Raw genomic sequence first — 235,928 nt, forward strand, 5'->3', positions numbered from 1 at the left:
CCTACAGATCCTAGGTGGGAGCCTAACGATCCATATATCTGAAGTCCTTTCTCCTGGACCATCACCGTAGCCATGTATTGAACTGCACTATCTTTTTTATCTCCTGCCTCACGTGGCACAGGTGGTAATTCTGAAAATATAGCTTAGATGCAGGCCACTTCTTCCCGTCTACAGGTCGCCAATGAGGTATTTACACCAACAACACTAGTCCAGTGGAAATGATAGAATATACAAACCCTATATAACTGAATTTAGCCAATTCTTTGCTGAGATACAAATACATAATGTTAGAACTATCCTGCATTCTTGTTCTGAGTCATTTTAAATGGCATTTATGGAAAATATTTGGAAACCATTTGTCTTCACTTTTTAACTCGTGTTCCCTCATGATCTATGCCACAAATACAGCAATTTCCCCTGTTTCGAGAAGAGAAAAAAAGAAAAAGTTTTTTAATCTATTCCATTAAAATGTCAATATAAATAAAGAGAAACAAGGATGCAGGGGAATTTTGCCAAGAAACCTCTAAGCAAAGAAAATATAATTTAAACAGAAAGATGACAAGGAGATTAAATAATGTGAAATGGATGAAAGGATGAGAATAATTCGACAAGTCAGTAGCAGCAGAAGAAGCAGACAAGGAGGGGAGGAACAGAACGGAACGGAACGGAACTAAAAGACCGCACCGAGGGGGAAGCCGGAATCTTATTCCTCTGGTGCAATTCCGCTGGATACCGGATCCAGTGTGGGAACTTTCCAGAATTTGCGACAACTTTTTTTTCGCGAATTTGCTCCTGGATTCAAAGCCGAAACCATGGGGATCTTGGAGAAGATCTCCGAGATCGAGAAAGAAATCGCACGGACGCAGAAAAACAAAGGTTGGCGCCTGGGGAATCACATAAAGCTCACCCTCCTCGTCCATTGATTCATATGAAAGGCGCCCCCAGATTCCTCTTCCCCCCCCCCCCCCCCTCCGGCCACCTGCACGATATCCTCATTGATTCCTGTCCAATGTGTCTGTCTTGCCCACCCCCCTGCCCTGCATCATGTCTCCATTCAACCCCGGCCGTGTGCCCAACACAATGCGCCCATTGCATTGGATCCTCTGTACCCTCCATTAATGTGTCAACTGAACCGTCCTGTGCCCTGTACAATTTGCCCACTGAACCTCACCCTGTGCCCTGTACAATTTGCCCACTGAACCTTACCCTGTGCCCTGTACAATATCCCCATTGAACTCCCTGTGCCCTACACAATTTGCCCATTGAACCCCAGTGCCCTACACAATTTGCCCATTGAACCCCAGTGCCCAGAACAATGTGCACTTTAAATCCTCTGTACCTAGCCCCATGTGCCCATTGAACCCCTCTGTACCTAGCCCCATGTGTCCATTGAACCCCACTGTACTTGCTCCATGTGCCCATTGAACCCCCCTGTACCCTGCACAATTTGCCCATTGAACCCTCGAGCCCTGAACGATGTGCCCATTAAACCCTCTGTACCCCTAACAATTTGACCATTGAACCTCAACCAGTAACTTGCACAACGTGCCCATTGAACCCCCGTGCCCTGCACCATGTGCCCATTGATCCCCCCCCGCACCCTTCACAATGGCCATTGAACCCCACCACCCCGTGGCGGTCACAACATGCCCATTGACCTCTCCCCCATGCTTGTTGTTCGCTTCCCACGTCATTAGAATATGCAGCTGACCGTGACCTACACATTGTGCCCACTGACCCCACTCCCTGTCGTGTTGACCCCCTCTCCTATGCCATAGAAAAGGTGCCCATTGACCCTGTGTTCTACAGAAAGTGCCATTGACCTTGTAACCTGCCCTGTGCCCATTGACCCCACCCCCTTGTGTTGACCACTTCTCCTGTGCTGTATTGAAAGTGCCATTGACCCTGTGCCCTGCATGATGTTGACACTGCCTCATGCCATAGAGAAGGTGCATGTATGCCACTCCGTGCCCAGTAAAGGGTGCCCCTTTATTTCTGTAGCCTATAGATTTTATGCCGATTAACTCCAGCCTTATGGAATATGTTCATTAATAATATGCATTCTTATAAAGTTTGATCACTATTGGGTTCATTACTTTCTTTTTGGCTCTAATAACATGTAAATGATAAACCACCCACTATGGGACGCACATTTACTTTGTCCCCACCCCATATTGATTTACCCAACCCTTTCATTCAATGGATTGTCTTCATCAACCCAAGTTGCACACCACACATTGTGTCCACTAACTCACCCTGACCCCCCCCACCCCATGCTTTTAGATGGTGTATATTAAAGTATCGTGTAAATCGAGCACATTAACATCTGCTAGATTTAACTAATTTTGTAATTTAATATCCTCCCTGCACCCTACAGATTGTTAAGTAACCTTGGATGCTATTTCTTGTACATTGATAATATCTGCCATGCACTTTCTACAAAAATATCATTCTCTAACCCTTGCCCCCACAGATCATTTTAATTACCTCTACATTATACCAAACGTTCTTTATTAATCTGAAGAAGGGTCTCGACCCGAAACGTCACCCATTCCTTCTCTCCAGAGATGCTGCCTGTCCCGCTGAGTTACTCCAGCATTTTGTGTCTACCTTCGATTTAACCAACATCTGCAGTTCTTTCCTACCCATTCTTTATTAATATTCCCTATCATTGGTTATTCCATCCTCCTGTGTTTATTAGAACCCCTCGCCATCTTTTAGATTCTACATCAAAATTCTCCATGCAGGTTGTGTGTTTAATTCCCCACCACACTATTCACGATCTGTTTTCATTCAATAAACTCATTAGCCTATTTCAAAAACTATTTCTACTCCCTAGCGTTTGAGGCCCTCTGAGGGGGTGCTGTGAACTGTTTATGTATGTGCTGTTATGTTTGTGTGCCATTGTATGTTCGTTTCTTAGTACCTGAAGCATGTAGCAGAGAAAGAGCTGGGGGGTGGTGCCAGTGTACATTTGGAACAAGTACTGTTCAAAGTAACTGACAAAAAGGCAAGCATAGCAGGGGCCCATGTGAATGCCCATGACTACATCTTTGACTTGGGGGAAGTGAGAGGAGTCAAAAGAGAAGTTGATGAGGGTGAGATCAAGATCTACCAGGCAGAGGAGAGTGTTAGTAGAGGGAAATTGATTGGATCTCTGTTCAAGGCAGCACCGGAGAGTCTTAAGACCTTCCTAGTGGGGAATGGAGGTGTAAAACGACTGGACGTCTATGGTAAACATAGAAACATAGAAATAAGGTGCAGGAATAGGCCATTCGGCCCTTTGAGCCAGCACCACCATTCAAAATAATCATGGCTGAACATCCCAAATCAGTACCCCGTCCTGCTTTCTCCCCATAATCTCTTGATTCCGTTAGCCCAAAGAGCTATATCTAACCCTCTTGAAAACATCCAGTGAATTGGCCTCCACTGCCTTCTGTGGCAGAGAATTCCACAGATTCACAACTCTCTGGGTGAAAATGTTTTTCCTCATCTCAGTCCTAAATGGCCTTCCCCATATTCTTAAACTGTGACCCCCTGGTCTGGACTCCCCCAACATCGGGAACATTTTACCTGCATCTAGCCTGTCCAATCCCTTAAGAATTTTATATGTTTCTCTAAGTTCCCCTCTCATCCTTCTAAATTCCAATGAATATAAGCCCAGTCGATCCATTCTTTCTATGTCAGTCCCGCCATCGCGGGAATTAACCTGGTGAACCTATGCTGCACTCCATAGCAAGAATGTTCAGCCATGATTATTTTGAATGGTGGTGCTGGCTCGAAGGGCCGAATGGCCTATTCCTGCACCTATTTTCTATGTTTACCATGGACGTCCAGTCGTTTTATACCTTCATCCCCCACTAGGAAGGTCTCAAGACTCTCCGGCCCTACGCTGCACTCCGTAGCAAGAATGTCCGTGAAACATTCAAGTGCTGTGGCCGCACACGCCTGCCGACCTTGCCATTATAGCTGAAGTCTTGGGTGGACCTTACAGGTTCACAGGTAATGATGCAGTGTATACGTATATATACTATGACATATACACCTTTTGTACAAGAACATAGATGTATCTATTTAATATAAACCACATATTACTGTGTATCCAGCATTATTATCATGCCAAGTCCTTGATTTCTACCGAGATGATCATATAATCTATGGTTTTCTTAATTGTAAACTTGTGCTGGATCTGGAGAGAGTTTTTTCAGCTGTATAATGCTGGGGTGATGGATGGTATTTATAGGTTCACCACTGGGAGTGGTAGGTAGAACAATTTGAGAGGAAGCTCTAAGTGCATTATACATGACATGTTATCTTGCCCTTAAGTGATTTGTTCTCCATTGCATGCAATGTATTAGGCTGCATTTTATGGTTTTATGCATTTTATGGCCAAAGTTCCTCAATAATCTCAGCGAATGATTGATCAGTATGCTGAATAAGCCAGAAGACATCACACCGGGAGACCGACTTTTATGTGATTGTTATTTTGCAGCCACTGAGTATCATTTGGGCTTGTTGAAAGCAAAACTTGCTAAGTACAGAGCACAATTGTTGGAACCCCCAAAATCTTCCGGAAAAGGAGAAGGCTTTGATGTGATGAAATCAGGAGATGCCCGGGTAGCATTGATTGGATTCCCTTCTGTGGGTAAGGTAAGAACAGATCCTTTTCTCTTTAATGACAATGCTATTTCTGTGGACTAACATAGTAATGCAGAATTGGTGGGACAATAGATAATCAATACTAGTAATATAAAATTGGTGAGAAAATAGAATAATGTTTTTGGGTATTAGCATTCATTGAATGGTGTGCAGATTTAAGATGTGAACGGAACTACTACTCATGTAATAATGGTGAAAATGGATAATAGTTCAGTTAACATTTTAAATGTGCAAACCATTCAATGAATGCTGATACCCAAAAGCTTTGAACAGAAGCATTTTCACTTTAAATCTCCTTTTAAATCGCTCTGCCACTCAGATGTAGGTTTATTTTCCCGATTACAATTTCACCTGTCTCCAAAGTATCAGAACATAAGGCTTTGCTATAATTCTTGGTCACGTTAAATGCTGTACACACATCTCAAATTGTTGTAATAGACAATGCTCATTTTTTGTGGGTCAGAAGTTGTGATTCTCAATTATCAGAGCATCACTCATATTAAAAAAGTGCTAAATTAAAATCTTCCCAGCCCTTTCTTATAGTTGGGATTTGAAATATTTTCAAAATAGCTCCTTATGTATGAGCCTTAAAATATTTAACAGGGTAATAAGATGCTATAGAAACGGTCTCCCGGTGTGGTGTCTTCTGGCTTATTCAGCATACTGATCAATTATTCTCCGAGATTATTGGGGAACTTTGGCCATAAAGTGCATAAAACCATAAAATACAGCCTAATACATTGCATGCAATGGAGAATAGATCACTTAAGGGCAAGATAACACGTTTCATGTATAAATACACTTAGCTGATAAACAGAAGGATCCAAGGTTCCTTTTGCTTGTTTGGGGAAATCAACTCAAGACCCATGAGATACTTGAGTAAGAAAAACAACTGACATTTTTAATTCATAACAATTCTATGTAGTTCTGAAAAATAACCTAAGGTGTTTTTTAGTCAGTTTCTCATTTGAGCTTTGTACCTTATTTTGGACTTGAGAATTTTGGATGCAGCCCGTACCATCCCACAAACCAACCTCCCTTCTATTGACTCCATTTACACCTCATGCTGCCTTGGCAAGGCCACCAGCATAATCAAGGATGAGTCGCACCCCGGCCACTCCCTCTTCTCCCCTCTCTCATCAGGCAAGAGGTGTGAAAACGCGCACCTCCAGATTCAGGGACAGTTTCGTCCCAGCTGTTATCAGGCAATTGAACCATCCTACCAATAACTAGAGAGCAGTCCTGAGCTACTCTCTGCCTCATTGGAGACCCTCGGACTATCTTTAATCGGACTTTACTGGACTTTACCTTACACTAAACGTTATTACCTTTATCAAGTATCTGCACACTGTGAACAGCTCGATTGCAATCATATTTTCTTTCTGCTGACTGATTAGCACGCAACAAACGCTTTTCACTGTACCTTGGCACACATGACAATAAATTAAACTAACCTAATTTGTGCCTCATGTTTGTCTTTCAGTCTACGTTTTTGAGTTTGATGACTTCCACTGCAAGTGAAGCAGCTTCATATGAATTTACGACCCTTACCTGTATTCCAGGTGTCATAGAGGTAAGGCATTTTTGCTTCAAAAAACACAAAGCATTCCAGATGCTGGGAATATGAATAATATGCAAAATTGCAGGATTGACTTGAGAGCTCAGGAAGCATCTGTTGAAAGAAAACCATTAACATTTCACGTCATTTGATCTTTCATCAAGATGTTTTTCTCCAGAGAGACTAGCTGACATGTTGAGTAGTTTTTATTTTAGAACACTTTTTCTGTGATAAATTATTCTGATGAATTATTCAGACCCGAAGAAGGGTCTCGACCCGAAACATCACCCATTCCTTCTCTCCAGAGATGCTGCCAGTCCCACTGAGTTGCTCCAGCATTTTGTGTCTATCTTCGGTGTATGACCAGCATCTGCAGTTCCTTCCTGTATATTTGTACTTAATTTGAGCTCTTCAATAGCGTTAGAACATCTCAAAGTCTTAATAATCAGTGATTGCCCATATGTGGAAGGGCTACATTTCTATACACTGTCTCAGAAACAGTTAGATAAATCACAAGGTAAAATAAAGACATGTAAATTAAAAAATGTCAATTGACAGGAGAGAAAAAATATCAGGAGATGAAGTTGTCACTAATGTGTACACTTCTAACAAGCAGTCATGTAACATGATGATTGGGATCTGGAGTCGGATCTCTTGTGTTGCACCTTGTCTGCTGTCACTCCTGGTTTGTGATTCTGAAAATCCCAAAAGACATTTTAAACACCGCAGATATGCTTTGTGCACCTTAGCCTCACAGTGGAACTATTGTAAGCAGATTTTTAGTTGCTTAAAAAGCTGGGATAAAATAACTGAACATGTTTTCCTTTTGTAATCCAGCATAAAGGTGCTAACATTCAGCTTCTGGATCTGCCTGGTATCATTGAAGGAGCGTCCCAAGGTTTGTACATGTCAGTGATGAATTGAAATATTTTTTATCATTCATTTAGAAAATTGTGACTGTTGGATTGCAGTCATAAAACCATTGTTCAATATTCTATTCACAACTTTGCACTGTATTTTGGTTTTGGAGGAAAGAGAGTTGAACTGTGTAACAAGGAACTGCAGATGTTGGTTTAAACCGAAGATAGGCACAAAAAGCTGGAGTAACTCGGCGGGACAGGCGGCATCTCTGGAGAGAAGGAATGGGTGACATTTCGGGTGGAGATACTTCTTCAGACTGATAGATTCCTTTCAATATATACTGCTGAAATCAGGTGGCCCAGAACTCGCTGTGCAATCAGCCAGGGTGGCCCAGTACAGTTATGACACTGACATCCATCTGACAATAAGGATAATTGTCCCGATATGTACTATTCACAGAATGTTATTACTATCAAGGCAGCATTTTATTGAGTGAGGCTGCACGAACCCCTGGTAAAACTGAAGTCACCAGGCATCAAGTGGAAAATACTGCAGTCTGAAGAAGGGTCCCGACCCGAAACATTACTTGTCCATTCCTTCCCAGATGCTGCCTGACCCGCTGAATTCCTCCAGCACTTTGTATTTTGCTCAGGTACTCTGGTAGTTAGAGTCATACCTTGCATCAAGGAAGATTACTGTGGTTGTAGCGATCAATTATTTCAGCCACAGACATTGTTACAGGAGTTCCTCAGGGCATTGTCCTGGGCTCAATCTTCCTCAGCTGCTAAGCCAGATCCTCAGGGACCTCATGTGTAGGAAAGAACTGCAGATGCTGTTTTAAAGCAAAGGTAGAACATTGACTTCTCTAACTTCAAGTAGCCCTTGCTTTCCCTCTCTCTCAACCCCCTCCCAGTTCTACCAGTTCTACTGTCTCCGACTACATTTCATCTCTGTACCGCCCACTCCCCTAACATCAGTCTGAAGGGTCTCGACCCGAAACATCACCCATTCCTTCTCTTCAGAGATGCTGCCTGTCCCGTTGAGTTACTCCAGTATTTTGTGTCAACCACAGGGATCTCAGTCCTTTTAAAAAATGTTACCACTTTAATACTTCAAGGCAATCAGCATCCAACAAGAGAGACTAACCACCTGCCCTTCATATTCAGTGGTACGTGGTTGCTTTCCCTCCATCTCCATCAAAACTCTTCTGCGATCTAGATGTAGTTGTGATGCAGCTCCAACAACTCACAAAACCTGACAAAACAGCATATTTGATTGATAGTCCATCAACCACCCGTAACATCCATACCCTCCACTATCTGTGAATAGTAGTTATGGATTATACCATCCACAAAACACACTGTAGTTACTCACCTAGGCTCTACCGGCAGCATTTCTTAAGCCCACAGTGGTCAACACCAAGAAAGATAAGGACATGCGCGGACACGCAGCCCACAGGTGCTCCTTCAGGTTGTCATTAGCTCTTCATCGTTGCTCGGTCTAAATGCGGGAACTTCAGTCACTCATTCAAAGATACCCACATTTGTCTATAAATAAAATAATTCATGAAATTTGTAATTCACATCTTTTCAGCAGTTTATATGTGGAATTTTATCTGAATTCTGCTCAAATATCTTTAAATCTTTGCAGGTAAAGGGCGTGGACGCCAGGTGATTGCAGTAGCTCGGACATCAGATGTTGTAATAATGATGCTGGATGCAACAAAGGGTGATATCCAAAGGTGTGTTAGCATGGAAGCATTAAAGATATCTCTTAGCAGTCCTTCCAAAATTCAAATAAAAGTTGGAAATAATAGTATGTTGTTTGAAAAGATAGATTAATGGCTCAGATATTCATTCCAGTGAAGTATCTTAATTGTCACTTTAATTGAGTTTGGATAGTTCAACACAAATTGGTTTTTCAAAGTTTTATTTAACCTCCATGGTGTAATACAACACTAAATGTTTCCTATGGCAGTGACTGGTTTAACATTGTAAATTATAACATCTCTATTTTCATTGATGTTCAATGACATCGCCTTTACATTAACTGAATAGAACTCCGTTCTTAAGGTGCATGCGCTATTTGAGCCATAGTTATATGAAATCTGTATTGAATTTGAAAATGGTGTTGAACAGATATTATAACTGTTGGAGGCTGTTTCCTGGCAACAGTAACTACATTTCAAGATATACTTGGGAGGGGGGGGGGGGGGAGAGCTCCAATAGTAAAAGTTGTGAGTAAAAATAACAATCTTAAACTACTTCCTGTTTTTATGTTAGGAATTTACTGGAAAAGGAGTTGGAGTCTGTAGGAATTCGATTAAACAAGCCTAAACCCAACATTTATTTCAAGGTGAGCAGGGGAGTTGCCATAGCCGGTCAGATTATATTTTGTACTTCAACGGTTTTAATTATTTGCAGTAATGTTATATGTCTAAGCTTTTACAATTAGGCTGTATTTGTTTTTCAGCCCAAGAAAGGTGGTGGGATCTCATTCAACTCGACAGTTATGTTGACTCAATGTTCTGAAAAGTTAGTACAGCTCATCTTGCACGAATACAGTATCCTTTGTTATACAAATGTTTGGTAAGCAAGCAAAGAATGCCTGGTCACAGGTGACAATAAATATATTCCATTCCAACATTCTGTTTGTTCCCTGGAAATTCCAGAGTTCCGTCGCTCCTACCTCCCCCCAAATATTGTAAATAGTTGTTTTGCAAGTACTCTCCATTAGTCCCAACTAGTGTGGGACTCCAAGTTGCACATTATTAGGATACAGTCAAATATTTGCAGGATGATTGACTCATTGTACTTATTGGCTTCAACTGCTTCATCGAAAATTACGAGGTTTATTTGGTCCTTAATGTTTTCCATCCCAGAAATCTTCAATGCAGAAATTCTTTTCAGGGAAGACGCAACTCCTGATGAATTTATAGATGTAATAGTTGGAAACAGAGTTCACATGCCATGTCTTTATGTAAGTTAAACTCCAGCACTCTTTATAGGACAGTATTTAAGCAGAATTTTCTTTTATATATATTTAACCACTGGACAAAGAAGGTGATGTGAAAATATAAAAACGTGATTAAAGAATGACAATGCTCCAATGCATCCGGTGTAGAATAAGTGCCTTTGCGAGTCTGTAAAATATGAGAATAGATGAAATACAGTAAAGAACATAAGATGTAATTAAAATGAACTGCAGGTGCTGGTTCATACCAGAGATGGACACAAAATGGTGGAGTAACTCAGTGGCTTAGGTAGCATCTCAGGAGAAACGGTACAGGTGATGTTTTGGATCGGATCCCTTCTTCAGACTTAAGAGTTTGATTTAAGGCTTCAGACTTAAAGGTTTTCAGTCTGAAGTAGGGCCCTGACCCGATACATCGCCTATCAATTTTCTCCAGAGATGCTGCCTGACCCGCTGAGTTATTCCAGCATTTTGCGACTATCTATAGAACATAAGAAATAGGAGATAGACACAAAAAGCTGGAGTAACTCAGTGGGACAGGCAGCATCTCTGGAGAGAATGAATTGGGTGACGTTTCGGGTCGAGACCCTTCTTCAGACTGGAGTCTGCTTCTTCACTGCATTGACTTTGCTTGCCTTCTCGATGCAAAATTCCTTTATCTACTCAGGTTCCTAGAAACCTATTGAAATTTGCCTTGAATATACTGAGCATCTACAGGGCACTGGATTGAGAATTCCTCCTGCCCTCAGTTCTAAATATTCAACCCCTTATCTTGAAAAAACATTCCCTCAATTTTTTTAACCTGCAACCAAGGTGTACAATCGCTTAACAACCGCCAATTCCCTTCAGAATCTTGGATGCCAAAATTAGATTGATCTTATGTGTAGGAAAGAACTGCAGATGCTGGTTTAAATCGAAGGTAGACACAAAATGCTGGAGTAACTCAGCGGGATAGGCAGCGTCTCTGGAGAGAAGGAATAGGTGACGTTTCGGGTCGAGACCCTTCTTCAGACTGATTAATGGGTGACGTTTCGGGTCGAGACCCTTCTCCAGTCTGAAGAAGGAACAGCATAACTTACTTTGGAAAAAAGGTTATAATAGTTTTGAGGGGATGTTGTTAGATGCTCAGTTTAGCTATGTATCTTTATTCAAAATATTTTAAATTAATAGTTTATCTAAAACCCAATGAGTGCTCGCCCTGTTGGGTCATAGAATCTATGCATATAGACAAACTAACCCAAAATATATAATAATTAAGATTTCTATTTAGTTACATGGGAAATAATCTGTTTTCTGTTAAAAAGCCGACAAAATCACTTGAGATAATAAATTTACTTGTAATTTTTTATATATTTCCATGTTTTTGATAATAATGTTCGGAACATTACTTTTTTTTCATGGCTTGTTAAACAGGTATACAATAAAGTTGATCAGATCTCCTTGGAGGAGGTAGACCGTTTGGCCAGGGAATCACACAGTGTTGTCATTAGGTAAGCCTCATCTGCACTTTTAAATGTTTATCTGCCTTCGTTGTGTAGTATGCTGATTACAGAAGTAAACCATGTTTACTAACCTGCTGACTGGACTGCTGTACTGAGTATGGAATGAAAATGGAAGTGCTGGGAATACAGAGTTGGGAGACCATGTGCCGGCTTTCATTGATGGGTCAGCAGTGGAGAGAGTTGCAGCTTCAAATCCCTAGCCATTACCATTTTAGATGTCCTGGACCCAGTAGATTGATGTGATCACAAAGACGGTGCACCAGCACTTCTTTTTTAGAAGTTGAAAGCGATTTGGTATGCCACCAAATACTCCAACAAAAGTCTACAGATACACTCTGTAGATAGTATCCTGACGAGTTGCATCATGGTTTGGTACAGCAATTCAAATGCACAGGAACGCAAGATGCTGTAGAGTGTTATCTCTCACATCCACTGTGGGCAAAGCTCTCCCTACCATTGAAACATCTGCATGAGGATCCCCATCGCCTGGGCCGCGTCCTCTTCTCACTGTTATCATCGGACAAGAAGTACAGAAGCCTAAAGTCGCACACTACCAGGTTCAGGAACAGTTAATTCCCTGCAGCTATTGGGTTTCTGAACCAACTTGCTCAACCCTTATCCAACCACAGCAACGGACCACTACACATCTCTTGCACTACCATGGACTTGTATTCTAATTGTATTTTGCACTGATGTCTTGTTTTTGCATTGTCTTTTTCTTTTCGCTGTCTTGCGGAATTTATGTATCATTTGTTTTTGTATGTTGTCTGTGCCTTTGATGCTACTGCAAGCAAGATTTTCATCGTACCCATACCTCACCAAGCATATGACAATAAACTCAACTTGACTTGAGGTCATGCAGCATCTGTGGAAATGCTTCTGTTTTCAACTGATATATTGACCTGAATATTTCCTGCATTCTCTACGTTTAATGATTTTCTAGTATTGTGCCAAAGCTATGCACCCAGCTTAAGTTTAATTGCCTTTAATTTGCAATGCGTCTCTAAATTTCCCCTAAGAAATAAATTAAGTGAAATTCCTGTTTAACATCATGGAGTGTACATGTGGTAAATGTAACTGTTATAGAAAGAACTCTCCTGAATGCATCTGAGCCGAATTGTAGGTTTATCTGAATGGTTTAAACATAGCATTGTTTGGTTGAAACCCAAAGCAGTATCTGTGATGTAAGTATATCGTAGATACAAGTGACTTGTGAATTGGAAAACAACAGTAGATTTGCCACACAATTTCACATTCCTTATTTTTTTAAATTATGTGGCCATTTTGAACAGGAAGCATGAGGGATACAATTACTGCTTTTCTCTCTTCCACTGCTCATTGTGCGCTTGATCAGCGGGATTGAGAAAGATTTGGACATACTTGTAGAAAAAAAGACACAAAGTGCTGGAGTAACTCAGTGGGTCAGGCAGCAACCCTGGAGGGCATGGGTGGGTGACCTTTCGGATCGGGACCCCATGCCTTTTACTGGTTAAGTCTCACCTGGAGCGTTGCACTGAGTCATGTACACTGTACCTTGGGAAGAAGTATTGGGTCAAATTGTTTAAACTGTTGGCAGTTAGCTGTTCCCATGCAAATAAGTCCTGAACATAGAAGTTTTATGAGTTGCTGGTGGACAAATGCTGTGGCATCTCGTACTCAGCTTCCTATGGTAGACTTCAGTCTTGGTGTGATGTTGCTGGGAATCTGATCCCAAGTCAAGGCAGGATGTGGTTATAGATCAGAGACCCCAAAAATCTCAATGGGGATTGTTGGCTTGGAAAATTATGCATTTCTAAATTATTTTATTTCAATGTTATTCTTGGTTTGTAAATATATTACTGTTATAAATAAAATGTATCTTATTAATTGTTTAATGTTTATTTAGATCATTTACATTACTTTGGTAATTTTTATTTTTTGTCCTTTCACTATCAAAGGCATTAAAAAATGTTTTATTAATAAAAACATGCCTTGCATATCTTGACAGAACTGCAGCCACCTTTGTCTTCCATGAAAGGTTGTCAGGGCAGTCAAGGGGTAGGAACTGACCAGTGCGCTGCTGAGATCCAAATATAATTGAAGTTACTCTGCTGAGTTACTCCAGCAATTTGGGTATTTTTCTATAAACCAGCATCTGCAGTTCCTTGTGTCTATCATTGAGGTATCATTGTCCGATGTTTGGACGTGGAGGATCAGTGAGATTATAGCGTGGGGGGCTGGATTGAAGGCAGAAATGCCAGGTAGCGAGATGGGTCTTTGGAAAGATTATTAGTTTAGGCAAAAAATTCATCAGAATGATAAAGGAGGTGAAATTGTAGGTACAGGTTGGTCACACAAGGCTTGTATTCCAGTGAATAAAGAAATCATGTGATAATATCAATGAGCTATTCTAAGGTTATAAATATAGTTGATCAGAGTGGAAAAAATATGATTGCGGTATTTTAAGGTTGTAAAAGTAATTGATTGATGAATTACTTCCTCTGATGAGGAATCCAAAACCGATGGACATTAAAAAAAATAGAGATTAATTGTTTGGCAGGTCATGCAAGGGTTTATCTTCATTTCATCACCGCCTTCCCTTCAAATTAAACTGGAAATCAGTTAAAAGCATCCAAACTGAGATTGATAGATTTTGATCTGGTAAGAATATTAAAGATCAGGGAACCAATGGAGATGAAGTTAAAGTAGGGATTAATCATGATGTAATTGATTGATGGAGCAAGCCTAAGGATACTAAATGGTCTCCCATTTCTCTGTTCTCAAACTGGTCTTTGAGAAACATTTTATAGTCTGATTAAATAACAATTCAGACATATTTGACTGTCCCCAATTACATTTTACTTCTGTTTGCTTTGTTGTCACCTTCTCGTGGCTAACAATGAACTATCCTACATTCTCCTTGACCTTCATCTCTTTTGGTGTCTTGTTTTCACACCTTACCCCTCCTTATTTCTGTGTCTCCCTCTCCCCTGACTCTCAGTCTGAAGAAGAGTCTCGACCCGAAACCTTTCCTTCCATCCAGAGATGCTGCCTGTCCCGCTGAGTTACTCCAGCATTTTGTGTCTATCTTTGGGACATTGTTTTGCTTCATCTCCCCATGTGAAGCCAACAGGTTTTGCCACTTTACTATTTATTTCAGCACTTTGACCTGTAGATGATAAATAAAGTCTAATCAGGAGGCCCTGTCCATTTTTTAAAATTCTTGTGTTTGCCTGGGTGTTTGTGATTATATCTAATTTGTCTTTTCTAGCTGTGAGATGAAACTTAATTTGGATTATCTACTTGATATGTTATGGGAATACCTCGCATTAATCTGCATCTACACAAAGAAGAGAGGAGGTAGAAGAATATTCAGTACTGATTAAATGCTTGTGATTTAAATTTGTGTGTGTATATTTATAATGCAAAATTTTATTTTGACAGAAAGACCAGATTTTATGGGTGCTATTATTATGAGAAGATCGGCCTCAGTTGAACATGTGGTAAGAACAAGCTGCTTCTTCCTGCTTCCAGTGAATTTATATTTTAAAAATATCTCACAATTTCTGCAATACTAACATATAAACTTACTTGGTGAAAAGAATACCATTCGATTTCATATCTGGGAAGCAAAAATTGAGACTTTAGAAATTAGGCTTTATTAATAATGATAATTTCAGTTTTTCTTTTTATCCACTAGTTGTAGACTAGAGCAGAGGTTTAATGTTTTGGTTTGTAACTTGCATGATCTTTAACTTGGGAAGATACGAAAAGAAATGGACACAAAACAATCTGTGTTGTAAGCATAACAATATGTGCAATACTAAATGTATTGTCCTTGTTTCCCAACTGCAGTGCCATCGAATTCACAGAACCTTAGCAAGCCAGTTCAAGTACGCTCTAGTCTGGGTATGTATATTGGCATTTTACTTTGCATTGATAATTAAGAATTGCTTAGATCTGAAATAGTTTACCATCAGGCAGTAGATTCACAGATTACAATTACCCCATCCAGTTCCTGCCACGACTTTATTCTCCCTCTTTCTCCATCTTTGCTGGATCTATCCTGACAACATCAACTTCCACCCCAGTGTCTGTGAAATCTCTACCCTTTTTTTTAACCGTATTCCACCTAGTTAGTAAGTTCATCACGTTTGACTCTTAATTATTCCTTCCTCTATAGATGCTGCATGTTTTCAACAATTTTGCTTTCATTTCTGATTTCCTGTATCTGCTGAGTTTTTTTCTTTTAAAACTGAAAAAAATGAAGCTGAACAGGTGGGAAGATTTTTATTGAAGTGGTCATCACTTAATTATATTTAATATAGTTATGGAAAAAGACAACGATAAAACAGGAATAATGTTTCTAAATAGCGAGAAAACAAATTTTACTAGACAAAGTAATGTAGCAAGAATGGTAAAGTTTGGGTTAAAGCATGGATTCTCACCAGTGCTTTGTGGCTGTCTCCAGAAAGGTTGCTGAAGTTGCCTTTAAAGAGGAAATGTAGAATATTGAAATATATAACTGAGTAAAAGGGAAAGTACAAAGGAATATAGCATCTTTGAAAGTATTGATGCCCTAAAGATTAGACTGTAAAAAGAACAAGGCAGGAATTTGGGAAGGACCTAACCATCAACACCACAGGTCTGATGCTTGATAACTGCTAATATACTACTGCTTAAAGAAAAAGAGATACACTGAGCATTGCTAATTGCTAATTATTGCCCTAAATAAATTAAAGGACACCATTCAGTATGTCTTCATTTAGAAAGGAATATATTAATCAAGAACAGCCATATGAATTAATTAAACAAAATCATGTCTGCCTGACGATTGACTTTTGTGAGGAGATGACAGGGGGGGCAAATTGTTTGATGTCGTCCATATAGATTTTGGCAAAGTTATTGACAAAGTTTCTGTTTGGGCATTGGTCAATAAAAGTAAAAGGCACATGGGTTCCAAAGGGGAGTATCAAAGTTTATTTATAATTGGCTCAGTGTCAGGAAGCAAGTTGTAATGGTTAATTGTTGCTTTGTAACTTTATTTTTACATCTTATATTAATGACTTGAGAGTGACAAAGAAGTTTGTAGCTGAAACAAAAATTAGGCATGTAATTGACGATAAGTGGAGCTTCAGACTGTGGGAAGACAATAATCTGCACAGAAAAGTGTTAATGGAATTTAATTCAAAGAATTGTTAGGGACTTACTTTTAGGGACTTGCAACAGGGGAATTAAAAAAAAAGTATTGAGAGATATAGAGAAACAGAAGAACCTTGAAATGTATTTCTGCAGATTCTTTAACATAATAGGACAAGTCAATATGGTGCTTAGAAAATAATACAAGATGCTTTCCATTATTTCCACATCAAAGAGGATCTGACATGGGCAACGCACATTGCCGCACTGGTGGGTAAGGCAAAGCAGCGCCTTTATCACCTTAGACAGCTGAGGAAATTCAGAGTGTCTCTGAGGATCCTTCATTGCTTCTACTCTGGGGCTGTAGAGAGCATCCTGTCCGGCAACATTACAGTCTGGTTTGGGAACAGCTCTGCCCAGGACAGGAAGGCCCTGCAGAGAGTAGTGCGTTCGGCAGAATGCACCATGGGAACTACACTCGCCCCCCTGCAGGACCTATACATCAGGAGGTGTAGAGCGAGAGCAAGCAAGATTATGAGGGACCCCTGCCACCCCAGCAACGGTCTGTTCCAGCTGCTACAGTCAGGCAAACGCCTCCGCTGTCACGCTGTGAAAACGGAGAGGATGAGACGGAGTTTCTTCCCACAGGCCATCAGGACTCTTAACTTTTGTAACTCCAGGGACTAAATTTTGTCTTCTCTGTATTAACTTTTATTTATATGCTGTAACTGTAATTCTTTTTTGTGCACAATCCGCAGGCATTGCCACTTTCATTTCACTGCACATCGTGTATGTGCATGTGACAAATAAACTTGACTTGACTTGATTATTTGCTGAGGCATGGAATATAAGACTATTATTTTAGAACTGTATATAGTGCTAGTTAAAGCTCTTCTTGTGACCACAGGGAGCGTGATTGCACAAGAGAGGGTGAAGGGAAGATTTACAAAGGTATTTTCAGGATTTAAAAATTCTAGTTGTAAAGAAAGAGTTGTTTTCTTTAAAACAAAGGATAAACCCATTATCACATTACTGAAAATGACTCGGATAAATACATGAAGTACTTTGATCTTCATGGCTCTGGGTCAAGGGCTGACAGGTGGGATCACTGTAGTATTTTAATTGACCTGCAGGCAATAAGCCAAAATGGTCTTCCGTGAAACTTACAGACTTTATACATTCTCTATAAATCAATAATTCCCATTTTGTCTTTGATTCCAGGGTACAAGTACAAAGTACAGTCCTCAAAGAGTGGGACTGACTCACATAATGGAGCACGAGGATGTCATCCAAATCGTCAAGAAATAAATAATGAGCAACGTTTCCCAAGTAACTACAGTGTATCACCTGCCCTCATCTTCGCTGGCACACCAGGCAATGTGAAAATGGACTGTTCTGAAATTATGATGAAAGAAATTGCTGCATTGAGATGGCTTGCTATGACAGGGCCTTAATTACAAATTCACTATTATTCTGGTACCTTACAGTATACTGAATGTTAAAATGGGCCAATTATTTAGGCCATAATTGTGTTTTGTGGCTCCTGCTTAAACAGTTGCACATCTTAATTTGCAGTACATTTTAGTACCAAGATGATTCCCTACTTCAAAGAACTGTAGGCCAGTTGAAAATACATGTATTTATTCATTTGATGAAAATACATTCTTTGCTCATTCTCAGTACACAAATTTGATTCTTCATGAAACTCAAAAGATGTTGAACGTAGGGTTTGCTATAATTATAGTTATTCAAAATAATATATGTCTGAATTGAGATGAAATCTCATTGAAATGGCAAGAATGGATTGAGTGTTTTAATCACTTTATATAAAAATTATAAAGTAAAGTCTACATGATGGAACTGCTAATACACAGAAAAACATTTGTTCCAAGGGCTCCTATTTATTTTGTTTTGTTGTCCTCTCCAATCCTGCAGTAGCTTCTTCAAAAAAAGTCACAATTTTCTTCTTGACCCTGTCAGTCGAACACCTGGATGTTTCATCCATTCTTCATGGGTGAGTGTTACTAGGATATTAGAACCTGTAGGATTCCACTGCTGGATTCTAATTTATCTTCACCCACAACATCAAAATATGCGTTCACTTTCCAGGAAGTTACTGATTGGCATCGGAGAAATGGCTATGGTCTTCTATCTGCCCATTGCTGCCCAGTTCTTGTATCCAGGAATTGAATCTGCATGACTCGTGCTACTCAGACCTTCAAAGAAGCCTTATAGTAATTTTGAGTAAATGCAATCCCTCTGTGGATTTGGGCCGACTCACACGAAGAAGATTTTTGGGACAAGATTTTGTTGTCCAAGATGTAATCCCGAGAGATTATTTGAAAATTTCGTGAGCTCTTCATTTTGAATATCTACTTTGGATATTTTGGGCCATTAGTTAATTTACGAATGAATGAAAATTTGTTTTTTAATAAGAATGGTAAGTTTGATTCTGAAAGACAAAATTTCTATACCACTTCCCAACTTTACACTTAAATTGTGGTGCATGTAAGTGGGTGAGGTAGTGGATACATTACTCGGGTGCATTTTTGTCAGGGCATTAATTTATTGGAATGTGATGGTGTACAATGGTGATATGCATGTCTTCAATGGATCTTACTCGTGGCTTTTAAGCTCAAGTGGGGATTTGCTGTACACGAGTGAAAAGTCAAGAAACAGCCTTTTGAAATTGCAGCTTCTGCATGATACCATTCATTTGATGGATGAAAATCAAATTAAACCTGAAATAAGCAGAGAGCATTGCTCGTGGATTGTGTGCCTCGCTCCATGTTGCTTTGCTGCTGCATGGCATCAATATAAACAGTCAGGAAGTATGATGAAGCATGTAACTATTGTCTTCTGGGAGGTGGGGTTTGGCAGTGAGAACTGACTTGTAGAAATATCTTCAGGAAGAAAAGTTAGTTCTTTGCAAGTAAAAATGCCAGATGCTACGAATTTGAAAATTAGAAAATGCATGAGCTGTATGGATGTGGTGGGCCAAAGAGCCATTTTCTGTGCTCTATGACTGATATCTGTAGAAGGGTTACAGAAGGTAGACACAAAATGCTGGAGTAACTCAGCGGGTCAGGCAGCATCTATGGAGAGAAGGAGTGGGTGAAGTTTCAGGTCGAGACCCTTCTTCAGACTGATGTCAGGGGAGGGGCCGACAAAGATAAAATATCGTTGGAAACAGTAAGACTAGTGGGAGAATTGCGAAGGGGGATGGGATAGAGAGAGCAAGGGCTATCTGAAGTTAGAGAAGTCAATGTTCATACCTCTGGGGTGTAAACTACCCAAGCAAAATATGAGGTGCTGTTCCTCCAATTTCCGCTGGGCCTCACTGACAGTGGAGGAGGCCCAGGACGGAAAGGTCAGACTGGGAGTGGGAGGGGGAGTCGAAGTGCTGAGCCACCGGGAGATCAGGTAGGTTAAGACGGACTGAGCAGAGGTGTTCAGCGAAATAATCGCCGAGCCTGCGCTTGGTCTCGCCGATGTAGAGAAGTTGTCACCTGGAACAGCGTTACAGAAGGGTTACAGATTCAGGTTAGTCACATTGAAGAGTCACCAATCTGAAACATCTGAAATAGTAATTATATTTTTCTCTTACTCAAGATGCTGCCTGAGTATTTCCAACATTTTCCGTTCATATTTTAAATCATATATTTACAACACTTTTTTAATCTTGATACTGCTCCTCAGTCAATGAAGTGCTTTTGATATTTAGTTACACTTGTGTTAAATGGATAAATAGATAATTATTTCAGTCAGTTGAGAAGTAATTATAGGTTAGAACACTATGTTTGTTTTTTATAGTTTCTTTAGTGACCGCTGGAGAGAGCAGACGAGACTGGTGCCATGTCTCAACTGAAACAATTCCAACAATACAATGGATTCTCACTCAGCACTGTGTGCCAGACGAGATTAAATCCTCAGTATTTTAAATGGCCCTGTCAATAGTCAATAGTCAATTTATTTGTGACATACACATAAATGTGCAGTGAAATGAAAGATTACCCACAGTCCAACAATAAGACCAATAAAAATAAGCAATAAAAATATGCAATAACACACACAATCATAAACCAACACCAAACAAAAAGAAACATCCATCACAGTGAGTCTCCTCCAGTCACCTCCTCACTGTGATGGAAGGCCAGAATGTATTTTCTCTTCCCTTGCCGTCTTCTCCCGCGGTCAGGCTGTTGAACTTGCCAAGTCGGGGCGGTCGTGGCTCCCGACATTGAAGCCCCCGCTGGGCAGAGAAAATCCTGCGGCCTATTCCAGGCTGTGCCGGATGGTGAAAGGTCTGCAGCGGGCCGACCCAAGCCCCGCGATTCGGGGCGGGTGAAGACGCTGCCGCTGCTGGAGCTCCCGATGTCGGCCCCCACCCAGGGGCCTGCGAGCTTCCGACGTCCAGGAGGCTCGCGGCCGAAGTAGCCTCTGGAGGCAAGTCGCAGATGGTGAGTCCGGCCCGCGGGCTCTGCGAACCAGAGCCCAGGTGGAGGCCGCCAGCTCCAGGTGTTTGGCCGATGGTAGGCTGCAGCGGGAACAGAGACCGTTCGGAAGAGACAATTTTACAGTCCCCCCCCCACATAACACACAACCACAAAAAACACTACATCAAATCTAAACACTACAATTAAGACAAAAAACAACAAATATCCCAAAAGACAAACGGACTGCAGGCAAGCCGCACCTGCTCCCTCTGATTAAGAATACATTCTTGTCTATTTGTCTATTTTCTCTGCCTCAGAAGGCAGTGGAGGCCAATTCTCTGAATGCATTCAAGAGAGAGCTGGATAGAGCTCTTAAGGATAGCGGAGTCAGGGGGTATGGGGAGAAGGCAGGAACGGGGTACTGATTGAGAATGATCAGCCATGATCACATTGAATGGCGGTGCTGGCTCGAAGGGCCGAATGGCCTCCTCCTGCACCTATTGTCTATTCACTGAGCCAAAATTAATACCGACTACCTTTAGTGATTACTGAAGTTTCAGTCCTGATTTCTTTCAACGTTGAGAAGCAGAGACATTGAGTTAGAATTAATGAGTTTATTTCAATTGCAATTTGTCACTTGATATTCTACAGAAAATTGTTGGACTTGGAAAATTGTTTTAATCAGTGGTTCATCACTACACTTTGTAGTCAAGGGAGTTGTTAAGTAATTCATATGTCATACTTTGCTTGCCTCCCCACAATTTGTGAAGCGGCATGGAAAGACTTGCCAGACATTTAATCCTGTCAAAATTATTTAACTGAGTTCACATCCCAGAAATGATGGGCTCTGCCCTGATGATTTCAAAGAAGTTCAGTATTTGATAAAGTCAATGTTTTACTGCCCATTGACCAGTTCCATGGATCAACTTATTTAGCCATAGATTGGAGATATGTAGGGCTGCACAGGGTATTGTTGCTGTCTACCGTGTCAGAGACCCAGGTTCGATCCTGACTATGGGTGCTGTCTGTATGGAGTTCACCTGTCTGTCTGTAAGTTCGCCCAGTGACCACGTGGGTTTTCTCCGAATGCTCTGGTTTCCTCGCACCTTCCAAACACATGCCGGTTTGTAGGTTAATTGGCTTCTGTAAATTTTCCCTAGTGTGTAAGATAGTACCAGTGTACGAATGATCGCTGGTCAGCACAGACTCGGTGGGCGAAGGGAGGCCCTCGACCAACTTGCACTCACTGCAAAATACCACGACCAGATAATCAAATTCCATAACAAGACACAGGAAAATATGGAGCCTGTGTCTCAGCAAAGGCAGATAATAAGAATAATAAAATTCACGATAAAAATAAAATTGTGCCTTCTCCAATTGAGGAAAAGAATATTCAAAGATAAGATCTCATGCCTGGCACCAAAGTCATCGTACACTGAACAGGATCAATCTCCAACTTTCTACAGACTTCAAACACATGAATGACACACAACAGTTATCTTAAAGCACTGGAAAGGTTCTACCATCTTCATAAATGCAGGATAAGTGAGCCAATGTCGAGCTTTGGCACAGGAAGAGATTTCCATGAAGTTAGTAAAAATACTTCAAGGACATCTTCAAATTCTCCGTGAAATATGTAACATGTTCACTGATGTTGAATCCCTGGCCATGACCATCCAAAATTGAAGAGGAGCATCTGCGAAGGCACTGTGCACCTCAAGTTACTATGATCCAAGCACGTGGAGCGCACACACAAACAGCACAACACCCCAAGAAAACACCTGTCCATTGTGTTGAGCATGACCCAGCATTGCTGTGGCAAACATCTCTTTAGCCACCATAGAGTTCAATGCACTGAAATGAAAGCAGGTAGCTTTTGATCTTTAAAACTGCCTGAGAAGTTGAAGAATTCGACTCTTAAGTGTATAAATTTAAACTTTTGCGAGCCACATTCATACTTCCACACATCTTGGAAACAGTTCCAAAAGCAAGGACAAGTAAAATGAGTACCGAAAATATTTCTAACTCTTCCAATAGAGCACGATAAAACCCAAAAAAACAGACATATTGTGTGAATGTTAAAGCAAGGGAAATTGCAGATTCTTAACGAACCTAATATAATTAAAACTATGTCTCCTCATTTTTTTCCCATATATTATTCTTTTGGTTTGTCTTCTCCAAGATTGAGCATAAACATTATTCGACCTTTTGTTTCAATATTTAGTTTTAGTAGTCTAAGACACCAACCAATCTTTTAGTCTTTCAACGTGAAGCATGTGAATTGCCCCCATAAAGTCAACTAAAGTGTTATAGTGCCTTCAGCAAGATAATTAAAAATGTGAGTATTCCATTTTTTTCTTAACTATTCATGATTATGTATACTTCACCCATAGCTACATAAATTCTCTTCTCACCTCTTAGAAACATAGAAAATCGGTGCAGGAATAGGCCAGTCGGCCCTTCGAGCCAGCACCGCCATTCAATATGATCATGGCTGATCATCCAAAATCGGTACTCCGTTCCTGCTTTCCCCCCATATTCCTTGATTCCGTTAGCCCGATGAGCTAAATCTAACTCTCTCGAAAATATCCAATGAATTGGCCTCCACTGCCTTCTGTGGCAGAGAATTCCACAGATTCACAACTCTGGGTGAAAAGGTTTTTCCTCATCTCAGTCCCAAATGGCCTACCCCTTATTCTTACACTGTGACCCCGGGATCTGGACTCCCCCAACATCATGAACATTTCTGCATCGAGCCTGTCCAATCCCTTAAGAATTTTATATGTTTCTCTAAGATCCCCTCTCATACTTCAAAATTCCAGTGAATATAAACCTCTTGGGTTACAGAAGAGGGACAGGGAAACTTGATATGCACAATCTCACGTAGTAATCCACTCAAATGTTATGGCGACAGATGCAAGCAGACACTGTTGATAAGCATTTAGCAACAAAAAAAAGATTATGCCACAGACCATCAAAATGTTAGAAAAAGCAAAAGTGTTCCAGTTATTGACTGGTACTTTGTATAAGTTTGATATGTTGGTGAGGAAAATCTTTTTAACAATCAAAACAATTATAGCACACAGCTGATAGCTCAACCTGATACAAATATATATTTACCATCAAAGGTCAGACTAATGGCTGGCGAGCTGATTGATGATCCTTTCTGTCAAATAACTTAAACTGCCATTCGTATAAGAATTTGTCTAAACCCATTAAAACAATTTTGTATTTCATCTCATAGTCCATCTCATCGTTCAGAATTTATGCTGTTATTGATCAAAATGCGCTCCAGATGACATCTTTGAACATCTTCAACATCTTCTGACCACATTGTTGTGGTTAAAACAGAGAAACTTGATTCTAACCAATTTCCATAAAGGGAATGCTCTTTAATCCCTCGGTTTTATTAGATTTTGACAATATTTGCATATAAGTAATATTTGAGTTAATTCTTCATTCCTTATCAATCATTTTCCTTTGCAGTGTCAATCATTTGGGTGGTTTCTTCCCCATGCATTTTATGGAAGATTTATCGTTGATAAAAAGATATGGAATGTGTAATAATACTTTGCTAAGGACTTTAGTCACTTTTATCAAAGCTCCTTTGCAAGGTAGAACAGAGATCTATTTCTTCCCAATTCTTAATCAACTTTTTTATAAAGGTATTTCATTAGATACAGTCCCCTGTCTTTTCCTGTGATTTCTACATTTATTCTCTTGTATTCTCTACCCTCCGTTTTAACTTGAACTCTACTCCAATGAGTTTTATATTGAAACAAAGAACTGCAGATGCTGGTTAATACACAAAAGGACACAAAGCGCTGGAGTAAATCAGCAGGTCAGACAGCATCTTTGGAGAACATGGATAGGTGGCCTTTTGGGTTGAGACCCTTCTTCAAATTCAACATGGATAACTGACATTTCGGGTCAAAACGTTCTTCAGGCTGATGTTTCAGGTTGAGACATCTGAGTTACTCCAGCACCTTGTGTATTTTAATCTCGTCATATTTTGTAGCCTGTTCATTTGCTTTCCTTACCATTTTTGCTTCATATTACTGCTTGATAACAGTTTCTCTAGACTATTTCTCAAGGCAAACATTATTATTTTGTCCAATCATTCTACTGCAATGTTGTCATAGCATCAATCATACATCTTCAATGTAAAATCACTCCTGAGTTAACAAGATAAATCTCATACTTGAATCTCAGCAAAGCAGCTCAAAGTCAAAACAGCAGTAAATTCTAACACACAGTGGGCTATCGTGTGACTTGGAGATGGTAACCTGTAAGATGAAGTACCCAAATTCTTCATGGTGGTAGGGCTTGTGGTTTGAAAGCAAGTAACTGCAACATATTTTGTAAATGGAATTACAAAGGGAAAGTGAATGTGCAGGGTCATTGATAGAGTGCCATTCATGTTAGCTGCTTTGTGTTGGATGATATCACATTTTTTAATAATTGCAGGAGCAACACACATCCAGACAACTAGAGAACTAGAGACAACTAGATTTATCTTCTAGCATGTGTCTTGTGTCGGTGGAACGGATGGAGGTAAATCACTCTCCATGGGATGCTTACCTTCTTATCTGCTTTTGTGGTCACAATATAGATAGTCATGTTGGGTTTCCTGATATTGAAGGCAATGTTAGGGCCACTAAATGCCAAGGGCAGGTGGTTAAACTCTCTTGCTGGAGATGATCAATGTCAGGCTCTCTTGAGGCATGAATGTTATCTCTGTGGTGCAGAATTCAATGTGGGTTGCATCATTTATTCAGAAGTTATGAGAGGGATTGAAACATTGCCATCATCACCAAAAATGTCACATCTGACCTTATAAAGGATGGGAAACGATTGATGAAGCAGCTAACAAAAGTTGGATCTTGAATCTCACACAGTAATCGGCATGGGTTGGGATGAACGACCTCCAACAACATCCTGTCCTTTGTACCAACATGTGTGCTAAAGTTGGGCTTGAGCAAGATTGCTAAGAGCAGAAAAAGTATTACTCTGAACCATGCTCCATTGTTTCTAGAGAGTTTGATGCTGTTGGGGAAGTTATTTCCAAAAAGACCAGAACTGAAAATCAAGAGCAGAAGAAGACAGGCGCATGCCAATGAGTACAACAGCCAAACACCATTTACTTATCCATTCATTATAATAATAATAATAATAATATATTTATTTTATATAGCGCCTTAACACATGCACAAAGCGCTTTACAAATACAATTAACATAGAAACAAACAGACAAACAGACAAACTATCCTGACGGAAAAGCGGCGAATAATCAACGCCAGCGTCCTCTCACGTCAGGGTCCGGCAGTAGACATTAAAGAACACAAGACACACAGATACAATTTTTTACACAAAACAGCCATCACAGTGATTGCTCTAGGCATACCCTCACTGTGATGGAAGGCAAAGTCTTATCTCCTCCTCGTTCTTCTCCCGTGGCGCCACGAGGCGATCGAGGCTCCCAACCCCTTGAAGCCCCCACCGGGCGATGGAAAGTCCCAGGGCCGAGCCGAGCCGAGCAGGCCGATGAAAGTCCTGAGCCCCCACCGGGCGATGGAAAGTCCCAGGGCCGAGCCGAGCCGAGCAGGCCGATGAAAGTCCTGAGCCCCCACCGGGCGATGGAAAGTCCCAGGGCCGAGCCGAGCAGGCCGATGAAAGTCCTGAGCCCCCACCGGGCGATGGAAAATGCCGCGGCCGGGCCACGCAGGGTGATGAAGGGCCTGCGGGCGGGTTGATCGTACCTCGCGCTTCGGGGCGTTCGAAGCTGCTACGGCTGGAGCTCCCAAAAACCGGTCGCCAGCCAGGGACCTGCGAGCTCCCGATGTTGCGGTCTGCAGGGCCCAACGGCCGAAGCCTCCGAGATGGTAAGTCCAGGCCCTGCGACCGGAGTCTTCGAGGTCGATCCCAGCTGGAGGCCGCCGACTCCACGATGTTAGGCCGTAGCGCGAACGGAGATACGACACGGTAAAAGTCGCATCTCCGTTGAGGAGGAGATTTAAAAAAAGGTTTCCCCCAACCCCCCCCTACATACACAGAATTAAAAATAAAACAAAACGTACATTTAACATCAACATTGACTAAAAAACACAACAACAAAAAACGGAGAGACTGCCGGTGAGCCGCAGCTGCAGAACACAGCCACGCTGAACATGAACATTGAAGAACAGATATTCTTATGTTCTTAATAACCAACAAAGGTAACTGTATATATCTTCACGAATAGACAGCAGATTTGTAAATAAATTAATTGACAATAATTATTACGAGAAACTGTATTACATGGCTTGTACTTGGAACTTTTTGTGACACTAATCCCTTTTTTGTGACATGTTACTTTTATAGACGTGCTCTATTTCTGCGATCACTGAAACGTAAATAATCCGGTCACCTCTACAGCACCCAACCATTGGTTTTCTATTCTCAATCTTTTCTAAGAAAATCGATATAATTTTATTTCATTTCTCTGCATTTATTTCAATGGACTTGTGTACTTTTAATAGTAGTTATGCAAAATTGTCCATATGTCTTTAACTTTCTTTTCAATTGATAAATTTTACATTCACCCATAGTCAAGGTTGCTGCACTGTGATCAAGAGTGGAAACTGACCAATTGCGGCCGGCTTGTTACTTCAACTGAGATATGTTCAGTTAAAAAGTCATTTCTATCCTTCACCATTTTTGCAGTATTATACATTTCATGCGTCAGTTTTTTTAAACATGCTTATGTAATTTCTGATCATTTTTTTCCCCCAGATAACTTTGAACAGGATTCGGCATCACTGCGAACAGAGAACTGCCGGTATTGTCTGATCAGAATCTGATATTTTTCGTTTTGATATGGTGCCAAGTTCATTGCATGTGAACACTCTGACATCACTGATAGTCCAGCTTGTTTCATAATCCTTCTGGCTCTGATATTTCAACATTGTTTAGTTTAGCATTTAAATATTCCCTTCCCTCGTTTTCCGACGAACATCCAGCACCAGGCAAGCTCTCTGTGCAATCATTAAGCATCTGCAGTGTGCTTCCAGGTAAGGCATGGTGTACTTTTTTTACAATCTAACACGATTATTTGTTACTGTTTTTTCAATGGACAATACCAAACTTATTTTTTCTTCTTTGATGAAATTACTGATGCATGCTGCGATATAGCTCCATAATTGATTGGACTAGCCGGGGTCCAGTTCAACAGATTATGATGTTTGCTAGCGTACTATTGTTGGGGTGCGTTCCACATGTAGGATCATAGCTCTTGCACCCAAATATCCTCTATTTAGATAGTGCACTGTTCACCCGTAGAGAACAGTTCAAACGTATCCTGATTCTGCTTTGCCTAGTATTCATATGCACACAGAGTCAAGGTTGCTGCACTATGATCAAGAGTGGAAACTGACCAATTGTGGCCGGCTTGTTACTTCAGCTGAGATATGTTCAGTTAAAAAGATTTTGAATTGAGCTTTTATTATGTAACTGGACAATGTTTGAAAATGATTCTCCAAAAACAGTGCTGTTGGTAAAGGAATTCCAGTACCCCAATGACACAACAATAATATATTTCAAATTCTTTGAGACAACTTGGTGATGGCTTACATGTATCTGCTGAACTTGGTCTACAAGATGATAGAAGTTGTGAGTTTGTGAGTTGTAGTCAAAGAGGTCTTGGGGAATTACTGCTGTACATTTTGCAGATAGAATATAACACAAGCACTGTTGTTCATTGCTGGCGAAGGGGGGGGGTGAATGTTCTGAGCTATTAATTAGGTACCAATCAAAAAAGCTGCTTTGATCTGGATGCAGCTGATCTACCTGATTATTATTGAAGCTGCAATCAGCGTGGTATTGAAAACCTCAAGGCCAGGCTTCAAGAGCACACAGAGGTCCCTACATAAGTGCGACAGGAGCTCAGCACCAAATAAAACTACCTACCCACCCACTCTGTTAGCCTCCATCTGACTTATCAAAGGAAAGGTTTGCAGTTCCCACATTGGCCTCATAAGCCACCTCAGAACTCACACAACCTGAGAAAAAGTAAATCATCTTCAATCCCAAGGGACCGCTGAAGAAGATGACCCAGCCAAGTGGAGTATATTCCAGCCTACTCCTGACTGGTGTCTTACCAGTCATAGCAAAGAATTAGGAATCAGGCGGTGAATCATTCACTGGTAAAGATCTCGCCTCTGACCTACTCTTATAAACACAACATTTATCCAACTGGTTGATCAGGTTTCTGGCAGATAGTGACCCATAACATTGATGGTGGGGTACTCAGCCAAGCTATGCTATGAATGTCTGGGAGAGGTGTTTGGTGCGATGAAGCACCTGAAGATACCTGCGCCTTATCTTGGTGAAATGAACTGTTGCAAGAGCTGAACTAGATGATCTCCAACAACGATAAACATTTTTCTTTGAGATATTTATGAGGGGAGAGTTTTCCTTTTGATTGTCATTGCACTTTATTTTTACTGAAGCTCTTTGAAAGGGTGGACGGTGCGGCAACTGTAAGTGCTGCCGCCTCACAGCTCCGCTACCAAGGTTGAACCCGACGGAATTGGCATTTTCTCTCTGTGACCATGTGGATTTCCTCAGGTGCTCTAGTTTCTTTACTTTCGTTTATGGTCACGTGTGCCGAGGTACGGTGAAAACCCTTTGTTGCGTCCTAACCAGTCAGCGGAAAGACTACACATGAGTACAATTGAGCCATCCACAGTGTCCTGCATCTCAAAGGCATGTTAGTAGACATGCTACCAGACTTGGAGGCCATCTACAACACACAATGCCTCAGAAAAGCCACCAGCATCCACAAAGACTCTTCACACCCCTGCAACAGTCTGTTCGAACTCCTTCCATCGGGCAGACGATACAAGGCCTTCTACGCCCGCACCTCCAGACTCAGGAACAGCTTCATCCCCAGGGCCATAGCTGCTATGAAACAGTCCTGCTGAGCCGGATGGTCACATCGCACAGTGATCTGGCACAGATCTACTTGCACTTTATTCTGTTTCGTTGGATTGCTGTTAACTAAATTATTGCATCGTATGGGAGGCGCATTCCCAATCTCGTTGTACCCCTGTACAATGACAATAAATATATATTGTATTGTATTGTATTGTATTATTGGCTGCTGCAAATTTTATATTTTATCATCACAAAAAAAATCAAATGGAGGTTTGTGGGCATCTAAAGGAGAATGAGTAACAGGAGTACAAGGAAATATCGAAAGGGGGAATTGCAACAAAGGGCTTGCTCAGCTGAGAGCCAGCATGGATGTGGTGGGCTGACAAGCCTCCTATGTTGTTGTCAGTATAAACATAGAGCAGTACAGACATCTTTGACCTATAATGTCTGTGCCAAACAAGGTGCCAAAACCACCTCTTGTCTTCCTGCACATAATCCATATCCCTCTATTCCCTGCATATCCGTATGCGTAGCCAAAAGCCTCTTGAATACCACTATCGTATCTGCCTCACCACTAATCATGGCAGCCTCGTTCCAGGCACCCACCACCCTCTGTATAAAAAATGTTGCCCAGCAAATCCCCTTTAATCTTTTACCCCCTCACCTTAAAGCTATGCCCTCATGTATTTGATTTTTCCATCCTGCGAAAAAGGTTCTGACTGTCTACCATATCTATGCCTCTCATAATTTTTATATATTTCTATCAGGCCTCTGCAGACTCCGGCATTCCAGAGAAAACAATCCGTGTCTTTCCAACCTCGCCCTGTAGCTAATACCCCCTAAGTCAGGAAGCGTTCTGGTAAACCTTCTCTGCACCTTTTCCAAAGCTTCCACATCCTTCCTGTAATGGGGTGACCAAAACTGCATGCAATATTCCGAATGTGGATTAACCAAACGTGGCCTTTGCATCCTGCAAAGCTGCATCATGACATCCTGACTCGAATACTCATTGCCCCAACCCATGAAAGAAAGTATACCATTTGTCTTCTGTAGCACACAATCTACTTGTATTGCCCCATTCAGGGAGCTATGGACTTGGACCCCAAGATCCCTCTGTACATCAGTGCAGTTGAGGGTCATGTCGGTAATTGTATATTTCCCCCTTCTGCCATCTGCCATTTCTCTGCCCATTTCTATAGCTGATCTGTATCCCACTGAACATCTTGGCAGCCTTCCTGACAGTCTGTGACCCTAGCAATATAAGAAGATAACATTTTGCACTTAATCAAATGGTGGCTTCATGTCAAAGGCAGTCACTCTCATCTAAAATTCAGCTCTTATTTCCACGTTTAATCTGTAGCTATGCAGAGATCTCGAGCTGAGTGCATCCGCAAAAGCAAGGCTGAATAACAAGTTTTGATTTGTAAGTGTCATTTAAGAGCACTTTCGCTGAGACATTCAATCACTGTGCTGATTATTGAGGGTCGACTAATGGAATAGGAATGACCTGGATTGGATCTGGCTTGTCTTTTTGTGGACCGAATTTAACCCGGCTTATTTTTCATTTCATAGTTTCATAGAACCCACTCCTATCATGGCCTCAATAATCAATGTTCATTTCTTTCCCTCACCCCTGTCTGGTATCTGTGTCACATTATTGATAGAAATTTCATTTGTTACATAATGATCATTTGAATTACATTCAGGTGATCAAACACAATATCAGTAGTTATAATCAAAACAGATGACATTTATAATTGACTTCAATTTCAAGTGATTTTAGGTGGAATGTCAACATAAAGGGAAGTACTTATTCATAATAGTGATAACATTTTAAGTGGAAAAATATGTTTTCAAAACTTTTGAACCTGCCTCTCCTTTCTTGAATTAACCTTTGTTGAAACCAATTAACTGCATATTAAATAAAATGCCAACAGTCAACAAACACAATCTTCAGGCTCAATGCAGCATCTTTCAGATGTTTTTTTTTCCCCTAACAGATGCTGGCTGTAGGATCTGTATTTATGATTGTGTTGTCAAAAACCACAGGGTTCGAAACAAAAAAGAAGTTAGCAAATCTATATTCTTTCTCTCTGACTCTGTACAGAATTTGTACATTTACAGTACCTTTGTTTCTCTAGTGGTACATTGGGCTGCTAAGCATTAGGTCCATTTCTGCGTTTGTGAGCCATAATTCTACGGTACAGCCTCTTATACCTATTAAGTGGTGGCAACTCTTTCCGTTGAAATGACAACCCTTCAGTCAGCACTTTTCTCAAACCTATAATCTATTTTCTGCCCCATAACCTGGAGCGCAAATGATTAGATATTTGGCCAGTCACTAAAAATATTACAAAGTATTAAGAAAACATTGTGAAAATCTAAATGGGAATGTAATATGGGAATGCAGCATTTGCATTGACGATATTAATTTTAAATTTATATTGCCAGCCTTTGAAATCAGAAAGGAGAACATGAAAGTGCTCCTTTAACATATGTTATGCCATTTTGCTTGTGTTTGTCATTGGGATAGGAAGGTATATATTCCCAAACTTTTGGGACAAACTGTGTCATGTTCCACCAGTGTAATAATAAAGTACACTGTTGTGTTGAGTGCTCAGATATGAAAATATTAAATATGTTCCGATTTGAAATAAAACCCACAGCATTTGTCTTTGTCTTTTTAAATACAGTACGGCCCATTTGATTTGTTCACAGGACTGGATATTTTTCAGCCACACATCACACAACAAGTCATCTAGAAGTTAGAGTCATAGAGTCCTACAGCACAGAAAGAGGCCCTTCGGCCCATCGTGTCCGCGCCGCCCGTTACCAAACACAGTCTAATTTTAATCCCATTTTCCCACATTTGGACCGTAGCCCTGAATGTTGTAACATTTCAAGTGCCCATCCAAATGGCTCTTAAACGTTGTGAGTGTTCCCGCCTCCACCACCACCCCAGGCAGTGAGTTCCAGACTCCAACCACCCTCTGGGTGAAAAAGTTATTTCTCACATCCCCCCGAAACCTCCCTCCCCTTACCCTGTATCTACGTCTCCTCGTTGTTGAACCTTCCACCAGCGGAAGAAGTTCCCCGCCATCTACCTTATCCATGCCCCTCATGATCTTGTACACCTTGATCATGTCCCCTCTCAGCCTTCTCTGCTCCAGGGAAGTTCTGTCAAGGTATTCCTGTTCCAGTTAATACTACATCAGTGAGATGGAAGAGCAGGAAATAAATGTGGTAGGTTTGTCACTTGTTTTCCACAATAGATTAGTAGCAGCCACAATGGAATCACATCTTACTTATGGTGTGTTAATCAGAGCAGCAGACAATACAGTGCAGCCTAACACATGCTTTGTAAAGTTGCAACGTTAGGTTCCAACTCATACTCCCTGCCCTGTGAAACATAGAAAATAGGTGCAGGAGTAGGCCATTCAGCCCTTCGAGCCAGCACCGCCATTCAATATGATCATGGCTGATCATCCAAAATCAGGACCCCGTTCCTGTTTTCTCCCCATATCCCTTGATTCTGTTAGCCGGAAGAGCCATATCTAACTCTCTCTAGAAAATATCCAGTTAGTTGGCCTCAATGGGCTGGATTAGGGACAGAGTAGTAAGTGTACCATACTGCAATTCTAGACAAATCCAGCTGCCTAGGAAGATGCTCCTTTACTGATGGCTTTAAAAACAGGAAACCAAACAACGAGGGGGTTATGAACATACTTTATGTTTATAATGCCCCCCCCCACACACCCCCACCCTCCTGGGAGCTTGACCTTTGTTCCTGTTGCACCTTTCTAAGAGATCATGGATAATCTAATTGTAACCTCAACTCTATATTACTGCCTTCCCTTGGTAGCCTTTACACCAATGGTTTTAAAAAAAATCTATCTGCATGAAAATATTAATCGACTCTGCTTCCACTGCACATCGAGAAAGAGATGACTCTGAAAGAAAAAAAATAATTACCTCATCTATGTCTTAAATGGACAACATCTTATTTTAAACAGCAATCCTGAGTTCTAGGTTCTCTGTACACTCTGTACAGAGACAGTTGTACATTCTGTAAAGACAGTTGAGATGTTATATTTCAATCAACACCTCTCACTCACCCAAACTCTGGCAAATACAAGCTAAGCCAGTCCAACCGTCCCTTGTCAGGCTGCCCATTCATTCCAGCTTTCAGTACAGTAAACCTTCAGAAGTTAAGAACTACTAAGCAAGGCCAAATTTACGGTCTTTCAACATCCCCAACACCCAAATCTCTTTGATTGAAACTTAATTGATCAATGAATAAATGACGAGTCTTCTGGATAATACAGCCAAAGGCTTTCACTGAACTGAGGTGAGTGATGCATTGAGCCTTTCCTAACATGAAGCTTAGCAACGGAGTGCACCTCGTAGCTGACGCAAATGTTTACTTGTAGTACCCGGGCATTGTTTTTAAAATATAAAAAACGGAAAGGTGATGACACAGGAATAAATATATTAAATAAATAGTGGGAGCAAGCCAGGCTACTGTGAATTCTGGTGTTGCTGAATGGAAAGCCTAATGTGCTCAGTTCATGATCGCAAGAGATTAGATGTTCTCTACCTCCATTCATGAGTGAAAACGAGAATAATGGTGGTCATCAAATATGCATTTAGAGCCAGCAGGTGTCTCAATTGTGATCAAATATTGTTTGTGCAGTATGAGTAACGCAAAACAGTACAGTACTCAACTGACTCTATGTTTCCTCACTGACCGAAAATGAATGTCAGGGTTTTTCATATTAAAACCGAAAGAGTGGAAAACATCACTGGGCAGGATGATGGAGCCTGAAATGAATGACAGGGGATAACCAGGTAGGAGGTCCAACAACGATGTTTAGGAGAATTGTTGTCATTACTAAACGATATCCGTTGCAGCTTCAACATGACATGTCGGGTTGAGGCGGGGAGACTATTGCCTGCAGTGTTCTCCTTGAAGTTTTATTGATGAAGGTATTATTGTTGAATATGATTATTGAGGTTAACATACCATTAGGTGAGCATGTCGATTGTACGGCACCAAAGTGGTGTATCTAGACAAAGAGCTTTTATTACATACTTTAGAAATCATGCAGAAATGTGCTTTTTATGATATCTGCTGCAGAAGTTCTGTTTTATTTGGGTTTTACTCATCATGTTTTCTGTTGCTTCACGCCAATGGGGGTTAAAGTTAATTAAATACACATTACATTTACTAATTTTACTTAGTTATTATTTTTAAGCTGGCCACAGAAGGCATAAATTGTCTGCATCATTCCATCTTTACATGATGCTTTAAATAACACATGCTCTTTACACAATTTTGCATAATAGCCTTTGTAAGGGTTGTATATTTTTCGTGATGCGTTTCCAAAGAGATTCAGTGGTTCCTTGTTTGGAGGGTAAGAGGGAACTATGCCATTCCACATTGCAGTGTAACAGATTGGGACAGGCTTTACGGACCAATTAAATAGGCTCCTATTTGTTTACGTCTGATCATACAACATAAAAGGAGGGGGACACAAAAAGCTGGAGTAACTCAGCGGGTCAGACAGCATCTCCAGAGAAAAGGAATAGGTGACATTTTGGGTCGAGTCTCGACCCGAAACGTCACCTATTCCTTTTCTCCAGAGATACTGTTTGACCCGCTGAGTTTCTCCAGCTTTTTGTGTCTATCTTCGGTTTAAACCAGCATCTGCAGTTCCTTTCTACGCCAAAGGAGAGGGCTTAGCTCTGCAAATCCATGCTGGTGCTTACTCCAGAAGAGAGCAACGTAACAGGGCCTTTAGGATGTTACAATCTAACTGGGCAGAATTCTGTTCAGAATTTCAGAAGTTGTAACTAGCAGTAGATTTAGTACTTTGGGATTTTTAGAAGGCAATTGCGACAAATTGTTGTACAAAATTACAGTTCATGGGTTTGAGGAAAACTAGTAAACATAAATTGAGGTTTGGCTAACAGACATGATATATAAATGGTTCCTGGCATTTAAAAGCCCTTTGGGATAGGTACATGGATGTGCAGGGAATGGAGGGATATGGATCATGTGCAGACAGATGAGATTAGTTTATCTTGGCATCATGGTCAGCACAGATATTGCAGGACGAAGGGCCTATTCCTGCGCTGTACTTTTCTATCCACTGTGTTCTGGATTAGCAAGTGGTAATTGGTGGGTCAGTGTTTCAACCTGTTTATCATTTAGATCAATAGTTTGTTCATTGCAAATTAAATTGGAAAGGAAACTATGAGTTAGATGTAAAGAGGGACATAGATGTAGCATATGGGGCTGAACATAAAAACACTCACCTTAGCAGGAAACTAAAACACAATATATTTCACAGACGAGAGACTAGAATATGTTGGTATTCAGAACAATCTGCATGCCCTTGCACACAAATCCTAGACCATAAGCATGTTAATAAGGTAATATTGTTTTGTTATAAAAGAAATGAAGTCAAAGAATAAGGATGTGGTTGCAGTTGTGGGATCAGACGTGGAGCAAAGTGTGCAATTTTGGATTCCTTGTTCAGAGCGAATATACTTAGAGTCATAGCGTCATAGAGTGATACAGTGTGGAAACAGGTCCCAACTTGCCCACACCAGCCAACCTGTCCCAGCTACTACACTAGTCCCGCCTGCCTGCGCTTGGTCCATATCCCTCCAAACCTGTCCTATCCTTGTACAGTCTGAAGAAGGGTCTCGACCCGAAACGTCACCCATTCCTTCTCTCCCGAGATGCTGCCCGACCTGCTGAGTTACTCCAGCATTTTGTGAATAAATCGATTTGTACCAGCATCTGCAGTTATTTTCTTATACTATCCTTGTACCTGTCTAACTGTTTCTTAAACGTTGGGATGGTCCCAGCCACTGGCAGTTTGTTCCATACAACCAGCACCCTTTGTGTGAAAAAAGTACCCCTCAGATTCTTATTAAATCTTTTTCCCTTCACCTTGAACCCATGTCCTCTGGTCCTTCCCCGACTCTGGGGAAGAGATTCTGTACATCTACTAGATCTATTCCTCTCATGTTGCTTTAGTAAGGATAGAAAGAAGATTTACTCTACTGATTCTTGGATGAAAGGTTAGTCCTATCAGTAGAGATTGAATTGATTACATTACCTTAATTTTAGAAGAATGAAAGAAGATCTCATTGAAGTCAATTACAATTCTCGACTGCGGATATATTGCCTGACTGTTGGTGGTAGGCCGTTGGTTTAGTACTGAAATGAGTTAAAAAAATCCCTCCATTTAAAGGATTGGTAATCTTAAGCATTGCTTGGCTGAGAGATTTGTGGATGCTTAATTTATTATATCTGAAACAGATCTATGTTGTCAGATTTAATTGAAATGGGGAGAATGCAGTAATTTGGAGTGGAGCATGAAATTCAGCTGCAATTTTATCGAATGGCAAAGCAGATCAAAGAAATGAATAAACGAGAATGCAGATACTGGGGAATCTTGAGCAAATAAAACAAACTGGTAGAGGAACACCTTCACCTCTTCCTACTAGCTGTCCCAACCCAAAACATTGTCTGTTAATTTCCTTCCACATATGCTACCTGGCCCACTGAATTCCTCCAGCAGTTTGTTTTTCACTCAAATAAATGTACAGCTGCCTCCTACTCTTATTTGTGTTCCAAACCTAATCTCATGCATCCACTCTGATCCTATTATAATTTCCTTCTCTTTGCTCAATTGTTCTTACAGAACCTTTCATGTTCAATCACTCACTCTGATATCACGTTTCAGTTCTTGCAATCTTGGTAAAAGCTGCTTATGTTCCTTTATTCTGAACCATTTTCACCTACACATGCCCGCTAATGATTATCTCCAACTAACCAGAGTTTAAACTGACAAGCTGGCAGCGCATTCAAGGCTTTCACCACTCTCTGTACAAAAAAAAACTTACCCTGAACATATCTTTTAAACTTTGTTCCTCTCACTTTAAAGTTATGCCCTCTGGTCTTTGACATTACCACCATGGGAAATATGTTCTGGCTTTCTCCCCAATCTCGGCCTGTCATAATTTTATAGAGTTCTATCAGGTTGCCCCTCGACTTCTGGTGATCCAGAGAAAACAATATATGTGAGTCCAACCTCTCCTTGTAGCAAATAACCCCATAACAGGCAGCATTCTGGTAAACCTCTTCTGCACCCTCTCCACATCCTTGCTGTAATAGGGCGACCAGAACTGCACACGATATTCCAAATTCTGTCTAAACAAAGTCTTGTAGAGAGCTACATCATGACTTCCTGACTCATATACTCAATACCCTGACCAATGAAGGCAAGCATACCATTTTCTTCATTATCACTGTTGACTTGCAGTGCCACTTGCAGGGAACGATGGACCAGGACCCCTGCACATCATTGCTTTTAACGATCTTGCTATCAACCACATTCCTTCCTCTTACATTTGACTTCCAAAGTGCAACACCTCACACTTAGATTAAACCCAATCTGCCATTTCTCCGCCCATTTCTGCATAAAATCTATATCCTGCCATATAGTTTGATAACTTTCCGCACTATCCACAGCTCCAGTAATCATGGTGTTGTCTGCAAACTTACTAACTAACCAATCTACATTTATGTCCAAATCATTTATATATGTCACAAAGAACAGAGATCCCAGTATTGATCTCTATGGAACTGACCTCCAGCTAGAATAATGCCCTTCCATCACAACCCTCTGTCTTCTATAAGTAAAAGAGTTTTGAATCATCGACCAAGTTACCACGAATCCTGTGTATCTTAATTTTCTGGAGAAATCGCTCCTGAGATGCTGCCTGAATGATAATACATTTTCCCAGTTAGGATAGTGTGCAGCCCAAAAGGGAATTGTCAGGTGGTGGTGTCTCCATGTGCCCTCCCTCCTTCCCTTTCTTGCTGATAGAGGTCAGTGGTTGGGAACAGCCACTGGTGTAGCTTAGATACATTTTATAGATGTAATGTCCACAGCCATGTTGTTCCAGTGATATGCAGAATCAAGGAATTACAGATGCCGGTTTACAAAAAAAGACACAAAGTACTAGGCAAAGTACTTTTTCCTTCTTTCTTTTTTTCATAAATCTCGCTTGGTCTAATACAGTAGATATGGCAGTTAGGGCAGTGGTATGTTCCTCCTGTGGGAAGTCAGGGAAACTTTCAGTGCCTATGAGTACCACACCTTTGGGAGGTGCGTCCAGATGCAGCTCAGCACACACCACCCTCAGGGAACTGGAGCAGCAGCTGGACGACCTCAGCACCACCCGAGAGAATGAGGATGGCTGTGATAGGAGTTACAGTGAGGTTGGTCACACCCAGAATACTGGCGGAAAGTAGATGGGTGACAATCAGGGCGGGAGCAAGCAGAGAGTGCAGGAATCCCCTGGAGCCATTTCCCTCAACAACAGGTATGCCCCTTTATATTCTGTTTGGAAGGGGGAGGGGGGATGTAGAAAGACTGGTCAAGGGAGAGAAGCAGCAACAGTCAGGTCTGTGGTGTTAGGCACAGCAGGGAAGGGTGAAGACAGGCAGAGCCATAGTGATAGGAGATTTATAGTATGTAGGAAGGAACTGCAGATGCTGGTTTAAATTGAAGATAGACACAACATGCTGGAGTAACTCAGCGGGACAGGCAGCATCTCTGGAGAGAAGGAATGGGTGAAGTTTCGGGTCGAGACCCTTCTTCAGACTGATGGGAAACTTGTTAGTTAGGGAGATTAACCGTGGTTTTGTCGCAGTGAACGAGGACCCTGGATGGCGCGTTGCCTCTCTGGTGCGAGGCTGTCTCAGTGCAGCTGAAAGGACATTCCCGGGGAGGGCTAGCAGCTGGAAGTCGCTGTGCACTTTGACGCAAATGACATCGGTAGGAAAAGGGAAGAGGTCATGCAGAGTGAAAACAGGGAGCTAGAAAAAAAAAGTGAAAAAGCAAGGCCTCAAGGGTAGTAATCTCCAGATTGCTCCCAGAGCTATGTGCTGGAAGGTTAGAACAGGAAGATAGGACAAGTAAATGCACGGCTGAGGTGTTGGTGCACGTGGCAGGGATCCTGATTTAGATGTTATTAGACAGGAGCTTGCTAAAGTTGATTGGAGTAGGAGATTTGTGGGCAAAGGGACTCCTGGAAAGTGTGATCCCTTTAAAAGCATGATGGTGAACGTTCAAGACATGCATGTTCCTGTTACAGTGAAGGGCAAAGCAACTGGGAGCAAGGAAGCCTGGATGACGAGAGAAAATGCGGCTCAGGTCAGGAAAAAGAGAGAGGCACAGGCCAGGTAAAGGCAACAGGGACCAAGTATATCAGGTGAGCAAAAAGAGAGAAGGAGATAGATCTGGTAGATAAAATCAAGAGAATCCAAAGAGATTTGTGAATCTGTGGAATTCTCTGCCTCAGAAGGCAGTGGAGGCCAATTCTCTGAATGCATTCAAGAGAGAGCTAGATAGAGCTCTTAAGGATAGCAGAGTCAGGGTGTATGGGGAGAAGGCAGGAACTGGGTACTGATTGAGAATGATCAGCCATGATCACATTGAATGGCAGTGCTGGCTCGAAGGGCCGAATGGCCTCTTCCTGCACCTATTGTCTATTGTCTATTGTCTATTTGCTCAGTACTTTAAAGGAAAGAGGGTAACTAGAGAAAGAATAGAGCACTCAGAAACCAAAGCGATCGTCTATGTATGGAGCTACAGGAGATGGGCAAGGCCCTCAATGAATATCTCTCCTCTGTTTTTACTGTGGAGAAGAACATGAAGGCCGGGAAACTTGATGAAGATGTCTTGAGGACAGTGTGTATTATGGTTGAGGAGGTGCTGGACATCCAATGGCATATAAAGGTAGATAAATATCCCAGGTGTGGTCAGATATATCCAAGGACACTGTGGGAAAGCAGAGAAGAAATTGTGGGAGTCCTAGCTGAGATGTATGAATCATCGTTAGACACAGGTGAGGTGCAGAATGACTGGAGGGTGGCTGATGTCGTGCCTCTATTTAAGAAGGGCTGCAAGGAAAATCCTGGGAACTATAGACCAGTGAGAATCAACATCTCTGGTAGGTAAGTTATGGGTGAGGATTCTGAGAGATAAGAAAAATGTGTATTTAGATAAACAGGGGCTGATTAGCGATAGAGAGCATGGTTTTGCACGTGGGAGATCGTGGCTTACGAATTTGAGTTTTTTGAAGGAAACCGAAAATGTTGGTGAGGGCAAGGCCGTAGACATTGTCTATATGAACTTTAGCAAGGTCTTTGATAAGGTTCCGCATGGGAGGCTGCTCTGGAAGGTCAGATCACATGGGATCCAGAGAAGGCTAGCCAACTAGATACAGTGTGTAAACCAGCATCTGCAGTTCCTAGTTTCCAAACTGGATACAGAATTGACTTCATGGAAGGCAGCAGAAGGTGATCTGGATGGTTGATTTTTGGAGTGGAGGCCTGTAACTAATGGTGTGCTCCAGGGATTGGTGCGGACCCCACTGTTGTTTGCGCTTATATCAAGATTTGGTTGAGAATGTACTTATCATGATTAGTAAGTCTGCAGTTAACACTAAAGGAGGCGGTATTGTAGACCGTGAGGATGGTTCTCAAAAGTTATAGCAGGATCTTGATCGGCTGGCCAAGACAAACTAGGGCAGGACCTTCTCAATGATTGGTAAGGCCCTAGGGAGTGTGGTAGAACAGAGAGATCTAGAAGTACAGGTAGCGTAAGAAAATAACTGCAGATACTGGTACAAATCGAAGGTATTTATTCACAAAATGCTGGAGTAACTCAGCAGGTCAGGCAGCATCTCAGGAGAGAAGGAATGGGTGACGTTTCGGGTCGAGACCCTTGTTCAGTCTGAAGAAGGGTCTCGACCCGAAACGTCACCCATTCCTTCTCTCCTGAGATGCTGCCTGACCTGCTGAGTTACTCCAGCATTTTGTGAATAAATAGAAGTACAGGTACATAGTTTGCTGAAAGCGATGTCACAGGTAGATAAAATGGCAGAGAAAGCATTTGGAACTTTATTGACCTTTATCAGTCTGGGTATTATGGAAGTTGGAATGTGCAAGTTACAGGTGTGCTTCTGGCTCACTGCTTGTACCTATTATCTCCAAAAACATCTCAGCAGGTAGTCAATTTTGGGGCTATAGGAAGTAGAAAGTTCAAACTCCTACTGTCTCTTCGGCACTGATTTCCCTGTCACAAAGTGCATCACGCAATATTTGTCATGTCTAGAATAGTCTTTTGTTAGCAACTCTGCACTGCATCAATTTGGATTAAATCATTTGTAAACCTTTAATCACTTAAACAAATAGCTGCAGCAAACAGCAAATGCGTGAGTGTAATGAGGGCAGGTGTTGCACAGTGCGTTTGACATGTATCTCTATTTACATTAGTTGTTTATTTCCTTTCGTTTAGTTAAAAAGGCTGTTTTGTTCAATAAAGTCAACAGCACCATCTTTCAGCAAAGAAAATAAATGATCACAATGCCAATCTAGATGAGCTGTTCAAAACAGTGACTTGGCTCCTGTATGTCTGAATTGGCGTTCGTGAGAAATGAACAGAAATATCAAGAAAGGGAATCCCAGAATTTGGTGTAAACTCAATTTGTCAGAAAATGAAAAGGACAAAACAAGACCATTCAATCTCTTTAGCCATTGCTGTACTCATGGCTGATTCGTCCTCCTGTGCCTCTTTCTTCACCTGCCTTGGCTCCATGTTCCTTACCCCTTTGGCTAGGAAGAGTCTCAAGGTTCAAGGTCAGTTTATTGTCACATGTACCAATTAAGGTACAGTGAAATTTGAGTTACCCTGCAGCCATGCTAAGTGAAAAGCAACAAGACGCAGAACCACATGAAAGTTAACATAAACATCCATTATAGTGGATTGCACATTCATCACTGTGGTGGAAGGCAATAAAGTTCAAATGTGGAGTTCTTAATTAAGCTATCATTTACTCCATTTTGTGAGAATGATTTCTATCACCGTTTATATGAGGAAATGTTTTGTAACTTTATTCCTGAAAGAGGTGTCAGAGGTTATGGGGAGAAGGTAGGAGAATGGGGTTAGGAGGGAGAGATAGATTCATGAATGAATGGTGGAGTAGACTTGATGGGCCAAATGGCCTAATTCTACTCTGTTCCTTATGACCCTAGAGCCCTGGCAGTGGGGCTACATTCCCTCACTTTCTTGACAGGTTCCTTTCAAACTGCTCTTTCAAAATTCCTTTTTAAGATCAGTCCTTTAAGCTTCTGTATTTCAGAGACCACCAATCTACCTTAAGTATATTCCAGCAAATCCCTGCTCCATTTCAGCAGTAGTCAATATATTGTTTTTAATAGACTGTACAAATTGGAGTACACCTCAGTCTGCTGAAACTTTCCTCGTAGACACCCCTAGATATTTACAGTATCATAGTAACCCTTCTCTAAACTGCCTCAAATGAAAGTATGATAGAGTCCTAAACTTTAGTCCTTTTCCCATGTCCGGTCCCACCAACAACTTGCAAGATTGTAGAAAGACTATTAATTTTATGCTAATTTCTCCTTGCAGCAAAGATGAACATTATAAGCTCTAAGCCATGGATAGATAATCCTTCTTGTGGAGCCTTTACATGCAGTCCCCGGGTTAGATAAGTGTTTTGTTCCTGCGAACTGTTGGTAAACCGATTTTCCTGCAAGTCAGAACGATCTCAATGAGAGTTAATAACATAAACATTTATTTATTGTCTTACCGTCTGTAGTAATACCGTCCTTTGCATCCTTAGTTGCCGTGGAGATATCATCACTACTGTGGTTTCTTTATAACAGTATAACAGTATAACAGAGCTTTATTTATCATTCGGTACCGAGGTACCGAACGAAACTACATAGCAGTCATAAAAAAAAGAACACAAGACACATAACCCCAACACAAACGTCCATCACAGTGACTCCAAACACCCCCTCACTGTGATGGAGGCAACAAAACTTCCACTCTCTTCCCCACGCCCACGGACAGACAGCTCGTCCCCGACCGACCCGCACAGTCCCCGCAAGGGGATGGAAGTCCCCGCGGCCGAATCGCACCGGGCGCTGAAACGTCTCGCGGCCGAGCCGGGCGATGAAAGGCCCCGCGACCGAGCCTTGCGCAGCTAAGTCCCGTGGCCGAGCCGCACCGGGCGATGTTAAGTCCCGCGGCCGAGCCGCACCGGGCGATGTTAGGCCCCGCAGCCGAGCTGCACCGGGCACTGTTAAGTCCAGCGGCCGAGCCGCACCAGCGATGTAAAGTCCCGCGGCCAAGCCGCACCGGGCGATGAAAAGTCCCGCGGCCGAGCCGCACCTCCAGCGGCCAAGCCGCACCGGGCGATGTAAAGTCCAGCGGCCAAGCCGCACCGGGCGATGTAAAGTCCAGCGGCCAAGCCGCACCGGGCGATGTTAGGCCCCGCAGCCGAGCCGCACCCCGCGCCGTGAGGAAGAGAAAAGTTTCCCCCAGGCCTTCCATGGGTTATGCAAGGGTTTTGTCGCTCGGAACTGACTGTAAACTGACTTTTTTGTAAGTCAGAAATGAACAATTTAAATGAGGGTCAATTAACATGAATATCTATTTATTGGCTTTCACTGCGTAGTTACAATGGTACATAATCAGAATGCCCCACATGCAATGGCTACTTTGGAAGGACTTACCAGTGGATGTTACGTTGTTTGATAAAGTATTTTACGATAGTTAATAGAAGAGATTACCTTGTCAGTTTCCAAAGCAAATGTCTTAATAGACAATAGATGCAGGAGGAGGCCATTCGGCCCTTCGAGCCAGCACCGCCATTCAATGTGATCATGGCTGATCATTCTCAATCAGTACCCCGTTCCTGCCTTCTCCCCATACCCCCTGACTCCGCTATCCTTAAGTAGCCTCCCACTGTGAACCGGCCAGCCTGGTTTCTGGTGTCTGACTACCATGGGGAGGTTACATGTAACAAGCCACTGACAAAGTTTCAGAAGTTCTTAGTTCGGTCTTATCACCTCGCAGCAGCGATCCAGGCCTGCCCTCGCACGTGGCTGCTGGTGGCCCACTGGGCCCTTCTTCGTTCTCAATGGTCCCCACACTGGATCCTTCTTTGTTCTCAGCGGCCCCCCACCGGGTTCCTCTTAGTTCTTGGCAGCCCCCCTGCCGGTTCCCTCTTTGCTCTCGGCGGCCCGCCCGCTGGTTGTTCGGCTCCATGGTGCATCCCAGGAGTCTTGTGCTGCCGTGCGGTGCATAACGGGAGTCTTGAAATAACTCATTGAATGTATTCCCTCACTTATCTACCGTCTTACCTTCTAATCTATTTCCCGTCCACCGAGGTTAACTTGCATTTCTACATTTGCAGTTGACCCTTTTCAAGTTTAAGATCTATGATTTTCATTGTCAAACCGAATGTAAAATCCTATTATGCTATAATTATTCTTTCCCAGAGGATCCTTTACTGCAAGATCATTCATTAATCCTGTCTCATTACACATGGCCAGACTGAAAATTGCCTGTTTCTGAATGGTTGCGCAAATTATTATTCTCTCTTAAATTCATTCCATGAATTCATCATCCTTTTCCATTTTAATTTATCCAATCTATACAAAGATTACTCAAGCATGAATATTGCTGTACTTTTTTGCAACCTCCATTATTTCTTGATTTACATTTTTCCCCACAATGTAGCTATTAATAGGATACATGTACACTACATCCTCCAGTGATAGGCACAAAGTGCTGGAGTAACTCAATGGGTCAGGCAGCATCTCTGGAAAAAAATGGATAGGCACGTTTCAGGTTGGGACCCTTCTTCAGACCTGACCGAAACCTTAACTATCCTTTTTCTCCAGAGATGCGGCCTAGTACTAGTACTCCAGCATTATGGCCAAGCACACCTTTGAATTTTTTAGAGAGAAATGTAGACGCAAGGAACTGTAGATGCTGGTTTACAAAAAAAGACACAAAGTACTGGAATAACTCAGCAGCATCTTTGGAGGACATGGATAGGCAACGTTTTGCTGTAAGGTTCAATCATTTTTGTTGCAATAGTTTAACAACCATACATTGTGTACAAACATTTTACGTCAATTCTTTTTTTCCCTCTTTCTTTTTGGTATATGGCAATTTGCTTGACAATGGAAGTTTATCATTTTGTTGAGTGTGATGTTGGATGCTCCTGCTGGTTAATACTGGCATTGCAGTTAATGTGGCCAGTTTTCTGGAGCTATCAGATCAGATTAGTTGAGTGTCATATACACTACTGCCATTACAGTATGGTCTACATATTATTTATTTTAATCCATGAGTATAGTTATATGAGTGTATTTGAACATGTGTGCAATGGATACCTGAGCAGGAGAAAATTGGGCAGTAGGATTTAGACCTGTAGTGGCAGTCTGCTTCGTTTCTCATTTAAAGGTAACGGACTTTGGCACCAAAACAGGAGAGGTTTTCCCACTGAGCTTGTCAACATTATGGCTTACTCGGTGTATATAGTCCACTAACCTCTTAAGTGTAAAGACAAGATTCTCACTTCCATTTTCTCAGGACGACAGGTGATGAGAAGTAAATGTTGGGGTTGGGAAGGTAGTAAATGCAGGAAGGGCGGGAACAGTGATGTACTGAGGGGAGATGGACAAATGTTACCCCCTCAAATTCTAAGTGGCGCCCCAGTGTGACAAAATTAAGTTGTGCTTTGTTGGCACCAGGTTCAGGTGTAATTCTTTGACACTGATATACATTAAAAGATTTACATTTAAATTAGTTATTAATTATTAACGTTAAATATAATTCACATCTAAGTAAAAATATAAAAACAAATGATGGTCAAAAGCCCAAAGTGATCATCTGAGAGTGGAGCTGCAGGAGATGGGCCAGGTCCTCAATGAATATTTCTCCTCTATTTTTACAGAGGAATAAGATAGCAAGACTAGGGAAAAGTTAATGGAGATGTCTTGAGGACAATCTGCATTACAGTTGAGGAGGTAGTTACTGGACATCCTAAGATGGATGAAGGTAGATAAATCTCCCAGGCCTGATAGGATATAATCCAAGGATACCATGGGAAGCTAGAGAAGAAATTGTGGGATTCCTGACTGAGGTATATGAATTTTAAAAAACAAAGTACTGGAGTAATTCAGAGGGTAGGGCAGAATTTTTGGAAGTTGAAGACATCTTCAGACCCGTTGTGGTTGGGTGGGGGGGACAGGCAAAGGGGTGGGGCTGGGAGAAAGCCTTGCAAGTTACAGGTGGATAGACACAAAATGATGGAGTAACTCAGCGGGCCAGGCAGCTTCTCTGGAGAAAAGGACCAGGCAACGCCCGTTCATCAAACACCTCGGGTTGAGACCCTTCATCAGTTTGATGCTGCCTGGCCCGCTGAGTTGCTCCATCATTTTGAGTCTGCAACCAACATCTGCAGTTCCTTCTTACACAAGTTGTAGGTGGATACAGATGAGGGGCATTTTGAGTGGCGAACGGGTGGGGATAGAGGCTGGAGATTTAAAAAAAAAGATAAAAGGATGTAAGAGAGAAGAGGAGTCAATTGTAAAGCCAGAGCTGTTGGGGAGGAAGTGGAAAGTGGTTGGGGAGGAAGTGGAACGGGGTGATGGGATAGTGAGAGAAATAGGTGTGACCCGGGTGGGGCACAGGAAAGAGATATCCTTTCGTCTGGCTTCAAAAACAAACTTTATTCATTATTCAGCAAATTGGCCCTTTGCACAGAATCATATAGGACAGATTGAGAGGGATATGGGTAAATGGACCAGCTTAGATGGGGCATCTTGTTTAGTCTGGACTAGTTGGGGGGTCTAGGGCTAGTTTCTGTGCTTTATGACTCTAAGAATAATTTTTCCATTTATTTTCTTTAAAAAAAACAATGATAAGAGAATATTTATACTTTAAGGGCACTTCGATTAGTCTCACTCAAGGGGAGAATTTTGGGATGAATTGGATTGATCTTTTAGCAGACCGAGCTGAGAAATTCAACACCTCCTGTGGTCTTTTTGTGGGCCACTGGGTGGCAGCAGAAACAGCCAGGTTGTTGAGAGGGAATCTGCCGCCAATGGAAATGAATGAAAATTGAAAACTGCAGATGCTGGAAATCTGAAATAAAAACAGAAAATGTGGAAGACACTCAGTGTGTCAGGCAGCATCTGTGGAATAACAATAGACAATAGACAAAAGCTGCAGGAGTAGGCCATTCGGCCCTTCGAGCCAGCACCGCCATTCAATGTGATCATGGCTGATCATTCTCAATCAGTACCCCGTTCCTTCCTTCTCCCCGTACCCCCTGACTCCACTATCCTTAAGAGCTCTATCTAGCTCTCTCTTGAATGCATTCAGAGAATTGGCCTCCACTGCCTTCTGAGGCAGAGAATTCCACAGATAACAAACTGGGTTAATATTTCACGTTGATGACTCTGGGAACTAGGAATGAGAGAAAACAAAACAAAGTGCGGAGGAATTCAGCAGGTCAGGCAGCATCAGTGAAGGGAATGGACAGGCAACATTTCAGATTGTAACCCACTTCAGACTGAGATTAAAACAAGTTAATTTGAGAGGGTGGAGGATAGATAGATAGGAAGGAAAAAATATCTCTGATATGGTGACATCAGCATTGCCAAGGAGATAAAATTAAATCACCTCGTTGATAAGTTAATGAGGACAGATGGTGAGAGACAGAGAACACAAAGAAATATAAAAGAGGTGAACTGCAAAGTTGTGGGAAATGCCCAGAATATTGGACCATACAAAGGAGGGAGAAAAACTGAGCCGACATTTACAGTCGATTTGGAGAGTTTTGATATGATGTGCCCCATTGGATGAAGAGGTGCTGTTCCTCGGCTTGCATTGGGCTCATTATGATGTTGCAGAAGGCCATAGATAGATAGGTCTGAACGGGATGGAGAAGTAAAGCAACAAGCACATGAAACTTCAGTGTATATAATTTTTAGATTTTCATTCACCATTGAATTCACTGCCACCACTCTTCCAGGACTGCTCCGTTCTTATATGTTTAGTAAAATCAAATGCAGATTCAGTGACCGCTTTATGAGGCTCTCGTGCTCGGTACACATGGCTGACCCTGTCCTTCCTCTTGCCTGCTACTTTAATGCTCCATCCCACTCCAACTCTATCCTATCTGCCTATGGCCTCCTGCACTATTATGACAATTTTGAATAGAGTGAAGGCTGGGCCTTGCGGGAAGGTACTAAGTTTGAGTAAAGCAAACTACAATGTTATTAGGAAGGGGCTCAGGAGGGTACACTGGGAACAGTTGCTATTGGGTAAGTCCAAACTGACATGCGGGAGTTGCTTAAAGGGCAGTTGATTGAAGTCCGGATTTGGCAAGTTCTAGCAAGGAGGAAGGATAAGTATGGCAAAGTAAAGGAACCTTGGATGAACTACAAGATTATAAATTTGGTCTAAATAATAAAGGAAGCGTGTGCAAGGTTTAAGAGAATAGAATCAGAGAGGAGCATTGGACAATATAAAGAGAGGTGGAAAGAATTCAAGCGGGTGATTGGAAGGGCCAAAAGGAGCAATGAAATGGCTTTGGAGAGTTTGATTAAAGAAAATCCTGCAGCTTTTTATACCTACATTAAAAACAAGAGGGTAACCAGGGAGAAGGTAGGGCTGCTCACGGATAAAGGAGGGAATTTGTACTCGGAGTGTTGGGATATACTTTGCATGTGTTTTTACAATGGAGAAGCACATGGAGGACAGGGAGATCAGTGTGGAGATTATTAGTCTGGAAGGGTGGTTTGAGATTAAGATGGAGGTGGTGTTGAGGAACTTGAAGAGCATTAAGGTGGATAAATCCCCAGGACTTGATGTGATCTGTCCCAGGATATTGTGAGAGGCAAGAATGGAGATTGTGGGGGACTTGATAAAGATCTTTACATCTACTCTAGCAATAGGTGAGGTCCCAGAGGACTGGAGAGTATCTAATGTTGTTCCTTTACTTAAGAAGGGAAGTAGAGAGAAACTAGCAAATATTGGCCAGTGTGCCTCACTTCAGTAGTAGGGAAGCTTTCGGAGAGGATTCTCGGGATAGGATTTACACCCATTTGGAAGAAAAGTGTTAATTAGGGGCAGTCAGCTTGGCTTTGTAGCGACAGGTTGTGTCTTACTAACTTGATCAAGTTTTTTTTAGGAGGTTACGAAGGTGATCGATAAGGGTAGGGAGATGGATGTTGTCTGCATAGGTTTTAGTAAGTCTTAATAAAGTCACCCATGGTAAAATGATCCAGGGGATTAAGATGCATTGGGTAAAACAGTGATATGGACATATGGATTCAGAATTATCTTCTGGATGGAAGACAGAGGGATGTGGTGGAAGGACGATATTCAGATGAGGTCTGTGACCAGTGGAGTTCCACAAGGATCTGTGCTGGGACTTCTGTTGTTTGTGATATATATAAATGACTTGGACATAAACATAGATGAGTTGGTTAATACGTTTGCAGATGATACCAAGATTGCTGGGGTCATGGACTGTGACTGTAGATCAGCATCAGAAATGGGCAGAGAGATGGCAGATGGAGTGTAATTTGTGTAAGTGTGGGGCGTTGCACGTTGGGAGGTCAAATGTAAGGGGAAAATATACAATTTGTGAACCTTAACAGCATCGATGTATGGAGGGATCTTGGGGTCCAAGTCTATAACTTCTTGAAAATGGTAACTCAAGTAGCCAATTCAAGAGTGGTAACAAAGGTATGTTTGCTTTCAGAGGTCGGGACATTATATAAAAGTTAGGAAGTCATGATGCAGCTTTAAAGGACTTTGGTTAGGCCACATTTGGAATATTGCATGCACTTCCCACTGCCCCGTTTTAGGAAGGTTGTGGGGATTTGAAAAGGGTGCAAAGGAGGTTTACCAGAATGATACCTGGACTGGGCGGGTATTAGCTACAGCAAGAGGCTGGACTGACTTGGATTGATTTCTCTGAGATGCCGGAGGTTGCGAGGAGACCTGATAGAAGTACATAAAATGATGAGAGGCACAGATAGGGTTGACAGTCAGAACTTCCAAGGATGTAAAAATTGAATACTCGTCATAGCTTTAAGGTGAGAGAGACAAAGTTTAAAGCAGATGTGCAGGGCAAGGTTTTTTTAAAGAGTGTCTGGAACACATTGCCGGGGGGGCGGGGGTGATAGTTGAGGTAGGTACGATAGTGACATTTAAGAGACTTTTGAGTAGGCATATGGATATGCAGAGTATGGAGGGATATGGACTGTGTGCAGGTAGATGAGAGTTGGTTGAGGCGATGTGTTTGGCACAGACATTGTGGGCTGAAGGGCTTGTTCATGCTGTATTGTTCTATGTTCTAAGGCCCAATGCAAGTTTGAGGAACTGTACCTCATCTTCTGCCTGCACACATTGTAGCATTCTAATCCTCATCGTGAATCATTGCAGCTGGCTAAAGTATCTTCCTCTCCACATTATGACTCTTTCTACTTGTTTCAGAAAGCAGCTGGAGTTAATCTTGTCTAGATTTAAATCCGGCATTTGTTCCTGAGCCAATTGTCCAATTTTACCCAAGTCCTTTGCTCAGCACATTGCTTTTGGAAGGGGAATTTCAAGAAAAAAACCAGGGTGACTAACCTTACCAAATAGGTATATTAATAGCATGTTACTGATACATACCTAACATTGAGAGGCTGAAATAAAATTGGTATATCCAGCTGTCTTTTAAAAGCCTATTTCTTTGACCTGCTCTATAAACAATAAATCATTACTAATAATAATCCAATTAACTGTTTAATGCCTATGAACATGAACTGTATTGAAATATGGTGATCGACGGAAGAGGATAATAACCCACCAGAGATATTTAGGAGAACATAGGAATTTTAAAAGAATTGTCTGCTACTTGGGTGGGTTTAAACTAAATAGTGGTGGTGGTGGTGGTGGTGGTGGGGGGGGGACAAATTGGAAATACAAGGATGGAGTTAGAAACATAGAAACATAGAAACATAGAAAATAGGTGCAGGAGTAGGCCATTCGGCCCTTCGAGCCTGATCCGCCATTCAATATGATCATGGCTGATCATCCAGCTCAGTAGCCTGTACCTGCCTTCTCTCCATACCCCCTGATCCCTGTAGCAAAAAGGGCCACATCTAACTCCCTCTTAAATATAGTCAATGAACTGGCCTCAACTACCTTCTGTGGCAGAGAATTCCACTTCTGTGGCAGAGAATTCCACTTCTGTGGCAGAGAATTCCACAGAGTTAAGGGGAAAGAGAGTATAGGAAAAGTTAAGAAAGACACCAGAATTAATGGGACAGAAAGCTCACGAGAGGATAGGAGAGTATGGCCAGGTGAAATAGGAGTCGATGTGAAAGGTGAGGTGAGTAATGTATTCAAAGTATTATATATGTATGCGCAAAGTATAAGGAGTAAAGTGGATGAGCTTGAGGCTCAGTTAGAGATTGGTAGATATGAGATTGTGGGGATTACAGAGACATGGCTGCAGGAGGATCGGGACTGGGAACTGAATATTCAGGGTAATACAATGACAGGCAGGTGGGCAGAGGAGGTGGGTAGCTCTGTTGGTAAGGGATGAAATCTAGTCCCTTGCGAGGGGTGACATAGGGACTGACAATGTAGAGTCGCTGTGGATAGAATTGAGGAATTGTAAAGGTAAGAAGACACTAATAGGAGTTATCTACAGGCCCCCAAACAGTAGCCTGGATATAGGGTGCAAGTTACAGCAGGAGTTAAAATTGATATGTAACAAAGGTAATGCCACTGTGGTTATGGGAGATTTCAATTTGCGGGTAGACTGGGAAAATCAGGGTGGTTCTGAACCCCAAGAAAACCCCAAGAAAAGGAGTTTGTAGAGTGCCCCCGAGATGGATTCTTAGAGCAGCTTGTACTGGAGCCTACCAGAGAGAAGGCAGTTCTGGATTTAGTATTGTCTAATGAACCAGATTTAATAAGGGAACTCAAGGTAAAGGAACCGCTAGGAGGTAGTGACCATAATATGATCGGTTTTAATCTGCAATTTGAGAGTGAGAAGTTTAAATCAGAAGTGTCAATGTTGCAGTTGAACAAAGGGGACTATGAAGGCATGAGAGAGGAGCTGGCCAAGGTCGACTGGAAAAGGATCGTAGCAGGAATGACGGCGGAACAGCAATGGCAGGAATTTCTGGGCATAATCCAGAAGATGCAGGATCATTTCATTCCCAAGAGGAAGAAAGATTCTAAGGGGAGTAAGAAGCAACCGTGGCTGACAAGGGAAGTTAGGGATGGAATAAAAAGTAAAGGTGTATAACATAGCGGGAAGTCAGGGGATTGGGGAAACTAACAAAGGGCAACAGAAGGTAACAAAAAGTGCAATATGGGGTGAAAAGATGAAGTATGAGAGTAAGCTGGCCAAGAATATAAAGAAGGATAGTAAAAGCTTCTTGAGGTATGTTAAGAGAAAAAGATTAGTAAAGACAGATGTCTACCTTCTTTAACATATAAGAGGTACAGTTTGTCATAGCACCAAACTTGATGTATCCTGAATTTCATCTCACACTCCTCCTAGTTCTGGAGAGACGGTCGCAGAGGCTATCTCCTGCCATTTACTACTCCTGCCTCCATCACTACTGTGGAGGCTGACCTGGAGCACCAGATGCAGGGGACTAGGCTTCACCCCATTGAACAGCATGTTCAGATCTGATTCAGTATGGTTGGGCATATTCCTTCCCCCACAAAACATCCCACACTGTCATTTCAGCTCTGGGGATGCCCTTCTACCAGTGCGTGGCGTGAATGAGAGGTGCCCTTTTAGTGCTGGAGCCCAGGTCTGATAGCACAGGTGTTTGCTGATAGGGGTGTAGTATCGAACCCTGGATGATTGCGGTCCACACATTCAAGGCACCATTGCACACTCAAAACACACATAGACGTGTTTACCAGGTTGTGATCAAGTATCAGTTCTGCATCAGTATTAATCAGCAAAGATTAATCATGCAGTGTTGCTTACGATTTTCGATCCAGCCTCAATCCAATTTCTCGGCATGCTAACCTTTGCAGTTTGATCAGACAATTGAATAGATATTGGTGTTAAATTAAGAGCCATTCTCGCCTCTGAATGAGCTCCATGAAAGAAGTGCATTTCCTCACTGAGATGTCAGTAAATTACTTGAAATCATGTTTGACAATAGACAATAGACAATAGGTGCAGGAGGAGGCCATTCGGCCCTTCGAGCCAGCACCGCCATTCAATGTGATCATGGCTGATCATTCTCAATCAGTACCCCGTTCCTGCCTTCTCCCCATACCCCCTGACTCTGCTATCCTAAAGAGCTCTATCCAGCTCTCTCTTGAATTCATTCAGAGAATTGGCCTCCACTGCCTTCTGAGGCAGAGAATTCCACAGATTCACAACTCTCTGCCTTCATTGCAAGAGGATTTGAGTTTAGGAGCATATTCTTAAACTGTGGCCTCTGGTTCTGGACTCCCCCAACATTGGGAACATGTTTCCTGCCTCTAACGTGTCCAACCCCTTAATAATCTTATACGTTTCGATAAGATCTCCTCTCATCCTTCTAAATTCCAGTGTATACAAGCCCAGTCGCTCCAGTCTTTCAACATATGACAGTCCCACCATTCCGGGAATTAACCTAGTAAACCTACGCTGCACGCCCTCAATAGCAAGAATATCCTTCCTCAAATTTGGAGACCAAAACTGCACACAGTACTCCAGGTGCGGTCTCACTAGGGCAGTTTGTAACCTACTGATTCCTCTTCCTTTCTGTTCTCCTTCTGTAGGGAATGCCAGTCTGGTTTAACATTGGGAGGGAATACCTGCTTCCGGGTGTTATCAAAGAAAAGAAAATAACTACAGGAAAGTCAGGAACATTTCTCACAGTGAGAAGCCTCTTGGATTCAAAGGTATGTGAAAAAATGCCAAGGGTTTATGGATTGTCATACAACAGTGATGCACAAACCTTTTGTGGGGAGAGCCAGAATTATATCCAAAGCACTTCTGAGACCTCTTAGGGGACCTGATAGAAACTTACCGAATAGTGAACTTGCTGATAGAGTAGTCGTGGAGAGGATGTTTCCACCAGTACTCCCATGGTTCACGATAACCTGGAGAGGCAGATGAAGAATCGTGACACCAAAGGCATGTTCTTTATACAAAGAGGGCACGGAGACTACAGTCCACTTGTTCTTGGCAGGATGTTCTTGGTAAGGAGTAACGCTACATGAGTTAATCTACGAATGCTTGTACATTGGGAAAGTTGGCACTGCAAGAATATCCTATGTTGCCTGTTGTTGCAGGGTCAAGAAAACATAGATGAAATTGCTGGACTCAGTGATCGTAAAGCTCTGAGAGGGCAAAGGACAGCAGGTGCAGAGTTGAATAGTTCTGTGGTGATGAAGCTAAGAATGACTCTGCCTTGACCTTCACCAGCAAAGAAGTCCAGATACAAATGTGCAGTTGTGCTTGCTGTCACAGGTGGTCAAGGATCCCAATGAGGGGAACACATTCAGTAGAGTTATTGGCCTTTTTATTAGCATGCCTTCAGGGGAATTGAGGTTAATGAAACCTGAGCATAGAAATTCTTCTGTGCAAGACCATATTAAATAGCATTGTAAAGTTGGAGATCTCAGTAAGTTGAAAAGTTGAAGTGAGGAAATGTTGTGCATGTTTCTGGCTGCCTACAGCCATTCACAACCATTGCATGCACAATTTTGGGTAAGGCATCCATGTTTCAAGCATAGTTTTTTGAGCGGCAAACTAGCCCAAATCATGCCAATAGTTGTAGAACGTCCAAAAGTTAAGAACAAGAAGGCAGATTTTTATCTGAATGGTGTCAGATTAGGAAAAGGGGAGATGCAACGAGACCTGGGTGTCCTTGTACATCAGTCACTGAAAGTAAGCATGCAGGTACAGCAGGCAGTGAAGAAAGCTGATGGCAAGTTGGCCATCATAGCGAGAGAATTTGTGAATAGGAGTAAGGAGGTCCTACTGCAGTTGTACAGGGCCCTGGTGAGACCACAACTGGAGTATTGTGTGCAGTTTTGGTCTTCTAATTCGAGGAAGGACATTCTTGCTATTGAGGGAATGCAGTGTAGGTTCACCAGGTTAATTCCCTGGATAGCGGGATTGACATATGATGAAAGAATGGATCGACTGGGTTTATATTATATTCTGTTCTATATTTATACATATTCTGTTGTGCTGTAGCAAGTAAGAATTTCATTGTTCTATCTGGGACATATGACAATAAAACACTTTTGACTCTTGATATTCTCTAGAATTTAGAAGGATGAGAGGGGATCTTATAGAAACACATAAAATTGTTCAGGGATTGAGCAGGCTAGGTGCTGGAAAAATGGTCCCAATGTTGGGGATCCAGAACCAGGGGTCACAGTTTAAGGTTAAGGGCTAGGCCATTTAGGACTGAGATGAGGAAAAAGTTTTTAACCCAGAGAGTTGTGAATCTATGGAATTCTCTGCCACTGAAGGCAGTGGAGGTTAATTCACTGGATGTTTTCAAGAGAGAGTTATATATAGCTCAGAGGGCTAATGGAATCAAGGGATCTGGGGAGAAAGCAGGAACGGGGTACTGATTTTGAATGATCAGCCATGATCATATTGAATGGCGGTGTTGGCTCGTAGGGCCAAATAGCCCACTCCTGCACCTATTTTCTGTTTCTAAGTTATCATCAGCGAGATTTTCAGTCTATTATATAGATGATCGGCTATGATGGTATTAATGGCTGACAAGGCTCAAAGAGTTACTAATGGTTCTATTCTTCCATATTTCATGGTTCAAAAATAATAGGAGCAGAATTAGGCCATTCGGCCCATCAAGTCTACTCTATTCAATCATGGCTGATCTACCTTTCCCTCCAAATCCCATTCTCTTGCTTTCTCCCCGTAACCCCTGACACCCGTACTAATCAAGAATCTACCTACCTCTGCCTTAAAAATATCCACTGACTTGGCCTCCACAGCCTTCTGTGGCAATGAATTCCACGGATTCACCACCCTCTGACTAAAGAAATTCCTACTCGTCTACAAAAGCGACATTTCCACATGGCAGCCCTCACTCGCTCACAGAAATGACTGCATCAAATCCCAAGTACAAGCACACATTTGGTTGCACTCCTCTCACATGCTGTTCAAGGTCACCCTTGCCTCAAAAATGTTCAAGCACCCAACTGTTTATATCTGCCACATGTCACAGTCTGTTGAGCAGCAGAGAGTCAGACCAAGAGAGCATTAGTCATTTGTGTTATGAAACGATTATTGATTTGGAACTAATCCGTGTTAATTAATGCTCTCCTGCTGAAAATGGATGGCAGCAAACCAAAAGCTTAAGGAGCCCCACAACTGAAAAGAAACCCAGAATGGGTTTATTATCCAGTTCCCAGGCTTTAATAAGGCGTAGTGGATCGCCACTCTATCCTATTTTAATTTTAATGTGTTTTTCAGTACTTATGTGTGAACATGGTGATTGACAGTGTAAAGTGAATTAGTTAAAACCAATGGTGTGACTACGAATGATTCAGGTCTGTATCGAGTGACACCATTGAGACTGAAATTAATGTGATGTAACACCTGATTGATTTACAGTCGTATGATATAGCATGGTTATCAACAAAGCATTGGGTCAGTTACCGAATACTTAAGGAATTAACATCAACGTTAAGACAGAGACAAGACTGATATCATTCCTCTAAGTCTTGTCAATGCATAATAATGACTAGATTGGTTTACCAGTAAACTCAATGAGATGAGATGGGTAATTTGAAACTTCCTGGCATGTTTCTCATTGTCTTCTTCCTTCACCATCCCATCGACTAACTTTTTAAAAATGTCTGTGCTCAAAATGTAAATCAGCCAAAATGTCAATTTTCCCCGTATCTTATTTTAGTCCGTGTCAGTTAGCATCAGGTGAGCCAGCTTTTGACATATTCTATTTATAAAGCCTTGTAAATTTTTAATGAAACTCATTAACTCTCTTTTGTTACAAGTGACTGCACATATTTTTCTTTTCTGAAACATACATAATCACATACAGTAGGGACAGCTTGTTTCCTAGTCGGCAGAGAAGAACGAGACTAATAATCGTCTCTTGTTAGAAAGCTCTGACAGGAAATTTACTCTGTCCAAATTTAGGCCAACTGACGTTAAACATTAATGAATACCCAGCAACTTGAGTACGAAGTCTTTGATGAGTATTTGATGCATTCAGAGACCTGGATGTCTTGTTAAGTCTACACTATCGTATTAGCATTTGAGTCAACCAGGGACACCTAAAACAATGCTAAATAATCTGTTCATCACTTTTAGCAATTTCCGTTCTTATTTTGGTTTTCTAGGCTTTGGCGGCTTTTCTATATATCTTGGTAAGGATTTCATATTTAAGTTGAAAATTGCACCTTAGCATTTTCCATAAGCATGCAAGGATGGAGCTCATCTGAAATGTAAAGAGTTCTTGTACTCAGTTTCCAAAATATGGTACATCTGAACGGATGAGCCGTTAGTATGTAGTCAGCTGATCGCACTAATAGGGGACAGGACATTTTTGTTGCTATCATGGCTGGGATAGTCCATGGTTTTGCGCCTTCTCACTGAACTCCTACTTTGTTAGTGAGTGTGTGAGAATAAACTTGTATGCAGAACTGCCAAATATTGTGTACAGTTTTGGTCTCCTAATTTGAGGAAGGACATCCTTGTAATTGAGGCAGTGCAGTGTAGGTTCACGAGATTGATCCCTGGGATGGCGGGACTGACATATGAGGAAAGATTGAAAAGACTTGTATTCACTGGAGTTTAGAAGGATGAGAGGGGATCTTATAGAAACATATAAAATTATAAAAGGACTGGACAAGCTAGATGCAGGAAAAATGTTCCCAATGTTGGGCGAGTCCAGAACCAGGGGCCACAGTCTTAGAATAAAGGGGAGGCCATTTAAAACTGAGGTGAGAAAAAACATTTTCACCCAGAGAGTTGTGAATTTGTGGAATTCTCTGCCACAGAGGGCAGTGGAAGCCAAATCACTGGATGGCTTTAAGAGAGAGTTAGATAGAGCTCTAGGGGCTAGTAGAATCAAGGGATATGGGGAGAAGGCAGGCACGGGTTATTGATTGGGGGCGATCAGCCATGATCACAATGAATGGCGGTGCTGGCTCGAAGGGCCGAATGGCCTCCTTCTGCACCTATTTTCTACGTTTCTATGTTTCTATTTGTTATCCTGAGGAGGGAGAGGATGAATACCAGGTAACTCCTTTTAAACAGTTTTGGAATCTGGCCTGTTCAGTCAGTTGAACTAAATTGTTTAGCCCTCACGTACAAGGGCTCGTACTTTGGGAAATTAGCGGGAAAGGATTTCATACCAAATATTTAGTGGAGTACTTTATGAGAAATCACAGCATTTATCAAGGCCACAAAAATATCCAAAACATTTTACAGCTAATATATATTTTTGGAAATGCACTTACTTTTGTAATGTAGGAAAGGTAACAGCTAATTTGTGTCTAACAATTTTCCATGATCCACGATGAAATAATTGCCAGGCATTCTGTACTTTAGCTGAAGAATAAATATTGACAGGGGTGCAGGAGAAAGCAGACAGGCCCACTTTAATACCTCATTGAAAGCACACCACCTCCACCTATGCAACACTCTCAATAGTCAATAGTCGTTTATTTGTCACATACACATAAATGTGTAGTGAAATGAAACATTACCCGCAGTTGAACAATAAGACCAATAAGAATAATCAATAAAAATGCAATAACACATACAATCACAAACTAACACCAAACAAAAAGAAACATCCATCACAGTGAGTCTCCTCCAGTCCCTCCTCACTGTGATGGAAGGCCAGAATGTCTTTTCTCTTCCCCTGCCGTCTTGTCCCGCGGTCGTGGCTCCCGACATTGAAGCCCCCGCTGGACGGTGAAAATCCCACGGCCTATTCCAGGCCGCGCCGGACGGTGAAAGGTCCGCGGTGGGCCGACCCAAGCCCCGCGATTCGGGGCGGGCGAACACGCTGCCTCTGCCGCTGCCGGAGCTCACGATGTCGGCCCCCACCCAGGGGCCTGCGGGCTTCCGACGTCCACGCGACCCGCGCCGGAGCCTCCGGAGACGAGTCGCAGCCGCTCCCGCAGCATCCGCAGGCAGCCAGCGCCGCAGGTGGTGAGTCCGGGCCACGGGCTCTGCGAACCAGAGCCCCAGGTGGTCCCAGGTGCATGGCCGGTGGTAGGCCGCAGCGGGAACGGAGACACGACACAGAAACAAAGGTCGCGTCTCCGTTCGGGAGAGAGAATGTTACAGTTCCCGTTCCCTCCCACCCCCCCCAAACATAACATACAAACCCTACACCATATTACAACTACAATTCAGACAAAAACAACAAAAAACACAAAAGACAGACGGACTGCAGGCAAGCCGCAGCTGCGACGGCAACGCTGGCTCCTCCTCAAATGACTCTCTCAATGAGAGAAATAAATCTCTCAATGCCTCCCTGAGGTTTCAGCCTTGTTTACTGATACAAGTCTCAAACCACCACCTCAGACTTGAAAATCATGTACTTCTCACAGAACCATGATGAAACCAAAAAAACAAAAAACTGGACTTTGCAATTGGACAAATCTTAAGACACTTGGCATTTAATGAGGAATCATTGGACCTTTTTTTAAGTTGCAGTTCCTAGTTGAGGACTCTGGGGAAAAAGAAAAACACAAAGTCCTGAATTAATGGAGTCCGGCACCTCATTCCATATACCCACCATCCTCTGTGTCTAAAGGTTGCACCTCAGATTCCTACTAAATCGTTCCCCTCTCACCTTAAACCTATGTCCTCTGGTTCTTGATTTCCCTACTCTGGGGAAAAGACTCTGTGCATCTTATCTATCTATTCCCCTCATGATCTTACATACCTCTATAAGATCACTTCTGATTCTCCTACTCTCCAAGGATTACAATCCCAACCTGCCCAACCTCTCCCGATAACTCAGGTCCTCAAGACCTGGCAACATCCTTGTAAATCTTCTCTGCACTCTTTCCAGCTTAACAACATCTCTCCTATAGCAGGGTGACCAAAACTGAACACAATACTTCAACAGTGGCCTCACAGAGCCTTGTTCAGTGGATCTTCAGTTTTCTTCACTGCTTCTATTCACCAAGATGCAAATTCACTATAGTTAGCCCTGTGATTTTAAACCTTCAGATGGAAAATTGTAAAAACTAAGAAAATCTTGAACTTTCAAAAAGGAATAGAGCTTATTCACTAACTGAACACTTAGTATGCAGTGAGTACCTATATTGATGCACAAGAAACTGATAGGAATTCAAGGAGTCATTACAGTACAGCAGAAAAGGCCTTCAAACTATTAACTCCATTCCAGTTCTCCATGGAGCTTTCCCATTAGTACCATTCCCTTGCTCTATTCCATATCCATGGAACTTTTTTTCCCTTAAATGTCTCATAAACTTGAAATCACCACCCTATTACACAGCAAATTTCAGGTCATTACCATTCATTGTGCAACAAAATATCATGACTCGTATCTTCTGCCTAGAACATTGATATGAACCTGTTGCCCTTGCACTATCAGCTGATTTTGCTTTGTCTACTTCATCCAGACTTGTTTGTATTCTCATGGTTTCAAATGACATAGAAGGAAATCAACTGGCCCATCAAATCTTTGCCAACTCTCCAAGCTAATTAACCTATGAGCACATCTTTGGAGGGACAGGATGTCTGGACAGAGTCCAGGGATTTAGAAGTATGAGACAGAAGTATTGTTGCTGTGCCACTGTGCAGCCCTTGTATTTTATATACCACTGTCAAATCTCTCCTCAACTTCCTTTGATCTGAGGGAAACATTGCCATGTTAACCTTGTAGCTGAACTGTCTTGATCCAGGAACCATTCTAATAAATCTCCTCTGCAACTTTTCAAGATCTTTTGCATACTTCCCTAAGTGTAGTAACCAGAGCTGGTCACAATAATCTGGTTGTCGCCCAACCGGAGGCTTATCAATATAACTTTATATTCAGAATGTCTATTATGATGCCCAATATCTCATTTGCTTTGCAAGCCACCCTGTCATCACTCCCTGGCACACTTACACATAGATGGACGTGACAACAATGCAAAATGCAAGGAACAGCATCAACCACTTCAACGAGACTTTTCTTCACTTAACAAAAGCTTTTAACCATATCAGCTGAGAATGATTGTGGAGAACTGTCTCAAATTTGCCTGAACTCAGAAATTTCTCTCCATTGTACACATGCCACAGGATGACATGCAAGCAATGATTCTCACTGATAGATCCAACAAGACCCAATCTCAGTGCAGACTGGGGTCAAGCAAGGCTGTGTCGTTGTCTTAACTCTCTTCTCACATAATATTGCATATCACCTAAAATAAGCTTCCCATTGGAGTGCAGCTAGCCTACAGGATGAATGGAAACAATTCAACCTCGTCATCTTCACTGCAGAACCAAGATCGCTCTAATTTCAATAACTGAGACGTGATGCCTGTATATGATTGTATTGATAAGCTGAACTTGATAAGTCTTCTTGTTACATTTACTGGAACATTCGGGATACTAAGCTTTATCCACAGTGTCTGCAAAAGGAAGCTCCTCAATCAACCTGCTCTGCTGCACGACACCAATTTCTGACAATAAATTGCACGGCTCCCAGAAAAACTGTGACTCATGAGTCAATTCTAAGCAGGTATCAATGAAGGATTTAACTACTAGCTCTTGTGCGCCAACACTTTGGGTATCTGTGATAAAGAGTTTTTGCAGATCAAGATCTTAAAAATCAGCATTAAACTCGTGCATTAATGATCTATCTGGTTTGGAGACATGGACTCTCCACAGTGGGCTTCCCTAAACACTGGAGAGATAATTCCACTACTATCTCCATTAAAAAAATTCATATACAGGCAGTGCAAACCAACATCAGAATCAATATACTTGGAATCTAATCTCAGCTGGCTGCTGTGGTCAGATCGCATCATTCACATGCCTGGCACAAAGCTCATGAAATCAGCACACTACTCCATGCTCTACTACAACAAGGGATTACTGGGAGGAGAGAGAAATATTTCAAGGATATTCTCCTTCAAAGCCTCCTTCAAAAGAAGTTGCATCCTCACGGACTCACGGGAATTCCTGGCCCATGCCTACTTAAAATACAGAAGAAGCTCCCAGGATGGAATTCAAAACCTTGAGCTTCATCTTTTGGGAGCCTGCAGAAGCCAAGTAAAAAATCATTAACAGCAAAGTTTGCTGTCCAAAGTAATCGAACACCTCATCATCCACCTCAGGCCTTATCATCCACCTCAGGTCCCACAGCACTCAGGTGAAAACAAGTCATTCTCGGCCTCAGGGGACTGCCTGAAAAGATGGTGGCCTGGCACTTTCAATGACCCCTCTGGGTTCCTCTGTTCTTAATCTTTAGTCCCATGCCAGTAAATCGTATTGGCACTCCCATCCCTTCTGCATCACCTAACTGTTCTCCATATTGAATTCCATCTGCTATCTGTCTAGTCAAGCTACCAACCTATCTATGTCCTTGAATTCATTGCCTATTTCTCACAAATTTCTCACTGCGGCACGGTGGCGCAGCGGTAGAGTTGCTGCCTTACAGCGAATGCAGCGTCGGAGACTCAGGTTCGATCCTGACTGCGGGCGCCGTCTGTACGGAGTTTGTACGTTCTCCCCGTGACCTGCGTGGGTTTTCTCCGAGATCTTCGGTTTCCTCCCACACTCCAAAGACGTACAGGTATGTAGGTTAATTGGCTGGGCAAATGTCAAAATTGTCCCTCGGGTGTGTAGGATAGTGTTAATGTGCGGGGATCGCTGGGCGGCGCGGACCCGGTGGGTCGAAGGGCCTGTTTCCGCGCTGTAAATCTCTAAATCTAAATCTAAATCTAAATCTAAACTCACAAGATGAGTTGTCCATTCAGTTGATGCACATTGCAATTTTAGAGTCAGGCTGCCTTCTGACTGTGTGCAGCTGTCGGTTCTGAAAGATGTGGACACAAGAGACTGCATATGCGGGAATCCTGAGCAACAAACAAAGTGCCGGAGGAACTCAATGGGTCAGGCAGCACCTGTTGAAGAGATGGACAGATAATGGTTTGGGTCGAGACCCTTCTTCACACTGTTGTATCGGAAATGTCAGATAAATAACTATCATTCTTTTTCTAATTCTTTGCATGTCATTCCTCCACTATTCTATTTCATCTCTTCAAATTCAATTACAGCCCTCTTGATGTTTGACACCTGTGCTTCATTGGCCTTGTGGTTCATAGTACAGCCCTGGACTCTGCTTGGCACCTCCCTTCTGTCTAGCAAACTTCGAAGATTTTCACTCTTTAACTCCACCTTTGACTTTTCTATATTTCTTCCTGTTATATTAATTTCATCTCTAAAGTGTTCTGAAACATTCCTTAATAAAAAAAGTCAAATTCTCAGACCGCAGATTTAAACATTATAAAATTGATTGAAAACATTAAAGAAAATTATTAAAATATGGAACATTGCAAGAAAATAGGTTTTCCTTCAATCTTAAGTACAAGATCTTGAACGAGATGAAATTAGGTCACAATATTAAATTTCTGCTGTGGCTGATCTGAATTTTACGCATTCAGATGGTTTCATGGCTTTTAGGTCCTAATAGATTTGTCAAACACTGTTTCTCTATCTTTTCTTTTTGTTTGGGAAGGTCTACTCTGGCTGCCGGCTAATGTATAAACGGTTCAGCCCACTTGCATTATTCATATGGTAAAAGGCTAGATAGCATTACACCACTGGAACTAACATTAATGGTCCTTCAAGACATCGACGGCAAAAGCTAACCAAATGTGAGGTGCTTATTTATGTACAGCAACAGGAGATTTCACCGGTGCATGTTTGAAATGGGAACTGTGGAAAGAACTCATTGTTAACCTGCATCGGTCTTGCTGATCAAGTTAAAGGAAACATGCAAGTATCGGCTGTGTCATGTTCTCCAGCTAGCAGCTGTGCAGAGCAGACTTGAAACTAATACAACAGTTGCTGCAACTTCCATTCTCAAGCTCAACTACGAATGCAGAAGGCAGATTTATTTTAGAAGAAGAATCAACTCCAGCCCAGAGGTGTATTCTTGGATGCTAATGTATTTCGAGAACTTTCTTTTTGATCCATCTGCTTCCTGGTTGATGTGAATAACTATTTTGGTGAGATAACTTCGTAATATCCTTTATAATTAGTGCTGAAGTTAACATAATTTAGTCCTGCAGTAAATTCCCGTTGAACTGGATGTTTCAGTAATCTAGCTTGCGTCGTGCTTGACACCTCGGCATTTAGTTACTGCCTCTAGCTGTGGAAGAGAATTTTGTTGTGAATGGATTTTCCTGATACTGACATTTGCATTGTTGAGCGATCAATGAAATGGAATGCATTAATGTAGCCTGCTGGCACTTGGCAAAGCTTCAGTGGAGCATTGAGGAAAATCTGTAATTGTGACTGAGTATGACTCTTATCAGAAATCACAATGCCAGGCAAAAAAGGTGATACAAAAGCGACAAAGAAAGGAGGCAAAGAGAAAAAGGAGCCAGAGAAAAGCAAGAATGCTGACAAAAAGACCTCAGAGAAAGGAAAATCTGCAGCGAAAGATGTTCCCAAGAAAGGGAAAGAAGACAAAAAAGGAGGAAAGGGTAAAGAGGAGCCTAAAAAAGGGAAAGAGACTAAAAAACCCAAAAAGGCCATTACCAGTGATGAATCAGAGGAAGTGGAGAAAAGTGCTGATGAAATCGAAGAGAACGAAGAATTAAGTGAAATAAACGAAGAAGAAACTGAGATGGATAGTGATATGCCATCAATAAAAGGGAAAAAGTCCGCAGCTTTGAAAGGAAAAGCAAAACAAGGTGGTCGGAAAGGGAAAAAGGGTTATTCTGAGACCGAAGAGACAGAAGAGACGGAAGGAACAGATAACGAAAATGCAGAGGAAGAGGAAGAGGAAGAGGAAGAGGAAGAGGAAGAGGAAGAGGAAGAAGAGAAACCAAAATATGGTAAACAATTAAAACTGAAAGGAGCCACAAAAGCTGTAGGAGGCTTTGGCAAAAAAGAGAAAAAGGAACGCAAGAAAGATTTGCATCTAAAAGGCACCTCGAAAGTTGTTATGGGACTAGCAGCAGGTGGAAAGGCAAAGAAAAAGAAAAGAAAAGATGATGCAAGAATTCACTTGATGGGGGCTTCAAAGGCTGTGGGCCTAAAAGCATTTCAAGGCAAGACGGACATGTTTGCTCAGAAAAAATCAGTAAAAGGTATGAAGGCTGCCTCCAAGCTTTTCATGGGATTTGGTAAACGCCCATTTCATGCAAAAAGTTCGAATAAACGTAATTTAAAAAGTACCTCAAAGATGTTTATGGGCTTTGGAAGAAATAAAATTCCAAAGGCCAAGAAGAAGTCAGCTGGAGTCTTGAAGAACACCTCAAAGTTCATGATGGGATTTAAATCAAGTGTAAAGAAGAAACAAGCTGAAGCAGCTCCTGGGGGGCCGAGAAAGGCATCGTTCCTCTTGATCCGTTTGGGAGATAGAGCTGGATCAGCTGAAAAAACTGAAAAAGCGCCAGGGAAAAAAGGTCTGGGGAGACTGTTCAATAAAACCAAATTTGGATTTGGAACTAAAAAGAAAAGTGACAACGCCAAATTTAAATTCAACGCTCAGCTCTTAGGTCGGTTGGCCTCTGCTTCCAACTGGCTCACCAGGAAATTTATCTCCCGAAAGGCTAAATACGGAATGCCAATGAGGGGTTCAGTGAAAGGAATTGGGTCCACTGCTTGGTTTTCTAAAATTGGAGCCCAAAAGTTACCATTCCCACCCGGCGATGAAGTCCTGCAACACAGAGCAAAAATGATGAAAAACTTCAGGAAACAACGTGCGTGGAGCCAGGATCAATATGGTTACGATGATGGTTATGAAGGAAGAGGAAGGATCCACAACAGTATGTTGCAAAATCACTCCAGGCATCCAGGGCAATTCCCCTCATCGAGAACATTTCAACAATATGATAACTACGATGACGAAATGGAATATTATGACACACCGGCTGAGCAATACGATGGCTACTATGAGGGCGAAGAATATTTTGCCTATGACTACCCTGAAGAGTATGGATATTATGATGATGAAACCGAATATTACGATTATCCTGGTACAGATTATGAAGACAAAACTGAATATTATGACTCATCCTTTGGTCATATGCAACCAGAGCAATATGACTATGATGATGATGAAATGAATTATTATGAGTCTCCCAATAGCTATTATCCTTATGACCAAAACGATTACTATGACCATGATGTGGAATATGATGCACCTATTCAGTATTCATCACCAGATCAGTATTCGTATGTGGAAGATGGAATGAATTACTATGAATCCCCTTACGCACAACCTGGAGAGTTTGATCCTTATCTGGGGGATCCGTATACATCGCAGGATTTTGGCTATGGGTTTAATTATAGTGAGCACGAGGGGTCGCCATTCCTCGAGTCATCTTACAATCAGTTTAGCTACCCAATGAGTGATATCGAAGAACAAGAAGAAATGGACAGCATGTCTGATTTTCAGACTGGTGCTTCTCCATGGATGCATCAGCAGAATACAGAAATGCCACTTCCTTTACCCAGAAAGTACAGGCTTTTTCCAAGACCACAGGTCAGGATATTTGGACATGAAAAACTTGAAGTCCCAAGACTGCCCTCACCATATTCAATGTCAAGCGGCTTTGAGTATTCCCCAGAGGAAGATGAACTGCAGGATTATTCCTTGGCATGGAACACAGAAGAGTCTAGTTCAACTTCTTCAAGTCCATATCTTCAGCAATATGGTTATAATGCCCCATTGAGGCCACAGTCACCAGGGAGACAACCTGACTATTTCACAGGGCACCAACACAGATCTTCTCCCATGCCATCATCGAATCATTTTAGTAGACCAATACCAGCAGAACACATGAAACAACCATCGGTACGACATATGAGCCCACCACCTTCACCTCAGCCCCATTTAAGACATTTTGGAAGTCCTGCAGCCAGACATCCAATAAGACCAGCATCACCACGGTTACCTGTTAAGCAAATAAATTTTCCACCATCTCCACAACCATCAGTCAGACAATTTGGCCACCCTAATGATACACCAAGGTTATCACAGAGGCCACTTGATTTTAAAGGATATGAAGCCCAAAGGCCTCCATTGCTAAATCATAGCTCACCCAAACCTGTAAGAAAAGCGTTATCCCCTCAGCCACCACGGAAACATTTTGGCTATCCAGTCGAGGGGGAAAGCCAAAGATCACCTTCACCACGACTTTCTCGTAGAAACTTTGGCCCTCCATCATCTCCTCACCCATCAGTTAGACATATGGGAAGATCTCCTCAGTTAAATGTCAGGATGTCAGGCCATAATAGAGAGCCAGCGGAACTGGCTCCACACACAGTTTATCCCAATTTGTTTAAACGCTTTGGCCGGCCTTCACCTGTAAGTCATCCTTCACCAAAAGCCTCGATAATGAGAAATAATCCAGCATCCTTTCATCAACCAACAGGACAAAATGTTGGCAGTTTTATAAAAAGGGACTCACAAAATTTACCTTCACCAGTGTTGCCTTTGAGACAACATAGACCACCTTCTCCACGCTCACCATTGAAGACGTTTGGTCGCAATGCAATGACTTCTGATAGATCAAATTCATTTCAACAGTTTGATCAGCCTCTTAATGGTGAACGACAAAGGGCACCTTCACCTCAATTGTCATTAAGACGACGTGGAGAATTGTCTTCTCCACAGCCTTCTTTAAGAATGGTACCTCGTGAAGAGATCAGAAGGCCACCTTCTCCACAGCCATCCTTAAAGCAAAGATCAACCCCTAGCAAGCAAGCAATGAAAATGTTTGGCATTAAAGCCCCAGGAGCCAATGTCTCCAAGCCAGCTTCGAAGCATCCATTTCTAAGACCGTTTGGCCAACGAAAGAATGAGCCCCAAAAGCCACCATCGCCAAGGTCATCAATTAGAAGGTCACCATCTCCAAATCAAAGCAGAGGGGAAAATCACGATTCAATGTCTCATAAACAATCTGTCTCTCAACGAAGTCCTAGACAAGATGGTATTTCTCATTATCCTTCAAAATTTGGTTCTAAAAGAGATATGACAGATTCTTCCAAAACAACTTCGAGAAATCCTTTTTTAAAACAGTTTGGCCATCCTCCAGTAAATGATCAATACAGAACAAATTCTGCACAACCATCAATGAGACATCATAGACCTTTTCCAGATTCATTCGTGACTCAGAGACCTTCCTCACCTCAACCGTCACTGAAGCAAAGGGGCAATCACCCGAATGTTAAATTATCTCCGAAGTTGTCCCATCCACAAGCATCAAAACCTTTTGGACGAAATCCATTTGCAAAGCGTAGTGGTCTCCCTGCAGGTCCAAACTCAGAAGGTCTTTCTTCAGATATAAAGGCTAGCCCTGCAAACCCTTATTTAAAGCGTTTTGGCCAGCCTAAGCCTAGCGAACCCCAATGGATGCCCTCTGCAAGACAATCATTCAAAAAAGATATTCAATCAGATCAAAACATTGGGCAAACTTCCTTAAAATCATCATTTAAAAAGCCAGGAATATCAGTGCCTGTCCAAGGATTCCAAAGGCAACCCCACCATCAACCATCCTTCAGGCAAAATGGATCATCAGGAGAACCAATGAGTTCCACAATGCCACCCAGTCCAAAGCCAAAATTCAAAATGTTTGGCTCAAAAACTCCACAAGCACAAACAACAAAATCAAACTCTGGGAAAGGATTCTTAAGACATTTTGGAAAAAGCAAAAGTAGTGAATTCCAGCATTCTCAGCCGCCTCGTTCATCAGTTAGGCAGAGAAGTCCCCCTGGATCACAGAGGCGACCTTCACCACAGCCATCAATAAGATCAGAAAGAAAGCCAATGAGTCTAAGACAACCCTCAAACCCACCTTCACCACGTTCTTCAATGAGACAGGCAGGATCACCCATGGGCCCTTTGCACTCACCTCCTGCAAGTCCCCAAATGAAGTTGCATGGTCAAAGGAACATTGTAATGCAAGGTAGAAGGCCGCCTTCACCCAGACCATTATTTGAACATTTTGACTCCAAAACACGCCAGCCAATGGCCCGACACTCATCTCACAAGCAGGCAGTTGAGTTTTTGGAGCATCAATCACCTTTGACTCAAAAGAGACCATTTAATGAGCAGAACTATCCAACAGCTGTACCTCAAACATTTAACCAGCCTCCCAGATTACAGTTTCAGAAACCTGCTTCACCAAAGTTTTCTGGGGAACGTCCAAAGCCAATGGATCATCCTGACGACGGAGAAGGTATAATGGGAAGATATGCAGTGGTGCTACCTCGTGTAGACTCGGTGCGCAACCGAGCCTCACATGCTCTTCGTCAACATCAGTCAAATTACCATTGGTCTCAAAGTGATTCGAGGAAAATGGCTGGTGCACGCCCAGCAAGAAAGGACTTGCAGCGACCCCCGCAGCAAAGTATTTCAAAACACTCACTTTACAGGCAGGAAAATACAACTGCCCCAATGGTGCCAGGTCCTGCCCCACGGAAAATCAGTTCCCATGATTGGGAAGAGGATTATGACAATGAAAAAGGAATGCCTTGGTTTAATAAGGTAAACCATTTCTATAAATACAACTTGTGCATGGCTGGGCAACGTTTAGTGAGTGATCACAGACTATGGAGCATGAGTAACATGGAAATCAATAATTTGTTTTTTGTGGAGAGGGGGAAAAGTAGATGAGCACATTAGAAACATAGAAACATAGAAAATAGGTGCTGGAGGAAGCCATTCGGCCCTTCGATCCAGCACCGCCATTCATTGTTATCATGGCTGATCGTCCCCAATCAATAACCTGTGCATGTCTTCTCCCCATATCCCTCGATTCCACTAGCCCCTATAGCTCTATCTAACTCTCTCTTAAATCCACGGTAGGTGTTCGTAAAGTTTGCAAGTCAAAAGAATGCATTTGGAAGTTGGTGCATATGGTAGAAAAAAGGAAACAATGTTTGGCGTGATTGTCTATTTAAGGTGCTTTTGAAATAAAGGAAATGAAGGACTGAGGGCACAGATAGACATGTGGGAATATAGTATTGTGGCTGTTACGCAAACTTGTCCTGAAGAAGAGGAGGGATACCACCTTACAGTTCCTGCTTGCAGGGTTCTCAGGCAAGAAGTGAGGGGAAAAAAAGGAGAATGTTGCAATAATGATTAATAAAACGAATATTGTGAGCATTCCTCGAACTTGGAAGGTTTACAAGTGAGTCACTGCTTAACATGGAAGATGTTATTTGGATCTGTGGGTGGTGATATAGAAAAGGTAAAAGGGAAAGTGTTGCATCTCCTGTGGTTGGAATGGCTGATAGTGATGGCATCACATTGAACGTGGCTGTAATTATAGGGAATTGATCTATTGAATTTGGAGCTGGGTGGGATAGAATGAAAGGAGGAAATGCTCTCCTTCCCCTGGGTGAGAGAAGAGGGATGAGACGGAATTGCAGAAAATGGAACAGGTTCAGTTGAGTGTCCTGTCAGCTTTGGAGGGGAAACCACAATTTGGCAAATTGAAGATAGCTTGGAATATCCTGTGTCATTGTACATAGAACAGAGAACATAGAAGAGTACAGCACAAGGACAGGCCCTTCAGCCCACAATGTATGTGCTGAACATGATGCCAAGATCAACTCTTATCTCATTGCACATCATCCTTACTCTTCCAATCCCTGCATGTCCATGTGCCAACCCAAAGTGTCTTAAATCCCACTATCGTACCTGCCTCCCCCATCAACCCCCACAGTCTGTTCCAGGCACTCAGTATTCTCTGCGTAAAAGAACTTTGTCCGTCTTACCTGAAAGCTACACCTTCTAGTATAGTAGATATTTTCATCCTGGGGAAGAGAGTTTGTCTACCCTACCTAGGCCTCTCATAATTTTATATACAACAGAGCTAGAGAAACTGATGAGCAAACAAGAGGTGTGGTCAAGGTAGGTTTGGAAATTTGTGGGTTTTATATTGGGTATTAGTCATTAGTAGGTAGAAAAGTTGAGATAGTGTCAGCAAAGGTGATGGAACATTTGAGTTCAGTACAAGGACAGGAAATGTGAAAATAGAGAAAGAGGGAAGGGAGGGAGTGTGAAAAGGACTGAAACAGCTTCTACATATCCCACAAAGGGACATGGGAACCACAAGCCATGTGGGCTGCAGAGATATTATTGACGTGAATAGAAACGATGAGGGAAGAAAAAATAGAGTTAGCCAGGCAGAAGTATGTGCTGCAGGACAAGAATAGGCCAAAACTAGGGGTTTACAAGAATAGCTCTTTGCATGATCTTAGAATCTTAGGAAAGAGGTAAAAACAAGCTCTATTTGACTGGGGCGCAGAGTGCTGGGAGGATGTAGAGAGACCTTCAGAGGAGGTGAGATCAGTGACTGTCCAGTTCTTATGTTCATTGATAGGATCATGACCCAGAGGGAGATAGAAGGCTGTGAAGAAATCCATACAGTGCGAGCAAGGGTCCCAAAGTTGTAGGTAATTCAGTCAACTATCTAGCATGCATCCCAATCATCACAGTGAAGACCAAAGATATTATGGTCAGACTGAAGAAGGGTCTCGACACGAAACGTCACAACTCACCTATTCCTTTTCTCCAGAGATGCTGCCTGACCCGCTGAGTTACTCCAGCATTTTGTTTGTATCTTGGAAGTTGCCCTGGTAGGCGCTCACAAGGCAGCACGGTTTAATTTCTCTGCCATGCTCTAAAAGAAACATTGCATGGAGAAATTGCATCATGGCACAACTGTGACTGACTCTGTGTCATGCCTGATTGAATTTCCAGAGTGGCACAAAATAAACTTGAAAGGGACATTATCTTGTTTCAGTCCAGAACAAAAGTTGATTTTCATTTCTAAAGCATTGGAATAAGATAATGCAATTGATTTTCTAGACATCATATTTTTCAGGGATTTGTTATGTTGGACTTTGATCCTAGAACCATTCATTATAAATACATCTGGCTTTATAGCCACCAACTGTATATACTCAGCTGAGAGAGTATGTGGCTGACTATTCACATTGAGTGTGTTGGATTAAATCAAAAGTTAATAAATATTCGAAACAGATACAGCTCTCAATCAAAGTTCATATATTGCCATAAGAGATGAATGAATACAAAATCTGGAGACACAATGAAATACAGATGCAAGAATCGTGAGAAAAAAAGAACGTGCTGGAGGAACTTGGCAGGTCAGACAACAGACAGCGGGTTAGGCAATGGACAAGTGACGTTTTGTGTTAGGACCCTTCTTGTCTGAAGAAAGATCCCAACCTTAAACATTGTCTATTCCCTCCATAGATGCTGCCCGATCCTCTAGGTTCCTCCAGCACTTTATTTATTTGTTTAATATAAAGTCTGGTTGTTATTTGCACAGAGTGTAGAATAAGGGGGGGGGGTCTCCACCCGAAATGTCACCCATCCCTTTTCTCCAGAGATGCTGAGTTATTCCAGCTTTTTGTGCATAACTCCAGGCTTAATGTTCAGGCAACAGATGAATAGTCAGCAACAAGCTTTGATTCATTTAACCAGATTTTTCAAACCACAGAATAAGTTAATTGGCTACCTTCATGGTTAATTTGTAACTGAAAATAGGTGGTTCGTCCAGTTCTGAAAAGTTAATTGTCAGAATGCCAGTCAACGAAGTGACAGCAGTAACAATAGACCAGGAGTTTTAATTAGAAGATAACAAGGCCTGTTTTTGAAGTGTTGTTCCTGTCACAGTTACATGAGACTCCCAATCTAGTGAACGGGCATTTTATATGGTATACATTTACCTGTTGATCAGAGTGAGCTTCAAATTAAATGTTAGAGTTGGATTGTGCTTCTGGAGTAGGAAATAACAGGTCAGGATCTGTTTCTAGCTTGGCCTGCCACTTACAAATTGATATCGGTCAAAGGCAGTGTACCAGTTAATTCATGCAGCTTGCAGCCACATATTTATAGCAGGCAGTTCATTAAGGCTTTACTCACTCCCTCTGGTCTGTCTTCTCGGGTTAGACTGATGCCACTCATCAATTTAGATTAAATGTGGTCAGCGATAAAAAAAATTGTGGTCTTTTTAGCGATAGTGAGCTCATGTTAATAAATCAGTCATTGTTGATGGTGCTTATCTGAAGGATGGATTCTCCATGAATTCATAATCTGGTTCGCATTAACCAGTTCCAGAACTTACATCGACATTTATATTCCCTCAAGAACTTCCTGTTCAGGACCCTGTAACATATAAATTCCCCACTTTCTTTCACACTGTTAGAAAACTATTCACCCTCATGCATACATTGTGAGAATGTTTAAAACACTAGATTAAGATGAGTTGTCAGTCAATCAGCCCTTCATCAAAATCATGATTGATCTTGTACCTCAAAATTATTTTCCTGCCACAACCCCATGTTCTTTGATTCCTCTCATATCCAAAGATCCTTCAATCTCAGTTGTGAGTGAATTCAATGATTGATCATCCACAATCCTCCAAAGTTTCACTATCTTTTCATTGAAGATTTTTTTTCCCTATTTCAGTCATAAATTGTCTACCTCTCATGATGAGGTTGCCTATTCTAGGTTTTTAAATCTGGATGCCTGCCTTGTTGAACTCTGCAAGAATACGTTTCAATGAGGTTACCTCACACTCTTTAATCTCTCGTCGTATGTCCGACCTGCCATTCCAAGAATCAATCCGAAGAATTATCACTGCCTGTCCTATATAGCAACTATCCTTTCTTTAGGCAAAGAGTCCGAAACTGTACACAAATTTCAGATGTGGTCTTGTCAAGGCCCTACATAATTGCAATAAGGTGTCTTTATTTCTGTACTCCTTACAAATTTATTTTTCTTCCTTCTTCACTCCGGACCCTTGATTTTCAAGAATTTTTGTGCCGTTTTTTTTGTGAAGATAGAAACAAAGGATTTCTTTAATTCCTGTTCCATTTTCTTTATAAATTTAAAAAAAAATCCAATTTCTGTCAATAAGGGACTTATGTTTGCCTTAGTCATCCATTGTTTTTAACAAACCTATAACAGCCATTTCAGACTGTTTTCAGACTGCTTATTCCCCCTATATTTTATGTTCCATTTTTTTAGCAGTTTCCGTTAACTTTGCTGAACTCTAAAACAAACCCAGTCCTTGGGAATTTTATTTTTGCTGAGATATTTATAAGCTTTATGCTGAGATGTATTTTCAATTTCTTCTGTGTTCCATGGTTAGACTACTTTAAGTCTCATGTCTTTGTACCTCAAAGAAATGTACGTCTCTGGCAAATCCTGCACTGTCCCTTATTAGAGTTAACATAACATAACAACACTTTATTGTCACTCGGCACAACACCGAGCGAAATTTCAGCAGTCACACAAAATACAGCAAAAAAGAAAAGAACACAGGACACCCGACCCCAACACAAACATCCATCACAGTGACTCCAAACACCCCCTCACTGTGATGGAGGCAACAAAACTTCCCCTCTCTTCCCCCCGCACCCACGGACAGGCAGCTCGACCCCTACCGAGGCAAACGACACGCACAGGCCCCGCAAGGGGATGGAAGGCCCCCCGGCCGAGCCGCACCGGGCACTGAAACGTCCCGCGGCCGAACAGCGCTGACGATGTTAAGTCCAGCAGCCAAGCCGCACCGGGCACTGAAACGTCCCGCGGCCACACCGGGCGATGTTAAGTCCAGCGGCCAAGCCGCACCGGGCCTTGAAACGTCCCGCGGCCGAGCCGCACCGGGCACTGAAACGTCCCGCGGCCACACCGGGCACCGAAACGTCCCGCGGCCACACCGGGCGATGTTAAGTCCAGCGGCCAAGCCGCACCGGGCACTGAAACGTCCCGCGGCCGCACCGGGCGATGTTAAGTCCAGCGGCCGAGCCGCACCGGGCACTGAAACGTCCCGCGGCCGAGCTGCGCCGGCAATGTTAAGGCCCGCAGCCGAGCCGCACCGGGCACTGAAACGTCCCGCAGCCGAGCTGCGCCGGCAATGTTAAGGCCCGCAGCCGAGCCGCACCGGGCACTGAAACGTCCCGCAGCCGAGCTGCGCCGGCAATGTTAAGGCCCGCAGCCGAGCCGCACCGGGCACTGAAACGTCCCGCAGCCGAGCTGCGCTGGCAATGTTAAGGCCCGCAGCCGAGCCGCGCCCCGGGGAAGAGACCTAATAAATAAAGGTTTCCCCCCGCCCCACCCCCCCACCCCACCCCACACCCCCACCACACACCCCCACCACACATACACAGCCAAAAACAGAAACAAAAACCATCCCAACACCGACACAAACAAAAAAAAAAGAAAAAAAGACAACAGACTGCCAGAGAGCCGCAGCCGTTAGGCGCAGCCAACTCCTGATGTTCATCTTCCCGACTCCATACCTGTAGACACAAGCAATATATTCCAATCGTCTTCTCTGAAAATGGGGGTCGGCAAGGAAGAGAATGGCAAAGCCTGGTGAGGTGATGACGATAGGAGAAGAGGGGATTGTGGATGGTTTGAGGGATGATTGTCCCCAATCCTTTCCACTCATCTCTTTAATTTCACGTTTCAAGTATCTTGCATGTTATGACTGTTGGCAGATCAATTTCCCTTCGGGATAAATAAAGTTCTATCGTATTGTATCAATTACTGATTAGAGTGGAGAATAAGGGGGAAGGGACTTGGTTTGGAGGGAAGAACGAATCGAAGGTGTAGGGTTAAATGGAGACGTGGAGAAAGGAGAAGAATATAGAGAGAAGAGAGGTGTAGGGATGAATGGAGAGAAGATGGGTGAAAATGAGAAGTCGGTGAGGAGTGAGTAAAAAGAAATGAAGAAAAGGAGGATCAAAGGGACCGAGCTTGGTTTAAGGAATGTTTGAAGAACAAACGGATAGATTTGCAGTATGCTAGCAAGAGGATTCATTGCTTTTGCTGTTGTGATTTGTACTTGGCTCTAGATGTACTCCCTGGGTACTCACCCCTTGGTGCAATTTCGGAAACACCTAGAAGAAGATGGAATGGAAGATATGACTCAGCTAGAGTAAGTTTATTTAAATTCAATAAATGTATGATCAACATTTACTCATCCAACACAAATGTCGCAGTACTTCGAACTCACAACTTTTCATTGTTCTTTTCCTCCAACCTCCACTTTGCTAATTATTAGATATGAGCAACTTCATGATTTCATAAGCACTGCCAGTTCCTCATAGCTTACTTAACTTAAACCATCAACTGGCCACAGTCTTTGCTGACATATTCAACCTTTTACTTCTACAGCCATCTGTCTCCATTCGCTTCAGGGAAGCCTCCATCATTCCAGTTCCCCCCCCCCCCCCCCCCCCAAAAAAAAAAAGAGAACTTGTCTTCATGACAGTCGCCCAGTAGATCTAACATTGACCATAATGAGATGCTTTGAAAGATTTGTAATAGTCCACATTTGCACCAGTCCTTTGGGCAATCTAGACCCACTGCAATTCACCTACAAGAAAATGGATTGAGGAGGATGGCAAGTCTCTTGCATTACATTAAATCCTGGATCACCTTGACAATAAGAACACTTTTGTCAGATTCATTGACTCCAGCTTAGCCTTAACTAACATAATACTGAATAGACTTATTCTTTAACTTCTGGACTTTGGCCTTGGGGCCACCATCTGCCACTGTCTTCTGGACTTCTTGACTGGCAGACCTCAGTCAGGTAGCAATGAACATAACATAATATTTCCACCACCCAGACCCTGCCCCTCAGGGTTGCGTGTTCAATCCATTGCTTTACTCCCTGTGCACCCATAACAGCGTGGTCAAGTACAATGCCAATGAAATCTTTAAGTTTGCCGATAATGCCACTGTTGTCAATAGACAATAGACAATAGGTGCAGGAGGAGGCCATTCGGCCCTTCGAGCCAGCACCGCCATTCAATGTGATCATGGCTGATCATTCTCAATCAGTACCCCGTTCCTGCCTTCTCCCCATACCCCCTGACTCCGCTATCCTTAAGAGCTCTATCTAGCTCTCTCTTGAATGCATTCAGAGAATTGGCCTCCACTGCCTTCTGAGGCAGAGAATTCCACCGATTCACAACTCTCTGACTGAATTTTTTTCTCCCTCATCTCCGTTCTAAATGGCCTACCCCTTATTCTTAAACTGTGGCCCCTTGTTCTGGACTCCCCCAACATTAGGAACATGTTTCCTGCCTCTAACGTGTCTAACCCCTTAATAATCTTATACGTTTCGATAAGATCCCCATTGTCAGCTGAATCCACAAAAATGAGACAAGGTACAGGAAAGAGAAAGAACCCAGTGTCACAGTGTCATGACAATAACCTAGCCCTTAACGCCAGCAAGACGAAGGAGTTGGTCGTTGACCTCGGGAAGTGAGGGGGTGAACAAATCCCTGTCCTCTTCAGTTGTGCTGCTGGAGAGATAGCCAACCATTTCAAGTTCCTAGGAGGGAACATCACCAGCAACCAAACTTGGTCTATTCCCACTTATGTGGTGATCAAGAAAGCGCATCAGTGTATTTACTTCCCAGTTCTCCCTCTATCTTCCTGTCTCCACCTATATCCTTCCTTTGCCCCGCCCCCCCTGACATCAGTCTGAAGAAGGGTCTCGACCCGAAACGTCACCCATTCCTTCTCTCCTGAGATGCTGCCTGACCTGTTGAGTTACTCCAGCATTTTGTGAATAAATACCTTCGATTTGTACCAGCATCTGCAGTTATTTTCTTACACTACAGCGTACTTACTTTCATAAGCATCTGATAAGATTCAGCGTGTCCACAAGGATTCTCTCAAAATTCTGTAGGTGTTCTGTAGAAAGGATTCTGGCGGAATACAGTCCGAAGAATGGTCTCAACCCAAAACGTCACCTGTATCCTTTCTTCAGAGAAGCTGCCTGACTCGCTGAGTTGCTCCAGCTTTTTGTATCTGATGAAATACATCTCAGACTGGTATGGCAACTGCTCTGGTCTGGATGACCTGAATTTGCAAAGGGTGGTGAACACAGCCCAGTCTATCACACACTTGTCACTTCATTGCATCGGAAAGGCTGGATATATCATCAAGGATGCCTGCCATCCTAGTTATTCCCTTTACTCTCTTCTACCTTTTGGGAGAAAATACCTGAATTTGAAAGCTCACACGTCCTAACTTAAGAACAGCTTCTTTGTCACTGGTATCGAACTGAAACAATCACCTCTTTTACATACATTCCTGGAGATGCTGCCATATGCTCTTACTCTTAACTCTACCTCATTAGATTATTTTGTTCTTATGCTTTATTATGCTATTGCACTTTTCCGATTTTGTACAACAATCTTGTACCATTTTGCTGTTTTGCACTTGTAGTTGTATTTATTGTTTTATTTATCACTATCACTGTTTACTCTGAAGTTCATGTGAATAAGCAATTTTATTGCATGCTGGTGCATATGACAACAAACTAATTTGAATCTGAATCTGAAAACTGAAGCCTTGCTCATAGTCCTGGTTACTGCATTTAAAGACCCTGCAGGTGAGGAAGGAATTAACAAAGTGTAACAGGGGTGGGTTTGTCGGGGAACCAAATAAACTGCAACTGTTTGACCTTTAATGCCCAGTCACAAGGTAGCTCTGTGTGCCAAGGTTTGGGATCAAAGGGAACCTGGTATTATTAATCTGTGTTTCAATACTATTCCATGAAGCAGTAACCTGAAATAGTTACATAGTAATGGGCGTATTAATTTACATACATATGTATGTTGAGGATTCTCAAAAGAGAGAGCCATTATAAACCTATTAGGGCAGTGCACAATAATTTTACTGACGTGCAGATGCTGACCATTTATGCATGGAGGCTGCAGGTTGTAACCAGCTATTAGATGGAATGTGTGTAGATACTTAAACAATGCACTGTGGCACAGGGCCTATAAGAGAATGCCTTCACGTTGTGTTCTTCTAGTTGCTAAAGGTCTTTGTGATATTTCTATACTTCCAGAGACCTACATGATGGTGCAGTGTTGTACAATTTAAAGAAAAGGTTTGAAAAGCAAATGATATATGTGAGTACCAAAATGGTTGTTCTGATGTGTTTTCAGAGCTGGTAAAGCAAGCTCACCAAGCTCATATTGTTTGGAGTAAGGGTAGTCGGTGAATGGAGTGAATATGATCAGTCCAAACCACCACGTAATATAGTTTTAAAAATAAGGGTTTATGTAATGTTTCCGTCTGTAATGTTTCTAACTAGGAAAGGACCCCTGTTCCTATCAGAGAATTCATTGTGAAGCAAGCAGAAAATATAAGAATTGGGAAATTTACAGGAGACAACAACCAAATATAAAACTAGAATAGGAAATGATGTAGTCAAAGGAGAGCACATTCCTGGGGGAAAAAAGACAATTTAGGTGTAATAAAAAGCGTTATTTACAATATGTATTAACGATTTAGATGAGGGAATTAAATGTGACATTTCCAAGTTTGCGGATGACACAATGCTGGGTGGCAGTGTGAGCTGCGATGAGGATGCTATGAGGCTGCAGGGTGACTTGGATAGGTTGGGTGAGTGGGCAGATGCATGGCAGATGCAGTATAATGTGGATAAATGTGAGGTTATCCACTTTGGTGGCAAGAACAGTAAGGCAGATTATTATCTGAATGGTGTCAGATTAGGAAAAGGGGAGGTGCAACGAGACCTGGGTATGCTTGTACATCAGTCATTGAAAGTAAGCATGCAGATACAGCAGGCAGTGAAGAAAGCTAATGGCATGTTGGCCTTCATTGCGAGAGGATTTGCGTTTAGGAGCAAGGAGGTTCTACTGCAGTTAGTTGTACAGGGCCCTGGTGAGACCACACCTGAAGTATTGTGTGCAATTTTGGTCTCCTAATTTGAGGAAGGACATTCTTGCTATTGAGGGAGTGCAGCGTAGGTGCACCAGGTTAATTCCCGGGATGGCGGGACTGACATATGATGAAAGAATGGGTCGATTGGGCTAGTATTCGCTGGAATTTAGGATGAGAGGGGATCTTATAGAAATATAAAACTCTTAAAGGATTGGACAGGCTAGATGCAGGAAAAATGTTCCCGAGTCCAGAACCAGGGGTCACAGTTTAAGAATAAGGGGTAGGCCATTTAGGACTGAGACGAGGAAAAACTTCTTCACGCAGAGAGTTGTGAATCTGTGGAATTCTCTGCCACAGATGACAGTGGAGGCCAATTCACTGGATGTTTTCATAACAGTTAGATTTAGCTCTGAGGGCTAAAGGAATCAAGGGATATGGGGAAAAAGCAGGAATGGGGTATTGGGTGTGCTTGTACATCAGTCATTGAAAGTAAGCATACAGATACAGCAGGCAGCGAAGAAAGCTAATGGCATGTTGGCCTTCATTGCGAGAGGATTTGAGTTTAGGAGCATATTCTTAAACTGTGGCCCCTGGTTCTGGACTCCCCCAACATTGGGAACATGTTTCCTGTCTCTAACGTGTCCAACCCCTTAATAATTTTATATGTTTCGATAAGATCCCCTCTCATCCTAAATTCCAGTGTATACAAGCCTAGTCGCTCCAGTCTTTCAACATATGACAGTCCCGCCATTCCGGGAATTAACATAGTAAACCTACGCTGCACACCCTCAATAGCAAGAATATCCTTCCTCAAATTTGGAGACCAAAACTGCACACAGCACTCCAGGTGTGGTCTCACTAGGACCTTGTACAACTGCAGAAGGACCTCTTTGCTCCTATACTCAACTCCTCTTGTTATGAAGGCCAACATTCCATTGGCTTTCTTCACTGCCTGCTGTACCTGCATGCTTCCTTTCAGTGACTGATGCACTAGGACACCCAGATCTCGTTGTACGTCCCCTTTTCCTAACTTGACACCATTCAGATAATACTCTGCCTTCCTATTCTTACCACCAAAGTGGATAACCTCACACTTATCCACATTAAACTGCATCTGCCATGTATCCGCCCACTCACACAACCTGTCCAAGTCACCCTGCAACCTCATAGCATCTTCCTCACAGTTCACACTACCACCCAGCTTTGTATCATCTGCAAATTTGCTAATGGTACTTTTAATCTCTTCATCCAAGTCATTAATTGGATGTCTCCCTGTAACAGATTCTGTTATGGATTGTGTACGAAGGAACTGCAGATGCTAGTTTAAACCGAAGATAGACACAAAAAGCTGAAGTAACTCAACGGGGCAGGCAGCATCTCTGGAGAGAAGGAATGGGTGACGTTTCGGGTCGAGACCCATCTTAATCCGTTGTGGATTATTTGATTTGTAATAAATATAGTTTAGTTTGTAGGTTAATTGGCTTGGTAAATGTAAAAATTGTCTCTAGTGGGTGCGGGGATCGCTGGTTGGCGCGGACCTGGTGGGCCGAAGGGCCTGTTTCCGCGCTGTATCTCTAAACTAAAGTTCTTTCTTTGTGATTATAGCTATTTGGTCTGTGTGATTTTCTTGGGGAAAAAATATAAACATAATTGTTTCTTTTTTGCAGACATACATTGGTAGCATCCTCTTATCTGTGAATCCGTATAAAATGCACAACATTTATGGGACTGACACCGTGCTGAAATATAAAGGGAAATCATTTATGGATAACCCACCGTAAGTCCCAATCACAAAGAGAAGGGGAACTTTTCAGTTTCATGGTTTGGAAAATGAGTAAACGCATTGTCAGAAGGAGAGACTTATGAGGAGAGACTGAGCAGACTGGGGTTGTTTTCCCTGGAGCAGAGAAGGCTGAGAGGGGACATGATCGAGGTGTACAAGATCATGAGGGGCATAGATAAGGTAGATGGCGGGGAACTTCTTCCACTGGTGGAAGGTTCAACAACGAGGGGACATAGATACAGGGTAAGGGGAGGGAGGTTTCGGGGGGATGTGAGAAAGAACTTTTTCACCCAGAGGGTGGTTGGAGTCTGGAACTCACTGCCTGGGGTGGTGGTGGAGGCGGGAACACTCACAACGTTTAAGAGGCATTTGGATGGGCACTTGAAATGCTACAACATTCAGGGCTACGGTCCAAATGCGGGAAAATGGGATTAAAATTAGACTGTGTTTGGTAACGGGCGGCACGAACACGATGGGCCGAAGGGCCTCTTTCTGTGCTGTAGAACTCTATGACTCTAAGGAGTTCAGGTGCTGAGTATCACTGGGTTAAGTCAGGTTGCCTTGCTGATTTCTGCTCAGTGATCAGTGCAGGCAGAGGTAGGGTTGCTGCTTTACAGAGCCAGAGATCCGGGTTTGATCCTGACAACGAGTCCTGTGTGTACGGAGTTGTTTCATTCTTCCCGTGACCATGGGGGTTTCCCTGGGTTCTCTGGTTTCCTCCCACACTCCAAGGGTGTACAGGTTTGTAGGTTCATTGGCTTTGGTAAAAATCGGTAAATTGTCCCTAGTGTGTTAGATAGTGCTAGTGTAGAGGGATCGCTGGTCGGTGTGTTATTCAATACAATACAATATATCTTTATTGTCATTGTACAGAGGTACAACGAGATTGGGAATGCACCTCCCATAAGATGCAATAAATTAATTAGCTAGTCGGTATTCATTTAAACAACCCAATGAAACAAATTAGAACAGTTTTAAAACAGAATAAAGTGCAAGTAGATCTCTGCCGGTTCACTGTGCGATGTGACCATCCGGCTCAGCAGGACCGGTTCATAGCAGCTATGGCCCTGGGGATGAAGCTGTTCCTGAGTCTGAAGGTGCGGGCGTAGAAGGCCTTGTATCGTCTGCCCGATGGTAGAAGTTCAAACAGACTGTTGCAGGGGTGTGAAGAGTCTTTGTGGATGCTGGTGGCTTTTCTGAGGCATCGTGTGTTGTAGATGCCCTCCACGGCTGGTAGCTGTGTTCCAATGGTCCTCTGAGCTCTGTGGACTACCCGCTGAAGAGCTTTCCTCTCTGCCTCTGTGCAGGTGTGCCAAAGGGCCTGTTTCCACGCTGCATCTCTAAACTAAACTAAACTGATGAGCCAGATGTGAGACTGGAAGTTGATACAGGCGTTAACGACAGCAAGTTCAGTAGGCAAGACGACAGGAGGATGAGGAAGCAAGGAAAGTTTGTTGGATTAAATTGCATTTATTTCAAAGGAAGAGGTTTGACAGGATAAATTTTATGGCATGGAATGGATGGATATTATAGCCATTACAGAATCATAGAAAAGGGAAGGACAGGACTGGCAGCTTACTCTTCAAGCAAATAAAGACAAAATAAATATATGTAAATTACTGGAGTATTTTGTAATTGCCTCATCCACTCTTTTTCTTGCAGCCACCTCTTTGCCATTGCTAATGTGGCCTACTCAAAAATGGTTGATGCCAAACACAATCAGTGCATTATTATCAGGTAACGTGTTTTTCGTTGACCATCAATCCTTGGCTTTACTTGAAGGGTCTCTAAATAAATATCTCCTATTCTCCCACTCTCCCAATCTTTCATTAACTATTATTTATTTTTGGGAACTTCGCACTTTTCACAGCGAGGAAACAAAATAATTCTTTTTGCACTCATTATCAAGCAAAATAATTAAAGCTTGCGATTTCTTATGTTATGAGATATCCATGGAGCTTGCTCATCTAATGGGAACCATTCATAAGTTACCAATGACCCTCCACAGTTTCTATATTTTCTACCATGCTGAGGCCAGGCACCAGGTCTCGGACATCTCCTCACACCTATCCGTTGACCATGACCCCACAGATGAACACCAGGCCATCATCTCCCAGCTGTTTATGATCTCATCACCCCTGGCGAACTCCCCTTAACAGCCTCCCACCTTATCGTTCTCTAGTCCTGCAGTGCCTTCTACTACCTCCTGCCCAAAATCCACAAACAGGACTGACTTGTCAGACACATTGTTTCTGCCTGCTCCTGCCCCACGGAACTCCACAGAAGGATGGCACGGTGGCGCAGCGGTAGAGGTGCTGCCTTACAGCGCCAGAGACCCAGGTTCGATCCGGACTACGGGTGCTGTCTGCACAGAGTTCGTATATACTCCCCGTGCGTAGGTTTTCTCTAGGTTCCTCCCGCACTTCATTGATGTACAGGTTTGTAGGTTAATTAGCTTGGTATCATTGAAATTGTCCCAAATGTGTGTAGGATAACATTAGCGTGTGGGAATGTCTGATCGGCGTGGACCCGGTCTGAAGAAGGGTCTCGACCCGAAATGTCACCCATCCCTTCTCTCCAGAGATGCTGCCTGAATTTCTCCAGCTTTTTGTGTCTATCTGCAGTAAAAAGCTAGTTCTGTATGCTATCCAGTCAAATCACACTGTACACGAGTACAATATCCTCTTCTGGAACAGCCCGCAGAGAGTCACCACGTCCCTTCATCTCTGAAACGTTAATAGAGGTGCTCCCCCCAGGTGCTGCCTGCAATCCTCGATCATACTTCATGTTTCCAGAATCTACAGATATTTTTGCTTGATGCTTTTGAATAGTAGAGAGGTCACGTGAAACGTAGTGAATCACAGAGTACTATTAATAATTTTGGTCACTATTATTAAAAAAGGGGAGAGAGGCGCTGAAGAGAGAGCAAACAATATTTATGGGTATAATACCAGCAGAATTGTGAATCAGTGCCCATTAGTTTATTTCTGTGCGTCATATTCTATTTAATTCTTTGTAGGTCTCATTTGTTTGTGATAAAAATATTGCATATGAATTTTAAATAAGTTGTTTGACAGTGAACATTTGTAGGGGGGGAAGGGGGAGGGGAGGGGGGGGGGGGGGGGGGGAGAGACAGAGTTAGACCATGAAGGTGTGAGGTTTAGGCTCTCAAATGCAGGGCTATGAGGCTTGGACATTATGTACTGAACCCTCTTGGAATTCTTTCCCCTCTGTGCCTTAGCCCACAAAACTCCTTTGCCACTTTTTCGATCTTTAGTTAATTTATGACAGCCTCTTAACCAACTTTCCCAGGCGGTAGGAAATAAATATCCCACCCCTCAGGTAATTACAGTATGCAGTAACGTTAGCCCTTAGTAATCAGTCTAAGTGTGTATTCTTTTCCATGTTTTAGCAGTTAATAGGTATACAGGTTAGTGCTGCAAAGGCTATGTGACAGCATATCTGCCCCAGAGAGGTGAAAGGACTCTGAACATTATGTGCCTTTCTTTTTCTCAAGTGGTGAAAGCGGATCAGGCAAGACTGAAGCCACCAAACTGATTCTCCGCTATCTGGCTGCTGTGCACCACAGACACAAAGACAGTGTGACCCACCAGGTAATCTGTAGCAACTTTTGATAAAATACATTGACGGACTCCATCCTTTCCAGTAATTAGACACCGCGAAACTTCATAGTCGTCTTCTCAAATGGGCACCCTTAATGTACAAATTTAGCTTTAATGCAACTCACATTTCCTATCATGTAGCAGGTAATGTAGTAGACTGGTGCTTGGAATGATGCCATCAATGCGTTTCCCACAGAAGTCACGTTTTCTGGATTAACCCAGTTTAAGTAACCAGGGACCGGTATATAGGGACTGTTCTTCATGACAGTGAGTTCTCATGGGTGTGTGAAGTATTTCACACTTGAACCGCGGCAGGAGAGTTAAACAAGCAGCAATCCGGGACAAAATCAATTATGTTTAAGTTTAGAGGACTAATAGCATTTATAGCCGTTCCTTCCATTTTGCTGAAGTCAAGAGTTCACAATTGAATCTCACACCTTGCCATGTAACATTACTTCTGATATTACATTACATCAATTACCTATCTAAAAAGAGTTGATGGGGTTTCCCATTGATTGCAAAATTTAATAAGTATCTCTCTAATAGTGATAGCCAAGAACAAGACGACCCCATTCAAACTTCCTGAACCCCATTCAGTTAGATTGTGGCTGATCATCGCCACCATTTAACCACATTTGTTCCATATCCCTCGATAAATGTACCCAATAAAATTCTATTAATTTCCGAATTGAAAAATTCAATTAACCCCAACATCCATTTCTTTTTGAAGACAGGTTTTCATAATGACACCAAATTTAGGAAAAAAACATGTGTGATTAAATGGTAAACAGTTTGAGAAAACATCAAGGAAGGCCGAAAGTGTTTTTGCCTCTGATTAATTCATTTAAAAGCAACTTCAGCTAATCCAATCGTGTTGGGATGGGAACGACCTTATGTTCTACAGTGACACGTTGCGAGGGCCCTTTAGTTCATCTAGCCTGTCCCACACAATTCTGGTGCCTTCTGTTTTACAATATCTACACTCCTTCTCAAACCCTCTCCAGAGAGAGACAAAATATCAGATAAAAATCCAGGCCAAATTTTATTAAAGTAAGATAGGATTATTTTTTTTTGCGCTTCCCCAGTCTTTAAAAGCTCCAATCTCATTCGGCACGTAAGGAGACAAAAACTAGAAACAGTATCTCAAGTTAAGTCTCATGACCATCTAGGAAAAGAGTAAAATAATGCTCTTTTGTTTTGAATGATCTTTGATTGAGTTATTTGTGCTTTGTATCCTATTATTAGTGTTATTTACATCTTCTGCCTCTTTTTCACATTACTGCTCCATGGTCTCTGTGAAGATTGAGGTACAGTACCCCAACTGCTGTGTGTGTCTTTCAAAAAGGCCAGAATGGCCTGCACCTCTTCCAACTTCAGGGAATCACTTGAGATGCATTAGAAGTTGCAACATCATCATTGAAAGATGTTTGAGAAACCTTTATTTCTGCAAATACACCAAGCCTATTAGTATTTGCAGAAAAAAGTTGGTTTAAATAGTAATTCACACTAAAGTGGTATCTTCCACTAGAATTTAATTCAACAATTTTAAAAAATAAATTCAACTAGTTAGGAAAAGTTAGCTATCAGTTACACTAGCTAACTTTGATTTCTTTTAATTCTCACCCAATACCAATAGTTCATATCAATCACAAGTCTTTGACTACCACACCTCTTGTGTATTTCCCATATTTGAGGATCTTCATGCTGGAAGGCAGATCTTTTCTCTATCTCTAATGTTAAAAATTGGTTGAAGTTTGAACTTGTGGTCAATGTAAGCATTTAAAAAACAAAACAAAGTAAACATATGCGAGTGGCATTTCAACTATCTGCTTCAGTGACAATCTCTCTCATCTTAGCTTTATCATTAACAGATGGAGTGTTGATCACTCAGGTCAGGTTTGAGACCTTAGCTATAAATATGTAAGCCAGAATGGTTCAGCGAGACACCAGAAGTCTGCTCAAAAGAGTTGACTTTGGTAAACTAATATTTTAAAATAGATTAATTTACATGAAATACTCAGCAAGTCATGTGCACTCAGAGAGTGATGGGTATATAGTACGAGCTGCCAGAGGAGGCAGTTAAGGCAGGTACTATAACAGCATTTAAACAACACTTGGACAGGTACATGGATAGGAAATGCTTGGAGGTCACCGACCAAATATAGGCAAATGGGAATACATTAAAAGGGACATCTTGGTTGGCATTGATGAGGTGGGTGAAAGGTCCTGGTTCTATGCTGAATAACTCTATGACTATCTGTGGGAAAGAAACAGTTAACATTTAGGAAAGATGCCTTTCATCAGTTCAGGGAAAGTTAGGGGTTAAACATTTTATCACATTTGGGTGCAATCATTCGGTCTAAGTGAGCCTTGAGCTGGTGTTTTCTATTAATTTTAGAATGAAGTGTTTGTGATTACCTTTCTGTATTTTTGAACAGATCCTTGAAGCCACCCCCCTTCTGGAATCATTTGGAAATGCCAAAACTGTACGAAATGATAATTCCAGTAGGTTTGGAAAATACATAGAAATTTTTTTGCAGGAGTAAGTACTAACAATTATCTGCTGGTGTAATCAATATCTCCATGTCCTCCTCACCCATTCAGCCCTCACTCATCAATATACCCTTTTCCACCTACCCACCCAACCTTTCACCTCCACTCACCCTCTCACCTACAAATGGACCATGCCCCACCCTGCCATCTCTCCCCACTGCTCCTCCAGTGCCCTGTGCTGAAAGTCTTTTGGTCATTTTTTCCCAGTACTAATAACAATTTCTCCCGACAGCGGGGTGATATGCGGTGCCATAACCTCACAGTATCTTCTTGAAAAGTCGAGGATTGTGTTTCAGGTGTGTACATTACCATTAATGTAAATGGGTGGTCAATCATTGGCTCGGACTCGGTGGGTTGTAGAGCCCGTTTCTGTGCTGTATCTCTATGTCTCTATGATTCTGATCTACACGGTTAAGGTCAAGCAGGTTAACACGTTTGATGGTGTCATTAACTGTGCATGAAGAGTGCCTCAAATATATCCTGATCTCTCAAAAACTAAAAATGGTGTTGGGAGGTGTATGAAGCATGTACCACATCAGAACAGCCACATACGCCCCTCTAAACACAACATATTTGAAATGGAGTGATGTGCTGTAGCGTGGCTGTTTCTGATGTATAGAAAGCACTACTACATCAGGCCTGAATCTAATTAAAAACCGGTTGCACTATATTATTATTTAAGAAACCTCAGTGAAGTTACATGGCAGATGCAGTTTAATGTAGATAAGTGTGAGGTTATTCACTTTGGAAGTAAGAATAGAAAGGCAGATTATTATCTGAATGGTGTCAAGTTAGGAAGAGGGGATGTTCAACGAGATCTGGGTGTCCTAGTGCATCAGTCACTGAAAGGAAGCATGCAGGTACAGCAGGCAGTGAAGAAAGCCAATGGAATGTTGGCCTTCATAACAAGAGGAGTTGAGTATAGGAGCAAAGAGGTCCTTCTACAGTTGTACTGGTGAGACCGCACCTGGAGTACTGTGTGCAGTTTTGGTCTCCCAATTTGAGGAAGGATATTCTTGCTATTGAGGGCGTGCAGCGTAGGTTCACTAGGTTAATTCCTGAAATGGCGGGACTGTCAGAGAGTGGTGAAGGTGTGGAATTCTCTGCCTCAGAAGGCAGTGGAGGCCAGTTCGTTGGATGCTTTCAAGAGAGAGCTGGATAGAGCTCTTAAGGATAGCGGAGTGAGGGGGTATGGGGAGAAGGCAGGAACGGGGTACTGATTGAGAGTGATCAGCTATGATCGCATTGAATGGCGGTGCTGGCTCGAAGGGCTGAATGGCCTACTCCTGCACCTATTGTCTATTGTCTATTGTCTATTGTTATTTTAACGATGGTCGGTTTGGGCTCGGTGGGCCAAAGAGCTTGATTCCACACTGTGTCTCTAAACTAAACAGAAAAAGTGATATTATTTGATATGTAGTGCTCAACAAAGACATATTTCCACCAGTAATGATATTTTGCAAGCAAATCAAAATGCCCAATCAAAGTCCATTCATCAGAATTCATGCTTCCCTTACTAACACAAGTTCAACGCAGCGTGCAGCGTAGGTTTACTAGGTTAATTCCTGAAATGGCGGGACTGTCATATGTTGAAAGACTGGAGCGACTAGGCTTGTATACACTGGAATTTAGAAGGATGAGAGGAGATCTTATCGAAACGTATAAGATTATTAAGGGGTTGGACACGTTAGGGGCAGGAAACATGTTCCCAATGTTGGGGGAGTCCAGAACAAGGGGCCACAGTTTAAGAATAAGGGGTAGGCCATTTAGAATTGAGATGAGGAAAAACTTTTTCAGTCAGAGAGTTGTGAATCTGTGGAATTCTCTGCCTCAGAAGGCAGTGGAGGCCAATTCTCTGAATGCATTCAAGAGAGAGCTAGATAGAGCTCTTAAGGATAGCGGAGTCAGGGGGTATGGGGAGAAGGCAGGAACGGGGTACTGATTGAGAATGATCAGCCATGGTCACATTGAATGGTGGTGCTGGCTCGAAGGGCCGAATGGCCTCCTCCTGCACCTATTGTCTATTGTCTAAGTACAATTCATGACCCTTAGATAGATGATGTGTGCCTTTAAGGCTGATATTATGGAGACTGATCTCCATGTGCCTGTGAGGCCAGCATCAATGAAGAGGACTACTATGTACAATCAGAGGTACAGCATGGAGGATGGGTCATGGATTAGTGATGGGGGTTACACCATGCCACTGAAAAATTTGATGAATGATCCAGCTCGATACTTCACCCATTTTGCAAAACTCCACGGTGATACTATCTTTCTTTATCTTTTTCAATACCTAGGCCAAAAGTGAACGAAATTACCATATTTTCTATGAGATGCTGGCAGGACTCTCGAGTCAGCAGAAGCAAAGGTTCTACCTACAGGAGGCTGAGACATATTACTACCTGAATCAGGTACAGCCTTTAAAGTTTAGGCATCTGCGTTATTAGTCAGTTAAATGTCTTCGTTAGTGTAAAAGTAATTATCTGATGATGTTGTAATTGTCTCCTGAGGTGCTTCAACCACACAGTCAGAGTGCTGAAGGTGCTTCCACAATACTGGAAAAAAGTATTAGATAAGTACTGATGTAACAGCTTGACTGGTATCTCTTGGCTAGTGATGCATTTGTACACATTGGTCTCCATTACAGTCAGGACACACAGTCTATGTTCAGACTGATAGGGTCATATAATCTTACAGCCTGGAAACAGGCCCTTCGGCCCAACTTGTCACCACCAGCCAACATGTCCCATCTACACTAGTCCCACCTGCCTGCGTTTGGCCCATACCCCTCTAAACCTGTCCTGGAATTCAAGAGAGAGCTAGATAGAGCTCTTAAGGATAGCGGAGTCACGGGGTATGGGGAGAAGGCAGGAACGGGGTAATGATTGAGAATGATCAGCCATGATCACATTGAATGGCGGTGCTGGCTCGAAGGGCCGAATGGCCTCCTCCTGCACCTATTGTCTATTGTCTATCCGTGTACCTGTCTAAATGTTTCGTAAACATGGATGGATGCAGACAGCTAATATCAGATGCAGTAAAAAATTTGGCTGGAGAATAGATCAATGACACATTATTTGTTCAGGCTGCAATACTTTTGGAAAACAATTGAGGTAATACCTGTCCTTTCAGGGCGGAAATTGTGAAATTTGGGGGAAGGATGACGGGGAAGACTTCCACAGGCTGCTCAGCTCAATGGAGGTGCTTGGTTTTAGCCCAGACGAGCAGAACAGCATCTTCCGTATTCTCTCTTCAGTTCTTCACCTGGGGAACGTCTACTTTGAGAAATATGAGGTTTGCTTTTTGAATTATTCACATTTACACTGAAATAAAAGAAAGATGACTCAAACGCTCATGAGTCAAGCAGCATTTGCGGACAACCTTTTGTCAGGGCTATTTGTTTGTCTGTGCAAGTTAATGAAGATGGTGTATTAATGCAGACTGTTTAATTTCTGATCTGTGCCACTAACAGCTCATTTCCTAGGCAAAATACTGAAATTCTAAAGGATAAAATATTGGCTGGAATCTAATCAAGTGTATTACAATTATCATTTACTGAATAATAGATCTCAATAAAAGAGATAGACGATACAATCTAATTGAGGCATTTTAATAGATGGTGGACAAAATAATTGATTTGCAGAAGCAAGTTATGGGCCACAATCTAATTAAACTATTGGGATGTTCAGAAGTAGAAAGATGTATCTTGTTGCGTTTTATGACTGTTGGCAGACCAATCTCCCTCCTGGAATAAATAAAGTTCTGTCGTTGCGAATCGTACAGATTTAATCTCATCGGGAAATTGCATGATAAACTGCTGAATAGAGGGGATGTACACTTTAATTGTATTCACACTAGATATGATATGATATGATATGATATAGGATCGCTGGGCGGCACGGACTTGGTGGGCCGAAAAGGCCTGTTTCCGGCTGTATATATATGATATGATATGATATGATATGATATGATATGATATGATATGATATCAGGAATGTTTCTCTGGTTCTACCTTGTACTTTATTTAATCGGATCAAAATATTTTTCAACCAAATTAGCTGCCAGTTAAAATATGCCTAGACTTGATCACTTGAATAGGCTATTGCTTTTGCTGTTGGGATCCTTTCTGCCAGGTTCCTTTATGCTCTTACTTTCACATGGTCGATCTCTAACTTCTTTTTTTTCTGAGCATGTTATCTTTATTTCATTGTGCTGCATTTGTGAACACCATTATTCAGTCCAGAATTATGAGCCTGAGTTTCGAATAGTCTGTCACTTTAATTTTCAATTGCACTCATCTCCTTCTTCACTTCTCAAATAGGAGTTTACATAAGCTCAGCGAACTTTGCCTCATTTTCTGACTAGAGATTCTTATATAGATGTAACAATTATAAATAATGAGCATTTCTCACAATTTCATTTCATATTTCCAGCAGTCATTGTTTCATTCAGCTCATTATTTCAGATAGTTATTCTGTTTGCACCTCCCTCAGGTTTGCAGTTTGCCCTCTTATTTTTCTCCTTGTCCTGCACTGGCATTTTTTTGCTACTTAATTTCTCCTCACTTCTAACATACTGCAGACTTTTGTTTTGTCTTTTACTCCCCTCACACGTTTCTCTGCATCTCAAAATACATTGATCTCTCACTTTCCCCAGTTTTCATGAAAGTTCATCCATTGTATTGAAAGTTCAGGTTGAAATTCAGCTCTGTTTCTCTTTCCACATATGCTGCCTGACATGCTGAATATCTCCAGCATTTTTCTTTTGGATATTTTATTATCTTATCGAAACGTATAAGATTATTAAGGGGTTGGACATGTTAGAGGCAGGAAACATGTTCCCAATGTTGGGGAAGTCCAGAACAAGGGGCCACAGTTTAAGAATAAGGGGTAGGCCATTTAGAACTGAGATGAGGAAAAACTTTTTCAGTCAGAGAGTTGTGAATCTGTGGAATTCTCTGCCTCAGAAGGCAGTGGAGGCCAATTCTCTGAATGCATTCACGAGAGAGCTAGATAGAGCTCTTAAGGATAGCGGAGTCAGGGGGTATGGGGAGAAGGCAGGAACGGGGTACTGATTGAGAATGATCAGCTATGATCACATTGAATGGTGGTGCTGGCTCGAAGGGCCGAATGGCCTACTCCTGCACCTATTGTCTATTGTCTATTGTCTGTTAGGGATTTCCAGTAAGTGTAGTATTTAGCATTGTCCATTATTGCCTTTGCTATGTGCTTAACTGTTGCAGACCGATTCTCAAGAGGTGGCGTCAGTAGTGAGTGCTCATGAGATCCGAGTGGTGGCTGAGTTACTGCAGGTCTCTCCCGAGGGTTTGCAAAGATCCATCACATATAAAGCGACGGTAAGTTAACATTTCTGATGCCACAATACATGCTGCTAATTAAGTTGTTTAAAGTCCATTTTCTTTGTGGAAACTAGCTGACTGAGCAGTTAAGCAGCACCTCTGGCAATCTCAGATTGACGTTACCAAACATGCATTGTACTGGAACCAAACCACGATCTGTCTGAGAGTCAAAGAGAAATCCCTACCACCCATTATCTTCACATTGGTAAAAGAGGCACAGACAGACAACTTTAGAATGAGAGAGTTATATGTGTTTTGCATCATCCTGTGACACCTTAATTTATCATCAAAGATAGATTATCCTGTTTATTAACTTCATTATTTTTTTTGTTTTTTTATTTACTCTGTTGAGAGGGAATAACATGGAAAAAGGGTACAATACAATACAATACAATATATCTTTATTGTCATTGTACAGGGTACAACGAGATTGGGAATGCACCTACCATACGATGCAATAAATTAATTCGCTAGTCAGTATTAATTTAAATAACCCAATGAAACAAATTAGAACAGTTTTAAAACAGAATAAAGTGCAAGTAGATCTGTGCCGGTTCACTGTGCGATGTGACCATCCGGCTCAGCAGGACTGGTTCATAGCAGCTATGGCCCTGGGGATGAAGCTGTTCCTGAGTCTGGAGGTGCGGGCGCAGAAGGCCTTGTATCGTCTGCCCGATGGTAGAAGTTCGAACAGACTGTTGCAGGGGTGTGAAGAGTCTTTGTGGATGCTGGTGGCTTTTCTGAGGCATCGTGTGTTGTAGATGCCCTCCAAGGCTGGTAGCTGTGTTCCAATGGTCCTCTGAGCTTTATGGACTACCCGCTGAAGAGCTTTCCTCTCTGCCTCCGTGCAGCTGAGGTACCACACAGGGATGCCATGTGTTAGGATGCTCTCTATGGTGCAGCGGTAGAAGGTCGTCAGCAGCTGTTGGGGTAGACCAGACTTTTTCAGTGTTCTTAGGTAGAACAGTCATTGCTGTGCCTTCTTGACCAGCGCAGCAGTGTTATTGGACCATGTTAGGTCCTCCAAAATGTGAGTGCCCAGAAACTTGAAGCTGGACACTCTCTCCACACTGTCCCCGTTGATAAAGATCGGGGCATATTCCCCATTGTGTGACCTACGGAAGTTGATGATCAGCTCCTTGGTCTTGGTGGTATTTAGGGACAGGTTGTTATCAGAGCACCAGTCCGCCAGGTTCTGCACCTCCGCTCTGTATTTTGTTTCATCACCGTTGGTGAGGGGTTAGCTACAATTGGAGAATTTAATCAGCCTTAAACTTGGCCTACAATCTAGTTGACTTCATTGAGTCAATCAGCAGTAGAATTTGATATTGTATATGTTAGTGATGTGGGCATCCCAATAGCCCTCCTCCACCCTCCCTCCCCCCCCCCCCCCCCCCCCCCCCCCGTACCCACAGCCTTGATGAATCAGCTGGCTGAGCAGTCCTGTGTCCAGGTGTTTGCTCTTAACAGAAAATAGGTGCAGGAGGAGGCCATTTGGCCCCTCGAGCCAGCACAGAGCCAACACCAGATCATTTCCATTTCCTCTTTCTCATGACAGCATTACTATGCATTTTTAATAATAAGATATTACACATTGACATTGGATTTCATGGGGCTTCTGTTGTGTTTCTTACCCTCAGGAAACCATGAGAGAGAAGATTTTCACCCCTCTTACAGTCGAAAGTGCCGTTGATGCCAGGTAAGACTGTTAACTTTTCCCGCTTGATATTGATAAGTGAAATCTGACAAAATCATCAAGGAACTTCACCACTTACACCATTGTTTATTAGATATATATTTTTAATAGTGTTAAGCCAAGTTGGTGATATTAGATCAATGTGGCACTGACGATGGCTGCCATGGTGTCCTGCTCCTTGCTGTTTGGTATGTATTTGTTGGTTTGTGTTGTCTGCGGAAATCCCACAGAGAGCACTTTCATGAGAGAGGTATCCTTATTGTTTTGATGTGGTTATGCTTTATTCTTAATTTTTAACTGTATGTTTGGGTTGTCATTTGTGAGTGGAGCACCAAGACACATTCCTTGTATATGCACATACTTGGCCAATAAACCTATTCATTCATTCATTCATTCATTCATTCATTCATTCATTCATTCATTCATTCATTCATTCATGTGGGAAAATGATGTAATGAAGAAAAGAGGACATTATGTAATGGAGAAAAGAGGATAAAGGGAAATTATGTGATGGAGAAAAGACAACATTCTGTTGTCTATTTTATAAAGAATTGTGCTTTTGTGGTACGTATATTATGTTTGCAGTGTGTGAATTCAGCAAATTAAAATCATGACATTTTTCAATGGATTCCCAGAAGCAAAGGTGGCCTTATTTCACCTTGAAAGAAATGATTGGAACCCACTATGATGTTAGGCAGCTTATTGAATGTGGTTACATGACCTGATATCCCACAGGATTCCATCAAGCTCTTCCACTAATTCTAGAGTGAGACATGGCCTGTTGAGAAACGGAAGATGATTAGTACAAACTCACTGGAATTTATTTCCCTTCATTACTGCAGATTCCTAAATGTTCTTACTCTATGCCCTCATTAGATGTATAGTCTATCTGTTAACCACTACCAACAAATGTTAGTAATGAGGGATGATAGCAATGACAATGATAACTGTCAGGGACTAGCTCCAAACTGACTGTGATGATTAGGCGTTCAAGATGAATGGGCAGAGATACCCGAGGAAGCCAGGCATCCATGTCGTGTAGGCAGCGCACAAACCGTATCCTGTTGTTACCAAGATTATTTAGTATCCAGAGAACTGACAATCCTGAGCTACAGCCACCAGGCTCAGAGCAAAGAACACCCATTAACATTAGCTTTCTCACTCTATCTAACAACTGTCTTTCCTTGGGTTCACTGAGGGGTTGTGTGAGAGAACAAGAGGAATTTACACAAACCTCTATATGGATCTTTGGTCAACCCTGCCCTATCCAGCTCAAGCATACAGACATTCAGAGGCTCGGAGATTGCAGTAGTTGACTTCTGGCTCCATCAGATAGCACCCAAGCCTAGGCCTAGTCCTGGCCATGACACGATGATGAGCAATAGCAGCTGAAAATGAAATCTGTCGTTGGACAATTTTTCCCATGTTCACACTGGAAAAGGGTATATTACCATAGTTTGTAGAAGATACAGTCATAGGTTCTATCGGCCATATGGGACTAGATATTAATGTACATTAATAGCCCAAACCTCTCTGCACCAGTCTCCCAGATGTTCCAATTTTATCTGACCTTGAACCATACAGCATTGAAAAAGATCATTTGGCCCACCATGTCTATGCTCACTGGGCATAGTGAGCCCAGTATTAATCCCGCCTTTGGACTCTTTGCCATAGCCTTCTCTTCCTAGGAGATTTGTGTGTTTGTTTGGCCACATGTTAAATTGTGAATTAATGATATGGAGCTGTAAAACCATCCAAAGAGTTTCAAGGACAATGAAATGGCAGAAGGTATGACGTGTACATTGTAGGCGTGAAAGGTGTGGGTGCAAGATTGGTGCAAGTGAAGGTGGTGCAGAAGTAGAGGGAATAAGGTAAGTGCACTGTGTGAGTTGGGATTGGCGAGAGTTGCAACCTGTGTGTGAGAGGTGAGGAAGCACATAAAGAAGGTCACAGAAGTAGGGAAGGGCAGGACAATGGAGGAACTGAAAGCCATAAATGAACATTCTAGATTTGAATCTGAGAAGATAAGAACCAAAATAAGTTTGTAAGTGCAAGCTTGATGTACAAACTGGGTTTGCTCCACAATAGGATATGGCAGTAACATTTTTGAATAGATTGGAGTATACAGAAAATTAGATGCAAGTCATGAAAGCACCTGATTAGTAAACTCTGCAAATCGTGACAATAGTTACGTAGGCTCTGGCCAAATATCGACATATTACAAAATGAAAAATAGACAATCTTGACTGACTGAGTGGATGCAGGGTTAATTCTTGTTCAATTTGAGACAATGGTCATGGAAGAATTTTGACTTAGAGATGAGGGAATAGATTTTGACCTGTGGCTGAGAGAAATACCTTTGGCCTTACCTTTATTGAACTCTAGGAAATTGTGTTTCATCCATTATCGGCCGGGAAATTGGAGGCAGAGCAGCATCATGGAATATGGAGGTCTCTGTGGACCTGGATATCTGCGGATGATGGGGCAAAGGGCAACACTGAGATGAACAAAAATCTTCGCCAGTTGATAACCAGGTTTATTTATGTAAGGATTTCTTTTTTTTTCTTACAGAGATGCTGTTGCCAAGATCCTTTACTCTCTGATCTTCAACTGGCTGACTGACAGGATAAACAGATTGGTTTCTCCAAAGGCAGAAACAATGTCTATAGCCATCTTAGATATTTATGGATTTGAGGTATGTTAAGCATCCAGACAAATGGCCAGTTGGTGATTTTGAGCTAGTCTAGAAGATTTTTTTCTCCTAATTTAAGGATTTCCTATAAAAAAAAGCACTGGTACTGACGCATTATGATCTGTGTAAATACCTGAGACATTTGGATGACCAATGGCCCGTATTAGTACACTTGCCTGTGCACACCTCCACCTTCCTTAACCAGGGAGGCAGATGCCTCAGCCCGTTCAATTTTGGCATTGCAATAAAGATTTGATAGAGAGTGACAATAAAACGCCACCCCCACACTGCTAAGGGTGCTGATGCAGGAGTTCTGTCATATGATTCATGCCTGCTCAATAAGCAGTGGTATCCCATTCTTCCCAAATAAACCAGTTGGAAAATTGAGTGCAAACCTACTTCACTCTGGTCTTGCTAAATGTTTTACTCACTCATGTCGCTGCCCATCCTGAATTTGTTTTTACCAAAAAATAAGTAAACCTGGGATCTGTAAATATATTTTTTCCTGGAACTAATCTAAAAATACTGAATGTTGGCGAGAGCTGACCTCTTGGAAAACTTGTTCCAAGTTCATCCAATTAAGTGCATATTTTCCCTTCTCCATTGACCCTGTTTCTCCCACACATGAATCAAACTTAGCAGTCAGCTCCATGCCATACCTGCTCGTTATATATAGAATAGAAGGCAGGAAATGTGATACATTGAGATCCAAATTAAAGATCAGAAGGATGTTATAAATAAAATTTAGAGTTTTCCCTAAAGTACAGTAGTCCATGTTTACTCTGCTTGCACTTTGCAGTGTCTAATGTCTTGTTTACATAACTAATACATTTTTCAATTTGTTTCCAGGATTTGACTATAAACAGTTTTGAACAGCTGTGCATTAATTATGCTAATGAGTACCTACAATATTTTTTCAATAAGATCATCTTCAAACTGGAGCAGGTACAGGATGCAATGTTTTCATTTTAATTTTAGGTAGGACAATAGATCCTGCAATCTTCTTGCCTATTTCAGAGATCATATTCAGATGAGTTAATTAGCATCTACACTCGGGTGCAACCAAACTCTTTATTGACATGAAGTTTACAGAGTAAATAGTATGCATGATAATGATTGATGCAGCAATAAATGCAATGACAAATGTAAAACAGTAGAAAGGTGTAAAGATTGTGATGCAATCTGAAATTGTGCATTCAAAAAAACGGAAGTTCGATAAAGGAATAACCAAATGAGGTAGAGTTAAAAGTAAGAGTATGTGGAATTTGCACCTTAATGAATTGTGCCGCAGTGACTGACAATAATTTTGGCCATTAGTTTGAAATGCCCGAAGAGTTTCTTAGAAACTGCCCTAAACACATCATCATTTATTAAAATGGGATGGAGAAATTTACAATGAAAATACAATACAAGAAGTCTGAAGAAGGGCCTCTACCCGAAGCATCACCCATTCCTTCTCTCCAGAGATGCTGCCTGTCCCGCTGAGTTACTCCAGCATTTTGTGTCTATCACGAGAAAACTTAGATTTCTTGTAGAATTTACCTGTGCAATTTTGCTTGAATGGGTTAATTTTTGTCTACTTGGTTGATTTTAATGTTGCATTTCCATTTAACAGGAGGAATATATCAAAGAACAGATTGACTGGAAACAAATTACTTTCAGTGACAACCAACCCTGCCTTGATCTTATTTCACAGAAGCCTTATGGGATCCTCAGGATACTGGACGATCAAAGCTCTTTCCCACAGGTCAGACTCATTCCTCTGGTTCTGCTTGTTAAAAACACGATACCTTGCACAAAGACAGAACATTAATCTGAGATCTCGTTTCAACACAATATCTGTCTTTGTCACATTTCTCTCCCTCTCTTCTCTTTCTTGGTCTTGGTGTGAAGTCTATGATTCTTGTCAGATCAAGTAAGCTTGCTTCCTCTAATCTTCAAATCAAGTTCCTGAACTACTTGATCTTAGCAGGAGTGGAGAAGCCAAGTTTGCTCTTAAGGCTTGTATTTATTTTTCATATTTCATATTTCAGATACAGCGCGGAAACGGGCCTTTTCGGCCCACCAAGTCCGCGCCGCCCAGCGATCCCCACACACTAACACTATTAACACCATCCTACACACACTAGGGACAATTTTTACATTTACCCAGTCAATTAACCTATACCTGAGCTGGCCATGGCTGGGGAATTGGATGCAATATAAGGATGAATACAGAAATAAAGGCAAAGCTCAGATTCAGAAAAAAACCTTGATCCAGTTACCCATTGATACTCACTGTCTAAGTACTCAGCGAGGAATTCAGGGCAAGTGAATGCTGACGTTTTCATACATGTTACTCCAGTGATAGCAATTTTAGAAATCCCTGTGAAGGCCAGTGCCTTAAGACACTCCACCCCATTGAGAATCAACCCCTTCATAAATTGACAGCCACCAACTTCAGCAAATGTACCCAGTAAGAGTCAGCACCTTCAGGAACTTCTACGCAGCAAAAGTCAGTAAGTTTAAGAACTTTATCCTCGTGAGCATCAGCACTATCGGATATTGCAGCCCTGTGAAAGCCAGGGACTTTAGGTATAGTGTGACTGGAAGAGACAATGTCTTCAGGAAATGCGCCCTACTGAAAGCCGATCCCTTCAGGAACTACATCACAGCACATATTACCAACAATGTGAATTGTACCCAATGAAAGTCAGCATCTTCAGGAGAGGAGCCCAGTGGGAAGCTCCACTCTAAAGATCTGTACCCCATGAGATGAAGCATAATCAGAAACTGTACCCTAATTACATCACAATGGACAGGTTGAGCTGAAGGGCCTGTTTCCATGCTGTATGACTATGATTATCAGGGTCTGTACCCCTATGAGATTGCCTCGACGAACTATACACTAATGCGCATCAGTGACTTTAAGAATAGCATCCTGGTGAGAGTCAACAACTTCAGGAACTATACTCCAGGCAGAGTAACTAGCTGACTTTGTAATATAATTGTCCCTGGGATCCCATTCATTTTTGTATCAGTAAAGCATCAATCATCCATCTAGTGACCAGGTTTACCATTGACTGACCGTATCTAGACATCTGCTTCTTCCCCGATTCCTCATAAAGCGCTGGATATTTCCTGCAATTAAATGCAATGCAAGAAATATTTATCATCAACTTATCTGAAACCAAATCAAATACATTTTCAAATAAAGGGTGTATTTCAAACATATTATTTCCTGTGGCATTATTATTTCTGTGTGAAATTTGATCATGGTATTCTTACAATTTAGGCAACTGACCATACCTTCCTGCAAAAATGTCACTACCACCATGGCAGCAATTCTCTGTACTCAAAGCCAAAGATGCCTCTGCCTGAATTTGCCATTAAGCATTATGCTGGGAAAGTGACTTACCAGGTACTTACCCGCCTTTATTTATGCTCACTTCACCAATGAGTCAGATTGTCAATGGACATAAAGTGGGATCAGATTGTTGATTATAAAATGTGATGTGCAAAGTATTATGTTTTGGTAGAAATAATGAGAAGGGGAAGTATAAATTAAGGTACAATTTTAAACTGGGGCAAAAAACACTGAGAATGGAGAGTACATCTGTACACAAATCTTTGAAGGAGGCAGAACAACTTGAAAGGGTATTTAGGATCCTTGGTTTTATCAGTAGAGGCATGGATTATGAAAACTGAGACGTTATGCTGAACATGATGATGAACCATTGTTTAGACACTGCGTTTAATTCTGAGCACTAAAGGAAATATATCAGAGAACATTTGCCAGAATCGGTGCAAGTGAGTCTTCAGTTGTGTGGAAGGACACCCAAAGCTGAGATTGTTCTCCTCAAAGCAGTGAAGATTAAGGGGTTTGGTAGAAGTGGTGAGAATCATGAATGGTTTTGATAGTGTAAGTAAGGGGAAACAGTTTCCAGTGGCGGGATAGATCAGCAACCAAAGGACATACATTTGAGGTAATTGGGAAAAGTAGAAGAGAGAACACAGTGAAATATTTTTAACACAGTAGTTGTAATACAAATATGCTGCGTGAAAAAAACAATGAAAGCAAATTCAGTAGTTACATTCAAAAGAGAATTGGATAATTATTTGATGTGCAACTATTAGCATACCTGAAAGACCCGCTGAGTTACTCCAGCACTCTGTACATTCAGTCTGAAGAAAGGTCCGGACCCAGGGGGTATGGGGAGAAGGCAGGAACGGGGTACTGATTGAGAATGATCAGCCATGATCACATTGAATGGCGGTGCTGGCTCGAAGGGCCGAATGGCCTACTCCTGCACCTATTGTCTATTGTCTATTATCTATTGACCCGAAATGTCACCTATCCATGTTTTCCAGAAATGCTGCCTCATTTGTTGAATTACCCCAGCAATTTGTGTCTTTCTTTTTTTACCTTTACTGGCACAGGCATGATGGGCTGAATTGTCATATATTTTTGTGTGTGTCATTCTGTGATGTTACAGAAATATGATGGCGAGGAATGGTGTAAATAGACCAGAAAGAAGTAGTACCTTTATGTTGAGAAATTAGATGACTGTAGATACCATACAGCATAGACCGTCCATATTAACAAGCACTTTTTCTGGATTTGCAGTCCTCTTTCGCTTCATGCTTCTTTATTCTTTAAGGGATCTGAATAGAGTCTAATTTCATTCCTGTTTATTTTTAACAGGTCCACAAATTTGTTGAGAAAAATCATGATCAGGTTCGACAAGATGTCATCGAATTGTTTGTGAACAGCAAAATAAAGGTGAGTTGGAAAAATTTCCTGACTTGATAGTTTCGACTCAGTCCCTTGCTTACGTTTGGTCTTTAACAGCTGTTGTTTAAATTCATTGTTCCTTATTACGGCAAAAATTCTAAATAGTTCACAAGGGTATCCTAGTTAATTGATGCATGTCATGTACTGACAAGCCTGGGCTATTAATTTCTGCCGCCTCCGTCATATAGTGGAATAACCTTATGAACAGCGTCTCAAATGGAGGAGGCCTTGAATTCATATTGGAACCAAGTGCCTTATCTGGTAGGAATGATGGAGGTGACACTGAAGGAATGAATTCAGTGCTGAAAGGAGTCTCCATCTGGAAGACATTGCGATATTCTATTAACATAACGTTCCAAAACATTGATCAGTTGATATAATTCCTGTAGGGAATCTGTTAACAACCCATATGCTCAACCTACATTAGTCCTAACTATTCCAAGACCCAATGCAATTCCATGCCCTGATTTATTCTGCAGGTACTTCCAACTCCAACCCTTAACTGCAGCCTCAGGCCTATTGAAGAACTAAAACTAACATTTAGGTATTACATCTAACCATGAGCCACTAATACCCCAACTTTTATCTGTAAATATTTTTGGACATTTTACATAGTTTGTTCTTAAGCACCATTGCTTATTCAAATAGACATACCATATTATGAAAATTTGTTTTTTGCCATAGGCAACTCTCAAAAATTCCTTGTCAAAATAAAATATGGCAAGTATAAATGGATGGTGGATGAGGCAATGGGAAACATGAGCTAACCACCTACCAGTGAAATAAAAATTACAATACGTAAAAAGAGGAGCAATTTCCTTTGCATCCATATCCAAACATTAAACATAAACATGACTTCACCCCAACCTAATCCTATCTCTAATCATATCAACTACCCCATACTCTCCCACCCTCCTAATCCTAATTCATCACAAAACTCATGGGAACCATCAAAATGAACAACTGGATTAAATTATTTCAACAAATGAATTAATTTCATGACAGAATGTATTTTTTTTGTTTATTAGATTCTGACCAGTCTATTCATGGGGCAAACCATGAAGATGATGTCAAATAAGAACAGTACTATTAGCCGTAGGTATGCTCCCACTGTGGCAGCCAAATTCCAACAGTCTCTGATGGAACTGGTGGAGAAGATGGAAAGGTCAGTTTGGGATATTAACATTGTATTTCCCTTACCTGGTCCAGAAACGACCCTCAAATCTAATCCTAATCTGGCACCACCTTCTAACACCAATCCAGCACTAAATCTAACCAAACAATAGACCCTAACCTAACATTCCTTGGCTTTTCTGGTGGATATGGTGAACAGCAAAAGCCCCTTGGGGTGATATGAAGAAGAGCTAAAAATTCTGCCTGAGCCTTGACATGCAATATTATTTATAACAAAGACCAAAATGGATGAACACATTGGTCCTCTAACCTCTATGGGTTCAAACTGTGTTCGAATGACTGGTATGTTTGCCTATAGAGCAAATTTCATCCATTATTTGATAATGTTCTGAACTGTCTTTTAGATCTGATAAATGTGCATCTTTTAACACCTTTTTCAGAGTGGATCACTGCTTTGATAAACTAGGACCTCGCGAAGTGTTGTAGAACAGAGAACCCAGGAGAACAAGTACATTGTTCCTTGATGGTGGAATCACAGGTAGACAGGGTGGTTGTGAAGGCTTTTGGCATGCGTTGGCTGTCAACAGTCAGGGCACTGAGTATAGAAGTTGAGATGTTATACTGCACTTGTACAAGACATTGGTAAGGCTGTGCTTGATGTATTGTGTTCAGTTTTGGTCACCCTGTTTTAAGAAAATGCAATTAAGCTGGAAAGAGTGCAGAAAAGTTTCATGAGGATGTTGCCAGGACTTGAGGGACTGAGTCATAGGGAGACGTTAGGTAGGCTAGCACTATTCCTTGGAGAGTAAGAGACTGAGGATGATCTTATAGATGTCCATAAACCACAAGGGGCACACATAGGATGAATGCATACAGGCTTTTTCTCAGGGTAGGTGAATCAAGAACTAGAGGATATATGCTTACGGTGAGAGGGGAAAGATGTTATAGGAACCAGAGGAGCAGCTTTTTCACAAAGAGGGTGGTACTTATATGGAACGAGTGCCAGAGGAAGTGATTGAGGTGGGTGCAAAAACAAAATGTAATAGGCATTTGGACAGGCGCATGGATAGAAAAGGTTTGAATATGGATCAAATGTGGACAAATGGACCAGTTTAAGTGGGCATCTTGGTTGGCACGGATTGAAGAGCCTGATTCCATGCTTTTTAACTCTATGAATCAATGACTCTAATTAATATAATACATTCTGATTTTTCAGCTGCAATCCTTTCTTTGTCCGCTGCATCAAGCCAAATAACAAAAAGGTAAATTGAATTTAGGAGCTTGTTGACTTTGGGATCTCGGGTGCATTAATGCAGACATTTTAGCCTGGCATTTGGGATAGAATTAATAAACTATTTGGGACCAGGTAAATTGGCATTGTGGCTTAATGAACTAATAGAAGTAATGATCAAAAAACAGAAATGCTGGAACTACTCAGCAGGTCTGGCGGCAAAAGTGAAGAAGAAAACAGGGATGTGATTTCAAGTAAATTACTTTTAAAAGTTCTGATGCTAAATATCTTCACAAATGCTGCCTTGCCTTCTGAGTATTTCCAACATCGCTTAATATTTTAGGTTTGTAATAGAGGCGTTGGGGTCTGGCACGGTTTAAGTGACAATAACTTTTACTTTTGTCAATTGATGGCAATCTCATTCAGGAGAATGCTTAACTAAGGTGCCAAAGGTTACGCTACACCATAGCAGTAAGCATTTTTCCTTTGTGCAGGAGCCTGAACTCTTTGAGGTTGATGTTGTCAGCTCACAATTGCGATATTCTGGGATTCTAGAGACCATCCGCATTCGTAAGGAGGGCTATCCTGTGAGGATCACCTTTGATAATTTCATCAAGAGGTCAGTATAGAGTCCATCTGTAACAGGAGGTTTTTTTTTAATGCAAGTTCATGATTTCTATTAGACGTGTGAAGATTTGGATTTATTTCATTACCTGAGAAGTTGCGAATGAAATTGAACGTTGCCCATCATTCTCAAACATCCACAGTTCTGATCTAAAAATGGTGGGAAGATCATTAAAGAATATCTAAATCCAAGTCTTTCTTTCTATAAATAAAAACAGTGAATTAAGGAATCAAAAAAAAATCTGTCATGTTTAGAAAAAAAAATGTAGGTGAATGCCAAACCAAACGAAGACCAAATTACTTCTATTTTACAGCATCCACTGATTACCGTTTTTTAATTTCGCACATCGTCATTGTTACTGATGAATAAACTGCATTGTTACTCAGTTGAGATTAGTAATACCAGTATTTTTTTACAGATACAAAATCTTATTGGGACTTACAAATCAAATAAAGGCAGATGGTGAAAACTGCATTGCCATTTTGAAACAGATTGTTCCTGTCAGCAGAGGAACATACAGCATAGGACTTACCAAGGTCTGTTCACAACTTCACTATTATCAAAGTCAAGTGGACTTCTGTGTTATTTTACATTTCTGTTCCTATAGAAGAGTCATAATTTTATTTTTATTTTCCGAAAACGTTGATTACTAGAGATTTATTTTTCTCATTGTCCCCAAAACACCTTGATCTCTTTTTTCTTTACACCATTTTCACCACACAAAAATATTGTGACCACCAAGCCATAACTTTTTACATGTTCTCCATGTAAAACACATCCCTAAAACCCTGCCTATCTGTTGTCCAAAATATATCTAAGGAAATAAGATCAAAAAATATAATTCCAAAGGTAATAACTCTTGCTTGGGGTACAGTTCCACTGAGGATTTTGAAGCTTTTTGAGATGATGTCTATTTTCCCATTGTGGTTCTGGAATTTTAATCCAGACCATCAAATGGGAATCATTTAGATGTTTCTAAACATTAGGCATTGAAAACTTAAATTAACCCTTATACTGGAGATTGTGGTGAAACTGCTGGAAGCTTCCTCATAAGCTTCAATAAGCTTTAATAAATGGCGCAGTGGTAGAGTTGCTGCCTTACAGCACCAGAGACCTGGGTTCGATCCCGACTACGGCTGCTGTCTGTATGGAGTTTGCAAGTTCTCCCTGTGACCGCGTGGGTTTTCTCCGAGATCTTCGATATCCTCCCGCATTTCAAAGATGTTCAGGTTTGTAGGATAATTGGCTTGGTATGTGTAAATTGTCCCTAGTGCGTGCAGGATGGTGTTAGTGTGCGGAGATCGCTGGTCGATATGGACTCGGTGGGCCAAAGGGCTTGTTTCCGCGCTGTATCTCTAAACTAAACTAAACTAAAAGCACTGTACATTTATAAATACATGTGGAGTGACAAGATTCCATCTGGTTTTGCCTCAGCTTTTCATCAAGGAGAATTTGTACCACACTCTAGACAGTAAGCGAGATGGCCTGCTGCTCATGGCCTCTCTCACTCTGCAACGATACGCCCGTGGATTCTTTGCCAGGAAACGTTATACAAAGCTCCGGAGATCAATCATTCTGCTGCAGGCTGCAGCCAGAGGCTACACTACCAGGTAAGAGTGAAATCTTGTATCTAAAAAGTAGAGGTTAATCTGATGTTAGAACTGAGAACCATAAACAATTTGAGAGGAGAAATGAATGAATTGAAGTTACAATCAGTGCAGCCATAATCTTATCAAATGGCAAAGCAGCAATGAAGGGCTGAATGGCCTGCTTTTGATTCTAATTTGTATTGGATTTGTGTAAGGGCCTCAGGAGCTGTGGTGCAGTCAGTGAATGCACCGTGACCAGGCTGTGAGCTTCAGAGTATGAGGGTCTAAGGGGAATATTTTGCAATTGGGTGACTGGTTGCAGTACAGTATGGACTCATGTCCACTCACCTGTCCGTATGCAGTTTAATATCCATGCCTACCCAGGATACAGGTGAGCTTGGGCCAAGCCCACCCAGTTGTCCCCATGTTTCAGTGAGGTAGACTAGCAATGTTGTGGGTCCCGACATGCATGACAGAGCTCACTAATCATTCAGTCATACATCAAGGGAATGGGCATTTAGCTTAAGGCAAACAGCATTACAGAGGATGATGGAAACAGTCATTGCATTGTGTGAGTATGAAAAAAAGCAATATTCCTGGTGTATAGGACCAGACGTATTTAACACTCATCTGCAGCCCCTGCCATTAGGCAGCATTATTGCCTTGCCCAAAGCAGCGTGGAGCTACAGAGAGGAGAGCATTGAGAGGCCATCAGTATATAGACTGATCAAGTATATAGTATTGGTGTTGGCATTGGTTTATTAGTGTCACATGTACCGAGATATAGGAAGGATTTTGTTTGCATGCATCCAAATAAATCAGATGATATTATACATGTATACAATTAAGCCATACACAAATGCATCAGGTAGAGCAAAGAGAAAAATACCAGAGTGCAAAATATAGCTTTCAGCATTGTAGTATTACTGTACCAGAGGACTATAATGAAGCAGGTTGGAAGATTGAGCCTATACTCTAGCTTATTGTAAAAAAACATTCAGAAGTCTGATAACAGGTATAACAGGTATAACAGAGCTTTATTTGTCGTTCGGCACCGAAGTACCGAACGAAACTACATAGCAGTCATAGAAAAAAAGAACACAAGACACATAACCCCAACACAAACGTCCATCACAGTGACTCCAAACACCCCCTCACTGTGATGGAGGCAACAAAACTTCCACTCTCTTCCCCACGCCCACGGACAGACAGCTCGTCCCCGACCGACCCGCACAGTCCCCGCACCGGGCGCTGAAACGTCCCACGGCCGAACCGGGCGATGAAAGGCCCGCGACCAAGCCTTGCGCAGCTAAGTCCAGTGGCCGAGCCGCACCGGGCGATGTAAAGTCCCGTGGTCGAGCCGCACCAGCGATGTTAAGTCCCGTGGCCGAGCCGCATCGGGCGATGTTAAGTCCCATGGTCGAGCCGCACCGGGCGATGTTAAGTCCCGTGGTCGAGCCGCACCGGGCGATGTTAAGTCCCGCAGTCGAGCCGCACCAGCGATGTAAAGTCCCGCGGCCGAGCTGCACCGAGCACTGTTAAGTCCAGCGGCCAAGCCGCACCGGGCGATGTAAAGTCCAGCGGCCAAGCCGCACCGGGCGATGTTAGGCCCCGCAGCCGAGCCGCGCCCCGCGCCGTGAGGAAGAGAAAAGTTCCTCCCCCCCCCCCCCACACCACCACCCCCTCCCACACATACACAACCAAAAAAATATATAAAAACCATCCCAACACCGAAACACAACAAAAAAAAAAAAAAGGAAAAAAGACGAACAGACTGCTAGTGAGCCGCTGCCGTTAGGCGCCGCCACTTGAGAGGGGAAGAAGCTGTTCCTGAGTCAGGTGGTATGTGCTTTCAAGCTTTTGTATCTTCTGCTCGACAGGAGCAGGGAGAAGAGGGAATGACTGGGGTGAAAATGGTCCTTGATTATGTTGGCTGCTTTTCCAAGCCAGCGTGAAGTGTAGATGGAGTCAATGGTGGGGCGCCTGGTCTGTGTGATGGATTGGGCTAATTTAACAATTCTCTGCAATTTCTTGAGGTCTTGGGCAGAGCTGTTCCCAAACCAAGCTGTGAAGCACCTGATAGTATGCTTTCTACTCTGTATCTGTAGAAGTTGTTGCGGACATGCCAAATGTTCTTAATATCCTGAGGAGGTAAAGGTGCTACTGTGCTTTGCTGGCCATAGCTTCAGTGTGGTTGTTTCAGGCCAAATTGTTGACAATATTTACGACAAGAACCATTTCAACTTCGGCACCATTAACGCTGTTCATAGATTTAGAAACATAGAAACATAGAAACATAGAAAATAGGTGCAGGAGTAGGCCATTCGGCCCTTCGAGCCTGCACCGCCATTCAATATGATCATGGCTGATCATCCAGCTCAGTAGCCTGTACCTGCCTTCTCTCCATACCCCCTGATCCCTTTAGCAAAAAGGGCCACATCTAACTCCCTCTTAAATATAGCCAATGAACTGGCCTCAACTACCTTCTGTGGCAGAGAATTCCACAGACTCACCACTCTCTGTGTGAAGAAATGTTTTCTCATCTCGGTCCTAAAAGACTTCCCCCTTATCCTTAAGCTGTGACCCCTGGTTCTGGACTCCCCCAACATCGGGAACAATCTTCCCGCATCTAGCCTCTCCAACCCCTTAAGAATTTTATATGTTTCTATAAGATCCCCCCTCAGTCTTCTAAATTCCAGCGAGTACAAGCCCAGTCTATCCAGTCTTTCCTCATATGTAAGTCCCGCCATCCCAGGGATCAATCTGGTGAACCTTCTCTGTACTCCCTCTAAGGCAAGAACGTCTTTCCTCCGGTTAGGAGACCAAAACTGCACACAATACTCCAGGTGCGGTCTCACCAAGGCCCTGTACAACTGCAGCAGAACCTCCCTGCTCCTAAACTCAAATCCTCTTGCTATGAATGCCAACATACCATTCGCTTTCTTCACTGCCTGCTGCACCTGCATGCTTGCTTTCAATGACTGGTGCACCATGACACACAGGTCACGTTGCATCTCCCCTTCTCCCAATCGGTCACCATTCAGGTAATACTCTGCTTTCCTGTTCTTGCCGCCAAAGTGGATAACCTCACATTTATCCACATTATATTGCATCTGCCATGCATTTGCCCACTCGCCTAATCTATCCAAGTCACTCTGCAGCCTCCTAGCATCCTCCTCGCAGCTAACACTGCCACCCAGCTTCGTGTCATCCGCAAACTTAGAGATGTTGCATTCAATTCCCTCGTCCAAATCATTAATATACACTGTAAATAACTGGGGTCCCAGCACTGAGCCTTGCGGTACCCCACTAGTCACTGCCTGCCATTCCGAAAAGGACCCGTTTATTCCTATTTGCGAGCACTGAGCAGTAGTTCCCAGGAACTAGTGGACTACCAAAACAGTGCTATTGCTTTAGCTTAGAGACACAATGTGGAAACAAGCCCTTCGGCTCACTGAGTCCACGCCGACCATCGATCACCCTACACTAGTTCTACGCTATCCCACTTTCGCAACCTACACACTAGGAACCATTTACAGAAACCAACTAACCTACAAACCTGCATGTCTTTGGAGTGTGGGAGGAAACCAGAGCTCCCAGAGAAAATCCATGCAGTCACAGGAAGAACGTGCAAACTCCACACAGACAGCACCCGTAGTCAGGACTCTAGCATTGTAAGGCAGCACTGTGCCCTACTTTTTGAAGTTTTGTGAAGCCTGTTGTGAGAATGACGGGAGAAAGAATGCCCTACAAATCTTTTCTTCACTTTGTTTGGCTTTACAGGAAAAAATTCAAAAAGTATAAGAAAAGCTTGATTAAAGTCCGATCCGTTGTTCTCATGTTTACAAATCGTAGGAGATTCCTCAGGGTGAGTTGGAACACTGGGTGGTCATTTCACATATTGGCATCAAAGATGCCCTGTCTAAGCCCACCTTGTCTATCATTTCCTCCTTCATCTGGTTCACGTGCACATGGTCTATTTTGTCTGCGTCATTCCAGTTTAATTGGTCCAAATTCACCTGATCCATGTCTACAGTTAGATTCCACCTGGACCATCTTATCTGGTGCCACTTATCTACCTGGACAAACCCCATCTGATCCATTTAATTTACATCCACTTGGTTTTTTTTCCAATCTATCCATGAATGCCTCATCTACTGGGTCCAAGTACATTCAATCTACTTGTTCTATGTTTACCTGATCTCCTTGATCTGTATCTACTTGACCAATGTCCACCTAGTCAGTGTCCACTTGGTATGAATCTTCTTGGTTTAAATTGATCTCCTTCCACCGAATCAATTAAATCTGCCTGGTCTGCGTCTGTCTATTACATTTGGTTTGTGTCCATCTGCTCTCCATGTTTGCTGATGATATTTATCTTCTCTGTGGTTGAGGTGGATGTGAACGATTACATGTCATTATCTGAAGAAGAGATGGAGTGTGGCCACTTTAGTTTGGACAAACCAGTCATTCATTTTATTATTGGTTCAATTTGCAGTGCATAAAATGGCTGTTATATTTGGCTTATATATAAAAACAGAAAATACTGGAAATACTCAGCAGGTCAGGCTGAATCTATGCAAAGAGAAACAGAGCTAACATTTCAGGCCCTTTGTCAGAACTTACTAACGTTTTAGATCAAAGATCCTTCATCTGAACGCTCTTTCTCTGCTATCTTTGGTATACCAAATTCACTATGTGGATCTTGCAACTAGAGCAAGTCTTTGCTCTACACAAAGCCTTTTCTCCAGATTTTGTACAAATTGAGTGGTGCGAGCAAAGACAAATTGTGATCAGTTGTGTGACCATGAAACATCATCAAATGTTTCTGAAACATGGAATGGTAGACTACTTTCCCAGAACCACATTTTTCTTTCTTTTTGTAGATCCGTGAACAAAATCGGGAGAGGATTGAGATGGTAACAGACATCCTTTCATATATTTTTTTATTGTGTGCTTCTTTCGTCCTATCACTGGAGTACAATCTAACATACCAGTCCAATCCTTTGCACAGGGGTACTGAATCACACTTTGGTCCCATCCACTGGATTATGGCATCTAGAGTTGCAATGTAAACCAACTTCGTGACAATACCATAAACTCTACCTCCATGAAGAATAAGGGAATTCAGATGCATGCGAATCTCACCACTTAGATGTTCTCTGGATGGTCACTGAGTTTCCTGACTTAGAACTGTATCAGAATGCCTCCATAATTGCCGAGACTAAGCACTGGAAGTTCCAAAAGGCAGCTCACCATCACCTTCCCAAGGTCAATTAATAATAATTGTTGTTGGCTCCCTAACCTAACAAAGAAAATAAATTTCAATTCCTAAACAATGTAGTTCCAACTCAGTATTCTAACCTACGAATCGCAACCTTAATCCTAATGAACCAGATTCCTCACATTTATTCTCATCCTTCATTCGTCATATCTCAAATGTTACAGCTGTTTTTTGGCTCTCGATTAATAGTTTTTGTTTCCATAATGAGACACACGGCGTACTGCCATTATTACTTGAAAGTGAATTTAATTGTAAAACAATTACATTTAAACTCAGGAACAAACAATGAGAGAAGTGGTGAATGTTGCTCATCTGGATATTCCGGCAGAGTTGGCTGCCTTGCTCCAAGCTGCAGCAGGTAAACATGTCATCTCGATACTCCATCTTTCAGCCATTGTTGTTCTCGCCTTCTAATGCTTGTTTCTATCACAACATTGCTTATTTTACCTCTTTCTGTTACTCTGCCTTACTCATGGAAATATTACAGCAGTAAATAAGTGCAGTACGCTTTTCAAAATAACAAAAAAGATTGCATGCATTATGTTAAGAAAGCATGTAACTTGAAATTAGGCCATTAAATTTCCTCCCACTATTTCTGGCTGCTATCCCTCAATATGACCACCCTCAGTCACACTGCTACTGATTTTCCTTAATCCACACTGAACCCTGACAGATGATCTTGCTCCGATCATTCTGCCAGTTATTCTGCTCCAAACTTTCCACTTACAAGGTCATAAGGTCATCAGAGGAACTCCACCAACTGCAAGTTCCTGTGCACACCACACAATATCATAAAATCATAAGATCATAAGTGATAGAAGTAGAATTAGGCCATTTGGCCCATCAAATCTACTCCGCCATTCAATCATGGCTGATCTATTTCTCCCTCCTAACCCCATTCTCCTGCCTTCTCCCCATAACCTCTGACACATTCAACCCTTCTGTTCCAGAAACTACCCCCACCCCTGGGATTTCCTCCCCATTGCGTTTCCACCCCTGTTTTTGGCCTTCGATTTACACAATCTCCCCATGTAAGATAATCTGAGCAATCACCCTAATGATTCTATACTGACAGTTGACAGACTAATAAGTCTGTGATCTCCACTTCTTTCTCAAACATTTCAATCAGAGAAATCAAAAAGTTCCTTTCAGGAAGAAAGCTGTTGACGTTGGATGTTTTTTTTTATAGTTGGTAAAGAAATCCAAGCAGATTGCATTATCCAGTCAGAAATTCCAAAAGTGCTTTCAGAGCAACAACTATCAATGCCTCTTGACATCAACAACTACCCTTTCTCCAGATTCGTATGGACTCACTTCAGGGTAGGTTTGTGTGGTTTGTAGATTATATATTACATGAACTTGTTATCCTTTTGTTGTCCTCACTGGTGTCTTCTCTTGTCCAGAACCATTTATTTGGAATGTTGACCTCTCCACTGGAAGAAGCATTGACCCAAACAGAAGAGGACATAACTCATGAAGCCGTTACAGTCTTCAAGCTGGTAAGGTGCAAGGAATAGAACTGTTTGTGAAGCAAGTAGGTGGGGGGTGGTGGGGGGGGGGGGGTCCAAAGGACCCTCTCCTGCCCTATTAGGGCACTTCATTTTCAGTTATGCTAGCTTTTTTAGTTTAGTTAAGAGATACAGCGTGGAAACAGGCCCTTCGGCCCACCGAGTCCACACCGACCAGCGATCCCCGCACATTAACACTATCCTACACACCCTAGGGACAATTTACATTATACCAAGCCAATTAACCTATAAATCTGCACGTCTTTGGAATATGGGAGGAAACCGAAGATCTCGGAGTAAACCCACGCGGTCACGGGGAGTACATACAAATGCCGTACAGACTGCACCCGTAGTCGGGATCGAACCCGGGTCTCCGGCGCTGCAAGTGCTGTAAGGCAGCAACTCTACCGCTGTGCCACGGTACCGCCCACAATACTTAAAGGTTACCTCAAAGATACCTCAATCATTGAAATTCTCCCATTCCCATCTCCTTCTTCCTTCCACCTTCAGCCCCCTTCTCCATGCCGTTACCTCAATACTTAAAGGTTCACAATATGGATGGGGTTTAATGGCATGGAGAAGAGAGCTGAAAGTGGAAGGAATGAGATGGAAATAGGAAAATTTCAATGATTGAGGTATCTTTGCAGGACTGGATGATGATGATAATGTGTTGGAAGGAACTGCAGATGCTGGTTTACACCGAAGATAGACAACAAAATGCTGGAGTAGCTCAGCGGGTCTGGCAGCATCTCTGGAGAGAAGGAATGGGTACCGTTTCGGGTCACCCATTCCTTCTCTCCAGAGATGCTGCCTGTCCCGCTGAGTTACTCCAGCATTTTGTGTCCATCTATGATGATGATAATGTTCTTTTTCAGATACTACGATTCATGGGGGACCCACATCTGAATGGAACTCAAGAAATCCTCTTTGGTAATTACATAGCCCAAATAGGATTGGCCAACTCCAACCTCCGCAATGAAATCCTCGCTCAAATAGCCAATCAAGTATGGAGGAACATCAACGATAAGAATGCAGAGAGAGGCTGGCTCTTAATGGCTACATGTCTCAGTAGCTTTGCTCCTTCTTCTAAGATGGACAAGTACCTTCTGAAGTGAGTATTTTGTGAAGTAGGTCAGTTCAAGCTACTCTAGGAGTGTGGAGTTAGGTGTGAACCCACGAAAGAATGACCAAATCGGTAAACTGATTCTCTCTCCAGCGCATTCTCCACTTGCACTGACCCTTGCAGCCTCACTAATCACTCACATGCCCTTTCCTTTCAAGTACTGCACCGCCTCATCCAGTATTGCTTCCCCTTTCCAATTCTACTGGTACCCTTCCTCAGATTTGCTTGGTCCACTGATAAATGCTGTGTTATCAGGATCTGCGTAAACAGGAATGAGATACGGCTTGGAGACCCCCCCTGCCACAGTTGCCTTAAACCATGAAGGCAATATCTGAAACATGAGGTCAAGATGAAAATGCATGATTTACATCCTCTCTCTCCTTTTATTCAACAGGTTTGTGTCGGATCATGGTTTCAATGGGTTTAAGTCTGTATGTCAGCACAAGTTATTGCAGGCAATGCATAAGGCCAAGTATGGCCCTGAGGGAGCCAGAGGCTATCCACCCTGCCTGCTGGAGTGGACAGGCAACAAGAGGAAGGCTAACATTGCAATAGAGGTATCCTGCTTTGATGGTGAGCAAAGATTCTCCCAATTGGATGGACTCACTTCATCGTGTCAAATGCTACTCATGCAGCAACTAAAAATGGGGCAGCACAGCGTTCAACTGGTCGAGCGTGTCTGAGGCCAGCCAGTCTAATCTATTATCCCTTTCACTCCATGGCCCTATACACCTATCCCACTTTCCCTTCAATCTTTGAGTCACTTTATATCTCACCCCAATCAAAACTCGCTCTGACATCTTCTCTCACATCATTTAATATCATCTCCTATTCCTTGTAAAAATCCTATATCCCTTTATTCCCTATATTCCTTAAAATTCCATCCAATCTAATCCCATAGGAGATACTCACTTCCCTCAGCCTTTGATATTTTATTGTTTACCATCATTTTATTTTGCCTCATTGCTCATACCTTTTAATATCCATCCTTTTCTCATTCTTCGTAGCTTTTAATATCCCTCTGTAAGGGGTTTCTGCGCCGAGCTTTCGCCCGACCTAAGGTCCCCGTGCCTTGCTCTGATCCCTTGACCAGGCCGCGCACACTGGTTCCCCGTGAGTGGTTCGACCCACTCACCCCCTACGGTTCTAGACACTGGACTTAGATGCAGGAGCGTTTATAGTGCAGAAAATTCAACCAGACCAGATTTGAAGACCAGGGTTTAAATGGAAAAGGCTTTTATTGAGCGCTTGGGACTATTGTCCATGAATACTTATACAGTTCTATAAGACATATCTATAAGACACATACCGAATTACATGAATACTTTTGACTATGAATTCTAAAACGCACAGTTCTACAAGACATATACACGACTGTAAGATGGGGAACGTACGACACATCGCAAAATTGACCAACACATATTCCTTTACACACCCACGTTTATTCAAACCACCCTCCCCTCTACACTAAACTATGTCCAGGATATGCAGGATCGGGGTACATGCTCACCATGGGGCTATTACTGGGGTTACTGGCTGTTCGTGCTGCTTCTCCGCTGCTTTCCGTGAGGGTCGTGCTTATCCCCTGAGTTTCTTCCTTCCGTTTCTTGCGTTCCTTGCAGGTTTTCTTGCAGTATTTCTTCTCGAGTTGCGTGCCGGTTCCTCTCTCTTGCACTTCGCTTCTTCTTGCCTGTCTTTTCTTCCTCCTGCATCCGTTTGACTTGAGTTTAAAACCCAAAAGTCGTGGCCAGTTATACTATTCTGACCCGTCCTATCTCCCGCCAGATCTTGGGATCTCTTTGTTTAAAAGATATGTATGAGTTTTCTCTCTGATCTGCGCTTATGTCCGGGGGTACCGGGGATGGCCAGACTGTGTTAATTGGTATTTCGTTGCGAGGTGATGGGTTTAACTGGTTTCCCATCACCTACCAGGTAGTTTTCTATGGGCTATTGTGCCCCCTTAACGAGATTAACTGTGTAGGTCGGCTTGGGGCATTGTGAGTATGCTGATGTCAGCGCCCCAGTGTCTGGACTTCGACCTGGTTTCGCAGGTTTCTGCATGGCCAATACCCATCCATTGTTCTGGCCGTGGCTTTGCAGAAACCTAGAGACTGGGCTGTAAGGATTTTGCTCTTGTGGCTGGTCACGAGGTCCTGCGGCCATTTTAGGACCCACAGATTGTGACATCCCTTGGTAAACTGACCGCAGCCTTTCTCCGCTATCAGCCCCAGTCTCCTGTTTAAAATGTCCAAACTGCAGCTCTTTGGTTTGGTGTTGCTTTCAGAATGAGGGAAAACTTCTCAAATCTTACACCTCCAACGCCTTTAAATACCATATCGTTAGACTTCCACCCATTCTAAATCTCTTTTCCATTCACTCCCTGCACGATTTAATGTCAGAACAATCTAATCCACTTTACCCTACAACTAACATACCATTTTATCTCCTACTGGACTAACCTCCCCACCTCTCTCTCTCCATCCCTTTAATATTAAAACCTGTTCAACCCTACTCTTCTTTTCATTCCCCAAATCCTTTAATATTCCTCACAGCAAATCCTAACCTTGCCCCTCAGTCAAACACGGTATAATATCCCATCCTGTCAGGTAACATCAGAAGTTCGGGGCAGTGGGGAGAAACAGAATCTAAGAAAGTTTCATGTCAATGATCCTTTAGCACAACTGGAAAGGTGAGAAAACAAATATTTTTTTAAATTGCAGGAAGGAGGTGGGATGGAACAAATAGAAGGAATGTTTGTGATTAAGTGTAAACAAATATTGTCCAGATAATTACTATTTTAATGTTCTGGCAGTTAGAGACAGATGAGAAAATAAATAAAGGAACAGAGTCACACACAGAGTCATATATAAACACCCTTTGGGATAAAAAATACCAGGTTATGTGAAATGTTTTAATTCAGTAGTTTCATGGGAACAATCTACCCAGATGGAAGATGAGATGCTGTTTCTCGTGCTTATATTACGTCACACTGAAACAGTGTAAGAGGCTAAAGACAGAAAGATTGCAGTGGGAGTAGGACCTTATTTTCAGTTTTTGTTTTGGATTTTTAGCATCGGCAATTTTTTGCTCCATTCAATAGTTTAGTTTAGTTGAGTCAGTTTAGTTTATTGTCACGCGTACCGAGGTACAGTGAAAAGCTTTGGTTGCGTGCTATCCAGTCAGTGAAAAGACATTACATGATTACGTTCGAGCCGTTTACAGTGGAGAGATATATGATAAGGGAATAACTTTTAGTGTAAGGTAAAGCCAGCAAAGCCCGATCAAGGATAGTCTGAGGGTCACCAATGAGGTAGATAATATCCCATTTACTCTAATTCCCAGTTCCCTCTCACTCCTTAGGTTAGCCCAAATAATATGACCTATAATATTCCACCCAGTCTGTTTCCATCCTATCGATTTCAACCAATTAAACCACTCTAAATCCTTTGCCCTCCATCTCCTTTAATATCTAATGCAATCTAATTTCTTCCCTCAGTGCCCATGTTTTTAATATGTCACTCAATCTAGGTCACCAAACTCTGAATCCTCAAACCCTTTAATCTCCACAACAATCTAATCCCACTATCCCTTCATTCCCCATTTCCTTTAATAACCCTGTTTTAAGATCCTTTTCCTTAAAAATAAACACTGCACTTGGGCGGCACGGCGAAGCAGCGGTAGAGTTGCTGCCTTGTACCGAATGCAGCGCCGGAGACCCGGGTTCGATCCCGACTACGGGTGCTGTCTGTACGGAGTTTGCACATTCTCCCCATGACCTGCGTGGGTTTTCTCAGAGATGTTCGGTTTCCTCCCACACTCCAAAGACATCCAGGTTTGTAGGTAAATTGGCTTGGTAAATGTAAAAATTGTCCCTAGTGAGTATGGGATAGTGTTAATGTGCGGGGATCGTTGGTCGGCGCGGACCCGGTGGACCGAAAGTACCTGTTTCCACGCTGTATCTCTAAACTCAACTAAACTAATGTGAACCAGTTTTTGCACATTCAGTTCTTTTTGAATGAGTTACATTAAGTTCTCAGCACTCTTGCCAGGCACTCCACAAGAAATTCTTCTCCTAAATCTTGATAATCCCCTGTGCAAAAACATTGTCCGATAACATTTCTTTGACACATTGCTGATTAATGTATACTGAAACCTTGAAGTGGACTTCTGAACTTTTATTAAATCTAAATGAAGTATATAAGATGAGAACAAATTGACAGCAAATTATGTATTTCTCTATTTATGTTTTCAGGCAAGAATTTTCTGTGCCCTGTGAACTCATGGACTACAGGAGAAGAACTGGGACAAGACCTCCTGCGGCACAGGTAATCTTAGATACATCTCAGAAGATGTAGAAGTTTCAAATCAGACGTTGATAGTTCAAAAAAAATCTCGAATTTTCTCTAATGGATCTTAATGGCCTAGAAATTCAATTTGTAACTCAAGGGTTATGAGCTTATGCCAATTGAATTTCAGTGAAAAAAATATTAGGTTAAAAAAAGTCAGAGATTTAATGCGTGGGTTGCAAAGTTAATAATTTTCTTTCCAATAGATCCTCCATCACTGCGTTAGTGAATGGAGATGCCTGGTTCTGTGCAGGAAATGTCCTGCCTATGATCACCTACTGCTTTGTGCACTGATGAATCCGTGGTCCTTCACATGTAAGGTCATTGGGAAGAAGCTCTGAGTGTAAGGGCAAAGCATGCACTCAGATGGGGGACTTCAGTGGGCATCACCCAGAAGTTTCCACTGCACCATCAAGAAGAGAGTTGAGAGACTCCTGAAACTCTGCTGCCAGAGTGGATCGATGGTAGTGGTTGAGTGAACCACCTTGATCCCTTCTTCACCTCTCTACCTGTTGTGGATGCACCTGTCCTTGATGGTTTAAGTAACCACTCCCAAATTATTGTAGAACCCAAATTCAGAATTCATTGAGTGGACGTTCTTCATTGTCATGCTAAGTTACAAGGAGACAGGGAGATAAGGAGGGGGGAGGGGACTAATTGGATTCATGGCCTGGGAGTCAGCATGGACAAGGGACAAGTGGGCTCCTTCTGTGTGGTTATGAATATAAAACTCCCAGAAGTATAGTTTGAGTACCTCAAAATGCACACAAATACATTTACTGAGACATACGCTCTCAGAAAAATACACTGCATCCAGATATATGTGTGATGAAAGTACAAATATAAACACATATATACATTTATAGGGTCACAGATACACAGAAACACAAAATACTGACCCCTCACAAAGATAAGCAAGTACATGCAGACTACCTACACATTCATAGAAACTTATTGACTCCTTTCATAGATACAGATCCAGAAGTTTGATATACTGACACACGCAGAAATATGAGCATAAACACAGACAAACAAACATCTACACACGAGGATACATACTCTCACACAGTGCAGTCACATTCAGTTACATAAGAAGAATGCATACACATGTGGGCACATTTAGATGCAGAGGACTAATAGTGCAGTGTTTTTTATTGCAGGGATGTTACAGAAGGATGGCGAGGTTGGACTGTGGCAAGGAAGGATAAAGGCGAATGGACTGAGCTTGGAGGTCATGACTATGTAATGGACTTAGTGTCTGACCTGGAGCTCCCAACAGATTTTCCAAGGCAGAAATCCTTTTTTATGATTTCTTCTGAGGGAAAGACAAAAAGCCGGAAGAGTCGAAACGTGTGAGTATTTATTGGGCTCACCATGATGAGTACTGTTTTCTCCAAGCTTATGGGTGGAGTTAAAGTTCCTTAATGCTGAGATATGCGTACAGGGAATGCATTTTCCATGTTCATTTTAATGGTAACAGTGCTAGGGAGTTTCTATAATAGGATGTGCTGAGTCCCCACTGAGTTCTGTGCCCAATGAACGTAATGACATAGCAACTCTTAGAGTCATACCTGTGGAAACAGGCCCTTTGGCCCAACTCATCCATGCTGATGAAGATGTCGCATTTAAGCTAGCCCCACTTGCCCATGTTTGGCCAATATTCCTCTAAACCTTTCCTGTCCATGTACTTGTCCAAGTATCTTTTAAATGCTGTTATAGTACCTGCTTCAACTACCTCCTCTGGCTGCTCGTTCCATACATTCACCACTCTCCGAGTGAAAAATGTGCTCCTCAGGTTCCTATTAAATTTTCTGTAGTGCCTTCAATTTTCCACGCAGTTTTAATACTAACACTCGTGTTAAGTATTAGTATTATTCTCCATCATTGAATATATAAAATATTGTCAGATAGGCTGCAAAAACAAACAGAAAATTTCATGAGTGATTCCTTTAAACGTTCCATAGTGTTGAATTATATATTAGAATTGTAGCTGTGCTTGGGAAAGTAAGCTCTCGGATTACTGCTGGGACAGGGTAAGATGTGTGGATGTCCATTCTGTAACGTCTTTATTCCTGGGTAGTGTTTTTGGCCATGGTTTTGACTCGGATGAAGATATTCCCTCGCCCCCTGTCGCCCAGGCACCTGTCTTCGTGCCAGATTCGGAGAGATATCCCACAGGATCCATTAGGCGAGGTGAGATTGCTTTATCTAAGTTATCTGAATGCGAATTACTTAAAAGTGTGGTACTGTGTTTACTTTCTAAAGCGTGAAACGGAAGTGTCGTTCATTGTGACAATTATTGTTGTAACTATTACTCATGGCCATCTTTGCTGAGGTGAATGATGCGAGTGGGAAATACCATATTTGTGATTGTTACTCACAGTGATTTGGTGATTACTGCTTTTAGTGATTATTACTCATAGCAATTATTGCTCTTGCAATTATTGTTCTTAAAGCAATTGTTTTTGATTATTTTATTTCCTCTCTTTAATAGATTCCGATGCCTTCAATGATTATTTTATTTCCTCTCTTTAATAGATTCCGATGCTTTCAATGAACGGCGGTCTCAAAAAGGACTTGATCGCTATCTTGATAGCTTGTTTGATCCTGTTTTATCTTATGAAAACGGGGTAAGGAAAGTCAGGCAATGTTCTAAAAGGATACACATCAGTCAGATTAGATACTTCTTTCTAACAAGTAATCATTTTTTGATGATGGATACGAAGGTAATTTGCAGAAGCCAAGGTTAACCTGTAAGGCGATTGTGACACAATATCAAAAAACCTCCCACTAGATTTAAGCTTAAAGGGATTTTTATCCCAGAGAACCTGGAATTGCACTTCCAACAAAGTCAACTTTGTTATCTTTTCTTTAAAAGCAAGAATTGGATGAGAGACAAATTCTCGAAGGATAGATAGATATTTTGCCAATATTATTAGTTAGTAGGGTTTATTTAACACTTGAGAATTTCTTTAGGTTTGGGGATGAATAAGGTGTGGGGTTTAATTGACTGATGAAGTTTAATTAAGCTGTGGATAAAGGTGTATTGTGCAATTTCTTTCATTAGCAGATTTAAAGTGAGGATAGTTCTAAAATTTAGTTAAGTTGTTGTGTTAAAAAAAAAGTACATATCAAATTTGTACCTCTGTGTTGAGTTCTGTGGCGGGAATTATTCATGCAGCAGGTTTTGATTTAAAGTACTTTGTTCTTTCTTTCCATTTTTGGATTTGGAGCGAACTTCCTTAGTGTCAAACAGAATGAAAGGAGGCGGAAAAGTAGGACCTGGCAATGGAGACGGAACTCAGCTGAGCCATCAGGGACTTGCCGAGAGGCCTGGCGCCCAACAGCGTCAGTATTTGCAGTGTTATTTGTGTGATGCTTTCTGTTAAAACTTTTGTTATGCACTCTTTTCATCGAGATCAGAGTGAAGCAATAACACTTGCACCATAAGTGATACCACCACTCACAATGAAACCAACCTCAGACAGGTTGGCAACATCAATGAATTTGCTTAATCAGGAAGCAAGGAGAAATAGCCAGAGCTCCTTCCCTGGGATGTTCCTGTTGCTGTGGAGGAAACTACCCTTTTCCCAACTGCCTTATTCCCATCTCTAGATCAATTTCTACCCAACATATTCAAATATAAAAGCAAGCACTGGACACAGAAACTTTTGCTGATAACAGAATCCAGCCCAGTTCCCACTTCTAGACCTATTAACCTTCCCAGATTTCTACTGTAGGGAAACTGGACAAAAAGGAAAGGCAATAAAATACCAAGTATTTCCACGGAAGGAAAAGGTAGACACAAGCACTGGAGTAACTCAGCGGGTCAGGCAGCATTCCCGGAGAAAAAAGATGGGTGACAATTTGGGTCAGGACCAAAGATAATATTATCTTTGGTCAGGACCCTTCTTCAGATTCTAAAGACCTACTTCAGACCCACTGAGTTGCTCCAGCAATTTGTGTCTATCTTTGGTATAAGCCAGCATCTACAGTTCTTATTTCTAAATGGAAAAGGTGCTTGTTTGTAATTTAATTAGTCCCGCCGTTCTTTAATTTTGTTTTCCAGGCTACGATCCTTCTCAAATAAATGCCCAGCAGCAAGATTTCATTAACCAGCAAGCTTACCTTCTGGTGAGTTCTAGTTTATCCATCTTAATAGCTGGTAACATTGAACAATGTAAAAACTAGAAGAGACCAGGATTCCTAATGGTCAGTGATTTAATGGTCAACCCATTGTGAAACTGATCATTGGTTGTTTGAATACTGCAGGTGATAATTTTGATCCATGTGTCCCCAATGAAGAATACCCAAATACCCTTGTTGTTGCTGCCACAATATCCTTTTACTCTTGCAGAATGGGCTCACGACAAAGCATTTCCACTGAGCTACATTGCATGAGGGGTGTTCATAAAAATGAACACCGAGGGTTCTGGTTCAGTGTTACTACTGAAACATGCCAATGGTTTATCTGGACTATACTAAACATTAGTAACAAACCAGAGTCCCACTTTCAGTCCCATCCAAATGCTGACTTTATGATTAACAAGATTTATATGTGATTGACGAACAGGCCCAGCAAATGACCATGCAGGCCATGGCTCTCCAACAGCAAATGACAAGTGCCAGCCCCCCAGACGCCATGCTGAACCACAATCCAAGCCTGAACCATAACCACAGCATTGCCATGAAACCCACCACCAGCAACCAAAAGACACCCATCCAAAAAATGGGCCTTCCTCCACAGGTAGGAGCACCAATTTTACGCAACAAATTGATATGTGCAAATGAACACTACTTCTTGGGTGTGACATATCGCTAGACTTCAGACTAGGATATTTCACTCATTACCTGCTTTCTCAGAGTAATGATGTTAATGAGTCAGTAGTGTATAGAGATTTGGAGATCTGAACTGAAACCTCCCGTAAAATTCATGGTGGGTGTCAATGTCTTCCAAATATTTTCCTGTCTGTAATTTCACTTCCTCTCGTCATTGCATTATGATGTTATTGCCATGGGCATTTCATGGCCCTTTTTGCCCCACCAAGTTCCCTGCTGTAGTTTTTTCGGGCTTTCTTTTTATTCCTCAAATCTTCTCACTAGCCAATGCCTTCTTAAATGCAACAGGCCATATGTGAATGTTCATTGGATTCTGAATGTACAGTACGTTATTGTTCTTGTTGAACCAAGAGCTATCAGTACTTTAGCCTAGAATGATTTTCCATGGTTTTAGTTTAGTTTAGTTGAGAGATACAGCACGGAAACAGGCCCTTCGGCCCACAGACCACGCTGACCATCGATCACCCGTACACATTAGTTCTGTTATCCCAATTTCACATCCACTCCCTACACACTAAGGACAATTTAAAGACGCCAATTAACCTGGCACTCTAATGCAGCAACTCTACCACTGTGCATCTGTGCTGCCCCTTTTCCTAGAAATTTAATATTTTTGTTTCTTAACGATGCAACAATTCAATGAAAATTAAAAGCCAATTAGAAATTGCATCTGAATTGCAAGGTTCGCGATTCTCATTCCTGAGCATTGCTGTATCAAATGCATCAAGACAAGGAGGCTCTCCAAAGTATGCTGTATTAACAATGGCCTCCATTATGTCTGGATACCACTTCAATGATTTCCAGTGGCCTATGTGTGCCCTGCAACATCTGTAAACTACTCATAATGAACTAACCACACGAAGGCCTTCCGACATGGCACAGAGAAGGAATGCATTCGGAGAATACAACTGGTAAACTGACTCATGGAAGCCATATTAAGTAAAATAAAATAAATACTTGCCTTTGTTTTGGATTATGTAAGCAGGTGCAAGAAAGTATAAAAGCATGTTTTTAAGGTACAAGAGAGCGTGCATCTCCAAAAGACGCAATTGTGTGTCAGGGGGGTTGATAAATAGGAGGATGTCCTGAATTGACAGTCAACAAAGCATTTCTGGTTTTCTCAATGTGGTAGGAAATGTGGCAGACAATGTTTACACAGCGACACCCCATAAACAGCAAAGTGATAATGACTACATAATCTGTTTTAGTGATGTTTTGGTTGTGATTTAAATATCGGCCTGGAGCATTGGGAATAACACATTTTCTTAAAAATGGGAATGGCATCACTTACACCCATCAAAGAGAATAGATGGGGCATCAATACATCAAGTCTCATTGCACCATATCTGACCCACCACAGTAAAACATTGATGAAGCAACCTTCCCTCAGTGCAGCTCCCAGTCAGTTCTTCCTCCCATGCAGGACATAAATCCCTCAGTGCTGCACCTCCAACAGTGCAAAGTTCTCTCAGGTGCTGCCCTAACACCCGTCTGGAATTATCTTGGTGCAACCTCCCGACAGCGTGACACTCCCTTGTTATTGCCCTCAAACTCGTCTGTACGGAGTTTGTACGTTCTCCTCGTGACCTGCGTGGGTTTTCTCCGAGATCTTCGGTTTCCTCCCACACTCCAAAGACGTACAGGTATGTAGGTTAATTGACTGGGTAAATGTAAAAATTGTCCCTAGTGTGTGTAGGATAGTGTTAATGTGCGGGGATCGCTGGGCGGCGCGGACTCGGTGGGCCGAAGGGCCTGTTTCCGCGCTGTATCTCTAAATCAAAATCAAATCAAAATCTAACTGTGTAGTGTTTCTTAATGCTGCACAGAAGTATCTGCTCGTAATATGGCCTCAAGAACTATGAGGTCAGACATATACCCACGGCTCTGAATGAGGTGTAAATACAGCTGCTGTGCCATCACCATCACAAAAATAGAGCAACGGTTTTGTTTCCGTTTGTATGATGTTGCAGTTGGAATATTAAATTATTGCCTCCAAATGTGTTACAGACAAATGCTGCCAATAAAGATTCCGTCCAGCCAGTGATCTCCCACCATGCTGCCATAGGAAAGCCAGCTGTCATCACACCCAGTAAGTCTTCCTCAGCACATGAACCTAAGCGCCCACTTTTAATGGAGATCGTAATGAGCTTCATTATAGACAATAGACAATAGACAATAGGTGCAGGAGTAGGCCATTCAGCCCTTCGAGCCAGCACCGCCATTCAATGCGATCATGGCTGATCACTCTCAATCAGTACCCCGTTCCTGCCTTCTCCCCATACCCCCTCACTCCGCTATCCTTAAGAGCTCTATCCAGCTCTCTCTTGAAAGCATCCAACGAATTGGCCTCCACTGCCTTCTGAGGCAGAGAATTCCACACCTTCACCACTCTCTGACTGAAAAAGTTCTTCCTCATCTCCGTTATAAAGTAGACTGGCAAGGAGATCAATGGTATTTGATGTCTGTATCTGATGTAAATGATTAGTGGTAACTACAGTGAAGGACTGGAGCGACTAGGCTTGTATACACTGGAATTTAGAAGGATGAGAGGAGATCTTATCGAAACGTATAAGATTATTAAGGGGTTGGACACGTGAGAGGCAGGAAACATGTTCCCAATGTTGGGGGAGTCCAGAACAAGGGGCCACAGTTTACGAAATAAGGGGTAGGCCATTTAGAACTGAGATGATGAAAAACTTTTTCAGTCAGAGAGTTGTGAATCTGTGGAATTCTCTGCCTCAGAAGGCAATGGAGGCCAATTCTCTGAATGCATTCAAGAGAGAGCTAGATAGAAGTCTTAGGATAGCGGAGTCAGGGGGTATGGGGGTATGGGGAGAAGGCAGGAACGGGGTACTGATTGAGAATGTTCAGCCATGATCACATTGAATGGCGGTGCTGGCTCGAAGTGCCGAATGGCCTACTCCTGCACCTATTGTCTATTGTCTATTGTCTATTGTAAATTGTCAAGAGTCTTCTGAAAATCCAAACACCTCACATCCACTAGATTCCTCCTTATCTACTCTACTACACACATCAAAGGAACCCAGTACTGTACTCAAATATGATTTCCCTATCCCTTATACATCAATGTTAACTTTGCCCATTCATGTCATTATTTTTAAGTGTCTTGACATCATATTATTTCCTGTAGATTCCAGCATTGTAAGACTAACATGTTATCACTTCCCCATTTTCACACTCGCTCCATTCTTAATCAGTGTGCTCATATTTGCGACCCTCCGATCTGCAGCAATCATTCCAGAATCATTCATTTATTAAAGATGATAATCAAACCATCTACTGCCTCTCTAAGCTATGGGATGTTTACCAGGACACCTAGGTGAGCGTTGGAACTGTGATTTGGAGCCATGAGCTGGGACAGGGAACTGGGCCCCTGCCAATTATAGTGGCACTGATCCTGTCAGGCGGTTTAGTTTAGGGAGAATTTGCATAGCAGGATGATTTCCATACAGCCAGCAATTGATAGCAAGGGAAGTCCAGTTTATCTCTTTTTAGAACCAGTTCCCTTTCTGTGTCATGCACTGGTTCTTTACCATTGTGAACTAGAATTATTTCTAAGGTTTTTTCTCTATGCAAGATCATTAGAAATGGAAAACAAAATGGACCCAATTAATGCGTAGGAAGGAACTGCAGATGCTGGTTTATACTGAAGATAGACACAAAATGCTGGAGTAACATCATGTATTCCCTGGAGAAATGGAATACATGACATTTACTCTCTATTGTATTCAACTTACTGGACAGATGAAGTTAAAAATTACTTCATTGAGGTTTCTTAAATAATAATATAGTCCGATGAATGGTCTCGACCCGAAACGTCACCCATTCCTTCTCTCCCGAGATGCTGTCTGATCCATTGAGTTACTCCAGCATTTTGTGAATAAATACCTTCGATTTGTACCAGCATCTGCAGTTATTTTCTTATACCATTGAGTTATTTTGTGTCTATCTTTGGATCCAATTAAAACATGTTTCAGTGATTCCGTCTCTCAGGGCAGTGAATCCATAAATGCTGAATTATAAATGTAAAATCATAATACCACAATTTAGAGTCTTGTAATACTGCATCATTCTTGTTATTAAACTGTCTTACTAGTAACAACACACACATTTTTGCATTAATCCTTTCTCTATTATTCAGGAGCTTCCCAAACACCCAAACTCAATGTTGCAACACAAGACCCCGTTCGACACATGATGTTGAATTCAGAGCACCTTCCAGAGCCAACACACAACATCAAGGACATTATAAAGCAATATGAGCTGCCAGCAACTCACAAGCAAGCTGGACTAATCAGGTAAAGCTGAACAATACATTTGCCCAAGTGTGGATCTAATATGGCAATGTTAATTGTCGGCATATGCCGGCTTGCAAGTAGCATTGGCTGCCTACATAACCCGCGAGTGCAGGAATTATGGCTGGTCTGCATCATATGGTACAATGATGTAGGTTTGCACAGTCATCCATGTTATTAAGAAGAATGCTAATAAAGAACAGGTGTTTTCCACTGTAGTTCAGTTGACAACGCTTTTAAAGGGAAGAGGGTGTGGAAGGAGATTTGATTCACTTGAATTCTATGCAATGAAATAAATACATCAGGGTTTAGAGTCATAGAGGGTTCATGGCACAGAAATAGGCCCTTCAGACCATGGAGCCCATCACCACCCATTTACACTCACCCTTCCTTAATCTCTCTTATTTCATTCTCACGTTCGCATCAATTTCCCTGATTCTGCCACTCACTGTAAGGGCAATTTATAGTGGCCAATTAAGCTATCAATCTTCATGATTTAGGATGAAACTGAAACATCTGGATGAATTACACACATTCACAAGGAGAACAAATAAATTCTCCACAGACAGTAGCTGAGGTCAAGGTTGAACCCAGTTTGGTCTATTCAGATTCTGCACAAGCAGACAGAAATGATATGGATCAATTCTTGTAATAACTTACCCCCAAATTGTCTCAGTTCTAAAATGACCTGCAGATTTGCCAAAGGAAATATGAAGCATGTCTGGCGATCTTGATGAGATTAGTATTTGGATAAGGTTGAATACTTGTTTCCCTCATTAGGAAAGAACGTGGTAAGATATTCACCAGGAGGACAGATCCCCATGATGAGGCCTTGTCAATCTTGAAAGGACAGAAAACACTATATGTATCCCAGGTAAGGTAACTTCCCAAATGGAGTCACTTTCCAGATCTTTATTCCACAGCAGCTGTCTTTTTTAAATTTAAACAAGGAAATGGATTCCATGGCAAATTTATATTACAGGTATAAAAACAGATTAAAATAGGTTGTGTAAATGAGTGAATTGCCTCTCTCTTTCTGCTTTGTAATTCCTTGAGATTTCTTGTCCTTTGGTGAGAGTGAGGGCAGAAATATTTCCCCTGAACAAGTGGCAAAACTACCAGGAACCTTGCGTCGCCAGAGATTTGAGCATAGTCAATCTTTCATCGTTGTCTTATCAAGTTCGGGTCCATGTTTTGTCTATAAAATGCGTAAAATATTATCCTGCTGCAAAACAAAATTTGCACGAAGTCTTAAGGGTCTAATGGCTGTGACTCGCTCCAGTGATTGTCGACTAATTGCTTTTGCAATTGGTCTTAAGTTGCTTTTTGTTGTCCTTCAATGGTGTTTGAATTCATACATAGATAAAAGACTGGAAAATGGATAGATTTTCCTGGAGCATTGTGTGCGGCCTGGAAGTTAGGCTGTTTCAGGAAAGATCTTATTAATGGCGCAACATGATCTTATTAATGGCGCAACTTCTCTGCAGTGTGCCGGTTATACCAGGAGGGAATAGTCTTACCTGGGCGTCAGCAGAGGTGAAACTCTCCTGGATTTTGATTGATTTTGGAAGGAGCACCATAGCTTCCTTGGCAGTATGAAGTAAGCACCTTCTGTTTTCAACTTGCTGTCAACCCCTAATTACCAATCATCTGTTCACCAATGCACAATCTGGATTATGATAGGAATATCCAGCATTATGTCTCTTCAAAATAAACTAAATTCCAAACATAAAGTGAGAATGACTGCTCTTCACATCAAGGCAGGATTTTAACCAGGTTTAGACATCAATATCAGTAACTTTCAAATTAGTGGGATAATGTTTCTCTCCAGGCTGAAATCATAAATTGCACAAAAGAAATTCTTGTCAGAGGCTAATTATTCAATCCCAGTATATCACTGCGGGAGGATCTTTGTTTGTTTCTATTTACAATTCCTCAGATAATGAAGCAATCTGTGTATGCAATTATGAAGCAAGACAGTTACAGTTTATTGTCACATGTACCGAGGTTCAGTGATAAGCTATTGTTGCATGCTATCCAGTCAGATGAAAGACAATGCATGATTACAATCGAGCCATTTACAGTGTATCAAATCATGGTAAGGGAATAATGTTTATTGCAAGGTAAAGCCAGCAAAGTCTGATCAAGGATAGTTCGAGGGTCACCAATGAGGTAGATAGTAGTTCAGGACTGCACTCCGGTTGTGGTAGGGTGATTCAGTTACTTGATAACAGCTGGGAAGAAACTGTCCCTGAATCTGGAGGTGTGTGACAGGTACAACATTCAGGCATGATAACTGGAAAGTAACGTTTGCACCATGGAAATGCTGGCAACAAAGCATCTCTTCTTGATTTTTACTGCCATTACCATTGAGTTCCCCATCATCAACATTCCAGGGGGTCACCATTTAACAAAGATTTATCAGAACCAGCTCATAAGTTTGGTTATTTGAGAGAACAGGTCCTGAAATGGGTGAATTAATTCCCAAAAGCCTTTCATGTTCGGCTCAAGTCAGAATACTTATGAATTGCCCCAAAAAGTGCAACTGCAATAATTTTTAATGATCCAGACACCATCCAGGAGAAACCTGCCATCTTGATCTGCACACAATCTTCAAACCTAAACATTTATTTCTTTCACTAGCAGTGCATAGTCACTGCAGTGTGTACCATCGACAACATGCATAACAACTGGCCAAGACTTCTTCAACAGCACCTCCCAAACCCATTACTTCTATTACCTAGAAACTCAGGGGGAACAACATCAGGGGAACTCCACCAACTGCAAGTTCCTGCGCACACTGCACAATATCATAAGATCATAAGTGATCGGAACAGAATTAGGCCATTCGGCCCATCAAGTCTACCCTACCATTCAATCAAGGCTGATCTATCTCTCCCTCCTAACCTCATTCTCCTGCCTTCTCCCCATAACCTCTGACACCTGTAATATCCTGACTTGGAAATATATTGCTCTTCCTGCAGTATCTCTGAGGCTAAATGTTAAAACTCCCTATCCAACAACACTCCAGTTGTACAACCACGAGCAAGAGGGCAGCCTATCACCCCCTTCTCAAAGGCGGTTATACATGGTCAAAGAATAATAGTTTGATGTTGACGTCATAATAAACATAATAAATCTATTTCGGCCAGAGCGAACCTACTAATCCCTATCCCTTCTCACAGCTCCCTCCGTATTTTACCTGCTTCACTCTCCATGAAACAATCCATCTTCCTTCATCCCAATCAAAGATACTAGAGGAGCAAGATGAATCACTCCTTTGAAAGCCTGTACTGAAGTGTAGTACGCAAAGGAGTGTAACGTCCGCCATTTTAGTAGGCAATACCGCCATTCGTTATGCCTCTCGTAGTGTAATCAGTGTTTTGGAGGAACAGTATGTGTGATGATGCGGTAAAAATGCAGAATATATCTCATCTATCAATTCACAGATTTTTGTTATTTTTCTTTTTAAATGCCTCTGCAAGTTTCGGCCTACTAAAATGGCGCCATGACATACTACGGTTTTTAGGGTCGAGTGGTCCATCTTGCTCTGCTCTATTATCTTTGATCCCAATCACCCACCTCCTCAGTAACAAAACGGATATGAACACATCATGGTGACAGCAGGGTTATGAGGGAAAGTAGTGCCAGTGTGAAAACCTAATCAGAGCAAGTGATGATTCTGATGGAGAAAGGGAATTGAAGCAAATTAAATCCTTTCTTTTTGTTTGTACTTCATCAAAACAGAAACCCCAACCTGCTCCGTTGAAAAAGAGCTCCAATGAAACCGTCGCCATGGTGAAGCCAGTTGGTGGCTCAGCAATGAAAGCCAGCACCCGTCCAATGCCAGTAGTCTCGTCCAGGCATCCTATATTCTCAGGAGGTTAGTAGTGGACCACAACCCTGTTTACTGGGTAATATACTGCTTTGATAAAATAAACATTGTTCTTAATCTCCCATCATTTATAGTAAAACATTTCTGCATTTATTACTAATGTTGTGCAATACGGTCCAAAACCTTACATTTCTGGCTAGAACCTGTGGACTTGATCTACGAGGTAAATGAAAAGTAAGAAACTTAAAGAAATGAATAGAGAGAGAGGGAAGCAAGGAGGAAAGTGAAAAATTGAATAGGGAAATGTAAAATAGAACACACAGAAAAATAGAAACATATTCCTCTCCTATCCTAAAATATCCCTTCCGTCAACTGAATTAATTCTCAGGAAATTATTGATAATATCAGTCTATTATCAAACTCAAATTAAGCTACAGCGAACATAATTAGAGCTCTTAAGGATAGCGGAGTCAGGGGGTATGGGGAGAAGGCAGGAACGGGGTACTGATTGAGAATGATCAGCCATGATCACATTGAATGGTGGTGCTGGCTCGAAGGGCCGAATGGCCTACTCCTGCACCTATTGTCTATTGTCCATTGTCTATAATTCATTTGTGAATCTCTTTCACTCTGTGAACATTTGCAAAATGTCTTGTCCAGACTGGGACTGCAATGTCTTTCATATGTTCACGAATTGCTGTCACGTGACAGAATCCATGGGACTCGATGGGGGCCCGACTTGGTGGGGGGGCCGTGGAGAATGAAGAGGGACCTGCCGGGGGGGGCCAGCGAGACCATGGGGGGACCTGGCGGGAGGCTGCCTGCGGCCTGGGTTGCTGCTGAGGGAAGATAAGACTCTTCAATGAACCTTTTGTAAATTTGTCAGCGTCAGAAACCTGGTGCTTCTTTGTGCACTGCCGAGGTGAGGTCAGCTGTATGATTTTACCGGATTGTATGCAAAAATAAAGAATTTCAGTGTCCCAAGATATAGTGACAATAAAATATCATTATTATCACATAGTAACCTATTCCAAAATAAGCAGAATAATTTCACCAGAAAAATGCAGTGAGTAAATATGCATGAGTTATGTGCCATTAAATCAGTCTTGTCACTTCCAGCCATCTGCTTGTCATTATCAATTGGGAGAGGAATGAGCAATTTGAATCTGGATATTAGACTGATTTTATCAATAATTTCCTGCGAATTAAATCAGTTGATGGAAGGGACATTTTAGGATAATAGTGGTTACTATTAACACTCTGGTTGGTAAGGCATTACCACTTTAAATCTGAGTTTTCCAAGTTCAAATCGCAGAATACAAGGGACATCCCAACGATACTGGGAAACATAAAATACTCAGTTTAAATGTTAAAAAAAAGAAGAATTAGAAATACCCACAATATCAGTAAACAGGGACCAAATTTATACCAGAATCTGAACTATAATTAAGTGGGGAAGAATGTTTCTGGGCAGCTTTTATTATTTGCCAAAGTGCATTCCTTAGAGCGGGCGTTCAGTAACCTTTGAGCAGGGACAGGTGGACGCTCAATGCTGGTGATAATGCTGGCCGATGCAGACTACAATTGCAGTTTTTCATGAAAATAGGAAACTGTTCTGGTTTAAAACCTGATAAAAAGCTGTAACTGCAGCAATAATTACATGATCACCGCAACAGATGGTGGCGATGAAAGGGCTTTTGGAAGTTTCTTTCTGTCGAAAAGTGGAAGTTATCGGGCTGTGCTAAATGCAAGCATTGATTTGTTAAAATGGTCTTTGCTGGTTGAAATTTGCCTGTTTGAAGGGCTATCAACTGCATAAAAAGTGGAATTCTGTCAGGTTTGTCTCTTTATTTCAATACACCACTAGTTTGTCAAAGCTGAGAGTTTATATTCTCTTACTCTTCTTTGAGACAGCTCTCAGGATCTACGGTGACTTTCTTCCATTCCAGTTTTGTGGGCGCTGAGATCACTGACCAAGCCAGTATGAGAATCACAGGCTTTTCCATAGATGGGATTCCAACTACATAGTGATTACTCATGAACCTTGGGAAGGGGTTGGCGTGAGGGCAGATCACAGGCAAAACGTCCACCGCATCTGTCAGTTTCATTGATTTATAATAAAGCACCACAAGGCATCCCACAGAAGGGTTATCAAACCAAATTTGACATCTAAGTACATTAGTATATTTTAGGATACCAGAGGCTCACGAGGTTAATCCCTGGGATGAAGGGACTGTCATATGAGGAAAGATTGAAAAGGCTGGGCTTGTATTCACTAGAGTTTAGAAGAATGAGAGGGGATCTTATAGAGACGTATAAAATTATAAAAGGATTAGACAAGCTAGATGCAGAAAAAATGTTCCCAATGTTGGGCGAGTTCAGAACCAGGGGACACAGTCTAAGAATAAAGGGGAGGCCATTTAAAACTGTGAGAAGAAACTTTTTCATCCAGAGAGTTGTGAATTTGTGGAATTCTCTGCCACAGAAGGCAGTGGAGGCCAATTCACTGGATGAATTTAAAAGTGAGTTAGATAGAGCTTTAGGAGCTAGTGGAATCAAGGGATATGGGGAGAAGGCAGGCACAGGCTACTGATTGTGGATAATCAGCCATAATCACGACGAATGGCGATGCTGGATCGAAGGGCCAAATGGCCTCCTCCTGCACCTATTTTCTATGTTTCCATGTTTCAGATCAGTTGGATGTTACAGACTAAGTCAGACTATTTAAAGAGAGAATGTCTCACTTTTATACAATATTGCTGTGAACTAATGTTGGTTACCATACTTCTCTACCTGCACTTGAGAAAGTCATGAAATATGCGCAACTAAGCGACGTGAAGAAAAAGAATGACATATTTATTTCTGCCATTTTGTACTTTGCAGCCTCAGTATCCAGAGAGCTGACAGGAAACGATGAGAGGATCCAGACTCAACTACACAGGCAGCCTTGTGAAGCCTGCTACACCTACAGCAACGTGTCCTGGAGTATCCATGCCCGTAAAGAGGTACGAGCACTCAGGAGATGTGAAGTATAAGAACTAGAAGTTACTTTAAAGGTCATCCCAGGGGTATTTTTTGTGACCTCAAACTGCCCTCGCATGTTAGTATTCCCATATGGGGTATTTCAATGATCACCCATGATCATATTGAAAGGTGGTGTAGGAAAATAACTGCAGATGCTGGTACAAATCGAAGGTATCACAAAATGCTGGAGTAACTCAGCAGGTCTGGCAGCATCTCAGGAGAGAAGGAATGGGTGACCTTTCGGGTCGAGACCCTTCTTCAGACTGAAGAAGGGTCTCGACCCGAAACACCACCCATTCCTTCTCTCCTGAAATGCTGCCTGACCAGCTGAGTTACTCCAGCATTTTGTGATACCTTCGATATTGAATGGTGGTGCTGGCTCGAAGGGCCGAATGGCCTACTCCTGCACCTATTTTTTCTATGTTTCTATGATCAACAGTGACTTGACAGGTCCCAATATGTCTGAAGTCACGTAGGTAAGGGTTTAATATTCCTGTGATAATCAGATCCAACTCATAAGCACTTTTTTTCATGTTCCAGGTGTTTTATCCAAATGATAATTGCCACAGTCCGGTGGTACTGGATCTAATTTTCAGACAGGTGAGAGAATTCATTCACACGCAATCTGTTTAAAAAAATAAGGATATTGATCTTTGAACTCTTTTTCAGTATGATTGTCTCTGGTATCTTTGTTCCTAAGCTTGTCAAACAGAAGGTGATGCTTTTCATTGGGTAGGGGTGCATATTTGTTTTGTGGTATTTAATCTTTTCTGGCTCCCAAAGCCTGCACCTCTCCAGTTTCCTCTCTCCTTCTGATGAATTCATGAACTATGCAGCCATGTCCAAGATAGCCCAATGTTGGGAGTGAAGATTGCAAGTTATCTCACCAAGAACAATGGCCCCAAACAAAGCTGGCCTGAAATTTGTGTTCAGTCATGTCAATGGTTCAATGGTTTCTTTATTGTCTTGTGTACCAGGTACAGTGAAATACGTTTTGTGCATACAGCTCAGCAAAACTATCATCATACATAAGCACAATCTTCCGATTAGTACAGAATATACAGAACAGCCCACCGAGCCCGTACGCAAGAGGCACCATTTTGGCGTCATTTTATTTTATTCTCTCTCACAAAAAATTCTCATTCTATTTATTTCATTTTATGTTTAAATGCCCACCGGAAGCACATCTTCCATTAAATATTTGGCATTTATAATATCACATGTTGGAACTCCAGCTTTTACATTAAATTGAACTGATGTACAATTTATGATTTTTCATTTTGTTTAGTGAGCCTCACATTAAATGCAAGAAGTATTTAAGGTCTTTGTTATTAAACAGAATTCTCAAATGCCGTTCTTCATTTCTGGCTCTCTTAATCATGGTACTGTAAGGCATTATCTGTGTTTGGTATAAACCAGCATTTGCTGTTTTTTTCTGCACGTACTCTCTGTGTTATCCCAGTAAGGTATAATATCTGAATAGATATGGCCCTTACTTGATTATTCTGATTTTGTGATGCATATCGGAAATTCAGTATGGGTTAAACTCTCTTGAAGTTTTACCTGATTAACACTTTAGCAGCTACCTGCCTACGTAAAAATAGAGGATTTGTTTTCTCAAAGATCCTTTGCAATGATGATCACAGAAGATGCTCGAATGTGAGCTACATTTAAACTGTTCTGCTGCGTGGAGCAAACATACTGAGCCACAGCGAAAACTAATTTTGGTGCAATTGAATCAATGTACCATTTTGAAGATAATGTGTTAAAATGAGAAATGATTATTTTATCATGAAGGAACTGATTAAATTAAGCAACGCCTCATTAGAAATTTGATCATCAAATTAACATATGTGATGGAAATTTTGGATTTGAACCAAATGAGAAAGAGACTTTGCCTGCAGAATATTAATGGCCACCTTTTTGTTTACCTTTAATTTTAATCTGAAATCTATTTTAAAAAAAATGTAAATCCTAATACATACCATGATTGGATGCTCAATAATGGATTGGAATCATATTTTTTCTCAATAAATGTTGGAAAATAAGGAGAACTTTTTATTTTACGATGAAAGTTATTTTATTCTCCCTACCTCTGCATCAATTCAAGTCAGCTTCCCTGGGTTCAAAAATGGTTGCAGGATCTTGTTTTTACAACATAGATGTTGTTCTTCAACTGGCCAACAGGTGATGCAAGTGAGTTTAACGTCTTCATCTATTCCAATGTGTGGAGAAATCAATGTGAATGCTCAGAGAACAATTGTAGCCATTCCAAATGCAGATTGGATATTAGGCTGGGAAGAAATTGAGAGCTGTGAATTTTATATGTAGAATAGCATTTTTTTTAAAATGTCTTACTGTTCCTGACTGTTCGACATTACATAACTCACGTGATCCAAAAGGGAAACACTTCTGTTTATTACACCCATCAAAGCTCCTGACAAATGTCTGAACAGTGTGAGGCTTTGCCTTAAGATAATAGTAACTACACCAACCTTAAAGCAATACTTGTTAACGTACACACATCGTCCTCCTTCCTCTTTAAAACAAAGAAAACCCTGAATGACGAAAGAACATATTTACACACTAGAACATAAACACATGTATCCATTTAAACATGTCGTTTTTTCAGGCCATTGTTCTTCAGTAGCCTGCAGTGTGAAAATTTGCTCTTCTTGGCTGTGATTGCTTTCTATTATGCTATCCACTGTAAAAACATATATTTTTTTAAGTGCAACACTCAATGAAGCAATTGTAATGAGAGAGCAACACAGCCCTGGGTGAAAGACTAGAGGCTGCCATCATCAGAATAGCTGATCTTGGGTCAAACATGGTCAGAAGCAACTTACAGTAAATGACCTGAATGAAAGATTGGTCAAGGAAGAACTTATACAACCAGGTTGTTGTACTTCGTGGAATGGTATCTGTTATACCTTTGTTATGACCCTGGAAGGACCACAAGTACACGTGTTTAAAAGGTTAGAAAGCTGGAGCTTAGAAACATAGAAACATAGAAAATAGGTGCAGGAGTAGGCCATTCGGCCCTTCGAGCCTGCACCGCCATTCAATATGATCATGGCTGATCATTCAGCTCAGTAGCCTGTACCTGCCTTCTCTCCATACCCCCTGATCCCTTTAGCAAAAAGGGCCACATCTAACTCCCTCTTAAATATAGCCAATGAACTGGCCTCAACTACCTTCTGTGGCAGAGAATTCCACAGACTCACCACTCTCTGTGTGAAGAAATGTTTTCTCATCTCGGTCCTAAAAGACCTCCCCCTTATCCTTAAGCTGTGACCCCTGGTTCTGGACTCCCCCAACATCGGGAACAATCTTCCCGCATCTAGCCTCTCCAACCCCTTAAGAATTTTATATGTTTCTATAAGATCCCCCTCAGTCTTCTAAATTCCAGCGAGTACAAGCCCAGCCTATCTAGTCTTTCCTCATATGTAAGTCCCGCCATCCCAGGGATCAATCTGGTGAACCTTCTCTGTACTCCCTCTAAGGCAAGAACGTCTTTCCTCAGGTTAGGAGACCAAAACTGCACACAATACTCCAGGTGCGGTCTCACCAAGGCCCTGTACAACTGCAGCAGAACCTCCCTGCTCCTAAACTTAAATCCTCTTGCTATGAATGCCAACATACCATTCGCTTTCTTCACTGCCTGCTGCACCTGCATGCTTGCTTTCAATGACTGGTGCACCATGACACCCAGGTCACGTTGCATCTCCCCTTCTCCCAATCGGTCACCATTCAGGTAATACTCTGTTTTCCTGTTCTTGCCGCCAAAGTGGATAACCTCACATTTATCCACATTATATTGCATCTGCCATGCATTTGCCCACTCGCCTAATCTATTCAGGCTGTTTATTCCACAGCCACCTGGAACCAGAGTGACCACCAAATCACCTCATTCTCTTATATACATGTTACTACACGGGCAAACAAAGTAGTCCTTGTGATACAACAAAGTAGTCCTTGTGATACAACAAAGTAGTCCTTGCAATATCACAACATCCCCCTTGTCTTATAAAATAAAATATATTTAACAACAAACTCTAAACACAACTGTTTTTTATAAACACCATAAATAGTAAGGAATAAATAGTAACCACCAAAATAATGGTTATGGCCTCCTCCTCAATCTGTAGATATCAGTAGAGATTTAACAAGAGCCACAGCTCACGGCAATAGCTTGCTGTGGGTTTATTCATGAGCCAGTGTTGAAGACCTCGGGGGAAACACGTGTTTAATTCTTCAGACTGGAAAACAGATAAAGTTGTCAATGATTAAAATGATGGCATCTACCACTGGGCATTGAGGACTTTTTCAATTTCTGAACATTCTATTCACGAGTTTTCTTTATAACGCCATGGTCACTTTGGGATGTGTGTCTTTGACTTACAAATCTATCTTTCACTGTAATGAATAAAACACTATTCTTTGCCCATAGGAAAACACTGTATCAAAATACCCTTCTAGCATTTTGCCCAACCTTTACAACTTACAAAATTTTGCACGGCACGGTAGCGCAGCGGTAGAGTTGTTGCTTTACAGCGAATGCAGCGCCGGAGACACAGGTTCGATCCTGACTACGGGTGCTGCACTGTAAGGAGTTTGTACGTTCTCCCCGTGACCTGCGTGGGTTTTCTCCGAGATCTTCGGTTTCCTCCCACACTCCAAAGACGTACAGGTATGTAGGTTAATTGGCTGGGTAAATGTAAAAATTGTCCCTAGTGGGTGTAGGATAGTGTTAATGTACGGGGATCACTGGGCGGCACGGACTTGGAGGGCCGAAAAGGCCTGTTTCCGGCTGTAGATATATGATATGATATGATATGATATGATATTAAAATATTGTGCAGGGACACTTTCCTTTTGTAAATTAATGAATGGCTATAGATTGGGGACTCGAAATCCAATATGACTGGGCACAGATCTGCAGTTGACAGCCAACAAAGTTGGAGCTGGACAAGTTACTTAATGACTCACTTGGTCATGTCATTGTGGACACATTCAGCATTCGTATCTACCACAATGCCAGACCCATCCGTTGTTTCCTGAGTCCTGTACCCTGTCCCCTTATGGCACAGGTGGAGGAAGAAGGGTCTCGACCCAAAAAAGTCACCTGTTCCTTCTCTCCAGAGATGCTGCCAGACCCGCTGAGTTACTCCAGCATTTTTTTTTTGTCTATCTTCACAGTAAACCAGCATCTGCAGTTGCTTCCTACACAGGTGGAGGAAGAGTTGCATAAGCTGGAACAGAACAGGGTGTTGGTTAAGGCCCAGCACAGTGACTGGATAAGCCCACTGCTTGTCAGATGATGTACTGCAGTCATGCAGTGATTATAAGGTCACTCTCACTAAAAATACCAGTTGACTCTGCCCAGGTCACAGGACCAATGCATTGCAGACAAAAGGAACAGATTTAATCAGTTTCTCTGTGTACCTCTTTCATAATATTTCTTCCAACTCGCATTAATCCCCTTTTATAGATACTATTTATTGCTTAAGCATTGACAGATTGACTCTTCTAAATTGTGTAAGAAGGAACTGCAGATGCTGGTTTAAACCGATGATAGACACAAAATGCTGGAGTAACTCAGCGGGTCAGGCAGCATCTCTGGAGAGAAGGAATGGGTGACGTTTCGGGTCGAGACCCTTCTTCAGACTGGTTAGGGATAAGGGAAATGAGAGATATCGACGGTGATGTGGAGAGATAAAGAACAATGAATTCATTGTTTTTTATCACTCCACATCACAGTCTATATCTCTCGTTTCCCTTATCCCTAACCAGTCTGAAGAAGGGACTCACCCCGAAACGTCACCCATTCCTTCTCTCCAGAGATGCTGCCTCAAGCCAAATAGTGATTCCAACCTTAAAGAAGCACTTGCATTTCACACTAATGTACATATATCGAAATTACAGACTGGAACCTAACTCAGGAATTCATGAGTTTATGGAATAACAGATACCCAGGGTGTAAATTACAGGTTAGAATCTTATTAGTCAAAGAGGAGTGAAGGCCAGAATGAGGCGCAGTTTGTAGAGATGTTGTGCAGCTTTTTAATAACTTTTTTCCCCTTTTATTTCTATAAAGATTGTCTATGATACATTTTCTGAAACATGTGTGAGACTGAACAAAGAGCAGCAAATGAAGATGAGATCATTACTCGGTGAGTATTCTAATTCTCTGAGTGGAAGCAGTGGGATTGAAATGGATTGGAGAGGTAAATAGGAAAGGATATCGGGGTAAGTCAAGTCAAGTCAAGTCAAGTCAAGTCAAGTCAAGTCAAGTCAAGTCAAGTCAAGTCAAGTCAATTTTATTTGTATAGCACATTTAAAAACAACCCACGTTGACCAAAGTGCTGTACATCTGATTAGGTACTAAGGAAAAAAATGAAACATACAGTAGCACGCAAACAGTTCACAACGCCTCCTCAATGAGCCTCAAACGCTAGGGAGTAGAAATAGGTTTTGAGCCTGGACTTAAAGGAGTCGATGGAGGGGGCAGTTCTGATGGGGAGAGGGATGCTGTTCCACAGTCTAGGAGCTGCAACCGCAAAAGCGTGGTCACCCCTGAGCTTAAGCCTAGACCGCGGGATAGTGAGTAGCCCCAAGTCGGCCGACCTGAGGGACCTGGAGTTAGAGAGGGGGGTTAGAAGATTTTTGATGTAGGGGGGGGAATGTCCATTTAGGGCTTTATACGTGAATAAGAGGAGCTTGAAGTTGATTCTGTACCGTACAGGGAGCCAGTGGAGAGAGGCCAGAATCGGGGTGATGTGGTCCCTTTTACGGGTACCCGTCAGGAGTCTCGCTGCGGCGTTTTGGACCAGTTGCAGGCGGGACAGGGAAGATTGGCTGATCCCAGTGTATAGGGAGTTGCAGTAGTCTAGGCGGGAGGAAATGAAAGCGTGAATGATTTTTTCTGTGTCGTCGAATTGGAGGAAAGGTTTGATTTTAGCTATGGTTCGAAGTTGGAAGAAGCTGGCTTTTACCACAGCGTTGACTTGCTTATCAAATTTTAATGCAGAGTCAATTATCATGCCGAGGTTTTTGACATGCGGTTTGACTAGGCAGGATTGACTTCCAAGACTGCCTGTTATCGATTTGATGGAGTCGGGGGGGCCGAATAGGATGACCTCAGACTTGCTCTCATTTAATTGGAGGAAGTTCTGTGCCATCCTACATTTTATGTCCTCAAGGCAGTGTAAGAGGCTGTTTAAATTTGACTAGTTGTTGGATTTCAGGGGGAGGTAAAGCTGAGTGTCATCGGCATAGCAGTGGAAAGAAATGCCGTGCCTTTGAATGATTTGGCCAAGGGGGAGCATGTATAGAGAGAAGAGAATGGGGTCTAGGATGGAGCCTTGTGGAACTCCGCAGGAGAGGCTAGCTGGAGCAGAGGAATAACTGCCTATGTTGATGGCGAAACTCCTATCTTTGAGGTACGAAGCGAACCAGCTCAGGGCAGTGCCATCAATGCCAACCGCGTACCGGAGACGGTCAATAAGGATGGTGTGGTCCACTGTATCGAACGCTGCGCTGAGGTCGAGAAGGAGCAGGATTGCACAGTCGCCGGTGTCGATGGCGAGAAGCAGGTCGTTGTGTACCTTCAACAAGGCAGACTCTGTGCTGTGGTGGGCTCTGAAACCTGACTGGAAACTTTCCAGGATGGTGTATTGGTGCAGGTAGGGCACTAATTGGTTTAGAATTGTCTTTTCAAGGACTTTTGACAGGAAAGGAAGGAAGGGAATGATTTTTGAGGTGGGTAAAAGGTTTTATCAACATGAATTCTAAGGGAAATGCAAATGCAGTGATGGAATAAAACAAAAACTGCAGATGCCTGGAAATATGAATTGAAAACAGAAAACTGAAAACTCTCAGCAGGTCAGGCAGCAATGGTGGAAATTGAAGTGGAATTAACACTTCAAGGTGAAGACCTTGAAGAACGTCGTGAGAAAACAGGTTTGTTTTAGGTTGCTAAGATAGTGGGGTGGATGAATAGGCCAAAGGGAATATCTCTGATAGGCTGAGGGATGATTAAGCCTTCTGGTTGACGAGACCAGTTGGAGACGGAACAGGCAGAAGGTGTGAAATGTTGAAACATCCCAGCGAGTCAGTCAGTGCTGGTGGAGAACGAGAAACTAGGTCAATATTACAAACTGATGACCGAGAGCAGACAAAATATGTCGGATGAACTGCAGATGGTTTACATTAAAGATGGACGCAAAATGTCGGAGTAACTCAACCAGGCAGGCAGCATTTCTGGAGAGAAGGAATGGATGACGAAGAAGGGTCTCGACCCGGAACCTCACCCATTCCTTCTCTCCAGAGACGCTGCCTGTCCCGCTGAGTTACTCCAGTATTTTGTGCTTGCCCGAGAGCAGAAATGGGCGATTCTGATAAAGCAGAGAATATCAGCAACCTGAAGGTGTTGAACTAGATATTGGTTCCTAATGCTCAAACATGTCCAGACAGAAGACGAAAGAAAGAATGCCTTGGCACCCAACCTGCCTCTCACAGGCCGTGAGACATTCATTGGCTTCATTTGTTTTTGTTCTTTTTGGCTAATCAGCAATCTAATCATCAGCTTTAAGTTTCAAAATCTGAACTTGTGGGATTTCTGTGTACTTAATAGTTATGACTAATGAATCTCTCTACAAACCTTGGTTCTGTCACCTTACAAGACAGTGCAGTTGCTCGAAAACTGTGATTAAAAACAGAAAGTGCTGGAACTGCACTTCAAACCAAGCAGCTGTGGAGAGAGAAACAGAGTTAATATTTCCAGTCGATGAACCTTGACTGGAAGATTATTAACCTGAAACGCTGCCATTGTTTCTATCTTCACAGATGCCGCTTGATTTATTTCCAGCTTTATTTTTGTTTTTTAATTCAGTAAGTTTTCTTTACATAGTCCAGCAGATTTACTCAGGGACATCAAATAAGCAACACTATTATTAGAGTTTATGTAATTAAAACAAAACAGAACAGAAGAACAATGACATGAAAGACCCTCGGGTACAGCATGGAACCAAGGCCCTCGGCCCAGCTGGTCCATTGATCACCCGTTCGCTCTCGTTCCATGTTATCCGTAGGACCACCTACTACCCAGCCCCTGTGTCCATGTTGAAGGGTCCAGGCCATCAAAGGAACCAGCAGTGGTTTACCATCTGTGGTACATTCCTGTCCAAATAATCTGCTTATCCCTTCAGAAATCACTGCAAGGGGCTATACAATGACAATGCAAGCAAGATGGCTTAAAATCTTTAGGTTAGTTGAGTTTAGAGATGCAGAGCACAAAAACAGGCCCTTTGGCCCACCGAGTCCAGGCCGACCAACGATCCCCGCACACTAACACTATCCTACACACACTGGGGACAATTTGCGTTTATAGCAACCCAATTAACCTACTAACCTGTACGTCTTTTGAGCGTGTGAGTAAACCGAAGATCTCGGAGAAAACCCATGCAGGTCATGGGGAGAACGTACAAATCCAATGCAGACAGCACCCTTAGTCAGGATCGAACCCGGGTCTCCGGCGCTGCAAGCGCTGTAAGGTAGCAACTCTACCTCTGCACCACTGCGCCGCCCTTTAGAGATACAGTCGGTAAACTGAGGTGCTGGGTTAAGTGATATTGAATGATAGTTTACGGTGCTTTATTGAGACCAATAGAGAGTGAGTAACATTGAGTGCTGATGGGCGTGATACCAAATTAAGTATGAGAGAATTAAATGTAATATAAATGGATGTAAGTAAAATTATAGGTTCTGGCTTCAATGCGTCAATAGGTTTGAACTTTGTTACAATAGCCATAGATGGCTATGTCAGAGTTAAAAGTGACAGGTTATATTGACTGTATTTTGTTTAGTTCAGCATTGGGAATAACCCCTTTGGCCCACGCATTGACTCTAATTCTATGCTATCCCACTATTGCATCCTGACAGACGAGGGGCAATTTACAGAAGCCAGTTAATCTACAAACGCACACATCTTTGGAATGTGGGAGGAAACCGGAGCACCCATAGGAAACCTATGCAGTCACGGGGAGAATGTGCAAACTCCGCACAGACAGCATCCAAAGTCAGAATCAAACCTTGGTCTCTGGTGCTGTGAGATAGCAACTCTATTGCTGTGCCATTGTGCCACCCAAAATGGCTGATGATAATCCAGTTTCCACACATGACAATGTTCTTTCCTGGTTTAATCTCTCCTCCTAGTATTTGTTGTGAAACATCTAAATATTAAAGAGCCAAGATCATTCTAGCCTGAAAATAGACACAAAGTGCTGGAGCAACTCAGCGGGTCAGGCAGCATCTCTGGAGAAAAAGGATGGGTGACAATTTGTGTTGGAACCCTTCTTCGGACTGTCTTCCTTCTTTCTTCCTACACACCATTCTAGCCTCGATATTTAAAAACTTCCCCTTTGAACATGTCCAAGATGTGCAACTGCAGCTTGTATAACAGAATGAGTTATTTCTCTTCTGCAGCTGAAAACAACATTCAAGCTTCGACGCTGGTGAAGGATGAGGTTGTCAAGAGGAAGATTGTGATGACAGCCAGAGAATCTTGGGATATTTATTTCTGCCGTCTGTTCCCTGCCTCTGTGAGGACAACTTTCCTGGATTTGTATACTTTCTTTTATTTGAGCAGATGTGTTGTGAAATGTATTTTCTCAAAATCCTTAGCATTTAGTAAGTACACCTGACTGCCTGCAGACTGCAGTAACCTCCCTGTTGAAGGAGCAGCTCTTGGGAACATGGGTGTAGAAATTACCCATTCATCCCCTGGAACCTGTTTACTATCCAGTGGCTTATCTGTACCTCAGAACACAAGCTCTTGGCCCTAAATATTATGGTGAAGGGAGCCACAATCTGTGTAGGAAGGAACTGCAGATGGCTGGTTTACACCGAAGATAGACACAAAATGCTGGAGTAACTCAGCGGGTCAGGCAACATCTCTGGAGAGAAGGAATATATGACGTTTCGGGTTGAGACCCTTCTTCAGACTCAATCTGCATCAATGTCACATTTCTGATCGGTGCCCCCAGCTACTTCCTTTGCCCGATCACTATTTAATTCTGCAATAACTATCTCATTCCATAACGTCCCAATCCACCTCCCAGCCAAGGCCATGTAACTCATTTTTGAAGGAATTATGCATGCAGTTTTTCATTGGAGCCTGCTGAAAAATTCACTTTGCTAAAGAAGGAGTTAATATCTCTTTAAATTCTGATCATGTATTAGAGTCATAGAGTCTAACAGCATGGAAACAGGCCCTTGAGACCAACTTGCGCACACCGGCCAACATGTCCCATCTAGATTAGTCCCACCTGCTTGCATTTGGCCCATATTACTCGAAACCTGTCCAACCCATGTACCTGTCTAAAAACTTCTTCAATGTTGTGATAATCCCTGCCTCAACTACCTCCTGCGGCAGCCCACCACCCTTTGTGTTAAAAATTTACCCCTCAGATTCCTATTAAATCTTTCCCCCCTCACCTTACACCTAAGGTTGTATCACTAAGGAGGATACAAACAATCTCCCAGATGTTCTAGTGGCCAGAGATCCTAGGGTGACAGAGGAACTGGAGGAAATCCACATTAGGCAGGAAAAAGTTTTGGGTAGACTGATGGGACTCAAGGCTGATAAATCCCCAGGGCCTGATGGTCTGCATCCCAGGGTGCTTAAGGAGGTGGCTCTAGAAATTGTGGACGCATTAGTGATTATTTTCCAATGTTCTATAGATTCCGGGTCAGTTCCTGTGGATTGGAGGGTAGCTAATGTTATCCCACTTTCAAGAAAGGAGGGAGAGAGAAAACGGGAAATTATAGACCAGTTAGTCTGACATCAGTGGTGGGGAAGATGCTGGAGTCAATTATAAAAGACGAAATTGCGGAGCATTTGGATAGCAGTAACAGGATCGTTCCGAGTCAGCATGGATTTACGAAGGGGAAATCATGCTTGAATAATCTACTGGAATTTTTTGAGGATGTAACTAGGAAAATTGACAGGGGATGTGGTGTACCTAGACTTTCAGAAAGCCTTCGACAAGGTCCCACATAGGAGATTGGTGGGCAAAATTAGAGCACATGGTATTGGAGGTAGGGTACTGACATGGATAGAAAGTTGGTTGACAGACAGAGAGCAAAGAGTGGCGATAAATGGGTCCCTTTCAGAATGGCAGGCAGTGACTAGTGGGGTACCGCAAGGCTCGGTGTTGGGACCGCAGCTATTTACAATATACATCAATGACTTGGATGAAGGGATTAAAAGTACCATTAGCAAATTTGCAGTTGATACAAAGCTGGGTGGCAGTGTGAACTGTGAGGAAGATGCTATGAGGTTGCAGGGTGACTTGGACAGGTTGTGTGAGTGGGCGGATGCTTGGCAGATACAGTTTAATGTGGATAAGTGTGAGGTTATCCACTTTGGTGGTAAGAATAGGAAGGCAGATTATTATCTGAATGGTGTCAAGTTAGGAAAAGGGGACGTACAACGTGGTCTGGGTGTCCTAGTGCATCAGTCACTGAAAGGAAGCATGCAGGTACAGCAGGCAGTGAATTGAGTATAGGAGCAAAGAGGTCCTTCTGCAGTTGTACAGGGCCCTAGTGAGACCGCACCTGGAGTACTGTGTGCAGTTTTGGTCTCCAAATTTGAGGAAGGATATTCTTGCTATTGAGGGCGTGCAGCGTAGGTTTACTAGGTTAATTCCCGGAATGGCGGGACTGTCATATGTTGAAAGACTGGAGCAACTAGGCTTGTATACACTGGAATTTAGAAGGATGAGAGGGGATCTTATCGAAACGTATAAGATTATTAAGGGGTTGGACACATTAGAGGCAGGAAACATGTTCCCAATGTTGGGGGAGTCCAGAACCAGGGGCCACAGTTTAAGAATAAGGGGTAGGCCATTTAGAACAGAGATGAGGAAAAACTTTTTCAGTCAGAGAGTTGTGAATCTGTGGAATTCTCTGCCTCAGAGGGCAGTGGAGGCCAATTCTCTAAATACATTCAAGAGAGAGCTAGATAGAGCTCTTAAGGATAGCGGAGTCAGGGGGTATGGAGAGAAGGCAGGAACGGGGTACTGATTGAGAATGATCAGCCATGATCACATTGAATGGCGGTGCTGGTTCGAAGGGCCGAATGGCCTACTCCTGCACCTATTGTCTATTGTCTATGTCCCCTGATTCTCGATTCCCTACTCTGGGCAAGAGACTGTGCGATTACCTGACAGTTTTACCAATGCTAATTTGTAATGATTGATGATTGTGTTGCAGGGCAGCGTTGGAACTGGAGTGCAGGTTCTGGGAGTGTCCCACAAAGGAATCAGTCTGCTGAAACTAGTGCGAAGCCGCAGTATGCCGACAGAGAATCTGAGGGTACTCAGAAGCTACAGGTACAAAGAAGTCACTATGGTCCCTCCTTTTGCTGGACTGTGTAGAAATTTGGAGTCATGTTTGAATCCGAGATGAGTATTGCTGGCATGATCCACTATTTTTGCCTCATGTTATCACCCGTGCCCACATTTTCCTCCACTTGTAGTGCTAATGAAATCCTCATCCATGCCTTTGCAACTTTCACACTCAACTCTTCCGGACTTAACTGCGATCCTTTATAACTGTGTGGTGATTCAAAACCATTGCAAGCTTCCTGTCATACCCATGTCCTGTTTATCTTCACCAGACTGCTCACAGGTCTTCCCGAGCTTCTAACTAATCAACATAATCCTTTAAAAAATTTCAGCCTTGCATTCAAGGAGTTGTCTCACTTTATCTCTGTATTCTCTGTATTCCCCCTGGCCCACTCTGCTGAGGTTCAGTTGATACTTTGGCTGTCTCTCAAATATCTATGCTAACACCACTTCCTCCTGTAATAGGTAGTGCCTCAGTAACATGGAGACATGATCTTCCATATCTTCTAAAATTAGATATGAAATAAGATATGTATTGAACACATCTGCCTATGCTCTCCCATTTTCCCAACTCAACCTCTGAAGTTTCCTTAATTCAGAATTCCCACCTAGATTTTGTTTCCCCTGTTCTCAAATCTCTAAGCTGCATTCTTGAACTTCTGACCATAAGCCGACCTGGTCCTCCAACCTCCCATTCTCCAACTCCAATCTCTGAATTCCACCTCTCCTTTCGCCCCCTGATTCTCCAATCTCCAAGCTGACTCTTTGTTGCCATGCCAGGATTCTCCTGAACCTGTCTTTGAATTTGTAGAATGTCTATATGGAATTCGGTATGTTGCTCTGGGACAAGAGTCTGGTGTCCAAGAAGCCAACCTAATCAGTATCAAAACGATTGCTTTACAGCTACACAGACATCTTGTTTGTCACCATCCCTTCTGAAAACATGTTGGATTTCAACCTCACCAATGAGAAACTGATTTTGTTTTCCTCCAAGGCTCCACAAATTAAGAACATGATTGATTACTTCATCACTGAGCTGAAGAAGGTGGGTGAGGATTTGCTTCAGGCTGCTTACGAGGAATGTGACAAATGCTTCTCAAAATTCTTGTTCTTTAACCAAGGCATGTAACGTAACTCCACGTTTTTTCTTTAAATCAGCCATTGGTCAGTGAGTGGTCATTTCTCTTTTGTTAGAAAGATAAAATTTCACGTTCCTTCCCAAAGATTTGGACACATCATCCAGATTTCTGTTTTGGGGCATACTATGAGAGCTCAGCACTATCAGGGGGGTTGTGCTGTGACAATACTGCATTGTCACAGGGGCCGGTGCTGAGGGAGGACAACACTGTTGAAGGGATTATTTTGAGGGAGCATTGAATTGTCTGAGAGAACAATGAGGCAGATTTGTCTTTCGGTGGCGCAGCGGTAGAGTTGCTGCCTTTCAGCGAATGCAGCGCCGGAGACTCAGGTTTGATCCTGACCAAGGGTGCTGTACTGTACGGAGTTTGTACGTTCTCCCCGTGACCTGTGTGGGTTTTCTCCGAGATCTTCGGTTTCCTCCCACACTCCAAAGACGTACAGGTTTGTAGGTTAATTGGCTGGGCAAATGTAAAAATTGTCCCTAGTGGATGTAGTGTAGTGGGTGTTAATGTGCGGGGATTGCTGGGAGGCGTGGACCCAGTGGGCCGAAGGGACTGTTTCTGCGCTGTATCTCTAAATCTAAAAAAAATCTAAATCTAAATGAGGTTTTGAATCAAGACTGGCTGTACTCAAGTGGATGTACAAGATCCAAGATTTATCTCCCGACCAATGCTGCTAAAACAGATTATCAGATCATTGATCAGTTTACTGATGGTGGGATATTGTTTTTTTTTCAGATTTACAATGTTGATTAAACTTCTTAATTTGTGCAAAATCGGGTGGATTTCCAACCTCAGACAAAATAGTGGCAATCAAAATTCCAGACCAAGAGTCAAGAGTGTTTTATTGTCATGTGTCCCAGATAGAACAATGAAATTCTTATTTGCCGCAGCACAACAAACTATGTAAACATAGTACACTGTAAACAATATGATAAACGAGAGAGAAAAAAAAAGTCAGCAGAAAGACAATACATGATTACAATCAATCCATTTACATTGTTTAGATACATGATAAGGGAATAACGTTTGGTGCAAGGTAAAGCCAGCAAAGTCCAGTCAAGGATAGTCCAAGGGACATCAAACAGGTAGATCGTAATTCAGCACCGCTCTCTGGTTGTGGGAGGGCGATTCAGTTGCCTGATAACAGTTGGGAAAAAACTGTCCATGAATCTGGTGGTGTGCTTTTTCATACTTATCAATGAAGCTTCAGGTCACTGGCAACAATGTGCTTCCTCCTCAACCTCACCCTTATAGGTTAAAGGTTAAACCCTTATAGGTTATAGGTTAAAGGAAGTTATCCTTCCTTTGTCCCGCCCCCCTGACATCAGTCTGAAGAAGGGTCCCGACCCGAAACGTCGCCCATTCCTTCTCTCCAGAGATGCTGCCTGACCTGCTGAGTTACTCCAGCATTTTGTGAATAAATACCTTCGATTTGTACCAGCATCTGCAGTTATTTTCTTACACTAACCCTTATAGGATGCTTCCCAGGTGAATCTGGTCTCCATTGCTTCTAGAGCTTTTGTTTCTTGCCATTTTCCTCATTAATATTGTCTGTGTCTGCATCCATCTTCATATCATCATATCATATATATACAGCCGGAAACAGGCCTTTTCGGCCCACCAAGTCCGTGCCGCCCAGCGATCCCCGTACATTAACACTATCCTACACCCACTAGGGACAATTTTTACATTTACCCAGCCAATTAATCTACATACCTGTACGTCTTTGGAGTGTGGGAGGAAACCGATGATCTCGGAGAAAACCCACGCAGGTCACGGGGAGAACGTACAAACTCCTTACAGTGCAGCATCTTGCTCATCTCCTGCTCACCATCTATTTTACGGAGTGTCTTGAGATATGTTGTTACATGATCTGTGCTGCAAAATAACAGTAGCTTGGCTGTAAGAGCACAAAGCTAATATTACCTGTGTTGTGGCCACTTGCAGGATTCTAATTATGTTGTAGCAGTGAAGAGTCACATCACAAATGACAGCTCCTTCCTTCGGTTCCACAAGGGAGACATCATCTGCCTACAATCCTTGGATGGTGTTGAGGAAGGTCGGTATCTGTGGGAATCTAATTGTTCATACTCGGGGGTCAACTAAAAATACAAAGAACTAATGTCTTATAAATTTGAGTATCTGAATTGGTTCTAATTAGCTAGATTACTAAACAAGTAGCTACTATGTGGCTTTGAGCCACAAAGAGTTCAGTACTTGTACATACATGAGTGCCCTTGAACTTGAGTCACAGCTAGTTAACATGCAGGTATGGCAAGCGATTAGGGAGACAAAGAATGTCCAGGTTCTCCCCAGGTTATGTACGCCCGACATGTACATATAGATTAGCTTTTTGGAGACCAGCTGGATGGGTTTGCAGGGTTACCTGCCATGCGGGTACTCGGTTTGCAGCAATATCATTGCATTGTGCAGAGGAACCTGAATGGTTTAGTTAAATCCCCTGGTTCAACTACACATTGCTCTTGGTCAGTCTTTGTCTTGATATAAATATAGTACCAGGCAGTTGAATATCTGACTTGCACACCGCTCGTGTCACAAACATTTCTCAGGCACAGAATTCTTTTATATCCCGGGGAGGCCCTGTGTTCGTCTTTACGAAGTGCATTTGATACAAAAGTAAAGACATCTTTCTGCAATTACATTTGTCGCTGGTAATCTTGCGTATGGGGCTGTTTTCTCTACCTGATAGATTCGTGAGAAGGAAGATTGTCCTATGAGGAGCGATGAAGTTGACTGGGCTTATGGAGTATAGATGAATGATTGGTGATTTCATTGACATCTCCGATATTCAGATATGGTTTGCCAGGGCAATGGCAGGAATGATGATTATTCTGGCTGAGGTGTCCAGAACCAGGAATCATAGACTCAAAATAAAGAAAGGCCACTCAGGACTAGGATGAGAAGAATTTTCTGCTGGTGCAGGATAGATTCTTTTAACCAATAACAGTACTGGAAGCTCTGTCACTGAGACTATTTAAGACAGGCATTTATAATTTTTTGGATATTGAGGGATTCAAGTGAGTGTAAATTAACACCTTGGTCTCATTGAGTCTGAACTCACACCTTGGACTCAGTGAGTTTGAACTCACTGGGCTCAGTGAGCGTGAATTCATTCCCTGGGTTCAGAGTGTCTGCATACATTCACTGGTGATGGTAAGTGTTGATCTTTTCCCCAACGTGAGGTCAGGGCCGTTTTTACAGCATTATGGGCCCCCGGGCAAAGCAGTGTACTGGGGCCCCTACCGTTACTCTCCCCCACCCCCCTTTCCCTACCAGCCCCCCCCCCTGTCGTGCCGACGAAAAGCACTTACCGAAAAGCACTTAGCGATGGACTTAGGGTGCTACATTGTTGCGAAAAGCACTTACAGATGCTGTGAGAAGCACTTAGTGACCGAAAATGTTGCGAAAAAAGCACTTATTGAACCTACATTTTTAAAGTAGTATTTATTTATTGCAAGTCACTTAACATACACAGATCAGCATGGGGCCCCTATGCTCGTGGGGCCCCGGGCAAGTGCCCATCAGGCCCATGCGTTAAGACGGCCCTGCGTGAGGTGGATGTGCGTTCACTTCCTGGAATCGTTGGAGTGTGAATTTATTCCCTCGTGCACGTGTGAATTCACTGTATGCGTGTGCTGCTTCCTCACAGCTCGCTTACTGTTCTCTTGATTATTTACGACTGTCCTTAGACCGTTGCTACGGATGTATAGTCAGAAAGAAGGTGATATACCTGGAGGAATTAAGAAAACACCTTCCTGATTTTGGTGGGTTTGAAGCATAACAGTTTTGCGTTGTGATTGCTTGTTTGTGTGCAAGTTATGCCTCCCACTTTCTTTCGGTGAGGATTATTTGTATTTTAATAGTCTGGTGGACTCCCTCCTCCACTGATTCCATTAATGGAGATGTCTGCTCCTCAATTTCAATCCTGCACACAGGGTTGAGCCCAGTGTGGATGATGAAGATCTAGTGTGCAATGTCGTGAGATTTTTTTGTCCAGTCAGATGGAGTCCAGATTCCCACACTTTGAAGGTGGATGTGCCAACTGGAAAGAGGTTTGTTCTGTCCTCTGTGGCCAGTTTGCTAATTGGAAAGATATTGAGGATCTCCAACATCTCTGAGTCAAGGAAATGAGGTTGAAAACTGGACAAAAACATCAGAAAACCATGTTTTTTGAAACACTATTACTTTATTGAGGTACTTATCATCATTGTGCTAATGCCCACCTCCCTATGTTGCCTCTTCGTCATTTGTTATTCATAAGCAACTCCATCATAACATATTACTCCAACATGTTACTGTGTGATTCCAGCCTTTTTTTTGTTGTTACTTTTTCATCTAACTTTGTTACTTTTACATTTCATTGCATTGCTCAATCTCAATGTGTTTTTTCTTACTTCTTACTTTGATCGTTCTCCAGTTTCTATGTTACTCATTTGTCTTGAGTTGAGGCTTCAGTTGGGACAACCTTGATCATATTGAATGCACAGCCAGGCTTGAAGGGCCCGATTTAAGTAAACATGGTTTGCATCTTTATTTTCTTGTGGTTTTTTGGACTGGTGTGTGCATGGTTGCTGTGTTTATTGCATCCTGATGTTGTTCCATTTTACATCTGGTACATTATATATTCACAGCCTTCAGACTCAATTAGGATCATTCTTTTGTTGGTGCAGGGACCTTGGGATCACTTCCAAGCTCACGACTTATGGATTATTTCTAATTACCCTTGTGAAGGTAGCAGTGAACTTCCTTCTTGAAATACTGCAGTACCTTCACTGAAGGCACGCCCACTGTGTTATTGAAAGGGAGTTTCAAGAATTAGACCCAGAAACAGTGAGGATCGTTTCACACAACATAGAAGCATCAGCCCCATTGATAGTTTTGGAATCCCACATAGACCAGACCAGATAAAAATGAAAGCTTCACCCACCCCAAATACCCGAAGGCTGATCATCACCCAAATAGATTTCAACAACAATCTGGAATTTGGTGATCATTAGTACTGATGGCAGATTTTTAAAAAAGATTCACTGAATTTAACTTCCACAGCTGTGATGGTTGGATTTGAAGACTGGTCTCTAAATTGGCACTCAAGCCTTTATAATTCTACGCCAGGAATTTCACATTGCACTGCTACCACTGACCCTGTCATTGTTCTTTAGAGGTGACATTCAAGGCAAAATAAACCCAGGTTAGATAAAGTGATTCTTCGTTGCCTTATTCCCTGAAATGTACAGCATGAATTAGATAAGAATAACGCTTCCTCAATATTGTCTCATTGAGTCAATAGTCATAAAGAGATACGCTACAGAATCAGGCCCTTTGGCCCATTGAGTCCACACCAGCCACTCATCTACGCTAATGCTACATTAACCCAATTTTTATTATTTGCTGGACATTCTCTCAACTCTCTGCAATCCCCCCACCACCAATCTCCAGATTCTATCATTCACTTACACATTTTTTAGATGTGATAGGATACTAGAGGACCCAGAGGGATCCCATGCGGTCTCAGGGAGAACGTGCAAACTCCACATTGTACCTCAGGTCAGGATTAAACTCTAGTCTCTGGTGCCATGATGCACTGGCACTGCTAGTTGTACCACTGTGTCACCTCATTCCAAATATTCTCAAGGCATGGAAGTGAAGATAGAGATCTCTTCTGAGATGGAGGTTTCCAAGCCTCTGCATCTCCCAGGTAAAAACAAGAGGATCTTCTGGTCTTTGGAGAAAAACTCTAAAGTCATAGAAGTATGAGTCACACAGCATGGAAACAAGCCCAACTTGTCAGTGATGACCAAAATGCCCATCTACGCGAGTCCCATTTGCCTGCGTTTGACCTGTATCTAAACCTGAGAAACATAAGGAACTGCAGATGCTGGAATCTTGAGCAAAACACTAAGTATTGGAGGAACACAGTAGGTCAGTCAGCATCTGAGGAGGGAATGGACAGGGACAGGTGTCTTTTCTGGTCAGGACCCTTCGGCAGACCTTCCTTGTCCATGTACCTGTCCAAATGTTGTTATAATACTTGCCTCAATCATTTCCTCCGGCAGCTCGTCCATATGCATGCTACCCTCTATATGAAAACATTGCCCCTCAGGTTCCTATTAAATCTTATCGCTACCATAGTAAACCTACACATTCTAATATTTGATTCCCCAACCTTGGGGGGGGAAAAAACCCGATGTGCATTCACCCGAACTTTGTCCCTCGTAATTGTATACACCTCCATACGATTACCGCACAGGCATGGGGTCCTTGTGTTGGAGGGTCCCCAAGCTTCCCTAACCATGACCACCTTTATGTTCATAAGCCATAGGTGTGGGTCAGTAATTGAACTGCTGGCTGAAGGGATGCTCCCCTGAGGTGGATCTGTGAGCAGGTACCATGCAGGTAAAATGACAGCCACCAAGTAATGTATTTTAAAAGAGAGTTTGTAAGAGTTTGGACAGGCGATTGTGTCTGTCCAGCCTCTCTTTCCTCTTTTCACTAGCTACTTTCCATCCCACTCTTAATCCTGATGCAGGATTTCGATCTAAAACGTTGATAATTTTTAAATAATCCACAGATGCTGCTCAACCTGCTGAGTTGTTCAAGAAGATTGTTTGTTGCTCCAGATTACAGCATATGCAATCTCTTATGTCTGCATCACCTTTACATTCGGGACCTGGGTTGAAGAGTGTTGAACAGGGCAATAGATCTTGAGGAGTAGACTTTCTCCGCACTCCACACTCCAAAGACGTACAGGTTGTAGGCTGATTCGGTAAAGTTGTAAATTGTCCCTCATGTATTGGATAATGCTAGTGTATAGGGTATCACAAAATGTTGGAGTAACTCAGCAGGTCAGGCAGCATCTTGGAGTGAAGGAATGGGTGACGTTTAGGGTCGAGACCCTTCTTCAGACTGATGTGATATACCTAGTGTATAGGGTGATTGCTGGTCGGCACAGACTTAGTGGGCCAAAGGGCTGGAATGTACTCGAGCCAAAGAGGACAAGATGTTGTGTTGCTTTGTTTCATTTACTATATTTACTTTAAGATAAACAGTTTAGTTTAGTTTAGAGATACAGCGTGGAAACAAGCCCTTCGGCCCACAGAGTCTGTGCTGGCCACCATTCACCCATATACCAGTTCTATCCTGCACACTGGGTACAATTTACAGAAGCCAATTAAACTACAAACCTACACACCCTTGGTATGTGGGAGGGAAAAAACCCAGTTGGTCGCAAGAAGAATGTACAAACTCCGTACAGACAACACCCATAGTCAGAATCAAACCTGGGTCTCTGGCGCTGTAAGGCAGCAATTCTACTACTGTGCCACTGTGCCACCCCAGCAGAACATGAAAATGAGAAGTTGCGGCACGGTGGTGCAGCGACCGAATGAGAAATGGGCGGCACGGTGGCGCAGCAGTAGAGTTGCTGCCTTGCAGCGAATGCAGCGCCGGAGACTCAGGTTCGATCCTGACTACGGGTGCTGTACTGTACGTAGTTTGTACGTTCTCCCCGTGACCTGCGTGGGTTTTCTCCGAGATCTTCGGTTTCCTCCCACACTCCAAAAAGACGTACAGGTTTGTAGGTTAATTGGCTGGGAAAAATGTTTTTTAAAAATTGTCCCTAGTGGGTGTAGGATAGTGTTAATGTGCGGGGATCGCTGGGCGGCGCGGACCCGGTGGGCCAAAGGGCCTGTTTCTGCACTGTATCTCTAAATCTAAAAAATCTTGACAAAATGAAGGGCTAATGACCAAAAGAGACCTAATGACCAAAAATCATGGGTTCTATGGGAAGGGCTAATTCAATGGAGGATGTTTGTTGTCACATTCCTCCCACAAATTCATCTGGAAGTGGCAATCTGCAACAATCTTTGAGCAGGTTGGGAGTGTGGTCAGTGCCCTAGCAGGCATTAGGTAGCTTGTGGAACTGGAGAGCCTCATCATGTTGCCGCAGCTTCTGAGGGAAGGCCGTCCAGACTAACGAGGTTTCCAGCACTTGCATCCCACTCGTTGAGCTCAGCACTCATCATCTGAATGAAAGTGACCGAGATGAATGAAGAGGCATGTGCTGCCTACAAATAAGTAGTGTTAAAATAATGAACCTTTGCTTGTTTGGACAGGATGGAAGTTTGGAGCTTTCCACGGCAGGTCTGGGCTGGTTCCTCTGGAATATGTGCAGCCTGTGGCTGCTCCGGATTTTATTCACCTGAGCACAGACAAGAAGGAAGAACCAAAGGACAAGAAGGGCAAAGTGGCAGCTTCCTCCTCAGCCTTAGTGGCAGCTGCTGTGGGATCAACGGCAGCCGCTGAGGAACTTGACAGGAAAGCAGAGGTGCAGAACGACATTCCTTTATTCTGTACCTGTTGTTCTCGTCCTTGGTAATATTACATTGACCAATTCATAGAGAGCAGCAATCTCTTCAGCAACATGTGGGATGAGTGAGGGCAAGGCAGCCTGTAAAGGAGTTTGGTTATCAATCTGCTAAAGTGTATGTACATGTAGAATAGATGATTAAATGGCTTTTGGTTGCAAACTTTTCCCTCAGCTCCATCCTATTTCTTCACCCCATTTGTGTATCTGAAACTTATATTATAAACATTCAATTTATTTTTAGGCTAATTACAGTAAAATTTCCCAGATTTCCAAGATAGAAGTTTATACCAGCAATCAATAGACAATAGGCCCTTTGAGCCAGCACCACCATTCAATGTGATCATGGCTGATCATTCTCAATCAGTACCCCATTCCTGCCTTCTCCCCATACCCCCTGACTCCGCTATCCTTAAGAGCTCTATCTAGCTCTCTCTTGAATGCATTCAGAGCATTGGCCTCCACTGCCTTCTGAGGCAGAGAATTCCACAGATTTACAACTCTCTGACTGAAAAAGATTTTCCTCATCTCCGTTCTAAATGGCCTACCCCTTATTCTTAAATAATCAGTTAATGAAGAACAGCCAGGGATTCTCAAACTGTAAACAATCTTGCTTCTGTGTTATCTGTTACAGTATTCTCTACAGTATAACTCTTCTGAGTTATCTATTGCAGTGCAGACAGTACTTGAATTCACTACATAAGGGAGATGTAGAATGCACCAGGTTTCCTGCTTTTGACCATGTTCAGTGACCTTTTTAATAAGTATAGATGTCAGGTAAAGATGAGCTGTGACTGATTTCCACATAAAATACTCAATCCCCTTGAACATAATGAAACACACAGAGGCATCATCAACAAGAATGGTTATCACTGCGTCATTATTAGCAGGAGTTAATTCTATGGTTCAATGGTACTTTCTTGTCCCATGTCACCTAGATACAGTAAAATTCTTTGTTTTGCATACAATTCAGCAAAATCATACCATACGTAAACACGATCTACAAACACATTACTACAAAAGTGCAATGATCGTAATGTAAGAATAGTAGACTTCACAGTTGTGCAGAGAATTGTGCATTGGTCGGTTATAGAGAGATTGGGTGGAAACATAGTCAGTTCTAGCACAAGTGGAAAGATTGGTGCCATCATCAGCTGGAATGGACCATTCAGCAGAATTCCTACTGACTCACGATTCTCTGGATTTAAAAAATGGACTTGTGCCTATCATTGTTTTAATAAAACTGCAGATTTCATGGAATGCATGACTTTGAATCTTTTCTGCAGGCCTCCCCTCCAGTCGATGAATTTGTGGACAGTATTCCTGAATATGGCATTCAGGATAGCCAATACACCATGATAGAATTTGCAAAGAAATACTTCCGCCAGTCACCTAAGTTTAAAAGGTGAGTGAATAAGAAGTATTGATCAGTGAACTTTCAGTAGCACCAACATGCAGCCTGTGTACCCACCACACAGATTATTCCACAGATCCCAAGTGTGCCTGTTTTACTTTTGTACTTGGTCTTTTCTAGCATAAACCTGGTTAAGATTAGTCACTCAGCATTGTCCCAATGCTTTCTCTGCAATCTCTAAAACTGTTCTCATTTGCTCAGCAAATCTTGCTCAGTGTTTCTGGATGTGGGATTTACTTTGTGGAGTTTGCTTGTTGCTCTCCCTCTCTCCATCTTTCTCTTACATGTACCATGGTCGTCTGACGTTAACCAGGCTGACAAAATGCTGGAGTAACTCAGCAGGTCAGGCAGCATCTCAGGAGAGAAGGAATGGGCGACGTTTCGGGTCGAGACCCTTCTTCAGTCTGAGATTCTCTCCTGAGATGCTGCCTGAACTGCTGAGTTACTCCAGCATTTTGTGAATAAATACCTTCGATTTGTACCAGCACCTGCAGTTATTTTCTTACTTAACCAGGTTGAAAACACTATTAGATGTGAAAGTAATTTTTAGTTATTCAGTCAGATTACCCTCAAAATTTTGGATAAATGAATTCGTCCAGAGCAGCAAGAAAGAATCTCGATTACAGATTGTCAGGTGTACACTGTTGGTTACATAGCACGTTTTTGAGGGAATGTAACAAATGTTTAATGGATATAAATGTAGCAATTGATTGCTGTATCATTTAGGAACAATTTCTTAAAACCAGCAACAAAGGTTTCTCAGGAAAATTATCATCTCGCTATAACTCAGCAATGAAGAATGACTTACATTTAAAGCAGTGAAAATAATTTTGGATTATAGTAATCTTTGTAATGCATTAAAATCATTATTAGATTGAAATATTAACTGAGGCAGTGACCAGATATAATAAATTATTGGGGTTACTCTAATTCTGTGAGAGACTGTTTAGAGCTTAAATGATCTCACGTCTGCATGTAATTGGTTGAGTCAATCTCCTCCTTCCCTGGACACACTTCTTTGAAGTAGCAAATCCTGGTGTTGTCTGCTTCGTTGGATTTTGAGTTCTGAAAAGAATGCATCTTTGAAGAGCTTTCCCTCCCACCTTTGCTGAGCTCAGGTCATTTCCAATGAATGAACATTGATAGCACAATTTAGCTTCTAGCATCCAGCCTCTGCATTAAGGCCACTTTCTGCTAAAAAGTATATAAACTCGATAGTGCAGCAATGTCCCATTTTCCTTGCTATTCTATAACATTGTTAGTCTAGGTGATGCACCACAGTACAAATTCAAGTCAGTGTGGTGGTGTAAGCTTGCATCTCTAGAGGGGGGAAGCCTCTCCATCCAAGACCACAAGAAATTGCAGAGAATTGTGGACGCAGTCCAGACCATCACACAAATCAATCTCCCTTCTGTTGACTCCATTTACACCCCTCGGCAAGGCCAGCAGCATAATCAAGGATGTCTCACCTCGATCACTCCCTCTTCTTCCCTCTCCCATCAGGCAAGAGGTTTAGAAGTGTGAAAAAGCACACCTCCAGATTCAGCGACAGTTTCTTCCCAGCTGTTATCAGGCAACTGAACTAGTCTATCAACAACTAGCTATGATCTACCTCATTGGAGACTCTTGGATTATCTTTAATTGGACGTTATTGGACTTTATCTTGCACTAAACGTTATTTCCCTGGTCATGTATCTGTACACTGTGGATGGCTCGATAGTCCTTCCACTAACTGGTCAGCATGCCTCAAAAGCGTTTCACTACCTCAGTACACATGACAATAGACTAAACTAGACTAAACCAGGGGAAAAGAAAATATGAAACGATAGATCCTCATTAATAACTCAGAAACGTAATAAATGATTTGGCACTTTGAAAAGGAAAATAAAAACTACGCATGTGTAAAATGCCCTAAAATACTGTTCTTTGAATATTTTGTTTTTGCAGTGAATCTAACAAAGAGAAATCTAAAAAATCAAAAGATCAGAAGGATCCGACCGAGCTGGTAAAGTACACCAAGGTAAGTGTTGTCTGGATCAGCTGTCTGCTCAATGTGATGCCATAGCTAGCTGCTGCTAGTCATTAACAATATATGAAAAGCCCTGGTTATAGGATCTCACTGATAAAGGGCGATGCTGGTTGAAAAAGCAGTGATGCTTCACGGCAGGGCACGCTCAGACAGCTTCTCATCAATGGTCAGAAACTTTCAAATAAAATTCTACAAGACTTTTTTTTTGCATCGGTTAATGATGGCATTCCAACCCCAGAGTCATAGAGACATAGCATGGAAACAGACCCTTTGGCCCACCAACTCTGCACCAATTATCAAACACACACTAACAAGAATCCTTCATTTAGCCTAGTACTCCGTACCCTCTTGTCGATTAACCCGATTTTGGGCAGAAGCTACAAAAGTGTGAAAGCACTCACCACCAGATTGAGGAACAGTTTCTTCCTCTCAATTATCAGACTACTAAATGGTCCTCCCATAAGCTAGGGTGTAGTCCCGATCTTCCAACCTACCTCCTTGCGGACATTGGACTTTTTCTCTGTAACTGTAATGGTAACACTTTATTCTGCACTTTAGTATTTTTCTCTTTGCACTACCTATTGTACTTGTGTGTGGCTTGATTGTATTTATGTACATCGTATGATTCGATTTGACTGGATAGCACACAAATAAAAGCTTTTCACTGCATCTCGGTTCCCGTGACATTAATAAACCAATGATTTGTCCGTGAGTGACTGGGAAACTCCTCTGATTCAGAATTCTCTACAACATATGGGTCCCTACCAAAATATTCATGGAAAGATACTGCCAGAAAGGAGCACTGCATATGAAATGGCATCATTCTATGTAAAAGTGATTCATTCTAAAAGTTGGCAGGTCAAATTTTTAGAAGGATGCAAAAAAAGGAAACTGTGGTTATCATATTACAAAACAGAAAAGATCGTTTTGTGATTACATGCATAACACTATTTTTTATACAGTATATATAAAAGCAATTTGAGATGCAGTGACATCTAGTGCTGCCTTTTGGTAATACAACAATTAAAAGCACAGCATTTCCAGATTCAGAGGGTGTTGCCAAGATTAAGGCATCCACGTTGCAGGTTACTGGTGGCCTTCATTTATACCATGATCCAAAAAGAGCCCATTAAAAAAGACAAATTATTTCAAGTAAAAGCAGCTACAAAGGCCACATGGCACAATTGAATTTCTCGGCATCTATTTTGCAAGGATAGAGAATATTATTGGCAAGCTTAGACTTGGGAAGGACTGAGTTTACAAGTGTTTGCATTGAGGTGTAATATTGGCCACTGGGCATGTGTAGCTGGGATGTGGCACTGACCCATGTAAATCTTTCAGATACTATACTCACCCACCCTTGTGCCATTCCTCATGTCCATGGGCACCTTCAGGAAACAAAATAACAGAAAAGTAATTTATCTTCAGGCAGTACTTTCAGGTTGTGATATAACCACATGTCTAATGAGTACTTGTTTAATAACCTTTCTTCACAGACTCCCATCCAAGAGTCCCTGATTGAATTCTCAGATGAAAATATGAACAAGATCGCAGCTGAGATTTTTGTTGGTAAGAATCAACATTCCTCTTTATGAAATAAAACATCACCTTTGTCATTAAATGTTGCCACACGGCTTTTTCCTTTCCTCCCAATATTCCCCCAGTCATGGCTCATGGAGTAAAGATTGGATATCCTGGACATCACCCACCCAAACCAATTTCACCTCGGCAGTAAAGTAGGTCAATGAGGGTTCTCATCTTGCTCCAGTTTCTTTTCCATCATCTTGGACTTGCCACAAGTCGTTGACTGTTCTCCCCATGTTCAACTCCTTCCTCAACTCTTCTATTCCTTGACACATTCCTTATCACCTGAGGGCTTGAGTCAATTCCTCACCTCACATTAGTTCGTCACGCCAACTTGATAATCGCTTGTAACCTAATCCTGATATTTTGCCAAGACCTCGTGCTCTAACAATGCGTTGCCCCTACTCATCACTCTGACACCTCTCTCCATCCCTTCATCCTAACCCCTAGCCCAAACACTTGATCCCATTCCCTGCCCCATCCTAACATTTCCCAAATCCCTTAACTTGAACCCTTAACAAGGCCTCTCATAAATGATCCCTTCCCTGACCACTTGTTCTGACCCCCAGCCTAAAATGATCACCCTCTTCACTCTGCAGGAGACATAGGGAAAAGGTAAGAGATGCTTTGATTCCTTCTGCAAGGTTGTGAGCTCCTTGTGCTGGCCTGGGCCCATGAGAGGTTTTGCCTGCTGCCAGGCTCGCTGCAGCAGTTATAATTTCATCTCCCTGAATCTCAGGACATGTTGAATCTTTAAATAGTGGCATTGGCTGTATCAGGTTCTTCTCAATTAAGTAAATGAAGCAGGAAGGAACAACAATCGAAGGGATGTTTGGAGAGGTAATTTAGAGTATCCATAGTCGTTTCACTGAGGAGCACTTAACAACAATCCTGAGCTCACCTGATGCCTCTATTTGCATTCGCTGTAAGGCAGCAACTCTACCTCTGCACAGTGGCGCAGCGGTAGAGTTGCTGCCTTACAGCGAATGCAGCGCTGGAGACCCGGGTTCGATCCTGACTACGGGTGCTGTCTGTACGGGGTTTGTACGTTCTCCCTGTGACCTGCGTGGGTTTTCTCCGGGATCTTTGGTTTCCTCCCACACTCCAAAGACTACTAGTTTGTAAGTTAATTGGCTTGTTAATTGGTAAATGTAAAAATTGTCCCTAGTGCGTGTAGGATCGTGTTAGTGTGCGGGGATCGCTGGTCGGCGCAGACCCGGTGGGCCGAAAGGGCCTGTTTCCGCGTTGTATCTCTAAACTAAAACTATTTCCAGCATTTTCTGTGTAAACATTAGGAATGAGAATTGTAACAGTGCTGAGACTCTCTGAAAACAGAGATCGACCAGTGGTGTCAATTGGGGATTGATTATTGCATTCAACTCCAATGAGCAAGGACTGTTTGTTTCCACCCTCCCCCATTCTCCACTATCCTGTGATTATCCCGAATCATGTTTCCTTTCTGCAGCTGTCATGAAATTCATGGGGGATCATCCTTTCAAAGGTCAGACAGAACAAGACGTAATCTACACCATCCTTAAGGTAATGCCTTAGGTGTAGGAGTGCCTACCTGTGCACAGGTTGGTATGGATGTTTGTGTGTGTGTGTGTGTGTGTATGTGAAAGATAATAAGTGGAATAGTGGATGTTACAACACCACAATTTGGTAGTCCTGATTGCAAAGATGAGTATGTCAATTTAACTTCATCTTTCGAAGATAATTTTACATATAATAAGGTGACATCCTTAACCTGCTGAACAGACTAGTCTGAAGAAGGGTCTTGACCTGAAACGTCACCCATTCCTTTTCTCCAGAGATGCTGCCTGTCCCGCTGAGTTACTCCGCAATATCTTCTGTCATTCAATGATCCTGGTTGATCTGCTTGTTTGCCTCAGCTCGACTCTCCTGCCTGATCCAGTATACAGTATACAGAACTTTATTGTCATTCGGTACAGATACCGAACGAAATTACAGCAGTCACAGAACACAACAAAAAAGAAAAGAACACAGGACACACGACCCCAACACAAACATCCATCACAGTGACTCCAAACACCCCCTCACTGTGATGGAAGGCAACAAAACTTCCACACTATCTTTCTATATTAGACTTAAATATAATTAACTACTCAGTATTCACAGCATCAGGAACAGAGACTTCCAAAGATTTGCAAACCTCTGAGAAATAATTTCCTTCTTATCTTCAGTCGAATTGACAGATGATACTGTATTTCAGGTCAGGACCCTTCTTCAGTCTGAGGAAGGATACCGACCTGAAAAATCATCTGTACATTCCCTCCACAGATGCTGCTTCACCTGCTGTGTTACTCCAGCACTTAGTGTTTTGTTCAAGGTTCCAGCATCTGCAGTTCCTTATGTCTCCAAATCAAATTTCAGATTCCCCAGTATTTATCCCTTTTGTGCACAAATATAAGAACATGATCAGCCACCCGATCTGTTCCTGATTGACTACCGAGACCATGCTTCCTTTTTTGACTGGCCACTGATGTTGTCTCCCTTGTTACGTTGTCACTGGAGGCCTACACTCTGGGCTCTGATGGGAACCATTTGCCCTTCGATAAGATAACTCTGACAAGGTTTATTTGTGGAGTGTTTCCACTTCAACAAATTCTGCAGTGTTCCTGAAATAACATAGAACAACCCTGACAAGATTCCTGTAGTTTTGCACAGCTGTACACTTTATTTCAAGTTTCTTTTTCTATCAGCAGATGAGGATTGGGGGGTGGGGGTGGATAATTCCATAGCTGAATGTACTTCCGAGCAATGCTTGCAGTGGGACTTCAAAGCCCTGCTGGAATCCTTTCTGGTGAAGCCCTGCCTGCACCAGGCACAGCCCATAACCTGTCCTAATTGTGCAGTACTGACAACACCAGTATGTGCATGCATGCATGTGCAAGTGGGTGGTTGCTTTTGTGTGTGTGTGTGTGTGCGCGCGTGCGTGCCATGTGTGCTATCAGCGTGCCTGTGTATGTATGTGTGGTACATGTGAGAAATTGAGATGGTTGAACATTCAGCACTTTATTGACATGCTCCAGGGTCTACCAGTTGTTACTTCATCAACAGTTTGACCTTATTTCACTTGACCTTGCTCTGTCTTTTGTAGCTATGTGGTGAACACGAGGTGATGAAAGATGAAACCTATTGCCAGATTATCAAACAGATTACCGACAACACCAGCTCCAAAACGTAAGGAAACAGCAGCAGGGGTTATTAACGTTTACTCTATGGGCCCGAACACAGTCCACATCTAAACAGGGTTTAGGTAAAATAGGGTGAAACAGTGACAGAGCTTCTAGAGCTCTTTCCTCATAGCTCCGGCTAATTGAGGCTCAGTCCAGAACCTGTTTTGTCTTGTTTCTCCATTCTCCCAGTGACCAGGTGCATTTTGTCTGGATATTCCAGATTCCACCCATGATGCTCAGGATATAGGTTAATTTGCCTCTAGAAATTGTCCCAGTTTGTAGGTGAATGGTAGAATTTGTGGATGACAGAGAGTTAGGGAGAATGCAAGAAGAATAAATTTGAATTACGTAAATGGTTGCTCGATGGTCAGCATTGACTCAGTGGGCCAAAGGGTCAATGTCAGTGCTGTCAACTATATGACTTTTAAAAAATACTGTGTTTCTCCTGAAGGAAGATTGTTATCAATAATGAATTGTAATCCAGAAACTACCGTGTAAGAAGGAACTGCAGATGTTGGTTTACACAGAAGATATATACAAAATGCTGGAGTAACTCAGCGGGTCAGGCAGCATCTGTGGCGAAAAGGAATAGGTGGCGTTTCGGGTCGAGACCCTTCATTAAACTGAGTTACTCCAGTGTATTGTATCTATCCAGAAAGTACTGCCTGTCTTTCAGATAAGAAGGAATTGAGGAGGTATTAGTGACCATTTCAAAGTGTCAGTTATAGTTTAATGAGTAACACTCCAAATGCAGTGATATTGTAGGTTCAATCCCAATGCAGACACCTATAATTTAAGAAGACGGTGCAAAACCGGAGTGCAGAACTGTTGGTGATGATTTACCAAATGTGGATCTGTCTGCTCTTATGGCTGGCTTTAAAAGATTCCGCGTACAGAGAAGAGCAAGGGTGTTTGTTCCGATATCCTGATCAGTTGTTATCCGACATCACTGAAATAGATTATCTGCTCTTTATCACATGATGTTTATAGGACACCTCTATTTGTGAATTGCTTACTGTGTTACTTACCTTTAAAACATTAACTGTGCGTCAAAAGTACTTCAGTGAATGTAACCACCTGCAGATGTACTGAGGTTATGAATATGAAAGGTGCTGTATGAATGCGAGCCTTGTCTTCCAATATCCACAGACAAAATGAGTAAGTGGGAGGATTTGTTTTAGGAGTCAGTCACTTTCAATGCATAGCTTCAAGTAAAGTATTGTAGTTATTTTTAATATCTGTTGCAGAGAGAGCATCCAACGTGGCTGGAGGGTGCTTTATATCCTCACCGCATATTACAAGTGTTCGGAAGTACTTAAACCATACCTTTTTAAATTAATGGAGACTGTTTGCAGAATGCCTGGTGCCAGTTTTCAAGGTATTTCTTTTTTAAATTCCTCTGTATTTTGTTTGGATGCAAACAAACCCTTTTCTCCCCTTTTTCTGTGTTCAAAACTAAATGCAGTAATATTAACAGACTGATTCTGACCCGCTCTGTACAGGAATTGCTAAAGCTTGTCATCAAAACCTGAAGAAAACTTTCCAGTTTGGTGGCAGGATCCAGTTTCCAGATGGCATGGAGCTCAGTGCCATGGTGGTTCGTGAATCGCCTTATCGTTTCAATAGAATTTATAAATTTATTTCTTCAAACTTCTCTGCAGTGCAAAAACATTCAATCATTATTTTAAAAATCAATGAAACAATTACAGTATAATTTTTGAAAAAACTTTAAAATAATTTAAACACTAAAACAAATTCAACTACTTAAAAAGATAATTACATTACCTTATACTTATTCTCACAGATGATCTTTTTCATTCAAACACATGGATCCGTTACTGTCTAATCTGTTGAAAACTCAATGGAAGGATTCTCCAGTGTAACTGTGGAGAATTACAGCAAAATCATGCTCTGTTGACAATGTCAGAGTGCAGACAGATATCGCCAGCACAGCAGGGCCAACAAATTCAGAACTTATACCTCCAGACAGGAGTTTCAAACACCTTGACAGTTATGTCATCGTAGGGCGTGCAGCGTAGGTTTACTAGGTTAATTCCCGGAATGGCGGGACTGTCGTATGTTGAAAGACTGGAGCGACTAGGCTTGTATACACTGGAATTTAGAAGGATGAGAGGAGATCTTATCGAAACGTACAAGATTATTAAGGGGTTGGACACGTTAGAGGCAGGAAACATGTTCCCAATGTTGGGGGAGTCCAGAACAAGGGGCCACAGTTTAAGAATAAGGGGTAGGCCATTTAGAATTGAGATGAGGAAAAACTTTTTCAGTCAGAGAGTTGTGAATCTGTGGAATTCTTTGCCTCAGAAGGCAGTGGGGGCCAATTCTCTGAATGCATTCAAGAGAGAGCTTGATAGAGCACTTAAGGACAGCGGAGTCAGGGGGTATGGGGAGAAGGCAGGAACGGGGTACTGATTGAGAATGATCAGCCATGATCACATTGAATGGCAGTGCTGGTTCAAAGGGCCGAATGGCCTCCTCCTGCACCTATTGTATATTGTCTATTGTCTATTGTCATGGATGGGCAGGTAAAGGCCTGCATCTTATTGTGAACTGCCAGGATTTCCGAAAAAGTTCTGGCCTAACATGTCAGACTCGTGTACCAACTTTGAATCAGACTTTGGTTTTTAGATAGAGGGAATCTATTTACAGCTGACTGAATAAAGGCATGTTGGCAAAATTTAGATTTAGATGCAAAATTTACAGTCCAAGAAATTGTATTGTGCAATGTAACATTTTTATGCACTGCACAATTTAATATTATCAAAAACCTGATTGATAGTTACAGTCATCTGCTCAATGCCAGAAATTTGTTGCAGTTCTTGGTCAAGCAGGGTGCAACTCAACACTTTTGCAAAGCACTTGTACACATTTGAGAGTTACGAACTATGGGCTTCACTCACATCAAACCAAGTATAACTGGAGGATTAAAACTGCCTAAAAGATTGCCTGAATTTACCTGGTCTGCTTTCAGGGGGTCTATAAACATCCATTGCCTTCCCTGGGGATCCTTCTTAATGCTCCTTTCCACCCCCAGCTCCCTGTTGCCACCCCCCGCTCCTTGGGACTTGTCAATCACCTGTGTAAGTAAATCCTCTCTGAGGCATGATAACAAGGCTGACTCCAATCTAGCCTCCACCTTGCTCTTCCTCGTCCCCAGTTACATTTCTACCACTAAATACTTCATATAACAAGTGTGACAAGCCCAGTCCCTATCCCTGGTCAGCCCCCATTCCCTGCCAATTGGCACACTACCCAATTCCCCTCTCCCAATCTGGAACATAATCACCCACTACCTCCCATGTAACTGTTACCATGATTTAATTTGTGTTATTAGTTAGTATAATTACTAAATCATGGTAGAAAATGAAGTGTGAAAATATAGATAAAAGTGGATTGATGTATATCTAGTAAAGATTTGGATGAATGGATCTAATTTAATTGGAGGAAGATTGACTGTAATGTACCCCAGGGTTCAATGCAGAGTCCTTGTGAGGTTATTATCAATATGGACATAAACTTCACCCTGCTGACCGTCTTGCCGATAATGCTGAGGTTGGAGTTTTTATAAACAACTAGACCAAGTGAACCCGTTGGGCCCAAACCTCTCCTGCATTGGTGCAGCACCCTCTCCTCCCCCCTCTCCTCTCCCCCCTCCCCTCATCTCCTCCCCCCTCCCTCCTCCCTGCCCTCCCCTCCCCCCTCCCCCCTCCCTCCCCCTCCCCCTCCCCCTCCCCCTCCCCCTCCCCCTCCCCCTCCCCCTCCCTCCCCCTCCCCCTCCCTCCCCCTCCCCTCCACCTCCCCTTCCCCGCCCCCATTTCCCCCCCACTCCATCCCCCTCAACCCCCCTTATTCTCCCTCCTCCCCTCCCTCCCTCCCTCCACCCTCCTTCCCCCTCCCTCCCTGGGAGATAGATTTAAACTTTAAAATGTGAATAACTTTTAAAATATAACACCGATTTCAATGAAACTTCTTCTATTGACACCAAAAGGACGACGGGGAGTAAGGTGGGCCTAAAATTGTTACGCTATCATATACCGTTTTGGCAGTAGTTCAGGAACAAACAAACAAACAAATGAGAGTTTTAGGTTATAGATGGGAAGTCCTTTAGGAAGAAGTAGCTGATGGGTAGCATTCAGTTTTATGTGGAGAAATTTGAGATAACACAATATTAGCTGAAAAGCGAAGAATTGAAAGAAACATCCATGAGAAGATATTGAAAGATAATTAAAGATTAGGGCAATTCATTGAAAGTGGGAATCTAGATTTAAAAAAAACCAAATGTGGTAATGATCTTGGAAGCGCTCTGGTTGCTCACAGATAGAGATTAGACTAGTTTATGCACTCCATTCTTGAAAGGATCTGCAAAAGTGTGCAGCATAGTTGTGTCTTGATTATGGCAAAGCTAAGAGACTGCATGGCTGAGGAGAGATTTAAGATACTGGAACTATTTCAATTTACGAGATCCCAGTGGGGAATTAATGGTTTATTAAATTAATAATGGGTTTTGAACCGATGAAAAGGAAAACAGTCTGTGGCTGGGGAATTTCAAACTCACAAGGGGAAGATTGTGAGTAAATGTTTTCAACATAAAGTGTTTCAGGAGTACAGACAGCTTGTCCACAGGGAATGGATCTGATCAAATGAATTGTTTTTTTAAGGGCTAGTTAAATAAAAAATTCTGTCTCTGGAACATCTTAAATAACAATTCCTTTTTCCACAGGCTGGTAGAAGCTCTAAGCGGCAAGTCTTTTTGTTGCCTGGAAATGTGGAGCGACATCTGAAGATAAAAACCTGTTCGGTGAGTCCAAAATATGCACCTTCAAAAGCACCTGAAGTATGGTCTAAGGATCAGTTTTAAATTAATCACTGGCTCACAAAGTAGGAAATCGAATCTCACCTCCAGAGGGTGATGGACATTGCCCAGACCATCACATGTACTGACCTCCCCATCATCAAAGGGATCAATAGGAGGTGCTGCCTTAAAAAGGTAGCCAGTATCATCAAAGACCCACATCATCCTGGTCACGTCTCCTTTAGTTGCTACCATCGAGAAGGAGGTACAGGAAGCTGAAAACCGTAATCACCAGGTTCAAGGACAGCTTCTTCCCAACAACCATCAGGCTCCTGAACACTATCAAGTCAAGTCAAGTCAAGTCAATTTTATTTGTATAGCACATTTAAAAACAACCCACGTTGACCAAAGTGCTGTACATTTGATTAGGTGCCAATAGAAAAAAAAAGAAAACATACAGTAGCACGCAAACAGTTCACAGCGCCTCCTCAATGAGCCTCAAACGCTAGGGAGTAGAAATATGTTTTGAGCCTGGACTTAAAGGAGTCGATGGAGGGGGCAGTTCTGATGGGGAGAGGGATGCTGTTCCACAGTCTAGGAGCTGCAACCGCAAAAGCGCGGTCACCCCTGAGTTTAAGCCTAGACCGCGGGATAGTGAGTAGCCCCAAGTCGGCCGATCTGAGGGACCTGGAGTTAGAGAGGGGGGTTAGAAGATTTTTGATGTGGGGGGGGGGAGTGTCCAATTAGGGCTTTATACGTGAATAGGAGGAGCTTGAAGTTGATTCTGTACCGTACAGGGAGCCAGTGGAGAGAGGCCAGAATCGGGGTGATGTGGTCCCTTTTACGGGTACCCGTCAGGAGTCTCGCTGCGGCGTTTTGGACCAGTTGCAGGCGGGACAGGGAAGATTGGCTGATCCCAGTGTATAGGGAGTAGTCTAGGCGGGAGGAAATGAAAGCGTGAATGATTTTTTCTGTGTCGTCGAATTGGAGGAAAGGTTTGATTTTAGCTATGGTTCGAAGTTGGAAGAAGCTGGCTTTTACCACAGCGTTGACTGTACACAGACTGTACATCAGCCTGAGCACTCATGATCTTCTACTGACTGTGTCTTTAGTGGCACCATGGACTTCCAAGTGTTTTTGCACTATTTTGGTTTCTTAATACTACTACGGTTATTAATATATTGTGTTTTTGATTGTTATATATTATTTGTGTTTTACCGCATTACACAGTTATTAAGATACAGCAAGTACGAAATGATGTGTTTCATTGCCGGTACATGTGACACTCATGACTAAAGTAAATACAGTATTGGAAATGAAGCCATTGACATCAGTATCCGCTATAAACTCCTGTTGCAGTCTCGACCTGAAACATTAATCATCCCTTTGCCTTCACGGATGCAGCTCGCCCTGCTGAGTTCATCCAGCAGTTTGTTTTTTGCTCCAGATTCCAACATCTACAGTCGTTTGTATATCCGTTATAAATTCTATATCTTGAAAACCGTTACCAATTCCATCTATTACAATGACAGAATCTTGGTGTCATTTCTGACTCAAAAGACGAACTTCAGATGAAATATCCATGCTATCCCTAACATTAGTTCCTCCCATTTCAGTAGGGTTGTTCATCTGCCTGTCTCAGTTCATTTGCTGCTAGCACCACTATGCATACCTTTGTTACAATTAGACTATTTCAACAATCTCGATGTACGCTTCTTTCCCTCTCGTCCTCTCCTGCACTCCTTTTTGTCTTCCCCTTTGTCTCCTCCTCACCTGGTCTCACAGACTATGTCCCTCCCATCCTCACTCTCTCTTACACCACTGTCTCCTTTTCCCCTTTCATTCTTATCTCTCGTCCGTCTCTCACGCACCTTTCACATTTCGGATCCCCCTTTTTACAATTCACTCGTTTCTTCTCTCTCTCTCCCTCCCATCTCTTTCACCTCTCTCATGCCCTGCATTCTCTTTCCCCCTTTCTCTCTCTCCTTTCTTTACACTCCTTTTTTTTAAATCTCTCTTTTCCAAGCTCTCTCTCTCCATTTATCTCCCCCTTTCCCACCACTTCCCTGTTGGAAAGACTTGTGAAACTCCTGTTACGATCAAGAATGAATGGTGGTGATAGTTATTTTATTTTTCTGATCTAGGTTGCAGTTGATGTGATTGAAGATTTATGTACTGAAATGGGACTGCAGAACCCAGAGGCTGCAGATGAATATTCTGTTTTTGTCATCACCAACAAAGGTATTCCCTTTTAGTGCCGGTTTTTGGCATGTACATAAGGCATGAGAGTGTGAGGAGATGAGGACGTGGAGAACGGAGCGTTTATGTGAATGGAGCATTTGTGAGAATGGTGAGAGCGGTTGGACTTTACGATCCATTTCATGTGATACTCTCCATGTTCTATTTCAGGGCAAAACGTACAGCCACTTAACAAGAAAGATTATATCCTTGATGTGGCTGCAACAACAGAACTGGCTGATCCAAACTTTACCTTTTGCTTCCGGCGAGTCCTCTGGATTCAGCCTCTGAAATTTGAGAATGAATTGTGCGTGACTGTGCATTATAACCAGGTATACAAGATATTGTGGTATTGAACAAGCTGTGCATGCCTGGGTATTGTAATGAGGGAATACAACGAACATTGTGGTGTTGAATAAGTTTATTGCTTAAAGTAAGTAAATGGAATGACTTTAAATAAGTGTACAAATATGATGTCAAAACAAACTGGATTTTCTTCTTCTTCAGTGGCTGAGTCATTTCGCAGTCCGGCCCTGGAACAGTAGCAGTACTGTTGTTACAGTATCACTCGCTTCTCTCCCCACTTCTCATTACAGTGAGTTCTTAACCTCAAATGTGTGCTCATTGCATACCAAGACTCCCTTACAAGGACAGGCATTGAGAGCCTGAATCCCTTGCCGTGACTGGGATGGAGCTGAAAACAGGTTTTTCCTGACCTCACAGCTCAATGGGTCCAGTACCTGTGTTCCTAAACTCACCAACTCTTTGGGCCTGGAGTTCCCAAGTTTTACCAGTTGTGGGACCTGGTATTCACAGACTCACAATGGCCTTTGTGCCGTCTGTTCGCTAGGTCATTGATTAATGACTGTTTTGATTTTTCAAATCCCATCTTTTATGTAAACATTTCATGTTGCAGATCCTTTATAAGTTGTTAACTTGAATAAACTACAGCTCCTCAGAATGAGATTTATTGTATGTATTATTTACCCGTGACTAGTGCAAATAAAGGTTTGTTTTTTAATCCAGATTGTTGCAGATTACGTGAAGGGGCTCTTCCATGTCCTTAGTCAGGAGATGACCAGTGATAGTAAACTCCAGCAAATGTCAAAACTGGCAGCTCTACAACATCGGGCCAAGGACAGTCTCTATCTTCCCACCATGTGAGTTCATTATAGGAGGCATCTCTTCCTTATTCATGGGGGCGTCTCCAGCTAAGGTGGTGTTTCTTGCCCGTACCTAACTGTCCTGGTAAAGATGATGGTGACAGTCTTCTTGAACCATGCAGTCCTTTGGAGAGTTACAGGGAAGGTCTTCTGGTAATGGAATTTCAGCATTTAAATTCAGTGAGAGCAAAATAATGACAATTATATCCAAATCTGGATGGTGTACAACCTGCAGCTGATGGTGTTTCTGTCCCAACACTGTCAACAGTTGTCGTGAATAAATCTTAAAACTGACCTCACTAAGAGTAGATGGCTGAACTGCATATCATGTGTTCTTCCTCATAACGGAACTGATTGCCACCGTGTTGATTACAATCTCCAAGAATTGTAGTCATCCAGATTATGACCTTAATTGTTATTTTATACCACAGTAACTTATAGTGGAGATGCTATGCAAAGTAAATTCTGTGTCATCTGCAGAGGTTGTTATATTGTGCAGATATCCCTTCTTGTGATTTCTTATGAGGACCTTCTCTTGGTGCTGGTGTTCACTTGAAACTGTACCAATCTTGTTTTTAATTATATACATTCCTCCGATATGAGCAGCATTTATATATGCAGGACATGTCTGTCAATACATCTATAATAATGGAAAGGACCACTTACCACATCATGCTGTTCATGTATCTGGACTAAAGTTTTAGGAGGTGTACTCTGACTGTTATATTTGTCCCATGCACAGGGTGACATTTTCTGGCATACTTGACGCCCTTTTTCATGAATTTTGCCATTCCACATCGGACATAAAGCTTTTTTGTGCCTAACTGCTTCCAATGGGTCTTTTGATCTCTTAGACAATTCACAAATTTGCCTTTGAGTGCCAGATCTAAAATTTCTCCAAAGATACAATACCTTGATATGTTTGTGAGCGCCACATCATGGGGTTCCTCCCAATTTTTGATTGTGTTGTGCTGACTTTATAAATTTCCACTCTTAAAGAATGAGCGTTGAAGTCTTCTTCCAACCTCTGAACTGTCTCTACAAACAGGGTATCTGTGGCAACTTGCAAAGCTGCTGGGTTTAATGTGTGTAGATACCCTTTAGAGCTGCTTTCTTCCATTCTTTAAACCATTCAATATCCTCACAATTTCATCAGTCTACCAGCTCGAGAATAGGACTGGCTCTGTCCTCTCCGCATAGGATGTGAATTATTCTAATGCATTATCCACAGGCCCGTGCTTCCTTTCGGATGCTTGTGTCTGAGCTGCTGTTTACTTTCTTTTCCCACCAAAATTGTATTATTTTCAATATTCTGGCCATCTGGTAGGTCAGGCAGCACATGGAAAAATGAACGATCTATGTTTAAGAAAATAACTGCAGATGCTGGTACAAATCGAAGGTATTTATTCACAAAATGCTGGAGTAACTCAGCAGGTCAGGCAGCATCTCAGGAGAGAAGGAATGGGTGGCGTTTCGGGTTGAGACCCTTCTTCAGACTGAAGAAGGGTCTCGACCCGAAACGTCACCCATTCCTTCTCTCCTGAGATGCTGCCTGACCTGCTGAGTTACTCCAGCATTTTGTGAATAAATACCTTCGATCTATGTTTAAGATCTGCAACTCTTCACTAGATGCTGCCTTACCTGCTCAGTTTTACCAGCATTTCCTGTTTTGTTTCTGATTTTCTGCATCTACAGTTTTATTTTATTTTCACTCAAGTCTCCTTTGTGTTCATGTTTTTACCCATGAAGTATTCCACCAATTGCAGATTTTGTCTTCCTCGCTTTATTTTTTTATTTCAGGAGGTGCAGTTTTAAGATCATATGTTGGTATTTGGCAAGCCAACATAACTGCCTACTGTGCTCCCTGTCAGTCTTTGTTCATACAGAGCTTATATTCAGGAATTAAACCTCAAGGCCCTGCTTCCTGCTGTTTTTCTTTCCAGCCACGGGGCTTTCAGTGCACTCGGTAAAAATACTGCTCTGAAAGATGAATAAAATCCCATCCTTGTTGTATATTGTATTCTCGGCTAGGCGTTGGAGTTCCTAGGTTCTATTCACTGTAATAACTGCAGTATACAGGAACTTCAAGCAAGGGTGTTTATTCTAACTTTAACAGGAAAGGACTTGCACTGTTCCTGGTATTTATTTACACAACTACATAGAAATAAACTACACTGAGGACACCCTCCAAGTAAAATGCTAAAAGGAACAAATTTGGCAGATTTGGTGAATCGATGAGAGACTTTATGCTATAGATATAGCAGATTTTTTATTTCACCACAGGGTGTTACCTCTTTACCTGGCATTTGTCAAGCAGGGGATAAACTGTAGATGAAAAGTTTAGAGGAGACCAAGCTTGCCTAAAAGTGGTGTGCTAACCTTATGAGCCTCTGCAAGCTAAAGAATGGAACAACAAAATGTAGAATCTACAAAAGCAGATCAGATGAGTGTTGTGCAATCCTGCAACATCCTCTTGTCTGTGATGCTGGGGATTTAAATAGTAACTAGACCAAGTGGACCTGTTGGGCCCAAACCTCTCCTGCATTGGTGCAGCACGCCCTCCTCCCCTCTCCCCTCTCCCTCCCTTCACCTCCACCTCCCCTCTGCCCTCCCTCCTCTCCCCCCCCTCCCCTTCCCCCCCCCTACCCTCCCCATCCCCTCCTTCCCCCATCCCCTCCCCCCCACTCCATCCCCCTCAACCCCCCCTTATCCTCCCCCCTCGCTCCCTCCCCTCCTTCCTCCCTCCCCCCCTCCCTAGGAGATAGATTTAAACTTTAAAATGTGAATAACTTTAAAAATATAACACCGATTTCAATTAAACTTCTTCCATTAGCACGAAAGTGACGACGGTGAGTAAGTTGGGCCTAAAATTGTTACGCTATCGTGTACCATTTTGGCTGTAGTTCAAGAACAAACAAACAAACAGATGAGAGTTTTAGTATATAGATTGGGGAGAGTCCCTTTTCAGTGAGTGAGCCCAGCAAGTAAATACAAAAGACAAAGCTGAAACATTTGCAAGCATCTTACGCTGTAATCTGTGGAGTGGTAATCCAACTCGGTTTCTTCATAAAGTCACAACCATTAGAAAGTTCAGTAATGAAAGAACGCTCTTAACTCAATGTAACAATAGACAATAGTCAATAGGTGCAGGAGTAGGCCATTTGGCCCTTCGAGCCAGCACCACCATTCAATGTGATCATGGCTGATCATTCTCAATCAGTACCCTGTTCCTGCCTTCTCCCCATAACCCCTGACTCCGCTATCCTTAAGAGCTCTATCTAGTTCTCTCTTGAATGCATTCAGAGACTTGGCCTCCACTGCCTTCTGAGGCATTGAATTCCACAGATTTATAACTCTCTGACTGATTTCAAGAACTGACTGATCGTGTAGACCCAGACAACCAGCTGAAGAGTTTTGTTCCTGTGGACGACCCCTTGCCTCTAGCCAAGGTTCCAACATTGAAATCTACCAACAATTTGGAACAATTACAGGCATGCTCTATTTAGAAAATGCAGGAAAAATTGAGTCCAGTTAATTACCACCAATAAGCCCACTTTCAATCATAGAGTGATTGATGTATTATTAACAGTGCTGTCATACAAGAATGACATAAGGGAGCCCTAGTAAAACTGATGTCAATGACCACCAAAGGGAAAACACAAATGGTTGGAATGATCTTGCACCAAAGAGGATAAATGATGTAGGTTGGAGGGCAATTATTCCATCCCCCAGGTTGATTGCAGGAGTATCTGAGGATCAGTATCTTCAAGTTGTTAAGCTTACAATCATACGCACAAGTACAGCGAGGTTCAGGTAGAATGAAAAACCTTCATTTATTTCAATTGTTTAATCGCAGAACTTACTTCCCATCAAAAAGTCAGAATTGGGAACGTTCACTGATGGTTGCACAATGCTCAATTGCTATTCACAGCAAATGAAGCGGCCACTGTCAGTATGGAGCAAAACCAGAATAATATTTGTGCATAAATTGTGTGGCGAGAAGAACAGATCCGGGGCTGTATTGGGTGCAGTGACTGACCTCATGATATATCGTAGAGTCCTTCCACCGTCTGGATGGCACAAGTTGGAAGTGTGATGGAATACTCTCAACTTGCCAAGACGAGTGAAAGTTTAACAAAACTCAAGCAGCTCAATACTATCCAGGACAAAGCAGCTTGTTTTATTGTCATACCATCCGCCGCACTAAACATTCATTCCCACCACCATGGATGTACAGTGGCTGCAATGTGCACCATCTACATACTTGTTTTTACATACTTGGCTGATAAATTAATTACAATTACAATCTACAAAATGCACTGCAGTCACTCAACCAGGCTACTCTTACAGCACCTCCCAAACCGCAACTTCTACCACAAGAAAGATAAGGACAGCAGCTGTGTAGGAACACCCTCATACGTAGATCCCCGTCAAGAGGCACACCATCCTGACTTGCAAATATATCACTGGTCCTTCAGAGTTGCTGCATTTAAATCTAAAACTTCCTATCCAACAACATTGTGAAAGAACGTTCACCAGATGATCTGCAGTGATGCAAGAAGATGGCTCACCAACACCTTCTCAAGGACGATTAGGAAGGGGCAATAAATCCTGGTCTTGCTAGCCATGACCAGATCCCCCAATGAATCAATCTTTAAAATGTAAATGCGATCTACATGCTGCTCTAGTTAAAACTGTTTTACCAACACCTCCCAAATCACTGACCTCTATCACCTCTACCATTAACAATTCACACAGTCATGAGGCAGAGGTTTCAAAGGAATAGGACGTTTGCCAACTAGACACCATCAGAGGCGGATGTGAAGAATGAAACATTGGAACCAAACTTTAAGTTTTTATTCATAGAGACATAGTCCACACCATCTTCCACCAGATACATTCTTCCCAATCCTGCAGCCAAATAAGCGGATATGAGAATCTCTATTGATCAAACACAGTTAACAGTTACAGAGTCCAAAGGAGCCGCAGCCAATCAACACCACGGGAAATCTATGCATTGGATTTAGTTGGGAAATGAGCCCCGTACAGTCAGAGGTTATGGCAGATCAAACATGCTCATGCCTAACCTGAATCCTCTTGAGCGGGTGAGGCAGTTTCAGAAGTCTTCTTCTTTCGTGTCCGTCATCCATGTTTCAAATGTTACATCACTGTCATCGTCCGTCCTGAAAAGGACAGAAGCTTCCGGCGACAATCAGTGGGAGCCATCACTTGTACAATAGATGATGGTGGTAGCGGAATTAGTTCAGGACACTTCCAGTTTCCAGCCCCGCGACGTGGACGCTTCTGCTATGGGGCCAGTTTCAGAGGTTGCAGTGTACCATGGGAGAAACAGGAGAATCAGGGAATTGGGTGGCTATAGTAAAGGTCATGATTGCCTGATCTACAAATCTCTTGATTGCTCAGTTTAGTGTTGGTGATAATCCATTTTTTTCTATTGTTGCCACTTCCTTCTGTGTGAAATTCTAACATCATTTCCTTCTATCTTTACAAGTCGTGAGGTTCTAGATTATGTCCCTGTGAAGGTTTACCAAAATCAGCGCCCACAATCTTGGCTGAGTATGGTAACTCAGAATACCCAGCATGTCCAGGCCCTCACCCCACATCAGGCCAGAGCCCAGTTCCTAGGTAAGTGTCTAATTTTACTCAGTGCATTATATCTTGCTGTTGGGTTATCACAAGGAACTTGTACCAAGACAGGTCTTGGTATCCTCAGATGTGCTGCATTATTTCCCTGCCAATTACAACGTTGACATCAGCCACAACTTGAAGGGGGAGATTCAGAATGGAGAACATGGTAAAACATCAACCCAATTGATTTTAAGGTTCCATGCCATTATCAAAATTTATTGGATTGTAACTGGCCCAAGTGCTCGTCAGCGAAGGAGAATGGGAAAAATCCAGTTATCTCAATACTGCACTGTACCTCGGTGTCAATACCATGCACTGTACCATGTGACAATAAGGTACCATTGAACCATTGCACATAAGGTGAGTTAATGAAAGTATGTTGTTATTGAGTTCCATGATGTGGTCTAGACTTTCATAAATCTAACAATGTGGATATTGTGCTAGGAGAGTCCTTTTACAAGTAGAACCATAAAATAAATGGAAATAGAACACTGTCTTACATCCATCCATCAACCACCTTCTGTCCCAACTAAGGGTGAGCCTGTGGTTCCCACATTGATTTTATCAGCCATCTCAAAACTGACAGAACTTGGGTAGAAGAAAATCTTCCTCAATCCCCAGTGACTGCACATGTGAGAGAGAAAGAAAGAAAGAGACAGAAGAGATTTTATTGGCTTTAACTGTGGGAGGAAACATGAAACAATTCAATTTGTTTAAAATGTGTAGGAAGGAACTGCAGATGCTGGTTTAAACCTAAGAGAGACACAAAATTAGAAACCATTGAGCAAAAGGAGTAACTGGGTCAGGCAGCATCTCTGGAGAGAAGCAATGGGTGTTGTTTCGGGTTGAGACCGAGCCTTCGGATCCAAAGACGTACAAGTTTGTAGGTTAATTGGCTTGCTACAAGTGTAAATTGTCCCTAGTGTGTGTAGGATAGTGTTAATGTGCAGGGATCACTGGTCGGTGTGGACTCGGTAGGCCAAAGGACCTTTTTCCGCTATATATCTCTAAAACTAAAACTAAAAAAGAAGGGTCTCGACCCGAAACGTCACCCATTCCTTCTCTCCAGATGATGCCTGTCCTGCTGAGTTAGTTACTCCAGCATTTTGTGTCTACAATTTGTTTAGAGTCTGGATCATAATCTTTTCTTGGGTAAGATTCACTGAACCTCGAATTGAAAACTTGATTTGCTTCAGTGTTTGGTTTCTCTGTACTCACACAGGTCTTGTGAGTGCATTCCCTATGTTTGGATCATCGTTCTTCTACATTCAGAGCAGCAGCAACAGTGCAATAGTTGCACCCTGCATTCTAGCTGTCAATCAAAATGGACTCAACTTTCTGGACAAGGAGACTCATGTGAGTAGCTAACAATAATTGTAGCTAAAGATAATTTCAGTCAGTTACAAACCATTAAGCAAAAGGACATCAACATGTCAAGCTTTCTCCTACTTAATCTCACATAGTCTTTCATGCACATGCTCACCTTTTGAATCATGCATGCAGATAACATCTATAAAGATTATGCTAGAAAATCAGCAAAAAAAAGCAAAATGTTTCTGTCAGTGTTTGTGTGGGTATATATTTATTTATTTTTCATTACAAGATATGAATGTTTCTGATAAACCCAGCATTTATTTCCCATCCTGAATTACCCTTGCAAAGGTGGTGGTGGCTCGCTGCCTTGAATTTTTACAAATTCAGCAAAGGTATGTTTGCAATGATATTGGATGCTGAGTTCAAGTACTTATTATTATGTGACAGAACTAATGCTAGAGATTGGGCAGCACAGTGGCACAGCGGTGGAGTTCCTGCCTTACTGTGCCAGAGGTCTGATCACAACTACGGGTGCTGGCTGTGCGAAGTTTGTAGGTTAATAGGCGTCTGTAATTCCCCCCTAAGATGTAGGATGTGAAACTGGGATAACGGAGAATTAGTGTACGGGCGATCATTGTTCGGCGCAGACTTGGTGGGCTGAAGGGCCTGTTTGCATGCTATATCTCTAAAACTATTTCTAAGTCAAAATAATATTGGCCATGCAGTTGGTGGCATTCCCTTGGATTTGCTGCCCTTGAACTAAGTGGTATGGATTGTAAATTTGGGAGGTGCAGTCAAAGAAGCTTTTGTGAATTTCATTGGTTCAGTCTATGATGAAACACATAACTGCAATGTTGTGCTGCAAGTGGAAAGTGTGTTAGTAAAATTTACTTCCCAGATTCCATGCCTGAACATTTGTTCAGGCCAAGCGGCATGCAGGCCTGGTCTGAAGAAGGGTCTCGACCCGAAACGTCACCCATTCCTTCTCTCCCGAGATGCTGCCTGACCTGCTGAGTTACTCCAGCATTTTGTGAATAAATACCTTCGATTTGTACCAGCATCTGCAGTTATCTTCTTATACTGCTTAATTTATCCTTTGTTTCTATTTTCTCCATCCTTCAATCAAATATTTAATTTGGCACAGCTCTCTTTTGCCAGTACGTCCAGGTTTAAAGACTACTTCCTTAACTAGAATTCAACTTACTACTGCTTTCCAGAATAAAAATGGGACACACATTTTCATGTCCATTGGATTTCCCAATAGAAAGCCTGGAAGTGTCTGATAACACCATCAAGCTCACTTATGTCAAATGATCTTCAATTATGCTTCACACAGGGACAGCCAAATATCTATCATTTTATTCCATGAAAACTAACCTGAATGCATAGACACATAGAAAATAGGTGCTGGAGTAGGCCATTTGGCCCTTCGAGCCAGCACCGCCATTCAATGTGATCATGGCTGATCATCCACAATCAGTACCCCGTTCCTGTCTTCTCCCCATATCCCTTGATTCCGCTAGCCCTAAGAGCTCTATCTATCTCTCTTTTGAATGCATCCAGTGAATCGGCCTCCACTGGCTTCTGAAGCAGAGAATTCCACAAATTCACAACTCTCTGGGTGAAAAAGTTTGCAGATGGTCATTAAGGCTAATTGCAAATGTCCTTTGCTCACACTGCTAGTAGTTTCCTGAATAGAGGCTAGAAGATTAGTTATAGAGTGCCCATGAATCTTTTAGTGTGCAGGATATAAAAATGTAACAATACGAGTTTCCACAATGCTGCCTTTCACACATCTGCATTGCATCATAACAGTGTGTTGAAATGCTCAAAGATAAAACACTCAAAGTACTGGAGTAACTCAATGGGACAGGCAGCATTCCTGGAGAATGTGGATAGGTGATCCTTCTGCTCTCTTCATACCCAGATCAGTGCAGTTCCAACATATAAGCAGTTCCAAGTCATCCAGGATGAAAGTTTCCACTCGATTGGCATTTCACTTCACCACTTTAAACATTCACTTCCTCGACCACCAGGGAGTTATGGCTGTAATATATAAATGGAACAATTCACCGTCTTCTTTGGCAGTTCCCAGAAGAAGTTTGTGACTACTTACAAGAGCAGCAAATATATAAAAATCCCACCACTTCCAAGTTTCGTTTGAAAGAAGACACAATTTAGACCTGGAAATCAATTTTTATTCTACACCTTTGTCACTATTCAAAATCTCTGAACATGGCCTAATGCCAGAGCTTGGGTAATTTTAGAAAACGATTTTGACTTCTCCATTTACAATTCTGTATAGACTTAGCCATATAACATATAACATATAACATATAACAACTACAGCATGGAAACAGGCCTGTCCGGCCCTACCAGTCCACGCCGACCATTCTCCCTGACCTAGTCTCATCTACCTGCACTCAGACCATAACCCTCCAATCCCCTCCTATCCATATACCTATCCAATTTTCTCTTAAATAATAAAATCGAGCCAGCCTCCACCACTTCCACCGGAAGCCCATTCCATACAGCCACAACCCTCTGAGTAAAGAAGTTCCCCCTCATGTTACCCCTAAACCTTTGTCCCTCAATTCTAAAGCTATGTCCCCTTGTTGGAATCTTCCCCACTCTCAAAGGGAAAAGCCTACCCACGTCAACTCTGTCCGTCTCTCTCATAATTTTAAAAACCTCTATCAAGTCCCCCCTCAACCTTCTACGCTCCAAAGAATAAAGACCCAACCTGTTCAACCTCTCTCTGTAGCCTAAGTGCTGAAACCCAGGCAACATTCTAGTAAATCTCCTCTGTACCCTCTCCATTTTGTCGACATCCTTCCTATAATTTGGCGACCAGAACTGCACACCATACTCCAGATTCGGCCTCACCAATGCCCTGTACAATTTCAACATTACATCCCAACTTCTATACTCGATGCTCTGATTTATAAAGGCAAGCATACCAAACGCCTTCTTCACCACCCTATCCACATGAGATTCCACCTTCAGGGAACAATGCACAGTTATTCCCAGATCCCTCTGTTCCACTGCATTCCTCAATTCCCTACCATTTACCCTGTACGTCCTATTTTGATTTGTCCTACCAAAATGCAGCACCTCACACTTATCAGCATTAAACTCCATCTGCCATCTTTCAGCCCACCCTTCCAAAAGGCCCAAGTCTCTCTGTAGACTTTGAAAATCTACCTCACTATCAACTACTCCACCTATCTTAGTATCATCTGCATATTTACTAATCCAATTTGCCACACCATCATCCAGATCATTAATGTAAATGACAAACAACAGTGGACCCAACACAGATCCTTGGGGCACTCCACTAGACACTGGCCTCCAACCTGACATACAATTGTCAACCGTTACCCTCTGGTATCTCCCATTCAGCCATTGTTGAATCCATCTTGCAACCTCACTATTAATACCCAACGATTTAACCTTCTTAATCAACCTTCCATGTGGAACCTTGTCAAATGCCTTACTGAAGTCCATATAGACAACATCCACAGCCTTGCCCTTATCAATTTCCCTGGTAACCTCTTCAAAAAATTCAAGAAGATTAGTCAAACATGACCTTCCAGGCACAAATCCATGTTGACTGTTTCTAATCAGGCCTTGATTATCCAAATAATTATATATATTGTCCCTAAGTATCTTTTCCATTAATTTTCCCACCACAGACGTCAAACTAATAGGTCTATAATTGCTAGGTTTACTTTTAGGGAATATCTTATCAGGACCTGGAGACTTATCCACTTTTATATTCTTCAAAAGTGTCCGTACCTCCTCTTCTTTAATCATCCTAATTTCCATCACTACTCTACTTGTTTCGCTTACCTCACATAATTCAATATCCTTCTCCTCGGTAAATACCGAAGAAAAGAAATTGTTTAATATCTCCCCCATTTCTTCCGGCTCAGCACATAGCTGTCCACTCTGACTCTCTAATGGACCAATTTTATCCCTCACTATCCTTTTGCTATTGACATATCTGTAGAACCCCTTGGGGTTTACTTTTACATTACTTGCCAAAGCAGCCTCATATCTTTTTTTCGCTTTTTCGCTTTTCTAATTTCCTTTTTAAGATTCCTTTTACATTCTTTATATTCCTCAAGAACCTCATTTACTCCCTGCCGCTTATATTTATTGTATATCTCCCTCTTTTTCCGAACCAAGTGTCCAATTTCCCTGGAAAACCACGGCTCTATAGATGGCAGCATCGCAAGAAGGACGTTCTCCACGCCTTCTCAAGGCATTTAGGGATGTACAATGAATGCTTTATTGTTAAAGATGCCTACAGCCCAGGAATGAATTAAAATGACGAGTGAATCTTTTGCATGTCTTCCTTAGGTTGGAAGAGCAAAACTACACTCTGGTCATAGCCTCATAAATGACAATGAATTCATCTGAATCTCATGGATTTGGCAATGGTATAACATTAGAGTTGTCAGGAATTGTTGAATGCAAAGTCAAATGTAGAGAAAGATGTAGAGGGCGTGGAGTACCCCATCTTTTCTCATGGAGGGAGAGAGGACGAGAACAGAATCCCAGAAATGCAACAGACATTGTCAGAGCTCTAATATCGAACTACTTAGACTACTTCCTCTACCTGCATGTTTGCTTTCTTTTAAACTTACATAGATTGTGAATAGCTGAAGTTGAAGCATTGATCACCCACCTCATTGATAATAACTTACCAGCCCCAATAAATTATTCCCATTGTGTTTTCTGTCCGTAAACCGATTCTCAATTCACTTTAATAATTATCCAATATTCCGTTGTTCAGAAATCCCAATGGTTTGGCATTAGGCTCACGGTGCCTGTTCCCACACTCACTTCAAAAGCTTGCGGCCCCATTTCCATTATCAGTTTGGACACATTGCTCCGAAAGTCTTTTTAAAATTATTGGGGCCCCACTCCCATTACTCTCTTTAAACTCACTGGAAAATGGTATTAAAACACTGCATAACATCTAACAAGGTGAATTAAAAATGAGTTGGGGTATGAATGGGACTGATGACAAATATTCTATAAAATCTGCCAATCTGGTATTCCCAATGTTTTTTCAGGCTGACAGATTATCTGAGTTTTATTGTAATGTTAAGTCGTAGAGAATGGGGGAAGACTGGATAGGACAATGTGAGGACAGTGCTGCTCAACTTACGGTTATCTCGTTAATCAATTAATGAGAAAGACAGAGACATATAAAGTTGTAAAATACCGTGACGTTTTGCGTTAGAGTTGTCAGAGGTATATTTATAAAGTTCATGACAAATTATATTGTGACACTTTCTGCAGGAGCTGATGGTCAATTTCTCATTGAAGGAAGTACAGTCCACACTAACCGAACGATTGGATCCCACGAACAGCTATCCATATGTTGAGATTAAACTTGGAGACTTGATGTCTCAAAGAATAATGCAACTTCAACTTGACCAGGTATGGAAGGCTGTGTGAAACCTCCTTTAACATCACCGGCACAGCCCTATCCTGGTTCAAATCTTACCTCTCTGACAGGCACCAGTTCATCTCCATTAACAACTGTAAATCCTCCACCGCTCCCCTCCCCCAAGGTGTCCCCCAAGGCTCAGTCCTTGGCCCCCTCCTCTTCATCCTCTACCTGTTCCCCCTTGGTCAATTAATCCGCCGTCATGGTCTCAACTTCCACTGCTTCGCCGATGATATCCAGCTCCTCATCTCCACCAAGTCAATCTCCACCACCACACACTCTACACTGACAAACTGCATCACTGAAATAAAATCTTGGCTTCAATCAAATTTCCTCAAACTCAACTGCAACAAATCTGAATTCATCATCATTGGTCCAAAAACGCTCACCAAATCCACCCAAAACTTCATCCTCAATATTGATGGTCTCCCAGTATCCACCTCCCCTCACATCCGGAATCTTGGAATCATCTTTGATCAAACCCTCTCCTTCGACAAACACATCAAACACATCACAAAGACAGCCTTCTTCCACCTCAAAAACATTGCCCGTCTCCGTCCATGCCTCTCCTCCACAGCTGCAGAAACCCTCATGCACGCCTTCATCACCTCCCGTCTGGACTACTGCAACAGCCTCCTCTATGGCGCACCCTCAAAAACATCAGTAAACTTCAATACATTCAAAACTCCGCTGCCCGTCTACTCACCCACACCCCGATCCGTGACCATATCACCCCCGTCCTTTACAAACTCCACTGGCTCCCCATCCCCCAGAGAATCCAGTACAAAATCCTCCTCATGACCTACAAAGCCCTCCACAACCTGGCCCCATCCTACCTGACCGACCTCCTCCACAGGCACACTCCCACCTGCACCCTCCGCTCTGCTGCTGCCAATCTCCTATCCCCCCACATCCGGACCAAACTCAGATCCTGGGGGGACAAGGCTTTCTCCATCGCTGCTCCCACCCTATGGAACTCACTACCCCAAACCGTCAGAGACTCCTCCACACTCACCACATTCAAAACATCACTGAAGTCTCACCTGTTCAGTACTGCCTTCAACCACTGAAGGTCACCTCACCTTCTGTCTCCTTTCTCTGTTCGTTTACTTATTTATCTATTTATTCACTTCCCTATGTTCTCTAAATCCCTGTAAAGCGTCTTTGAGTATATGAAAAGCGCTATATAAATGTAATGCATTATTATTATTATTATTATTATTATATATCACCCAGGCTCAGCCCTACAATCTGTCCTGACCAGAGTAAGAAAGATTACCATCTCCTGTCCCCCTGGGCCATACAATCTTTTAAAGACTGGAGTCCCCAAATTGGTCACACCTTGAGAGGGGGAAATGCGGTTGAAAAGTTGGGAAACAAATTTCCCATTGGGCATCAAGATACCTAGAAATGGTACAATGTTAGACACAAAATGCTGGAGTAACTCAGCACGTCAGGTAGCATCTCTGGAGAACATGGATAGGTGATGTTTTGCGTTGGGACTCTTCTTCAGACTGAATTAACGGGGGAGGGGAACTGGAAGCAAGAAAAAACCCCGGATAAATCAGGGCCTGCAACGGATGACCTTAGACAAGGAGGTTCCCTGATACACCAATTGTTGACTAGAGATGGTGTGAGCCAGACGGATACGTCATGGTAAACTGTGGAACTGGTTAATAGACTTTTATTGGAGGAAGGAGAGGGAGAGAGGGATGGAGGAGAGGGGGGTGGGGGGGAGATCTTTAGGGGGTACCTAAAATTGGAGAATTCAACATTCATACCTCTAAGTTATGCTACCTAAGCAAAACATGAGGTTCTGTTCCTCTAATTTTCATGCAGCCTCGCTCTCGCAATGGAGGAGGTCCAGGACAGAAAGATCTGTATGGGAGGGGAAGTTAAAGTTGTTAGCAAACAGGAGATCCAATAGGCCTTGGCGGACTGAAAGTAAGTGTTCAGCAAAGCGGTCGTCGAGTCTGTGCTTTTTCTCGCCAAAGTCCCGATGCCCATATCGGGTAAACCTCATCAACTGCATCTGGTGTTCCTGATGTGGTGGAAGATGTGTTGGATGCGAAGACTGGTGGTGGGGTGAGAAATGAGGACTAGGGGAACTCTGTCCTTGTTGCGTCTGGGGAGAGAGGGAGCGAGAGCAGAACTCCAGGACACAAAAGAGATACAGATGAGGGATTCATCTATGACAACGGGGGGGGGGGGGGGGGGGGGAAGCCACGTTCACAACAATGAGGACACCTTAGATGTCTTCATATGGAAAGCCTCTTGGGAGCAAATGCGAGGGTGATGGAGGAATTGAGAGTAGTTATTACATTCTATTACAATGGGACAGTGCTTTTTCAGCTCTAGGTTAAGCAAGTTTTTCAATGGCAATGCACCATTTACTTGCAGTTCCGACAAGGCATGTCCAGGCTGTTGTCATGTTGTGATCAGGAACTGATGCGGTAGAGCTGTCCATTCCAAATCCAATTTACTGGACATTCTAAAACCATGGCTGAAAGCTGATAACACGTGGGAGGTTCTGTTTCATTTTCCTGAACTTCCTGCACAAAGCCGTGGTTAGAAATAATAAAACATTAGATTTCCAGAAATCCTCGATTCTTTCAGCACGGGTCAGAAGACAAGGTCTTTCCTCACTCGAATGACACAGCTCGGTGAATGAGGAAGTTGCTAGGAGACCATTGCCCACTTGGAGGGAATCAACTTGTTTAAAACCTTGGCCAACTGAGAGCATTCTTCAGCTACTTGTTTGCATCTCCCCATGCGATTCAAAGTACTAAAAGTTGTAATAGATCAGACACCACCACTTGGAAGGTTAGTTTGTCGAACTAAAATCAACAAAGGCTTAGTGGGTAATGCACCAGCTAGATTTTTACAAGTGACATCAATTCCCTGGGTTAGGAATGGAAAGGATGTATAGTTACTTGCAAGACAAGCTTGATGTGCAAGTGCACAGGTGTGTACACTGGAGAGGATTGGACGATGTTATACACTCTATATTTGGATCTTCTGACAGGATTTGCTCATTGGTTTGTTTACAATGATAAAGCACTAAGTGCTGGAGGAACTCAGCGGGTCAGGCAGCATCTGTGGAGGGAATGGTCCCCTCTTCAGAAACATTGTCTGTCCATTCCCTCAATATATTATGCTGATCCACTGAGTTCCTCCAGCACATTATGGTTTGCTCGACATTCCAGCATCAGCAATTTCTTGAGTCTCCTTGTGTATAAGGGTGATCTGTTACTGTATATCGTGAAACTGTGTGCCCCTCAGATGGGATAAGGAGCAGACAGATAAATGAGATTAAGAGATAGATAATTCTAAAAGAATGATGGAAAAATTCAAAGGACTGAATAGCTTCTTTAAGATTCATCTTGATGGCTCCTCCGTGACCACCTGATCCATTCTCCTGCAGGCTCTGGAGATGTGCCGTGTCACAGCCATGCATGTGGAGGCAATGCTATTGGCTCGAGAGAAGAGGCTGACCCTTCCCCCCAGTGAGATTACTGTGCTGTGAGTGGCCCTGGCTGTCCAATGGATCGACTGGAACCAAATACAAGAACTGTACTCTCATCAATTCAACAGGCCATAAAATGAACACCAAGAATAAACATGACATCTGTTACATTGTAGAGAATAAAATATTAAATATCAAAGTGAAATGTAAAAGTCAGATTGTCAGCTTCAATATAAATTATTATTTTTTGAATTTTTCAGCTCCTAAAAATTGGTACATTGAAAAAGTGCAATTATGACATGACTTGTTAAAAGAATATTTTGAATATATTCAATGCGATAAGATGTTATTTTGAGGTTTTACAACATCTCCCATCTATTATTTGTTGTATACTTACACGAAATCTCCATATTTTTATATAGAATTGAAAGATTTTTGGTGCTTGCATTCGGTAAATGTGGTATATTTTTATAAAACTAGAATTGATCTGTTGAATATTTGTACTATAGAATCCAGATGAATTACTTTTTTGTACAATCTCTTGCATGAACTTTAATTACTTATTGCTTTTTGAGAACACGGTGAACTTCTTCCACTTGCTTTGAGTTTTATTTCCCAGAAAAACTATATTGATAAAGGATGAACATCGATAATATCTGCAATGGTAAATATAAATGTTTTTAACGTTGCTTAAGTATCAAAATTCACTCATTTTTACTCTGACATTTTCATTTAAAAACTGAACTATGCAGGTTTTCTCTATTTCCCTTAGTAATTTCCAGTAACCAGGTTGGAATTCATTATTTTCACACAACTACCTACAAACAATCCTTTGCAATAAAGATTAATGTAAACCATGTGTCAAATTTTATAGACTGATTATTTTCTTCGATTAGTCAGTGTCCTATATTGTTGCTTGTTAGGAGTTGGCGACAAAAAGCAGCCGTGATCGGCTGAGTAAAGTTCCCAGCTTGTGATAGTAAAACTTTTTACAGGAAAAATTCATCCTGCTTGCCTCAGAAAGAGGGAAGTGAAGGAAAAGAGCCCCAGCATCATTATGTAAATGAAATCATAATCATAATCATCATAATCATACTTTATTAGCCAAGTATGTTTTGCAACATATGAGGAATTTGTTTTGCCATTACCGTCATACCAATTAAAAGCAACAGAACACACAAAATACATTTTAACATAAACATCCACCATCTTTGTTCATCTTTTCTGAAGGGAATGAAAAATGCTTCAGAGACAGAGCAAATAATATTTCATAAAATTATGAAAAAATTCAGATGGTGCACAAAAGCAATGATTACTTCATCTAATTTGTTTTGGAATCAATATTAAGGCAGCAATTTGTTTAAAATAGTTAGGAAACTGGGGAGGGAAATTAGGATGTATTCCTTCACACATGATTATTGAAAGATGGAATTTTTACGTCAGCGACTGCTGAGCCCACAGAATCAAAGATAAATATTTGCAGCTAAATACAATGTTATGGGTGGAAAATGTTGCTGTTAGGATAGTCAGTTCAGTTCAGTTTATTATCATGTGCACTGAGGTACGGTGAAAAGACTTTGTTGTACTAAAGAGTGGCTACAGAAATACTGAGCTGAACAGTCTCCTACACTACAAATTTCAATGCTTCATTAACTATCACAAACTATGAATTTGACTCAGTTAAGTGGTTAAAATCAGGTAAACCTGTCATGCTCTTGCTTCATTCTTGGATATGATGTGCCATAAATCGGCAGGCCATGTCAATTGGTCTCTTGCCTGTGAGAATTTTCCCTACCCTCGGCTCTGCCAGATCCTTGAGAGTCTGAATCTTGATATGAAATTATTCTTCATCGAGATGTGATTGAGGTGTTCAATGAAAGAAAGCTTGCGGGGAATATAAAAACTGACTCTAAAAGTTTCTATAGGTATGTAAAAAGGGAAAGATTAGTGAAGCTGAATGTAGGAAATGGCAAAACAGTTAAACGAGTACTTTGGTTCTGTCTTCACTAAGGGAGAAACAAACAATCTCCCAGAAATACTAGGGGACCGAGGATCTAGTGGGAGGGAGGAACTGAAGGGAATCCACATTAGTCTGAAAATGGTGTTAGGTAAACTGTTGGGACTAAAGGCAGATAAATCCCCAGGGCCCGATGGTCTGCATCCCAGAGTACTCAAGGAGGTCGCCCTAGAAATCGTGGATGCATTGGTGATCATTTTCCAATGTTCTCTCGAATGTGGATCAGTTCCTGTGGACTGGAGGGGAGCCAATAGACAATAGACAATAGGTGCAGGAGTAGGCCATTCAGCCCTTCGAGCTGATCACTCTCAATCAGTACCCCGTTCCTGCCTTCTCCCCATACCCCCTCAGTCCGCTATCCTTAAGAGCTCTATCCAGCTCTCCCTTGAAAGCATCCAACGAACTGGCCTCCACTGCCTTCTGAGGCAGAGAATTCCACACCCTCACCACTCTCTGACTGAAAAAGTTCTTCGTCATCTCCGTTCTAAATGGCCTACCCCTTATTCTTAAACTGTGGCCCCTTGTTCTGGACTCCCCCAACATTGGGAACATGTTTCCTGCCTCTAATGTGTCCAATCACCTAATTATCTTATATGTTTCAATAAGATCCCCCGTCATCCTTCTAAATTCCAGTGTATACAAGCCTAATTGCTCCAGCCTTTCAACATACGACAGTCCCGCCATTCCGGGAATTAACCTAGTGAACCTACGCTGCACGCCCTCAATAGCAAGAATATCCTTCCTCAAATTTGGAGACCAAAACTGCACACAGTACTCCAGGTGCGGTCTCACCAGGGCCCGGTACAACTGTAGAAGGACCTCTTTGCTCCTATACTCAACTCCTCTTGTTATGAAGGCCAACATTCCATTGGCATTCTTCACTGCCAAAGTGAATAACCTCACACTTATTGTCTATTGTCTATTGTCTGTACCTGCATGCTTCCTTTCAGTGACTGATGCACTTGGACACCCAGATCTCGTTGAACATCCCCTCTTCCTAACTTGACACCATTCAGATAATAATCTGCCTTTCAATAGACAATAGACAATAGGTGCAGGAGTAGGCCATTCAGCCCTTCGAGCCAGCACCGCCATTCAATGCGATCATGGCTGATCACTCTCAATCAGTACCCCGTTCCTGCCTTCTCCCCATACCCCCTCACTCCGCTATCCTTTCTATTCTTACTTCCAAAGTGAATAACCTCACACTTATCTACATTAAACTGCATCTGCCATGTATCCGCCCACTCACACAACCTGTCCAAGTCACCCTGCAGCCTTATTGCATCTTCCTCACAATTCACACTACCCCCCAGCTTAGTATCATCTGCAAATTTGCTAATGGTACGTTTAATTCCTTCATCTAAGTCATTAATGTATATCGTAAATAGCTCAGGTCCTAGCACCGAACCTTGCGGTACCCCACTGGTCACTGCCTGCCATTCCGAAAGGGACCCATTTATCCCCACTCTTTGCTTTCTGTCCGTCAACCAATTTTCTATCCATGTCAGTACCCTACCCCCAATACCATGTGCTCTAATTTTGCCCACTAATCTCCTATGTGGGACCTTGTCGAAGGCTTTCTGAAAGTCGAGGTACACCACATCCACTGACTCAGCAGGTCAGGCAGCATCTCGGGAGAGAAGGAATGGGTGACGTTTCGGGTCGAGACCCTTCTTCAGACTGACCCGAAACGTCACCCATTCCTTCTCTCCCGAGATGCTGCCTGACCTGCTGAGTTACTCCAGCATTTTGTGAATAAATCGATTTGTACCAGCATCTGCAGTTATTTTCTTATACCACATCCACTGACTCTCCCCTGTCAATTTTCCTAGTTACATCCTCAAAAAATTCCAGTAGATTTGTCAAGCATGATTTCCCCTTCGTAAATCCATGCTGACTCGGAATGATCCTGTTACTGCTATCCAAATGCTTAGCAATTTCGTCTTTTATAATTGACTCCAGCATCTTCCCCACCACTGATGTCAGACTAACTGGTCTATAATTACCTGTTTTCTCTCTCCCTCCTTTCTTAAAAAGTGGGATAACATTTGCTATCCTCCAATCCACAGGAACTGATCCTGAATCTATAGAACATTGAAAAATGATCTCCAATGCTTCCACTATTTCTAGAGCCACCTCCTTAAGTACCCTGGGATGCAGACCATCAGGCCCTGAGGATTTATCAGCCTTCAGTCCCATCAGTCTACCCAAAACCATTTCCTGCCTAATGTGGATTTCCTTCAGTTCCTCCATCACCCTAGGTTCTCCGGCCCCTAGAACATTTGGGAGATTGTGTGTATCTTCCTCAGTGAAGACAGATCCAAAGTAACGGTTTAACTCGTCTGCCATTTCTTTGTTCCCCATAATAAATTCCCCTGCTTCTGTCTTCAAGGGACCCACATTTGCCTTGACTATTTTTTTCCTCTTCACGTACCTAAAAAAACTTTTGCTATCCTCCTTTATATTATTGGCTAGTTTACCCTCGTACTTCATCTTTTCTCCCCGTATTGCCTTTTTAGTTAACTTTTGTTGCTCTTTAAAAGAGTCCCAATCTTCTGTCTTCCCACTCTTCTTTGCTATGTTATACTTCCTCTCCTTAATTTGTAATTCCACTTAATGTAACTCCACTTTTTAAGAAAGGAGTGAGAGAATAAAACATGGAATTATAGACAAGTTAGCCTTACATCGGTAGTGGGGAAGATGCTGGAGTCGATTATCAAAGATATTAAAGCAACATATTTGGAAAGCAGTCAGGATCGGTCAAAGTCAGCATAGATTTATCTTTTGAGGATGTAACAAGTAGAATGGATAAGGGAGAGCCAGTGGATGTGGTGTATCTGGAATTTCAAAAAGCCTTTGATAAGGTCCCACACAAGAGATTTGTGTGCAAAATTAGAGCACATGGTATTGGGGGTAGGGTATTGACATGGATAGCAGACAGGAAGCAAAGAGTAGGAATTAACGGGTCCTTTTCAGAATGGCAGGCAGTAACTAGTCGGGTGCCGCAAGGCTCGGTGCTGGGACCCCAGTTGTTTACAATATATATTAATGATTTAGACGAGGGAATTAAATGTAACATCACTAAGTTTGCGGGTGACACAAAGCTGGGTGGCAGTGTGAACTGCGAGGAGGATGCTATGAGGCTGCAGAGTGACTTGGATAGGTTGGATGAGTGGGCAGATGCAGTATAAAGTGGATAAATGTGAGGTTATCCACTTTGGTGGCAAGAACAGGAAGGCAGATTATTATCTGAATGGTGTCAGATTAGGAGAAGGGGAGGTGCAACGAGGCCTGGGTATGCTTGTACATCAGTCATTGAAAGTAAGCATGCAGGTAAAGCAGGCAGTGAAGAAAGCCAATGGTATATTGGTCTTCATTGCGAGAGGATTTGAGTTTAGGAGCAAGGAGGTCCCTACTGCAGTTGTACAGGGCCCTGGAGATACCGCACCTGGAGTATTGTGTGCAATTTTGGTCTCCTAATTTGAGGAGGGACATATTGCTATTGAGGAATTGCAACGTAGGTTCACCAGGTTAATTCCCGGGATGACGGGACTGATGTGTGATGAAAGAATGGGTCGACTGGGCTTGTATTCACTGGAATTTAGAAGAATGAGAGGGGATCTTATAGAAACATATAACATTTTTAGAGGATTGGACAGGGTAGATGCAGGAAAAATGTTCCCAATGTTGGGGGAGTCCAGAACCAGGGGTCATAGTTTAAGAATAAGGGGTAGGCAATATTAGGACTGAGATGAGGAAAGACGTTTTCACCCAGAGAGTTGTGAATGTGTGGAATTCTCTGTCACACAAGGCAGTGGAGGCCAATTCACTGGTTGTTTTCAAGAGAGTTAGATTTAGCTCTAAAGGCTAACAGAATCAAGGGATATGGGGAAAAAACAGGAACGGGGTACTGATTTTAGATGATCATATTGAATGGCAGTGCTGACTCGAAGGGCCGAATGGGCTACTCGTGCGCCTATTTTCCATGTTTCTATAATAAAGAATCTGATCAAAGTGAACAAGAAGAAACTCTGTGTAGAAAAGAACTGCAGATGCTGGTTTACACTGAAGATAAAGACAACATGCTGGAGTAATTCAGCGGGACAGGCAGCATCTCTGAATGGGTGACGATGCCCTTCTTCAGACTGGGACTGCTTCAGACTTCTTCAGAAGAAACTATTCCCATCGACAGAAGAAACTGGAAGGCCACAAATTTAGAGTTATTACAATACAATACCACTTTATTTATCCCAGAGGAAGATTGATGTCACCAGTCAAAAGATACAGTTGCAAGTGTCATGTGCATTATAATAATAATGGAATTTAAGTGACCGGCTATTAGCAAAGGAACGCAAAATAACGAGGGGAAGGTTTTATCCGATCTGAAATTCACCGCATGAAAGGTTGGGTAATGCAAATTCAGCGATGGTATTCCCAGAGTTCTATTGGGATCTGATTGCAGAAGAGAATTTGTTTAGTTGAAAACAAAAAATGCAAAATTTGCAGTAAAAGTTGCAGAATGAGATTTATTGAATTGACTCACTAGGATGGGTGTGCTAATGCCGTGCTTTAATGATCCCAAACCTACATTGGTGTCTCTCATATTGAGCAATGGATCAAGTCATGCTCCCTGCTCCCATCTCCTCTTAGCTGTCTATCTTACTGCTGCATCACTTATAGAAAAATGTCCTATACTCACGTGAGAAAATTGCTATGCTCTGTTCATCACTGCCTAAAGTGACTAAACATAGCTGTTAATCAAGATTATTTTACTGGCAAAATCACAGGGTGACTCTTGGTAACTAGGGGGAGGGGTCAGGGAGGATGATGCGGCTTGATTGATGTGGTTAGGAGGGGAATGGGGCAGCCTGATTGGCCGACGGCTGGAGGAGCGTCATCACGTAGTGGGATAGACCAATCAGTGGTCGGAGGGGGCGGGACCTCCGGCGGATGGAGGTGGCTGGGGTGAGAGCTTGTGTGGAGGATCTCCATAAGGTGCGGGAGGGACGCACGGGGCAGAGCTATTGCTTCAAAACTGAAGCAGCGTGCGTGTCCTTTTTCCACCGCAGCCGCCATCTGGTTGTTGTTAGATGATGTCTGGAAGAGGATTCGTTTGTTAACGGTAATGAAATACCTCGGCTGCGTTGGTGATTGAACGGCGACGATGAGCAACGCGCAGCCGAGTAAGTGAGCGGGAGCGCGAGGGGAGCATGCACAGTGGCTGGCCGTCGTCAGCAGATAGCCCCGCCCCTTCACTCTAACCCCGCCCCTCTCGCTGGCTCCGCCCCCCTCCCCGGCCAAGATGGCGGCAGGCGGCTACGCAGACTTGAGGGAGAAACTCCAGTCGCCTCACCGCGAGAAGCAGCAACAGCAACAACAACAACAGCAGCAACAGCTGCCGCCACAGCCGCAGCGATCGGCCTCGGCGGCAGCGCCGTACGACGGCCGCAAGAGGAAACACGAGGCAGAGGGCGAGGCCGACCTGAGCGACGAGGAGTACCACAGCGACTACGACGACGAGCTGCTGGGAGAAGCCCGGCGGGTGAAGCAGGGCATCCGCCAGATGCGTCTCTTCACCGTCGATCAGTGCACGCAAATCGAGTCACAAATCGACGACGTGGTTTCCCGGGCCGAGAAGGGGATGTACCGCGATCACACGGTGGACCGTGCCCCTCTGCGCAACAAATACTTCTTCGGGGAAGGCTACACGTACGGCTCGCAGTTGGAAAAGCGAGGCCCCGGTCAGGAGCGTCTGTATCCCAAGGGAGATGTCGACGACATCCCTGAGTGGGTCCATGATCTGGTGATCAAGAAGCTGGTGGATCACCGCATTATCCCCGAGGGCTTCGTTAACAGCGCCGTCATCAACGACTACCAGCCGGGCGGCTGCATCGTCTCACACGTGGACCCCATCCACATCTTCGAGAGGCCCATCGTTTCCGTGTCCTTCTTCAGCGATTCAGCTCTCTGCTTCGGCTGCAAGTTCCAGTTCAAGCCGATTCGGGTGTCAGACCCCGTCTACTTCTTACCTGTTCGAAGAGGGAGTGTTACTGTGCTCAGGTAAGGATCTTAAATGTAGTAACATCACATTTATTTTATATGTCAAAGGTGAAGTTTCAAGTTCAACCTTTCATTACTCTGACCATGGTGAGTCGAACGTTGAAAGATTCGGTTGCCCGTTGTACGTGGAATCGAATAACACGAATTAAAACAAAACGTACTGTCAGGCAGCATGTAGAAAGAGAGAGACTTAACGTTCCAGGTCTAAGATCGCATCAGAATTTCCTGCGTTTTCTGTTTTATTTCAGATTTCCAGCACCCGCGTTCTTGATGTTTCAGAGCAAATGGACAGAACTTGCACATATTTTGCGCTTAGATAACATCAATTTATAATTTTCTGTTTCCTGTGTGAAGATTTCGGACTGTGGCAGTTATGAATTTTTGTAACCATTTAGCAGAATATAAATTGCCCAATCGTGCCTATTTGATAACGATTTCTGATTTATTCCCCTATTGCCATGTGGCTATTTCCTTTTTTGAATTTTCTACATGATAAACGATTTTCTAATTCAGAAGTACTTAATTGGCTAGAATTACCAATTGGGTTTGTATAAGGCAGAACAATGGTTGCAATGTTCTGAGCAAGTAAACTAGGAGTGTGTTTATATGGACTTCCAGAAGGCATTTGACAAGACCACAAAAGAAAAGCAGGAATGGTGCCTTGTGCCTTCTCTCTCATCCAATTCAATAGTCAATTTTATTTGTCACATACACATAAATGTGCAGTGAAATTAAAGATTACCCACAGTCCAACAATAAGAGCAATAAAAATAAGCAATAACACACACAATCATAAACCAACACCAAACAAAAAGAAACATCCATCACAGTGAGTCTCCTCCAGTCATCTCCTTACTCCTTGAATGAAGAAATTACTTCTCATCTCTGTCCCGATAGGCCAACTCTGTATTTTGAGCTGTACCCTTGGACTAGATACCTCAGCTGGAGGAAAGGTTAACTTTGTATCGACCTACAAAAAATGTATGTTTCAATAAAATCACCTCTGTCGTCTGGGCTCACAAGTATGAGCCCAGTCTGTTTATTCTTTCCTCTAAACATCACTCCTGTCTCAGAAATCAACCTTGCACTCCTAATATTGCAAGTAAATCCTTGGATATGGAAACCAGACCTGTTCTCAATATTGTTCACCTGGTCTCAGCAGGGCCCCGCATAATAGGAGCAAGGCAACTTTGCTCGCATATTCAAAGCTCCATGCGTAAAGGTCTTTGTACTGAAATAATCTAAAAGACATTTTGTGTATGCACTTTGTTTAGTGGTAGCATGACTGCAAAATATCCAAATGATGCGAGTCTAATTCGTGCATCAAGTGGTGTAGGCAGCGTTATAAAATTACAAAGATAGATACTTGGATTAATAAACAAATCAGCAAAACTGTTAAGTGGATTTCAACAGTTAAGTATGAGGTCATTCATTTGGATGGAAAAAAACACAGACGTGACTGTATAAAGTAAAAAGTTGGTTCAGTGGTTGTCCAAAAAATTGCTGAACTATAATAAAGTGAATGCTTAATGAAAAAGGTAATGTTAGCGTTTTATAACAAGAGCTGCAATATAAAGGCATGTAGTTTAAATCTCGGCAGTGTGACACTTTATTTAGACTATGTGGGTTGTGCTGGTTTGTGTTGTTTGGAAATAATGTATAGTAATACACCAATAATCTGACATTGCTGGACCGGTAGATTTTCTGGAATATTAAATGTTATTCCTGTGATAGCCCGGCACTGATTTCACCTTTCTACAAATCACACAAGTGATAAATTTTCTTGTGAACCTGGTGAGTTTAAAGTGAGCAAGAAAGATACAAACACTCCAGGCTTTGGCTGCGAACCTGCTCTGGCTCCGATCTTCCCAGAGTTCAGATCTCTGCTCTGAATGCACATTCAACCTACAATCCAGATCCCTGCCTTGGCCGCACTCCCGATCGCAGGCTTTGCTTTCACTCTGGCCTCCCTCTGCTCACATTCTGGACTAATGAGTAAGCCAGTTGCCGGATCATCGGAATTTCTGAGCTATCGAATGTCACGATATCATTAGAATTAATACAAGTTTACCAGGTTGTCAGCATGAGAAGCAATTGCATAACTACAGCTGCATTTGTTGATAATTATAGGATGACGTATTTGGAGAATTTGGATTTTAAAAGAAATAGATAAGATAAAAGATATTTCTGACTGTCATTTGAGATCAGGTGATATAACTAGGAGGGAGGTTAGAAAGTACTTTTTTCCACAAAATGTAGAAGGTGTGGATTCAATTAATTTTAAAAGAAAATAGATAAGATAAGAGAAGCGATGGATAGTGTTGGGATACATGTGTAGGAAAGAACTGCAGATGCTGGTTTAAATCGAAGGTAGACACAAAAGTTTGAAGAAAGGTCTCGACCCTAAACTTCATCGATTTCCTTCTCTCCAGATATGCTACCTGTCCCGCTAAGTTACTCCAGCATTTTGTGTCTAAGTGTGTTGGGATACATGTCAGCTATAATTTTATTGAACGGTTGTACAAGTTTATGGACCATATCGCTGTTTGCAAATTTAATGATCCTTGTCAGTGAGTGCAAGTTGAGCGAAAATGTGTATTGTGGTGTGCCACAAACAAATTTGGTCATATTTGCTATAGTTGTCTGCTAGGTAAAGATTTGAGGTGGTATGGAGAAAGGTAAAGATAAGCACTTGTTTTATGGGAAAGGAAGGTTAGCAGTTAGGGTGGTTTGATTAGCTAGTTGACAAAGGCAGTCCATGGGCTACCTATATTTCTCAAGGTGGGAGATAAAAGCACAAGAACGGAAAATAATCTGCACTCCTTAGTTTCTCTCAATCATTTAAAAAATACATTTGTAGGAATTATCCATATGATGGTGCTGAACAGCCATGAGTCACAGCACTTTTTCTCGTGGAGATTCTTCCAATGTGCTGCTAGATTGAGAGTTTCAGGTTGGGGCACCCGCAAATAGTGGTACTCCACTACACTTGCTGCTCTTGTCCTTGGTGATAGAGTTTACAGGTTGGACTGTGCGGTGTGGGGTCCCGAAGCAAATAGCTGCAGTAGAGTCGTGGTGCACTTGTGGTGGAGGGGTTGGTTATCCAGAATAATGGAAAAAATTACAGCCAAGCAGCAGGCTATCTGGCCCCTCATGCCTGCCCTGCCATTCAATAAGATCATAGCTGATCTATTGCCACTTTTCGGCATAGGTCCAATTTCCCCGAACTGCAGATGCTGGATTATGTTGCATTTAATTTTGTGGATTCAAAATTATGGATTAACTCAGCAGGTCAGGCAGCATCTCTGGAGAAAGCACTAAGCAGTGTTTAGGGTTGGAACCCTGTTTCAGACTGGAAGTAGAAGTCATCCCTAAATCCATTAGTATCTCAATCCATCCTGGATGGTGTTGCGCTTCTTGAGTAGTGTTGGGGCTGAACTCGTTGAGAGAAGTGGTCATTATCTGGCACTTGTGTGACCAGAATGTTACTTTGCAACTCAAATATGACTGTAGACTTGATGTCACTGAATGTAGGCATGGACTACTTCATTTTTTTTGACGAGCTCTAACCTTTGGACCTTATGGTGGAAGGAAGAACATTGTCAAAGTAGCTGAAGATTGTCAGGCCGGGGACATGATGCTCAGGGACTCCTGCAGGGGTATCCAGTTGTCGGGTCGATTTACTGCAACAATCTAGGCCCTTCTGCACTCTTTTGTACAGGATATGACTCCAACCATTGTTATAATGTCATTGATTTCAGTTGTGCCAGGGCTCTTTTATGCTACACTTAGTCAAGTGCTGATGTGATCTTAAGCTCAGTTGCTCTTGCCTCATTTCTTGGTGTTTGGTTTTTCATTCATGTTTAAGTTGCATTTCTTCTTTGTGTAATTGTTAATCAATATCTTGCTGTTAGATACTTGCTGTAAATATATCCCCTTATGTAGAAGATGGACACAAAATGTTGGAGTAACTGAGGAGCGAAAGAGTGGGTGATGTTTCGGGTCAAGACCCTTCTTCAGACTGAATCAGTCTGAAGAAGGGTATCAACCTGAAACATCACCCATTCCTTCTCTCCAGAGGTGCTGCCTGTCTCGCTGAGTTACTCCACCATTTTGTATCTATCTTCGATTTAAACCAGCATCTGCAGTTCTTTCCCATACCTTTATGTATTTATCTTCATCTTTACATTTACATTTTGTATATTTGCTGTTTGTTAAAATGTTTGGGTATTGAAATAGATACTTCATTTGCTGCTACGGATTTTCAGCAAACATTTTGACGTTTGGGCACTTGACAGTATATATGAATTAGAAATGTTTATTTAAAATATGCATCTTGAATGCTGGTATTTTTTTAAGCTGTGACATAGGCTTTAACATATGGTCTCACTTATTCTAGAATACCCTTATCCAAACAGAACACTACAATTCTTTTTCAATGCAAATCCTCTTTCTGAAATGTTTTGTTAGTACAGTATGAATTATGAATGATAGGATTGAAAGTAACAGAGTATTCTGTGGCTTAAATACTGCAGAAAATTAAGCTGGCACTTTTAAAATGTTTTCCTTAGCATGACCATACTTTACGAGGACTTTGCAAACTTTATTGTCGCTGTAGGAAGCTGAGGGTGATCTTTTGAAGGTGTATAAAATCATGAGGGGAATTGATAGGGAATGCACAGTCTTTAACCCAGAGTTGGGTAATCAAGAACCAGAGGACATAGGTTTAGTGAGAGGGGAAAGATGTTATGAACACGAGGTGTGACCTTTTTGTGACTTGCTGTATGACTCCATGTCCTGAAATTTATTTTGCACCCATGCCCATCATCCTCTCCAAATTGATGTCTTAAACAGGCAGTGCTCTCACTGTTATAATATCTGCCAAACATTTGTTACCTTTTCAATGTTTTCAATCTACTCTACTGTACTTGAGAATAGCAATGCAACATGGGTATGCTGTGGTGTGGTCACAATTGATTGTTAGGCAAGTAGAATAATTAGCAGGACCTTTGAATGGTTTCTGGAGGAGGGGGGATCAACAATAATAGCATCTTCCCGAGTGAAGTACACAATCGTTTTACTGGTAGATGTAATTGTCTGGAGGATATCCTGGTTTAAATTCACTTGAGTAATTCTGGTTTACCAGAAGCATTCTGTTCAATGAATGGGGGAGAATGGTTTTGATTTTTTGATCAATGCACTGAACCACATATGGGCTTGGTGGCTGAAGATGTGTCTTGGCTGGAGATTATCCATGTTTATCAACTGCAGAGCACACTCGATGAAAGGTAATTTGTGCAGTGCGCAGGATACCCTTGCTACTCTTAAATAGCTCAGTTTTATGGGAGATCGAAAGTGTGGAGAGAGGAACCGCGTGCATTCTCAGTTTCCTTCCATATCTTGAGCAGCTTTTCGACTATCTTGGAGCATAATGTGTTTTCCTCCTCTCATCAGCACCTTGTAAGGACATAACACAAGAAGGGTATTCTGCTTCTTGTACCTGCTGTATTCAATAAGATTCTCATTTCACCTTGTGCATTTTGCAGCATGCGCGCCATAAATCCTCGGCTTTTCTTATACAAGTAGTATCTGGGTAATGTAAGGGTTCCATTCCTCGGAAATGCCCGGAAGCCATTTTATCAATCTGTCAGAAATATCTGTTTTCTAGAGTAACTCATCGTATGTCTGCATTTGCTATAATTTCATTTCATTGAATAATCACCGTAACGCTACTCATAATTAAACTAATAGAAAATATACCATGTGGAAGCATTCAAGAATACCGTGAAACACATTACTGACTTGAAAAATGTTTTTTAAAATGGAAGGATTTGTGTGAAATTCAGATTTCTGTAAATCAAGTCATTTGTAACTTGGGGAATCTCTGTAGCCCGAAAAAATTTATTTGCTGATTTTTGAATATTTTGTTTTGAACTCTTAGAGAATATTGGTCCAGAGATTATCATTTAAATATTCTTATCTTAATCTGCTGTGATTGCATGCTTTCTTTGGCTACACCTGTATAAGAAATGCAGCTGCCTGGATACATCCAAGATATTCAAGATTTAATAGTTGTCGTTCTATTTAAATCAGTTTTTCCTCCTACATTTCACACATTAGACTTTATCTGCTCCTTTCATTTTGCCCACTCAGTTAAAATATTTGAGCTCTTCAGTTTCTTCTATCTTTGCATTGTCACCAAACTTGGATATGTTACATTTAGTCTCTTCATCAAAATCATGAACATAGATTATAAATAAACTGAACACCACCTCAGATCTGTGATTGTTTACTGCTCGTCAACCGGAACATTTTATCTGTTACACTACTTTCTGTCATTCTTTCCATTCCCAACCAATAAGCTGATATATTTTTGGTTTCTTTTCATTTAGGATCTTTTGCATTTTGTAATGGATACAAAGATACTAGATACTTGATATTCACTAGCTCCTGCTAGTAAAATCTTCAAAAGACAATTTTCTTTTGTGAATTCGTTAACTACCTAATCATATTATGAATTTTATGGTCTGTTTTATCACTTAATAATGGCATCCAGCAAATTTCCAATGACTGATATTAACTTTCTTGTAGAAAAAGGATTTCAGGTCCTGAAATGTCACCCATCTTTTCCTCCAGAGATGCAGCTGGATCCACTGAGTAACTTCAGCACTCTGTGTCTATCTTTGGTATTAAAACAACATCTGCAATTCTTTCAAGATCTTAATTTTCTTAGTTCCCTTGTTTCTAGAATAGGTATTTTCCATCCCACTAGGTATTCCTTTACAGAATCTGTAGAATTTTGGTAACTAGGCAGGTACAGTGGCGCAGCGGTAGAGTTGCTGCCTTACAGTGCCAGAGACCCAGGTTCGATCATGCCTGCAGGTGCTATATATATATGGAGTTTGTACATTTTCCCTGTGACCGCGTGGGTTTTCGCCGGGTCCTCTGGTCTCCCCCCACACTCCAAAGGTGTGCAGGTTTGTAGGTTAATTGGCTTTTGTAAAAATTGTAAATTGGCCCTAGTGTGTATTAGAGTGCAATTGTATGGGGTGATCAGTGGTCGGCGTGGACCAAAGGGCCTGTCTCTATGCTGTATCTCTAAAGTCACCTCTTTTGAGGACATTTGTTGTAGGCAAATAGGTGCATTACTTTGAGTACTTTGTCTCTAGTGATAGTAATTGCTTTTACATTTCCATTGATATTGGCCCCATTGTAACTTACTATTTTGTTAAGTTCTTAGTGTCTACAATGATGATGAATACAAAGTATTTGTTTCTGCTCTTTCCTTAATTGGCAATCTTAATTACCATCTCAACTTCCCTGGGGCCAACAGATTTTTTTTTTGTGGTGATTTTTACAATCTATTTTTATTTTTTATTCTCATGGTCTAGTTTTTCTATCTTATTTTATAAATGTCTTTTGGTTTCTAAAATGGTTCTCTTAAATCTGTAACTACTTTGGTTGACAAGGTTTCTTTATCCATCAGGTTGCCAATAGAATAAGTATTTCTTGAGAATTGGAAACTTTTGAAATATCTTCTACTGTTTATCTGCTGTCATATTTTTAATTTTGTGATCCATTTTAACTAATACCCTCAGTGTTTTATAACTGTTTTTATTTAAGATCGCCCCTAGTTTCTGAAGTGTGAAATTCTTTCCCATTATTGCTTTTTTCTCCACACGGCCTTTTAATCTGCAGGATTGCACTTTTTCCCTGTTTCATGTGGAAGATATTCTAAAATTGTTGAAATCTGAAATGCTAACAATCTAAAATAAAAGCAGAAAATGGTGGAGAAACACTGCAGATCAGGTAGTACTGTAACTGTGGAGGGAGAAATTTGCATCGTTTAGAACTTAATCTGAACTGAGAAAAAGTGTGATTTACAGAGGGGCCAAATGGAATGTCTTTAACAGGGTGTACACCAAGATTATTCACATAGCACATTGTTGTTGATACAAGAGGGCGTCGAATGCTTGTTAATAGTAACCGATCTATCTAGAGGAGTGTAAATAAATGGAAATGAAGAAGGGTGGGTGTGGGGGGGGAGGGGGGACTAATGTTTGAATTGAGATGTCAAACAGTTATGGGAAATCTGGAATAAAAGTGCATGCTGGAAATACTGTTTAGTTGGCATCTATGCAAAATGAATAACTTACGGGTGTTTGACATTACTATGGAACAGGCTATATGAAAAGCTAGTTATTTGAAATTGTTGAATTTCCTATAGAATCCCAAAGAATGCAATGTGTCTGGATGACAAGTAGCTGTTTGAGTCCAAATTCAAGAATTAAAAATACCAGTGACTTGTTGCTACACCTGCAAAGATAATTTGGGTCCCTGGATGATAGGTAGGGAAGGCAGTTTATGGTGCACATCCTGTGGGCCTGTTCCCTGATTAAGTCCACAATGTATTGTTCTCTGAAATTCTCAAATGCATTTAATGAACTTATCTTTAAAGCATAATTTGTCAATTTTGATTTCCTTTTCTATTCTTTACAAGCCTTTGTGCATATTTTCACATTATCTTACAATGTTGAAGGAGACCACCTGGCTCACATTCTATGCTACTCTCGGGGCTGTCCCACATTTGTTTCCTATTCTCAAATGCCTATGAACTCCATACTGACTCTCCTACCACTCTTCCACACTGGGTAATTTACAGGAACCAATTAACTTACCAACCATTAATGAATTCCTTTCTCAAATATCATTTTCCAAGCAGCATGTTCAGTTCACATTTGTTTGACCTTGTGTCCATTAGCCAGTAGCTCAGGTAGTAATCTCCTTGCTAATTTAACTGCTTGCATGCCTTCAGCAAGCCTCCTTCAACCCCTGTTGGCCCAGTCCTTCTTCCTTCTAATGTCCTGTCCAGAGGAACTGTCCTTGATCCTGGATAGACACAAAATGCTGGAGTAACTCAGCAGGGCAGGCGGCATCTCTGGAGAAGGAAGGGGTGATGTTTAAGGTCGAGACCCATCTTCAGACGAGTCCTGTCACCATTTAAGAATCACATTCTTTGATATTTAACTGTGAAATCAGGGGAACGGATGTTGTTGACTGTAATCACAGTCCCTCACCTCAGTAGCATTATTCCGTCCAACTTTTCTGCCTCTCCCCTGTCTCACAATCACCATTTTCCCAGCCAGGAAATGAATAAAGTTCTGTACGCTCGTGATTTGGTTGGTTTACTTGTCCTCCCTTGCTTTCTTTTACACAGCCGAAAAGACCCTCGTAAAAATTGATCAAATTCAAAATATGAAGCTCCTTCGTTACTATATCCAGGGGTATTTCTACCTGCCTCACACAGTCGCGCCATCCTTTCCCTTAACATTGGATTCATTTAAACTACTTTGTAATGTAGGAAATGTGTTTCTTTCTCAGAGTAAAGAGTCCAGGTAAATTTCTTTCTGATTTGTTGTGGTCCACAGCATGGAGTCCCAACAGTTCTGAGCTCTGCGCTGGTGATATTTTCTGAAGATTAAAAGTTGTGGGCAACTTACTTATTTCCAACAACTTCCACCTGCCCTTTAATCTGTACGTTGCTTTATTTTTGAACATTTGTTGGTTATTTTTAAATAATTGAATCCAGACTGCTCCAAACACAAACAACATTGTCCCATTTTAAACTTGGCCATTCTCTTGTCTTTATGCATTTGAGTCACAGACAGGCGAGTCATCAGCATAGAAACGGACCTTTCAGCACAGCTTGTCCATGCTGACCACAGTGCCCCATCTAAGATAATCCCATTTGCCCCACATCCATCTATACCCTTTCTATCTGTGTATCTGTCCAAGTGTTTTTTAAATGTTGTTATGGTACCTGTCTCAACTACCTCCTTTGGCAGTTTATTTCATATACCCACTTTACAGGGTTTTTTCCCTGTTTTAAACGGCCACATTACTGGAAAAGCATTCACCTGCCACTTGGTTTAGTTTTAGATTGTTGTTTAATTTTAAACTGGCACAGATTTTACAATGGAAGGCTAAATGATCTCTGAAGTTACTAATGCCACAGTTTACATAAAATTACAAGTAAAACCTTGTTTTCAGCTGTCCTAGTATTACTGCATACCAATGTTTTGTATGGTCTCTGCAGTTCCTGTTTTATATATTTCCTCTGATCTTTTTAATAAAGGGTTTGAAATTCTTTCAAGGGAAAGATTTATTTTATTGGGCTTGTCCATTTGTTTTGGTTACTAGTCTTTCTGATAAGTGCTGGGAGTAAATACAGCCAACTTCTGATTTCATTGTCTTCGCCAACAATGAAACATTCTTTTCCTTGTATTATTTTTGCAGAAACCCCTAGCAATTTTAATGTGAATAAATCACCAGATCCAGACAAAATATATGTATCCCAGGCTCTTAAATGAGCAATGTGTAGGCTCCTAGCTATAATTTCTCATTTCACTTTGGCTACGATCATGGTATCGGGGGATTAGAAGAATTCTGATGTGTCAACATTAAGAAAGGAGAAAGGAACACTTCACAAGTCAGTGTATCAACAGCAATGGCCAAGTTATTGGGAAACATATTCAGAGTGACAACATTGAATTTTTCGGCAGGTAACAAGGGTCGTTTATGGAATTGCTGGATGTGTTCCTCCATTGTTGTAATAGGAAAGAATGGGGGGGGGAGCTGGAATTTTGCTGGATGGGCCTACTAATAGTGATTCTTACTAATTTTGTAGGATCTGAAAGGAAGAATTGAGTATGGATGTATATAACTGATAGCCTAGTAAAGATCTTTGGTGGATTATTTGATCTGAACATTGACTACTTGGACAGTAAACTTGTAAAACTACTGAAAAGTTTCATCTCTTCAATATGATTCTCTGGAACATTACATTGTATCTAAAAATGTGCAAAAAAGAAAAATACACACATATTACCAAGTCATTGACAATGTGCTGGCTGGCAGTACATTTATTGAGCTTTTTTGAAACACACAAAAATTGATGCCGTGTAATGGCATGAATTGACTTTTACTGGTTTTGTGAACTTTATGTACAGGTCAAATTTATATCATAGTCATCAGGGCAATAATGGTAATGTTTTAAATTCCTATATACGTACATTCAAGGCTGTTGTCTGAACAAGATTTCTGTTCTAGGGAGTAATGTTTGTATTTGTAATCTATGCCTGTTACACATTCTTAAATCTAGATAATAGAAATAAATAACTCAAATCCTGGGTTGGTTAAAAATTTTAACTAGCAAAGCGATGGAAATTGCTAAATATTTGGATTAGGAGAGGTTGGCAGGGGTTTCTAAGAGGAAGGAGTCTTGGTGTAATTTTCATGGTACAACTGAATTCTGATTTACTTTTTATTCCAAAGCAGCTTATATATCACTATTTCTATAATGTTCTTGATATAAATGGATGTTTTCTAGGTAGAAAATATTTGATTAAAGGAACCAGCTGCTACCCATAGTCACGCGGTGATTTATTTCAAGCGGGTATCTATTCTAGGATCTTTCACATGGCCATTAGCCAATTCTCTAGTATTTCAGGAGTCCCACAATAAAAAAAACAGAAAACACCCTTGGATCTGGTACAGAAATGCCAAAACTGGTCAGTGGTGAAAGTGTCGAAGGATTTTTAAGCAATAATAATCACAGTATAATCTTTTGTAAAGATTGTGATGGACAAAATAGAGTAATCTATGAGAAATGAGATTGAGTGTGGACTGGTTGGGGAAGAGAGGTGGATTATGACAAAAATAAAAAGCATTGAGAAATATTTCAAACTGATCGATAGAATCTGTCAGAAACGTATCTTGTAAAAAAGCAAGAACAAATAAGCTAGTAATGACATCATGGGTGAATAAATAAGTACAAGTTAATCAAAATATGATGTACTGCCTTTTGGGGGAAAAGCTATTGCTTCACTCCTTTGGTGCAAAGCACATTTGAACAAGAATCTGGTAAGAAATTCCAGGACATTTATACTATTGCTTTAGTGTTTTTCTAGCCAAATGCTGCTTCCTTTTTTAAAATTTACAATTAATCTCAAATTTTGAAATGGAATCTGACTTTTCCAAGCTTTTGAATAAAGCATCTCTGTGATTTCTATTTAATGACTGTCTAGTGTAATATTTCTGATATGCTCATGGAAAATTGTTTAAATGCTTATCCTTGACTTGATATTCTTTGTGAGTGGATTGAGATGTCCCAAGGTTATTTGGAGTGTCAGTATTTATAAAAAGGATAGTTCTTGGTGGTCTATAATAGTGAAAACGGATCTAATGATTTATTAATATTTGAAGAGGGGAGGGGGGGAAGCAGGAATCGCTGAAAGGTTTGCCATTTATAAGAGAAGATAAATACAAAGAGCTGGAGTAACTCAGCAGGTCACAGCATCTCTGGAGAAATGCCATAGGTGACGTTTCAGGTTGGGACCCTTCAGATGTTTGAAGAAGGGTCTCGACCTGACACCTCACCTCTTCCTTTTCTCCAAAGATGCTGTCTAACACACTGAGCTATTAGCTGCTTTTTTACACTCCATACTCTCTTTCCTGCACTGTAATTATTGGATAATTTAGTTTCCCAAAAGTAGATAAATGCCTGACCAGTATGATCATTAACTATTCAGATAAGAACAATCTGATTTAATCCTGTTCTTAGTTAGAGAGCATAATTAAGCATGAATAAAAGTGATGCAGGTGAGTGCAGGATTAGCATCCTGTGATTGTCTGTGCAACTGACAGTCATTGTCCACATGCTGCCCACATTTGGAAAGGGTTTTCTTCAGTCTGACCTGAAACGTCACCCCTCCAGAGATGCTGTCTGTCCCGCTGAGTTACTCCAGCATTTTGTGTCTATCTTTGAAAAGGGTTTTACGGAGAGAGAGGATGAAGTTTGTAAACTATCATTTTTCTTTTGATGATTAATGCTCTATTTAATTGTAATCTAGTTAGCAAGAGTGAAATTATTGATTACTCAAGTCATGGTTTTGAAAGTTTAATTTTTAAACTCTTGGTGTTGCTCAGTGAAGGTGATTGGCAGCATTCTGCAATGATCTTGCATTCTGCTTGGCAAGCAGCAGTTCAAAGAAAGTTTTTTTTTAACGTGTATTTAAAATATGCCTTTTGGTAAATATATTTAAGGTGTTGGGCAGAATCTATGCTTCTACTGTTTGTGATATATTAAGTTTTCTGTGTTCAAACGTTACAGGTAACAGTCACATACAGTCTCTTTGCATTTGATTTGGCATTGCGGTATTATCCTGAGTAATGATGTAATGAGCAAATGTAGCTAAGAAGAAACAAGGACTACAGTTAATTTCTAAAATGAACCGGGTTTAATTTTTAAAACTGTTTGAAGACAGAGTTTTCTATTTGCCTATTTTGCCTTCTAAATTGTTAGTAAACTAGAGTCAGACTTGTATCTTACTGTTTGCAACTTCTTGATTATTTTTCTTGCAGTTATACTTTCAGTTATACTAGCTGCCAGTTTTCAGGACTCTCAAATCCCCCAGCACCCTTTCAAACCACTTTTTTCCTGTTGTAGAATGACATCTTTTCTTCCAGCCCCTGGATGTAGAGTTCTATTGGAGAGCAGTGACTTTGAACTAATTTGGTTATAAGGTGAAATCCCTGGACTTATAGTTTAAGTTACACATGCTTACCACAAAGCAACATTCTGTGGGGGAAAAAGTTCAAAGCAAACATTTTTGTGGCTTTCAAACAAAAATTGGGATACTTTAGCACAGATACCTTGGATTATCTTTTTGGGACAATGATTCTTGGATTTCCACTTTTTTTAGATTATATGTGAAATGTGCATTTCCAATGTACGTTTTCCTGTGACACAGAATACAAATTGGCACTGGCTGCAGGGTTAAAAGAGCACCAGTAGCACTTAAAGATTTTAACATGCTGAGACTGAACAAAACAAGATTTACTAGACCGCCAGCTGTGCTCTGCTTAATTGTTGCCTAGTTGAAATGGGTGACTAGGCTGAGACACTAATTTTAGTGGAAAGAACCATTCAACCATTCCATTACTTTGTATGTGTTTATTTAACAAATGTGCACCATTGTGCAATTCAAAACTGAAGTCATACTCTTTTAATCAGCCTGAAATTTTTTGCGAAATTTTTATGGCCCGGTGTCGTATCTAGGATTTTGTCCAGCAGTTGTATACTGTATTTTATAGGACATCACAAGAAATGGCAAGACCTATTACACCCGATGCACCCCAGTTCCATGAGATGTGACTCTCTTCCTACAATGTGACCTGTCCTGTTGAGTTTTTCCACCTTTTTCCATTTTGGCTTTACATTTCCAGCCACTGCAATTTTTTTTTAAAAGTCTACCTTTATTGCTACATTGCTGTGAAGACCCTTTGGAACAGCTCATTGTTACTATCCTGTAGTAATTATTCCACTGAGTTTTGTGATATTTCTGTCGTATTTAAATCTGGAAACTCTCTGCAAGAGAGTTACCGCCATGCCCATCAATGCCCGGATAACATTCCCGCAAATACCATCCTGCATCTGGGAAGGAGAGAAATGGTGGACTAACCCCTCGCCTCGTAACTCATGCTCACTGAACGCAGCCAGGGACTGGGATATGTGTGTTGACTTAGGCCAGAGACTCACCTTCCCAGTTGAAATCGCAGCTACCAACCTGTGACCAGACCTTGTCCTCTGGTCCAACTCCTGTCGGTGTGTTTTCATCATTGAGCTGATTGTCCCCTGGAAGGAGGCTGTGGACGAGGCATACAAAAGGAAAAGGCTGAGATATTCCAACCTTGCAGTTGAAGCAGAAGAGCGAGGTTGGAATGTAAAAGTGCGTCCAGTGGAGGTGGGGTTTGTAGCCAGTTCCACCGCAAGGCTCCTGAGGGAAGTAGGAGTCAGAGGGCAGGCCCAAAGGAAAGCAACCAAAGAATTTGCCAAAGCCGCCGAACGGAGCAGTCGCTGGCTGTTGCTGAAAAGAAGAGATGGTGTCTGGGCTGCCATGTGACCATCTGGAGGCTAACCATAAGACACACGCCCAGGTCGGAACACCCTGTGGTGGGCCTGCCTCGACTGAGGGTGTCTTGTGATAAAAGGTCGTAGCACCAGTGACGTTGAGGTACACAACTGAAGATGTGTCTGAATGGTAGCAACATCACCTAGTGGTCATCCCCTAGAACAACACCATGCAAGTCAATTGTGGTGCAAAACTTCAGTGATTGTAACAGCTAGTCATACTAATCAATCTGGAATTTTTACTCATATCAAATCATTTCATCATGAGAACCGTCTGATAAGGCCTATCAGATTCTAAGCACTGGAAGTCCTTCCTCGGCATCATCATGGGGTATCCTTGCTTCACATTGCGATTCCAAAAAACTGCCTGTCCCCACCTTGTAGTGAGCGATTAGGTATACATTACATCTTGACCTAGTCGGCAACACTTAATGAATAAAACATAGATGGATAAACAGTTAATCTGCTGTGATGGTTAGGGAAGGAATGTTGACTAGGTCATCATAAGAACTGCTTTGCTGTTAGTTCTACAAGTGTTCTAAAATACAATTATACATGAGCAGTAGCTCCATTTAATGTGTCACCTAAAAGATGGCACATCTGATAGGCGAGTGCTCTTTCATCCAAGAGTGATATTTTAATTCAAAATCTAGGTGATATGATGCAGCTTTAACAATGTTTAACTTTGAATATGGAAATTCACATTTGCTGATATATTATCCTATTATTTTAGGAAATATCTTGAACTTGTTTGAGCTCCACAAAACACTTGTGGATGACCCTGTAACTTTTTTTTAGATGGTTTTGGATTTGACTGCAGTATTTTCAGACGTGCAATGGGAAGAGCTTTGTAATTCACCAATCTGTGGCAGTTCCAGTTAGTTAACACCAGAGGGCAAAACAGATGTGTATCATGCAGTTAAACCATATTAAGGTTACAGCACTTAACATAATTTGGACTTTTTTAAAGGTTTCGTTTTTCCATGGTCTCTGATGCATTATATGCAAAAGGAGAACAAATTCTGTCCCAGTGATTGCATGCCATTCCTTGACATTTCTGTGCCAATTCAGCAGACCAAAAAGTAGATCAAAGTTCTTATTGTAAATGTTGTAAAGTTGAGAATTTGGTTCAAGTGAAATTCCGGAAAGGTGGTCTAGTAATTTGTTCAATTCATTTATGCCTGACTAATGTGTACTTATTGTCATCAGGAACCCGAGTGACCTGGGTCACACAGCAAAAGGGGTAGGCCAAATTGGGCTGCAAAAGGGCTGAACCATATTGTATTTGGATCTAGTTTAATGAACAGTGTTAAAAGAGCACCTATCCCTACCCTTTCACCCATGCTTTCAACCAGGGTCCTAACACCCCTAACCAGGTGAGGCAGTGATTCATGTGCAGCGCATCCAGTCTAGTCTATTGTGCTTGCAATGTGGCCCTTTTCTACTTCAAGATAGACCCCATGACTGTTTTGCCAAGTACATGCACTCTGTCCATAACGGCCATCTCGAACTTCTAGTGGCATGCCATTTCAGCTCCTCTACCCTTTCCACACTGATCTGGTTATCCTTGGCCTTTTCCATTACCAGGATGAGGCCCAACATAAACTAGAATGCTACCTCATATACTGCCTGGGTAGTCTACAACCCAATGGTATAAACATTGAATTTTCCAATTTAGGGTAACCAGCACCGTTGTTCCTTTTTTCACCTTCTGATTCACTCATTTTGTCCTCCTTCACAAACCTGCTTTCCCCAGTGGGTCTCGTATCTCTTGCAGTGATTCCACCATCCCTCCCTTACCTGGTTCCCCTTAGCACCTTGCTAATTTATCAGATTCTAGCATCTGCAGCCCTTTGTTGCCTTAACTTATCCAATCTGTCTCTACTGTGCCTCTTTCTGACCAACATTCACCTTCTCTCCAGTTCCACCTATCGCCAGCTGGCTTCTTCCTCACCATTCTTCATATTGGCTATATCATCTACACTCCTGGTTCTGATGCAAGGTCTCGACCCAAAATGTAAACTCTCCCTTTGTCTCCAAGATGCTGCTTGGCCACCAAGACGGCATATGTCACTGAGTTTCTCCAGCAGTTTGGGGTTTTTTTGCTCTCCCAAAAGATATGTATTATCGCCTCAATTCAGTGTACTTATTAACCATTTTATTCATAGGCATAAGCCAGATAGCTTTGATTACCTGTTAAAAAAAAGAAAATGTTATATCATAAACATTAATTATATACATCTGTGGTAAATGCATTTTGGTACAGTGAAGTGAGTCCATTTCCATTGGAAAACCTGGAAGTTGTGGAGGTTGAAAGAAACTTGGGCTAACTCTGGTCTCTTCTATCCAGAGGACTTGTATACAAGGAGATGGAGGTAGCGCAATGGCTTTACAAAAAAAAATTTGGACCCAAACAGACGCACCATGTTCTGATCAGTGTATCACTGCTTTTGAAGGAAATATGACTGCTTTGGGAGTCTAAATTTATCTAGATTGAATGGGAGGAGATTTTATGGGTATTATATTGTTGCATTCTAAAGAATAGAGAACATAATGCAAAAGATTTTTGATATTTTCAGTATGTTGAGGAACCCAAGGAAGATAATTAGGAATCCAGGTGCAGTGCTGGGTGTCTCAAATGTGAAGTTGGGGAAAACCTGCATTGAGGGGTGATAGTTGTAGTTTAGAATTCTTCTGCTAATGACAGTTGTTACTGGTTCAGTTTCTAATTTTGTGAGGATTTTAACCTGGAAAATGGGGGTTATCTGTATAAGCAGATATATGGAGTTTGGTCATAAATCGGCCATTACTTATTGAATGGCAGATTGGAGATTTTATCAGATGTGAACTTGCTGGCTGAAAGTGTGTATAATTAGTGGCAACTTTGGTCTGTATTGATTTGAGTGCAAATCAGATTTTATTTTTGTGATCTCCGATTTATGCTGTCATAATGTATAATTTCTAAAGATGCTTGAAAGAGAATTGCAGCAATACTTGTAGAAATTGGGAATAACCTGCTTCTTTCATCATTGCTCAGAGTTGAGAGTCAAGAGTGTTTAATTGTTTGATATACTGACAATGGAACAATTAAATTATTATTCTCAGCAGTGTAACAGGCCTGAAAGCACAGAACTCAATAGATAACATGATAAACTAAATTAAAATTATTTATTTAAGCATCAGTTTTTTTTAAAGCTGACGTCTTTAGCGCAATCAAGAAGGGTCATTTTCATGAGACAGTGCAACCAAGACACTTTTGTGGTGAATTGGTGGACATCGCTAAGTCCATCATCGGTACTGATCTCCCTGCCATCGAAGAGATCTACAGTAGGTGCTGCCTCAAATGCAGCCAGCATCAAGGATCCACACTACCCCGGCCATGCCCTCATTTCACTCTCACCATCAAGTGAACCAAGGTAGTATAGTCTGAAAACTGATGCCAAACCAGCCTGTAGTGCAACCAGTCAATGTGCTCTTTACTGTACACTTATAACAGTTCAAATGCATATTAGTATAAGAATATAAAATGTGGAATTATAATGGGATAAGATGATTGTTGCCAAACCAACTGGCTATACAAGTTGTTTTGATTTAAAGTATGTTGAGCGGCATAGCTTGAACTAGCCACAAGAGCTCGGAATGCTGAGCCACCAAGTGTGATGGTTCCTTCTACATACAGGAAGAAAACACAGAAACCTAGATGCACTACAGGATGAAAAGAGGGTTGGGGGTGGGGGGCTGAAGATTTTCACATTTCTGTGAAGGTGGTAAGACGTGCTAAGATAGTTTTTTTTTTAACTTGCTAATGTAGTTTTGTCAATTGAGGAATTGAGTATGAAGCCAATGATATGCTGAACCTTTTATAGTTGTGGTTAGATCTTGAATTTTGTGTTCTGATCATCTCACTCGAGGAATTTGAAGATGACTTTTGCTATAATGACACAGGAGCCTTGAAACCAGGGAAGTGGGCCTGTCTCTTCAGAGAGGAAATATGAGGGGGGGAAAATGAGCAATTCAACCTAGGGACATTTTGATGAAATACATAAGGAGAAATCATTGCTGTTAGGGTGCAAGGTCCATTCAGGATACGAGTTCTATATTTAGATAGCACTAGCAGTTTCCAGACTCCTATACCACCTTGGTTCACTTGATGGTAATAGGACCGGAACATGCTGCCAAGTGGTATGTATGTGCTGGCTGTTTGCAAATTAGCCAGGGTTCATCTGCTTCAAATGCTGTTCCTGTCGCTTTGTGTGGCATTATACTCTTGGAGGATGTAATACCATCAAAAGATTTCAGCAGAACAACAAAATTTGGCACTGCCTCATTTAGGCATCTATCAAACCTATCAAGGACCCTGAATGCTTCTGGATTTCCTGACATTCGGGGATGTTCAAAAGCTATAAAAATTAAATGAAACGTGTATTTGAAAATTAAAACCAACTTTGTAATTTGGATAAACTTCTTGGCTGAAATTTATTTTCCACTGCTATTCCTCCACTGAAATATACCACCTGGAAGCCAGTTATCCCTTCCACAGAGTTTGTCAATAACCAGATTTTAATTGTTCACATCCCAAGTACTTTATACCTTTGTACGTAGCTTCACTGACAGGCTGTGATTTCATGAGCTACTGTGCATCAGTATCGTCTTGCTTGTTTGTGTACTTCTCATATGCTTGATTTCACTTGATTTGTTATTTTATTGAGAACTAAGTTATTGGATGTGAAATTGGTTTGCAAGTGATGGCAATAAGTGATACAGGGCTCGCCGCAGTGGTACACTTCCAACTTTTTAATTTATGACCCAAATATGTGATATAAAAATAAATATGTTTTAACATCTCATAATTTGTTTTACCCCTATACCCTTTGCTGGAGAAGCAGCTATTTGCTTTTACTACACTAAAACTGCTCACTTGTGGCCTACACAAAATGCTATGATTTTATTTATGGCTGATGTATTACTCATAATTAATTTAGTAACAATTAAATTCTGCTCATCTGCAGGGCTAACCAATATGCACCCTAGTATTCTGTGTGCCAATTTAGCCATTTTTTGAGCTGATTAATATAGTTGGATCTACTGACTTGACATTTTTCTTTTCCAGTGATTATGCAGCAGATGAAATCACTCATTGCATTCGACCACAAGACATCAGGGAGCGAAGAGCAGTTATCATACTCCGAAAGTAAGAGTTTATCATTCTTTGATGTAGTAGCTGTAATATTAATCGGTTTCTTCCATGTGGTTGTGTTTTTTCACTTATAATAATAATAATAATGCATTACATTTATATAGCGCTTTTCAAACACTCAAAGACGCTTTACAGGGATTACTAGAACATAGAGAAGAAAATAAATAGATAAATAAGTAAACGAACAGAAAAAGGAGACAGAAGGTGAGGTGACGGTCAGTGGTTGAAGGCAGTGCTGAACAGGTGAGACTTCAGTGATGTTTTGAATGTGGTGAGTGAGGAGGAGTCTCTGACGGTTTGGGGTAGTGAGTTCCAGAGGGTGGGAGCAGCGATGGAGAAAGCCCTGTCCCCCCAGGATCTGAGTTTGGTCCGGATTGGGGGGGGGGGGGGCAGGAGGTTGGCAGCAGCAGAGCGGAGGGTGGAGGTGGGAGTGTATCTGTGGAGGAGGTCAGTCAGGTAGGATGGGGCCAGGTTATGGAGGGCTTTGTAGGTCATGAGGAGGATTTTGTACTGGATTCTCTGGGGGATGGGGAGCCAGTGGAGCTTGTAAAGGACGGGGGTGATATGTTCACGGATCGGGGAGTGGGTGAGGAGACGGGCAGCGGAGTTTTGAATGTATTGAAGTTTACTGATGATTTTTGAGGGTGAGCCATAGAGGAGGCTGTTGCAGTAGTCCAGGCGGGAGGTGATGAAGGCGTGGATGAGGGTTTCTGCAGCTGTGGAGGAGAGGGATGGACGGAGACGGGCGATGTTTTTGAGGTGGAAGAAGGCTGTCTTGGTGATGTGTTTGTCAAAGGAGAGGGTTTGATCAAAGATGATTCCAAGATTCCGGATGTGAGGGGAGGTGGATACTGGGAGACCATCAATATTGAGGATGAAGTTTTGGGTGGATTTGGTGAGCGTTTTTGGACCAATGATGATGATTTCGGATTTGTTGCAGTTGAGTTTGAGGAAATTTGATTGAAGCCAAGATTTTATTTCAGTGATGCAGTTTGTCAATGTAGAGTGTGTGGTGGTGGAGATTGACTTGGTGGAGATGAGGAGCTGGATATCATCGGCGAAGCAGTGGAAGTTGAGACCATGACGGCGGATTAATTGACCAAGGGGGAACAGGTAGAGGATGAAGAGGAGGGGGCCAAGGACTGAGCCTTGGGGGACACCTTGGGGGAGGGGAGCGGTGGGGGATTTACAGTTGTTAATGGAGATGAACTGGTGCCTGTCGGAGAGGTAAGATTTGATCCAGGATAGGGCTGTGCCGGTGATGTTAAAGGAGGTTTCAAGTCGGGTGAGGAGAATGGAGTGATTTATGGAAAGTCCTTTTTCAGCATAGACACAAAATGCTGGAATGACTCAGCGCAACAGGCAGCATCTCTGGATAGAAGGAATGATAAAAGGGTCTCGATCCAAAACGTCACCCATTCCTTCTAACCAAATATGATGCCTGTCCCGCTGAGTCAGAAAATGTTAAAATTTCTGATAGGAGAATGAATTCCATCTGCTCTAATCATTAGACTGGGAGTGGAGTTCACTGTTGTTATTTGGAAAGAGAATAAATGGCCGAGATTTTGTTTGCTATACATCTACATGTATTGCAGATGCTGGAACTCTTGCTGGCAGATGCTGTCCATCCCGCTGAGGTACTCCAGCATTCTATGTCTAGAATCCTGAGAATACGGGTCAGGCAGTGAGATTGTAGACAAAATCAAAATTAACATTTCAGGTCAATGACGTTGCAAATAGATTATTTTTTAGACTCTGGCAATTAGACATGAGACAGCAGCAAATAATTTGTATATCCTTTTCTTTCTCATTATTCAGTGTCTTGTTTCCTTCAGTTTCTGTATCGTACATTGCCTGCAATGCTGTCTTGTACACAGCTGCGTAAATCACCTGAGATTTGACCTGTTCATGTTTTATGTATTTGTTATATTTTTCCACTTTTCATTTAAACTAATTCCCAGTCTGTCTAGTTGCTTATGAAGGTCCCATGTGATTAATACAAAGATGTGCTGAAAAAGCAGCATCGGTAATATTTGTAAGTTGTATTTATGCATTTGTGTTGTGGTAGGATTTACTAGACTTGTAAAATGTATTTTTTTTCCTCCAATAGAACAAGGACAGATGCACCGCGTTTGGAATCAAAGTCATTAACTAGCTCAGTGTTACCGGTACACATATCCAACAGACAGTTGAATAGTGACCGATATCAAGCATTACTGAAACAGAAAAGGTCTCATCGGAAGGCTGATCCAGATGCTGCACACAGGTAGGTTGGAAGGGAGATTGTGGAGGGTTGGGGGAAGCTGGGAAATTGTATGGTACTTGGATGTTTACCTAGATTCAGATTAGTTTGTTGTCAAATACGCCCAGGCACAATGAAATTTCTTGTTTGCTTGAAGCTCGCAGAGTAAATGATCTACACAATAAAGATAAATTAAATGAGTGCAAAACAGCAGAATGGTGCGTAGATTCTTGTGCAAAAAAAACTTGTAATGGTGGAATAATCAAATGAGGTAGAGTTAGGAGTTTGTGAGGGGCCTCTGGAGAAATGGGTATGAAAGAGGTTTTCAGGAGTCTGAATGCAGAGTGGAATAAGTGGTTCTTAAATCTGGATATGATGTCCTATATTATCTTCCAGAGGTAGGGAAGTGAAATGGAAGTGGCTGGTGTGGTTGGTATCCATGTGGTAACAAAGGAATTTTGGTGTATCTTTGCATTGAGTGGAATGTTACTGATATACAAACTAGATACAGAACTAGTGAAAGATTACTAATCCCTCGAACATTCTTGGTGTATTTTAAAGCAGTTGAAGTACCGTCAGTTATTTATAGCTTAAAGACATTCTGAAAAGTGTGGTAAAATATATGACCGTCTAATAAATTTATTGAAGAATAAAGCTTTAGGAGAGTGCCACCAAGTTCCCACCAATCTGTACGGTTTAATAAGGGACGCACCCGTTGATGGTCTGCGGAGAGATCATAAAGTCCTAGTCATATAACACGGAAACAGACCCTTCCAGGGTGGCACGGTTGTGCAGCGGTAGAGTTGCTGCCTTACAACGGCAGAGACCCGGGTTCGATTCTGACTACAGTTACTGTCTGTACCGAGTTTGTATGTTCTCCCTGTGACCGCATGGGTTTTCCATGGGTGCTCCTATTTCCTACCAAACTCCAAAGGCCTACAGATTTGTACGTCAATTGGTATAAATTATTAATTGTCCCTAGTGTGTAGGATAGTGATGGCGTGCTGGGATTGCTGGTCGGTGTGGACTCGGTGGGCCCAAGGGCCTGTTTTTGTGCTGTATCACTAAACTAAATTCGACTTGTGTCAACTTGTGATAACTAATAAATAACAATTAAATGTGTTGGCTCTTTGAACACTTGGCATTGATGTGTTGTGTGACAAAAATTAACTGCGGTCCCATTGTTTCCTTTTCAAAGGCCTAGGATTTTAGAAATGGACAAGGAGGAGAATCGACGATCTGTGATTTTACCAAAACACCGCAGGAGGAGTGACTGTGCCGCAGAAAATTACTGGCGGAAAACGCACGATTGTGCAGATGATGAAGACGATGAGGGTGGTGAAGGTGGAGTAGCAGGTAGTCCAGTCCGAAAAGTAAAAATGCGACGCCACTGATTGGAGAAAGAATAAAAGTAGACTTTAACTTGAAGGCTGAAGGACAAGATATGCACTACTCATTTCTAAAGGGGACATCTCAACATTGACATTCAGATTCAAAGAGGATGTTTAAAAAAAAAAAAAAACGCTCTTTAAAATGGAAGGATTTTATTAAACTCGTTGAGGGTGAAAGTGGCAGGAGAAACTGTTATGTTGCAGCCAGATGGCCTCTGTTTCATTCTACCTTTGTTATCGGGTAATGTTGTATAGCCTATTTTCCCCTCTTTTGTTTTATGTATTTAAAGCCCAAAATAACTCGCACAGCTCAGTGTGTTAAAGCAAATTGTTTAAAAATATATATTATTTTTTTTTAACTACATTCTTTTGAAATGAGAAGCAGCCAGAGTATCATGGTATCATATGCGCTTCTTCGAACTTCAGCGCTTCCAATATTAGGGTTGCACATTTTGGAAAGTTCCCAAATCTATGTTAAATATATTGTTGCAGAAGAACTCTTTCTGAGTCATTTTTGTTTCCACATAGGGGGAGAAAAACACACGTGTGTTGGCTTGTAACAAAGTTGTACAGTTCTAGAAAAACAAAACAAAGTTTAATGTAAGCAAAAGAATGAGTTATGTAAATGAAAATAGGTATTTTATGTAAAAAAAACAAAAAAAGTTTTAATTTGGGTAACTGTCAGAAAGAGAGTTTGCCTGTCAGCAGGACCTTTGACCTGGATGCTTGCTTTTTTCTTGTACAAATGCTAAATTTGATTAAATGCAAAGAGCATCACTTTAACTTGAGTGTAATGTCTAAATTCTTGGATGGGGGGGGGGGGGGGGGGGGAGAGAGAAAGAGAGAGATCAGTAATAATATGAACAGTCTTTAAACTGACTCAATCCCTGTGAAAATTTCAGATGTTACAATAAGAATTACATTAGGAAATATATAACGGTCATGCAGCATCTGTGTGGAGAGAAACAAGTTAGATTAGATGATATTACCACCGCAGTTGCTGCTTGTATTTCCAGCATTTTGTTTTCTTAAGATTCTGACGTAGTGACTCGCTCGCTCAAAAACTGATTTTGAAAAAGAACCCACGGATTAAAAAGGTTACGTCCCCTTTTTTTAAATAGTTAAACCCTTATCCTTCGCTTGGGAAATAGTTTAGGATTCTTTTACCTCTGGTTCACAGCGGAATTAAGTTAGTATGTTTTGGACGCTGATAGAGTGCAGGATATGGGTATACAATGATGGCTCAGATGGATAGCCTGCTGACACTCACTCTGATTAACGACATGTTAATCCCTTTTTAAAGTTTGTCGGTTAAGTGGATGTTAAGAAAATTGAGATTAATGTTTCATTTCATGATTAGTATTTCATTTTATATTAATTGCTTCCTGGGAGTATAATATTTGCCATTATGCAAAATAAGTAATGTTTGCTTAGTTTAATTGTGCTTGCCTTTACATAGTTACTAATGTGTGAGTAAAGCAACTTATTAATTGCATAGGTGTCATAAACTTACAGATATAATATTATTTAACAGTACAGCACAAGAACAAGCCCTGCAGCCCACAGTGTTTGTGCCAAACATGATGCCAAGGCAATATCTTATTTACCTGCACTTAATCCATATCTCTCCCTTCCCTGCATATCTATATGTCTATCCAAAAGCCTCTTAAATGCCATGAACATATCTGCTTCAACTACCAACTCCACAGCAGATTCTAGTCATGCGCCACCCTTTGTGTAGAAAAAGTTGCCCCTCATATCTCCTTTAAACTTTGCCTGCTCACCTTACAGTTATGCCCTATGGTATTTGATTATCCCATCCTTAGAAAAAGGTTCTAACTGTCTGCCTTTCATAATTTTATATACTTTTATCAGGTCTCCTTGCAACCTCCAGCATTTCAGAGACAACAGTCCAAGTGCGTCCAACCTGTCCATTTAGTTAATACCCCCCATTAAAATCCATGCATCATTTCTGGTTAACCACCTTACACCCTTTCCAAAGCCTCCACATCTTTTCTGTGTTGAGGTGACCAGAATTGTGCGCAGCCTAACCAAAGTCCTATAAAGCTTCATCTTCCTCAGACTTCCTGACTCAATGCCCTGATCTATAAAAGCAAGCATACAGGTCCATAATTGATTTTTCCGGCAACTGATGATCTGGTACCTCTAGGCCGCACAAAGTTATGAGAGCGCATTTGAAATCCCCCAAAATGTGGTGCCTAGGCCGGGTGAAGCGGCTGATCTCGACCTCATCGGGACTTCTACGGCCAATCAGCAGGTCAAATTTGCCCTCCGGCAGCCGAGGATCTGGAACTCTGGCCTGGCCAGAGCAAGTGGATCAATTCCCATAGACAATTTCGCTGGCTGGCATCTCGGTTGCCTGGTGGCTGAGGCGGATCATTCCTGTATCGTTCGACTCCTGGAGACCTGCACCGTGCAGGTTTCACTGTAAATTTAATTTACATTTAATATTTGTTTTATTATAAGTTTCTAGCAGGCCATGGTGATGTAAAGACAAAGGAAGGATATAATTAGGAGGTGTATTGTATCATTATGTGCCTCTGTTGGTCCAGTAAAACATATTATCCAGCAAGACTCTGGAACCGATGGTGCTGAAAAATTGGTGGTGGACCATGTGCCTTCTTTACTACATTATCTACTTGTGTTGCCACTTTCGGGAAGTTATGGACTTGGACCCCAAGACCCCACTGCATATCAGTGTGGTTAAAGGTCATGCCATTAATTGCATAATTTCTCCTTGCATTTAACGTCCCAAAGTGCAACAGAGCTTGAAATTTTTGAAAATTACACATTAATTGGATAATTTATCTGGACATTTTTCCCAGTATTTACATATTTAGAGCAATTTTCAAAAGAATCGGCAACTAAATATCTCAAACATAATTTGAGCATCTAATGACAAGTACCAGAGCTCTCCAACACTCCCAAATATGAGCAATTCCTGCCTGGGTACTTTCTATAGTACTTAGCACAATTTATGATCAGTATTTTACATTGGGTCAGATTACACTAATCCTATTACTCTGCATACACCACACAAACCAGTCTTGTGTAATAAAAAAGAACTGCAAAGATTGACGCAAAAAGTTCTGACCCAAAATATCACCTTTCCATTTTCTCCAGAAATGTTGCCTGACCCACCTAACCTGAGTTACTCCAGCATTTTGAATCTAACACTAGTCTTGTGTTCATAAACATAGCACAAAAAGTAAGGAAATTTGTGTTTGGTAGATTATTTCTTTGTTGTAACAATGCTTCTTGGCAATAAATCTTATACCGTTGGAAAGCCTGTTTATTTCCCTTTTAAATGGTGCAACATTTGTAAGGAACATGCATTGGTGGGATGAGCAGCAGAGCTGAGTATGTGGGTTGCGCCCATGAAAAATCTGCCAAATCTTCTCTGCCAATGCCATACAGCTTATTCTGCCATTGACTCTTGTTCGGTGTTGTTTGGTGGATTGGGTGATTGAAGTCTGAAGAAACAAGACATATTGGCAATTTAACAATTTATTCATTTAATAAACAGGAGCCTCAGTAGCGTGTGGAAGAGCCATACACAGCCACAACAGCCTGGCACCTCCTCCTCATGCTGGTCACCAGCCTGGTCACACACTGTTGTGGGATAGCATCCCATTCTTCAACCAGCATTTGTTGCAAGTCAGCCAACGTGGTTGTGTTGGTCACTCTGGCATGAACAGCACGCCTAAGCTGATCCCACAAGTGTGCAATGGGGTTGAGGTCAGGACTGCTGGCAGGCCATTCCATCCTCTCCACTCCCAAATTCTGGAGGTAGTCTCTGAGAAACCCTGCTCTGTGGGGGCGAGCATTGTCATCTTGGAGGATAGAGTTCGGTCCCAGACTGGAGATATGGGATTGCCACTGGTTGCAGAATCTCATCGTGATATCTCTCTGCATTGAGATTGCCTCCAATGATGACAAGCCTCGTTTTTCCAGTGAGGGAGATGCCGCCCCACACCATCACACTGCCTCCACCAAAAGATGTTACTCTATCGGTGCAGCAATCAGCATAGCGTTCTCCGCGTCTTCTCCACACTTTGACCCTATGATCCAACTGCCGTAGGCAGAATCTGGACTCATCACTGAACATAACGTTCCTCCACATGTTCAGGTTCCAGTGCACGTGTTGCCGACACCAGCGCAAACGGGCCTGACGGTGAAGGGCAGTCATGGCAGGCCTCCTGGCAGCCCTATGAGACCGGAGATCGGCTGCGTGCAGTCTGTTCCGAATTGTCTGGGCAGAGAGCCGTCGGCCATATCGTCCTGCAAACCTTGACTGCAAATCTGTAGAAGACAGCCTACGGTTCCTAAGTGCTGACAGGGTGAGGAAACGGTCTTCGGGTGTCGTCTTCTTGGGACGCCCACTTCGCGGCCTGTCTCTGACATCCCCCGTTATATGGAACTTGGCCTTCACTTTGGAGATGGTACTAGGGCTCACTCCAAATAATGCCGCAACTTGGTTTTGCGGAACACCAGCTTGAAGTTGCCCTATCGCACGGGGCCCTATCCAGATCAGTCAAACGTGGCATGCCGATTCTTGGAGCAGACACCTACTGACCACTGTAGCAGGGCCCATGCTCACAGATGCTGCCATTCAGGCACCTGATTGTCAGCACCTGGGGGTACCAGAAGCTCAAAACAAGAGTCAATAGCAACAGCAGAATAAGCTGTTTGGCATTGGCAGAGATTTGGCAAATTTTTCATGGGCGCAACCCATATACTCAGCTCTGCTGCTCATCCCACAAATGCATGTTCCTTACAAATGTGGCACCATTTAAAAGGGAAATAAACAGGCTTTCCAACGGTATAAGATTTATTGCCAAGAAGCATTGTTACAACAAAGAAATAATCTACCAAACACAAATTTCCTTACTTTTTGTGCTATGTTTATTTTGATATTTTTTTTCTGGTCATACAGCTCCTAATGTACTACTAGTGGTACCACGAGATAACATAGCAAGCAACAAATTGATTACGGGCAGCTTATGTTGTCAAAGGACTTTCTGCTGTTTCCAAATGCATTGGTGCAATAATGATTAAAAACAATGCTGTGAAGAAAAAATACATAACTAAAAATTACCTTTTAAATGAATGTTAGCAAACTTGTTCAAATGCATAGGTGCAATTGATTTATTACCGGGGGGGGGGGGGCATGAAGCAGAGTAGCCAGATATGAAGTGGGAAGTCAAAGAACAGTCTTAAGATATCTAGGGTATTCCTGAGTTTTGTACTGTGGTGGCAGGCGCGACAGTCCAATGTGGTTATAGTCCGATCCACAGCTAACCAGTGGTTCTCAACACAAATGCAGGGAAATCTTTTGCATATTCCAGCCTGTAATGAATATCGCATAAAAGGATACAAAGTGCTGGAGTAACTCAGTGGGTCAGGCAGCATCTCTGAATAATGTGGATAGGTGACATTTTGGGTCGGCACCCTCTTTCAGACTGATTGTGGGGGAGAGGAGGAAGCTGGAAGGGAGAAGTGGCAGGACAGAGTGGTAGGTAAAAGGTGGGAACAGGCGAGGAGGGATTTCGATAGGCAGAAGGTTAGAACAAAGGCTAGAGATAAAAGCAGAAGGTGCAAGACGGGGTTGAAGATTGCGAATTGTGAAGCCAGAGAACTGCTTGACTATTAGTATTGGATATATGGCTTCCTAGGCTAAAACACTGAATAATCTGTACACTCAATTTGCATTAATTTTTGAACACTTTCTTAAATTTGTTTTTAATAATTTTTTTGTTTGGTAAGTAAAATTTTCCATTATTCAAAATATTCAGCTGAAATAATATAGCATGTTTCCACAGCAGCATTAAACTATACTTTTCATCTCCAATGCCTGTTCCAATCCCTGACACTTTTAATTTCTTGTGTCCCCTCTGTTTCAAAGTAGCCTACTGCATTTTCTGAAGATAGACACAAATGCTGCAGTAACTCAGTGGGACAGCCAGCATCTTTGGAGACTGAAGAAGGGTCTCGACCCGAAACGGCACCCATTCCTTCTCAGCGTCTATGGTTCCTTCCGACCAACACATTTTCTGAAGGGCTTTTAGATATGGCAATTTTTTTTTTTTACTGCTGGCATTGCCAGTGAAGTGTACATAACAAAATATGCAACAAATATCCAAGGATCTTTCATCTTATTAATATGGTGTTGTGGCGCGTTGAAAGAGGCCCAAAATAAAGGCGAGGAGCCGGGTATTTCGGGATGTTTGGTTTTATTTCAAAGTTATCAGACCGGTCAAGTCTGCTGGAAAGACTTCGCGCCCAAAACCTCGTCCTTGTATATGTAGCAAAGGACCGCCCCCCTGGACTGGTCCATTCCCGTGCCGAGGGGTCGGTAGTGGTATGGCCCGACCCTTGGGAGCCGCCACAGGACCCCCCCCCCCCAGAACCGGAGGCACGAAACGCACTGGTGGTCGCACAACCCGACCGGACCGCGTACGGAAATCGGTCGACAGAGGGGCTGGTGGAGGCACAGGTGGTGGGACCCACAAAGGGGGGGCGACCTCGTGGCCGAGGCTGGGCAACCTGCACTGACCGGTTGGTCAATGGCTAAGTGGGCCGGCTTCAAGCGGTATGGCCCGACCCTTGGGAGCCGCCACAGTGTTCCTGATATCAACATAAGCAGAAAATGCAGAGTTACCTTGTTACAATAATACACCTAGCTGCACCTAACTTGCTCTTATTTTGATCCTGTCGCACTCTAAGTTGTCGGGTTACTTAATCAACTCGCTGACCAGTGATTTCTACAAATTAAATATTGGGGAAAATCAAGGCTACTATATTTAAATTTCTGTTACACTTCAGATGACTAACCAGTGACCACCATCCTCCTGGTGAACGGCTTGAGATGGATCCAGACACTTTACAACACATTTTGATCCAAAATAATTGTATGGATGTATTGTAGTGAGTCCAAACGAGCGATATTATTCAAAGACTTTATTGTCGATAAAACCCGTGACAAACGCAACGTACTTACTCTTGGACTAACACTAACTTCGCTCGCTAATCTAATCTCTAACCTGAGTTTGGCGCCAGACACTTAAATACCTCGCGCTCCCGCACCACGTGACCCGTAAACCAATCCGAGGGTTCTAGACTACCTGGCCAATCCGTATGCCCCTACATGACCCCCCCCCCCCAGAACCCTCGAAACCATACCTCGCGGGGGCCCGAACCTCCCGCCCGGAACGTGTACGGAGGGGGGAAGCCGATACCGCCAGCGTGACAGGAGGCGGAGAGGATGCCGCCGCTGGAGGCAATGAGGGGTCACCTGGCGCGGAGGGTGCAGGTGACGGGGCACTTGATCGGCAACGGCGGCCCGGGCCCAACCATAGGCGGCAGGGGCCCGAGAGATGGCAAATAGGGCGCCGCTGGTTGGACCAGTGGAGCGGCCACCGGCAGGCCCCGGCGCGGAGGCTGAGCCACCGACACGGGGAGGTCCTGGTCCAAATGGGCAGGCTTGAGCCGGGACACCGAAATGAGCACCTGGCGATTTCCCACCTGCAAGGTGAAGGTGACAGTCCCTCTTTTCAGCACCTGGAACGGGCCCTGGTAACCTGGCCGAAGAGGGAGGCGGTGGGAATCCTTCCGAAGAAACACAAAATCACAGCCCCGCAAGTCAGACGGAACGTGAACTGCTGTGCTTCCGTGACTGGAGGTCGGGACGAGCCAGAGAACCCACCCGTGCCCGGAGGGAGCCCAAAACTGATGTGATGGACGGTGGCAAGGCAGGAGTGGAAGGGAGAATGTCACCCGGCACCCGCAGGGGCGAACCGTAGACGAGCTCGGCCGAGGATGTGCCCAGCTCAGCCTTCGGGGCCATGCCGAGGAGGACCCAAGGCAGCTGGTCAGCCCAATCGTGGCCGGTCAGGCGAGCACAGAGGGACGCCTTCAGCTGCCGATGGAAGCGCTCAACCATCCCGTTGGCTTGGGGATGATAGGCGGTGGTCTGCTGTAAGCGAGACCCATACAGCTGTGCCAGCGCGGCCCAGAGGGACGAGGTGAACTGGGCCCCCCGATCTGTGGTGATGATAGCCGGGACGCCGAAACGGGCCACCCAATGCAACGCCATGGCCCGTGCACAGGAGGCCACCGAGGTGTCCCGACAACGGGAGCGCCTCCGGCCAACGCGTGAACCGATCTACCACCGTCAGCAGATGCGTATAACCCCCAGAATAGGGCAATGGACCCACCAAATCCACATGGATGTGGAAAAAACGGTCGGGGGGAACCTCGAATCTCTGGTATGGGGGCTGGACATGGCGATGAACTTTGGAGGTCTGGCACGGAATGCAGGCGCGTGCCCAGGCTGCCACCTGCTTCCGCAGGCCGTGCCAGACAAACCGGGCAGCCACCATGGCTGAAGTCGCCCTGATGGACGGGTGTGCCAGGCCATGAATGGCCTCAAAAACCTTACGCCGCAAGGCGGCCGGCACCACCGGGCGAGGGCGTGTAAGGGAAACATCACACCACAACTTGGTACCTGTGGGGCCACACGCCACCTGCTCCAAACGCAGTCCCGAGGCGGTGGAGGCGTACACCGCGGCAGTCCCTTCCAGGCGCTGAGCCTCCGCTAGCTCCTGGAAATCCACCTGTTTACCCACCACGGCTACGGAGGGAATGGCCGGCCGGGACAGTGCATCAGCAACGGCATTCAGCCTACCCGCAATATGACGGACATCGGTGGTAAACTCCGAAATCAGGGTGAGGTGCCGCTGCTGGCGAGCCGACCACGGATCAGAAACCTTAGCAAAAGCGAATGTTAGAGGTTTGTGATCCGTGTAGGCCACAAAAGAATGGCCTTCCAAAAAATAACGGAAGTGGCGGACTGCTAAATAGAGGGCCAGGAGCTCCCTATCAAACGCACTATACTTGAGCTCCGCTCGAGAGGGCTGCCTGCTGAAAAACGCCAGGGGCTGCCAGTAACCGTCGACCTGCTGCTCCAAAACCCCACCCACCGCCACGTCTGAGGCGTCCACCGTCAAAGCCGTGGGGGCGGAGGAGTGCGGGTGTACGAGCATGGTGGCATTGGCGAGGGCCTGTTTGACCGTGACAAAAGCCGTCTCTGCAGCTGCGGACCATACCAACTCAGCGGGGTTACCCGCGAGACATTGAAAAAGGGGACGCATGACCCGAGCTGCTGCAGGCACGAACCGATGATAAAAGTTCACCATGCCCACGAATTCCTGCAAGCCCTTGATGGTAGTAGGGCGAGGGAAAGAGCGGACCGCGTCCACCTTAGCTGGCAAAGGAGTGGCACCGGCCGGAGTAACCCGGTGACCCAAAAAATCCACCGCTGACAGGCCGAATTGGCATTTGTCCGGATGGAGAATCAGGCCGTGATCTTGCAGCCTCTGGAACACCGTGCGGAGGTGGACCAAGTGCTCCTGGACCGAACGGCTGGCAATCAAAATATCATCAAGGTAAATAAACACAAAGGCAACCCTCGAGGGTTGCAGACCTCTCCCGCGGACGTCTGCGACCAAAGAAAACGCCCATAGGAAATCTGCACCCAAAATAGCCTGGCCCACATCCGCAACGATGAAATCAGAACGGTAGGTCCTGAACTCGAAGGACAGGGACATGGCCCTTTTACCGTAAGTACGGATGGTGCTACCATTCACTGCAATGAGGGGCGGGCCCTTCCCCCCCACCCGAACTTCGTAGTCGTAGGGGGGCACAATACTCACGACCGCTCCCGTATCCACTAGAAAAACTATCCCGGTATTCTGATCTGTAGCGTAGAGGTGGCAATTACGGCCAATCGAGACTGCCTCCATTCGATCGGCCCAGGCATTTCCCAGAAACGAACACGGGGCTCTGCAGCTTCGGGCCTCACTGCCCCACCGCTGATGGAAAAAGCACCAGCCACGCCTATTCGGCCCTGTTGTTCGAGCCCGCTGCCAATGAACAGGAGCCGCAGCCCTTTCTTGGCGGGCCGACTGCGAAATCGCGGCCGCTGTGTCGCTCTCCCGGTCGCTCCCCCGACTGCCGCTGGGCCTCGAGACCCGGTTAACCGAGCCGTCTCGGGTGTGCCGCTCCCTAACGAGCGTGTCGGCCTTCTCGGCGAACGCTACCGGATCTTCAAAAGAGACGTCCGCCAACACCAACCTGACGTCTCCAGGTAGCTTCTCCCGAAAGGCCGCTTCGAACACCATACACGGCTGATGGTCGCCCATCAAAGTCAACATCTCGGACATCAACTCCGACGGCAGCCGCTGCCCCAGCTCTGGCAAATGGAGGAGCTTCAGAGCCCGCTGGTTCTGGCTCCAGCTGAAAGTCCGCAGTAGGAGCCTCTTGAGCCCCACGTACTGCCCCGTTTGGGGTGGACTGGTCAGGTATTGACTGACCCGCGCAGCCACCTCCGCCTGCAGACAGCTCGCCAGGTGGTGGAACTTCTCCTGGTCTTCCTCCACCCTTTTAAGATGGAACTGCGATTCCGCCTGCACAAACCACAGGTGCGGCTGATGGGCCCAGAACGGCGGTAGATGAATTTCGCCCGCGCTCGCTCCCACCTGCGACATGCTGCTGCTTCGATTCTAACGTTCGAGGTCACCAATGTAGTGAGTCCAAACGAGCGATATTATCCAAAGACTTTATTGTCGATAAAACCCGTGACAAACGCAACGTACTTACTCTTGGACAAAACTAACTTCGCTCGCTAATCTAATCTCTAACCTGAGTTTGGCGCCAGACACTTAAATACCTCGCGCTCCCGCACCACGTGACCCGTAAACCAATCCGAGGGTTCTAGACTACCTGGCCAATCCGTATGCCCCTACAGTATTGTCATTAAATGTGTCTACTTAAAGTGCCCATAGATGTCGCACCTGGCCAGCTTCCCTTTCCTTTAGGTCATCCAATGCTTTGTGTTCAAATTAGCACTGGCAAATTAATGAGAATTTACAATCGTCATCCCCTTGCTCAGTAACCAAGTTAGTTCTGTAATAGTGTTCAGAACTACATGCAGTATAGGTGGGAAAGAACTGCAGATGCTGGTTTAAATCGAAGGTAGACACAAAATACTGGAGTAACTCAGTGGGAAAAGCAGCATCTCTGGAGGGAAGGAATGGGTGATTTTTCGGGTCGAGGCCCTTCTGCAGTATGGGTAGTTCTGCTATAGCACGATAGTTGTATTCCGAAGAAACCTCATGTTATAGAAAATTGTGTTATAAAAACAATGTCAATGGGGGAAAGGAAGTTGGGACCTAGTGTTTCAGACTTTTTCCCACAAGATTTTCAAGAATCTTTTAACAGTTATAACTTTGTTACTGCCAGCTAAAAATACTAAAGCCTGTGTGTTACATTGTTTAATAGAGTATCATTTCACAAGTTTCAATGGAAGTGATTGCTTGCCAATTTCATTGGCTACTGTGGTTATAGTAGCAGCTGCGTTCTTAAGTGACAATGGTGTCTGATTACAGTGGAGATGTTAAATGGAAATCAGTTTTTCCAGACAGCTTTTCTCTTGTCAATTTACAAAGTAAATTTTAAGTGGCTCTCTAGTTCCCAATTGTAATTGCACTATGACAAATTTGGCATGCATTATACAGTGTTCTCTAATTCATCAATCGCATTCAAACTAATTTGTTTCAAGGTCAGTTTATTGTTAGGTGTATCAATTAAGGTACAGTGAAATTCGAATTACCATAAAGCCATACTAAAAGAAAAAGCAACAAGACACACAACTATATTAAAGTTAACCTAAACATCCACCACAGCGGGCTCCCCACATTCCTCACTGTGATGGAAGGCAATAAAGTCCAATCTTTTTTCTCTTTTATTCTCCTGCAGTCGGGGCGATCAAAGCTCCCGCAGCCGGCGTTCGAAGCCCCCGCGTCAGGGCGATCGAATGTATCTATGTAAAGTGCCCCTAGATGTTGCTCCTACAACACCTGGCCAGCTGTGGAAACTGGCATTAAAGCAGAACTACTCAAGATGTGGTTTAACTAGAATTAGATAAAGTTCTAACATAATCTCCCTACTGTTCCATGCTTGAAAGAGTATACAAATTTCTTGATGTTTTACATTAAGCAGGGCTTTTACTGCTATTTCTTTATATGCACCTTGTGATTAGGAGGTTCTAAATTTGGCCATCCCATTCATTTTCTTTACAGGAACACCTTTACTCTGAACTCTCTGAATCTCTTAGAACACCTCTTTTCCACTGAAGCTGATTTACATGGTCTAATTTTGCTTAATCATTTCTCAATTCAATCTTGCATAATTTTATTTATTAAGCTTGTGTTGGAAATCAAATCCCTGGTGGAGGAAAAATTAGGATGTGAGAGCCTCCGGGGCACTTGAGGGTTTAAGAGATGGAGATAAATGATATTAAAGTAAGATAAAGGAAAATATAAAGGCATTAGTGCAAGAACATACAGTGCCCTCTATAATGTTTGGGACAAAGACCCATTATTTATTTGCCTCTGTACTCCGCAATTTGAGATTTGTAATAGAAAAAATCACATGTGGGTTAAAATGCACATTGTCAGATTTTATGAAAGGT

The 235,928-nt window shown here is 42.3% G+C and overlaps 3 protein-coding genes across 3 annotated transcripts; all 3 read left to right on the forward strand.

Annotated features, from left to right (window-relative positions):
• Window positions 1-702: 702 nt before the first annotated feature.
• drg2 (developmentally regulated GTP binding protein 2) lies at window positions 703-19,711 on the forward strand. Its single transcript, XM_078417750.1, has 13 exons — window positions 703-876; window positions 4,493-4,650; window positions 6,143-6,232; window positions 7,055-7,115; window positions 8,729-8,819; window positions 9,361-9,433; window positions 9,551-9,641; window positions 9,960-10,057; window positions 11,465-11,541; window positions 14,804-14,892; window positions 14,977-15,035; window positions 15,388-15,441; window positions 17,893-19,711. The coding sequence occupies exons 1-13, from the start codon at window positions 813-815 to the stop codon at window positions 17,977-17,979; spliced, it is 1,092 nt and encodes a 363-aa protein (XP_078273876.1). The 5' UTR covers window positions 703-812; the 3' UTR covers window positions 17,980-19,711.
• A 45,785-nt stretch (window positions 19,712-65,496) lies between these two features.
• On the forward strand, window positions 65,497-191,649 carry myo15aa (myosin XVAa). The gene is made up of 62 exons (XM_078418384.1): window positions 65,497-65,890; window positions 66,035-70,674; window positions 82,557-82,666; window positions 84,335-84,409; window positions 86,190-86,286; window positions 88,734-88,837; window positions 89,081-89,144; window positions 91,146-91,259; window positions 91,981-92,142; window positions 94,091-94,204; window positions 95,848-95,906; window positions 98,475-98,598; window positions 99,445-99,540; window positions 100,211-100,342; window positions 101,870-101,995; window positions 103,280-103,357; window positions 104,398-104,534; window positions 105,720-105,765; window positions 106,229-106,353; window positions 106,778-106,895; window positions 107,794-107,969; window positions 111,732-111,816; window positions 112,835-112,867; window positions 113,509-113,590; window positions 114,422-114,552; window positions 114,636-114,731; window positions 115,616-115,851; window positions 116,258-116,436; window positions 120,116-120,188; window positions 121,370-121,561; window positions 122,290-122,402; window positions 122,748-122,837; window positions 123,432-123,557; window positions 124,279-124,343; window positions 124,783-124,956; window positions 127,056-127,137; window positions 129,211-129,367; window positions 130,145-130,238; window positions 133,112-133,247; window positions 136,083-136,204; window positions 136,764-136,823; window positions 142,324-142,399; window positions 146,712-146,827; window positions 149,502-149,620; window positions 150,539-150,680; window positions 152,725-152,836; window positions 158,910-159,121; window positions 160,447-160,565; window positions 162,522-162,594; window positions 164,100-164,172; window positions 165,653-165,726; window positions 167,309-167,391; window positions 168,635-168,765; window positions 168,890-168,984; window positions 172,129-172,206; window positions 174,345-174,441; window positions 174,610-174,770; window positions 175,465-175,598; window positions 181,114-181,247; window positions 182,473-182,606; window positions 187,878-188,018; window positions 191,453-191,649. Exons 1-62 carry the CDS (start codon window positions 65,497-65,499, stop codon window positions 191,552-191,554), a joined length of 11,823 nt encoding a protein of 3,940 aa, XP_078274510.1. The 3' UTR covers window positions 191,555-191,649.
• A 6,828-nt stretch (window positions 191,650-198,477) lies between these two features.
• On the forward strand, window positions 198,478-224,158 carry alkbh5 (alkB homolog 5, RNA demethylase). The gene is made up of 4 exons (XM_078417751.1): window positions 198,478-199,574; window positions 219,656-219,736; window positions 221,853-222,008; window positions 223,183-224,158. Exons 1-4 carry the CDS (start codon window positions 198,817-198,819, stop codon window positions 223,376-223,378), a joined length of 1,191 nt encoding a protein of 396 aa, XP_078273877.1. The 5' UTR covers window positions 198,478-198,816; the 3' UTR covers window positions 223,379-224,158.
• The last annotated feature ends 11,770 nt before the right edge of the window (window positions 224,159-235,928 follow it).

The sequence above is a fragment of the Rhinoraja longicauda genome, chromosome 21 (assembly GCF_053455715.1).
Source record: "Rhinoraja longicauda isolate Sanriku21f chromosome 21, sRhiLon1.1, whole genome shotgun sequence".
NCBI lineage: Eukaryota > Metazoa > Chordata > Chondrichthyes > Rajiformes > Arhynchobatidae > Rhinoraja > Rhinoraja longicauda.

Coding starts and splice junctions, on each gene's coding strand:
- drg2 (XM_078417750.1), top strand. CDS start 813: ATGGGGATCTTGGAGAAGATCTCCGAGATCGAGAAAGAAATCGCACGG. Junction 6,233..7,054: donor GTATTCCAGGTGTCATAGAG/GTAAGGCATTTT, acceptor TTTGTAATCCAG/CATAAAGGTGCTAACATTCA. Junction 15,442..17,892: donor TCAAGTACGCTCTAGTCTGG/GTATGTATATTG, acceptor CTTTGATTCCAG/GGTACAAGTACAAAGTACAG.
- myo15aa (XM_078418384.1), top strand. CDS start 65,497: ATGCCAGGCAAAAAAGGTGATACAAAAGCGACAAAGAAAGGAGGCAAA. Junction 88,838..89,080: donor ATAGAAATTTTTTTGCAGGA/GTAAGTACTAAC, acceptor TTCTCCCGACAG/CGGGGTGATATGCGGTGCCA. Junction 107,970..111,731: donor GCCAGAGGCTACACTACCAG/GTAAGAGTGAAA, acceptor TTGGCTTTACAG/GAAAAAATTCAAAAAGTATA.
- alkbh5 (XM_078417751.1), top strand. CDS start 198,817: ATGGCGGCAGGCGGCTACGCAGACTTGAGGGAGAAACTCCAGTCGCCT. Junction 199,575..219,655: donor GGGAGTGTTACTGTGCTCAG/GTAAGGATCTTA, acceptor TTTCTTTTCCAG/TGATTATGCAGCAGATGAAA. Junction 219,737..221,852: donor GCAGTTATCATACTCCGAAA/GTAAGAGTTTAT, acceptor TTCCTCCAATAG/AACAAGGACAGATGCACCGC.